We start from the raw sequence: 288,358 nt of genomic DNA, 5'->3' as shown, positions 1-288,358 counted from the left end.
ATGGCATCTATTCAGACTGCCAACTTTACTTGCCCAACACAAATGCTGAACATCTCAAAACTGGATGCCTGTCCACAGCAGGAATCATTAAAAACATAACTCAGAGTACCCAGATTAGGACTACTTAGCCAGTAGAAAGAGCCAGGCCTGAAAGACAGCTCCTGAAGAATGATTCAAAGCACTAAGAGAATGCCAACCTCCCCCTGGGGCCACGAAGGCCCTAAGGAATGAAGAAACAATCCTGAAAGTTTCCTTGGGACTATTACTGTGTAGCTGAATAGACAATTGTCTGAAGGAGAGGAGAAGGTGCACTCCCAGCAGGTGTTTCTCTGGAAGTTTTGCACTGTTTGTTGTCTGCAGGCACTCAGAAAGAGGAGCCCTCTCCTGCAGGTGCCACATCACTGATGTTTCTGCTTCCTGTGTGCCCTGGAGGAGCAGAGCCCAGCTCGGGGCGAGCCAGACCTGATGGCTTGCACCCCAAACACGGAGTCACTGGGGACCTGAGCCCATTGCTCTCTTTTCCCAGGGGGTGCTATTTGTTATCTCCTTAGAGGTCCTCTAGCAGAGCCTGTTTGTACACCATCCCACACACCACAGCAGTAGAGCAGACACATTTCCTTAAGCAATTAGGTAAGTGAAGTACACAGTATCAGTGCCCCTGCTGCAAACCAGGAGCTGATGCACTCCTGGCAGCACAATGAAACCTTGTTTTGATACATCCCATAACATATATGTGGCTGCAGCTATATATACACACCACAAAATACAAGTATATGCACTATATATTTATACAATATAAAAAATGTAGATTAAACATTATGTCATATATGTTACAAACTGCTGCATTCACTATAAATATTTATGTATTCTATATTAGTAATATATATAAGCCGAATTCTTAGTCATTGAAGCTGCTTTCAGACTTTCTGGGCTGCATTCTTTAAAGCACATGACACTTCAAGAAAACCTTAATCCCACCCCCCAGAATGGGATCAATAAATTTAATAATGGGCTTCAATAAAATATAGCATTGCAGTGAAAATTTCATCAAGAGTTGGAATGATGAAAAGCAGTTAGTTCAACTGAACTTCTACTTCCTCTGCTTGCATTTTTAAGCATGTATAAATGTAACAAAAATGCAGAACAACCATAAGTCTTGAAGCATCTGCAATCCCATCATTCTATTTTTGATTTAATTTGTTTCATTTTGCAACTTTCATTTGGTTTTCCCAGTATTGCTAATCTTATTCAGTGCAATGTTCTGGCACTGTAAATTTATAATTTGTAAAATGTACAAATAAATTTCATTCATAGTAACAAGTCTCGCTAAAGCTAAGCTGCTCTGCCAAATATTGACCTGTAAATATCAAAGTGAATTGCACTCCATTATTATAGGCAAATATAGAAAAAAATCACTGGAATCAGTGAATACTCCAAGCTTATATAATCATCAGCAAGTAGAGAATGTGGATGAACACCTAATATTATTAAGATTTAGCAGTATTTTGCTCATTTGATGAAGTCACAAACATTTTTCAGGTTGCTGTCAGCATGGCAAAAAGAGAAGACTATGGAATTTATAGACATTTTCTTCAAAAGTAAAGTATGCAAAATGTGACCTTATATTCTCTGTCCCATGTTAGTCCTCTTACAGTCACTCACTGCATCTCTTCTAGAAGTTGTCTTCATATTTCTATCTCCCCATGAAATATCACTTTCTTCCCTTGAAATGTTGGGGTTTTTTTTCAGAAAAAAAACTATCAGAACATCTGTTTCAGTACCAGAGTTGTTTTGTAGGATTTTATGGTTTTCAGCCATAGGTTATGTTCTCTCCTCGGCAGCTACTTGCTTGGCTCTGGCCTCATCAGCAAATGCAAAAATTCCCAAATGCCCAGATGTCATAAATGTCTGCTTGTCAAGTACAGATATCCCAGAGATCTGGCCATAATCATTTGTTGACTCAATGTTTTCTAGACACCATAAATAAAAATCACTATATCTGTATTCAAGAACCAGAAGTAAGGAAGAAAAATAAAGATGATACAAAATTTAGCTGTGTACCTGCTTAGTGGTACAAGTTGTTTTGCCCTCAAAATATAGCCCACCCACTGCAGAGAGAAGGCTATAACTTCTAAAATCATGTCATTCAAATTAGAGAGGCGGTAAATAGAGAAGATTATATTTGAAAATTAAGTCATAAATGTAAGATTTGCAACTGTTATTTATTCCTCCATCATCTATAAGGCAACACAGGTGTTCAAAGCCATATGCAGCAGCTGAGCTGAGGTTAGGTAAAGATCTGGTCATTGCAGAGTCAGTTGAAATGCGTGACTCGTACTCCAAGACATAAAATATTGTGAATTCTATTCTGGCTGTAGGTTCACTGATTTGCCTTTTCAGCCATGCCCAGCTGAGGCATGAATCACCCTGTTGCTGGGGATCACATCCTCATTGTTGCACACTTTGTGCCAAGGCATGTACACCTCAGTGTCTGTTTCCTGTGTCTGTGATCTCTGCTTGCTCAAAAATAACAGAGTCTTTCAATTATTCCACCTCACAGCTGTCTTTCCTCATCCAAGCTTTTAGTGGGTTCATCACAGAAAAACATTGCCCAGACTAATATTAATCTTCAGTGCCACAGAGGTCTAAAATTTGATTGTTGTGGAAATTCCTCTGGCTCTATGGTATTTAAATTCTCAGCTACAATCCCATGTTAATGTAGAAATGATTGTGTCTTGAATAGGTTTGTGCCTCCCCACAACAATGTTAGATTAGAGCTTAACACTTCAGTGTTGCTCAGCTTCTTGTCACATGCACTTTTTTTTTTGCAAAATTAAGTCCAGCTTTATCTAGTGAATACTAATGAGTTCAAGCTTCTCCTGTTTACATGTCAGGAGTTTTCTAAGGCTACCATCACAGGCTGGGAAGTCTACTGTGTATTCCGATCAAAAGAAAGAATAAAAGAAACAGAGTGGAAAATTAAATCCTTAAGTAAAAAGACAAAACTAAAAAATTCCCCCAGCCCTCCAAATAATCACTTGCTTATTCAGGCTTCGTGCATTGCCAGAAGACTACACACTGATATAACCAATTTTGGACTATTTAGACTTGAGCAAAACTCAGTGAATTTAGGAAGTCGGCATGAAAATCACTGGCATAATGACGAGCTCCAGCAATAAGAAAATTTAATTAAATCATTACACAGAAACATAAGCACTGGTGGAGTTTTCACAGCTTTAATGAGGCCAGTATGGAGTTCACGACCCCCTGTGAAAGTGTGTTTAATGATGATGGGCTGGGCCACTGTGTGCCATTATTTATTTAAAGTCCTAAAAGGGAGCTTGTCTTTCACTCTGGATGATTCTAATCAGCATCAAAAAATGTTAGCCTAAATAAAAGATATGTCTCTGCCTTTTTCAGCCTGCCCTTTACTAGCATCAGAGAAGAAAGGAAAAATATGAGTTTTGCAACATTCTCATATACTGAGAACCAGGCAACTGTTGGTGAATGAAGAGCAGAGTTCAGCTCTATCCATGGGTCATAGCAATATTTTAAGGGATGTGGGAAAAATTATTTTCTTACTTCAACAATTGCTAAATAAGTTGTCAAACTAGAAAGAGAACAGGTGAACTGGGGTTAGAGTCATGTCTATGAGAGCCATTCTATGAGAAAAGGAACAGAGTAGGAACTCCTGAGTATAGAAGTAAAGCATGACCAAATAAAGCCAACATTTAAATGATGAGGCGTTTAATGGTGGAGAGCAGAAAATCAGAAAGGCCATGCGTATTCTTCTAAATCAAACAGGATCAAGGCACATTTCAGGTTTAACCCTGCTAGGTTCCATTCTTTGTCCCATTAAATTGTTAGTGATCTCTGGTGCAGCTCAGGAGCATTTCAGCTAAGGCTAACCAAAAGTTTCCAGTTATGGTTCAAAAGTCAGCAGGGATAATCAGGTGGGACACAGCAGCTTGGCTTAGAGAGGAGGGTGGATGCAGTGCCTCACATCATGCAGCAACAATAGCCAGCAGCACTCACAGCATTATGTGATACATTAACTGATGTAGACATAGCTGGAAGCTCCATCTCTATTGCTGCAGTCCTAAGAGTTGTACCTGGCCTCATTTCTGCTCCTGAAGAAAGACAGCAAAAGGTGATGAATTTCTGCCCCCAAGACACTGTTTGAGAGTGCAAGATACTGCCATTTATTGCAGTGCTGATTTCTGAGTGCATGGTCAAAGTTTTTACAAGAAATTAAATCAACCAGAAAAAAATGTCAGCTGAATGTGTCACAAGACTATTTGCATGGTCATCTTTATTTCATTTGGTTTATTTCAAATCAGCTCTTGGGAACATTAAGTACTTTGGACTCCATATGGAGTCCTCAAGTCAAAATTTTATTAAGATAAAATTGAACTCCCTCTTTAGGGAGTACACAAAATGAAATCAAACACCAAGAAAGAAAGGGAATTACATATTTCTGTTCCCATGGGAAAAGTGAAATGCTATTTAAAAAATGCACAGTGGGTAAACACAGCTTCTCACGTTCTCTCTCAAATTGCATTTTAGAAATATTTTATTAGGGTCACCACCACTCTTACAGTTGTTGTGCAGAGCTGAGGAGAAAACACTCCTTGTTTTTCAAGAAGCTGTGCTCTGCAGCCTTCATAGGATCTTTTTTGATTTTTGAACTCTGAGTGTCTCCATCTACTGCTCTTCCACATGCAGACAAGACCCTTGGTTGAGTGTTTATTATATGTTATGCTGCCACATAAATACTGTTCTTTTGACATTTCCTAGCTAAATAAGCTTTTCTTTGGCTGTTTAAAATTCACCATGCAATACTCGGTTTGCAGAAACGTGTCAAATAAAGAGAAGGAAGAAAAAGAAAGGGAGAAAAATGCTTCAGGCAAAGTTTTCAATCACCTTTTTTTTACTGTAATTATCACCAGAAAGCATAGCAAAAAAATGGTTCAGAGCACAATGGTTTATCTAATGTGATAAAGTAATAAAGGTCTGATTCTGATTTTCATCAGTATTAATAAGTATAATGTTAATAAATTCATGTGTTCCATGGGGTTGGTAGTTGGAGACAGGGACAACACACACACACACACCAATGCTAAATGTGACAAACAGCCTATTGTATGAGAGCCTTCTTATATAGGGAATTCAAAACTCCCAAGTGTAGACAGCTCATTGATCTGATTCTCATACAGCCCAGCTCCAGCACAGTGATATGTCTGCAGCCCAGGAGGGAATGTGACAGGTGAAGGTCCCTGTCCAGGGACTCCAATGCAACAAGTAAAAAGAAAGTCAGGTCCTCAGTATTCAACATTTTTACATCCTGTGTAAACAACACCACAAAAGAGTAGGGACTGATACCTTGGGGATGTTCACTTTATTTCCTACCAGCCAGTTTTCAATGGTCCCACTTCCAAGGAAGCACTCAGCTGGGCTGTTTTCATCAGTATCTCTGTTCTCAAATGCCTTCATGCTCCAGGGGACAGTTTACAGTCAAGGCAGTTTGCTCAGGAGGACGCTGTATACTGTGCTGACCATGGCCTCTACTCCCTCTTTATAGAGCAGAGAGAAACATCTGTGGAATAAGCCTGATTTTCTGAGGCTCTAGAAGTTAGAGAAGTTATTGCTAAGAGAAGCAAGGCAAAAACAGAGGGAAAAAGTAGGATAGGTCCAGGAGGGGACATAGGAGAAAAACAAGACCGGGTTGCTGTGCTTTTTATAGATGTAGAGGGATTGCCATTTGAATCTTGATGTCTGCCAAAGTAAACAAAATATTTATTAAGGATATTGCTTGCTTGGGTGAAAAATTTGAGCTCTTCAAAACCAATGATATGTTTACCTGGAGCAAATGGAGATTTATTCTTTTTTAATAAACCCACACTGTAAACAAAAGTAAAACACAGACCTAGACAGAACATACTCAGAGCAATTCCTCTGCACTGCAACATTTGGAAATAACCCAGGTATTCCAACATTTGATATCTAACATAGCTCAACTTCCCATTTGCACTTCTAAATAAGCTGCAACCACTGCTATAGGTAATGTCTATAAAACAGGTTGTGTTGCACAATATTCTGATGGGGAAGATTTCTGCTTTGTTTTACTGCTCTCCAGCAGACTACCTTGCAAGTGTTTGCTGCAAGATATGATTGTGCCTGATTGAAACACAAAAAACCTACCAGCATGTTCTTCCTGGGAACTGTAATAATTTCATTGAATTGATATGGGTTTTTTAATCCACGAAAAGGAATCATGCCATTTTAATCTGAAATGCCTTTACTAGAAAAAATATAAGAAACAAAAAACACCTACAAAAACTTTTGTGACAGAAATTCTCCATATTTGTTTGCTTTGAAACAGTCGGACTTTATCAGTTCTGCCCCAGGAATATTTCAGTTGCAAAGAAACTCTTCAGAAACCAGAAGGCAGAACACAGAGAAAATCAAATGATAATTGCATAAATGTCTTCTTCCTCTTTACCCAGACTGGAAGCTGTTCCCACGGATATCTTGTAAAACTTTTCCCCCCAGCTAGTTAGATGCAGAATCATCTTGGATTTTTTGTCTGTTTGTGGCAGTCCTTGAATTTGATGCAGGAACACACATTGATGCACTTCTCAGAGATGGCTTAGTTTGAGGGTATTTAAACATTAGCTATATATTGCACAGGTTTCAAGCACTTGAGCAGCAGATTTAATATAAAAAGGCTTTGAAAAATAAAGATTTTTTTTTTTTTTACAGTTTTCCTTCTTTGATGTAATTGTTTTTTGTAGTTTCCTGTGCAGCTTATTTGTTATGTTTTGGAGCATGATCATGAAAGCTATCTTATTCATGGTCGAGGAAACAGCTGTGAACAGATGGAATATTTTATGCCCATTCTTGTTGCAGGGTCATACAATAATTTGTTTGAATGACCATCAGAGCTGAAAACTTTATCTCGTCAATGTGAGTTGAAAGACACTTTGACCTATAGTAGCCTATATCAGGACTGGAAATTTTAGAAAAGTACAAAAAGATAGTAGTGAGATTCGCAGTAAACCACTCCTTTCCAGATATCTTTGGGGCTTATTCCTTTCTGCTTTCTGCATTCCTGGTGTGCCCTACCAGATGCACCAACATCCCCCAGTAGAAATGTGCCCTTGCCACTACCACCCTACAGTTGTGCTGCCCCTCATGGCCCCACTCACACCTTGGACATTTTAAATAGAACTGGTATTATTTTTAAAGGTTTATAATTTAATATACTTTATATTATTATCTTCTAAGTTCTGTCATCAAAATTCCTGAAGTAGCAGAGGGAAGAAATATTAAGAGAAGAAATTCTGGCTGTGCATCAGCACAACCCAAAGAGATTTGTGCTCCTGTTTTTCTTTTTTAATGAAGGTTGATGAAATGTGGCCTGGTTGTACACATGTGAAAACTGCATCTCATTAGTTGATAACTCTTATAAATGTGTCAAATACTGTTACTTGTATTAATGTGCTAAGGAAAGACTTCTATAATCATTACAAGATAATGAAGACATTGTGATCTCAGTTAAATCTATTTTTGGAAGATATAATGAGCCAAAATTCATCTAAACAAAAAAATTTGAAAGCTATGTGTCTTGAGAGTTTGAAAAATGTAATGTCTTACAAGCAATGCCCAGACAATGTAACACAATGAATTTTGAGTAGTATTTAGATGCCAGGAAAAGACAGAGCATTCTATTTCAAAATGAAAAATATCAAATCACAGATTTCTAAAAATTCTAGAGCATTGAGAATAGTAACAAGATAAATGAGAAGAAAGGAGTGAAAGGGGAAGAAATTAATATCTTAAAACTTTATTATACAACGATTTGCATGTAGTTTTTCTGGTTCTACCAGCACTTTTGTTGGAAAAGTTTAAGGAATTCTGTGAAGATGTTACATAACCTACGCAGCATGTTTTCACCTAGAAAGTCTTGCTGCCATACAGAATTTAGAAAGAACATGCCTACAGGGAAGTCAGAACAGCACCCTAGAACTCTGCTTTTGAAACTCAACTTTGGGGCCTCCATTGTGACCACCAAAAATGTTCTAGCAGAAGGACTGCCTCACTTGAACAACCTCACACAAGATGTAAGCTCCCCTTGGCCACCTTCACATCCCACTATTTCCAGAAAGAATGGTCAGAGCCCCTTTGAGAGCAGTAAAAAGTCCTTTGGAAGCAGTAGGACTGCCCACCTCCAGGCTGGATTGATGGCCAGGAAGATGCAGCAGCCTTGTGCATTATGCTCAGCATAGTGAGTGTGATCATCACAGTGATCATCACTACCCCATTTTCACTGCAGCTGCACCCATCCTTTGTAATGGCACCAAAGGATGTCAGAGCGGCTATCTTTCTTCCAGCCAACAAAGTGATCAGAGATACCCTTAGGCCACAGAGCCCCTGAAACTCCTGGATACAAAGATAATGAAAGTATGTAGCACAGGCTGTATCCTCTTAACAACCCACAGGGCTGGAACTAGACTCATGCATCAAAAATTATTTATTTCTAAGCAAGCAGATCTGTGTGGTAGGACAAACTGTTCTGAGGATCATCTCATACTCTAACTCAGACCTTGGCACACGGCACCAACAGTTGCCATCTCCTACTGCTGCCCTATAAATATGCTGTCACACTGCTGCCTTTTCCTCCTCTCACGCTCACACTTGCGAGTAGACATGCTGCTCCTCTTTGCTTTCTCCTGACCAATTCTCAGGGCTGGCTCTCCCATACACCTTCTGAAATAGGGAGAGTAAATGACATCAGGTCAGAGTAACTGCAGCTGGAAGGAAAGGTGTTACCTTACCTGAGGATTAACACAGTACTACAAAGATTCTATGGAAACTGTCATAATTAGGTGATGACAGCATGGCCTCCATATTGTTCAAAGTAAGAACAGGCCCTAGCTGTTCTGAAAAAGGATAAAACGTATAAACATGGTTGCATTCATTCATGAAAATACCTTCTGAAAACTTAACACCATTAAATCAATAGTAATAAAATAAGCCTTGGTAATTCTGTACATGCTAAGCCAGCCAGAAGGATTCTGAGAGGATTTTCACTGTTTGTACTCTCATAAATTGTTATTTCCTAGGAATAGTATTCTAAATGTAGACAAAGGAACTCTTGAAGAAGGAGTTTTAAATGTGCCCATAAACCTGTAAAATAACAATGCAAGTGCAGAAGCTTTTTTTTCTTTTTTTAAAGTGTATCTCAGAATGCTGATGTGTAGACCGGAATTATGTTCTCAGGAATAAATCTCTGGAACTGCCTCTGGATCTATCTACTTATGTCATATTGCATCCATTACAGCAGCATTTGAACACCTTCCAACTACTTACAGTACAAATAATAATCTCTGTCTCCTTTTCTACAATAGGACAATAATCATATCCATGGTTGGTTTGTGTATCTGGTGTCTGCATAGTGTGTATGGCAGCTTGATGCTGTTTCTGGGTACAACCTACAATAAGTATAATAAGAAATAACAGAAGTGGGGTTTTTGGTAAGACTGTACATTCAAGCCTGGAAAATTGAATGGCCGAGTATTGCATTTGCCCTTCAAAGTAAGTATTATTTATCACACCAGCATGTCTCTCATTTTGTAGAGGTAGATTATCATCTCTACTGCTGAAGATTTCTTGTCACACTCGTTCAATCCCATGTGCATCTCCTTTCTTCTAAGATAAATCCTCCATGAAATACTGGTAGTGAGCTTTTGATTTTCACAGTCATTTAATAAAAAGTACTTCATTATTCATTCTATATGACTCTCTCTGGAAATAGCAAGCCCTCTTTTAACAGGGACATGCTTCAGCAGTAAATCATAGGATTCCAAACAGGCAAGATAAAACTTGTGAATAACTTTTTAATTAAGAGAATTAATGAACAATTCATAATTAATTATTTAGGAATTAATGCCACCTCAATTTATCATCAAATATTTGCAAAGACAATACATGCACTTGTATGCCTTTTACAGTCTTTACAGTCTTTAGGATCACTACTGAATGCTGGCCCAATCCAATATAGCATGACAAATGTAGTCAAGGCATTAGTTATTTGTTGACTGCTCTGCAGAAATTGTATGAAGGATGATGTCAGTAATCATTTAAATGCTCAGTTCTTTGTGGATAAAAGGACCAGGAAATTAAAACTTTGTGCCTATCTATTATTTCAGTGTGACTGGCTGTAAATTGTTATGCAATGATTTGTGTAATCTTTGTAAGTACAATTTGAAAATAGTTTGATATTATGAATTCCCTGTGTTTAAGTCATGAAGACTGCAATTTCATTTCACATAGAGAGCTTTCCTTTGCTCACCATTGGTTGTTTTATCTCTTCATTTTTATTTTGGACTGAAATTCTCAAGGATGGTGATTCAGGGCTAATAGCTGAGCAGGGATGCCACCTTTTGTCAGCATATGTCACATAACTTGTTATGGAGATATTGGGCAGCTATTCCCTGCTAACTTTGTTACTCGTAAAACCACACATGCAGCATCTTAGGAGCATTACCAAGGCCCTTCCCCTACCAGGGTCACTATGCACCATCACAAACATCACTTCTGGCCATGTGGTGGGACTGTGCATCAGGTCTTCTAAGCAACTTCTCACACACATCTCAGACCACAGCAAGGAAATCCTGAGCATGTCAGCTGCAATAAATTTCATTCACAGTCTCATGATGGAAGAATCCACTGAATCTTCAGAAGGGAGAACGTCAAGGAAGAGGTTACAAGCTCCCAGAGCAATTTATCCAGTCCACTCCAGACTTTCCCCATCTCCAGGCTAACCCCATACAAGAAGGAGGTATGAAAATCACAGAATGGTTGAACTCTTCTAGTCATTACGTATTTTTTCATCCTCTGTTCACACAGACATTTCATGATCCAAAATGTTTATTAACACACTGGTCAGCTGCTTTCCTAGATCTGAATATCAAGTGAGAAGTAACCAAGCAGGCAAGTATTGAGTGGGGATCTAGAGAACCTTGAAAGGCCAATAAAAGTTTTAATTGACACAGAAAATTTTGGTCTAAGTGTGGAGATAGAGATGAATCCAGGAGAGAAGACAGAAAGATAGTTACATGCCAGAACAGAGACCCTGAAGGAAAAGAGATATCATTGCTGCAGAAAGAGAATTCTGGGCATTCCAAGCCCAAGGACAGTTCCACAGGAGAAAAGTGGAGTATGTGTATTTATGGAGACATTCTGGTTCTGATTTCTTATGCAGGGTAACAAAACACTACCATTTTCTAGACCACTTGCATCTTCACACAGCCAGAACTTTGAGAAGGAGTGAGCAACAGTGTTTGAGGGATGACCAAGGGATCATCATTGTTCCTGGCTAGTTCAGGCTTCTAGACATTTAAGACCGGTTTCTGAGAAAGATGCCAAGGTTTCATAGACAGCATAGACCAAGGAAACAATTCCAGAATTATTCAAGCAGCAGAAAGCTTAAAAAGACAGAGAATCAACAGCAGCCATCCCAGAAGTGTGACATATATCCAGCTTCTTTAAAAGTTCACAATTTTCCATCCTTCAAGGATCCTCAGAATATCTCAGTGAAACCCAACCCAAATAATGAGACCCAGAAGCAGCAATTAATGAATTCTCAAAGGAAAATACATTTGCTTCTAGTGTTATAAAACCAGCTTCTGTACAAAGATATTTAATTTAGATATGCCAAAATATTTTGAAAGTTTCAAACACTATTCTATACTAGTATTTTCCATACCTGAGGTTCCTGTGCAACTTTTATTCAGATCTAAAAGAGAAAGATTAAGTGAAACCTTCAGGATTTGTGGGAACGTATGCCTCACAAATCAACAGGATCTACCTGTTACATGTAGGCCACTCCTTTGGGCTTGCATGCAGCTACAATCTCCTGGAAAAGCTCCTTTTTCTGATTTGGGAATTGTTGGTGGAGAAAATCTGAGGGCTAGATCCATTGGTCTGGAGTTTCTGTACTGCTATAAGTACAAAGGTTCCCGAGGAGTTGTTGTCTATGCATAACCCAACTCCAGAGCACTGGTTTAACCAACTCTATAACTAGATAGGCTGCTGAAGATCTGCTGTAGTGCAAATCCTGTATTTCCAAGCTGCCTTGGTGTTCCTATACACAGATAAATCATCAGTATCCCCATAAAAAATTGATCTAACCTGAGTAGACCTCAGTAGCAGAGACCTTTCTGTGCATTTACCATGTGATACATAAACAAGTACTTCTGACATTTCCAAGACTCATATTTCACCTCTCCTGCCCAGAAGCAGAAATCAGCTTCCCATAGATCACCAACAGTCAGATTCCATGGCTAAGAGTTGAGAATATACTGAAGGCAAGGCCAACATGACTAACTTCCCTCAGCACTCACATAGGTTTTTTTTCAGAAAAGTTGTTTCCCTTCTTATGTCCTCATTCCTAGGGAGACTGTTGCTGTGGTAGGTCCTCAGGTACTTCTGCACAAGGACAAACTACACTGAGGGAGCAATAGCCAATGTTTCCATGCAAACAACAACCCAACAGAACCTTCTCACCAAAATTACATAATGGAGGTAATTATACAAAGGAGCTGGGTTCAATTCATGACTAGAAAAATGAAGTAAAGCAAGTTGATGATGCTCAAAATACTTAACATTTTTTTGCATTAGTCATTCTGACTGCAACAAATATGTTATTTGTTCCACTAATTTTTTTTTGTTTCCCCTATGTTGGCCAAAATATTTTTGTCTGGAGCACTGTAGTATCCCTGGCTAAGCCAGTAGTATGGCTTGCCAAATAATGTCTGTGGACACTTACAAAAGCTGGAATGAAAAACAAAATGTTGCTACTGGCCTATAAACAGGAGTCAGATTTTCAAGGTCAGCAAGAGGTAAGTGATTTGTTTGCTCTCATGGGGGTAAGTATTAAGCCTCTGAGGCTTAGAAGGGAATTAAGCCCAGACATTTCATTTTCTAAGGAAGTAATGTACTGAGCAAGCTATTCAATAATCAGAGGGACCGCATTCATTTCATTGCCACCTAAAAAAAAAAGATATATGTGTTGTTTTTTGAGAGAACAGCTACAGATAATCTCTCCATGCAGCAGTTTCTTCACTTGTTCTCACCTACATTTAAATACACAGGAGAAGTACCTAAGCTTGTATCTATGTCTGCTCAGAGGTCATTGGAGGCAGCCAGAGAGCTTAGCTCCAAGGCTAGATATGATCTCTGTCTCCTGGAGATGCAGGACTCCAATGGCTATAAAGGAAGTATAGGCACTACAGCTGGAAGGTGAAAGTTGATAGAATAAACACAGGTAGCAGTAGACACGTTTTTCAGGTAACTCCCTGGGACACCCAACTGCCTTCCTGGTTTGAACAGAAAACCACAGACATGGGTTTCAGCTTTGAATCCCACCTTGTGAATTAAGGATTTAAAAAACACACACCTGTCTTCTACTACATCTGTCTTTTTTTCCCCTCTCCTCTCTGTTAGTCAGCTCCTCAGTCAGCTTCAATTTTCACAGATCTGATGTTGATCCCTAGAGAACTACCCTGGAAAACCTCAAGATCCCTGATACTAATGAGCTACATGTAGCCATTCTGTAGCCTTGGCTACAGGATACTTATGAGCAGTCAGAAGTCACTCTTACATGAAAGCCACGCCTCCCAAGGCTGTGCTGGCCCCACAGCCAATGGGTTATCTAAATCCTTGGCTGCTAAAAGAAGCTGCTGAGACTGACTTTGATGGGTTACAATCCAACTTTGCACATAACTCAAGAGCTATTGCCATCTCCTGTCATTGTGTCCAGAACATTCTGTAGCTTTTGGAGCAGTGTAATAGGCATCTTGTTCTCAGTCTGAGAGCAATGCAGGCTCAGGCAGCCTCTCCTTATTTGGAGCAGGTGAACATGAGTACACACCCAACCTATATTCTGCACTCCTTCCCAGTGAACTTCTAGTGTCAGTTCAAATCTTCTGTGACTAAAAGCCACTGATAGCCAAGAATATAGGTAACACCTTGTGAAAGAGCTCCTTTAGCTGAGAGATTGGTCAGCATGCTGTGGTCTGCCTCTGGATCTCAGTGCAGCTTTGTGTAGAATTACTAGCACTCACTGTACTGAGAACAGCTGTTTACAATTGTGAAAATTGAAAGGCTCATGGAAACACCATCGATGAGGCAGTCTGCAATAACAACTCATGGCGAGTGCAAGCTATGGCTCACCAACAAGCAGCTATCGTTAATAGCTGTCAACACAACAGATAGCTACAAGAAATAACAGAAGAAAGGAAGAGGAAAGAAGGAGGACAATGCTAATGAATCAAGCATTTAAAGACCTGATAAAGTACGTAACTGAGAGATTTTAATTGTATTCAAGGTGTTATTCAGCTCTTCAGTGACAAACCTCTGGTCAATCAAAGGCTTATTTTTGAGGTTATGCAGAAGTTAACACTTGCATAATAATGGACAAAATTGATCCCAAGGCACAGGACTTGTACAAACACACTTTGCACACATAAATGCCTATTCATTTTGGTGGAATCTGCTTATCCCTACCTCTCAGACAATTTACAATATATCAAAAACCAATAAAGACAATAAATAATATTTGTGCATATTATTTATGCACAAATAAAACCAATAAAAATCTGTAAATAATTTTAAGAAGCCAGTTGAATCCCTAATATACCATGTTTATCAAGCAGGGAGGAAAACAAACAAAACAAAACAAACAACAACAAAAAAAAAACCCAGATCAATGCTGTATTAAAATGCTGAATGTTATATAGTCATTATTGGTTATAAGTAATTTGAAAATTCTTACAACAATAACAGACAACTGAGTGGACTAAATATTAGTCTGGGGAATTAACCTGTATGAGTTTTGTGGACTACATTCTAGTAATTAGGAGAGGTAGTATTTCAGTCTGTGTGCCTCCTATATGCATTTGGGAACCTTTTCAGAGTTTGCAATGTCACAAAAACTGAAGGAGAAGGGAATAATGAAGACAGGTACAGTGCAGTTTGATTCAGCGCTCTTTCTTGGGGCTACATTCAGGGAGGAGAATTGCTGAAGGGGTGGAAGCTAGACAGAGCAACAGGATCTACCAGGAGATCCAGTGCCATACCCCACTACCATGGTCACAGCCATTTGGCTACACAGCTCTTACCTGATCCAAGGCAGAGTCTCTCTGGTGGCAAAGGACACAAAACCTGACCTGACATCTTCAGTCTTACCATGACTCTTTCACATGCTACCTGCTGACTTCCTGAATTTAAAGCACTTCTGGCATTATTAATGTTTTTCCCACTTAAAAATAATAATGACAAATGTGAAACACTTACATTTTTTTCATATCAAATAAACAGTACTATGCCATCTGTATTTCCTAATAAAAATTGCTCAATGCTCTTGTATAATAATGCCAAAATAACAATGACACATGAAATAAATCCAATTGCTAAAGACTAAAAGATTTAAATTCAAAGAAACATGGAAATGTAATATTATAACGTTTTATTGTGTGTACATACTGAATTGCCACACAAAATTCTTATCTAAATCATCATAAGCTGCTATGCTACATGTTCCAGTGTTAAGTGTCCAGGAACAGAAATTTAAGAGCTGAATATTCAGTTTTCTTCTGCTTTTCATACTCTGGAAATCTGCATGGTTCAAGATTCTTTTGTTAGCTTTCAAGAAATAAGGTAGACTTTGTGCCATCTGAAAGGCGAGAGGAGATAGTAAGCCAGAGGTACGAGGCAGGGCTATTTGGCAGAGCTTTCACTCCTCCAGAGCAACCAGTTCAGACTCCGTTGTGCCCTGTTTCAGACAGAATGCTCTGCTTTACCATTTACAATGCTGCCATCTATTGACGTCGGTGGGCTTATCTCACGATCCGTGGCAGTATTTTCCTTTAGCAACTTTTTCCACTTGTATTCGCACTTGCATTTTTCTCGATGGGATTTATCTGACTAAATACACCACAACCTATAATAACAGCACCATGTAAGAATTGCCCTAGGCTTCCTTGAAAATCACCGGAAGAAAAAAGCACTTCTAGGGTGTGATTCACATCTACCCAAAGTAGATAACCAACATATACCAGATGAACAGCAACCAAAATGCATTACTGTGCTTTGCCCGTGGCTATAATGATATCTGAAGAGTGACTAGCTCAGGCGTAGAGATCACTGTCAGACTGTAAGTGAGCACAGAAAGACAGCAAAAGGAATATTACCCCCTGTCCCAGTGGGGGAAGTTTTAGAGGTGCTCCTGATATTTAATTTATCAACATGTATCCATGTACGATGGGGCCACAGGAGTTACAGAAGAGAGATATGAGATACATCTAACTCGTGATAAAAATATTGGCATTTGGTCTAGAAGCCTACCTCAGCTTCTTATTTTCTTTGTCTGTAAAATTGTATTAAAAGATACTTTATCTCTCCCCAGCTCTGCCTCTGGTAGCCTGTCCCTCAGAAAGCCAGAGGAAAGAAAAGTCTCATATGTAGCTTCCTACACACAAAAACAGCCACACACCTTCCCCCTCTCTCACTGCCCCCCAGAGGGGTATCTTTTCCTGTAAATTTTATGAATTGTAGATTCACATTATTCAGGAGCTCGACCTAAGAAGGATTTATTTTAACCCAAACAAATGTTTTATATAATGATTGAAAATCTGCTAGAAACAATGTAAAATATGATTTTGTCTTAGAAAAGAACAAGTGGAGTCAATAATTCCAACACCGTGGACAATTTGCAGTTCTAAATGTGACTTATTTTGAATTACATTTAACTCACTTCAATAACAATCTTTGCAAAATAATGTCAACACACATATTTGCACAAGTTTTGCAGAATCACACACTTGGGTGTGACAGATATATGATTCTTGAACAGTGGAACAAGACAAATAGGTCACTGCCTACTTTCCAACTTCCAGTCATTGCCACTGTGTGCTGGAAACACCCTTCAGATCTGATGCTCAGAATACTTTCTCAGCTTATGCAAGTGTGCTGCAAATTTAAACTTTCTACATCTCTTTTTTTACAAACTTCCAGTCAGTAAACTCATAGCTTCTTAAAGAATAAATTGGCTAATTTCTTAAAGAAATTAATTGGCTAATAAATGAATCTGAGTAGCCGACAAATGTTCTGAGTAGTTGACAACTGCAAATGCTGTTTCTTAAGAAGAAATTTCCGTACTCTAATAGGTAGTCTCATCCAACATTTTGTTTTCTTGCCAGGAAACATTTCCCAGCAAAGAGCATCCTTATTTTTAGCCTATTAGAGCAACACTGAAAGCTGCAAGGAACACAGTCATGGAAGAAAGTAGTTCAAGAGGGATGTGCTGCATTATGGGACACCATTGACAAAACTGATCAATAAAATCAAGGCTCTCCTGTGATGCTTCTGGCCCTCAGCCTGGGACAGATCTCATGCTGGAATCAATAGGAGCTATGCTTTCACAACCAAATCATTATTTTTGAGAAAGAAATTGCAGGGGCATTCACTTCATTCTAGACTCAGTTTATATTTTTTATGTTTTATGGGTGTAGAAAAAATTTATTTACCAATCAAAATTAATGTGAGACCTTTTCTACTGCTGGGTTGTGGGAAGGACCATATAAAGGGGCTTCCTTTAAAAGCAAACCTTGCCAGGGTGCTCCTTCTCCTCTAAGATAGATTTTAAACTCATTAAATATCTACATGGTCTTCCAAGGAAAATACAGCTCATACAGCAGCAGATATCTTGTGAAGTGAAAGAGTCAAAAGAGATCCAGGGAAAGTGATGAGGTGAAACACAGAGGAAGAAATTGGTTTTCAGCAGACAAGAAGTACTGATTTCACTGTTTTTAAAATGTATATAATCAGAGGTTCATTTAAGGTGATATTTCCATAGATTCCATAACAAAACTTTTTCTGTGCTTCCAGACAATAACTGTGCAAGTGCAAATATGCATAAGTAAGGCAGCTAGATGGAAATAAGCAAGAAGCAGTGAACCAGGAAAATGTACATTTTATAAGTAAGACTACCCAAAAAAGCAGCATTTCAAACTGAAATATTACAAAACATTACAAAATGATTGCATTTTCAAAATCTACATAGCACCAACAGTAAGACAGTCCTTCAAGTCTTTGCCTGAGACTGGAAGTTTAACAAAACCAACACGTAAGCCATACCTTTGTGCAGGTTGCCCTGATGGTTTTCTCCCATACAAAGTGCAGCAGTTCAGCTATAAAGCATACCTTCGTTTTAATATATGTAACAAAATCACCTATCAACATAATTTACTCCAACTAAAGAACTCCACAGTCACCACTTTTTCTGAGAGTGGCCCATGTCAGTGTCCTCAGGAATGAACATAGAGGAGCTCTTAGTGCACCAGGACTTCTTAAGTCAGAAGGGTGTCTTGATGTCTAATAGATACACTATTATGATTTGCCTGATTCCTTTTTTTCTTTTTCCACACTTATGATTTGCCTGATTCCTTTTTTCACCTACTGGCTCTGCAAGATAACCTCGATGTGCTGCTGTCCACAGCCTTCTGTTGCCAGTATGCCATGTGTAAAAGCAGATATCAATGTGTGAGCATAAAGCAACCCAAATTTACCTCTAGGAATACAGAGATCAGAGCAAGAAAAGCTGGAAGAGTCCCTGAGTGCATTGGGTGCCCATCAGACAAAGCAGTGTGGTAATTGTATAAAACACTTATTTCTTGGAGACAGAGGCTCTCTATGAATTTTTTGGTCATATACAGGGAAATCACAAAACTTTTGTGATGCAGGGGCTGAACAGGCCTACAATTAAAATCCACTGCAGTATCTAGACTTCTCAGCTCTGCACAGATGCCTGACTTCCATAGGAAACTATACAGTGGCACAGCAGCTGGAGGAAAAGAATACACAGATGATGGAAAAACCACTAGCATTTTAGAAGTGGTGACTTGTGCTCTTAATATGCTGAAAATATATTTACATCCTACCATTTTTAAAGATCTTGTGAACTAATAAATGTGATGCCCATACCAGACAAGTTAGTAGCAATTTTCTTTAAAAATAACTTTAGTAGATATATGGGAAGTAAATGTAGAAATATGTTGTATGAATGAGACTCATGAAATTTCATTTCACAATGGGCTTTTCAATTAAAGCAGGTAGCAAAGGGAAGTTGTCTCAATATGATCTGAAATTTTAAGAGCAGTAAGAACAGAAGCTCTTCTTCTCACCAGAAGAGCTGAGAAACAGGAATAATAGGTGGATAGCTTGTATCAGAAATATCAACTAAAAGCATGGAAAGTAGAGAAGAAAAATAGCTTTAGTGGAGAGAAGCCCTAGGGGAGCCCTTCTGGCCAGGATCAGTAGCATGAGCCATACTTGTGTGTTACAGCCCATCCGTGAGCTGTCCGGAGAAAGGCACAGACAATGGGGTGGCATGGCCTGCTGAGGATACTGAGCTATTCAGTATGGTACAGCTGAGTGGCTTATTGACCATGAAGAAACACACCACAACATTATGGCACCAGGTAATAGCTGGCAAATTTAATACAGAGAGTGTAAAATGCTACACAGGGGAAAATGCAATCCCTGCTCTGCCAGCTGTGACAGGTCCCTGGGGCACTGCTCATGCACAGACCTGTGAAAATACTGGCTCAGTGCAGAACCTGAACAGAAAATTAAGATATTAACTACGGAAAATGTAATAACCAGAGGGTAAAGTATGTCTGTGCCACAGCACCACCACCGCAGCGCATGCATGTTTTGCGTAATGTGTCAACTTTGTGAGCTCTGTGTGTGCCCTGGGACTCTGTGCTTTGGGGATGGTGACCGGGGGTCAGGTGGGACAGCAGACCAGAGCTTGCCAGGGAAGGGTGGTGAAGCTGGGGAAGGGTGTGGAGCACAAGGCCTGTGGGGAGCGGCTGAGGGAGCCGGGGGTGCTCCGAAGAAAAGGGGGCTCAGGGGACACCTCGCACTTCCTACAACTCCCTCAAAAGAGGCTGTAGTGAGGTCTCCTTGGTCTCTTTTCCCGGATAGCAAGTGACAGGACGAGAAGAGATAATGTTAAGGTGTGCCGCGGGAGGTTTAGGTTGGACATTAGGACGAAGTTTTACACAGAAAGGGTGATTAGACATTGGAGTAAACTGCCCAGGGAGGTGGTTAAGGAAAGACTGCACGTGGCACTCAGTGCCACGGTTTAGTTGTCCGGTCACAGGCTGAAGTCGATGATGTCGCAGGTCTTTCCCAAACCACCTGCTCCTGTGACTCCGCGGGCCCGCAGCGCCGTCCCTGTGAGGGGCCGGCGGCTCCACGGGGCGGCTGCGGAGCGGGCCCGGCCGCGCCTCCCCAGGACGCCGCGAGGTGGCGCCGCGGGCCCGGGCAGCGCCGGCGGAAGCGGCGGCGGAGGCCGCGCTGGGCCCGCCGGAACGCGGCGAGGGAGCGCCGGAGGCGGCTGCGCCCGGCTCCCCGTGCCCGGCTCCGCGTGCCCGGCTCCCCGTGCCCGCCCGAGCCCCGCGCTGCCCGGGTGGGTGCGGCGACGGCGGTGCCCCCGCGCCGGCTGCGGCCTCCCGCCCGGGGAGGGCACGGGCTGAGGGAGATGGCAGCCGGGGCGGAACGGCGGCGGGAGCGGGAAAGCGAAGGGCTCAGGCGGGAGGAGTGGGAGCCCGGGCGCCTGGCGGGGCCGCGGGCGGTGGTTGTGGCGCCGGGCGGTGCTCGTGGTACGGTTCGGGCGCGGGGCTGTGCGTTTGTCCGCAGGCCATCGGCCCCGGCCTGAGGCGGCGTGAGCGGCGCTCTGCGCTGGGCCCGGGGGCAGCCGGGCACACGGCCCGGGCTCCGGCCAGCCCCGGGATGTCATTGTGACCCTGGGAGCAGAGGCCGGGGCTGCTCATCGCTGCTGCGAGCCTTGCCGTCACTCGCCGGAGGCTGGGCACGAGATCTGTGAGACCAGCAAATCACTTAACGCCTTCAAAAGCTGTACTGGAGAAGTTCCATCCTGTTCCTTGTTTATGACTAAACTGACCTGATATATATGAAACATAAGCAAACTGGGCTACTGATAATTGTACAGCTTTCAGCACGTTATTTCTTCCCTCTGATTTTTGGACGAAATAGCTTTTGGGTTTACGTGCTGAAGCTCAGAGAATAAAGAACCTCTTCTGGGGAGCCACAGTTGATTACACTGCCTCGGCTTCTGATAGGGCCAAAGGATCCGTAATGCATATGCTAAAGTTTGAGAATATTATTTTACATTATGCTAATTTGTTTCCCTTCCGTTCACAGGAGTTGCTGCTGTTGTTGTAAGGACACTGATGTGAACATCATAGTGATAGGTGGGTCTTCATGTGCTGGGCAAGTATTGTATTTACAGCCATTTGCAAAACAGAATGCAGGGTATAGTGTCGGTAATTTTAACCCCTTCTTTTGAAGAGAAATAACTTTTGCTGCCAGCTGTCCCAGCAATCACAGGCTTGTGTTTCTATGTGACTGTAACTAGGGCACTTCGGTATTAAAGTTAACGTCACAGCAGTGCTCAGCATTAATCTGAAGCACAGAATGTCAGCCCACTTTTCAGACATTTCCCTCTTCTGGTGGTAATTCTGCATCAGAGTAAGCATCAAAAGTATAAAATGAGATAGTGTTCATGGGAGGATGCATGTTATTGATGTTGTTATTTTTGTGTTTTTTTAGCTAGTGTGTACTAGGGTGAATTCAAAATTTACAGCACAAAATTATGTTTAATCTCTCAAACTGTGAAACTTACTGCCAGGGGATTTATTGGAAACACCTGTTATTCATGGGGGCTTTGGCTTTAAATGCCAAAACCAGTTTTGGAGATTAAAAAAAAAAAAAAAAAAAAAAAAAAGGTGCCTGATCTACCACTTGCTGAAATCAGGAGGAATGTACCTGGAAAAGTAATTCCTCTATGAATATGTTAGTGTCACATTTTACTGAGTATCTGCTACTAACCATTGCCAGAAACTGGATACTGAGTTAGGGCATCTCTGGCCTCACTGAAGACACTTTTCACAGCAGGGACAAAAGCAGCAGTGGACAGAGGGGCTGGTCTGTTCTAAGGGACATTTCCAATTCAAATGTAGTTGGCTTTTTCATGAAAGCTTTGTATAAATGTGTCTTGTTGAAACCTGCTGAATTTATTGAAGTTCCACCTTCTGTTAATAACATATGATGTTTTTACCATAATATGATGTAATAGGTTAGTTACTCTTATGTTGATGGATATTGTGAATAGTGGAACCCCCACTGATCTCGCACTCGGCTTAAAGTTGTCCCTGTTTCCTCCACGGTGTCACACTGTCCAACACACCACTAGTCCCAGAGTGGGATTTACTTACCAAGTTATAAACCCCAGTGCATTGAGGTATGTCAGACATTGTCTCCACTTCCGTTCACTCCAGGGGAATTAAATGCTGTCATTGTTTTGATGGGATTTATTTATTTTTCTCTAATGCTCACCTGCCTCAAGCTGGTAAGGGGGACAGACATGTTTTGATGAAAGGGAGTACATCCCTGGTTCATTATCAGTGGAGAAATATTTTAAAACTGGGAAAAGAAAGTAGAAAAAATGTCCATAATTAATGATCAGTATAAGCAAACAAGTCTCTTTCCCATTTTATATTGTACATTTGCTTGTGAGTTTCATATATTCAATTGGTTACATTTTTTATTCAATTTTTTATTCAATTGGTTACATACTCCATTTTTTAAAGTATAAATTACAGAACTATTACATTTATTTTTCTGCTGCTTGTCCTGTTCCATATTTGATGTAGTTTGTTTTGGAAGAGTAATTCAACTGAAAATAAAACAAACTCACTTTTTAATTTAGTTTTCTCTCTTGCAGCATTTTTATGCTCTGCTTTATATTTGTGGTCTAATGTTTCATAAATAATTTATGAAAATAATTAAAGTTTCTGTGTTTGGCAAAACAGGTTTTTCAGATTTCGTAAACTAACATAGTTGGATGGTTTTTTCAGGGTTTTTCCCCTTCCTTCCTTTCAGAAAGTGTACATACATGTTGTGTGTTAATAATAAAGTATCAGACTTTACCAATTACTGCTTCCTCCAAGTGGGCAGGAAAGAATCCAGTGACGCACATGCTTTAGTTGCCTAATGCCTGAATCTGCAGCCTTTGTTGGCATGAGTTGTTCATCAACTGCAGTGGGGCTGCTCCTGTATGTAGAGTTTCTTGCAGACACAGGGTTATGGTGTTACCTGGGGTTTATGGCTTTGAGCTTACTGTGGGCTTTGGACACATCCAAAAGGACAGTAATTTGCTTTTGTAGCTGCTGCATGATTTGCATTTTCGTTGACCATTCCATTCTCCTTTCACGCAGTATGGCTTCTCTTAAGTGACAAAAAGTTGCTCTTTAATGAGTGTTGTTAAATAGGAGGCAGAACACAACTGTACTGTATTGATATGCATTTTGAAAAACCCTGGCTTTATCCTGGTATGAATCTACAGCAGTCTTAAGGGCTGTCTTGGCTATATTCCACTCTTTCTGGGAATTTGACCATATCTTAAGAGTAGCAATAGGTAGTTTACTGTACTCTATTTCTGTTACATTTCACTGGCACCTAAAATAAAGTTCAGGCTGAGGCTGAAAATATCAGGAGAAATATGTGAAAGAAGCAGCTAACCTATTAGTGTAATAAAATAATTGTCAGGTAAAGGGAGATTAAGAATATTTCTCAGTATGATATACTGGTAAGCCACCTTGGATATGTTGGTAATTATAAATCCTGCATGGTGACTCTAGAGGTCTTGTTCTCCCTTTGTACCCCCACAACCATTTTTTCATTTTTTTTTACTTTTCCTGTCCAATTGCCCCTCTTCCTTATGCCTTTTCCTCACATTTAAAAATTGTGGTTGCAACTTGAACTGACCTGTGTTTTCTTCATGGGAGGCAGGATCAGGTGCTGGAGAGGATTAAAAAAAACAGAGGCAAAGAGAAAAAAGGGACTGTATGTGGTCAAAAGTGCACCCCAGGTTAAACCTCACTGCATGAGTGGAATTGAGATGGGTTTAAACATTTTATGGCAATTGCTTATTTAATACAAATTCCTGTGCAGACATAGCTAAAAAGTGAGAACAATTTGTTTCCTTTAAGTTTATAGTTTTTGTTTGGCATTAATTTGGAGAATAAAGGTTGGGGAAGTATGAAGAAAGAGAAGAGCAATGGGAGAAATGTTCAGTTCCAGCATTTCAGGCTGCATTTTGTAGAAGTCTCTCTTTTAACTTTCTTACTGTAGTGGGGAATTGTAAGGAATGGGATTTTTACTGCTGCTAATCAAAATCTATCAGTAAGAGACTTCAACTTGTCCCAACAGAAAAGGGATGCTTAACAGATGTAGGTCATGATACTCAGATATAACAAAAAATATATTCTGTGCCTGTGATCACCTTAATACATATATTTTTATGAATTAAAAAGCTACTCTTTTATTTTCTAGTTCACCTTGATCATCACCAGAACAAACTCCACAAGAGATGGTAAGAGATCTTCACAGGTTTCCATGGAACAGCTTAGTCACATTTTATATATAAAATGCATATAAACACTTTCATTGAACTGTGAGTGCAGACATGTAAAAATTAGATGTAAAAGTCAATAAATTGCTTTGAAAATAGAATTCAGATTATAACAATGAGTGATTTGTCTACTCCTGGGAAGACTCCAGAGAAATAACAGGAGAATAACAGAGGACTCTGATCATTTGCCTTAGATTTATAGCTTTTGTTTCCTTGAGGAAATCTCTTATTTCCATTTATTCCACAGCTGAAAAAGCACAGACACAGAATTAAGTGAGACCAAAAGTGTTCTTTTCCCTTTTCCGCCCAAATGTAAAACATTCTGTAATTTCTTTTTTAACAGATGTATTTTTAAAATTCAAATGTAAGAGTGGTTTTCAAGGGTCGCTTTCAACAAAAAAACCCTCACAAAAAGTAGTTGGACAAGCACCAGCATCAGAGTTCTGTCTGCATGAACTGGCTTTTTGTCTTCCTTTTCCCTAAATTAACAAGTGGAGCTAGTCAGCCAGACAAATCAACCAACTTGATTCCAGAGCTTTCAGTAAAGTCATCAAGTTCCTTTTTTGAAACATTTTGTAAGAACTGGAGATAATTTTTGAGCTTTGAAGGAATATCTTGTCTTTTTTTCAGATATATAGAATGTAGGAGATACCTGCTTTTGTCAAGCTTCATGGTCTTTCAAAACTGGATTTTAAAGTATTTTAATATTTAAAGAATAGTCAAAATGTTTTAAAACTAACTTGTTAATGTATCAGGTTTGATAATAGGACATTCTCATCTGTCTGCTGAAGGATGAGGAGCCATTGTGACATTCTTAAGCAAAGGGAAACAGTAAATAAAGCATTGTTCATCCTAGCTATTAGGTAGTGGGATGATTAAGGATGAAGAAATTCCATATGGAAGGCAGATGCTTTCCTCCTACCCACTCGTCTTGGGAATGATGCTTTTTGGGAACGCCAAATGCATGGTCTTGTAGCAGTGCAGTGTTAGACCTAGAGGAGAATAACAGTGAAGTTTTATCTCCATTAATTCTTTGCTTTCAGGAAAGATAAATTGTCTCTCTTTTAAATCACATAGTTGAGCTACACAGCCTTCGCAAATAGGCTGCAGTTTTTGATCAGGGATACCTTAAGGAATGCAAGTTTGTTGTGTTTTTCTTTGTGTACTCTATTAGCTGAAGATGTTTTGTTTCTGAGACCACTTAACAATGGCCTAAAAAAGATACAGCATTGATTTCTTATGGAATAATGGGCTCAATTTTCCAGAAAGAAAGGCAGCGTGAGAGTTGCAATTATTAGTCCAAGCTCACTGGTTCTATTGTTCTCTATTGTCTGAGAACCAGAAAGTGAAAACAAATGTAAGTAGACTAAATTACCCTCTCTGGATAGTGTTAAATGGAAAATATTTTTTAGGTTTGAATTTTCTGTTTTGCCTTTAGATTTCTTTTCCTTACAGAATCATTATTTTAAGGGGACAAAATGGTGCCAGGGCAGCTCAAGAAAACAGTCTTAAAGATTTTTGTCCTGTATGTCCTTAAAAGGAAAAAAAAAAAAAAAAAGAAAGAAAACACCTTAATAAAGAACTGTAAATGTTACCATCTCTGAAAACGTCAGCTAGTTTTGCCATAGTTTTGAATGTTTGCCAGGACATGACTTAATTTAAATTTTCCTATTTAAAGTAGAGGCATTCTGTTTTACTCCAGATAAAGTATTTTGTATGAAAATTAAGACATGAGGGAAAGGGAGAAAATATTTGCTATTTAATTTATTTGTTCTAGGCTCTGGTCTATTTTATGGCTTTGTTTTTTTAAGATCCTCTGTTATCCTGCTTTTTGAGAGTTGGATGAGGGTAGAGATGAAATGGCTTTTATTAAGGGAGTTTAAGGCTGCAGGGACTGTGGGGCTTTGTAGTTGCAGTGGAATCTAAACAGCACAAAACTTCTTTAAGGAGAACTAAGATTAGCTGGAAGACAGGAGAAGGTGTGTTACACTATGTTTCTTTCTATAGAACTGTTTTTCTCTGTACTTTATCAGTGGCACTTTATTGCCTCTTGTCATGTTTTAGTTGGTGATGGATACAAAAAGGAGATTTGCTGGCAGCTTGCATTTTGCTAAATACAGTCTTGTATTGTACAGATTGTGGCCATGGTGGATATATTAACTTGTCTGAATTGCTGTTTGACCTTTTCTGAGAAATTTTGGCAGGCAGACGGAGGAAATACATTACTGGAGGAAATACATTACTGAATAAAATGAATGCATTTGTTTAATGCAGAGGAATCTTAATCTCTTGTGTTTTCTGTCTGTGGATTTGGAAATCAGGTGTAGGTTGTAATATCTACACCTTGGAATTACTCAGTTCTTACAACTCATATGAGTGTCTAAGGAATTGTGGATTATATCCACCCAGTATATTTCCTAAAAAACCTGATTTCTACTGTAATAGCATGAGTACTTGGAAAAGTGTGCCTTCTGGACACTACAACTTCTGGACATGTACCTTCTGGATGCTACAACTTCTCTGTTTATAGTTCTTCAGTGGTGGTTGTGTTGATGCCAAAAGAGTCTCTTGTAGAAGTAATTAGGTGTGGTACAAGTGCACTGTGCTCATATATGTTGTTTTTCAAATCTCCGTGTTCCATCATAACTAAAGGATGACTAAAGATTAAAAGACAGTATTGTGCTTGCATTTAGTTTCTCCCCTCAATTGCTCTTCATTTCTCTCTCTCTTTATACCTTCTTTCTTGGGGAAGCATTAGTGCTGTGGTGTGTGGTTGATTCTTTTGTGTTCTTTCCCTCTCCCCGTGTGTTCTGGCCGCAGGAGGACACCGAGCCATGGTACTCTCAGAAGGTGTACGCCAGGTACTGGAGGCACTATGACTTAGCCATGCACTGGATGCGCAGGCACCAGAAAGCCTACAGGAAAGCCATGGAGTCCTTTTATCGCATGCCTTGGCATCCATGGCATCCTGCTGCAGCCTCTCCAAGCAGCCACTACTCAGATTGGGATGGGAGTGATCTCCCACATACCCAAAACTATTTTTCCAGCTATAGACCAGATGTCAGAGTTCCACATCACGGGGGAGCTCAGCAGTACACAGGTGCCTACCAGGAGAGGGAGGATGCTGATGAGGACTCCGAAATGGAAGAGGATGTTGAAAGGGACTCTGAAATGGGGGAAGACTCTGAGTCTGAAGGAGAAATAGAATATGACTTGAGTAACATGGAGATCACAGAGGAGCTTCGCCAGTTTTTTGCAGAGACAGAGAGGCACCGAGAAGAGCTGCGTAAGTCCATGCTTGTTCTGTGTTTTGTGGTATTTGGTGGCCATAACATTGAGTGCTGGATGGCTTCAACATTTACAGGTTTTGTAAGAATTCACAGAAATAGGTACTGCAAGTGAACAAGCCAGCTGACTGAAATAGGCAGAACTGATGGGTGTGGGGTGTGCTTAAGTACCACTCATTAGAAATAAGTTTCAGAAAATGTTTGAAAGTTTTTGGTGAGAGAGACAAAAAAAATTATGACTGCAAAGAGGAGAATAACACTTTTGTCTAGAAGACAGTATTAATCATCAGTGCTGAGGAAAAAAGCTCCAGAATTGTTAGGGTTAAATGTAGTTAATGTGCTGTATGTCTTAGAGGGGAACCCACAGGAAATGCTTGAATACATCACTGAGTCCTAGAGTAAGCCTCAATGTATTTTCTAACATGGAGCAACCATTTTGTTTGTTATTCTTTGGCTAACCTGACAGTAAAATTTCATTGCCCTTTTCTCCTCCCCCTGCATCCTCTTCATTCTGTACTCTGTCACAAGTTTCTCTTTGTTGAGCATCTTGATCTGGTCCCAAGTCCTTTGATAGAAAATGTAAGTCTTAAGATTTTTCTCAGGTCTTGATCCTCAGAGGTATTGGCCATCTTTGTTTCTGTGAAATTCTTAAAAGAGTAAAGGATTATTCTGTGCTTTATTGACACTTTACACCTATACAGATGTTGCAGAAAAATTTGTTACCTGTTTTAAGAAAGCAGAATAATAAAAATAACTTTTCTCACATGACTCCAGTAAATAATGCAGGTAATGAATGTTTAATAGAGCTTTTTCTGCTTCTCTGAAAGCGAAAACATTCTAAAAATGTATAATAAAGGCCATGATTGAAAGGGAAAGAAAAAGTATTTTAAGCTCTTGATCAGCAGCTATCAGAGGGTGAGCTGATAACTCAGCTTAACTTCAGACTTCTCATCAATGTGATGCACAGTTGATCCAGTTAGCAGAGGAAAGTGAGTTAAGGAGTTCTGTGGAAGTGCCTGATATGAATCCCTTTCTCATTATGCTTCTGCAGAATCAGCTTGGTGTTCTCTGTTGAAATGTTCCTTTAATGAACTACTTGGTGCTTTAAGACACTGGGCTACTTCTGGGAGTGCAGAACATTTTGGTTTGGATTTATTTTGACTAATATGATTAGTGGTATTTAAAGGTATGTGAGTGAATAAAGGTGGTATCCTGGAAGTTGGGAAATCAGGTCTTAAAGATGTTCTGTGTTGCAGATACCCTGTATGACCTTGGTGTAGCTATTTAGTCTCTTCCAGACCCCTCACTGGCTGTGCTTGCTAAAAATATGATGAGCAGGTGAATGGGGAAGAAGTTCATGACTCAGAATACAGATTTTACTTTTGTTCCTTCCACCACAGCAGTACTCAGAGCCTTTTGGGATGATTTAGTCTCTGCTCTGTGTTGTGTGGTAACCTAGTTCTGGATGAGTGTAACTCCATGTGCTTCAGTGGCGCTATTGTAGATCTTCATGCTAATTCAAGCAGGCTCAGAAACTGCGTGCCTCATTTTCTTTAGTACCTTTCCTGGTAAAGTGAGGATAGTGCTGAGTAAGCATCTGCAAGTCCTCAAAGCATGAAAAAGTAAGTAAGTACTTGACTTGTGAAAGTGAAATTTATAATAATTTATATAAATAAGTGAAATTTAAAAGTTACATAGAAATCTAGGGTGAATGTTGCTTTCTAAATGCTAATTTTGTGAGCAGTTAAAAACACAGTATGATCTTGCTTGGAAATATTTTTTTCTTGCATGGTGAAGGAAAAGGAAAATAGAAGAAATTTTTTATTCTGTTAAAGTTTCTCAAAAGTAAAAACATAAGCAGCAGGAGGAGGGAAAAATCATTGTTTCTCTAATGGTTTGGAAATGAGCTGGTATGAAAGGCAGTAGTACTCTGCTTTAAGAGGTAGTTTTATTAATTTTCCTGATTGCTGTTTATGAACAAAATTCAATTTAGAGGTTCATTAAGCTGTGATCCCTAATGATGCTATATCATGTTATATCTTTCATACTGTTTAACACTTGGCATTCTGTATTGATGCTTGAGAAGATTGAGATAATGCATCCTCAAAAGATACACTCAGTTACTTGAGTATTTTCTCTTTAATGACTTTTCCTTTTAATCCCAAACTGCACGTCCATATGAGCAGATTTATAGAGAAACTTGGGTAGCATAAACCTCAGTAATGCCTGAAATTTACACCTCCATTTCAGAGAAAGACATTTGTAAGAGTGAGGCAAGAGTTTTAAGTAGCATTTAAAGTGAATTAGATTGTTTGGGTGTGCCACAGTAGAATACCAATAGGGACCTTGACGATCAGTTAAAATAAAAGCCAGTCGTTAGGGGACATTAAGGTGAAGGCTGTGTCTCGTATATTCTTCCTCTGGCATCAGTTATGGGCCCCGGGTGGAATTCACAGCCTCTGACCCCTGCACCTTGATATTCACTTGGGAGAAGACACACAGCTTACTCTTCTAAAAGCAGAGTTGGCAAGAGGTAGATACACGCTTATGGGCAACTGAATGTGGTGGGAGTCGCAAGGGAACAGAGCATCAATGGGGCAAATAGGAATGGGAATTTGACATATTTCACAATCTTTGTGAAGTATGACCTCCACTGGTTTGGTGTTTTTCTACCTGTCCAAACTTAGGAAATACTACACAGCATTAATGCATCTATTTTGAACACGTGTGGTGAGTCTTGATTTTTCATGTGAGATATAGCTGGTTCCCACACCTAATCCACAGATGTCTCATAGCCATGTAGAAGGATAATCAAATGGATTAAAAGGAATCCTACCTGATGTCAGACTCTACAATTAAAAAGCCTGATCTAGAGTTTTCTGGACATAAATAATCGTAGACATCAGAGGATAAGATCTTGCAAACTTTAACTGTGAAAGACTTCAATGGGCCTGAGGTAAGTGGGAATGAGGTGGCTCTGTCTTGGAAGTCTTTTCCAACCTTAATGATTCTATGATTTTGTGGCCCTGTGAAAGGCATTTGAGCCTAGATGGTAACATATAAGCCTTAATGCTAATTGCAAAGAGAAAAGCACCACAGATAAGAAAGATGTGTCAGGCTAGCCAAAGACGAAAACTTTAGATTTATTCCATTTCTTTGTAGCTGCCACAAACTTTTGTTTTCTAAGTGGGCATTTGCAGTGATGGGCTGACTTGCAGCTTCAAAACTGGCAAACTTGCGGCATGATTTAACAGTTCTGCAGTGATACAGTTCATAACCAACCTCTTTTAAAACAATTTTTTTTTTGTCTTTGAAGTCACATCAGTTTCTTACTAGTTTTTGTATTTTTGTAATGTTTTGTAGTCAATTACATGTGCCTGGAATGCCCAGAAGTAATTACAAGTAAAGTTTGGTTGAGGCTGTATGAACTGAGACATACTAATACACTATGAACTTATCTGGTGTTTTAGATAAATGGCATTTGGTTAAAACCCTTACAGACAGTTTTAATTCCTCTTCATTTGTTTCTTCATATGCAATTGTAATTATATTGTGATTCTCTTTTTAGAAGGTTTTCTTGTCAGGCTAGTCTGTCATTCTGGGACTTCATTTAGCTGGTGATACAAGCATACTATGCATCTTGGGAATGTTTATAGTTGCATTTAAATTTTCCCTTTGGCAGTTGAAAAACAGGAAGTTGTTTTCCTGGGTTACCATACCTGTCAGACCTAAGTGTGGTAGCAGATTCTCCAGCAGATTTACATCCTAGATGTAAAGGATAGAATGCAGTAAGTTGCCTTTTTACATTTGCAAGAATTTAAAAGGGTAAAAATCAAGAAAGGAAGATTCACAACCCTAACAGTTCTGTAAATTGTCTAATTGCACATATTTATTACACTTTTAAATTTAGCCTTTGAAACATGTAGTTTGTCCTTATACAATTTTTCTTTGTTTCCTTTTGCATAGAAGAGAAAAACTGCTAAAATTGAGTGAGTAAAGCATTGCAAGTATGTTGAGAACTGTTCTGTAGTAGTTAACAGGACACAGACAGAATCCTTTATTTAAAAACAAAGAAAAGCAAGGGAAAGTACCATCATGTAAGTTCATTATCGAAGGATAATAGTCTATCATTTGTTAATGCTCTGACTATTTTTTCCATCAAAGCCTCTGTTTCTATTGCCCACACATAGCCTCCAGCTTTTCCCAAAAATAAGGTCTCGACTTAATTTTTTTTTATTCTAGATGGATAATATTTTTTATAGAAATGAACGGAAATGGTGAATGAAGATGTTTGTTTCAAAACTGCAATCTGTGGGCTTTTCCCCTCAGGTTTCTTTTTCTCTGAAAGATGATAGTTGCCACTGCCTCTTCTGTGAAGAGGAAGTAATGGAATTTTCCATGTTTTTTAACTTGCTTGAACAGTACCAGATCCAGGAAGCTTTTGATTTTGTTTAAGGCTTGCACGCCTCTTGGAAAACAGACTTTGATTCAGGGTTTTTACCACTGTGTTTTCCTTCTTTCCTTCATTTTTGGTAAATGCTTTTCCCTGGATTTTATCTGCCTTTTTCTTCATAAGACTCTTGCTCAAATTCTTGGAACTACAGGCTCCCCACCATTTCTTTTTCTTCTTCCTTACCCTAAACTGTCCAAGCAGTGTGGATGGTGAACTTAAAAATATCTGCTCAACTTCCCTTCCTTTAGCAGCCTTTGTTGACAAACTTTTTGACAAACCAAAAAGCCTTGTTTGGCATGAACTTTAGCTACAGTCTGTAGAAGCTGAGATGCTAAAGCTTCTGAGAAATGCCTGTGAAGTAAGAGTGCTCTCTGCAATATGTGTGGGTGCTTGAGAGATGCTTTTGAAGCATGTTATTTTGTGAACTGAAGAAGAAATGTGAAAGTTACTTGTTTTGTACCACATCTCTGAAGCTGGTGATTGAACCTTTTGTTGTGTAGCAGCAGAATCTTCTCAAGTGCACACACTGTGTCCAGCATAGAAGCTGTGCTATTTGGTACCGGAAGCCAATAATTGAGAAAATGTCTCCTTACTAGAGGAACAAGGAAAAGTGCCACAGCTTTCACTGCTTTAATATTGGAAACTAATCTCTGCTGCCAAAATTAGGGAGTCTGAAGAGCAAGACTTGGGCACAGTTTTAGATCTGTTTCATGGAAGACAAGGTTATCTTTATACAAAGCATATCAATTTCTAAAATTTGTAAAGAAAATGCCCTTGGGTCCTATGGTAAAGACAGAATTTGAGCTTAGGAGAATGTGTATCTTTGGTCTTTGAACCTATGGCTTGCTGCTGCCAGAAATAAGGGAAGAGAGACATTGGAAAGCTCAAGGTACTGCTGAGGAAACTAAGCTGTATGCTTTGGAGAGTTGCAGAGGAGTTAATACATATACCTAGAAATTATATATAAAGTCTTTCCTATGTGTATGTGCCACAGGCCGAGTCTGTTGACAGTGTTGGCAACCACTGAAGGTACACAAGAGCAAGGCCAGGTTTCTTGTTTTCTGCTAAGGGATGCCACAGGCTTCAGGTGGCACCTGGGGCTTCTGTGGACCAGGCTCCCATGGGTGCAGCCTGGACAGCTGGGGAGCTGGGACCTGGAATGCTAGTTTCCTATCTGCCAGTGGCTGTACTGGTAGTAGTTTTTTCTAAGCATGCTGTGTAGTACTGGTATTTGAGTTACAGCAGGTTAATAGCTGAGAGTGTGGGAAAAGAAGCTTGTGTGGTTCAGTGTGACTGTAGTGAAGATGTTGCTTTAAGAGGAATGCCAAGATGATGAACGCCTCTACTTCCTCTTAAATTTGATGGAAATGAAGAATGCTGTCTTAGTATTAGCATATGTATTAAACTTCAGAAACCTGTATTTGAAGTTGTCATCCTTCATTTGTCTGCCTGATGTATTCCTCTTACTGTAGTGGCACAGTACATACACTAGGGGGCTTGTTGAAAAGTTCAGTTTATTTATCTTTATAAGGGGTTTTGAGGACCTCAGCAGGAAGAAAGCAAAAGCCTCGAATGCTAGAATCATGAACAATGTGATCTAAGTGTTCTTTATAGACCTTTTGCTTAACAGTTAACTTAGATGTCATCTCTGTGACCGAAATGTAACTTATTGACAACATCTTTGCTAAATAAATACAGAATTTGATCTACTCTTTCTCCCAGGAAGCTATGATCCCTAAGTTATTCATGACTCAGTAAGAGTCATGAAGTCTGGTAATCTTGTATTGTTGCTGCGCTGGTAAATCAGTAATGAAGTAAAATTCCTTCTGACTGGACTTGTCCTGAGGATACAGGAATAGAAACAGGAGAGACAGGTCATTGTTCCTTTCAGCAGCTTTGTCCCTCAGCATCTGAAATCCATTTGGTACCTGTTTTTGGTAGTTACTGGTTGCAGAAGGATCCCTTGGAAACCAGTCAGTCACTTGCTCTGATGGATCAGCCACTGGAACTTTCTGTTTACAGAGAGAATACAATGTGGTAATTCAGTTTTAGATCACACAGAGTGTCAGTGCCTGTCTTGTCTCGTTGACGTTTCCAAGGATTGAAGGTATTGTTGTGACTTACTTGGGCTCTGCAAAGTTTGGGTGAAAAACTGACAGGTGGGCCCCAGGGCTGAGGCCATGTGTGCAACAAGGAATCCTTCTCCAGTCTTGTTTTAAGAGTAAAAATTCCTTTCAGAATGCTGTTACAGGAGATTGCTTCATATGGGAACAGTTTGGTGTCGGAAGATGCAGACAGCTACTTACACTCGGAACTGGTGCTGGTAATTTTTTGAAGGCAGGTTTGCCTGCTTGGTTATTCCATTAGCATCTGCAGCTGCTCTGAGAGGCTCCTCTAGTCTCCTCTTTCATTCTTTGTCCTTGCAGGGAAGGCTTTTAAAGCAGCTGCAGCTGCTGTGGAAAAGAGCAGGTGAGGCCATGCTGACAAACACAGCTCTAGGAAAAAGTGGCATAAAAGCATCTCTGTGATAATCACTCAGCTTGGGCAGTCTGTCTTCACAGTTTATGCACTTTTCCCTTTTCCCTAAAATTCCTTGATTACTGCTTCCATCTGGGTGCCATGTGCAGCATTCCTGGATCTCTAAATGATCTAAGGGAAGAGCTGTGTCTCAGTTCTCTGATGATAAATCTGAATTCATCTGCCTTTAGTGTGATACTTTTAACCTTGTAAGTGGACAGTGATAATTGTGGACTGTGAAGTGTTTTCTAACACAAGCTATTTTGGTATCTACTGGTGGAGTTTTTGTTGTAGAAAGAATGTTTAAAGTTTCAGGGTGTTCAGCGCTGATGTAATAGTGAAAAGCAAATGCCAGAGAGGAAGGTAGAAATGGACGTAACGATGATGTCTTCTTTCTACACTCAGGATGTACAAAATCTGCTCAGAAGCTGCAACAGAGCATGGCAGCAAAACAGTTCGAGTGTAACAGATTTTAGGTCCCTGTGTTATAAAGCAAATCCCTTACATAGACATATTTGCTTGGAGACAGGTAATTTACCCCAGATAATTTTAATGGGGTGTTGTTAATGCCAAGACTTCAGAGGCACCATTTGCTTTTCAGCATTTCTCACTGTGCCTCAATTTTATCAGAAGCATCCAGATGGAGTTCCTTTGTCATTAGGGAAATGTGGGTGCTGGCATGGCAGAAACTGACGGTTCAGACATTTCCATCTGCCTCAGTCTTTTCAAAACTCATTTCCTTGGATGCTAAAAATCAAGTGAGGGGGCAGGCAGAGTTTGTTAGGCCACCCATGGTCTGTACAGACTTCCATCACAGCCTTGGGTGTGCCATTTGTGACTAGATCCACAAAAGCTTTCAACATAGGTAGAATTCAGAAATAAATATTGCAAATTATAGTCTTTGTCTTCCACATATGCCTTCCAGGAAGAAAGAAGCTAGTCATTTATACCCAAAGGATGATGCATCTTAAACCCTTAAGGATACAAGGGAGCATTGTCCTTCTTGTCTTTTCTAGTGACAGGGTTGAGCACCTATGCCACCATGTGATGTCATCTGCTGTGAAGTTCATTCAAAAAAAATCTAGAATACCTCCTGCTCTAGGAGTTTGTGTCCACTTCCTGCTAATTTAGACCTTTAGTACAGGGGTGATAGCACTTCCCTGTTGCTCAGAGAAATAGAGAAGGTTGATACAGCAACATACTGAGAAACACTTGTGCTGTAACCCTATAAAGTACCTAGTACAGAGCAATACAGCTGTTCATCTATATTACAATTTTTACAATTTGTCTTCAAAGTACCCAAAGCTGTTGATGTGGCTGTTGAAATTTCCTACAATATTTTCAAGGATATATGTCTGAATTTGTCAGATCACTGCTCTAGTACACTGAAATCATGGAGGTAAAGTAAAAAAATGACAGCTAAATACTAAATTGATATTTTTACTGATATAAATAACATGGGTGTTACACCATTGAGTGTTACTGTTCACATTTAGCTGGATAAGAATCTCCTGAGTTTAATTTAGTTGCTGAAGTGATTGTTGCTCTAAAAGTCAGCTCTGTATTCACAGAAGTTGTAGAAACTTTGCCAAGGAATGTAGGTCTCCAAAGAGCATGCTGGGCCTCAATTTTTCTGTGGCTGTTCAAATGCTGAAACTAATGCTGCTCTTCTCACTTTGTATGAGCCTTGCAGAATACCATGATTTCTAGAAGGTCTGCAGTTCGTGATGTGGTTGCTGAACAGAGCATTGGCAGAATCACTCTAAAATTCATCAATTGTCATTTCCTTGGGATTTTTGGCCACTGGTAAATGTAGCAGTGTCCCGACTGTGAAGATTGCATCATGTGCATCGTGCTGATGGAGGAGGTGTTGAGGTGGTAGATTGCAGAGCAGCTGGCTGGCTTTGGAGAAGCATCTGCATTTTTCTGTTTCTCACTAGGTGATGCTGGTGACATGTAGACATTTCCATTCTCTCCTTTTGCATCCTTCCTTTGGCATTAGGTGCTGACCTCTGTCCTGAGCAGCTGTCAGATGGGCTTTTAGTCTGGTGGATCTCTTTGTGTAAAGTCTTCATCAGGTCACTGAAAAACTTCATGTAGGAATTATCCTGCTGAAGTGACAGAGAGGAGACAGGAAATTTCCAAGTGCTAAGAAGTACAACTTAACTTTCTGACAAGTGGGATGCCAGCTGTCTCTCTTAAAAAAGAGTGCTCAGATTTGTGCTCCAGCAGCAAATTCTGGAACTACTTTTGAAGTCAAACATTGCCATTTTATGGAAAGTTCAATGGATGCACATCTGCAGGTTTCTTCTGGCATATGTCCCCAATGTTTTTTGTTGTGTTTTTAATAGTGGGCATAGCAGTTACCCTCATGGGTTCAAGTATATTTCATTTAATTTACTAGAGTGCTGAAGTGAGCAATGAGAAATTCAGAGGGTCAGAGGTAATTGTGATGTTTCACCAGTTCCTTTAGTTTGACCCTTTTTCTAGATGTCTCTTTCCAAATGCTTGATCAGGCAGCACACATAGTTTACTAGCAGCAAGGAGGAAATGCATATTTACTTGCTGAAATTAATTTTCTATGGATTAGACCTTGTTACTTAATTCTGCATGTCTGTGGTAATACTGAATTTTGGACCTGCCAGTTAACTGAAAGGTCAATTCATAGCTTGACTATACTTCCTCCCAGAAAATCGGCAACATGGCTGCAGGTTGGTCTTCAAAATGTTTTTTAAGTGTTTTTGATAAAGAAGCTCTCTCATATCAAGCAATAAGCCAAACTTGAATTAGCACTGTAGTGTATCTGGAGTCAAGAAAGAAATTTCATTGTGAAGTTCAAATGTGTGAGTTTGATCTAGAAGACTGACACAGGCTACTTCCTCCTTTTTTTCCTGAAAGCACCGAACTCAGTATTATTTAGCTGTCTAGCGGCTCAGTGCATTGTGAAACATGTTCTTCCAAGAGCATGTGTTTAATTTCTATTCAGGGCATACATAAAAAAACTATTGTGAAATTCATGTTTCCAGTCTGTTCTGGTTTAGTTTTAAAGTAGCACTTTTAAATTTTAACATTTCCTTGTTCAATCTCCTCAGATTGTGCCATAAATGTATGTGAAGACACAGTTATATATAGATTTAAGTAATCCTTCTGTTTACTCTAGCAGTGTTGTCTTTGTCTGGTGTCAGCATTGTTGTCATCAGTGACAGATTGGAGTTGGTTTGGGGGATGGGAATGCAGAGTCAGCTGGTCTGTATTTAATCTTATTGAAGTAGGCTTGATCCTTACTGGAGGCAGCTGCCAGTGCCTGATCCTGTTCTAATTTCTTAGCAGTGGTCGTTCAGCAACTTGCTATCAGTTTGTGTCAGATGGCACCAGGGTGCAGACACCTTGGTGCCTCTGGTGTGCTGCAGACCCCTGACTGCGCAGGGCTCACCTCTGAGTTTGCTCCTCTTCATCAGCAAATCCCTGATGATGAATTACATTTAGAGCAATCAAATTCTAGAGCAGGCTTTCACTTGAGGTTCCATTGACTTGTTGATTGTTTCATATTCATGGGGTTTAATTGTTTCAGTGGATTTTCTGGTTGGACTAAAAATATTCCGTTTTAGGGGTTTCACTGTGGAAGGTAATGGAAGAAAATAAAGGTGATTTCATGTTTAGCTGGGCAGTCACCAGTGTAGCCTGGTGCTAATGTAAACATGGACATGAAGGCTTATATTTTTTCTGTTTAGGATCCTTGACAGTTTTTTTTGGAGAACACAGAACAATCCTTGGTTTTTACTAATATTTCTAAAACATAAATCAGCTTCTTTATTGTCCAGTTAGCTGTATAACTTTGTGCCAGTTGCTTATAACTTAGTGCGAGTTCCAAATAACAAAATAATGTGAGATAGTTAATTCTTTAAAGTGTTAGATAAATTTCACAGATTTACAGTGAGGCATGTTGTTAATAACTTGAGAGTGACACATACCATTAAGTACCAAACCTGAAAGTGGAACACCTTAGTTCTAATCTTACTTCCTTGGTTTCCATTCATTTTTATTTCAAAGGTAATTTTTCTCCATTTGCTGTCTTGGTAAGTAGTTTTGCCCTGTTTCTAAAGAGCTGTCCTCTTCAAACTGTATAGAAAAATTGGATTACAGTGAAATAAGGTATTGGAGTATGTCAGATGTGCAAAATGTGTTTGCTGTCTGTTTAGACAGCCTGTTGCAACTGTGTCTGAGGCAGTGCACTCTCTTACCTGAGATTATTTTGTGCTCTTAGCAATGGGTTTCAGTTGTGCTTCAGTGAACACATCTTGGTGCCAAAGCCAGGCTGAGAAATTCTTCCTAGACATTTACTCCTGGTCTGGTGTTTCCAGGGCACTGAACTGTACTAGAACTAAATATAATGTGCTGAAATTTTGGGTTTTTTGGGAGGGTTTTTTGTTTTTTGTAGGATTCTTTGTGTTGCCCCTTAGACAGTTGTAGCATGAGGGACCTGGGGGCTGGAGAATACGGCTAAGGGAGAAGACCAGAAATTGCATAAGCTGCTTTTGCAGCTCAGGAAGGAAAAATATCCATGAAACTATGGTTTTGGGTTGCCACAAGCTTGCCAAGGAATCACATCTGCTCTTACTTCAAAGCCTGTAAGGGAGCATTTTCTTTTTTCTTGAGAATATTGCATTTCTTGTAGATAAATGCGATGAAATAGTCCATTTCTTTTAACTCATTTTCTCCTCAACTAGCAGATGGAAACTTTGTCAGTGTAGATATTTGCAGTTTTTAATATCCTCGGGATTTTTGGTTGTTCTCTTTCATGATTGTCATGACTAGTAACTGAAAGCTTAACATTGCAGGCAATTACTCACAACGAAAGTAATTTTTATTCTAAATTAGTGTTTTCCAGTCAATATTTAATTTTTCTATCTAGATGAGACTGCTCGCATAGTAAGATAGGGCCTAGCTGTCATTGGAGATCAGACTTCTGCTAAAAATGGGAAGGGGAAAGTTATGTGGTGTCATGGGTAATCCCTTTGTTACATCTTTTGAAGCACAAAGTTTTAAATTTAAAAAGTTTTAAAAGAAGTGTATTTTCCCCAAGCCAGTTTACAGCTAGGACAAGGCTGTTAATTCTGCTCTAAAATCATTATTCTCTTTCAGTATGTTTCCACAATTTCAGTAAATTACTTAGTGTTCCATAGTAACCTTCCAGCAAGCAGGACCCACGCTGGTTTTAGCAACCAAGAATATTTTATCTTTACAGATGTGGGGGTAAGTCACAATTGTTTGTATCTTGTAGACTCCCACTGATGGAAACTTGTTCTGCAAAACTTTGCACTTGATAAAGAGCAGTACTTGAGATTACAGCCCTGTGGAAATCCAGAGCTCTGCAGAAATTAAACTCCTTGAATATCCTGTGTACAAATCCTGATTTAAATCCATGTTTTGGTGGAATTCCTTAAGGCAAAGATTTTGATTTTCCCCATGTTATGCCCAGTTCATGCAAATATGGGCACAATAAAATGGTCTGATTCTATCACATGAAAAAAACACCTCTTATGTAGGTTTATGGTGAAGGTATTTTAGCTTTTCCAGGAAGATCAAGAAGCTAGCATTTTGCATGGAGAAGCCTGTGTGGGCAGAACACTTAACACAGCAGATAGGCTCGTGGGAAGTGGCATTCAAAGAGAGAACTAAGAGTTTTTAATCAGTAGAAATGGGTAGTGGTTTTAAGTGTTAGTGTGGGCTGCTCAAGATCTGCTCAGGTAGCATTTAAGATGAAAAGCTCACTAAGTGAGCGCATGCAGCAGTACCAGAAAATAATTCATGTTTGAAATATGCAGACAAATATGTGAACACACAGTCTGAAATAATGGAAAATTAGAAACACATCAAGACTGGAGGAAGTGCAGTATTTCCTTGAAAAATAATATGCTGACTAAGCAAGCAACTGAAAGTCAGTAATTGCATTTGACATTTGGGAGGAGCAAGCCCTTGGTCTTTTACCATACCTACCATTGTGTGGGGCAGCACATGGCAGGCTGCTGAGTGTGGGCACCTACAGACCTGTGGGGAAGAATGTCTGTATAATAAATGTTGTCAGATGGAATATTATCACTGGCTGCAGTGAGCTGAGGGTTGGGTGTATAAATACCAAGAACTAAAAATGGTACAAAAAAAACCACACAATGCTGGGTATGAATCTTTCATTAAAAATCTGACACAGAAGTAGGGAGGGTAATTATATATCTCCTTTTAATGTTGCAAAGTTTCTCCATGGAGAGTTCTTTCTAAATAAGGGAATTTATTTGGGTTTTGGTTTTGAAGTTTTCTTTTCCTTGGTTTGTTTTGCTGTTTTTTGGGGTTTTTTTTAATAAGAAGAGGATAAGTTCTGGACAGGATTTTTTTTTTATTATTATTATTACTACTTAAGCTTCTCAAAGGATATTACAAAGAAAGAAATATAAAGTGGATCAAACTTAGAAAAAGTGTGAGACATTTTCCTTTTTATAAAATAGGAAAAACAAGGCATCTGAGTTTCTAAGAGCCTCGGGGGGGGGGAAATAGTTTATGTCTTAGGTCATAGTCGTGCTGAAAATAATTAAGAGGTCATTTGCGTGCATATGAAGGCCCAAATGCAGTGAATGGCTAATACTAATAATGGTTCCTGTCTCCTCTTTTGGCAGTTCCTGAGCATGGAAGTAGTTGTCTGTATTTGTTCACTTTCTTTTCAGCTAGTACACACTAGATTAAAAGTCATTCATAAAAAGTGGGCAAAGTGGTGAAGGGAGAAACAGTAATCTGAACTTTGTTTCATAAGGCCTAGAATTACTAACGACGGCCCAGGAATGTAGCATGTGTTAGGTAGATGTGCTGGTTTTGGCTAGGGTAGAGTTAGTTCCTTCACAGTGACTGATATGGGGCTGTGTTTTCAAACTACACTCCACACAGGGTTAGTAATGTAGAAATGTTTTGTAAGCAGGGCTTACAAAGAGCCAAGGCTTTTCTGCTTTTCCTGCTGCCATGCTCATGAGGACCTTGGTGATGCATGGAAGATTGGGAGGAGACACAGCCAGGAGATGTGACCCAGTTTAACAAAGGGATATTCCAGACCATCTGACACCATGCTCAGTATATAAAGGGTGGGGGAAGAAGAAGGAAGGTGTGGACATTTGGAGTCATGACGTTTGTCTTCCGAAGTCACTTTATGTGTGAAGGAGCCCTGCTCTCCTGGACATGGCTGAACACCTTCCTGCCTCGTAAAAAAGAACCCAGAAGAAAACCAGAGGGGAGCCTTCACTGGTGCTGCCTCAGCTCTCTGCCTGCAAGAACAAAGGCAAAGAGCAAGAGCCACGGGCAAGAGAGATCTCTGCCTGCACAACCCTGACTTCAAAACAGCCAGCACCTGCTGGCCCCAGGGTGCCATTTCCGGATCTGTCATCTTAAAGAGACACTTCCCATTCTGGGCATAGGTAGATGTGGAATACAGTAATCTTTTGGGTAACCCAGGACACGAGGTGCATGACAGATCAGGACTTCTTTTCTTCATGGTTAAAGAATTCTATTTACTGTGTTTGGAAAAAGATGCCCCAGCTAGTTTTGGCCAGGTAACAATGACTTCCCAGCAGAGCTGGACTTGGTAGAAATAAGTTAATTTTGAAAAGAGCTTCAAGAGAGAGAAAGAGCACCTTTGAAAAGAAATGGAACTGACCAACTGGAAAAACGTCAGCAATGCTTTTCCTTTGTGCGGGAACCAACCACCACTGCAGCTGCCTGCCTGCCTTGTGAACGTTTGCAAAATACTGTTCCTTGATTGGGGGAAACTTGCCAGTAGATGAAAATGAATGCAGTAAAAGAAAGCATGTTTATTTTAGTCTCTGTGAAGTAGAAGGAGGAACTGCTTAGAATTGTGTAAAAATTACTTGTTTTACTTTTATAACTTGGCAGCCCAATGACTTGAGAATTTGAAATGTGAAACTGATCTGAAAGTGAGCTGGGGACTTCATTGCTGCAGACTGAGAATTAGTATTTTGATAAACCATGTTATCTGCTCCGTGGATGAGTATGTATTACTTGCTTCAGAGAAATTCTGGTTGTCTCTGTAGGCTTGTGGTTATATATAGGCAGCTTATAATTTTGTTTGTATTTCCGTTATCAGATTCTAGTTGTCAGCTTTTTGATGAAGAGGTAGTTGCACATTTAGCTCAAGTTGTACTGCTTTGTATTGTTTTTAAACTAAACTCTGAGGTAATTGATAGAATCCAGACTTCTGGAAATGACAGCATTTCTGCTTCCCAGCCCATGCCCCACCAAAGAAAGTTTAATATCCATCTCAACAGAACAGCACTTTCTCAGTTATCTATTCCTTATGTCTATTTTTGGAAGTACTGTTTTTGGAAAAGCAGAAGTTTACATGCCCATTTAGTTTTATGGCTTCTTTCCTTGATAGTCTGTAAAAGCAAATAATGCTGCCTACTGTGAGGGTGGTGAAACACTGGAACAGGTTGCCCAGAGAAGCTGTGGGTGTCCCATTCCTGGCAGTGTTCAAAGCCAGGCTGGATGGGGCTCTGAGCAACTGAACTGGTGGACACTGTCCCTCCCTATGGATGGGGGATTGAATAGGATGATCTTTAAGGTCCCTTCTAGCCCAAGCCATTCTATGATTCTGTCTATGACTCGAGTTGGTTACAGTGGTATGTCTGCACAGTTACTGATTTGAAACTGCAGTGTATTCCATACAACTGCTGTGGTATTACCAGCAACAGCTGTCATTTTATGTGCTTAAATTCAGCCTTTTGTGCAAAAAACTGTGGGTCCCTATAACACATTTCTGACCTGAGCCTCTGCCTGGATTGTAGACCTGATTTATGTGTCTAAAACTCTGTAATATAATCACTCTGGGATTTTTTTTAACCAGTAGCTATGGAATAGCAGAAGTAAAGTTAGAAAGTTACAGGCATGATATCTGATTAGTGTAAAGTAAAACACTCCAGACATACATCAGGTAATTCTGTGAACAGAGTTTTAATTGGTATTATAATTTTGATTGTTACAATTAGGATCTACAGATTTATGAACTACTCTATGTTGAGAAATGGAGATTGATGCACACTAAACTGTAATCCACTCATCCATCATGAGGCTTCTGCTAGAGATCCATTTAATTTCCAAACAGAAGAATTCATTATCTATCTCCAGAGAATTTTTTTTTCTTGAGGATCAGTGTGTGCAGTGAGCTATCAGACAGCATTCTACAGCAAACAAGCGAGGAAGCAGCTGTCTCTAGCATACAGCTATGGAACTAAAGAATTAAAAATTTCCATGGGCAATACAGAAGTACAAGGAATTATCTAGTGTTCCAAGAGAGTTAACAAATAAGGGTACAATTCATTACTTTGCCAGTTTTACTGTGTAATCTGCAGTGGGAGACACTGGTTTGCCAGCATAGTTCTTGTTTGGTTTTATCTGTCTAAAACTATTCAGCGTAATTTGCATGAAGTTTGTGCTTAAACTGTGTTGTGTAGTTGTGGGCAGCCTGGTGTCCCAGGAAGTTGGTTTCAGTGGGGTGCAAGGTATAGCCTGGGTGCTATACCTTGCCCTTGAAGTGCTAAGCCCTCTCTATGCAATGTTAGTTTCTTTAATTCAGACCTTCTGGTTAAAATGGCCCAACACCACATAAATCTGACTCTTCCAAAAACACATATGGACTCTAATGTATATTTCCTTGTGAATTCTGGCAGTGCAGCCTAATGCAGGGGTGTGCCCTTAAAGCAGAATCACAGAAATGGCTTTCTGGAATAGATTGCTAATAACTCCTCAAGTCCTTCTGTGACCAACACAAATGGTATTTCAAATGACAGAACAATAGATTTCTGTGTCTGTCAGACAAACAGATCCCAAAATTGAAGTTTCTGATCATATAGTTTAAAATATCTGTTTTCTGTGAATGCCATTCAGGGGATAATTCCTTTAGGAAGGCTGACAGTCAGTTGGCTGCTCAGTACAGTACTTTCCAGTGTAAAAATAAACTGCAGATGTTTGACACACAAATGTCAGAATATTTAACTTTGGGTTAGGGGTTGCAGATGTCATGTGTGTTGTGGAAGCTAAATCTCTGCATTAGGCTGAAAGAGAGAAGTAGATGGCACCAAACACTGAGAAGCACATCTTGTGTGTGACCAATGCATCCTGACCTGTGGACACTGTCCTTTTTGGTGTTTAAAAAAGCCATACTGCTGTCAGCAGTGGTCATTTATGCCTGTTACATAGTTTTAGGATGGTCATTTGTTATTGAGGAGTTCAGCTGCTGGGTGATTTTCTCTCTCTTGTAGAAATTTCCCCATAAGAGGGGAGTTTTGTGTAGCACTTTGATACTTTAACTGCACACAGCATTGTTTCTTTCATCAGAGTAGTACCCAGGAAGCAGAGGTAAATTTGGGCGTGCACAACCAAGTTCCTGCTTCCAGTCAGGCTTACCACAGAGCATTTTTATTGACTGATTGGTCCAAATGTTTTGCCTCTTGAATTGTTTTCAATCCTCTTTAAAAGACCTGATGCATGCCTTTATATTGGTGCTGTTTTGTTTGTTTTCAAAGCAATAGAGTAAGGCTGCCAGCTTTGAACTTTGCTGCTCTTGAGAAATGGCTGAGTTTGGACAGTTTATCTAAATATGATGCTTACAGCTGTGTTTCATTGAATGCACTTAATGGCAGGCATGACAGACACATTTGTTCATTTTCACAGAGTAGTAACTGATTACATTTTCTCTTGGCTATCATTCAGCTAAAGTTGCATTGTCCTGTGCATTGTTTCCTTTCTGAGTTGCTAAGTCATTATTTTGGAAACAACTCTCCTTTTTATTTGGGATTTTTTGGTATGGGGAGTGGTTTGGGATTTTTTGGTTGGGTTGTTGCAGTTTTCTTGGGAGGGAGAGGGGCATTGTGTTTTGGGTTTCTGTTGTTTTGTTGTTTGAGTTTTTTTCAGGATTATGTGTGTTTTCAGGAGAAATGGAGCAATGCTGATTTTTGCTTAGTAGTACTGTTACAGAGGTTTCCTACAGTTTTAGGATTCAGTTCCAGGATCTTCATTTCTCCTCATTTATTCCAGCCTGGATTTATCATGATATTTAGTAGGAATTTCTTTATGCAAAATTAATGTCACTGCACCGTAGAACATATGGATTTTATTCCTTTTAGACCTGGCAAAAATATGAATAGGTAATATTTTAAAAAGTTAAAATAAAACATGATTGGTTGATAGCCCAGTAATTTACATTTTTTATGGTTTATTTGTCTAGGGAGGCAGCAGCAGCTGGAAGCTGAGGACCCATATGTGGAGGCTGATCAAGACCTGCACAGGAGGGTGGAGCGTTCTGTGGAGCCGCCCACAGAAAGACCTGGGGAGAGGCGCATGGCAGAAATGAAGAAACTATATGGTGCTGAAGCTGCCAAAATCCAGGCCATGGAGGCTGCCCTGCAGCTTACCTTTGATAGGAACTGTGACAAAAAGCAGCCCAAATTCTGGCCCATTATTCCCCTTAACCTGTGAGTACCTGGACTGTGCTCTGACGTGGCACAGTGCTACAGGGTCAGGTGCCTCAGGTTGGGCTGCTGAAAGAACAAACTGCAAGGATTGGTTTTGGGCCTTGAGGGACAGTCTGACAAGGACAGCATCTATTTCTTTGGCCTTTTTTTATTTTACTGTGTCTGTCAGTGATGTTTTCAGTCCATTCAACCCACATACAGTTGTCAAGTAGTAATAAGAGGGACAGTAATACTAAACCTGTCAAAAATTCACTCATTTGATACCCGCTTGCCTTGATCACATGCACAAGAAACATAACATCCATACCCAGTGAACTGGTAAAACTTAAAGCAATGCAGGGAAGAAAAAGACTTCACGAATTGTCTGCTCTTCCTGTTTAGGAATTTGACATATTTAACATAGTAGTATAGAAGTATTAGGATCTTGTTTCACAGAGCATAGCTTAAAGTGTTATGTCTGCTAATCTTGGATTTTTTTGAGAATCAGGAGCCCACTGGCCAAGATACAACTTATCAAATTACCATAGCCCAGACATTGGAATTCTTTTTCAAAGGTTTATAATAAAGCAGGAAGTTTTTCTTCCAGACTGATACTTGTCTGGCAGAAGTTTGACTCTAAAGCAACATTATATTGAAAAATGTTTTAATGAAGGGGTGGGAGGATCAGGCAGAAGCCTGATGTGGTCTTGTCTGTTAGAGATCCGTTTAGCAGAAGAGAAATATAAGAGGACACAGTGCTCTTGGAGCCAGTGCCTACAGTGATTTTTGCCATTCTAATAAAAAGCAGCAATGGGCTCAAAGCTTTAAAGAAGGCTTAGTAGAGCAATAGACTATATCTGACCAATGTATACGGAGCTGTGGAAGCCAGGTAGCCCTGTGGGGTATGTCTGTTTTAGGTGCAGGTTTCCAATGGCCAAGTGCATAGGACATGCACAAAATTTAAACATAAGCAAGTAGATGTGTTCTCATCCATCTGCACAGAGATGTGCCTCTGTGTGTGCTCATCCATCTGCACTAGCTGTTTTGGTTCTGTTGTCACTCAACTTTGGGCCAGTTTTGCTTGCCCCACACCAAGTGAGGCACACTGTGGTTTGTGTAAGAGAGGCTGAACTGGCCCCTTAAAACCTGTGGCTCCTTAGAAAATGGTACCCTAAATGTTTAAGAGGACTCTCTGTGAAGCTCTGCTGATAAATACTATTGTGTATTGAAGGGCAGTAGTTTGTAACATTGCAGCATTTCCATGCCAGGCCAAAGGAATCGTCTGCTGGTTTCATAGTGACATACTCAGCTGCCTTCCTGGCAAAAAAGGAGGGTTACAATTAAAATTTTAACTTCAGTTCATGCTGACTGAGTGTCCAGAGTTTCTCTGTAGCATGTGTAGTTTGTAATACACTCAGCAGCCACCTGCAACAAAACAAGTCTGCACTGCAATTTGGAGTATCTTTGCTTTCCATAGTAGTTACTGTTTTTTCAAAGCGGAATTTCCATGTCAGTTCCACCTCTTTCACAGATGAAGGTAAATTGAACACTGAAATTAAAAAAGCCCCCAGTTTCCAAGACTTACTTCTGGTGTGATTAATCTGAAAAACTTCAGTGAGACAGGAGAGAGAAAAGGATTATTAACAGTCATTTGTTGTCACTCTTGTTTTTGGTGGGTTTTGTCAAAAATTCAGTGTTCTGTTTGGGTTTCCTTCCTTTGATCAAATAAATTTTCTTCTTAACAGCTTGTAATTTACTTTTATTTTTTTATATAAACAAACTTCCATACTTAGAACACTTCAGTTCTTGGATGGTAAAGCATTCTTTTAGTTGCTGTATTGTTTAAGGAAGATTGAACTTAGAGCAGGAGTGGTTTTAACATATGGAGAAGCATGAGGAGTGTTGACAGGACTTTCACAGCAATGTCAGGCAATACCACACATGCATGGTGTGGTGCAAAATGAATGGGAGGGTTGCTGTATGCACTGCAGGGAAACCCTCCTGCAGATTAACATGCATACATTTCTCTGTTCCTATTTGAAGTGTTTCCAACGTGGTGGTGGTGTTTTCCTTGTGCAGTTCAGTTCAGAAAAAAAAGAAAGAATGGGTAGGGTAGGACTGGGCTGTTGTTACTTTTCAACACAAATTCCAGTTCTTGCTGTGGTTGATTCTTCATCCAACTGGTTCTGCTAGCAGAAGCAGAAATTCTGGTCTCAAAAAGTATTTGTGGAGACCTCATATAAGACAAATACTGAATTCCTTTCCTACTTCACATAAAATGTAAAATAAATCTATAAAAAGAAATATATAAGGGAAATTACCTTGCCTTTGGTTCTTTTAAGTATTATTAAGAGGGTTTAATATGCTATGAGGTTAGAAGGAGAGAGAACTCGATGAATTGTCCCTTAGGAACTATGTACTAACTCCTGAAATACCCTGCTGCAGACTTAAGAGTTGCTGCCAAATAATCTCATTTCAGGGGATGGGCCAGCAAAATGGCACATCTGGCCAACTACCCCTAGATGTCCCATTTTGCTGGAAATTCAGCAGAACTTGAAAATTATGTGTTGCGGTTCTTTTACTTTATCTTCCATGTAATTTTACATTTCTGATAAATATCTCACATAAAAAGCATCTGATCATGGAGGAAACTCAGCAGCAACTCAAAAATGGCACTTCAGTCATCTGTAAGATTCACCTTTCATGCACACATGTATTATGCTGCAGTCCTCAGTCATGGGACCATACACACTTTTTTTTGCCCAAAGATACATTGTTCCTTGACTAGAATGCCACTGTGGTACTGCAGACTTGATTCTTCCTTCTCCAGAAGGTTGCACATTTGCTCTCAGTTACGCCAACTGTTGGTTAAGTCCTGCCCAAAGGGAATTCTTCGCTTGCTGGTGGTACTGTTTCTCATGAGCTTTTCCCAGCTCCAGTAGAAAGAATTATATCCTGAAGTCAAAAGTTGTCATCCAGTCAGTCTTGATTTCAAAAACTGGTTTCCTCATTTGTTACATGCAAATCAGCCTTATTTTCAGGAGAAGAGTTTGTGATTGGTTGAAGATGCTTTGAAGATAGGAGAAAAATGTAATAGGTCTGTTCTACTAAAAGCATTCTTAAAAGAAATGAGAAAAATACCTTTTCAGAATTGGTGGGGTATAAATGTAACATAGAAATGAAGCAATGATGTTTCCTACTGAAAGAAAAATTGCTCACTTCTATGCATTGTTGACGTTGTCAAGGGCTCTTGTTCTTTTAGAATTATTTCCCCATACAGCAGCTGACAGCTCAGTGTGCCTGCGTGTACAGAGAAGAAATTCAACCCTTTTGTTGAGCATCATTTTATCAATCAACATTATGGGTAAGTATTCATCCTTTTTGACAGGGGTCTCATTAATGGCTGCCTGCAAACATATCTCACACTTCGAAAAAGCATTAATAAAAAGCAATCTAAATTTCTGTAACAGCCTTTATAGGATAAACATCACATATATAACAGATACAGATTTTGTCACTTGTGTCTTTCTCTTAGTAAAAGCTTCTCATTCATATTTCAGTGAAATATGCGGTAAATATTGGTATCTTCATCTCTTGTTGCACTAATAGCAGTCTAGCTCTTGGTGTAGAAATTGACAAAATCATGACACAGATTCAGCTGCTTGAATTTTAAGTGTGATTTTTGGCATGCTGGGCTGAACATTTTGGCTGAAAGATTTAGAGAGGAGCCAAGGTTATTGCCCAAAATGTGAAATACAGCCTGTCAAAAGGAAACATCCCAACTCTTTTCCTCTGGTTTCTTAAAAGTGTAAGCTCCTGGAAAATGTATTACTTCATAAATAATACATTCATGCTGTGACAAAAATATTTTTTCATGCTTGTGTGCTAATCAATCAGCTGTCCACCCTGTCTAACCTGTTGACTCCTGTGTTCCTTCATGGATAGTCCAAAGGACACTGATTCTTATGGGCTCTTTTCTAGGTGGAATAGCAGCCTGTAAAGGAGTCTCACCTGCTTCTGAAAGGTGGTTATAGCTAGAGGGTGTTCAAGCTTCACACCTCTTCCTATATTCTCACATGGCTGGAATTGCTGAGCTGGCACACAGTGACACCTGCAGAGGAGCTCAGGGTGGGTGGGTGACAGACCATGACGTTGCCATTTGGGCGTTGCCTCAGAGACCTGGCTATCACAGCAGAGAGATTGCTTGGACTCTGTCCATTCTTTGGAATTGGTCATACAGCATCAGCCTCAGCTATAAATATCGACAGGCCAGGAATGGCATGGTCTTGCTTGGCCAAAAGTGGAATAAGACTTGCTTTTCTTGAGCTTGCAGGGAGTAATGGAGATTCTCTGTGTGTGGATTTCATTACACAGTCACAGAAGAAATTTTTACCTCTTCAGTCATGAAGGCAAGTAAGCAAAATAAATGCAAATATGCATAGTTTTTGAAAAGAAAATACTTTTCAGCCTAATGATGCCAATACAACTGCTGGTTCCCTAAAACACATTGAGATCTTTTGCCTGCAAAGCCTTTTGAAAAAAACAGAATACACATAATTGCTATTCCTATGACTGTTGTTTTCAGCCATCCCAAACACATATATTTGTGGGGAGGAAGGAATGAGAAAAAAGGAAAGGATTGGTGGGGATTTCTTACAAATAGAGTTACAAGTGGTCCTCCTTAACTTTAAGAGTTTGTTTTAAGTAAAAGCAACAATTTCTTAACTAAATAAGAAGTGAGGCAAAAGTCTATGAGGAGCTATTAAAAATAAATTGCACCACTGTCTTTGGATGTCCATAATTTGGACCTTGATGATAGCCAGGAAGGGGTAAAAAATAGTGTTTTATTCATGTCCTCCAGACAGCTGCCAGCAGATGTTGGCACAGGAAGATAACTAGACTTCTTATCTGTTTATAGGGATGTTTAGAATCTTTCCACACGCTTCTGCTGAAGATGAAGATTGAAATCCCAGTCCTGAGGTTCAGCTTTCAGCTATCTCATGCATTTTCTAGTTGCAGCAACCCCTCCTGTTTGGTGACTCAGCTCCACCAAAGTTTACTGTTATTGAGGTCAAAAGGAGTCAAGCTGGAAGACACCTAGTGCTAAGCTATTTAATGTAATCCCATTTACTTGTTATTTGGCCCGAGATTCAGAAACTCTTTTGGTCTAGGCTTGTACAAATAGCCAGCATGAAGAAGTCTCTGCATTGTATTTCAGCAATTTTGATACTCGCATAGCTGTGTTACTCCCATCCTGTGCATTGGACAGGAAAATATCTCTGTCATCATGTCTGGTTTCTGCTACCCCCATCAACAACATAATCTCATACATTTCAGAAAGTAATTAGGAAATTCCATTTCCTGTCACCTCCACATCTACTTGTTAAGACTGCAAGGCCTGCTTCTCACTTGCAAAGTGTAATAAAACACCAGGAAATTTAAGTTGTCCTTCGTCAGAAAATTGCAAAAAATATAAATGTGGTTACAGATTATGTAAATTGGGCTTTTTTAGAATTATGATCCTACAACAGCTTCTATATGGACAGAAGGCAGGGACTTCACAGGAATAAATGCTTGAAGTATGTTTTTACTTAAGCAATAACTCATCAAAGGCCACACTTCTGGTTTGTAGCATATTCCATGAAGTGGCTGAGTAATAGCTGAAGGTTCCCCTTCCACTGTCCTTTCCTGAAAAGTGGTGAGGTTGAGATAAAACTTCAGCCAGTTATGCTGCAATGCACTTGAAACACAAGTTATGTCAGTTTCTCGAAACAGAATAATTCTTACATGACTGCAGAATATAAATCTGAAATGCATTTTAAACCAATAGCAGTCAAGTGAATAACAGACTGTGTAATGGGAAGGTAGTAGTATTCACTACTTTTTATCAATTTTTCTTTACATGTGTTGATGAATTTAGGATTTCCAGTAATGCCAGACCACACTGCACTAGAGACAAGAAAATATTTGTTGAACAAAACATGACATTTTCATTGATACTGCTCTGCAACAGAGTTGTGTCAGCAGTGCCACAGCCGGTTTGCTGTCCTGTTTTATGTAACTGCCCTAGTGTTGAGGGCACACAGGAAGTCCTTCCTAGGCACCTCCTCAGAGAAGCTGAGCATGCTCATGGCAGCTGGTTTTGTCATTATATCCTGGCCCTGTGGTCCTTGTCACCTTTTTCTGCTGGCTGCTGGGCTTGGATGTGCCAGCTGTACTATCTTGCTCTGAAAGGATGCTGAGTGTGGTATATGTGTGATGACATGATGGTCCCATGGCAACAGGCTGTGATATCATTAATGCCAGATGGTGAATTCTTTCAGGGACACATCAGAAAGAACAGCTGTGTTGTGCTATAGAAAATCCTTACTCCAGTACTGCTCTTCTCTATCACCACAGAAAATAGAGAAAATGGCAGACAAAATTTTCCCTCCTTTGCTTTTTATGTTGAGCAGATCCCTCTTCAGGTCACCTACAGCTCCAGTGTGAGAGCATAAACATGTATCTCCAGAGTGCAAAGTGTTTTATAGAGAACTTGTTAACAAGATTAGTTATTTGCCCTTCCTGAGTGTGTTTTACTATGCAGACCTGCTTCAGAAAGTTGTCCTATACTTTCTCTGTCAGCAGCAGTTAAATCTCGTTTAAAAGCAGAAAAAGCTGCCTTACTGTCTCTTCCCTTCAATAATTCTTTTAGTCTAGCTGTGTTACTTGCATTTTCAAGTCTAACAAAATGAATTCTATTTCTCTGTCATGGTTAGAGCTAAAGATTTTTTGTGGTAAATACATTGATAATAATTAGCAGCAGTAAAGATATTTGTTACTTTTGGAAACTGTCGTTCCAGGCACAGCCTGCAGTGTGATAGTAGTCCCCATCAGCATGACAGAATTGTTCACCTCAATCCAAGAAGATAGGATGTCCTAGTGGAATAAAACATACCAACTGCTAATATTGTTGGAAACTTTTAAATACCTTATTAAAAGTCAGTAATTAAATAATTTTGTTTTGCTAGTTCAACTTCCTTCATGACAGGCTTTTAAAGTCTGAATTTATGTAAAACCATTAAAATGCTAAAAACATTCAGCAGATCCTCCAGTACAATTAATTTTTTTTTCATTCTAGTAGGGTGCCCGAAATTATCATAATAATTCTAAAGAAAATGTGTCCAAAAATTGTGTTGTGTTTCTTGATTTTCCATTATTTTGGTCTCCTGGTTTCCAGGATTAAAATTTGAGGCTTTTTTTAATATATTTCGTAGCCAAGCAACCTTTAAAATGTTGAGTGGCTTAGCAGCTGCACTTTCAAGGCCTGAAATACCATCTGAATGTATACTGGATGTAGGAAAAACACCTACACTGCCTCTCCCACCACTGCCACCCCTATGGAGCTACCTGGAATTAAATGAATATGAACTGTGACGCGTTTTTCTGGTCATATCCGTGACACTTCATATCTCCAAGAATCCAACTGAGCAGTTTCCTGGGCTTCTCATTACCTCAGTTCTTTTCAGCACACCTCTATTCTTGCTCCCTCATGTTCTTTTTCACCAAGACTCCTGTCTGTGTCCCCACCCCAGCACACTCTGTTCTGCAGCCTGATGATGCTCTCTTATCTCCTACACTCCTGTCGCACAGGGAGGGCAAAAACTCTTACCTGGACACTCAGTTGCCAGCAGAGCACGTGAGAAGGACTAATGGAAATGACCAGATTTTCTGGTCAATTTGTCTGGCACCATAAATGCTGAAAGCAGAAAGTACCAAGACCCTTCCCACAGCATTGCCCCTGGCCTGTCAGTGGGTAAGGGAAGATTTTTCTCTCCTCTTTTCCTACCTAAAAGAAAGTTTCCTCACTGTTATGCAAATGGTGGGAATTGGGTCACTGCCAGTTTGTTTCTCTCCGCTGCAGCCAATCACCCAAAACCTTTCTAAAGTTGCAGTGCAATGAACCACCTCAATCCTGTTGAACACCAGGAAAAAGCTTTTGTAAGACTTTCCCCTAGTGGGAGAAACAATTGCTGGATACAGTGCCTGGCCTGCACAATCCATCTGTCAAATCTATGTGTCTCAACAGTACATCTCAGTCAACTGCACCTCCAAGGGCAAGGAGTAACTGTAACTTGGGAGTTCAGCCATTTGGAAGACCAACCAGGCAACTGTGATCTATTACCACCCAGCAGATGAGGATGTTGCTAAGGCAGTTTCTCTGTGTAAGAATGATTTTATCTCTTTTTTTCTCTCTTTTCAGCCCTCTTGGCCAGCTGGCATCCCATTTTTTACTTTTCCAGCAGGCATTGGTTCAGTTTGGCATGCTCCTTCAGAGTGGGAGCAGTAGCCTATTTAGAACTTCAAACACATAAAGACTGACTGGCTGGAACCCCAGAGAACAACCTAGCAAGAGGCTGATGAGGGCACTTAGCCAGACCATCTCTGAAACACTATTGTTAAAAACCTGATATGCATGTTAAGTAAACATCAAATATGCAAAACCCAGTACACGTAACATGCAGATAATAGCATAAGGCAATGGGCCCTATCTCCAAATAAATAATAGCACCCTCATAACCACAGGCAGTTTCAATATTTTCTGTTCACTTTCAATGTCCTCTGGATGGGTCATATCTATAACACAATAAAACTCCCACAGGCTCTAGCAGGAGCTGGATTTAGTATTAAACCCTGGCTAAAATGAGGGAAAGAAATTTCTCTTGCATACAAACAGGCAAAAGCTCTAGAATAAATGTGATCCAGGAAGTTATTATATAAAGGCATTGATAATTTCATTTGCATATAAAATAATAACAACAAGAACGGAAGCTAAATTATCTCATATATACAGAAACCGTGGGTGTTCAGGATTGGCTATTCATTATTTTCTTGTCATATAAAGCAATTCAGTCTGCAGCTGCATTTCTCTTACAAATCCAATTCAATCAAGAGAACCGAAACATCATTAGCAAACCCACTGATTTATCCACCAGTAAAGTGCTGATACAGGCCTCTGTTCCTGATGCTAATAAATTTTCTGCGTAACAGTGTTGGCTCTCTCAAGGGATCTCCCATTATTCTAATGACTACAGATTTCTAACTTAACCACTGGAATTTTTCAGCCTGCAAATCTCTAACAGTAGGGTTCAAAATCTGTGGGAGTCATAGGAAAGAAAGGACATGAGCCAAACTGCCCAGTTGCCTCAGAGATGTGTCTAGATGAAACTGCAGATAGAGCAGCACCTGGTGCCTTAGAAAATTGCTGTAGTAGGACCGTTTTTTCCCCCTTTCTGAAAGACATTGTCTCCTGTTTTGCTCATCACTTCCTCTCCCTTTTTCTCTCAATGAGCTTACCTGCAGAGCTTTGCCTCCCTCTTTGTACCTTTCCCTGGCTTCTGCTTGGTTTGTTCCCTTAATTGCCAGCCTGCCAGGCTCATTTACCTCTGCCTCAACTGCTGTTCTCCTACAGAACTGCAGGAAATGCTCTGATAACCCCTGGCTGGTGTTGTCTCCGGTTCCTCCTGCACATCTTCTGCCACCAGGGCTCTGGGCAGTCACCTCTGAGCTCATCACAGCATCACCTTGTTGATACTTCATATGCATGAGCCCTGACAGAGTCTTTCAAGGCCTGGGCATGCACTTCGGCTTCCTTTTCAAGGTGAACTTCAAACAGTGTCACTTCTAACAGCCCAATGGGTGTTAGAAGTAATGTTGTCTTTTGGGATTAATTTTACAAGCAGCAGTTTCTGTAGCTTCTTGAACGGCCTTGGGTAATTTTGTCTGCCAGGTTCTTGTGATGTTTGGTTTTCCTGTGGCCCTTTCATCTTTTAAACACAAAGAAGCTATTTCCTTGGAATATTGGATGACAATGAATGTTCTAGGCAGTTACAAAACACTCATGTTCAGCCCGAACTTTATTAAAAAAAAAAGAAGTACAAAAAGTAAGAATCCAGATTCACCTATGTCAGTATAATGTGTTTAATATAGTTTTAATAAAAAGTTTTATTACATTCCTCACTTGGAATATTATTTTTCTATTTGCTGAACACAATATCCAGGAGAACAAGAATCTAATAACAAGAGTCTTAAAAAAGTGTTCTTTATTTAGAAAATACAGACACTCCTATGTATCTTATATATGCTATAATAAATAAAGGATAAAAGTATTATCAATGTAAGATACTTGACACTTTTATTTACTTTTTTATGTTTCCTAATTGAAGAATGGATACTTATGAGTGACTAGTGTGTTCTGCTTTTATGTTTTAATCATGTACTTGTGCATTTGCAAAAAATTAGCTGTCTGCACTGAAAGTAGGAGGAAAATGCTCTTGTTTAGAGTAGGTGTTCATATTTTTTTAGGAAAAAATCACCAGGTTTATTAGTCTAGGGAATGAGAATTAGTCTTCCAAACTCAACATCTTGTTATTTTTCAAGTTCCTCAGTTTTGTTTATCAGGCTGGGCTTTCTGGGAGGGCTCTGCTCATCTGACCAGAGTGGCTTGGGCTTTTTTGAGCATCACATTTCTGGCAGGTCTAATGTGTTTGGCTTTCTGTGAAGTCAGAAGGAGGTGAAGCATTTCCACGATGTCAGCAGATCTGAAGCCACACCTTCCTCCCAAAACCGCATCTCACAGAGCTGATGGAGGATGTTGTGTCTTAGAGCCGCTTCTGGTACCTCCTAGTGAAAAGCCTGTAGGGCTGTGCCAGCTCCTGTAGCTCCCACAGCCCAGGACACCCATCCTCTCAGACTGTTAGCACTGTGGGCACAGCAAGGATGATACATTATTGCTGCTAATGGAGTCTTTCCCATCTTTCCTCCAACACATCGCATTTTTGCCACAAACCACAGCTCTGGGTATAGCTGCTTGCCAGAACTGGACTGTGCAAAGCAGGAAGAGCAGTACAAAAGCAATAAAACATACTGTGTGTAGGGAGGGAAAATCCCAACACAAAACCCAAACCAGCTTTTTGGAATGTGTGTTAGCAAAAAATTAAAGCTGAGTGGCCCTTTAGGACAGAATTTAACTCAGCTTTGTGATACAGTTTAAAGCACCATTCATGTTTACAGAGCAGCATTAAAACCTGTAATCAGTTACGAGCTTGTACCTATTGACAGTAGTAAAAAAAATGAGAACTAAAGTGAAATCAGCTGGCTGTTTCTCAGTCTCCACTGCCCAACTAAAGCAGGAAAAGTGTTAAAATGACTCCTGCAATTTTCCTCCTCAGTTTTTTGAGTTTGATTTTTCAGTTTGCAAAAAAAGCACCTGAGAATGTTCTTAAATGCTCTCTGTGCCTGTCATCAAATGAGTTTTCTACTTTGAAAAAAGAGAGAGAGCCTTGTCTCAAAATGTACTTTGCCAGAAATTCTGTCCTGATTAGGCTGCCTTGGAGCGCTTTCTTGGGAGGTTGCCATGCTGAAGTTGTTGGATGGCAGCCATGTGTTCAACACTCTCAAAATAAAGTCTTTTCCCTTAATTTGCAGTGCAACAGAAAACTGAGGTTAAACCTATTGATGCCACTGGAGGGTGGGACTAACATACATATGTATGCAATTATTTTCAGAATATTGCAATGAGTGCATATATGCTCACACAGAGGTTGCTCTGAAGTTGAATACTAATGTTCCTTGGGCATTAATTTTGCCCCCCTCTCGTTTCTTCATTCGCAAATTATTCCACATTCAGATCTCCCCAGTGGTACTAATGAAAATGTTGGATAATCCATACATTTGAGTCAGCTCCCCCTAAAGACCCTAGGCTGGCCTCTTCAGCCCACATGATCATACCTCACAATAGGAACTTAGCAAAGCGCTTCAGTTAAGTGTTTATATCCAAGACTTCTAGACTGAACTCATCATCTCGGATCAATCTCAAGTGAATTTTTGAGCCCAAATGTTTTATAATGAGGTATGTGGAAGAATGCCTTCACAGGATTATTGTATCATGATTCACATAGCAGGAGGTAAGACTCCTCTCTCTCTCCCTAGGAGTAAGGGTTGTCAGCATTTCTGCATTTCACAGATCCATTCAGAAGGATGAAATGAGATGGGCTGCACATGAAAGGAAAGGTTGTATCCACTTGTGGTTTTTCCTGTATAACACTCATCTGTTTTCAGATTGTTGGTGCAGTCATTCACTCGCAAGATTTCTGCTCTATATAATGCTTTACTGAAACCACTCATGCTCTCTCTCAGACCACATATTATTTCCTACATGGTTCCCTACCAAGTGTGGGTTATATACGCAGCATGCAGACAGAGAAAGGCACAGAAGCAATTGCATGTATCCAGAATAAAGACAGCTTATACTGTGATATTAGGTGGCCCCCAGACCTGGATCTCTCAGGGACACTCACAGAATATCCTTGCATGTAAGTGAAAAATTCTGTGCTTGGGGTAAGGTCCCTTATGTAGGCCTAAGTAAAAGCAGAGGTCCTAATCAATATATTGAGTCTTTGTTTCCAATGATACCTCCTAATTTTTTTGTGCCTCTAAAATAACAAAGCAACATTGTTAATTCCACAAGTGAGTTCCACAAGGGATATAAAATAGAGATGAGTCTATCTTTTAACACTGAAGATGTATTTAGTACTCTATAATTAACACCAAAATGGTAATCACTAATTTTCAGATTAAATTAACTGTACTGCATTGGGAAAAAATATTGTTGAATTTTGTTGAATATATAATTATATATTTTTCAAAGCAGCCACTGCTTGTATTTACATATTGAGAAACAGTTGTTGGAAATGTGACCTTCTTGGTAATAAAATGTAGTTTTCATTTTGAAGACTATTTATTTCTTATACTGTCACACCTGAATGTTAAATTCTGGGAGGTGTATCTACATGTTGGCTAAACTACACCAAATGACTTCTCATTTTTTATCCTTCCCTTTCTCTCTTTTCCCCTGGACTACACAGTGCAAATGATCTGAACCATATTGTTCAGCATTTTGCTGGATGAGCTTTGCAAACAACTCTCTGCAGTGAGCACTAAAAAGTGGTTTTGGTAGCAGCAGCTGGAGTCTGCAGTGGATCAGCTTCACATAACAGGTACAAAAGACAGAGGAGAGCATGAGTCATTCCCCTTGATCTACCTCGAGATGCTGAGAGGTGACCACACAGGTCACCTCTCCTTTGCACACAGATATAAAGTGCACAAAGTGTACAAAGGCATCCAACTGTCACCTTACTTCTCTTTAACATCCACGGCCTCTGTGAACAGAAGATCACATGGGAGAGAAAAACCACAGTATGCCTCAACTGTACATGCAATCACAGAAAGGCCTCAGAGAACACTCACTGCAACTAAAACTAGTTTTTATCACTTCTGATTTCCTTAAAGCTAAAATGCATTCATGCTAACATTCAAAAGGACGCTGGTTTATGGGTCCCTGATTTTATAAGGTTTTGGAAATTTGCAGGATTTTTGCAAAAGCAGAGTAGCACCCCATACACTCACTCTCATCCTCAGCAAAATGGCCATGACTGCTACCCACTGACGCTGCCTATGTAGTAACCAGAGGAGGGAATATCATGATTAACCATTAGCTTCAGTGTTAGCAGAGGGAGCCTTAGGATAGAGTCTCACATACAGCTGATGTGGGAGCTGAGAACCCACTGAAACACACACATATTAGCACATATTTTTATTAAACCACTGTTTTTAATGCACCAAAATGTTTAGTCAAAGCTGAAACATTAAGTGGAAACACACTGCCTTTGATTCTGTTTTTAATTGGGAAGGTTTCCTACCTAGGGCAATCTGTCTAGTTAGATAGCTTGAGGAAAGAGTGGGAGTGGAAAACAGAGACAAACAGGTAGCAGCAGCTATCACACCATTTCATCCACAAAAAAGGGATTTGTTTCAGAGCTAGGATGTTCTGCAGTGGAGAAGTGGAGAAACAGATGGAGTTGGGTAAACTAAAACAAAAAAATAATTATATGCAATGAACCTTCTCTTAATCTAGAAATCTGTTTCACCACTAATTGCTGGAAATGGTCAAATACAGTAAAATATGCTATTTCATACTGATGCCATGCCCTCGGTTACAACTAGTGAGATCCCCACATTCCATCTTGGCTCTTCTTGACTAACCTTGAGAGTGAAGTTAAATCTTCTTCTGAACATCAAATGGCCTCCTTAAAAATATCTCCAGGGAGGGACATACTGCTCCAGAATAAGTTAGGAGGTAATTCAAGCATATTGCTACAGGGAGTGAAGGTGTCTCGAAACACCTCATATCATTATGTTGGTATTAGGGTAACTGCATATAGAAAGATGTTTGCAGGTTGTCACCTAAACTATGGAAAAGGTTTTAAGCACCCAACATAGACAATGACATTATTAATGCAGAATTCTAACCTTTGTTTTCTCTTTTGTAGATCAAATATGCAACAGTTGTTTCACAATCCCTCGATAAGAGATTGTTTGATCAGTCTAACTTCCAACATCATTTACCTCCCTTCTTTACAGCTACCAGCTATATCACCCAAGGAACCATTCAAACAGGGAGACTTGCTGAAATGCTGCATGCTTCAGCCTTTGTCCTCTACATTGTGTGCCAGATACAAGAGCAAGAGCATGGACCAGAATCCAGTCATAAGCCTCTCCCAAATAGGGAAATACCTGTTTCTCCAGACATCTTGGTTTTGAAATTAAATCCATTAGTTTCTATTCCTAACAGAAATTTCAAGTATTCCTGTCTCCTTGACCTCAATTAAATATTACACTGTAGTTTTGCTTAAGGAACCAAAACTTCTGTCAACTTCTTTCTTATCAGAGCCTTGGCACCTCTGTGAGTGGAAATCCCCACTGACTGTGGAGCCATAACCAATATTTGGACAGCTGTTCTTTGCTTTACACTTTGGAGAGGAAAATGACCAACATTTCTGAGAATGGCAGAAAGTGAGTCCCTCCTCTCACTGCAAATGTGTTGATATGGACAACTTCTTCTGCACTCCCTTAGGAATATCTGCCTCATACTTCAGTGTAAGCGTGTAAACCCAGCCTGGACAGCACTGACCAACTTCCCTTGAAGAACTCATCCTATGGATTTCAGTGATGTAGAGTTACCCTTAAGTGCAAGTACAGTCGGAATTAAGGCATATTTTTCAGCTGATTCTATTATAAATCAAGCAGTATGCTGTACCAACTTCAAAGAATATAAATTTCAGCTAATTTTTATTTTAAAAATGGAAACTAATACCTTCACTAGCACATAGTGCTGCAGACTGTGGAATGCTCTTACCATTTGCCCATTGTTCCTGCCATACTTTTTGTGCTATTTAGTGCCACTCTAGTTAAGGGTCATGCGCTATTTCCATAATTAATCTAATTTTTCAAAGGTGCATAGCTCATCGACTTTAATTCTCAGTGGGGTCTGGAAGCAGCTTGCTAGTGATCAGCTTAGCTATGATTTCTTTTTTCTATCTTTATAAAATGGCTTACTCCATCAATCCACTTATTGCCTGTTAGAGGAGAGGTATTTACTCCCTGATCCCACGGTGCTTGCATGGTGTTCAGCCCACAAATCTTACTGGAAAAACATATATGTTCATTAATCAATGCAAAAGTCTCAGATAATTTTGGCCCAGTAGACTGTGATTTTTTTTTGTTAATAGAAAAGAAACCACACATTAACATTCCAACTTTAATAATTAGTTCACACACTATTTTGGGAGCAGGGGTCTGAATTTCCGAAATACAAACTAATTTCCCTAAAAATCAGTGTTCATACTTCTGTCACTCTTTTGCTTTTGAACATTATTAATATGTTCTTAAGCAATTGATCTCAATTTGAGTTGAAAAATATTGTTACATAATTGAATAGATTGACGTGTTAATGATTGTAGGAGGAAATGAAATATATCCTTACACTGCACATAAATAACAGAAAATTAGCGTATTATTATTGTGGTAAAGACAATGGAAAATGCATGCCAAGCACCCAGTTAATGTAAATCAGCACAATCTGATTGATATTAGTCACTGTAGATGCACTTACTCTGTCTAAAGCACTGGTGTTTGCAAATGAAGCAATCAAATTGCTCTAATGGTAAAAGTCCAATTCAGGAAAGCAACTAAAATAAAAAGCTGACTTTGCCACTCTCTTCCATACCTGTCTTCAGTGTCTGTGAAGGATGATTCCTGTGTGACACTGTTATTTTTACCTGCAACATCTCTAGGTATGGGGAAGGGGCTACTGGTAATCTCCTTAGGGAGAAGCCACCTGTATGCCCCCGAACTCCCTGCTCTGTTACTTCCAGGGTCCCGTCCACCGAGTTTTCCCAAAGCCAAGACGCCAATTCCTGGCAGTGCTTAAAGAATGACGGAGTCCCTGCGAGCACGGTGGCTCACGGCTGTGTGGCTGAACGCCGCTCGTGGCGGCTCCCGCAGTGCTGCGTGACGCTGGAGAGCGCCGAGAGCGCTTCCCAAGGGCCGAGGAGGCGGGAACCACATTGCTGAGCACGGCTCCAGGCACCAGTGAATGAAACGATGCTGCGCTTGAGCGCACAGCTCCCTTGCCGTGGGCACAGGGAAACGTGAAGGGGCAGGTGCCTCTGAAGGTCAAGGGTGCCGGCGGCTCAGGTTCCCGAGGTTTTGCGGGCGGGCGGGTCAGGCTCCCGGCCGCGGGTCAGGCTCCCGGCCGCGGGTCAGGGATCCCGGCCGCGGGTCAGGGATCCCGGCCGCGGGTCAGGGTCCGGCCGCGGGTCAGGGATCCCGGCCGCGGGTCAGGCTCCCGGCCGCGGGTCAGGCTCCCGGCCGCGGGTCAGGGATCCCGGCCGCGGGTCAGGGTCCGGCCGCGGGTCAGGGTCCGGCCGCGGGTCAGGCTCCCGGCCGCGGGTCAGGGATCCCGGCCGCGGGTCAGGGTCCCGGCCGCGGGTCAGGGTCCCGGCCGCGGGTCAGGGTCCGGCCGCGGGTCAGGCTCCCGGCCGCGGGTCAGGGATCCCGGCCGCGGGTCAGGGTCCCGGCCGCGGGTCAGGCTCCCGGCCGCGGGTCAGGGTCCGGCCGCGGGTCAGGCTCCCGGCCGCGGGTCAGGGATCCCGGCCGCGGGTCAGGGTCCGGCCGCGGGTCAGGCTCCCGGCCGCAGCGCCGAGGCCGGTCCGAGTCACGCCGGGCGGACCCGAGCGCGAACCCCGCGCGGCGCAGCGGCCGCGGGAGGGCGCTGTGCCCGCCGTGCCCGCTGCCCCGCGCGGCCGGGCCCGCCCCTCCGCCCCTCCGCCCCTCCGCCCCTCCGCCCCGCCCGCCCCTCGCTCCCGCCGCCGGCGAGCCCAGCCGAGCCCGCCAGTGCGAGAGCTGCGGCCGCTGCCCTCCGCCAGCCCGCTCACCCGGCACAGCCCGGCACGGCACAGCGAGCCCCTGCCCTGCGCCCCCCGCACAGCCCGGACCGCGCCAGCCAGCCATGGGTAAGCGAGCAGAGCCCGCGCCCCGGGGCAGCCGCGGCGAGGGTGGGCGCGGGGCAGCCCCGGCGGGCAGCGCAGCCGCCTGTGGAGCGCCCCGGCGGCGCGGGCAGGGGGAGCGGCCGCCCCTCCGCCCGCCTCGCTCGGCGCCGCTGCCGCAGAAACTCCGCGCAGGGAGCGGGAGCGGGCACGGGCGCGGGGTCCTGTCCGGCGGGACAGCGGGACCTCGCTCGCCAGCCGCAAAGCGCTCCCTTCCTCTGGAAACAAATCATTGGTGTGGATGATGGTGATAATAATGCAGAATCTGTAGCTTTGGAGCCGGCCCGGAGCTTCTCCATCCCGTGGTCCATCCCGCAGAAGCCGAGGAAGAGGCGCGCTCGGGGGGCAGGGCTGGCCGTGGGGCCGGAGCGTGCCCGGGGCGCTCCGCGGTCCCGGTGCCGCCGCCCGGCGCTGCGCTCCGGCTCGGTCTCGCCCGGCTGCCCGGGCTTACGGCGGAGCGGGGGGCGCGCAGCCCCTCTCCGCCACACCCGCGTCCCCAGAGGTGCGGTCAGCTTTTTGGGGTGTGAAGTTTGGTCGGGAGAGGGGGATTAGCCTCGGGACACAGGCAGGAGAGGGAGGTGCTGAGGAGAGAGGAGTGGGCAGTGCTGGGTGCTCCGTCTGCCGGCCGGGATGCATTTTGGTGTGAGCGTTCGGGAATCCTGCGGGCCGTCGGGATAACGTGCTGCGCTGTTCCCTCGGCAGCGGTGGAGGGAGTTGGGTGTGGGTGGAAAGTGGCGACTTCTGTTCCCAAACTTATGAGGAGGGTAGCGCTTGCGTGAGTGTATTAACAGGAGCAGAAATGGGGCCCTAGGGAGGGAAAGATCCGTAGTGCACATGGGTCCGTGGGCAGTCAGCACTCATCTTCAGTATTCCCATCCTTTCAGCATGGGACTTTTAGTATATGGGCTGCTTCCCGCGAAATCTCTTTCAACCAACAATACATCCAAGTTAATTAAGCAGTAATGATAGTTAGGAGGTTGGAAAAAAGAAAGGGAAATACAGCTGTATCTTTGGTCTGGTTTGCCACTGGCATACTATTGCTTAGAGGTTGCAACTGCTAAAGCAGAGCTATCAGTGCGTGCCTAAGTGTTAATATGCACACACTGATACTGGCACTGTCTCTGGTTTTAATTAAGAAGTAAAAAAATTAATTACTCAGCCAAAGCTAAAGGAAGCTGACAGAATTCCTATGGTTGCTACTTTGTTAAATTAATTCGCATCACCTAATTCCCTAATTTCTAAATGCTTATTAACTGCTTTGTTCCCTAGCTTAGTGAAGATCAGACTCCTCTAATATTAATGTCTTTTTACTAAGCTTTTTAGAAGTTTTCTACACCCCTTTCAGTGCATGGTAAAGTACTAATTCCTGTATCCTTAGCAGCTCTGATGATTGAAACAAACCAACCAGCTGTATTAGCAGCATTAAAAAGCTTATTTTTTGTGTCCATGTTCTGATATTTATTTTTTAGATTATTCTTTTCCTGTGTGAACTTTTGATATTAAATGAAACTGCAAAGTGGGCAGCCCCTCCTCTTTTCTGTATCTTACCATCTTCCTCTTAACTTACACTTTTACTGGCATGGGTTGATGTCCCGTAAAACTTGGAATAGGGAGTGAAGAGGGATAGAAACAAAGGAATGTTTTTACTGTCTTATTAAGGGAAGAGTATTGATTTCCATGTAAAATTTTTCTTAAATGTCTTTGCTGTAAGTGTATGAAATTGGTTTTTCTTCAGTGAATTAAGCTGCTAGCAGTTTGAAATCAAAACACTGTTTTAAATCTTCGTGAGTGGTTCACCTTAAGGAGAAGCCCATCTTTATTTCAGTCCTAAAATCCTAAAAAAGTCTTACACATTGTGGGTCTGCAACAGTGTGTGAAGTATATAATTTATGTCCATATAGAAGGTGTTGTCCTGAATGTAGCAGTTGGGGAAAGGGGAGTAAAGCCAAGGAAACTTTTCTTGAACATTTTGCTCATAATGATGATAATGACAACACAAAATTCCAAGGTCTGCCGAGTTCATTGCTTAGAAGCACTGTTGGATGACCAAGCTGTGCCTGAATTAATGGCAGTTTGGGTCAGTCAGGAGAGGGGACTTGGAGCAGAAATTTCATATGAAGTACTTCAAAAAGAAGTCACAAAAAGAAGCCTTTGTCAGCTGGTGATCCAGTCCCCCATGAATACAACGTTTTGTTTTTGTCATTGCATAACTGTTGCCTTGGCATTAGGTAGACTGAGGCTGATGTGATTGTCTCACCAGGCCTTGTGTGGAGCCCCAGTGTCCAACACATTCCTGATCTCATGGCAGGGATGTGTTGGACAGCCTCTCATTAAGGCAGTTTGAGCTGTCCTTGCTCATACAAAACTTTTGTGTAGGACTGGCTTACCCAGGCTGGGTTTTGTTTTCCTTTTCGGAGGCTGAGAGCCCTCTAAAGCCATTGCTGTTCTTTGGGCTTTTGGCTCCCTCAGCACTTCTGAAATTTGGGCACCCTATTCTCAGAGTTGGATAGGGTTTGCACTGGCTGGATGGAGGGTGCTCAGTACTGACCATTGCTTTGTGTATCTCCTGTGAGAAGCCCCACCCATGGGATCTCACACCTGTGGCACACACTCTCTAAGACATAGTCTTTCACTTAGAAGGTGGGGAGGGGGCTATTATTTTACAAAATGAACAAAAAAAGCAAAACGTTTTGGTTCCTAAAAGTTTGAAAAGCATGATGCAACATAATTTCTTGGGAACTGTGTGTTTTTGTAGTTTTATACTTTTTCTTCTTTGTACTCTCCAAACTGTTGCTTTTTACCTAAAAGAAAAAAAAAAAAAAAAGTGATTGGAGCTATGTGGGTACATATATTGTATTTGGGTTGGTTGGTTTTTTGAAAAGAGATATTGAGCAGAACACTGTCTGCAAACGGAGAATGATCTTAAACAATCTGTGTTTTCACTATATTTACAGGTTCTTCCTCATCCTCTTTTTAGGTGTATGGTTCTGTAATACAGGATTTCTTCCGTCCTGTGTATTAATTCTATATCTGATAGATCTTGAATTGTTACATTTCAGAAGAACATACTGGATAATAAATTGCATCCCTGGGAGGTCTGAATTGTCAGTGCCTGATTGCCTGTCTTTTTCAGAGTGTTTATAGAATTTTTAAAGCCAGTTGAAGTTACCAGGTGTCTTAGAATCATAGAATATTTTGGTTTGACCTTTAAAGATCAATTAATCCAATGCTCTGCTATGTGCAGAGACATCTTTTCACTTGCTCAAAGCCCTGCCTAGCCTGATCTTGAACACTTCCAGGGAAGGAGTATCCAGGGATTTGGCATCCACAACTTCTCTAAACAATATTCAGTAATATCTAAAGTCTTTATTCTAAAAAAATAAGTTCAGTGTCCATTTCAGGATAAGGTGAAAAAAACCTTGAAAGCAAACCCAGTGAAGACCACTTCCTGATATCACATTTTTTTCCTCATACAGCAGTATCACGTTATCTGAGTGGTGCACATTTTCAGTAGCGAGGTCTGAGGTACACAGTTGTTGAAGGCAGATGCAAAATAACTCCTCTTATTGTATTTCCACTGATAGTTTTTGGTTAGAAATGTGTTGCTGTCTTTTCAGAAGTGGGAGAACATTGTAGCTGCTGAAATTCCACTGAAGCAGAGCATTTGCTGAGGGAGCTGCTGTGTGTTGCTGCGTTACCTCACTCCTCACAATGGCTGCTCTTCCCACTGATGGATTTCTCTTCTGTCTGACCTCCCCCAGGGGCACCCCAGCTGTGTGTGCCCTTTGCCTTTCCTCAGACATGGCCACAGCTGGTCCCCGTGAGTGCCTGCCCTGCACCTGCCAGGCAGCACAGCACCTTGCTCCTGAGCACAGCTCCTCACACCGCTCCTGCTGGGCACCCGTGCAGAGCCATGGAGCTGCCTTCCTCCAGCCCACCTGTGAACAATTCAATCTCTTCGTGGCCTCACAGTGTTAATGTTTTGGAAGATGATGGAGCACATGGCATCTCTCTGATGTTCCAATCTGATGAGGTGTGTGGTGAGACATCTGGGAGGTCATTTTCCAGGGTTTGCTTATGCATGCTTGTGGCTGCATTGGTTTGATAGAAATCAAGATTCTTTCTGTTCATCTGGCTGGTTCGTTAAAATCCATTTGTGTACAAGTGCCTCTGGGTTTGCACTGGTGTGAGCAAATGTAAGGAAAGATAGTTTAGTTTCCATGTGGAACATCAGAGATGTTTGTATTAAAGTGATGGGTCCCAGCTGAGCCTTCAAGCTTCTCTCTGTAGAGCTGCAGAGTCCTCTGTGGGGAGGATTACTGGGTAAGTTCTCACAGTGGTCAAAGGGCAAAAGAGAGCCCATCACATCCATCTTGTAAGTTCTCTTCTTCCAGGTCATGTGCAATGTAGCCTGTGGCCCAAAGGAAGCAGACTTGGCTTGACAGGACCCAGAGAGGAATCCACGTGTCCTGATTCTATCCCAGCCTTTATTCTGCAGGCAGGTGTGAACTTGAGATAACCTTGGTGCAGGAGTAGCTGTGCCAATCAAAATCCTGTCACCCAGTAAAAATCCTGTCACCCCTTCCCTGTACCCTGTAAACACAGTGGGCATCAGTGTAGAAGTCACCATTCAGTGTAACAAATAGGTAGCATCTTGTGTGCCACTTAATTCTTAGCTGTTTGTTGCTTTCTATTGCTGCTCTGTCTTGGTGCTTTGGCAATCTTCCTCTCCATAATTATTTGTCTCTTGGGTTTTAGACTCAAAAGCTTGCATGGAGAGCTGTGGCTTGGGAAACATTTACAAGCAACACAAAGAACTATGAGAATTCAACATCTTTTGTTCTCCCTAGTTTTGGAGCTGTTTGACTAGCAGCAAATTTCAAAATGTGAATGGAGCTTATGTTTCATTAACAGAAGGCTGTGCCAGCCATAGAGCTATTGATAGGTACAAACCTCGGTGCCTTTCTCTGCATCACTTTTGGGCATATTTGTTTAACGCTTTGATAGTTGCGTGCATGTCACACTTAGAAATTTTAGCATAGATTTATACATACAGAAAAGGACTTTCAGATGTGTTTGTACTTTAATATTTGAGATTTTTTCTTTTAATTTCTTTTTCTCCTGAGGGAGGAGGTTGAAAAGGACTGTGCTTCAAAGCTAGCTGGGATTTGGGTCATGAGCAAGACCGGACTTCTTGAACTGATTTGAAGTATCCAATGTAAGATACAGCCTTCATAATTTTGTTTGGGGTTTTTAATGTCTGTTGAGTGCATAGAGCAATTGCTGTGTATTGCAGCCTAAAGCTCTTGTCTTTGAATACACTCCTTCAATGGCAGTGGAAATACAAGAATTGCCCTGGTGTAAACCATACATAAATCAGAGCTGGATTGCACTGAAGGCAAACAGGGCAAAAGTTTTGCAGGAGTAAGGAAGCAGCTGGCTTACCTTCCAGGTGCCGGTTTGTGGATAAACAGAGAGAAAGGACAACTTGTGTTAACAATGCAGCTGGTCAGGGGATCCAAACCCTGAATAAATGATGGCAGTTCAGCCAGAGGAGGTTTATGTTTTGAGTAGTGCACTGGTTTTCTCAATACTGGAAACATACACTTGGGCTTGTTGGTTGTTTTGTTTAGCTGGGACAGTGGAGCCTGTCCCTGGTGGCTAACTGGGGAGGGGTCTGACTCCCTCATGCTGACGGCTGACTGGGGCTCTCCAGTACCTGGCTTTACCCTTTAGTCTGTGTTTTTGCCAGCTTACATGCTAACAAATTCATTGAGGCTTCTCAGTCGTGATGCTGAGTGTGTATCACTTAGCTTCTGGCTGCAGGTGAGCACTGTTTGCCTGCAGTCACCTGCTGACACCCTTTGACACCCTCTGGGAGCCCACTTGGCCGTGTGGCTGCTCTTGTGTCTTAGTTCTTGCTTCCAGAGAGGTTTCACATGCTTTTTTATTATTTTTTAATTTTGTGGGTTTATATGTGTTTTCTGATTGGGCACAAATGTTTCATGGCATAAGATAGTGCTTTCATCAACTTAAGACTTTTTTTTTAAATTTCTTAAATTCAAGGTTCGGGAAATTTCTGTAAGGATTTTCTGCAGTGGAATCCTTGGCACACCCCATGCCAACAAACACTGTGCAAGTCTGAACTAGTGCAGAACACTAGCTCGATCTTCAATACTTTTTTGTAAACTCTTTACTAAAGCAGTTTTAATTTTCTTGTTCTCTGTGCTTTCTGTATCTTATATTTGTACTTTCCTTTTTCTTTGTTTCATTTTTTTGAAGGAACAACTTTTGGAAGGTTTTAAGGAATCGCTACTTGTGTCTAAACTTACGCTTTTGTTACCAAAACTGTGTTGACATAAATGTCATGCACTTTCCCAAACAAAATCGTAAAATGAGTTTTTGTATTTGTTAAGCACACAGCTGAAAATAAGTTTGCCACATGAAACTTCCCTTGTGGGAAATTAAATGCTTTTCTTGAGCTGTTTAGGCATGCATTAAAAAAAAAAAAAAAAGTCGTGAGGAAATAGAGATGTCTAGTGGGAGTATTTTGGAGTTCTTTTGGTGCAAGCACAGGGATCTGCTCCAGCACATCTGTCAAGAACCCACGACTTGCAAGGTGTAAAAACAGGAACACTTAATGCAACATCTGCTCATGTTCTGTGATGGGCACAAGTACAAAAGCCTGGAAATCTCTGAGATATTTGTCATGCCATGTCAAGAGAATGTAACAGAATCCAGTCCATATAATTGTCTGTTACTGCCTGCTCTCCAGCCAGTGAAGTTATTAGGTACTAAAGCTGAGAACTGTTACATTGAGCCAAAGTTTTGCATAAGCAAATGCGAGGAATGCAGTGCAGAGGGGGTTTTGCTATGTGTGACTGATGTAGCCTGTGTTAGTAATTATTTCCCTTATGCAATGTATATCTTCACTTCATAGACATTTACTCCATAGTGTGCTGAAATTGAAATGGTGATTTCTCATGCTTGGTAGTTGTCTGATGAAAATCCCCCAATTCAGATTATTTCTGGAGACTTAAAAAAATAAAGATGTGGAATAAAAAATACCCAGTTAAGTAGTTTCTGCTGGGTTTAGCCTCCAATTTTTTGTTTCTGCCTTTAAATTATTTTTAAACAGTTTGAAAATACCTGTTTTTCTCCTCAGACTTTATGAGAAGCATACAATAGATACTTAATCTTTAACCTTCTCCTGAAATTCTTTGACATTTTTCATGTTATCTGCCACTGATATGCTTGCAAAACCATGCTTGAGAAATTGTTGTAATCCACCACATACTAAATTCCTCTTATTCCTCAGTGGAAACCTCAGGAAAGCAAAAAAAAAAAAAAGAATAAGGAAGGAATAAAAAAACTCTTGAAAATGCTGATTTAAAGTAGCTGTGACAGACTGAAGGTACGTATTCAAGGAGTGGGTGGGACTGAAATAAAACACAAATGAGGTAGCAGTGCGAGTTAAGACTCAATTGGTTTAATCCTTAAACAGTCTGCAGATTTCATTAAAATTATTTTATTTTCTTGTAAAACTTTATTTGTGGCTTTTTTTTTGATGTTTCCTATGGCTGTCATCATAAAATCTGCTGAATGTTTTCCCATAACCATCCAGCTTGTCCAGAATGGTTTAGGCTCTTTCCATTCTCCTCACAGAGAGGAAGTGCTGGATATCATGGTCAAACCTTATCCTCTCTCTCTAGGCTGTTTTAGGTTTTGTGGGCAGGGGATGTGTGTGGGTAGATAGTTCCCTGCCCCCTTATTCCTGTTGGCATTTGAACCTCTCCTTAAGACTTTCTCCATGAAGTGACATCCAGAAGCTCTTGCTGGTTTTGCACATGTGCTATTCACACATGGCAGATGAGCACAGCTGTGACTGTGACTTGTGCTTCCGAGTAAGTGATGTACCTCTCTTAGAGACAGAAAACAGGAAAGACTTTAAAAGAAACAGCTTTAAAATAAACAGAAAGTCAAGAGACACTTTCTTAAAGCAAAATTAACTGCTTTACTGAAGGGAGGTTGGAGTCTTAGATTTCTATTTCCACAGTAACAAAAAGGCATGGTACATGTGGAATATAAAGTGTTGTTGCCAAGGCTAATGGAAATGTCCCAGCTGCTGTTAAAGCCTGACATATAACTGTGTTAATTACTGCCCACCGAGTCTTCCGTTCCTATAAGAACGTGCAAAAAAAAAAAGGTTCAGGAAAATGCCAGGGTAGTTACAGTCAGCACTAGTTACTTGTCCCCCTTACAAAAACACATTTAGTTGATAAAACTGCTTTGTTTCATGTTTGATTAGTTGATCTTAGATAGCATTGGTATTTTTTGGTGTAGAGATACCTGCAAAATTGATCAGTATGACGGCTGTAGGATAGCTGTCTACTTTCTGAAGATTACCTACTCTCTTAGAATTATATTCAAAGTGGTTAGAAAATTAGAAATGTTCCTTATTTACTACAGCGTTATTAGGGTTTAATTGAGGGATGAGAATGGAAACAATCCCTGAGTTTCTCTTGAAAAAAAAAAAACCCAAGGAAACCCTACCAGTTACTTGCAAGTGTAGCATCTTTGTTCATTAGTTGTTCCCCTGGCCTGCTAGGCCCTCTGTGCAGGACTACTGAGAAGAGGCTGACAAGGATGTCCTGGTTTTGGCCAGGACAGAGGTGTTTTATTTGCAGTAGCCTTGAGGGGGCAGAGCCTGGAGTCCTGTGTGTACATCTGGGTTGCTATTCTATACCACCCACATCACTGCCAGGGATGGAAGTAAGGGACTCCTGCTTCTGGGAGGAACGTGTCCGTGGCTTGTGGGGTGTGGAAATGTGGCATGTGGAGGGTGTCTGCCACTGTTTTTGTTGTGCCTGCTGGTGAGCAGGTTTTTGCCTGTAAATCACCCTCTCTTTATACCCTTTTTTTATTAGTGTTGTTACTGGTACTGTTAATTTTCTTATTTCATTGCTGTTTCTAGTAACTTGTTCGTATCTCAACCCATAATCTCTGCTTTTTGTTTCCCACCAGAGTGGGGGAGAAGGGGAGTGGCTTGTTTTCTTTTAAGTGGGAGTGCTATACTGGGAAGTGCCCTTCCTAAACCAGGACAGTGGACTTAATAAGACAACACAAAAGGGGAAGAGCAGTTCTCTGGCCAAAATGTGAGTTCCCAAAGCACTCCTTCCTCTTTCCCATCATATAAGGCAGGTTTATAATTTGGAAAATGCCATCATGCTTAAGTTCTTGTTTACTGTAATCCTTTTAATAATACTCAATCCTTAAAACTCTTGTTTTTTAGGGAAGAGACTGGTAAGATTAGTAGGAGGGAAGCATGCCTTTTTCCTTCCATATGTGTTCGTGAGCGTGACTGCTTTGCCCACTTCCCACATGGTCAGTAGTCTGTCTTCTTCTGCATGTGTGAAACATCCCTTATGTTGGCTCCTGTACCTTGTAAATAAAGTGTTTTCTATTGCCTTACTCAGAAAATATGTCAAGCTTTTTGTTACATATGCTTCATTGCTCCAACACTTGAGCTTTGCATTTGCATGTGGTTCTTAGATCTCTATGGAGAGAGATTTATTCTTCCTATCCAAGTCTAAACATGGGAGAAAAATCATGGAATTGTAGGATGGTTTGGATTGAAAGGTGCCTTAATGATTATCCAGTTCTAATTCCCCTGCCATGGGCAGGGACATCTTCCACTAAACCAGAGCTCCATTGAGCACTTCCAGGGATGGAGCGTCCACAACTTCCTTGGGAAAACTGGTTACAGTGTCTCACTGCCCACACAGTAAAGAATTTCATCCTAGTATCTAATCTAAATCTGCCCTCTTTTCAGTTTAAAGCATTACCTCTTGTCCTATCACTGCACTCCTTGGTAAAGGGCCCCTCCGTATCTTTTCTGTAGGCTCCTTTCAGGTACTAGAAGGTGCTACAACATCTCCCCAGACCTTCTCTTCTCCAAGCTGCCCCAGGCCTTCTCTTCTCCAAGCTGAACCACCCCATCTTTCAGTCTGTTTTCATAGGATGCTCCAGCCCTCCGATCATCTTTGTAACCCCATCTGGACCCGCTCCAAAAGGTTGATGCCCATTCTGCGTTGAGGCTGCTGCACCCCAGAGCTGGATGCAGTGCTCCAGCTGGGGTATTGCACTGGCAGAATAGAGGGGCAGAATCACCTCCCTCAACCTGCTGGCCACACTGCTTTTGATTCAGCCCAGAGTAGAGTTGGCTTTCTGGGCTGCAAGTGCACACTGCTGGTTCAAAGTCAGTTTTTCATCCACCAACAGCTCAGGTCACTCTTGGCAGAGCTGCTTTCAGTCCACTCATCACTGGGCCTGTATGCATGGTTGAGATTGCCCTGACTCAGGAGCAGGACCTTACATTTGGCCTTGTTAAACTTGCCTTTATTTGCCATTTTAACACTTATTTTCTTGTGTCAGGCTAAATCACTGACATCACAGTAGTATCCCAAAATTTAATTTATCCTGAGCTGTTGCCTCTGGTCCCAGAGACATTCAGTATAGACATTTTGGGCACTCAGGTGACTTACACATCATGAGTGGACTTGTAGCAGTGACCTGTGCTCTTCTGTGGCAGACACAGATGGAACTGTGACACTTAAAGCCATCAGGCTTGGCAGCTCTTGTGTTCCCTGCTTTGTCCTGAAGGGGACAGCTGGGAAGGGCACCCTGGTGACAGCCTGCATCTCAGGCCTTCCACAGCACTTGGGATGTACCGTACCAGTGCTTCCTGCTAGGGGATACTGGCAATTAATTTAAAATCCTTCCCCTAGGTCATCATGACTTTAAGGAGCTTTTGCACTTACTCAGAAACTGCCTTTCTTCCTTGAACGTGACCTGCCAAGGCAGCTGTGTTTCTCTTAAGCACTGAAGTTAATCATACAAAACATGAAGCTTGAGAGGAGATCAGGATTCCAGCACTTCTTAGTTGTGTACTCACTATCAGCATCCCTTCTGTGGGAGACTAGAATGATCAGGAGATTTTGTGGCTGCAGGACAGTGTAGACTGTGGCTTGGACATCTGATGCTTTCTGCAGTGGCTTTTGAGGATGGTCCTCATATGGCCTTTCTGGGCTTAATGTGAAAGAAGACAAGCTTTCTTTTTTCTCCGTGTGTCTTTTTGTTGTTTGTTCTTTTATTTGTTTGTTTTATTAATGAAGTACAAATGAAAATAAGCTCTTCAGATGTAACAGTAACATTGCATAAGAGGGTCCTCCTTGAGTTTGTGGAGGATGCTGACATATCCTTTGGTTATGTCAAGTCCTGTGGAGTAGATGGCTTTGAATCAGAGGGTAGTGACAATGCCTTTGTATATGCTATGGCACAAGTTGCAGAGTGTGAAAATCTGGTAGTGTTCTGCCTAACTGTGTAGCTTCTGTCCTCTCAGGGTTACGTTGTAACCTAAACTTAACCTCTGTTCACGTAATCTTAAATTGGTCATTAACTCAATCACACATGCAGACTTTCATTTCCAGTTTTGCTTGGGAGCACCAACTCTTCAGTCTATTTTCATGCAGCTGTGTGTGGGCTTACCTGCACTTGCATGGTAGGAGTTTGCTCAAGAAGTACCTTCCCAAATGTTAGCCCCAGCAGCTGTGTTCCCCTGCAGACACGTGGAAGAGGCAGGGCAGCACTGCCAGCAAGCATCACCACCGTCTTTTGTTTCCCTCACAGCTATGGTGACCCTGGATGTGAGACCAGGAATGTATGCACTGGAGATGATTTAAGGAAATGTGCAGCACTGCATACTAATTGGTTCGGGTCATGGTACTCACAGGATAAGTGCAGCAGCTTCCTGCTTCCCAAGTGGTTCCTCTGGTTCTGATGTGAACGTCTTTGGCTCATGCCAAGAAAAAAAAACCTGCATAGTAATTAAAATTAACCTGACCTGCTTTAGAGAAGCCTGGTTTGAATTAGGGCATGATTATTAACTCTAGAAGTATTTGGCTTTGCTAAATCTTTCCCTTTGCTTGCACATTGTTAGCTTCCTGCCATTCTATCAGCTCAGTAACTGGGGTAAGTATCTGTTTATATGAGACCCCTCATCTCTGTAGAGGAGACCAAGGCTTGGCTAACACTAAGCACAAGCCTTGGTGGGACTCTGTCAGGGCACCGAGCTTGGTGGCTGTCTCATGCTGTCCCATCTCCAGAAAGCACTAAGGGAGTAGAAAATAGGGAGTGACAATATAACTTTGTGTGCATAACTTACCAGAATGCTGTTCTTCTCATGGGTGTTTAAAATAGTTAACATAATTGGAGTTTACAGCATTAAATCCAAGTCCTCTGAGCTTTAAGGGCATTGCCGTTTATATCTCTGTGTGGGAAATTCAAGAAAAGCAAGAATGCAACAGAGTTTTAATCTCAAACCATGGAAGCTTCATCAGCTTGAAGGCTCAAAGTCCCTGGCTTGTGGTTTTCATTCCCATGAGCTAGATGATGTGCCTGTTTTTTCTTTATATGTAGATGACAAGGTTTTGATGTGTCTTCAAGCCCTCTGTTGGCTGGGTAATAGACGAACAGGAGTTTTCATTAAAAAATGCAGCAAAGCCTTTTTGAAAAATGACCATTTTGCATTGGGTTGTCTTTCCATCAGGTCACAACTACAGAGTGACAGTTTCAAGGTCTCACATATGATAGCTGTGCTGCTCATTTTCCAAAGCATTTTTCAGACAGGACCCATTGGGAGCTGCTGAAGTGTCTTCCCAAATTCTTCCCTGGTGTAGTGCCTGGATGCCCTGATGCTCCTTCCTTGTTCTTCTGTGCCATACAGTCATGTGGTAAGGTCCTCCATGACTGATCTCTGGTGATGGAGTGAATATTCTTCTTTTTTCACCGTTTCTTTGTTTTTATAGTGTTTAAAAAGTTGATGTTGGCAGAAAAACAAAAACCAGTAGGATTATTTTCTGATCCAAACAAACAGGATATTTGAATTAGAAAGGTCTTTCTCTCAAAAGCTGAAATATTTTTTGGGGGAAAAATGTTTAATATGCACATTGTGTTATGCTGCCTTTTTTTTTCCCTCTGAAAGAATTGTCTCTACAGATTGATCCTTAGTTTGAAGGCTTGTATTGGACATTCCTTCAGCTTGGGAACAATTGGAAAGGAAAGCAAATGTGTGAGTGGTACAGAGAGGCTGTGTTTTTGGCTGTGGCTTTCCCTGATTCTTCCTTTGAAGTACTAATTTATCTTTAGAAAACATGAGAAATTAGAGGTCACTAAACATAGTTTCCTGTGCTCCTACAAAATTATTAACCACTGATAATACCCCAACATTGCCAGTCCTTTCTCCCTTTTTGAAGAATCACATTTTTGCAAGATACTGTTAACCCCCTATAGCTGTAAGGTGTCTCAGGTTCCCCAGAGAGCATCTCTTTGATGTCTCCTTGCTTTCTGTGCAAGGATCAGTGTCCTTCAGAAAGCTGCAGATGCCTAGTTCTTTAACACTGCAAAATCTTTGCTCTTGATTCCTGATCCTATCAAGCCATTGTCTGTTGTAGTCCTTGAATGCTGAAAAAAAAAATCACAAGACTTGCTATTATTTTGGAGGCTTTTGTTTGCTGTTTGTTTTCTGAGCATTTAGTGGCTGGTACTTACTTCAAATTTTCCTTCTGCCATGGTGATGAATAGAATTTTTTTTTTCCATAATAGAAGGTGAAGGCTTTCATGTATGCTTTAGAACTGGGACTTGAGCTGGGCACCAGATCTTGATAAACTTGCTGATGGTATTGAAGAGGCAGTTCCAGTGTAGCTAGCATGTTTCTTCTTACAAAACTCTAGTACCTTTGCTGTTGCATTGGGGAAAAAAGGCTCAATGTGTTCCACTATACCTGCTCCTGCTTTTTATGCTCTTCTCTTTCGTACAGGGATTTACTGTTGCAGATCTATAGGAAAGCACAGAGTTCAGGCAAACACTGAGCCTCCACAGCCTGTGAAAGATCTATGTTCTAAGGAAGCATATCTAAAATGAAATTGTGGAAACAAAACAGCAATCTCTTCTTGTGGTAGGTGGTACCTGTTTGCTGTCTGGAGGAGAAGTACTGTGGTATACCACAGGGACGGTACATCTTTATTCTGAAAATACGTTAAATGAGTTTCTTCCCCCATCTCTTCCACCTAGTCAGACAAGATCTTGCTATTTATTTTCTTCATTTGAGTGATGTCATATGTCTCTCTGATACTTTAGTGCATTCCCTCTTTGGTCATTAAAGAGGCTCCATCAGTTGTTACATCTTTGTTACAAATGTGTAGTTTAATGTCAATAAATTTGAGAGTATGAGAATGGGGATTTTCATAATATTCCATTAAGGAAGTGTTTCAAGACTGATGTAAGGGTCATATTCTTTTGCTTTGCAAGCTCTGCATTTTTCAGGCAAACTTTGCCATAACAGAGCAGTTAGGAAGCAGTGGTTAGTGGGTCAGACAGGCCCAGGGGGCTAAATTGGGGTTTGCTCAGCCAAATGTTAGTGCTATTTAATCAACACTGAATTTTGTGTGCAACATTCTCTTCCTTCCCCAAAGCCATAACAAAAAAAAAAGGGTGTTCAATTGGGTCATGCACAACATCTGTCCTTTACTAAACCAGTTAGGGAGGTACCCCAGTGAGAGAGGAGGAGCTGCCTATAGCTACTGTTAAAGCATCTTTTCACCACTGTGGCTTTGGCAGTCTGGGACTAGCAGCTGTTGATGAAAATCTGTGTGCAGTACTCAAACCCCAGTTTAGAAGGAAAAGAAGAATTTCCTTTCAGATTTTGTGCTGCATTTTTACAATAATTGCAAAATTCCAATAAAACTGTGTCATGAATATTGGGAGTGACATTAATTTGCAGTGTTGTGAAAAAATTGCATAGATTTCTTTTTGCCCTATTCAGCTTCCTTAGGTGTTAGGCTGCTTCACACTAAGGAATTGTTTTGTCAAATATCTCTGCTGCCACCTGTTCAGTCTCCAGTAAATGTAATTAATGTGATGGTAGGAATGACAGAGGCTTTGGCCTCTCTTGTCTAGAGGGTTTATGTATTCTCCACCACAGACTATGTGTTAATTGGGTTAGCCTGATTTGGTTTGGTACAGACCTTTTTTGACAAAAGGCTCCATGGAGGCCAATTTAACTTTTAAAAGTTCATTGCAGTAAAAAAGCCTCAGTGAACATATAGTGCAGGCATCTTTGATTGGAAGTTTTTAAGTTCAACTGAATTTCTTCCAGTTAATGGGAATTTATTAAATTCATCACTCAAAGCAGGCTGAGTCTGTGCTATATTTTAAGCTAAGAATCACAATTTACTGGATACTTATTGGTGACTGCTGCAAAGGAACATAAGAGCAAAAACAGGTAATTTTCTTTATAAATTTCTGAAGTAATTCAGTCTTCCATGAAAAGAAATATGAGGATCTACTTTGAAGAGACTCACAAATATGACTGAAGTCCAGCTCTTGGCCCTACACAGGAGAGCCCCAAGAGTCACACCGTGTGCATGATTATAGTGTTGTCCAATCACTTCTTAACTCCCTCAGGCTGGGGCTGTGACCACTTCCCTGGAGAGCCTGTTCCAGTGCCCAACCACCCTCTGGGTGAAAAACCTTTTCCTAATATCATGTCTAAACTTTCCCTGACACAACTTCATGATGTTCCCTCGGGTCCTATCACCAGTCACGAGAGATCACAGCCTGCCCTGTGCTTTCCTTCATGATGAAGCTGTAGGCTGCTGTCACTTTACTTTTGCAAAGAACAGGAGACTTAACCTGCTTTTGCCTTGTTTTGAGTGAAGAGCTTAAAAATAAAAGCAGTGATTTTTTTTAAGGGGTGGTTTTCTACAAAATATTGTGGCAGTGGATGACTTTCCTCTGAAAGGCCCAAACAAGCAGTTTTAAAGGTAATAAAGATTGAAGTGGATATCTCCTCCCTGGAAAGCCTGGACTAGTTGTCTTCTCATAATGGTCAGTGTTGGCCTCTCCTTTCCCATTATATGGCAAGCTGCAGAGAGGTGCAGAGGGTGCAAGTGGAAGTATCAAATGCATATAAATAAATGTATAAAACCCAAAAAACCAAAAACTCAAATATGCTAGAACACAAAACCAAATGCACATTTATTTAAATGACTGACTCTCAGAGGAGAGCTGTGTTTCAGGGTACAATCTGTTAGTGTCACATCCTGATTAGTATGAAAATTTGTCCCAGCTCAGCAATGCACTGATAGACAGGTCTCCTCAGATGCATCAACAAGCAGCCTTGAGAGCTTGAGAGGCAATACTTGGTGTACTTGGCAGCAGAACATACAAGGAGTCTGCTTGCTCAGGGTCTCTGTGTGCATGCTTGTGTTAAAAGGCATGTCAGAAAAGTCCTGTGCACAGCAGGCAGAATTTAGCTGATTTGGGACTTTGCAGTAGTGATTTATTGCTATTGCAAATGCTTGCTTGCTTTAATGGACAGGAAAAGTAATATTTTGTGTTAGGCTTAGAAGCAGGAAAAAAATGGTTTGGAAGAGTGTATAAAGCATGATTTGGAATAATTTTTATTTGGCTGAAACATTGCATTAAAGACCAAATGAAAGACTTCCTTAGCTTCATTTTTTGGGTAAGTAATTACAGAAGTATGCATTGGTATGTGATAATCCAGGAAACAACTTCTGATTATAATGAAATCTATGAAACATGATTTATGCTATGAGCGCAATCTTGGAAATGTGATTGAAGATCACTAACATGGAAATGAATTACAGTGCAATTTGGATACAAATTATTAAGCTTATGCAGAGAAATTATTTGTGAAATGATTACTGGCCCCTAGCAGATGTTTCAGGCTAATAATGGGGCAATATACATACAAACTTTGACTTGGAATTCTTTTTTTTGTTTCAGAACCACACAACACTTTGTTTTCCCAACTCTGTTGTTACCACTGGTTTCTATCTAGCAACCAATTGTAACAAGAAAAAAACTTGATCTATGGTGAAAATTGTAGTATAATTTCAAGTGTTATGCTGTTTCATAGTTGCAAAATACATTAATAAAAACCAGGGCTTCTAACAGTCCTATATGTGTTGGGAAGTGCTGTATTGATTACGAATTACAAGGACTGCAGGAGAGCAGACTTTTCTGAGTTGCATTTTTCAGTCTTTTGTAAAAACATCCCTCAGATGTGAGTTAATTTTTCAGTAACAAATGCTAGTAATTCCACTGCAGCCTTTCTGGGTAATAATAATAATTCTTCTATAGATAACTCCCCTTGTATGTGCATTTAATAGTATCAATTAATGCTGTAATTGACATTACAGCATTATTTCAAAACTGCATTATATTGTGAATAAACTTTCATCTCTGAAATGCTGCAACTCCTTTAGATGCAGCCATACTTAAACCTACATGTAGCAGCTAGGTGGCAGAAACTGTGCCTTTTTAAAATAAAGTGGTACTATAAATGCAGCAGTGTTGCTTTGTAGTGACTGTTCAGTTTCTTTAAAAAAAATTGTGATACCTTTGTACTGCCAGAAATGTATCCTTTGAGAAGACAACAGTAAGCAACTTCCTTCAGTTTTATTAATGGTATCTTTTCTCTGAGTGTCTGAATGGTCAGAAATACATTCTTCTGTTGCATACCTGCCATCTATATGGTTATAAAAGAAAAATAGCTGAGAGATGTCATCATGTGCTTTTATAATTGTGGCATTCTCAGTGTCTGCTGCATCATTTACCTGTCATACCTTGCACACCTAAATACATACAACAAACATGTGAGTGTGCCCCTGTAGAACAGAAGCCTAGAGTGTTAACTATTTAAAGCAGGGACTGTTTAATGGGTTTGTGTATCAATGATGGCTCAATCTGATGGGTTTTTCCTCTGCATTGGCCCAGCAATGTGTGATGGTGCTGTCTAATCTTTGAGCTACCTGTGCTGTGGCAACAGCAAATAATATTTCAGCATGCACCATCTTATCAAAGTTACACAAGTTAGAGTCCAGTAGACTTACTGAAGAATGACTAAGTTATTTTGTGTGACAGGTTGGGAAATAAGTGCCTTGTTACAAAATATGGGGTATTTAAGAAAGTGCTTGTGGATGCAGAACTTCTGACCTCTCTAAATGGACACTTCATGTGCAACAGATCTCTTAACACTTGGCTTTCCAAAAACCTTGATTTCTTAACAGCCAGGTTGGTTAGAATTTGTAACACATGAGCTGCAAGGTGGCTCATTTGTCGTGATGTTTAACCTTCATTAAATGGGACACTAAATAGGAGTGTATAACATTACTGGATTCAGAAGACAACATGCAAGTTTTCCTCATAGCTGAAATTGTCAAGAGTTGGGTGTCCTAAAGGGCAGTGAGAGGGATTAGTATCTTACATGTATTGAACACTGAGGAACACAAAATCTTATGTGGCAGTTGAATAATTTGTAGGGTTATTGTGAAGCCCTTTCAGTCACTCTTGCTTTTTAATGTCAGTTTTACACATTAACATTATTGAGAGAGCATTATGGTTTTGACTACAGAAAGTGCTGTCTGATTAAAATGTTCTTGAGAATCTTCCCAAGAGCTTTTCTTTATAAGAACAAGCACATTAACTTAGCAAAATGCTAAGCTGTTCATTAAGGCAGTAAGCTCTAGCTGCCAGACTCAAGTTATTTACATGAATTTGAAATCATAGCTGTACCTGTTTCTTGGGTTTATGGCTTTGAGCAAGTGAGTTGAATTCTTTTAGGCCACTTCTCATTCGTTTACGTATTCAAGATGCTTTATGGGCAATTATTGTCTTCAAAATGCTTCAGTGGCTAAATGGAGAGTGATATTGGAGAAGTTTCTCTATGGAAACACGTGACTGAGAGTTGCAGATTTGATTCATGCTTGTTCTTAGCATTATTAGCTAGTGTATGTGTTTGCACTCTCCAAAAGAATGATGTCTGAAAAGACTCATAAATCACATCTGTTTGGTTTCTTCTGTTGCAACCATGAAGTGGAAGACTGGAAGGCAAAATGGGCTGTAGCTGAGAAAGAGGCACTTCTTGCCTTTAAGAAACCAATGGCAGATTTTTCATGCAGTTTAGTTTGTTTCCAGCGTTCTCATGGCACTGTCCTCTCTTTCTATGTGTGCTTGTCTAAATATGAATGACTTACAGTTTTTTAGCATTTTAGAGGAGACAGACAAACAAAATGATAAAACAACCCCCAAAAACTAAGCAAGAAAAAAACATAGAGAAGTCTACTGCCACTTCAGAATTTTGACTTGAAGCTCTCTTGGGGTTCTTCCACCTCTGGAGTTTCATAAATATGAAGCATGTCCCAGCTGCCAACCAGCCTTTTACTAGTTTCTGTGTTCATGTGGGAAGGCTGAGTTCCATGGTCATCCAGAGAACAGAGGGACCTCAGCCTCTGTTACGTGACTGAGAAGAGGTGGCAGACAGGGTTTAGGGTTTTGAAAAGAGTAGCTGCATTTCCTGGAGTTCGTATGCTTGGCTACTCTTGAATGGAGAAGCTCTTGTACTCCTTGCTGGTCTTGAGACATGCAGTCCCTTCCTCTTTGTTTACCGATCTTTAAAGATTGAACTTTTCCTTGTGTTCAGCAAGTAAAGTTAGTGTAGTCTGTCAGTGGCCATCCCAAGGAAGGGAGAGAGCCTGCAGCTGGAGCAGGGAAGAGGTACATCTGCTGTGGGGCCCTGGTCCCTGCTCCACTGGTGGCTGTGTGACCTGGGTTAAAGAGGAGAGGGAGCGGGTGGTGAGCAGGGGGATTACACTTAGAGATGGGAAAGGCTGCACATGGAAAAGTGGAAAGTCGTGGGAAAAGAAGCACTTCTTGCACATGAAGTTAATAAAGGAAAAAAAATTGTCTAAACGGGAAGTGGGTTAAAATTTGTGCTTGGAACCCTGTCAGTTAAATCTTGATTTATCTCTTCACACAACTTCTGTGTGTAGTTCAATATATTATTACTGCCATAGATGTCAGTATATGCATTTTATTTTGGATACGTAATGCTAGTAATGCAATGTGGCATAAATCATCTGGAATTTAAACTCATGTTGTGCCCATTTCACAATTTAGTACTTCTTTCTACTGTTAAATTGTGTTATGGTTTAACACCTGTTGGGACAAATTGGGCTACATGGCAAACTGTGAGAAGGAAAGTATGTGTGGCTATTAGTCATTACAATTTTAACTGTAGCTAATTTCTCTTTGTCTTTCTCCCTCCCTCATTTCATAAACTAATCTCAATTTTGGCTTTACAGCCACTGATTTACATGTATGAGGAGTTTCTCACCTAAGCAGCCTCTTCTCTAGCCTTATGGAAGAATTCCTCATGAATTTAATATGGAATTCACAGTCTGGTTTAAAATAATTTGGAAAGCTATATCAATGCTTTACATTTCTCAAGGATGCAGGTCATCATGGTATTTTCAAGCCAGATTCTGCTATCTCTTCTTCATCAACAGTTTTCACTGCAGAAAGGTCCAAATCCAAAGGTTGAATGTAGCAGGTCTAATAAAAGCAGCAGAATTTTACTCTTTTTGGCTTTTACCATGTCCACTGTGAACCTGAAGAATGCTTTTCCATCATGTTTGTGAGATAATCCCTTTTTTTCCTGCTTGATTTATTTCTAACAACTCTGAAGGCCAACGAATATGGTATTTTCTGGAATGAAGTGTGTGTTTGGAGGCTGGGGGGAGTGTCAAGCTGTTTTTTGTCCTTTTGTTTTGAACTCCTCTTCCACAGAAGACGCGGTGTCCTACAGACAGATAGAACAATGCTATATTCCGCTTTAGCGTCGAATCACAAGCAGGGTCTTTGGAATTAAAGTTGGCGAATTGCCTGGATATGTCCAGTTTTTAACAAGCATTGCTTTGTGCATTAGCACCCTACGCTTCCTCCCTCCCCCCAGTGCTGCCACTGAAGAGAGGAGGGGAAACAAAAAAAAAAAAAAAAACCACCCCAAACAGAATAAAAGCATCTGTTAGAGTGAAAATGGGGAAGAAAGAAGGGATGAAAAGGGCAGAAAAAAATGTATGCCAGAACAGCTGTCAAATTTGTCAAAAGTGCTAGAGAGCTGGACATTTTAAGTTAGTCATACTCCTGAGTATCTGATTACCTATGTGTAATTTAATTTTATTTTTTTTTTAACGTTAGGAACAGTGTAGATGCAGCACAACTTTTTGTACAGAATGCAGCTCAGTTTTCATCAGGATGTCTGAGTGCTCATTTACCAGGACTTTGTACCCAAGAATAAGCATGTGAAAATTTGACACTCACATGTTCTTTCAGGGAAGGGCACTGAAGCTGATAAAGGCTCTAGAGAGCGAGTCATATGAGGAGTGACTGAGGGGGCTGGGGTGTTCAGCCTGGGGAAAAGGAGGCTCAAGGGAGACCTTACTGCTCTCTACAACACCTGACAGGAGGCTGTAGCCAGGTGAGGGCTGGCCTCTTCTCCCAGGTAACCAGTGACAGGATGAGAGGGCATAGCCTCAGGCTGTGCCTGTGGAGGCTCAAGTTGGACATCAGGAGGAATTTCTGCATGGAAAGATTTGTTAGGTGTTGGAATGGATTTCCCAGGGAGTGGTGGAGTCACCATCCCTGGAGGTATTTCAGGAAAGACTGGACGTAGCACTCAGTGCCATTGTCAGGTTTGCAAGGTGAGGTGATGTTCATAGGCTGAACTCTGTGATCTCAGAGGTCTTTTTCAACCTAATTGATCCTGTGATTCTGGGATTCTTTTTTTGAGTATGCAGTCAAACGTGTGTCATGGTGAGGAGTATAGGTTTTTATTGAGCATAGCAGCGAAGTCAGGGTTTGGCAGACTTTGAGATACATTTCAAAACAGCATTTTATTAAATGTTATTGTTTGTGCTGCTTTTCTTCTTAATTTTCTGAAGGATAAATAAATGGAAGTGTCAAGCTCAAAGGATTATTCTTCTTAAAAGAGATCTGTGAAAGTATTTATCTGATGGCCTTGAAAGACAGTTACCCATAAAGAAAACTACTATCCTACTGTTGGTAAGCTTATTGACAGAATGGTAGGTGAAGAGCCCCTTCTGGTACCCTGTTCTACTTTGGTCAAGCAGTGTAATTGACTGCAAATCACCATTAAGGTACTATTTTTACCCACCTGAAAAGATGTTTGTCTGGTATATTTAATGCAGTGTGTCATTTCAGCCTACCTGCAGAGAAAATTTCAGATTTAAATGAGGATATGTTCCTAAAATCAACTGCCTTGCAGTAGCTGCATCCAGTACTGCACCCCAAAGAGGAAGGAATCGTGAACAATTGTGCAAATAAGCCAACCCTTTAATGAGAGAGGAGGATAATGAGGAGGTGGTGCTCTGTGCTCCCCAGCTGGGCTAAACTCATGGGAGCTGGAGTCACCAGACAAAGCTGAAAACTGAGAGCTGTGAAGCTGAACAGAATTCTTGTAATTCTTTTGAACTGCAGGCAAAATTATTTGACAGTGAAAACTGTACCAGAGGAATGTATAAGCTCAAATATTTTTGGTGTAGAGAGTAAAGGGAAATCTATAGTCAAGTTAATGACCATAACAGATGGTGTGTGTTTTCTGCATTTCCATTTTATTTTTGACCCAGGAATGAGGCTCTGGAGAAAATCTAATTTATCCTTGTGCACTGTGCTTTGGTTCAAATCTCAAAGCAGTCCTGGAGTCCATGACCTGGTTTCCTTTTGGATGAAAATGGCCTGAAATTTGCCCTCCAGGAGGGCACTTGGGAAGTTCCCACCATTGAGGGTTGCTCGGTTCATGGGATCAGGTTAGAGTTGGTTTGAAGTCACCTCCTCTCTTCTGAAAGTGCATGGGTACTGAGACCTCATCAGTGACTGTTCTCCCTGCAAGTCTGCTGCTATTGCTTTGCGAGTTTACTTTTCTGTTGAATCTCCAGTTTCTACTTAAAACATGTTGACTAAGCTATAGATAGCTTTTATGGTAACTTTGCACGTGGTTTTGTCATGCATACAATATGCAGATCTATTTTCAGAAGATGCATAGTCTTAAGTTTTTTAATTTATTAAAAGATGGAGGATAAATAATAAATCAATTTAAAGTCGTACTTGGTTTGAATGAAGAGCCCATAATTTTAATGCACTCCCAACACCTTCAGTTATTTATCAGTTTAAAACAACTGTATACCAAATCTGCCAGCATATGTGGAGCTAGTAAGCAGAAATAGTTGCATCTGATCACTCTTGACCATGTGCATGCTGTATTTTAAACCTGCACATGATCTGCCACATGCTGCCAGCGATTCACAGTTGTTTTGGCACAAAAAAAGTGCACCTTTGTGAGAAGGTGCACTTCTGAGGGAAGCTGGAGAGTGGGGAGCCCATCTGAGGAGCTGGGAGGTCTGGGGAGCCCATACCTGTCCACCCGTCCCTCTCTCTGCAGTGAGGGTGGGCTGTAGGTGCCGGGGCAGCCATGGGCTCACCTGGCTGCCTTCAGCAGAATCCTGAGGAATCCTGCAGGGTTGTGAGGTCAGAGCACTTGTACTTGGGCTGTCTGCTGCAGCCTGGCAGTGTGCTGCTTTGGCAGGGGTGTGCAGGGCCAGCTCTGGGAAAGCACTTCTGACCCGTGAGTTAAGATGGTGGCTACGATTGGGGTTTTTTATTTCCCAAATCTGAATTACTTTCTCTAAGCAACTGGGCTAGCAAATAAATAAAATGAGGAGGAAAATGAGAGTTTAAAAACAAAAAGTCATTTCAGAAGTCTCTAATTCTGGGTGCTTAGCTAGTGACTGCTGCTAATCTGATTTGTTTTTCTCTGAAACCTAACCAAAAGCATAAGCTACTTGTGTATATGCTGCACACAATAATCATGTAGCTGATAAATCTGCGTAAACCTCAGCATAGGTTTTCAAAGCTTCATAGGTAGTTTTGCTTATGAGGAAAGCTTAAGTGTTTTATTTAGTTTTTGATTTGCTTTTATGGCACATCCCTTTCCACCCACCATAGCTCCCCAGCTGTTTTTGAATAGCTGATCAGGGTTCAGAATAGTATCCGTGCCAAGGAAATGGTGCATGTGAAAAAATCAGGAGGTAAAAGTTATGTCATAAGGGAGTCAAGTTATTGTGACTCATTTCACTCTGGCCTTTAGATCTGATGCTTTTTTTGCCTTTAATTAGTTTCTGTAGTTCACCCTTCAAACTATGTTTTAGTTTGGCAGAGCAGACTTGATGAACAAGTAAAATAATCAAGTGATTCTCAAATGGTGGTGTTGAATAGGCTGTGGCACAGCTTCTGAGATTCTAGAGAGTTTATTCAGGTAGAAAGGCCACCAAGTTGATCAAAGGGGTGGAGTACCTCTGCTGTGAAGAAAGGCTGACAGAATTGGTACCTGGTACCAAGTAGGCTTTGGGGTGACCTACTTGTGACCTTCTAGTACCTGAAGTGAGCCTACAAGAAAGATGGAGAGAGACTTTTTAAAAGAGCATGTTGTGACAGGACAAGGGGGAATGACTTCAAACTGAGAGTAGGTTTAGGTTAGATATTAGAAAGAAGTTTTTACCATGTGGGTGGTGAGGCACTGGAACAGATTGCCCAGAGAAGTTTTGGATGTCCCATCTCTGGAAGTGTGAAGGCCAGACTGGAGCTCTGAGCAGCCTTGTCTCGTGGAAGGTGTCCCTGACCACAGTAGTGGGGTTGGAACTAATTTATCTTAAAGGTCTCTTCCAACCCAAACCATTCTATGATTCTATGATAGTTTTAGTTAAAATGGAGACATACCATGGCTTGTTGCATGCCAGCAGTGGAAACCACCATCTCTTGCTGGGCCTGGTGGGAGCTGTGGCTCGTCTGCATGGGGCAGGGCTGTGCACACACACCAGCAGGTGCAGCCAGAGGTGGCTGTGTCTTCAGAACTGTGGCTCATTAGGGTTGGTTCTGTGCAGTGAAAGCACTGTTCATAAGGTCCCAGTGTCCCTGCTGAACAATTTACTGGAGGGTGGAGGGTCATGTCAAATTAGCTCTGGTTGGGGTGCTTTGTGTGCTCCTGGAGCACATGTCTGGGTTTAGTTGCACTGAAAGGAATTCAGTTTGTGTGCTCCGAGGCTACACCACAATGTGGGACAAGAGGAGTGGCAAGGGGATGACTGGGAGATGTGTCAGAAGTGCACTTACCTCTTCATCTAAATAGTAATTGTTAGGGTTTTTTGCTCCCCAGCTGTTCAGTCTCCGTGTTGTTGTAAGAGGTCAGTGCTGATTTTGCCTGTTGAATTTAGCATTAGTGTTCCCTGGCTATTGAAAGGATCACTGCAGTTGTCCCTTTTTGGTTTTAGCTGAAGCATATCACTTAGTTATAATTCACATGATATTGCCTGTCACTACTAAACTGCAGCGTTGCTCCTGTCAAAACTTGACTCCAGCTGTTCACCAGAGTGGTGTGAATGGTGTTTGAGTGTGCACATCTGGTTATTTTGGAACAGGTTTAGTACATTCTTTTCTGTGCTAGAGTTCAATTTGCAGCTGTAAAGCAGACAGGCGCAGCACTAAATTACTTAGTTTCAGATAAATGCTTTCTTTGTGACTACTTTGTGAAAAAGATTTATGTATCCTGATATGTTTCTTCCCCTTCTTCTGCCACTTGCCCAAAGTCTGACATCCTGCAACTTGTGTGTTAGTCTTTGCATCTGCAAAGTTCAAAAAAATTGAACTTTGGCTCATGAGTACCAGCAATTTCTCTGTCCTGCACTTGAGGAATATTTTGTGATCTGTTTCAATACTCTTAAAATAAAGCTAGGAAAAGGGACTTTCAGTGTCTGGGAGAGCCAGAAATTGATTTAGGAAAAGCAAAATTCGATTTTTTTTTTTTTCCTCATAGAGTTTCACTTGGATGTGTTTCAATTAGTAAGGCCATTTTTCAGAGGGGAGTGTGTGTAAAGATAATTACTGATGTGATGTAGATCTCAGTGATGCTCAGATTCAGCAGAGTTCTATTTTAAAGATTTAAAATAATAAAATGAAAGTATTTATTTTCCCTTGTAGGCTTAGATAATGGTATTTCTTTCTAAGTAATACATGAAGGAGGAGAATTGGAGGGTATGTTTTGGCCACAATTGCATCTTTATCTCTGCTCAGCTTTTCACCTTGTCACTGGTAGTGTCTTTGCCTCTTGCATTTTCTCTTTTTTATTGGACACAAGAAGAAAAACTGTAGTGAGAGGGTTAAGTGCTGGAAGTCACTCAGGTTATGGAAACTTTGATCTTGGATATTTTCAAAACTCAGCTGGTCAAGGCCTGGCAACCTAGTCTAACTTCAGAACTGTCCCTTTTGTAAGCAAGAGATTGGATTTATTCATGTCCCAAGGCCCCTTCTAAATGACTCTGGCTTAATTTGCACAGTTCATAACACACCTTTGTGGGTTGTTACTTCTCCCAGTTCTCCTGCATCCCCTCGAGGGAAATATGGACTGTGGGAGAGAAATGCCTGGCATGAAAAAGACTTTGTAGGTTTATTATCAAGTACTTGAGAAGGTCTTTTCAGACAGCTGGCCTTTCAGACTGCTGCCAAACTCCACAGGGAAACTTAATTCTGTGATTTGTCACCACACTCTACATGAAAAAGATGCAAGTCAGATTTTAAATAGATACTAAATAGATGTTAAATATCAGTGGGCATATGTTCCTATAACTCCTAATAGCTTTATGTGACCTTGTAGTCATATATAACTTGTCATATATAACTTTTGCAGTGTTCTGCTGTGAGGTGGAGACTGCAATGAGGTCAAGTTTCAGCTCCCATTTAATACAGATTTGGTGTCTCATCCCCACTTATCATACAGACTTAGAACCTGTTACTAATTTTGGTGATGGCCAACACCTTCAAATACTTCATTAATGTAAGATTTAGTCCAAGTGCTTGTTGTTGAAGCATTATGTAATGAGTCAGGCCATTTTATGAGTATTCATTCACATGATCACTGCATAATGCTGAAACTAGGCAACCATAGACGGATGATGGAAATGGCATCAGTCAACACAAGATGATTTTCCATTTTAATCTTGAAATAACAAACATTTATTTTAAAGGGTTGATGAAAATGTAATAATTTCTCTGTGCATTAGCTAGTCAAAGTAATTGTGTTACCTGTGACCACCTCTGCTCAAGGATCAGGTCACTATTTTAGGAAGCCAGAATAAGTATATAAGTATAGTCAATATTAGATATTGAAAAACTATTTGTTTGAAAAACGATTGTGTTTAAGCTAAGGTTTTTTTACATTCTCTGCCACTTGGAATAATCAGTGGCTATTATGTTTCAATTAAACAGAAAAAGAAAACAAAAATAAACAGGATGCATACTACAGTGATGATTGGTAGGTGGGAGCTTGTTCTCCCTGCTCAATCACATAAAGGACCTACATCAAAATTGTCAGTGCCAGCAGTCTCTCATTAGGCACATTAGTTCCCTAACAGAGTGAGAAACCAGAGAGCCACAGTGTACCTCAATCCTCTGTGTCACCATAGAATTGCCCAACTCTTCATCTCCCTCCATGTATGAATTGTGTGGTGTGACTGATTCCATAGACACACAAAATATTTGAAATTATTATTCCTTGTTACGGGATTAAAAGATGTGTGTATTTCTGAAGTGTTTTCATAGACAGTCATTGAAGTGTTTTCTGACACTTGAAGGATACTACTGAGTGTTTTGAACCATCTAGACTGTGTTTTCACTTCTTTTTAAGGTGTGTCTAAAATAGATCTGTTAGGTTTTACACAACTCTAATTGAAATTTGCCACTGTTATGTGGTTAAGGTTGTTGTATTATAGGTTCAGAACTGGACTTTTCCTGAATGGAAAAATAGTTTTTAAGAAACTGATGACCAAACAGAGAAAATATGTATGTTGAATAGTTACATTTATGGAGTGCAGCCAATACCAATGTGTGGAAAGAATTGCATAAGTCTTAGGAGATACTGGAAAGATCTGGTCACTATTGAACTATAAAAGATTTTCAGAAATTCCTGGTCCTTTTTTATATTTTTTTATTGCTTTGTGTGACAACTTTAAGGACAGAGATGCCAAAAAATCCATGGACAAAAGCTGTTATGCATTATCCAGAGCATTACGGTATCATTCCTTTTACTTCACAGTTAGACAAAGAAAAGTAACATCTACAAAATTTCATTTTAAAGAATTATCATATATGAGCATAAAACAGGAAAAAAAGAGCTTAGTAGTACTATTCTTGAGTCAATAAAAACCCTAGCATGATCGACCTTATTTTACTGAACTGATGAGAAATAATTTTTGTGCTTTCAAAATACAGTTCTTTACAGCTGAACAACAAAATGCCAAAGGAATTACACTTTTCTGTCACGTACCATCCAGTAAAATGTATCTGGGTAGCTCAAATTGGTGGAGAAAACCTTTATTCCCACCGACTCTTTGGATCAAAAAGGAAATTGCAATGTTGCTGTTCCTAAAACCCCGTAAAATGTCTTTGAATGGGTCTTTGCTTCACGGTGTTAGTTCAAGTCATGAGATGGGGCAGGGGTGAATTGTTGAGGCTAAGAGCTTCTCCATCTCTCTTCAGACCTTTGAAAATGCCTTAAATTGCCATTCACCTTTGTGAATGCATTTCCTTTAAGTGCTAATCTCCTGTCAGCTCTCTAATAGATACATGGCTGTTGGTAAAAGCACTTGTGAAACAAAACAAGGTGAATTAAATCTGGTAATCATGTCACCATGAGAGAACACACTGGTATCTATCATCCCCTTCATTCTCCCCCAGCTCCTTGCAGTCTCCGTGCAATTCCAGCACACATTTGTGTTGCTCCTTCTGGAAAACCTCCAGGGTCTGACACTGGGGGCAGCTCTAGGTGACCTGTTCCAGTCCTTACACCTGAGCTGGGCATTTGTCTTTGTTTTTTCTTTTATTCCTTTTCCCTCAGTCACCACCTCCTCACACTTTCCTAATAACCAGTCTAAATTTCTTTTCATCATCACTTTAAGCCAACTGTACTGACTGTTCTGGGTGAATAGGGAGGATGTTACGCTCTGATCCTCTTTGCAGAAACCTTTCAAACATCAAAACCTTTTGTCATGCTTCTTTATTTTCTTTATAGACTTTCAATCTAGTGACAGAGGGAAGTCTATCAGCATCTAAAAAGTGAAGATATCTGTGAGCTCACAGGTGTGTTCAGTAACCAATATGTAGCATAAGCAGTTGGGGAAAAGCATGTGTACGCTTTCTTCCTGTTGACCACTCTTACGTTGATTTACGTGGCCTTTTCTATGATGGTCAATTACTGACCCATAATGCTCAATAACACATAACTTGAGAGAAAAAAATGACTCAGGAACAGCTGGGAGCAGTAATTTCTTACAGTTGCTTGTTTATTCTTGCCTGTCTAGTCCAAGCACTGCCTGTAGGTGAATTGAGAAGGTGGGCTTCCTTTGCAGTAGCTGGGGTTTGTGGCTGTGCACCCAGCCCAGACCTGAGCAGCTCTTCCTGCCTGGGTTAGTCTCCACAACACCTGCAATGAAATGCTTCCGCTGGAACCAGAGTGGGGATTTTAATCTGGCCTTGCTGGAAGCTGATCTTGTCATTTTTAAGGAGTGCAGACAGCAAAGAGAGGTAAGCATCCCCTTCCAAGATCCAAAACAGTTCCAGAAAGCCTGGCTTGAGTATTTATGGTTTTATGGTTTCTTTAGGAAGTATATTAATGAGATGGACAGTGCAGACTGCCTACAGAAGTTCTAGATGTTGTTGCCTGAAAATCTTGCTGCTCAGGAAATAAAAATGGCTTTTTAATGAAAGCTTCTTTCCAATCAGAGTGGAGTTTATGTTGATGTGTATAAACTCTGAAATAAGTCTTGTCTTGAGCTTCATTTGTTAGTCCAGTGACAATTATAACTCTTAATTTGAAAGAAATTTTGTTTGGGGGTACAGATGTGGCCTCTTGCATGTTTTCTGCATACTTTCATCAGCCAGTAGTGTTCTAAGGAGGCAGAGGGTATAAGGATGGGGCCTTTGAGGAGTTTGATGTGATGATTTAACTGTGGAGAAAACAGAGGAAAAACAGCTGGCCTCTGTGAGTTTCACCTATCAGAAATGGGATTTGACATCAGTAGATGAGGTTTTATTGTGAACTGCAAGAGAATGTAGAGATGACAGCTTAACCCCAGGCTCTTAGTGAAGATTCTGTGGGATTTCTGTTTGCTGAATGCCACAGCACTTTTCATGACGACCAGGAAATACTGTCATATTATTTACTGGTTTTTCACTCATGCTCTTCTGAGTATAATAATGAACTTCAGGCTGAAGAGAGAAGTTAAAACAAAACTGAATAATACATTAAGAGATTCTGAAGGCTGCCAATAATGAAGCTTGCTTTGATCCCTTGTTCAAACACTGGTCAAGACAACTGAAACCCTGATCTTCTCTCCAGTCCCTTTTCCCTTTGGTGTGGGTGAACCCACACACCTGCCTCTGTGGCTGAAAGCCTGCTCAGTTGGGTTTGTGGTGGCCTCTACTGGTGCTCCTCTGCAAGGGAAAAAAGTCACAAGCCCAGCTCTTCTAGTTTGCTCCTTTGAAAATATGATAGTTCAGAAAATCTCTCCTTGCTCAGTGAAGGAGAGGGAAGATGAGACAAGCTCTTCTAGTGCATCTGCTGTTGGACCCCTTTGAATCAAGACCTGCCAACAAGAGTGCAGCTCTCAAAGCTGAGTGTTCTTCTGCTGACCATTACAGGTTTGTTGCCTCCAAGAGCAGATGTGGCCTGGGAGAAACTTGATTTGAACCTCAAAGTAGCTTCTGCCAGCTTTGGTGCTGGCTCTTGCAAGCCAGCTGGGGTCAGGCAGCTGGGGGAGTCGGGGTGCTCTGCCCTGTGTGCTCCTCAGTGAGCCTTACTTGCCTTGGATCACGAGTATCTGCACTCAGCCTAACCTGCTCCTGCCCCTCCAGAATAATTCAATCCCACAGGTCATTAAAGCTACTTAGAAGTCTTCCAGCTGTCATGGATGAAATAAAATTAATAAAATCCAAAGAGGCCTTGAGCATGTGTCAGTTAGCGGATGCTTTGAATTGATGTGAGTACAGGGCTCTTCCCTGCTCCTGCTAGGCCAGAGAAAGCATGTCAGTGGGTTTGCATGCCAAGGGAAGCATGGCGGGAGAACTTGGAGCTGGGGCAAGAAAACATCACTGAGAGGAGTTGTCTAGGTTGTGTCTCCATCCTTCTCAGCTGAAGAGCAAGGCATTGCTGTGAGCAGCAAAAGGCCTTTTTGCTTCAGGTTTAAATGACTCTTCACATGCTTGTGAACATCACACTAGGACCTGTTTGTAACCTTTCGCCAGTAAATTGTCAGGAGGGAGAAGGGATCTATGGGTGGTTTGTCCATCAGGTATGTTTAGTTTTTTCTAGGAACTAGAAAAATTTCCAAGCTCTGGGATGTTCTGGTCCCTCCTAGTGAATTGTAGTCCAGGGAAGGTGTAGGCTCTTTTCTTTGTTTGGTTGTTTGTTCCCCTTGGACACCCAAAAGTTGACTCTTGAGCTGTTGGAGCAGAGTGTCAGGGCTTCTGTCTGTGAACTGAGCTGCTATGCTTATCTAGCTCATGAGGATGGCAGTCTGGTGCAGAAAGTGAGGCTGTTGCAAAATCGTGACCCAAAAGCACATGGTTTGGTTTTGAATGTTGTGCTTTGAGTTTATCAATTTTGCCTCTTGATCAATAGTTGAAGGTTCCATATTTAGGCTTTTTATCAGAAATAAAATCCAGGCTAGAAAATTTGGGTTTGTATTTTGTTTTAAGCAACTTATAGCTCATGTTTAACGGCTGAAAAGCTGAAGCCCTGTTAAAAGCACTGAATATCATGAAACTTGAAATAAAATCATGAGATGGCAGTGTTGCTTCTAGCAGCTGATCTCTTTGGCAGTGCTTCATTTTCTAGGTCTCCATGCAAATGCTTTTTGCTTGCTAAAAGCCTTGTATTGACAAATTACAGCCAAGGCTAAATGCATGATTATTTCCACTATCTAACCTGTTTATCACTTTTGTGTTGCTTCTGGATTTGTCGGTTGAATTTATCACAGGCACAAATTAGTGCACTTGTTTTCCTGGCAACACATAGATTTTGAATATGGTTAAATGTATTTGAATTAATCTGACATCTGGAGATGTGGGTAGTGAGAACAGGTTTCCATGTTAGCAGCTAACTTTAGCCTTGTAGCTGAGGAGACTCTCTGTAACCGAGTGGGGTGGCAGGAGGGAGCTCTGCCATGCTGCAGCGCTGGCTGTCAAGAGCACCCGAAGGGACTGGCTCCTTGACTGATGTGCTTCAATTTAATCCAACCCATTTCGACCACGAGGGCACTGTTGGCCTAAGAGCAACCAGGGAGCTGTCCCCTACAAGTTCAAGTGATCCTTAAACTCCTTCTGGCTGCTTCTGTCCTTAGCTTTTAGCCTGAGTCTATTTAGGCATGCTTTGAAGGAGGGCATTGCCAGTGGGTATGAGAATACCCTTGATGTAGCAGGCAGTGCTTTATCAGTTTGTGTTTAAGTGTTTGAGATTTAAATGTGTAAAACCCTGCCTCCTTGGGCTTACCAGGTATGTCAAGACTCAGCTAATATTTGCTACCAGAAGAGGTTTCTGTGAAGTCAGTGTCACATGCTGCTTGCTCACCATGGTCTGCTGGCACTGTAATAACACTGCAGTGCTTCCATATTGAGCTTGGAAAAGGTTTCAGCTTACTTATGCAGCCCTTTAAACAGGATCCAGTCCTTAGCAAGATCTTTCTCTGTGCATCAAAGAGTAACCATGCCCCTAAGACACTTGGGAGTTTATTTCCCTGAGTCTTTCTTCTTGCCCCAAAGCTTTCCTGCAGTTTGTATCCTCAAAGGGTGACGTTTTTTTCCTTTCAGCTGGAATAATGGCTGCTCTTGCTGCACTTGAATAACATTGATGTTCTTTGAGCAGGGGGATGCAGAAGCATTTCCTGACTAGACAGCAAACCAAACTGGCACAGGGATAAGCTTTTAAACAGCTTGCATGCTGTGTGGGCATTCTCCATGGAATTTGAGGATGGGAATTTCAATGTATGGAATCTTTGCATGGAAATCAACATTAATATGTCCTATAGAGGAATAATTGGCTCGTGGTGGCAGCTGCTTCAGAGCTACAGCAAATTCAGGTGGCTGAGCTTGGCTGTGTGAAACCCTGGTGGCAGCTTCTTGGTCCTTTGCAATGCCATGAGACTGTGGAAGCAGTGAAAGGTGGCCTAACAGTGTGAGCTCAGGAGGAACAAATACAAAAATGGAGGGTTGAAATAGAGCAATGAAATGTAAAAATATTCCTTCCTGGAAAGGGCCTTCATGCCATTTAGAAAGGAAAAGAGATGTGCCTGCATTCTTCTGCCAAGATCCCCAGTGCACATTGGCTTGGCTTCAGTAATTTTTAATAGAATTCAACCTCAAGCGCTTCCAAATGAGCAAACAGGAGTTGAATTAACTTAAAGGACTCTTTCCCTTTGAAAGACAGAGATAACAAAAGAAGAATCCATTATAGATATGAATGAATTGCAGATACTTGCCTGTGTCTTGTTTTGGGGCTTTTTTGTGTCACTGAAACTTGTGTGCAGCTGTTCAAGGTCTGTAAAAGCTGTCATGGTGAGGGTTAATTGTGGAAGGCTGTAATTCACAGGTAGGAAAGGATTCAGGATTTCAGGGAAAATTTCAGTGAAATATGTTCCAAGTACCCACTAACAACTTTAATACAGCAATTCCAAACCCTCAGGGAGTATTAGGGAAAGACATGCAAAAAATGGCCAGATTCACTTTCTAACATCTGCTTTTGACACTGAGTCAGAATACCAGGTTATTGCTCTGACACAGCTGGGCATCATTACTTATGTTTTTAAGCAAAATTAAATTCCTCTTCCTGTGTTCCCACAAACATCATGCTATAGATATTTTTTCTGTATATACATATGGCCATGTTTATTTCCTAAGGGATGGCTGGACTCTCATAGTGCTTATTTTCCCATGCTGTTATTTCAAGATTAGTTGATAGCTGCAAAAGACAATTGCCCGAAGTGGAAGATACCAGTCTAGCTTATTTCAAAGCTTGTTTCAGGCCCAATGCTAATTAGTTAAAGGGGAGGTTTCTTGCTTTGTACTATGGGGTTGAGAAACCTGAAGGGGACAGCAGAATATTTTGTTACTCTACATAAAATAAAATAATTTTGTCCTTAAAGTTGCTCCACCTCATTTTTTCAGTTAGGTGTTTGCATTAGGCTGTGTGGATACAATCTGTACTGTAAACTGGATATAATGTCCATGAAAACTTTGAGTTGTCTTACACGGAATACCTTCAATGACGGATTTGTTAAAACTTTGTCACCTTGTTCTCAGAAATGTCAAGTGAGGAGTTTCATCTTCATTTTCTTAAGTGGATTGGCCCTGGCATAGCTGCAATGCTACTCAGTCTTCAAGGTGCCTTCAAGGTTGCAGTGTCATAATGGTTTTAGCAATATTGCTCTCAAAATGCACCTGTTAGCAATTTTCAGCATTAATGATAAACAAAATGAAGTGAATTAATGTAGAAAAACTTTACAGGTAGGTAGTTTAATCTATCACGTTAGATGACTAGCTGATATGTAACTTTTTGTGGGATTCTGAGTTTTTTAGCAACTGTCCTGTTTCAGAAACTGTTGCAGCTGGTTTACAGTCAATGTGTTTGGTTCAGTTAATTTTAGAACCGAAATTCTAGTTCAATGTTTTAAAGAGCCAAGACATAGCAATTTTAAAATGGAATCTTCTGATAATTTCAGGTATTTATGAGCAAACTGGGGGAGGGAGGGTGTAAATTCTGTGCTAAGGACAAATGACTGGGAGCCTGACTTGCATTCACCTCAAGGGTTTGTGTCGTGTTGAACTTAAGTGTCAGTCCCCTCAAAACTGAGGATGGATAGCACTTGTTTCACTGGTGAAAAGGAGCTTTGAATGAATGTTGTTTTTGATGTGCATTTTCCACAAGCAGATCAGTACAATGTCTGTCATACTGTTTTAGGTAAGTGTTGACAGTGTCACAGAGCGTAGATTGAACAAGGGTCATGCCTGACTTTGAAAATTGTTAAAATTGCTGCTGTTCTCATGCAGATGTTGGCTGTTGCAAGGGTGCTTTGGGATTACAGCGTTATGACTCAGAGGTGCCATCCTCTCTCCTCCTCCAGTGCTGTTTATCCATCTGTGCTGGCAGTTTTCTCCCTGACTGTACAGGGAGAAAGGGAAAGAGACAAGTCTAGATTTCATGATTGGCTGTATAATTCTCATACTTCAAAGGCTATTGCTTGTTCTTGTCACCTTCTGCACTATTTATGTTGTATGTAAATCATCTGATCCACATTGTGCTCCTAATAATTCTCAAGCTGTTTGCCCGAGTTGCTCATCACTGTCTTTGCTGCTATGGAAACAAATTGTTTCCAGTTTCATAGGAAGAACATTTACTTTTTCTATTATTTGGTTATGATGCATCAAAAAATGAGAGTCCAGGCATTCTCTATAACCAGGTGCTTTTGGAAGAGTTTTTGGATGATGGGAGATGCTGCCTAACATTTGGTGTTTGTTCTGTTTGGAAAATCAAATGAAAGAGGCGGGGGATGGGTATTCAATCATATTTGCTGCATTCTGTTAAGGGAAGCACTGCCCAAAAGTCTTGCAGCAACACGTCATTTTAGAAAATGAATGACTGCCATTGACTTTTGCTTGTCCTTTGTACCTTTATGACAGTATGATTAGTGTGTTCCCATTGACTTTTTCTATGCCAGCATTGGGCAACCACTACTTATTTCACAGAATCACAGAATATTCTGAGTTGGAAGAGACCCCCAAGGATCATTGAGTCCAGCTCTTAAGTGAATAGCCCAACAAGTAGCAAATCCACATCCCTGGCATTATTAGCACCATTTTCTCACCAGCATCATTGTTCTTTGCATCATTGTGAACAGGAAGTTATGAATGGAAAAAATAATCCCTTTCCTAATTGTGGTATCCTGTGCATGCGCTAGTGGGATTTATGGTGGCACAATGCCAACTTTTGCCTGCTCTTAGCTAAGTTGCTGCTGTATTGTAACTACTAACTAAAGCACTAAAGTCTATTAAATTGTTTATCCTTTTTTATGTATGTGAACAATGCAAAAGGGTCTGGAGGAAAAGCTATATTAGGGATGGCTAAGGTCACTTGGTCTGATCAGCCTAGAGAAGTGGAGATTCAGGGAAGTCTACATCTTCCTCACAAGGAGAAGCAGAGGGCACCAAGCTCTTGTCTCTGGTGACCAGTGACAGGAACCAAGGGAATGACAAGAAGCTGTGTCAGGGGAGGTTTAGGTTTGATATTAGAAAAATGATTTTCATTTAGAGAGTGGCTGAGCACTGGGATGGCTCCCCCAGGAAGTGGTCACAGCATCAAGCCTGACAGAGCACACAAATCACTTGGACAATGCTCTCAGGCATCAAATCACCATCTCATGGTGTGATTCTTGGGGCTCTCTTGCGCAGGGTAAGAGCTGGACTGCGATGATCCATATGGGTCCCTTCAAACTCAGAATATTCTGTGAAACAAGGTATTCTTATATGAGCTGGATTGCTACTCAGACAATTCTGTTGACTTTCATTGTGCATTTTTTTTGCACAGTCTTTCTGGTTCTTCATAATGTGTATGCAGAAAGAGCTCCCTGTCTGGAAAAGTGATATTTAGCTAAATATCCCTTTCCCTATCAGGCCATGATCTCAAAACTTCTAAAGTCTCATATTTTTAATAAAATGTGCCCTAGTTTCACTGTTGCTTTGTCTTTTTGGTCAAGGGATATTCCCTCCCATCTGTTTGGTTTGGGTTTTTTTGTGTTCAGCTCCACTTATCTGTGTGGCAGAGGATTCAGTCTACAATGACAGCAGTCTGCTTTCTTCGCCTGGCGCAGCAGGAGCCTTCACCCTAATTGAGCATTGTAGGTGCTAATGCAGTAATATCATTGCTGATCATGACAGCTGACAGCATATGGCTGCTTCTCAGCAGAACAAGAATGCCCTCACAGAGCAGATCTGCAGGGTGGGCAGATCAGTTGCATTTTTGCATTTCACCAGCTGGAGCAAACTTGCATCAAAATGGCTGTGGATTGCCCGTCTTGGTACCTTCAGTTGATTTTCATCCTTCTCTTTATTGAATAGCTGTGTTCTGGGTTCTACCTGTCAGCAAAACTGTAGTAGTATTTGATTTCAGATTTGGTGGAACCCATTGCTAACAAACTGAGGAAAAGGCAGAGGGAACAGAGGATCATTTTGACTTACTGGGTTCACAAATCAGGTCCTTGAGTGACAACTGAAATAGGCAGAGGAGAATGAACTGCATCACTCCCACTCTGTCTTCCCCTTTCAATAGTTTCAGCCTTTGAGGGTACTTTGTTTTAAGCATATCTAAATTATATGATCTATTTTTCATCCTTAAATTTGGTAGGAAATGCTTCAGAAAAAAGCTGCCCTTTTTTTTTATATTTTTTTGACATTGACAGTTTTAATATAAAAAAAGAGATTTCTAATGAAAACAGAAAAATTGCAAGCAAATCGTTAAATTACATACTAGCTAATTATTCTGCCTGTCTGATACCATCCTGAAGGTAAACCTTGATACTGGACATAGAAATGAAGATTAACTCTTTGCAGTCTTTGTGATTTACAGCCAATGAACTTGACAATGGAACAGGAGAAGAGAAAGCTATCAGAAGTACCCTTTTGCCTACCAGTGTAAGCAAGGGAAATCTTCCTTGCCCTGCCAGGAAGATCTGGCTGTGTGGCATGTGCTGCCATCCTGTTTTGAGGCGGATCAGGTGCAGGGCTCAACATACGCTCCAGAGCGCGAAGGGTTGGAGGCGAGCGGGTGAAACACTGACTGACTTGTGTTGGCAGATGGGAATTGAGGAATTCATTAGTCATGCTGTAGTCTCTTGTTTTGCACTTTGTCATGATGAAATGAGAAATAAGAGTTGCCTTTCGATGGCTGCAGAGGGCTTTTAAATACTGCAGGTTGAAGGCTGCTGTGCTTGAACAATGTTTTCTTCTACTGCGTTTGATCACTGAGACAGTTGTCTTGCAGATCAAAGGAGACATACATGATGGGATTAGCATTGCCAGCTCCTGTTGATTGCAGAAAGTGCTGGATCTTATTTGGGAGTAAGGAGAGAATGGTCCAAAGAGGCTCTAGAGACTCTATTCTAAGTGCTTTTTCTGTAAGTAAGACCACCTCTTTCAGCTGCTGCATAATCATGCGCTACTGCAGTTCTCATCTGACTTAGGGTCTGTTCCAGTAAAAAACAATCAACTGGAAGACAAGCAATTTATTTTTTTCCAAAGCATTTTATTAAATGGTACCTATTTGATACCCAAATGTGTATTCTACATCTGTCTTCACTTGCTCTCTCCCCAGGAGGCTGTAATGTGCTTACTTGAGAGACACTTTGCCTTGCCATTCTTCAGTGATTCACTTTTTTGTGTGGAAATTGGGTCTAGACCTGTGCTGTCTGTCAAAGAAGTATAGGATATGAGATATGTTGTCCTGGTCACATCATTTTAATTTTAGATCACAGGAGGGAGGAGGAAGACAAGCAAGTCTTTCCAGCCACCTACATCTTCAGGGTTGAAGTCACAAGTGTCTAAAAGGGTGTTAGTAGAAATGATTAGCTATGAAATCATCCATGTAGGTTAATAGACGGGTAAATATACAATGAAGTGAAAAATGCCATAGAATTAATAGCTGAAGAGACACGAACATCTCTAACCTCACTAATGTTTGTGGCAAAATGAAGTACTCTGGAATAAATTAGAATAACAATGAGAGGAGTAAGCTTATGAAAAATTTGAAGTATATTCTATCAGAATTGGGCAGCATTTCTCAACCAGTCACATCTCAGAGGTACACTTCTGCCTGAAAAAACACAGTCAAGCCTTGTGAAACAATCCATCCAAGAGGAAACCCAATTAATGTGCCATTTTGCAGTGCTTGTTTGGTACAGAAAAATGCAAAATTCCTCCACAAAGAGAGATCAGTTTAAAGGGGCTAAATGCTGGCAGCCCTTGGGTGAGAGACTTCAAAGCTCAGTTTCACCCCTTCTCTTACTGAAGTGTAAGTAAATAGAAGGGTTTTAAATAAGTGTTCCTCAGTGTAGTAAATGCAGTTTCACAGAAGTCTTTCACCAAAATCTTCCTCTTAAGACATTAAATGTTATGCTTTCCCCGTGCTCTAGTCTGTCCTTGTTGCTCTGCAACCACTGGAAATTTTTATGTTAGCTGTTAGCAACTGCTCTGGGTTGCTAATACCCTTTTAGATCTTACAGAAAGGGACATAACCTGCCCAGTTTCAGACAATTCAGGTAAGTATGCTTTTTGGAGAGCATTCCAGCTTTTGGCATTTTTCTTGAATTAAGGGAACTGGTAATTTTTTTCCATTTCCTTGTTAGCTGCAAGTATCCAGTACAAGAAGCTGATGGCTAAGCTTTCCAGGAATGGTGCCTTTGGGGTGCTTAAATACAAACCAAGAGGCCACATTTGTTTATCTCTTAAGGGGCTGCTTCTGCACAAATATGACCAGGGTCCTTTCAATGCCGAGGAGAATTAACCTGACAAAAACCGAAGCCCCCATCTCTGAATATGTGCTGTGCAGGAGCAGCTTTTTTACACGTGTGTGGGGGGGAAGAATTGAAGCATTCGGTATATCCAAAATGTTCTAACCATACTGTCAGTGTTGCTTAGCAGCAGAGGGTTTAAAATAGCGGTATTACTCAACAGTGTGAGCCACATTTGCACATGGTAATGTTCTGTGTCCTGTATTGACTTGCTGCATTATAAAAGTGCTAAGTTAATGTAAGGAAAGTGAAGATAGCTCACCTCCTCCTCTTCTAACTTGAGGAACAAATGGCTGAACAGTGACATGTCTTCCTTATGATTTTAACAAGCAGATGTCCAGCACAGGGATGCCAAGGTGTTTCAGTCCCCAGGTGTGTGCATGCAGCTCTCATTTGTGTGCAAAGGCCTCTCACAGCCCTGCTTGCCTCTGAGCAGGTGCAGCTCTCCAGCCAGGACCCTGTGCTGCTGCCAGCCCTGTGCAGTTAGTGCAGCATCAGCTGGCTTGGGGGGCCTGGCAAGGGGCAGCAGGGACAAGAGCAGGTGTGAGTAACACTCAGTGGTCTCCTAGCAGCCTAACTCCTCAGTCCCTGCTAGTGCACATTCCCACCACTCCATAATTTCTGCTTCCTGGGTGGTTTGGTCTCCTGAAGTGATGCTGAGAGTAGCTGAGGTGGAGGTATCAGTCACCCACTGTCTGTGGGAGTCCCAGCCTCTGTTGGAGCAAGTCAAAGGACTTGCAAGACTACAGCTGTACTCGCTGTCATCTCCAGAAGAGTGGAATAATGTAGTGATGAAGGCAATAGATCATGGTGACAAAAGTAAATAGTCTGACTCAGGTATCAAGGAATTCAAGAAATTTGTCCTCTACAGGATTAAACTAAGGGTGAACGGTGGTTAAGTTTATGGTACCTACTGAAGAATATTATAGATTAATATAATAGTTTTATGTAATATTATAGGGTACTGTAATAATATTATATAAAGATAAACAGCTCAGTGTATTACATGTCTTCCCTGTTCTAAGGAGTTTCAACTATTGCTTTAGAGACATAAAAATACTCCCTTAGCCTTGCTAATGATTTTCTTAACAAACACGACTATCTTTGTGTCAAAATAGGGCTGTATTTTAAAGCCCTGAAATGAATTAAAATAGCAGCTGGATCTGTCTTTTGTGTTTTGTATGCTGGACCATGAAAATAAAATGTTCACCAGATGCAGCTATTTAAATGCTGACCTTAAAGTAAGGCAAATATGTTTCTTAAGCAGATCTCTCTTTTTTTTTTCAGTATTTAAAACCGTGGCCTATTTCTTCAGTGAAAACTCATAAACAACCCATCTTAAATGGCACAGTTAGATCATAATTTAAATTTACAGCTATTTTATTTATGCTTTGCCTGAAGTGTGGACCATGTTATGACAGGCATTCCCTCACACACATTATATGAACAGTGGAGGAGTATGGCCATTAAGTGTTAATCAAAGACTGGGAGTTGTACATGTAAAATACTTCATTCAACCACTTGCAGTTTATGGGGCAATGTTTAAAAAATAAGTGTGGTAGCGCTTGTGACAAATAGCTCAGTATAAATTATGATGATTCATGTTAATTTAAACTGCTGGTTTAAAGTTTCTGAGGAAGAGAGCTGAGCTCAGTCAACTGTTTTGGGTTGGGGATAGCAATGGATTTAATACTTCCATAACTTACCTGCCATTGCTTTACCACTGTAGAGACTAAAGACACAAGAGACAAGGACACTGAAAAAATGCATTTTTTCCAATTGCTTGGAAAGATGGTGATTTTCAGTTGTTAAAAGAAAACAAAACAGACATCCCATCTTAATCAGAAAAAGATGTGCCACAGGCTGATGCATTTTTTTTCCCTGGAATGATTATGAAAGATGTGAAGGTCATATGAAACACCTCGAATTTCCCTGCACACATGCTTTGTACTTCAGAAAGCAGCGAGTCTCTGGAGATGTCAGTTGCTAAGAAAAATATCCTTGTGTTTCCAATCAGGCAAGCAGGGCTTGTAAAACCATCCCTGAAACCTCCTGTAGCTTTGTTTCAAAGTTCCTCCCAGTGGGGGTGCATTCACAGGAGCCCAACTTGCAAATTCTTCAGGTGCACAGGAGATGGTGCAAATAATTTCTGCACTACTGGCTTTGCACACTGGAGCCATATGTTACCCAGCTGATGTCATATGCAGACTGAAGACGTCGCTGTCCTTTGCTGCTTGGTTTGTCTCTGAGCTGGCAAAACCATTTAGAGAGTGTGATACAAGGGTAGTGCTTAAGGATGCACTGCAAAGAGGAGAGAGCTTTTTCAACTGGTAACCCTGTCAGTGAATTGCTCTGAACAGATTCTTGGCTGGAGGAAAGGAAAACTGGGGGATTGGAAAGTACTCAGTACAGCTCAGTGGTGCATAGGTATTACCACTTCTGGTTAGTCCCTGAACAAATGATTTTTCTATATATTGTACATGTACACACAGGTGTGCTATGATCAGCTTTGAAATATTTATCCTGTATTTCAGAAGTGACTTGTTCTTGTGATTTCTAATAACAGTGCTCATCTATGACTTGTTTTCTGGATGGTTTCCAATGAACAAAAAATGTATTTAGTTGGAGGAAAGCAGCTGAATAAAAATTATCTGTCCATACACACAATATTGTGCTTTATATGACTGGCTGCACTTACTGACACACAGAGATGAGCAGGATTTATTTTGTTTGTTGTAGATCAAAATCTTGCTAGAGTTTGAAATTTTTCACAGGTTTGCAAAATGAGCTTTTAGTAGCATTACAGGAATCACTTGGGCTTCAGCGGGGCTTCGGTTTGGACCTTTGACAGCATTATTTCTGTGTTTGTGCTCAATACAAGTGTTGTCTCAAGGCTTGTGTGTTGCCTTAGATTGCCAGTTTGTTTTCTCAGAGACTTGACTCCCAGAAGAAGGGATGGGATTCCAGTTCTTTCTACCACCTTCTTTAACTAGGTTGGTTTCCTTGTTCCTTTTTTGTGTCTGTGCATGCTTAGGATCATGAATGTAAACCTCAAGCTTGTTGCTCTGAAAAGGAGGAAGAAAGCTCCATGTTCAAACTGCTGCTGGCACAAGCCCAGCTTTGCCATGAGTGTCTCGCATTAGGCTCTGAGGCCAGGCCAAGCTGAGAGATACATTTCCGGGTTCTCTTTGGCTTTAGAAACTAGTTTTACATCTGGATACAATGCTTCCATGAAATGCTTATTCCCTTTGGGCAGAGGCAGATGTGGACCCTGCACACAGCCACGTCCCCGCACCAGGATGTTTGTTATGCTCTGCTCCGCTGCTCATCTGAGCTCCTGGCGCCCGCGGGGGCTGTGGTGGCAGAGCTGGGGGAGCAGCACCCTCCTGCTTACAGATGGGGTGATGGGTGCTTCAGGGCAGCCAGGTGAGCCTCTTCTTAGTGGACCCAGGAAGGAACCTTTGTCTGCATCTTCTACCCCTAGGCATACCCAGGTGGATTTTTCTGGGGTTGCAGTGAGTGTGGTGGTGTTTCTATTTGTGATTAAGTGTTGCAGAAACTGCTGCATGAACTACACTGCTGAAGTGTATGCACATGTTTGACCTAAGTGTCCAAGTCCTATTCTTGTGCTTTTGCACCTTGCCAATTCAGGATCTAAATAATGAAAAACAGAGCTCAGCTGCATCGGTAAAACTTCACTTCCCTGAAGATTGTTGCTTTCCCATGTTTCCCAGTTGCACTCTCTTTTCCAGCTGTGCAGGTAGTCATCAGCTGTGGGGAGCTCTTACACGTCATCTCCTGTTCTGGATGAGTTAGCCTTTTGCTGTTCCTCACTTTCCTTCTTCCTTTGAAAAGAGTTTTTCTTCTTAAATTTTTTCCCACAGCCAAATGAACAATGTGGTTGCATGTTTTTGTTTAAACCTAGGTCTTCTTCTTCCCAGCACGGATTGGCTTTGCTCTGTTTTTCTACCCTGGAGCAGCAGTTGCGAGTAGCTGAAAAGGAAGTGAGCTCTAAGTGTTGCAAGTGTTTGGTTAGTGTGTGCTGTTGACATGTAATTAAGGGGAAGGCTAGAACGTGGCAAGCTGTGACTTTGTGTTCTGTCTCTGGCTGCCTGGTAGATGCTTGTTTGAAGCATCTGTCTTGGTCTTTGTGTTGAGGGAGAGTTTAGGAGCTGCTCTGGTGCAGCTTCATCTCTTCCAGGGTAAGTGTGCTCGTGACAGTACCTGTGTGCAAACTGGTATGGTTTGGTAGGAGAAGCTCAACCTGAGGCAGAGCTAGGATCAGCACTTAACTGCTGGCTGGGGTGTGCTGTTCAGTCCCTGTTTCTAAAGCCTGTGTTTTACTTTTGATGGGTAGAAGTGTCTAGAAATCAATCCAGGAGCACTTGCAGAACTCAAGCCAGTGCAAAGTCCATTAAGTATTGGGTGGATATTTTTGGGGTCTGTCTGCATATTTCCTGGTGGTCTTCCCTCTGCAATTTAGATGTCTTGGAGCTGTCAACACTTAGTGGTGTGTATGAGCTGCAGGAGTGGGGGCTGCGATGCAGTCCTAGATATCTCCTTGCTGCTTCCTGCCTCCTCCAGCTTAGCTCTGTTGCTGTGGCAACTCAGGGCACCTACAGGCATGGAGTTGTTGTTGCCTATCCTTGCCATCATGCTTCACAATCCGCATATTTCTCTGCCTCCCAGTTTATCACATGTTTTAGGACTTCGGGTTTCTTTTGACCAAGGCTAGAAACTGCTAAATTTTTAGGAAGGCGTTCGTCTAAGACAAGATGTCATGGATTACTTTTGGTCATGCTGTATTTTGTGTTGTGATTGTGTTTGATTAAAATTCCTCAGGCTTCTTTTCTGAGTGAAGCAAAGCACGTGGTCATGCAGCTCCCAGTCACACGGTAACAAAGGACTCCATTGCAACATTTCATTAGAAGTCCGTGTATATCACAGTTGCGTCCATTTCCAATAAGAAACCCACAAACAACCCAAGGGAAAGTCAAATGTGCTGTCCAGCTATCTGCAGCTGTCTGGAAAATGTTTTTGCAATTCCCATCCTCTGTTTTTTTTAAATATTTTCTTGTGCTCTTTTCAATTATAAGACTTTTTTTGTTTTATCAATTATTTAAAAAAATGAGAATGATACAGAATCTATTTTGTTGTCACTTCCTTTAATGTAATGCTTTATCTTCCACTAATTAAGGTCTTTATCATAAGCAATTACTGTCATCTTATACAAACAATTGCCAAAAGGTTATCTTCCTCTAATAAGAGCACAGGAAATTGTGCTAGGGATTACAGGCTCTGTGGAGGTTTGCCAATAAATCTTCTACATGAAATATTTGTAGTCGTAATTGCATACTGTACTTCATGCTAGTGCAGAACCACATTCTTCCCTCGAGTTCATCATGCCTAAGTCTTAAAGCTTTTATGATGCTTATGTGTTTAACGTGCACTTGCTTCTGCAGCCAGAAAGTAGATTTAAATTACAGAGGAAAGAAAATGGCAAATGTTTTGCTTATCTCCTTTACTGTGCTACGAACAGTAGTAACACAGATGCAGATATAAGCCAGTGGAGGGGAGACTGTCATGCCTGAAGGGCTGTGGCAATCCCTGTTGCTGGATATGACTGAAGAGAAAGTGCAGGCAAGAATGAGAGGCATCAAGTCAGACTCATCAAAGCAGATTTGGTTTCATAGGGACTGCAGTGAAATTGTGGTGTTTCACCCTTCATTTCAGATGAAACTAATTCATGCAGCTGTCCTTGCATCTCTTTCCTTCTGACTTGGCTTGTGGTTAATAACAACACAAGCTAGAGAGGATCTAATTTGTGCATGTCCTCCTGTTCTTCTACTGCACCTCTGAGAATAATGTGTGTGTGCTGGAGAAAAATGTATGGAAACTGCACAGGTCACCATGAATACTTCAGCCATCTCCACTCCCACTTGACTCATTCTTTGGTTGATTAGATTGTTCTAGTCAGGAGTCTTGCAAAACTAAGCGTTGAGTGTTAGAATGCAAACAAAACTCTTTTTGTCTCTTGACAAAAAGAGTCAAAGATCTTTTGACTAATGGAATGCCTTCTTGATGATTAAGATAAAATGAGGTCTCTGGAATAGGAGCATTAGTTTGGTGTTGACCCCAAAAGTATGGTTCAGAGACATCTTTCACTAGCAAACTACTATCTCATCTTTGCCAGTTGTACATCTATCTACAGGAAGGGTTATTCTTAACATTTAATTGTGTGATGTGCAGTTGTGGAGTGCACGTCTCATGGCAGATCCATTCTGCAGCTGATCTGTCCAGCCCTCTGATCCTGTAGTTCACCCTAGCTTTTTCTCAGCTTTCCTTCATGTATTATGTTTTCCTGGTGCAGACAGGATGTCTTTTGGCTCTTAACATGGATTAGAATCTTAGGAGGCAAGCTGCATTCAGGAGTGTTGCCCATCCCATGATCCATCCCATGTTCTTTAGTACATCAAGAGCTTTCTTCTCATTAATTTAAAACATCGTCTGACTTATTTAAAACATAGCATTTGAAATTGTTTTAAGTAATCCAGTTCTAATGCTTCTCAAAATGCAAAATTAAAATGAAAGCTAAACTTCAGGTTTATAGTATATTTAATATAAAAATAACATATTCAGCCTCAGTGCAGACTTCTGAGTCTGGTTCTTCAGTGCCTCAGCAGGCCCCAAATCTGCTATGCAACTTGCAAAATGAAGCTACGAGTTACTCTGAAGCCAAAACTGGCCATTATAAAACCTCTGTAAGCTGGCTGCTAGTCTCAGAGTTCATTATGAGGCAGGTCATTCTTCCTTACAGCAATGAATGTAGCTTTTGAGTACATTTTGAAAGTTTCATTTAATCACAATGCGGATGAATTGTTTCAGTTGTGATCGCCTGATGGGAAACTAACTTTCTTCTTCCTGGGAGAAAAAACACTGTGTTGATTATTGCAGCAGCTTTTAGAACTACAGGATATTTTTTTTTTTTTAAGACTTGAAGATTTTGGTACTAACAAAGGAAATTTTTCCTTTCATTTTTTTTAATATGTAGTAGTCAGGGTTTTGTTTTTTTTTAATTGGTGAATATACAGAATAAGATCTTCAACAGGCTTTTTCTGTACATCTTCTTAAAGTTTTTTTCTCCCAAAATGTTTTCCAGTCCTCCATAAAAAAACAATTGATTGCAAAATGCTTCAAAGAGTGTATTGGTTTCAGATTTGGCTGAAATGGTTTAAATAGGGGAAAGAAAACAAGTTTGTTGTTGGGTTTTTTGTGTGTTTATTTGTGGTTTTTTTGTTGTTGTTGTTGTTTTGTTTTTTTGTTTGTTTGTTTTTTTGTGGATAATCTTTCATGCTCTAATTGGAAGCGTTTGAAGAAGACACCAGGTTCCTCTTGGAGGTATATAATATCAGGATGAAAAAACTTGTCCTCAAGCTAGAACACAAGAATTGCCAGTGAGATCCAAGGAAATATTTTCTTTTTCCTGTGAGAGTGGTTAAGCACTGGAAGGCATTGTCCTGGGAGGCTGAGAACATCCTTAGAGCTACTCAATGCAGAACTGGACAAAGCCATGAGCAGTCTGCTGTAACTGACCCTGCTTTGGCCTGGGCAGTGAACTGGAAACTACCAGGAATCCCTACAACCTAAATTATTCTGTGGTATTAAATTTTTTTGTATGTGCAATATCTATGGTGTTGGATGAATTTGCTGTTCTATTGTACAGTTGTATTTTCTGCATGATTGCTGAGAAGTGCAGAGAAATGGAGAGGGGGAGTCTTGGTAGAAGTGAGAAGTCTCCACAGCAGATAGCTGGTGAGCAGCTTGAGTCAGGAGTCGAGTTCAGGATATTATCCCGCAGCCATGGATCCATGGGGTGGGTGTGCCAGTACTCCTCGGCCACTTTGTGAGCACTGTCACCTTGTAACTGCCTCTGAGCAAGTATGCAGCTTCAATTTTCATTATGCACATAAAAATGTGTTGATGAATGGAAATGGTAACTTTAAAGTGCTGTATAGCTTTACTTTCCCTAATACAGACCCTTTGCCAGGACCAATGTAGGAGAATGCTGTCTCAATACCACTAGGCCCTGTATGCTGGGAAAAACAAATACCTTTTAAGATGTCTTCTCCCAGCAAAACTCCAGGACTTTTTCCAAGTAAGTATGTGCTTCAAAACAAGTTTAAATGTTACAGTTTCATGTGACTTACACTAAACATTCAAAGTATCAAGGATATTCAGTTTTCATAATCTGTAATCTTTTTTATTACTCTGTGGTTGTTGGAAATGATCAAGATGATCAAAAAGGGGAAATTCTTTGGCACATAACTATGTTTAAATATTTCAGCAGAAAGACCATTATGGTTTCCAGAAAATGTTGTATTCTCTGTTCTATGTTTCCTTCCTTGCTGTTCAGGATTGATTAATTAATTCAGGTTATCTTCATTTTTAACATGGATTCATCAGTGCTGTCCTGTTGCAAGTCCATAGCAATTTTGATTTATAAACATCATAGAAATTCTATATCAATCAGGTATGTGATCCAAGGTGGAAAGAGATAGGTAAGACAATTTAATTTCTGGTCGCATTCTTCGTATTGTGTCCTTAATGCTTATTTTCTAAGGTGGTTGGTTATAAGGAGGAATGCAAACCTCAGGGAGCACTACATAGTGTTCATGAAAGACAAACTGTTTCATTTTCAGATAGATCTGAAGAATATTTTTTTTTCTGAAAACTCAGACAAATAGTATTGAGATGTACCTTCTATGCTGTATAAAGTTGCAGAAGCTATTTAAAACTGACACACTGCAGACCTGAGACGAAAGTCTTTGTGGCTGTTAGCTGTAACTCAAAAGTAATTCCTTTGATTTTTTTGTCTTTCCAACCACCTTAGAAGTGGTAAAGTAATTCCTTTAATATTAGTTGTTTGTGAAGTACCCAAGCTGCATAGTCCAACCAGTCTAATTAAGGGTGATTGTTATATTCTTATTAACCAATAAGGGAAAAAAATACATAAGAAAATTTTGGTCACACTATTTAAACAGTAAAGAAATGCTATTGTGAATAAATTACACATGATGTAAAATGTCTTCACAAAAATACAATGGGCTTCAAGTAGATGTTGAAGCAGAGGAAGCAGTCCATGGACAGAAGAGAAAGAGAATCTGGTTTTTAATTAATTTAACAAGCTGTAGATGATGGAGATAAGAGTATTGTTATAGTTGAAAAAGGGATTGAATCTAGAACCCAAGGGCAGGTCACAGTCCATGACAGGAATAAATTGCTGTTTGAGACCCACAGTGTGATGTATAATGGAACACAACCTCTTGGTGTAGAGCACTCGAGGAAGGGATGCAGCTGATCCCCAGTTACAGGAGTGATGAAGATCCAGTACTGTGTGAAAGGGTTTGATGCACATGAGTTGCAAGGAGAACAGTAATTGTAGAAAAGCTGTGAGGGAGTGAGGTTTTGCAGTCATCCAAGAGCAGGTGAGTTTCTGTGTGGGGGAATATTTCTACCAGCGGACAGAGTCTGGATTATAAAGTAGTGGCATAACAAGTTCCAATGACTGGAAGCTGGAACACAAAATGCATGCTACTAATAAGTAATACTCTTTATTATGCTGATGATTCATCTATGAAAGAACTAAGCCATAAATTTAGTAGGTCCCTCATATCTGGCCAGTTCTTTCAAGATAACAGATTAGGTGTCTTTCTCCAGAAGAAATGTCATAGCCTTGTAGGAAAGGTAGAAGACAGTGAGATGATGGAGGACTCACCAGAAAAATTCTTGTGGGCTATAATAATCTGGAAGCTTTGTGATCTGGAATAAGTCTATCAGGAGCTGGAGTGAGGCCATCAGGTTTTTTTCAGATAGGCTGCTGAACAGCTGTCAGACACTAGCTGCCAGATAACATAAAGAATGTGTCCTGCGTTGCCAGAATGTCTAAGTGATTTTGGCAGTGGAAGGAATTGTGGGCTTGCTTCATAGTCTTTTCACCACAGGAAGGGATGATGCACATTATAATCTCTTCTAGCAGAGCATTTGTTTGGGCACCAGAGGAAACAAAAGAAAATACAGGAGAAAAATCCAGATCAGTGCCCTGTGGAGAGAGTAAGACCAGGTCTTGGAGGCTTTTACATGCAGTTAAGTTTCACTTTTCAGATAACTTTTAGAAGCAGATCACTAAATCATTTAGTACTTTCTGCTGACAGTTCTGACTTGTTTGAAGCTGTTATACATCCCTGTTTTAGAGTAGCTTCTACTGGACTCACCAAGGTTAGAGATGGGAGATTTGTCTGCTTTTATGTTCCTTTTGTCCAGCAAGCCTTTCTTCTCTTTGCTTAGACTGTGCCAGTTTGGGGCTACTGCCCTTTCACAAGTGTCAGATGTGACTCTTGTGCTTTACACTGAAATGGATCCTAACTTCCTGCTGATTTAGCTGTCCACTTTTCTCAAACCCAGCCTCCTGGAGGTTTTACTCCCCTCATGATGCACATGGTTTGAGCTGCAAAATGTAGGCCATGGAAATGTTGAGAGGAAAACTGAAACCTCTTGTACTCCAAACCTTTTCTTCGTGACTGCAGTATCATTTAAGCATGTGTCGTGTGGGTTTTGTAAGGAGTACCAGACTCAGTCTAGCTTGATGGGTTTTTATGTGCACATACGACCTCCAGTTAAATTCCAGTAAGAAAGCCATCTTCTGATGCAAGTCAGTCTTGTCCCCTGCCTCTCTTGTTATAGCACTCTATCACTACCAGGTGTTGGGCTGCTGCAGTGGTTTGTCTTCTGCCTATTAGGACAGGCTGAGGTCTCCAGATGCCAAATCTTCCTCTAGAGTCTTCCATGACAATATCAACTATATTCAGTAATTCTTTGTTACCAGCTTGCTGTTGTCACTCTTCTCCACTTTCTTATGAGAAGGGAATAGAGATGGCAAAGACGTTAAGCAAACCTGGAGTTCCTCAGTTTATAGAAACACTGATGCAGGCTATGGACTTGAAATGGATAACAATAAGGAACCCTAGATTGTACAGACACCCTTGAGCTCTGTCTTGCTCCTGCCTGAAAGTGCCTCATGTTGAGAGAGGCATGAGGAAGATACCAGTGCTTGTCACCAGAGATAACTGTCAGCCATTCCCAACTTCACAAGCTGAGAGTGAAGATTTACATTAAAATAGTGACTGCTAAGTTAATTCTAATCAATTGGTAATCTGGAACTGAGGAAGGATGAATATACTACATAAGCACAGCATTGTTCATATAGCATAGGTGTTTAAAATATAACTTTCCTGCTAGTACTGAGAATCTGCTGGAAGTCAGTCTTAAAACATAATCAATTGCCATGAAACACAGCAAAGAAGTTATGATTAATTTTATATCATAATAATCACATTTATATATAATTTTTGATTGTTCAGTTCTGTGAGAGACTTAGATTTCTAGGAAAAAAATTCAGGAAAGCCACCAAGGTTCACATGAAAGTGGGGATCAATGGACTTTTAAGTACATTTATTTGCTCAGCCAAAAATGAGCATGTGCAAACATTATAGGGTCCAAGGGAAAACCAGTGAACCAGCTAGAGTCCAAAGGAAAGATCTTACTGATTGTTTTCACAGGAAAGCACCTCTAGCCATTGCCATATTTTGAAGGGCCACTATTGTAGGGTACTTTGTTCTGTAACTGGTGTATAATCAAGAACTACTAAGAGAAATCTAAAAATTCTTTTATAGTAATTCATTAGTAGTTCAGTACCATCAAAGACAAATCATTCAATCAGATGCTATCCCTCAAATCTTTTTTCTGTTGTTTTTGTTAAATCCTCACTTCTTTCTATGGAGTACCTGCTTTGCTTTCCTGAAGATTCCTCTCATTTCACACAGAAGGTCCTCTGTGCCTGTAGGTCAGGTCTCTCTCCTCAAAAACTGGCAGTTGGCACCTCATATGTTATTAGGAAGTTGTTAGAAACTTCTTTAATTTGTTATGCTTTTCTGCGAACAGTGCTGCATTGCAAACTCCTGCATAATGCTGTGCATGATGAAGGAAGAGAGCACAGCTCAAAGTTCTCCTTTGGGCAATCATGTACTCTGGTTACTTCTTAGTAGCAGCCCCCCATCTGGGGCTGCATGCGTGCCTGATGTTTTGTGCTGCCTTGTGAGAAAATGAAGCTATGTGGCAAGATCTGAACAGAAATTTACCACCTTTTACCAAAAATGTATTTTTTCATACCAACTTTTCTGAATCTTCAGTCTTAATTAATCCTTTTTCTTGATTATTCACTTAAAAATGAGTGAAGTTCAACAATCCACAAAGCCTACTTATGGACAAAGAGCCATGAGGTGTATCTCCATATAATGATTGCTTCTATGTACTTTTCCAGGAGTTTTGTGACTAGTTCTGTAGGCCTGGCAGCAGGACTGAATTACTGGCATTGTAATGCCTTGCTGAGCTGTGATGGTGCTTTTGGAGAATGTCTTGGGTATCACATACTGGAGGGAGTGAGGGGAGTGCCCATTTTCTATTTGTAATGAGAACTAGGGAGAGCGAGAAGAAATCTCCTGGCAAGTTCAGGTGTGTTTACACTGCTGTACCTGCACTTGTAATAAACAGATATTTCCCTAGTCACAGGCAAAATTGTTGCTTTCCCTCATCAGATGAGTCAATTCAGAAAAAGACAAAGTTTCTATACCACAAGGGCATTCCTGCCAGAGGACAGATTTTTGTATCAGATACATCGAACAGGCTGAAATTATATCTAATTAATGACTGTGTAAGCTGGCCTTGTGCTAGAAGGCCATATGTTCATTTGTGTAGACATGATGAAGACAGGCAAACAGCATCTGCAGAGATTACAGATTTGCCCCAGAGCTGCTTACTCACTGCGAGGCACTTGATGAGGAAGGCACTGCTGATGCCAACTGCCTGAAGTAGCACTGATACTCACGGATTGTACGTGATAATATGTGAATTATCATGGCATGTTGCTGCCTGCAGTCTTTTGTCACTATGGGATGGGGTCCTCAGCATGCTGATTGGCTGAAGGTACCTCATCTCTGCAAGGGTTGTGATAGAAATATTCAGATACTCAGGGAAATGGGCACTGATGTGGCAGGTGGTGTACAACTGTTTGTTTTTAAAGAGAAGAGAAGCAGGCATGAGTGGGAATGGCTCACCGATGTGGACTTACAGCTGAGAGCTTTTCTCCAGCCCATTGAAGCAAAGTGTCTTTCATTATCAGGTTCACTAGTCCTGAAGATGTGTGCCATAGCTGGCAGGAATGTGTGTGCATGTACTTCTGTTAAGTATATTTCTAGCCAATGAGGAAAGGGAAAGTGTGTTTTAAAGGTGTCCAAATAGTAGTTCAGTATAAAACCCATCCTGGAAATCTCTCTTAGCCTTTGAGAAGGCACTGAGAGTGATTTTTAGTTGTTTTTCTTTTCTGGTGGAGGACATTGATATCAGTAATGTTTCAAGAAGTGAATAGGAGACTTTGGGAAGGGCCAGAGGAAAGAAAAAATTCTGCTGTGATCCATTTTGCTAAGATGAATGATGACCATTTACCTTTCACCAGAGTTGTGTTGCCTCAGTGGGAACATGATGGCTTGGATTGCATAGGCAGAGTCTGGAAAAATTCTGCTGAGCCAGAGGAGAAGGACATTTCTTTGTCCTTGAGGATTTTTGTATTTGTCCTGTGGGATGAAGTATAAGTCAAACAGGCTAATTTTGAAAAACTAAGAAGTCGCATCATTTTTCCCCTGGTGTTTTTGCCATTTCAGAAGCTCTGTCTTTTCTTTTCCTTTCTTCTGACTCTTACTCTGCCAGAGACCATCATTCTGGGTAGATGGCTTCCAGTGCTCTTCTGCCTGTGAAGAATAAACATTAGGCAGAGTCAGAGAAGGGATATTGTTCAGCTTTGTGGCCACATATATCCTCACTATCTCCCTACAGGAGCCCTTAAATCCTCCAAAAGTGAGGATTTGCATTAGAAGATGGGAAGATTTGTAGTTACTTGGCAGTGATCTGGAACCACTTTTACACTTGTCTGTACACCATCAGTGGGCAAGTGGGCTTTTCTGATCAATTGCAGAAGAAATTGGAGAGATTTTATTTGTCTCAGTATCTCTGTGGGTTTAGTTCTTAATTATCCTTTTGTGCCATTCTGCTGAAGCATGTTTGTTAATCACTCCAGAGTACTTTAGCTTCTTTCAATATATTGAATTCCACTTGCATGCTTTTAAAAGTGTTTGCACTGCATATGCCTTTCTTAGGAGTATGGGAAATATCCACAGTCTGAAACAAAAGTGCAGTGTTCCAAACTCAACATCCATGTTGTTATCCCGTAAATTAGTACACACTGTGCTGTTACGTAAGTTTGCCTTAAGTCAGAATAATAAAAGCTGAGTGTACTAAAAGGCTGATAAGCCTGCCATGAAGAATTACATTGTTCAAAATTTTCTGTCTTAAAATACCACCTGTTGCATTACTGACATGCTGGTAGTATAGTGTATCTTGAGAACTAGTAGAAAAAAAGAAAGGCAATTTTTCAGGCCGTTCAGGTCTGATCTTTGGCAGCCTTGAAATTAGTATTGTCTTGGAGCCACTCTTATACAAAAGGACTTCAAGAAATCACAGCTGTTCTGTATTTTTGGATATTAAAAATGGACAAAGTCACTTTTCAGTAATACTGACATAGCCTCGAGGACCGAATGCAAAAAACAAGTGCCCCTTCTGTTGGCAGGTGGGAAGTTCAATCCCTTAAAAAGCAAAATAAAAAATAATAAAATAGATGGTTGTGCAGAATCTGAGAGTAGCCTGCAATGAGGGTGAAGGGACAAGTACCCACAGCTGCCAGAGAAAATCACTGCTGGCAGTGTGTGCATATAAAGTGACAGCGCGATTCCAGCAGCTCTTAAATGAGTGGCGAGGGGGAGAGGGGAAGTTCACCCCTGCTACCACAGTTCTGCACAATGATCGCCTTTCTGGGTGCCGAGGTCACAGCTGCTGTCTGGAGATTACGTACAGAAGCACTCTTCTTCTCTGGAGAATGAGGTTTCCTGGAGGATTAAGCCCAGGCTGAAAGCAGGAGGAGTTATTCAGGAGGGAGACAAAGACCTTGAGCTCAGGGCTGTGACAGGCGACAGGGGTGGAAGACTGTGAGCAAGAAGAGGACTGCTGGGAGTTGCTGCTTGGATGGGATCCTGAAGTGGTCCAGTTGTGGGGTGAAACCCATTGAGGGTCTGGCATGACCTTGCCTGTTGCAGGACTTGAAGTGTTGCTTTCCACTCATGCAGGAGGTGGATGGAGTCTGAAGGGCTCTGCCAACTCCTGCATCTGGACTAAAGTAATTTCTTGCTTTTAATCTCAGGCCCCTCTTAGTATTCAGGAATAGTGATCAATGCAGTAATCTGAACCCCCATGTAAAGGTACATATGCACTCTCCATCTGCTCAGAAAGTGATGATGCTTTTTGCATTTTCTTCTGTCACTGACGTGTTTCACCATGCCTTCTAAACCAAATGCTTTGGTGCTTCCTTCTTCCCTCTTCCTTCTTAGCTTTCTTTTTTCTTTTTTATCTCTTTTCTTTCTCTCTTATTCTACTATTCCACCTCTTGGGTACACACATTCCCAGGCAAGTATCCAGAATATCCTTTACCCACGTATCATGTGCCAGCACCTCTGTTTTGTGTAGGAAGGTCTTCTATATTTGAAGCCAGGGCCATCTGTCTCAATGCTAAAAAAAAAAAAAACCAACAAAAAACCAAAACAACAAAAACACAAAAAAACTCCCCACAACCAGGTTTCTTGCAGTTTTATGCAAGGGCAATGGCCACAGTTCTTCTGCATAACTGTAAAATGAAAAATGCAACTGATTCTGTAGTAATAATGTCTGAAACTTCTATTTATCAGTTCTAAAGTTAAGTCTTATTTCACCTACTGGATCAAATTTCCCACTGATCCCATATGCTGGCAACTTCTTTTTAGTGGCTTCAGAATCTTAGTGCTTTTTATAATCTGAAACAAATGAGTGCTGCACATAATGTAGGAAAGGAGAGGTGGAGGCAGAGGAGGCTGACAATGCATACATTCAAACGAAGTGAAAGTGCAAGTAGGAAAAATCTGACTGTGTTGGTAGAGCTTGTCAGAGGACATTAGAGGCATATCATGTATAAGGAAATTATAGCTATTTTAAAAGCAAAAGAATGAAGCTTCTTAAAAGGAGCAGAATTCCAGAAGGATGCTAATGAATAAGTATTGGGTGCCAGTGTTTAAATGTAATGCCATAGTTGCTAGTTGTCCCTGCTGTATGGATATTTCCTAAGTGCAGTGTGAGTCTTAACCAAATCACATTTTAAACTGTATTTCCATTTGCCTCTCACTCTATAAAATCCTCTCTAAAAATAAGCATTGTCAAATAAATTGGTAAGAATTAAAATGCTGCTGTTGTAGCTGAAAATAGTTCACGCTTTTGATGTTGCACAAACAAAAATAAACCGAAAATCATACAAAAACTGTTGAGAGGAGAAACTCAGTGTGAGGTAGAAATGTAACCTGTGCTACTCACTTCTGGCCCTGGTTGATATATTGTTAAGAGCAAAATGTTGGAGAGTGCTCCCTTGCAAGGAGGAATTGTAGCAACTTAGATTTTTTTTTTTTGAACCACCAGTCTTGTGAAGAGTACTGCTGACTGCCCACATCTGGTGAATTGGATAAGAATCTGATTAGCATGCAGAGTTTAGAAAACTTTTATAAAGTTTCAAAAATAATGTGAAAGAAATAGCGAAGCTAAAAATTCAGAGAAGAATTACTGAAATGTTCCTCTAAGCATAACTTGAAAGTAGTTTTCCTGCTCTTTAAAGATGTAGCTCACATGAATGGTAACCTATTTTATTTGTTAACATCTTCTGTTCAAATAATTTGTTAAGTTTAAAGATATCTGTAGTATCTAAGAGTAGCTAAGAGTCCATCTGGAAATCTAGGCCTATACTGAAGAAGATCAATAAAGTGATTTTACTGTTTGTGAAAGCAATTTTTATGGCTTAGTGTATGCCTCAAAAAGGATAATATACCTCCTATGTTTGTGAAGTACCAGAGCAAACACAAAAGCATCGTCTATTCAGTTTATGTACTTACTTTTTCAACACTGTGTTGTAATGGCATGTTTCCAAGCAAAAACATACTTTCCTTTTTAATCTCATTCACTTACATGTACATCAACTATTTGGTATAGCAAAGTGGTTAAATTCAATCTGAAATGTGGTCCAGAGGAGAAATGGAGGCAGAAACACCTTCTGTAATTCTTGCTGTAGAGGAATAGAAATTCTTTCCCCATGTCTCTAAATTTAGGGCTTACACCAGCATTGAGAAGCAGTATTTTTTAAAATAAAATGTTGATTTGTGAAATAGAAATTACAAATATTTTAAGATGCAAATTGCTGCTTTTTTGTCTTGCTTCTCCATTGCAGTTCTGAGTATCTGCTCAGCCTTAGGGGTGCAGTCTCTTTTTCTGTGGGACTGCACAGGGCTTATTTACAGAGCATATCCATAACTTGCAGGGCTGGGAAGTAAAGTGCATTGGTAGTATATCTTTTGTATATCTATCACACCACAGTGTATTGGTAGTATATCTTTTGTGTCCTTAAGGAAAAATGTTAAACAATGTTTATGAGAAAGGATCAACATAACACTACCAGTTGATTCAAACTGTGGAAAAATTACATTTCACTTCTGTAGGGTATCCCACATACTTAGTTGCTATGTCTTAGCTTAGTTAGGATTATTTTACATATATATATATATATATATATACATACACACACACACATATTTATATATTTATACACACTTTTTTTTTTCCTCTTTGATCTATTTAGTAGAGAGATAGAATTCTGTCAACATCTGTAGTAATGTTACATTGCAGATAGAGCATAGGCAGAAGGAAAGGAGGATGTATTTTTTGGGGAGAAAAGGGTTTATAAGTATTCAAGCACTTGAGTGTTTCTGGGGTTCTTGGTTTCAGCAGTAGAACTCTGTGAGGAAGCCTCTCTGTAGCAGAACACAGGCTATTTCTCCCTGGTTTGGGATCAGCTTGTGCAGCATGTCTGGGACCATGCAGGATCCCTGTGGAAATTGCAATGCTGTGAAATCATGGGTTCTGTCCAGCCAGTGCACTCCAACTAGTATGCAGTAGGATGTATAGGATGATGTGGGGAAGCATTTACTTCTCCTCTCACTCTGCTTTATGCCTGCTTACATCAGTCTCCTGATCTTGGTTGTGATGCAGCTGGTGATCCAGCTCTTCAGTATTTGGCATTCTCAGCTTTCCAACCTTGAGCTGAAAAGTATTTTCTGTTTTATGATCCTGTTCCTCTCTCCAAGGGCAAACTTGAAAGCCATAGTACTTTTTTCTTTAACATTTGTGTGTCTGAACAAGTTCTGAGACTCTTGCATTTGGAGCAGAAAATTCAGACTAGCAAATTTCTACCATTTCCTGAAAGAACTGAAAATCACCTCTTCCTTGATACTTGCGGCAAGATTCCCCAAGTCAGGGCAGTGTTTAGAAAGTAGCAAAAATAGCAATGATCCTTGAAATTGGTTTTGTTAGACTGAGTTAAAAGGACAGGAAAGGAAATGTGTGGGGCTTGTCCTGCTTCATAGCACATCAATCTCTTGTGTGAGTGCCAGTAGTTTTGGGGTTTGGTTTTTTTTATGAGATTAATATAGAAGGCCAGAAACTATTTCTGCCTACAGAAGCAGGCATAGTATATCCTGCATTCTGTGTCTTCCTCCTGTCACTGAATGCTGAAGCGTGAAGCATATTCTGAGATGTTTCTATGCTGTGCACTTGCACAACAGAAAACAGCAGTAGGTGGGATATTGGAAAAGTTAATAGCACTTACTCGATGTGGAGGTGAGAAGATAGTTTTGTTTCAGCAAGATAGTGACTCATGATGCCAAAATGGATGTGATAAGGCTGGTTATTTTAGCTTAGGTATCACACATACCTGTTGGGGTCTGAGATAAAGCAAGCAAACCCTCAGTAAGCACACTGTCAGAGTTCAATACCCTGTAGTGATCCAAGTTGTAAAAGCCTGCCTCATCACATGAGAGCACAGAGTGCTCTTTCTGGGGCGCTTTGAAAGGAAGAGTGGTGCCTTTGTTGGCAGGGTGCTGCCCTGTGCCAGAACACCACAGCGGATGGCAGCATGTGCTCTGTATTCATCCTTGGTCTGAATCCAGTGATTCTGAAGAACAAATGAAATTTGAGAATATTTCCTGGATTGGGGAGTGCTGTGATCAGGTCCATAGGGTGTCAGCAATATGAAAGGCACTGCTTTACCCTGGTCTGAGTTCGTTCACTTCCGTTCTTCTTCACACCCCAAGATGCTGAAGAGAAGTTCTGCAGGTGAGACATAGTATTTCTAAATACGTGAAGGGCTTTTTTTTCTCATCTTTTGCTTTCCTTGGTTTAAATTCAAAGTTATGACACTGTTTTACCTGAAGTTTCTTTTGATAGACCTTCACTCCTGAAAATCCTAAAATCTCATTGCTGAGTTTACTGGGGATATCTCTTACCACCTGTGGTGGGTTGACCCTGGCTGGACATTAGGTGCCCACCAAAACCACTGCCCTCCTCAGCGGGGTAATGCAGAGAAAATGTAGCACAAGTCTCATGGGTTGAGATAACAAAAAGCTTATGTGAATGGAGCTGAGATCTGTTTTATTTCATTTTCTGTCAAGCTGTTGTGGCATTTGATTCCAAAGGACTCATCTCAGAAGGAGTGCTTACAAAGTGAAATTCTCACTCCAGCGTGAATGAGCACCCAGCGCTCCCTACAAAAACCAGTCTCCATTTTGGTCTTTAATTCCTCTTTTCTCCTGCCTAGACTATTTTGTTACTCTCACACATCTTTTTATGACCTAATGAAGGCCTCTGAAGGATTTCTTAAGTCCCTTCTTCTTTTGCTTTGACTTTAGACCTTCCTATGGTAACATGGCAGCCTTGTCTACTGTTTTGGTACCAAGCTGTGAAATGCCTCAGAGCATGGGAAAATGCATGTCCAGCCTTCAAAGGCTGTGGTGGTAGAGAAATCCTGCAAATAATGTGTAGTCCTCTCCAGCCAGATTCCTTAGTGCCCCTGAACAAACACATTAAAAGTGAACCTGTGGCTACTGGAGACTATGAAAAAGCTTTACTGGGAGTCAAGGTGGCAGAGCTGGTGCATCAGAGAAAAGGGTTATCACTAGGGTCAGACCCTTGGGCCGTAGATGCTCAGTGTTGCAGAGGACCTTGTGAGAAGGGAGGGTCCCTGCCGGAGGGAGGAGGATGTCTGCGGTCAGACCTGTCGCTGCTGCGCAGTTGCCATATGGACACCGTGCTGTGCTAGTGCCGGCAGCTCTGGCATTGCAGTGGGGACCAGTGAGTGAAATGCCTCTCCTGCCAGGTCATGCAGATCTGCACGGGCTGCACTCTGCGGGAGGCAGCACGGTGCTGCGTGGGCTGCTTGGCACGGGGCAGGGGATGGTTGAGAGCAAAGCGCTTGTGCACAGCAGACGCTGTTGGGAATCTTGAGCTTTGCTGCAAAAGAAATCAAGGAAGAGGGATGGTTCCTCATCCTCAGGAAAGTTTCCTGAAACAGAGCAGAAGAGTCTGAACAAAGCAGACATTTCTCCTACAAGACTCCTTCTGCAGGCTGCAACCCAGGCTTTTTTCTGAGGAGCTTTTATATCCACCTCACTTGCAAGCTGCCTGCCTAGGATCTCATTGGCATTCTGCTTTTCTGCTGCAATCTCATGTTGTTAAGGAGTGTGATTTTTCTTCTTAGCTGTGCCACATATAGAAGATTACATAAATACTGTGGAAATTTTGGGAGAGGGAGAACGAAGAAGAAGAAGAAGAAGAAGAAAAACCAAACCCAAACCACCAAACCCTTCCTCTAAGAAGCATTTTGACTTTGTAATCTTATGTCTTCCTCACAGAGGAAATTCTGTTTAATGTAGAAGGAAGGCAGACATGCCTCTTTGCTGAGAAAACCACAAACTGGCTTCCTAATGGTCCAACTGTGTTAATGAGCAATTACAGACAAACAGACTGAGCTGAGGTAGATTTATTCTTCTGGCAGCTATTGCCCAAAGATGGTTTGATGCAGGAGCGCTTTTTCCTCATCTTCGGTGTTGAACTAATTTCCATCTCCTTCCTCTTGCCTTCTTTTCCTGGGTAAATAGAAATTCACTTTCTAGGTTGAAGCCATTTCATAAAGGTCATACTTCTAAGTATCTCTCCCGTTAAACTAAAGGGTAATTCCAGGATGGACAGAAGGCTTTTTTTTTGCTCCTTCCTACAGCACAGTGCTTTAGTTTCTCATTTTCAAAACGGGTATTTTCAACAAAGTGCTCCGGATACAGAGGTAAAATTAAGCTTTGAATACAGGACCCTTTCTACTGGATTGCCATGAATGTGTTCGAATTCTGAAATCCTCGATGACAGGGTTTGTGAAGTGTTGGGGGCAGCCAGGCCAGCCTGGGCTGCAGTTCAGTGGAAGCAGTGCACGGACACCATGCTGCTCTTTGCAGTGTCAAAAGATTGTCTTTTAAATAAAGTCTGAAACCAATCAAATAATAAGACTTTATCAGTCGAAAGACTGAAAATTTGTTAAATACGCTTGCAACTCGGGAAGGAGAGGAGGAATAAAACTTCAAACAGTGCTGCTAAAAACAGCCTGGGCTGCTTTTGTTTGGACTTGCAAAACGCAGCAGCTTAATGCCTCCATTGTATGCAGGGGAAATATGCTAATTCAGAGCACATTTCCCATCAGAAGCCCTTTCAGGCCTGTCATCGCTGAGATATGAAGGGTGATAAAAGCGGGGCCGGGGGCCGTGCTGTGGGAGCGCGGCTCCTCACCCGTGGGGCCCGGCCGGGTTCCCGTGGGTGCCGCAGAGCCGGCCCGGCGGGCGGTGGTGCTGAGCTCGAAATGGGGGATGCTGCAGCTGGCAAGACTTTTTGCTTTCCAGTTATGCAGCAGAAGGGAGTCTGTGAAATGCTACTTAGTCTGTTACCATATCTATATGATTATATTTGAGGTTGAAATAAATGCATTCATCAGTGCTTGGTATGTATTAAAAATCTCTAAACACTAGTCTTTAAATACTGAAAAAGCCTAGAGTTCGGAGTTTTTCCCCCTTATCTCTTAAAGTTCTGAAAAGGTCTTTAAATTATGGGGTTTATCCCAGGACCCTGTTGGGAGAACTAGAGAGATGCTCCATTCACTCAGGAATGTATTTTCTCTCTTCCTTTAAACTCGTGTGTTGTTTTATTGTAGAGAATTCGGGCTTTAGTGAAATTGACGATCTGATAATGTTGCTATGATATTTGCTTGGAAACAGTTTGAAATGGCAGTGAAAAATTAGTTATAGTTTGGTTGGCTCTATAAACCTGCAGTGTACTAATGGCAAATTAAACTAAGAAAATGGGCTTTTGATTGTGTTTGCAATCTGGTGATGTTCTGTCTGCAATAGAAGTATGTACTACACGTGAACACACAATTAGTTTCTGACGACCATGGCTGGAAGTAAGTGCTGATAAATACTTTTAAAGCTGTGGCTGGTCTTTAGTTTCTTGCCTGTACGAATAAACTTGTGAACAAGTGATTTGGGCTGGGTGATTTTGGCTGAGCATGAGATACTGTGGTCTTTTTCTGCAACCTGTGGACACGTCTGTGAGCTGCAATGTTCCATGTTGAGCAACATGCCTTTGGTCACATCCACCTACACTTGGCATAGTAGTTTTTTTCTACATAGAGTTCTTCTTACAGACCAAAGCAAAAACATTAGCCAGAGCCTTGGGTGTTGTTTCTGCCATGTGCTTTTTTCTTGTTTTAATTTTACGGGTTTTTTTCAATATATACATCCCTTCTCCCTTTCCGTGGTTCCTTAGCTTCTTTCTTTTCCTCTCCAAATGGTGCAGAAAGGTGGAGCAGGTAATTGTACTTCAGGAATCTGTAGTAGTGAGGTATAGGGAAGATGTGTCTGTAGTACTACGGAAATCAAAAATGCCTGGGGCATTTTCAATAACTAATGTGAGGGTCTCCAAAGGAAGCACATAATGAGAATGCTGTGTTTACACCTGGGAAGCTCCAAGTGCAAGAGAAATTGTTACAAACGTGCTGAAAACCAGAGAGTAGAAGTAAAATGGGATGAAAATGATACAAGGAACAGATGAAGAAAAGTAGATGCTAAATGAATTTCACTCTGAGTCATGACAAAGTACAGAAATTATGCCTTTCAGCTGTTTAAAACAAGAGAATGTCACGTTTGAAAAGAAACAGAGATGGAGATGTAACTAGGCATCACTCAAAAGAGTCTGGGTTGTTTTCAGGCAGCAGGACTGGAGGCCATTTCAGAGGCTGGGACCCTGCTCCTTCTGGAGAAGCTGCTCCTTCTGCACTGACTGCAGCGGGGCCCTGGCCATTGTGCAAGCCCTCCTTTGTGCCAAGCCTCACAACCTGCCGGGTCACAGAATGGCTCTTCTCGCCAAACATTGAAAGGCTCCAAGGTTCAGACACTTAGAAAATCAGGCAAGACAAAGTCTTGGAAATATATACTCTAGGGAATAATCCTGCCTTGGCAAGGGATTTTACTTGACAGCCTACCTGGGAATCCAGGCTGAAAGCTGCTACTTTGTCCTTAACTCACCGTATATATAGCACTTTTGTCTCGGAGCTCACTTTGTATGCAGGATCACCCACTGCTGAGGTTCAGCAAAAATTGAGGCATGACATGATCCAGACAGAGCTCCAACCACACTCGTTGTTAGCAGGTTAAGTCATTCCTTGTTTACAAAGGTAGAGGGGTGGGGTTTTTTCCTTAATTTTGCTGAACTCCTTGAGTGCACACTTAGCTTTTTGTGGGCACAAGTGAAAGACCTGTAGAACACTTGAGCGGCCCTTGTTTGTTGTTCACAGCGGCGCTCTCAAAGGCTTTGCAAAGCGCAAAAGGACCACTACTTTCGACATGACTGAGATCTCAATCACTGCAGCTGGGAAGAGGGGACTGGAAAACTAGACTGGAGAAGTTGCTTGGCACATACTTAGTCGATGAGTTAATTGGACACTCTCAACGTGGGACTTGTTAGTGTCCTGCTGCTTTCCTAATGAGGATATCTGCTGTTGCAAAGAATACAGTGATTAATTGGGGACCGTTTTATTAGTGTCTTAACTGAGGATTTCATGACTAGTGTCTTATATATGAACAGAGACTACATTTGCAATTCAACAGGCAGTCCAGCACTGCATGACAGAACTGGTCCAGGATCTTTCCAAAGGATAGTTTAATTACACTGGAATGAGAATTTTCTGTCCTGGGGAAACAGCTACAGTTGTCGTGACTTACAAGGTGCTGTAACCTCAAACAGTGAATTTCAATACCTCATACCAATCATTATTGTGATGCTTTTTTTTTATCATCTCAACATTCTGACTTTTGAGTTTGGTGGACTTTCCAAGAAGTTGATGCGCAACTGCCCAACACTGCATGAGTGGGTCTAGGAGCAATGTATGGCAGAGTCTGGGGCTGGTGGTGCTGGTTTTCCAACCTGGGATACTGAGATAAACAGGTAACAGTGCTCCCAAGGTGTGGCTTAGCTGTGCTGCAAACTCCAGTCTGATCTTGGGTAACTTGGTTGCTGGCCCTTGAGCTGCAGGAGTCTGTAGCAGTCTGTACGCTGGGATGGCTGTGCATTCACTATCAAACTGAATACCTATTGCATGACTCTGTAAATTAGTATGCATTCCTCATTGCGGTTCCAATGATGCTCATGTGGTTTACTGTTCAATAAAAATACATATATAATTGTATGCATTTTCTTCATATAAATATGAATATGCACACGTACATATTTTCTGCATGTGTACATACATACACATATCTACATCTGTGGTTTTTGCATGGAATCCTTTGTGACATTCTAGGAGGATTCTTCATCCTTGTCCCTCCCCTTGTACCCCCAGTACAGTGTGAGGTACCCTTCTATAATGAGTGCCCCTGGTTTCTTTTTGGGGAGCTGTAGGCTTTTGCACTTCTTTTTATTTCCCTGCTTTTTTCCCTGCTTTGTGAGAAGACTGGACTGAAGCCAAGACTGAAGAACAAAACGAGCGCTGAATAGATGAGAGATTGTAGGTGGGATGCTGAAGTCTATGCGAAGAGTGGGAGGGCAATTTTGAAAGTCAGAACTGGATGTAAAGTTAACAGAGAATTGTCTGATTAAATCTGACTTTGTGAAGCAAAAGAGGCTAAGTTTGTGTCAAGACTGAACTCAGTGACATTTATTTATAGACAGAGGAAAAAAAAATATCAACAGGTAGCCTCCCAATACCAGTCCTGTGTCAAGCTCTTATGTTTTGAGATGGAACAGCTGTATTAATAGGAGTATATTCTAATGATACCTTTGCTGCCTTCTAAATTGCTGGCAGAAATAGCTCTTCTACAAGTACAAGAGACACTTCTACTTGAGTGCTGGCAAGTGTGACATAAATATCTAGGATGCTATTTCAGTATGTCCAAGTATTCAGAAGCTCCAGCTAGTTTTCTGAGATGGCAGTAAGCTTTGACAACAGTATTGGAGAAGAGGATTCACAACAAAAGCTAAGTATGTTGGATTGTCTTCAAAGTGCAGAATTAAGGCAACAAAGACAAAAGACTTGAGCATATTTTTTTCCTGCTGCACTACAAGGCAGAGGCAGGATAGATGAGAATCTCCCTTCAGTTGTGATGGACAGAGGGAGCAAAAAAAAAGGTGGTTATGTGTGCCAGAGTCAAAAACGTAGCCCTTAAAATTCTGGAGGAGCATTTGAAGTACTGTTGAAGGCTTCATGTACTAGTCATATATGTGAGGATCTTGCCACTGATGAAGAGAAAAATGTATGGAGATTGGGTAACTCAAAGCTTTGTTTTGCTGCTTCATTGTAAAGTTAAAGCATTTGAAACCTGCCATGCAGTACACTTGTAGAAAACTATGCCATAAAATTGTGGAGCTGGAGTAGAAGCTGAGGACAGCCACTGTAGACTTGAACACTTGCCTAATGAAAGTTCCTTCCAGGGGAGTTGCTAGGAGGTCTTTGCTTTAATTTTCTGTATTTCCATGCTCTTTCTACTGTAGTCTAAATGGGCTCTAGTTTGTCACCATATTTCTTTCTGGCTTGCCAAAAGCATGGTGCTACTCCAGGTAGCCTCACAGGAGAGGGATGCAAGAGGTGATGTTGATTCCAGCTTAGTTTCAAATGTATCCTATTTTGTTTTCGTTTTTATTGCCTTTTCTTGGAAGTCTTTGGAATGGTTGAGAGTCCTGCATTTTATCTGTCAAGAGTTTTGAATTATTTTCCCCAGATTTTTTCTTTTTTAAAGACAAGTTTATAATAGCCAGAAAAATGTTACTAGGGCCCTTAGATTAGATTAGATAAATAAAATCCTTTGCTTTTAAAAATTATTTATTTCCTTCTGTGCTGTTGACTGCCTTTCATAAGCGGAAATGGAGTTCCCACCTGCTTAATAAGACATCAACTTTTTATTTCATTTTGACTTTCATTATAGTTCTTCAGGTTGTTTCCTTTGGTAGACTTCATATCTCTGCAGCCATCTTTAAGACTAGAACTTGATGAGACCTAGCTATGGGAAAACCCATACAGAACCATCTGCTCACTTTCTAAGGGATTTGGTTTTTTCTTTTGTGTAACCAGTCAAAGGTTAGCTATTGGTATATGTTCTGGGTCTGGGCTGTTTATTACCTTTGATTCTCAGCCGTGGCTGTAACTGTAGTGCTCCAGCTGGAGACAGGCAGGCTGGACAGAGAGGTGTATGTACCCCAACAACTGAGTGACGTCTCCTTTGCCTGCTGCGTCTCACCAGGCGTTTAGCTTGGCTGCAGTCATTGACATCTTCACGAGGCTTTTAAGGGAGTCACAGCACTGGCATCTTCACACTGTTAAGGTTTGCTTACCCTCCTGGACTTAGCTCCATTGGTTAACTTAGTGATTTTCTTTGGCTGCAAAGATAACCACTATCCATGCTTAAGCTTTTATTTTTTCTCTTTCTTACAGAAATTTGAGACTGAGACCCCTAAGTGCAGTGCAGACTCATGTCTGTGTTTTATACTGTGGCATAAGTGCAAGGATTTTCCACTGTTATTTGTTAATTTGGATTCCATTTTCCTAGTAACCTAGTATATCTGAAAGAATGAACCCCAATTTATATTTTTTTGTGAAGTACTTGCAAGATATATGACTGCTGCACAACTGAAAACTTGTCATGCTTTGATTTTATCCACATGGAAAGTTTGCCTGCTTTTGCATAAGTATTTGGATTGGATTTTATAAGCAAGTCTTTGGTGACTGGTTTAAAGTTGAACACGATTGTAATGTAATTTGCTTACATTGCACCAAGTGGCTTCACGTGTATCTGTTCTTTCTCTTAAATATTAAAAAAAGTAAAGTATTCTACAAGTTGTCTTTAAAATTAGTTGTTTGGACTATGTGTCAATCTTGTTTGAGGGACAGTCTCTGTATTTTAACTTCTGAGTCTTGGATCTCATAGATAATCTCAAATTGCTCTTCAGCTATGTGAGAACAGTCTTTATTACAGCTCTGTGAAGCCTTTGTAGAAATGGCAAGTGTGTATTCATCTCCTGAAAGCTTGTGAAGAATTTGCTGTAGCTTATGGTAGAGGTTCTCAGCCTGCAGGAATGTAAACTAGATTCAGTGATATTAAAGATAGATGTTCAAAAGGAACTGGCACATGAACAGAATAGGGATTCTAATGTATTTTTTAACTTCTGCAATTGTGCTATTTTAATTGACTGAGCAAAATTATTAAATGTGTGGTTTGGGGTTTTTTTATATCTAGATAAAATAGATTTAAGCTTTTTTTTTTTTTAATTGTTTTGCAGTAAATGTGACTTGGTCTGCAGTGCCTTCACATACTTTCCTCCACTGCTATTCATCCTGAGGTTTGGCAGTAGGCTCAGAGCTATGCTTTAGCAGCAGAAACCCTTGCTGCTCAGCCCCTCTCCTCATTTTCACTTTTATCTTGCTCTGCAAAAACAAAATTCTGGGCTGAACTTCTCAAATGTAAGTAGCTGCCTGCCCTGGTTGCTGGTTATCTAAATCAGCTTGGTGTGTACCAGCAGGTTTTTACTGAATATCAGTCTTAAAAGATTTTTTTTTTTAATTTTCCCTTTGTGGCTTAATCTTGTGCTGTGTTGTCATAGGCATAAACTTTATGTCTCCCAGTCTCATCACAAGGATGTATCTGTTTAAGGGAGGGAACATTGAATGAGACAATTTGCTAGCTGAGATTAATACTTGAAGCACAAGATCAGCACCCATATTAGCACTGGAGGAAATAGTACAGTTTGTTTTATTTGCTGTATTTATCAATGATGGTGTAAAAGTTTGAAAATCAAGAAATTACTTAGGATGAAAAGTGCTTAAAACCTATCATACATTGCAGCAATCCAGAAAATAGTAACAAGGTAGGGGAGAGAATTTTACACTCATATATCACTTGAAGCTTTTAGAGGATGATTTAGTTGGTAGAATTAATGCTTTTTAATAGTTGGGCTTGATGATTTTTGAAGTGTTCTGTTCAAGTTCTTGTGAAGTTGATTCTGGTATTGTGCACTGATTTGTCATTGCCTGTTTGGGGAAGGGGTTATTCTGGGGAAACAGTTGAGGAAATAGTCTCCCAGCCTGTTAGTTTTGGGTTTCTGAAGCATCAGAAACTCTGAAGTCCTGAGCCTGCCTAAAATTCTGTTCACCAGTAGCTAAGCGTGCAGCTGTTTGAAAGGAGTAGGTCTCACTGGTAAAGAGGGGAGGGCTACAGTCATGGGTTTCCTCCAGGGACAGTCTGTAACCAGAGGTTATGCCTAATGTATTTTCTGTTTAAATAAAGGAAATTCCAGATTATGTTTGTATTTTCTGTGTATTTATACTGATAAGTGCATTGATACCACACCACTTGAATTAGGTTATGAACAGACCTTTTGTAACTTAGGATAGTCTGTGAAGGGAGGTTTCAGCCTTTTAAAGTTTTAGACCTTCCAGTCTAAAAGCAAAGATCACTAAGAGAGATCTAGACTGTGACAGAAGTACCAACTGCACAATGAGGCATTCCAAGAAGAGAATTTTATGTCAGAAGCAATCAAGTGCTTTGACCAATTACTAAAATTTGTGTTTCAGCAAGGAGGGTATATTTGGTATGGATTTTCAGTCTTACTAATGTTAAACAGGGAAGAAGCCCCACTCTTTGTAGAACCTTGTCTTTGTATAATCATTATACCAACAACTTTTAGTACTGGTTAAAATAATATAGCAAACACATCACCCATGCTTTCACCTTTCAGCTGTTTCAGGGAGTGTGTTTGCAGTGCACGGTCTTGCTGGGGAGGGATTTCAATCTGTGTGTGGATTGCTGTCTTAGCACTGGAAAGGAAGATTGGGGAAATATGCCTTGCCACCTGGGTTGAAGTCTCTGCTGTGCCTACTGATTTGATTTCCTTGAGAAACCCAACCCCTTGCCCCACATTGGCCCCTCAGGATACTTCATGCCATCTACAAATTGGCATCATCCTGCTTACATCGAGGTCTGCTGAAGTGGGAGCTTCAACTGCAGACTTTTCCTGGGCTCCAAAGAAACATTTTAAGTAAATGCTTGACATCAAGTTTTGATGTTTTGATATGAAAACTTAGGATATGACCAAGACCTCCTGGCAGCTGTGCTGAAGCCTGAAGTCTGAGCAGTAATGCCCAAAGCTAAGTAACAGCTGTGTTGGCTGTGGTGAGAGAAGGGGTTTGTGCACTAATTTCTTGAAAGAGATGTAAACTTTCTCTAATGGTTGGGTCTGAGGGCTTTTGTGCTTTTCACTTGACATCTAGAAATACAAATGCGCAGCAAAATTGTGGGTTGTAGTAAATTCAATCAGAAGAGACTGAATTGCAGCTACAAATCTTTGGACTGCTTGCCTCTTCCCACTCTCCTGTTTGAATCTGTTATAGGGAATATGCAGGGTGTAGGTTTTAACATCCCCAGCATTTTCTGCATCTGCTGGGCATCTTTGCAGGCTGCAGAACTGGCTGCAGAGGCTGGACCACAAAAGCCATCACTCCATGCTTGCTCCACCATCCTACATGCACAAGGAGGTGCCTTTGGGCAGTTGTGCCTTGTGCAGCGTGTTGCACTGTAAGGCATTGAGACAAGCAAAGTGACAGGCAAGGTTAATTAGCCTCAGTACAGCATTAAATGTGTCAGCTGTGCTGGGTTTTGGGAGGGGAACAATACCCCTGTGCTCTGTGGCTCCCCAGCACAAGAGTGGGCTGGGGACACCTAAAGTCCTGGTGTATGCAACACTGGCATGTCTTGAGTTTGTTGCTCCCAAGTGCAGCTTATTTGATCATGCTGCAGTCTGTGTGGATTTAAAGGAGTGATCAAACGTGCTGAACAGCAACTCTGTACTCACTCCCAAGCATGGCTTTTGGTCTCTAGTGGCAGACCTCCTTTTAAAGTCCAAGTTGTGTTTTCTTAAACATTTTATCCTTTAGAATGTTGCACGTGCATTTTAGATTACTTGAATGGGCTTCCTGTCTCTTTGCTTGGATATTTTTTCTTTTTTTTTTTTTCCCATTGTGCTCGCAAGTCAAAGAAAGAATTAAAATTTTCCATGTACATACATATATATGCCCGCTTTTGCTTTTATGCTTCTCTCACACAGTCTTTTACCGTGGGTGAGCGGAACTCTCAGCAAAGAAAGCAAACAGAGAGAACAGACCCATCACCCCCCACCCCTTGAAAGAGCAGAGGGCATGTGGAATAAATCAAAATGCAAAGCATAATAACGAGGTCCCATGGGAAAGGAGCCTTGTGATTGTGTGCCGGCGTGCACTCCCCTTAGAGACGGCGGCCGGGGGCTCCTTTCTTTCTCACTCGCATGTCCCCTCCCGATGTCACCGATCCATTCACTGCCCGGAGAATTGATTAACATTTGTTGGGAGACGGGGAAAGAGGGGAAGAGCGGAGGGCAGGAGGAAGGGGCGCGATGCTGGTCCCCACGGTGTGGCAAGCGGAGGCACAGGGTGGCTATTTTATAGCTGGGGACCCTGGTGACGTATAGCTGAGCGAGCTGGCACCGCTCCTCCTGGACCAGTCAGCGGAGCGAAATTGAAGCTGACAAGACTTCTCTGGCATTTTGGAAAGGACTGTAATCTACTGTAGGGGAGAACAGAGCCGCTCAATCACCGCCGCTGTAAATAGGAGACGGAAGGGAGTGAGAAAGGAGGCGAAGAGAAAAAGTGCTTGCTGGGGGGGGAGGGGGGGCGGCATTTTTGGTGGATGGTATGAAGCCAGCCATGGAAACTGCAGCGGAGGAAAATGCAGAACAAAGCCAAGAGAAAAAAGGTACCCAGGGGTCTAACAATAGCCTGTTTAAATCTTTTCATTCAGGGGGCTTAAAGAGGTTTAGGCCAGTTTTGTCACTTTTTCAAATAGCTCTTAAACAATCGTTACTGCGTCTTCGGGCTTTCAGACGTCCTTTCCTGCATGGCTTGACAACAAATTAATAGAGCATCAACCTTTCTGTCTGTGTCTGTATTTGCTCTGAATCTGTCCTAACCCTACCCGAAATGATGCTTGCAAAAGAAGTCCCGTTATTGCCGCGTCTCTGACAGATTTCGGTTAATTTGGTTTACAGAGGTAGCGTGTGCCTGTGTGTTTGCATGTTGTTTTCGGAGCCGTAATCTGGTGTTTTCATCGAGACTAGCCATGTAGCAAGGCTTTGCGATGCAGTGTGGGAGACCTCGGTTATAACAACATATAATAGATCATAATGTCACACAACCTTCGTGTAGTGAGCTCGATGCCAAACGCTACTCTTATTTTTCAAATTCCTTTTCTATGGTGTCATCTGGCAAATTTTACTTTTGTAGCTATCTGCCTGCACTATGATGAGGGGGAACAATGCAGTGAGTTTTGCAACATTAGATTTCACGATGTGTTAATCACTGAGAATTGCTGCTTAATGGAGAGAACAATTCCATGGTAATGGTTCTGTTGTAGGGAGATGGAAGCAATGAAAGAGAGGTGCTCCATCCATCCCAGCTTTGCAGGTTGATTCTGTTTGGTCTGGAGTGCTGAACTTCAGAGCATAAATTCAACTCGCAAGGGATATTTTCTTTCTGTGTTGTATAATTTGTGTCAAATAACCGTTCCTCTTCAGTGTAGCAGACTACAGATCACAGCAGTTTGTTGGGGTTTTTTTTTAGTGAATGGTACAGCAGCAATTATTTACATTTCTACTGTCTTTTTACTTGAGTCATAGTACATTTTTTTAACCTGTTATGTATCGTTTATAAGCAATTGAGTATCTCATCTGAGTATCTCATAGGCTTAAGCAGCTGATAAACAACTAATGCATTTCCCCAAGCAGAATTCTTTCATCGATTGTTAAGCAGTTCAGACATAAACATGATAAATCCCGGTAGTGTCCAGTAACAGATTTTGTTTTCCTACTTTGAATCTGACTTCTGCTACAGACTTCATATGAAACAAGCTTCAGTTTCAAGTAAATGAAATTTGTCAAGTGATTAGACATAGTACTACATAATCCCTTAGGGATTTCACAAAAGGAGGTCCACTGATGAGAGATTAAACTCTGAAAGCCATTAGTGTGTGTGGACAATAACCCACCTCACTGCAGATTTTGAGTAATTAATGTACAAAATGTCTTTAAAAGATTGACTATAAAACCACCTTGGATTGATAGGTCATTCTCCAAAAATTACGGCAATTCTTTCTTCTGATTGACGAGCTTCTTTTAAGCCAATGGAATTCATGTTACAATGAGCACTAAAGAAAGTTATCCGTATGCATTAGCAGCTGCGCAAAACAAAATGTGTTGCTGAGTGTGTTTATGATGAGTTTATGGCTTCACTTTTGTTTTGGCAAGGATGAAAGAACAGCATGTAGAACAGTAAGTCTGCTTCCAAGTCAAGGAGGTTGATCTGTTGCTTTCATCAAATGCAAGCAGGGAGCCTCCTATCCCAATGTTACCACAATTTCTTATTTTTTTCTATGATAATTTTATACTTTGGATCTGTTACATAAGTATATGTATGTAACACTTGTAGGTTTTGTTCTTGCCCATTCTCCAATTCCTGAAAGTAACACATGGTCTCTCACATTATACTCTGTATTTCTCTTCACTTAAATTTTCAATATGCTTCACAGCAAATTAAAATGCAGAAAGCTGAAATAGTCCTACTCCTAATTTCTATAGCAAAACAAATAGACCATACCCCCCTGCAAAGTTACCGTTGTGAAGTGGTCATGGAGGAGACATATTTGGTTTTGAGGGGCAGATTTTCCAAAGTGCTAAATCTGTCGAGTCCAGTTGGGTTTTCAGATGGGCTCAGCAGGCATCATGTACCTCTCAAATGTGAGAATTTTTCAACAGGGCTCTTTCAGCAGCTCCTGTGGAGGAAAATGGGTTTTCTCTGTGCAAAGAAAATTGTAGGAAAATGCTGCTGCTTTATTTTGGGGTACAGAACAGAAGAAGACTCCTTCATTTACTCTCGGGACCACATCTCTTACTTGTTATGCCTCACATGCTTACCAGCCTTGCAATGTTTTCTTCTTCCTCTAGGATCCTGCCTGGACTTGGTAATGGCCATCCTTTATGAGATGCTCTAGATTGAGTGATTTCAAGGCAACTGCCACAGCTTGAGGCAATTGAAGTCCTATCACAGGGTCTTTTAACTCCTCCTTCTAGAAATTAATTACAAAGCCTAAGGAGATAAACCATCTGAAGGGGTTTGGGAGATGCTGCTGTTGCTAAGACTGAGCAAGGGAAGATCATGAGCATTCTGCTTTGGGTACTCAAGTTCACACTCAGAATGGTTTTTACTGCCAAGTTCTGGGAAGGTATCTGCATTTAACTAATAGAAAATCATGTTTTTAAGCTAAGAGGTATTTTCCCTTAGCCAGAATTTTAAGGTGCATATTTCTGGGGTATGCTTTCAATGCAAGAACCTTCTTGATGATGTGCTGCATTTTTGTGGAATAAATACTTGGAGGAAGTTGGGCTAGGACTACATGCTGTGTGTGTACAGGTCTCCTAGTACTTGGGAGAACCCTGGTGAGCCATGCTGCTGGAGCACGTGGCATGAACAGCGAGGTCTATTTTAAGTTTGAGCACTGGTGCCACACAGGTATTGGTCTGTGTTTCCCATCTCTGCACAGCCAGCTATTTTGGACTGCAGTGTAGCTGAGACAATTTGCACAAGCTAATGTGCTTTAGGAATAATTACAGATTTATAAATGAAAATTACTGAAAATTATTTAGACTTTTAAATTTCCTAATCTGTATAGAATTCCCGTGCTATCTTTTAATAATTTTCATGAATCTCCTGCCTGATTCAGGCAGTGATACTACCCGGCTGATGGATTCAAGTGTTTATCTGACATTTGTTTCTCTGCACCCAGATGAGTGGCTGCTGTCCCAGTTTTTTTAATTGGAATTGGAACAACCCTCATGTTGATGGAGATAAGAAATAAGTCAGCTTTATGCTGTGTATCAGCAGCCCTTATCAGAGGAAAACACCATGAAAGCTGAAGCAGAATGTTTAACAGATACTTTGCAGGACTGCAGGACAGATTGGATGCATTTTAAAGATGAAGGTTTACAAATTATTACAAATGACAGGGTTTATCTTGCAGGCATTAAATTAAATCAAAACGTGAGGACTGGGCAGGCAGATTTACTGAGGTGGAATAAATAAGAAAAACGAAATGCCATTTTGCATCTGCAGTGAAGGATATAGATCCTGATACATATTAACAGAGACAAGAAGTTTCCCTTTTCATTTAACTGTGAGAAATATTACCAAGTTGCAAAATTTAAAAAAAAAACAAAACTCAATTAAAAAAAGAAAATAAACCCCAACTGTGGATGACCATGGTGAATTCAACAATTACACACAGGATGGAATAAAGACATGATACTAGGGTTTGCATTCCTTATATGAATACATATGATGTTCAAATTGCCTATGCTCTGCTGAGAAATAATGAAGACCACTTTGAGCAGCTGTAGCAAAGGTCCCTTTTAAATGGCTCTTCCCTTCTTATGTTCTCTTGATAAAAGAAGACCTTGTGCTCAGTAGTAGCTGTGAGCTTTATTATTTTTATGGTATATGAAGCCATGTTTCAGCTTTTAGGCTCTAAATAGACAAGTACATACTAGTCAAAAATAGAAAGAAAATACTTTGCTTGTCTTATACTGTTGCACACAGTTGTACAATTGTGTTTAAATGAAGGCGTAAAATGCAACGTGAGAAGGGAGAAAAGATTTCACAAAGAAAAATGTGCTAGTGTGATTGTTGTGCAGTTTATTTCACTTTTAGTAAAGTTATTTTTACACAGTGAGCTGATGACATTTTGATGCATCACAGATGTATTTTTCATTACAACAAACTGAAAAAAAAGTATTTTTAGAATATGTATTATGATCATCAGCCAACATTTCAAAAGTACCCACCTAATGCTATGTTGTCGCAGTGGTATGAGAGCTGTCAAGCCATTCAAAGATTTTTAGTATGCTGCATATTTCCCCCCATTTTAAGCAGTTGATTGGTGTTTCAGATCCACTGACAGCAATAACTGCTCTAAGTCCCTGAAGAATACGACTGTAGGAAGAGAGGTCCAGCCCTGGGAGAATCTGGGACACACGATATTCTGGGGATAATAATTTGGCAGGCTTAGTGATTTAGGTTTTAATGAATAGGATTTGGTTTCTAAATAGGAGGGGGTTGAAAAATACTCAGAGAATACATTCATACTGGTCTGGACAACCTCGTGAAAGCAGAAAACCTAGACATATGTGCCATGGGATATAGTAACGGGGGTGGGGGAAACCCAGATGGCACTGTATGCACACAATGGCTTTTGCAGCAGGAGCAAAGGGGACAAAGATAGGGGGAAGGTCTCCTTCAGATACTCTGACCCTTCCCATTTTCTGTCCAGCCTTGCTCCTTGTCCAGTATTCATCACCAAACCATCAATGACTAAACAACACCCTCTCTTTGCCCCCATGGACTGCTTCATCAGCTGAGACAGATTAATATCAAAACTGTGTTTCCTCTAAAACCATATGATAAAGGCAGCAAGCATGAAGATGTTGAGCAGTGTGAGTTTGATTACAGGTGTGCAAGATGATTCATTCCAATGAATATTGAACACCACAGTTGCCTGTGTGGTGTGACATGAAAGCATTGTCAGTTCTGTAGCTGCTGTGTCTGTGCAGGATTGAGGACAGCCTGCTTCTGACAGGAGGCCTCGAGCTTGGCTGTGGGTGGAGGGTATTGTAACCTAGACCAGGGGATGCAATTAGTGCAGTTGGTTATTCAAAAAGCAAAAGATAAAGACACCCTTAAGTCTGTTTCCTTTCCCAGCTGTTCAGGGTACAGAGTTAAATTCCAATGGATATGGACTGTGTGCAGCAGTAGTTTCACCACTGAAACCTGGGGAGCTTTTAACCTGGTGTTGGTTTTACATGAGTGGGCCTGGGTGGGTCCCAGCAAAGTCACCCGGAGATGCTCTTCAGCTTCAGAGGCCGTGCCAAGGGCTACCAAACAGCCATTGCTGAGTGGCTCTTTGCAGAGCAGTGGAAAAACTGAGATTCCTTCTGCAGTTTGAACTGCTTGCTAATGAAAGGAGCCTTGTTACTGCAAAACCAGAATTTGCTAATTAAAGAACCCAGCTCCATAGAATATTTTCCCTTACAGAAATGATGCTACAAAGTTTATATGATGTCTCTGTGTTTCAAGGGTTTGATGTTTGTACTGCAGCAGACAGGTGACTTCACCAGCATCCCCCCAGGCTAAGGGAGAAAAGGAGCTGCCTGCTCTGCTGCTCTGAACAAGTGCTTTTTGTGGCCACTGCAGGAGAAATCTCAAGTTGTGGGTTCAAGCTAATAGGATAAAATGTTCTTGATGTTGAAGGTTTGGCTTAGATGCTGCTGTAGTACAAATGAATAATTCTTTTCTTTTAAAAAGTCTTTACAGCTGGTTGTTTTTAATTTTAATTTTTATAAACTGAATCTGTTACCAGTGTCCAGTAAGTAGCCTCAAAAAGGCAGGGGGCAGACACTGGGGAGGCAGAGAAGGGAAGGTATGCTGTATTGGCGAAGAATTTTGGCTTTCATTTTGTATCCAATTCAATTTATGGCTTTCCTTGTGATCTCCCAAGCAGGATTGTTCCTCTCGGAGCAGAAGGAGATGATATCATCCTGAGAGTGTGCAGTCATTTTGGAACAGTCATTTCAACACATTTTGAATTTTGTTATGCTCATAAGATGTGGAACTTGTCTTTCCTAAGAGAAAGCATGAGCCATTCAATACAGAATAATGTCTTCTGTGGAAGATTTACTGATACCTGCTTGCTGGTTTGTGTGTGAGATGCAGAGAGGGGGAAAATTACCAAGCCACAAATTGTCCTTTAGAGAGCCATTGATGCTAAATTTATGTACAAAACCCAAAAGACTCTTAGTATTGGAGTTTGTTTGCTGATAAAGAAGACTAACAAGTTCTTGGTTTAAATCTCTAGATGCAGCATTTGGATTCAAGGCCAAGATTTTTTTCTCTTCTTGACGTATGCAAATGTGGCTGTGCCAAACTCCTCATTGCACAAGCAGCAAAACCATATGAGAGGGGCTGGGTCCAGGACCTTCTGAGCCCCTTTTAGGCTAGAAATATATGGCATTTCTACTTCTCCTGCCCCCTGAGATTAATCTAGTCTCCAGTTGATGGGGTTTTCATCTTCACAACCTTCACTTTCTCCACATGCCCAAACACTGCTGAATTGGACTTACTTCAGCCAGAAATGATGGTTGCTTTCTCATTTAGCCACTGCAGAGGGGGACTTGGTGCATTTTGAATAAAGGTCTGTCAGTCTCACCCTGACAGCTTTGACAAGGTCATAGTGGTACCACTGGGGACATGTAGGATCAAAAGTGGTTTGATGCTGTTTCCCACCTCTTCAGGGCCACAGAAACCCTGAGCCAGTGAGTGTGCCATGAGTGTGTGAGTGGGTGAGGTGAGTTACTGCATGTGGGGTATTGTTGCTGGGCTTCCTCTGAAAAGATAAGGAGAAGCAGAACTGCTCTTCTTGGACACGAACTTGGAACAAATAGTTTTAACATACTTGGTCTGCATTTTTGGATGTGAGCAGAGCCTAGGTAAAATAAAGTCCACAAACTTTTATTTTTTTAATGTAAGAAAGTATCAGAGCAAACCTTTTTGTTTGCCCTACCTTGACATGAAGCAATAACCTTTTTCTTTGACAGCATTAGAGTCTTTTTAAAAAACAGGTAATGTGATTTCCCATGACTTTACCTTCCTTTTCTGCTGGAGCAGAGCTTTTTTGTCATGGACAAAGAGAGGGAGACATGAGAGTGGGTGGGGGTAAGGAATAGAGAGCCCTTCCTTATGTGTCTTAACTCAAATCCTAGGTAGAGTTTCTGCTATTCAACCTTTCTTAACACCTGTGTGAGCATTTCCTTCTTGATCATCCCTCCTAATCTCTTCCCTTAGTCTGTAAGGTTATGTTGTTTCAGTTCTGAAACTACAGTGTGTTTTTTTCGGCTCATGTTTTTAAAATGACTGAAAGTACTGAACTAAAACTTGCTGGTGACACTGACTTTTTACCACCTAAAATTGGCAGTGATCACCAGACCAGAAATGGAAATTGGCAGGTACCACTGGATGTACAGGAGTTCAAGGCCACACCGGTACCATCATGTGCCAGCATTGAGAGGCAATATTAGTCCTTTGGGGATTCAAGGTAAATAAAGGGCTGGGTGAAAGGGAAATGAAGAGTTCAGAAATGGTAGTAGCATAAACTTAATGCTTTGTAGTAGTCCTAGCAATTTAAGATAATTGATCATCTGTTTTTCTTGTTTTATTTAAGGAGTCTACTTCTTTTGTATGAGTACTTGACATAAATTTGAATTTCCTTGTTAATGCTTGAAAGACAACAATGCGTGGTGTGAGGGACAGCTTCCTTTTAACTGTGTTCCCAAATGCTTCAAAATTGTTTACGGATGAGATGAAATTGTTTGGGGTTTATGTGGATGAATCTATCAAACTTAATCAGCCACAAATGCAGAAGTGACACTAAAGCAGTGACAGCACATCTGACTCACTGGTATCCTACAATACACTTCCTAGACAATATTCTGTGGTTTGGTTTGCATTTTTCCCTTGCTAGAAGAGTGAGAATCTAGAGGAGGATTTCAAGTGAGGCTGTAAAAATGGTTTGGTCTCTAAAAATGGTTTGGACTCTACATGCCTGTCCTTTCGATGTCTGGCTTGAGACCTCAAGAAGATCCTATTTACTTTTCATGAAGCTTTATTTTGAGGGTGTGTGGAGGAATTGAGTTTTGAAACATCTTGGAAAGGCACCTGAAATTAAGCCTATGACTGATCACATTAGAAAATTCCAGTCTGACTGATGAATAGCACACCAAGGGACGTGTATGCTCAGAGACAGCCTTTGCAGCTAGCTCTATCCAGAATTCTCTTCTCTTTATGGAGTTGAGTGACTGAAGCCTGCTTGACAGCTTGTTTGCTGGAGAGGCCTGCCTCCGCATCAGAGACTTTAATAGCAACACAGGGAAGTATTCACCAAAGCTTGCTGCCTCATCATTCCCCTTTCCATTATATTTTCCTACTCTTGTGCTTTAGGATTCAGATGTTTACGTATTTCAAATGGCTTTTTCTCCCCAAAAAATACTTAGGTCACAGATTAGGATCTCTGTCTTCAGTATCAATATTAATTTGACCATATTTTATGACAAGTTACCTGGTTTGAGGCTGCTAGAAGACATTTCCAAACTTCACGTTTATTACACATGGGATATTTTGCACACAAAAGAAATGCTTTAGGGAGTAGATTATGAATGCTGCCTCCCTGGGCTGTGAAGGACATGGAAGGAGCAGACTAGACTCTGGTTATCAGGGTCTTGGGCCCCTTCAGCTGTCCCCAGTGATGAGACATGTCCATATGTGCTGGCAAAGATGAGCCAGGACACAGAGATGCACAGCCTTCTGTTACAGCAGCTGGGAGTCTGGCACCTAAAATGGTGCTAGAAACCCTTGTTTAGGCAACTGAACCCTTTTCAGTCTCCCTTGAGAATTTTTCTGAACTAGCATGTAGGTAAATATGCCTGTCATGAGGGAGTTGAGGATGAAAGGGTTCTTGTTGATGGCATTAACACCCCCCACCAAAGCCCAGAAATGCCAGCTCAAGGGAAGATATTTTAAATGGCTGCACTTAAAAAAATTAAAAGTCTTTGAGGCAAAAATGAAACCTCTTTGAACAGGTCTTGAGTAAAACCAACCTGCTAATGATGGATTAGCCACTGTGAAAATGCTGGTCTTTTCTCTTGTCCCTTTGCTTTCAGGGAAGATGTCACTTCAGTCCCTACACAAATCCCTGCTATAAGATGCCTTCCTTCACCACTGGCCTGCAGCTCCCCACTGCTGGGTGGCACTGGGTGCTGTGCTGAGATAACCTCTCTGCTCCTTTGGCAAACCACAGGATTTCTTGGGTGCCTTTGTCTCCTCTGTCAGTGTCCCAGTGGGTGTCACTATGAGGGCACCTCTGTGGCAGTCCTCATGGCATCCACCTCTTCTCCCAGGGTCTCCATGTACAACATGATCTCACTTCCCTAATTTAAGCTTCAATCCAGCTCTTGAGCAACTAGGGAAGAGTCAAGTGTGGGAGATTCACTGCAGTGCTGGAGCCAAGACATCCCCAGAACACCTGCAAGCTTAATGAGCCTTTCAAAATGCTAAAACAATTTTTTTTTTTTCCCCAGAAAGCAAAGTATCATCTTTTTCTCTAGAAAGAGAAACTTTGCAATAGTTGTTTAACATGAGCTTAGCTGTAGGCATTATTCCAGGTTGGGTGGGTGTTGTTTGCTTTATGGGAATATTTTTTGGTGGTTTTTTTTGTTGTTGTTGTTTTTTGTTTTTTTCAGCTGCTTTGTGAGCACATAAGGGCATGTGAAGGTGGAGTATCTCACTGAAACAGCCTTACTGCTCCTTTGCTGAAACAAGCTCAAGTTTTGGAAATGATGTGGTAGGGATTCAGCTGGGAAATAATTGCATGAAATCTGTTGCAGGGCAAAGGACTTCTACAGTTGCAGTTCAGTTTTCTCATTATTCCTCTTGATCCATAGTTGGGTAAATGTCTAGGAAGATCTTTGCATCTTCAGTTATCTCTTAAATTGAGAATTTACCTTCTGAATCTGAGATCTGTCAGGCTGCAGTACATACACACACACATACACAAACACACAGGGTTTGGCCCTGTTTTCAGCTGTAAGGAGAGAGAGGTTGTGTGTCTTGTTTGCTTCTTTATGGCTTAGGGAGGAGCCAGCAGGGGAAGCGATCAATAGTGGTGCCTGAAATCCAGTGTGGCTAAAGTCTTGCTCTCCTACTGAGTGCTGAAGGCTGATGGAGGGTGAGGTGAGTTACAGCTGGCAAAAAGGTGGAGCTAAGAGTTTCATCTCCATTCTTCCAGGTAAGATATTCACCTTTGATTAACTTAAAAGTCAGCTTTCAAAATCATATCAGCCAAGATACAGGTGGGTCTGGAGGATGGTTGGATCAAGGAAACTCAAATGTCCTTACAGATTTTCACAGAGCTATGGAAGTCGCCCATGAAACCGAAATGCTTGGATGCCTTTGTAGTACCACACTGATCTTGTCTAGACCTTCAGGCATTTGGATATCTTTGGCAGTTAGCCCATTGTTTCATCTCTTTTACCTGTCTTACCTTGAGTTTGTCCAAAATTATTGCCTGGGCTGGAACCTATTGAAGCAGCAGTTCCAGCATGTTGAATTTCCCAAGCGTTTCTTCAAGGAGGAAAAAATATGAGAAGTGAGGGGAGGGAGGCCAGGGCAAGGGCAGGAAGGAAGGAGGGTCTTCAAGCCTGTTGAGCAGTGAGTTGTTGATGTTTCAGCTGAGAGTTACAGCCCCAGTTTGGACCAGAAGCTGCCCTTGCTGGTGCAATGTGTTTGAACTTTGAGCTCTGTATGCCAATGAGCATTTCCACATGCTCAGGCTGCACTGAATCCCAAGGGTTATTTTGGATAGCAAATACCAGAGCAACTCTCTAGGAGAAATAACACCAAAGCTTTTATCAATAATGCCTGATCTGTCCCTTATGTCAGAAGTCTCTTTTTTAAATCACCAGCTTAACTTTTTCCTGCAGAAGTAGCTTATAGCTAAGAAATAGCCCTCGCTAATTCCCACTGAAACCTGTTTGAAGTAAGGCCTTTTCCAGAGTATAAATTAGGTATTTTTCTTCTGCTATGGATTCCACTGTTTCGTAGGCCAAAAGTGAAACAGAGAATACATGAAGGAAAATGAAGTTCTGCCTGACCTTTGTCCAAAAGCAATAAAGCTGGACAAGAGCAATTCTCTCATCCCACCATCTCATGGGACAGCAGTGTTCTTCCTGTGCAGGTCTGACTCCTTTCTCTCATACAGCAAACACCTGGGATGGGCACTTGCAATAAGTATGGATATAGTGATTCCTATTCCACAGATTTTACTGTCTGAAAAAGATGACTTCAGAACACCTGTAAGCTTAATGAGCCTTGCAGAGGTTGGAACAATATATGTGAGGAGTGTGTGTATTTCACTAAATTTGAAGAAGGTAAACTAGAGAAGGCATGTAAAAAATGCATTCAGATCACCTATTTTTGCATGAAACAGGTTTGGTTCCTGCAACAGGAGTGCAATTTTTTGCTGTAAGAGCTGTGGATTTGGGAAGAAGAGACTTGGAGAAAAAAAAAGAGAGTTATGATTGCTGCTATCTGTTCTTAGAGTCTTCTCTGCATCATTTAACACCATCCAGAAGAAACAAATCTTGCTTGGTGAAACAGCCTTTTCTCCAATTTGAACATAATTTTTCCTTAGTGAGAGGAAAAAAAGTAGCATTTGCTATGGATGAATATTGATATCCTCTGAAAGGCTGTTTGGTTTGTTTGAGCTTTTTTGTTAGTTTGTTTGTGGGTTTTTTTGTTACTCATGGTAGAAGAGAAAAAAGTGCTTGATTTTAAACCTGTGCTTACTGTATTTTTGCAGACAAATTCAGGAGCCACTATTACTCACATAGTACTACAGTGATACTCAGTGCTTTGTGGATTTGAAGAAGGGTCTGCTAATGGTTCCTCCAGGCTGTGAGATGCTTGTTCTGCATTCTCTGTGTTGGTTTCCAGCACAGGAGGTTGTGAGGACTTTTAGTTCTCTTCTGCAAAAAACTATGGAAGCATCTAACTGATAACAGAGAATAAATACCTTCTCAGAAGTGGGGAAGTAGCTGTATGACAGTGCTGAAACCAAGTATCTTGTATCTGTATCAAGAATAACTGGAGAAGTTACAATTAGAGCTGAATACCTTCAGAAAGGAGCTTCTTATTCTTCAGGTAGCTCGTAAATACTAGAGGATGGGGTGAGGTTTACTGAATAGATCAGGCTACCCTAAATCTCACAGGTTTTTAATTGAAATAAATATCTTGTGCTGGCCACTTGGAAGGATAACAGAGGTGGTGTTGCTGCATTTCAGGTCTGATCCTTTGTGGCAGCCCTAATGGCAGTGTTCTCCAAAGGTCATGTCCCCTCCATCACAGGGACTCTGCTGGAAGAGGGGAATGCAAATACACTGGGGAGATTATCAATCTGGCTAGACTAAAATGCATTTACATTAAGTTTACTGGCTCTTATGAGTTAATTTTCAGTATAAGTTAATTTCACAACTTTTTATTTGTGTAGGACTAAAAGGCAAAATTAGGAAATACTGAAAGGAAGTTTCTGTGGAAGAGCCTTAAGCAGTCTGTGGGAGAAGGAAGGATTTTCTCTATTTGAGTTCATCACTTATTTAATGTTAATCCAGTGGTGAGTGAACATTTATTCTAAGTAGTAACAGTAGGTTTTGTTTTGTGACATGTTTTGTAAATCAGCAAAATTTAAGATGAACAAGAATGAGTAAGGATAGAGCTTGAACAAAGACTTCCATGTGATTTAATGTAAACCCTTTTTATTTTAGCCCCTTACTAAAGTGTAGAAAGAAATTCGTCATAGGCTTTAAACTTACGCTCGTAAGGTTAAATATTTTATCTTATTGTGTTGTTGCCACTGACCCTTGGCTGCAGATGTGGGTGATAGATGTGAGGAGTTACCTTACTGCCAGGTACTTCTTCTCATGCAGAGAAGAAAGAGGTAAATTCCAGTTTTGCTTTTGAGGTATTAGCCTATTCCCACATCCCTCACAGCTTCTCCTGTGGCTGCCAATCATGCAGCAGGTAAGAAAATGTACATCCTAGCATGCATAAACCATTCAGAATGGAAATTTTCAAACATACAGTGGGTGGCAGACAGTAAAATTGGCAGTTCCTTTCATTGACATAAAGTTCATTTTCTGACAGAAATCCATGGTGGTTTAGGCCTCCATGGGTATTATTCATGCTTGGTATTGGGTAGTCTTCAGCACTGGGGAAAGCAGGAGGTAAATGTTAAGTGCTGAGTTGTCCTCTTACATTTAATTGTGAATTGGGAGTGATGCAACCAACACTGTGGATGTGTAGCAATGAGCCTGATTTAGCTTCAATGGCTGCATTTAAGATGTTATCTAGTGCTTTCATTTTAGGTGTTATCTAGTGCTTTTTTTCCCTTGGATTTTTTGCAACTTCCTTTTGTTGAAACAGTTCCTCCCCACGTGCTCCCTGAGCTGTGGTGCTGAAGCCAGCAGAGATTGTGGTTCCTTGCTGGAACATGGTGTGCAATTTCTGCTGTGTATTAACTGGGCTGGAGTCTGACAGGCCAGCATTTCCTAAAATATTTTACACAATTACAGGAAGTCAGTGACAAGAAGAAAATGATGCCCATTGCTTTATCTTTCCTGGGAGGGGAAGAAACCAAACTTCTAAGGAAAAGAAAGTGGAAACTAACTCAAAGACAGACAGCGGGTTTAGCTGGAGGTTTAGCTCCCTGAAATGGAAAACTTTTCAAAGCTCCTTTCAGGTTTTCTTGATTCTGTGATTTTTTTGTTCCATAGTGACCTTGACTATGGGCCAGTGGTTAGAACCTGAGATGCATTGAGGCACTAGTTCAGCCTAGGAGGTGTTTGGAACATTAGACAATAGCCTGATTTTCTGTCCAAGAGGTGTGAATATTCCTTCTTTACAGCATGTTTTCCATGCTTTGCTTTGAGGGATGGCTTTGCGAACATCAGCCTGTCTCAGCTTTTCAAGTCTGGGCTTCAAGAATTGATGTATGGTCTTCCTAGAGCAAGCCCTAGGAACACTTAAGGTGTGTTCTGATCCTATTGCATTGTTTTTTGTAATTTCCAAAACACAGATCTGACCTTAGTAGGATGAGGTAGTTGAGAACTGTCTCTTTTTCTTTTTTCTTTTTATTTTATTTAAGACCTTAGAACTTAGCAGGTGAGAACTGCCTCTTTTTTCTCTTTATTTTAAGACAATTTTCCATTAATTCTCTATTACCTTGCCATTCTGACTTTAAATCTTAAAGCTGTACTTAAATTACCAAAGGAGGTTTAGCCACACAATCACCATTTGGCATTGGAAATTGAATGGCTAAGCCCCTGCATAAATGCAGTAGGCTGTACACTGCTGAGCAGATTGTATAATTGTTCATCATACATTAAGCAACCAATTGCCAATTTATGTACATATGTAGGTTCATCCTTTACCAATTTCCTGTGACTGATAGCTGCCAGGAGATTAAAAGAATAGCCAGTTCCTGTTTCTTTCTCTTCTCTTTATTTTTGTCCTTTAGCAAGAATATTTGTGTGTGTGTGTGTGTTTAATAGCATTCATTCCCTAGAGAATAATCTCAGTCTTTGTTTTAGCTGGCCTCCTTCTGAGAGTGTGTTAAATCTGTAGCCAAGATCACAGGCAGCTCTGGGCAAATCATTGGGCTGTTATTAACCTGCCTCCATGGCAACTGCTGCTCACCAGCCTGAGGACAAAAAATGTTTTTATTCTGCTGAGTTGCACAAAAGGTTCTAGCGATGCCTTGCACAAAATGGCCATTGAAAGGGAAGATGCAGTGATGTGTGTTTGTGCTGTACAGTTTCATATTTAAATGGTTTTACACTGTTTCGTTGGAAGTGGATATACAGCTGAACGGTTCAGTGTTTTGGCCATATGGAAAATAAAAACTAGCAGAAAATTGGAGCTGAACTTATTTTAATTCTACTTATTTTTGTCAGCTTGAGTTCACAGGCCTTCAGCCTGCAGTTGTCATCACAGTGTTAGCGAGTTATTTTGTGACCATGAGCTAGGCAAACATCTTCCTGGGGTTTCAGTTGTACTGTGTGAAGATAGTTGCTGACTTAGAATTGCAGAGAGAAAACATAAAGGTTTCCTGGAAAGCTTTCTAATTGTTTTCAGAAGTCCTCTGTTTTGCTTCAGTGCTTCTTTGGGAAGCTTGGTAAGCATATCTCAGTTCTTGATGAGCTTCAAATCGTAGCTGGTTTTGAAAGTACTGTTTTAGGCTTGTGTTAAAATTTTAAAATCAGCTGTTTTGCTCAGGCTAGGCATGGCTTTAATCTGCTCATAGTGTTCACAGTGGGATATGGGGGGGGGGGGGGGGGGGAGATCTGGCAGTCCCAGCACTGAGATGAGGTTGCATCCTGCAGTTAGTTACCCTCTGGCAGGAGGCTGTGCAGCTCTGGTGTCAATTTGGGTGCAGAATGACTATGTATGGATGGATGCTGTCTCTTGGAAACATGCTGGTTTGGAATGCTTCATGTGCTTGCAAGCCGGCTGTGTGCTGTTTCCAGGTGTACCAAAGTCTCTCTGATTCCTGCTTTAGTCTTGGGGTCAAGGTGAGTAGCTCCTGCAGTTCCACATTTGGGCAGTTTCCTCTGCTCGAAATAATGTGGTTGCTTTAGACACCTCTGAGGGTGTCCCTTGGCTTTGTTCTGCACTGAGAAAATGGAGGCCACCCAAATTCTGTGATGCCTTTTTACTTGGACTGCAGAGGAAGACAAAGAGTATGGCCACTGTGACAATCTGTGCAGCTGCCAGTTGCTGAGAGGTGAGAGGGGGTCTGCCACTGTTGCTTTGTGTTCAAGGGTCTGTGGATTAGTGGCAGATACTGTCATGTGTTTGGGCAAGGGATCCAACAAACTCCTCAGGGCAAATGTCCTGCCAGTGGCCTGGAAAGCTGGCTTGGCAGTATGGGGTATTAAACATCAGTCCTGGGTCTACACCAGCTTTTAGCTTTGTCAGGCTGCTCCCATTTTCTGAAACCAACAGCTTTTCATTTGGATCTTCTCAATCTCTTGGCCTTGCTTCCAGCTGTTTTTATTTCCTGTCTTTGATAGGATCCTTCTGCAAAGCAATCTGTGGGATCAGCACAATTTAATGATCAGCCTCTCCACACTAAGCAGTGATCAGGCATTGGGTCTCCTGCTTTAGGAGTGTGGCTCAAAAGGTGGTTTGTTTTGTGCTGGGCTGTGACCACAAGTGTGTTGTCTGCTGGTTCAGAACATGGTTACTTCTGGGTAATCTTTCATGGCTAATCCTGCACCAGGTGTATTCATTTCTTGGATTAACTCTGGGAGGTTTGAACCTGACCTGGGAGCGGATGCTACAGAGGAGAGCCAGGCACAAGTGGCTGCTCTTGCATGTGAGCTGATCTCAGGCAGATTCCCCAAAGCAGAGCATTGTTCTGCAAGGTTTGTTGTCTGAACTCAGCTCTGGACCTCTGTGATAAAATGAAACCCAGAGATGATTTCCTCTGATAGCATGCATTTGGATTTTGTTTGGCCCATCACTGCCGAGCTGCAGTGTTTGTTCATTTGGCAGTATTTTTGTCATGAAGATAGTTCCTACTGAGTGGACTCCAGCTGTGGACTAGACTATAAAACCTTCCCAGGCTTGTTTCTATACAATCAAATCTTGTCTTGCAGTTAGTGAAGTAAGTAATTTTGATGGTGTTAGCTGCTTAAGCCTGACTATGGCATTTGCTAGTGACTCTCTAAAAGAAGAGTTTCTTACTTATGAAATGGGTAATCTTTCAATTATTGGATGCATATTATTCCTCAGTGCATCACAGAAGTGCCTGCTCTGCAACTCATTCATTAGTGGGAAAGGAAGGGAGATAAAAATAAACTTGCTTCATGTGGTGGCTAGAGATTTGCTGATCTTTGTGAGGAATTTTTCGGGTGGGAAGATGTGATGTCCTCATTTGCCAGCTGTCTCCTTGCCTTCAAAAGCTTTGTCCATGTAGCTCCTTGCCATAGCAGCGGTGGCTGTCCTGCGACGCTGGCCGCTCCATTAAGCGTTGGCTTAATGGCTTGTGTTCTGCACAGTTGTATGAAATGCACATTAATGGAGACAGCTTAATGCCATCGCCCTGGAGAAATGAATTGGTATGGATTGCCATTACCATTATAGCGCAGTTAAAAGCTGTGTTTGTTTCCGATTTACATTTCCCAGCTTTGTAAGCAGATGGGTTTTCAGGCCACGCAGTTGGAACGAACCTGGCAATTCAGCTGCAACCTCCTTATTACAGTGCTCATACAAATGGCAGCTCTGGGGGGGTGTTTTGTTAACTCAGACCAGTTAATGCGTTTCAGTTGATCGTGATACTGCAAACTGTATTCAGGGATCACTGTAAATCCAGTGTATCCTGTAAGAAGCTGTCTGTGTAATATAGCTTCATACAGCAACCCTTGACAAAAACTGTTACTCTTTGGACCCCATTCAATTTTTCTGTTGTAAAAGTATTTGTACCCCTATAACCTTATGTGGATTTATATAAAAATATAACTTAGGAGTACTGGGAGTGTGGGGTAGTTAAGTTTTGTGGACTTAAACGTATTCATCTTCCAGTGCAAGTGCAAAGTATCTCCTACTTTTTCAAAAGGTTTCATTGTCTTGAGTAGTTGCTTCTCTGGCTCCCAGAGTGTTGCCATCATAGGTGCTCCTGCCATTAGTAAAGCTGAAACATGCTGAGCTCTGGATGAGCAGCTGAATTGCAACGGATCACTTTAGACAGTGATTTTTTTGCTTTTTCCATTTCATAGGCTGTCTCATCGATCTCCTCTTGATCCTGTAAAGACAGGAGCACTCAGCCCACTTTCTGGGCTTTGAATCCATACCAACAGATCTGTAGGTCACTGCTTTAGAGAGTGATGCTGTCTTGTACCGCCTATAGATTTTTTTGCTTAGCATGTCAATGCCTGGGCCTTTTATTCCCTCTGGCTTTTACCAAGTGGAGGACAAATATTCTTTTCCTCATAATCTGCTTTTTGCTCATGACATTTCTTTTGCTTTCTCTCTTCTGCTTAGGTTGCTTTGAATGTTGCATTAAGTGCCTAGGAGGAGTGCCATATGCTTCACTCGTGGCAACCATTCTCTGCTTCTCGGGGGTAGCGTTGTTTTGTGGCTGTGGCCACGTGGCACTCACGGGAACCGTGTCTATCCTCGAGCAGCACTTCTCCACGACTGCCAGTGACCATGCTTTGCTGAGTGAAGTGTAAGTATGCCTCCCGTTCCCATAATTCATCATAACACCCTCATGCTAAATGAGTAGAGATGGACTCAATCCTCAGTCCCCATCCCTGAGTATTAGGTTGCTTGTTTTAGTAACAGCGCTCGGTCATTTACTGGTGTTCACGTACAAAAAGCCAAAGTGTGTATCCTGGTATGCCTGCTTATACTGGGACCAGCACTCTTTAATATCTTCATCAGGGTCACAGACAGTGGAATTGAGCACACCTCCAGCTGCTTTGCAGATGACACCCAAGCTGAGTGGTGCAGTTTGCTTACCTGAAAGGAAGGATGCCACCCAGAAAGCCTTGAGGAGTGGGACTGTGTGAACCTCACAGTGTTCACCAGCAGCAAGTGCAAGGTGCTGCACATGGGTCAGGGCAATGTACCAATACATGGTGACAGATGAAGGGATTGAGAGCAGCCCTGCCAAGAAGGACTTGGGGGTGCTGTTGGATGAAGAACTGAACATGAGCTGGAAATGTGTATTCCCAGCCCAGGAAGCCAGTTATATCCTGGGCTGCATCCAAAGCAGCGTGACCAGCAGGGTGAGGGAGGTGTTTCTGCCCTCCTACTCTGGTGAGACCCTTCCTGGAGTGCTGCATCCAGCTCTGGGTGTGCTCACACAGGAAGGCCATGAACCTGTTGGAGTGACTCCAAAGGAGGCCACCAAAATGATCAGAGGGCTGGAGCACCTCTTCTGTGAATACAGGCTGAGAGTTGGAGCTGTTTAGCCTGGAGAAGGGAAAGCTCTGGGGAGACTTTAGAGCAGCCTTCCAACACCTAAAGGGACCTACAAGAGAGCTGAAGAGTGACTTGTAGCAGGGCCTGTTGTAACAGAACAAGGGGTAACAATTTTATTTTAAGAGAAGATTTAGTTTTTGTTGATGACATACAGTTGGAAGGTATGACAAGAGTAACAAAGAAGCTTGGTTCTGACCATCCCTCTTCAGAAGCATCTGGACTGGTATTTGAGAAAAAAAGAGAAAAAAATGGAAAGATCTGCAAATGTAGCCTTTGGATATAACTAACCACAGGCAAAATATTTGGGTCTTTTATGTTCCCAGTGCTTCTCTGTGAGGTCAGAGGAAGGCCTGGAGTGGTGCCTCGGGTCCCATGTCCAGCAGCCAGCCTGGCCATGTGTGCCTGTGATGAGGGGCCCCTGTGGTGGGCACGGTGGGCATGGCACATACAGGAGTGCAAGGGCAGCAAGCCAGACAGGTGATACTTGAAGACTCTGGTGTCAGGGCCCTGTGCAGCACACTTAATTCTTACTTTCTTTTTAATATCTGTTGTCACTGACTCCCTGTATATGCTTGCAGGCATAGACCTGCCAGTTTGCTGCATGCCCTCTGAGCACTGGTGCCAGTCCCACAGCACCATTTCAGGGCTTCCCCTGTCCACAGGACCCTCTGTACCCTCACCTGCTCTGGGGCTGCTCCCCCCTTCCAGCACTGCCCACACTCAGTCCCTGGCTGTGGCTGGTAGTGTGTCCCCAGCTCCAGGGCATGAGCCACCAGGGCCCTGCAGTTAGACACAAAATTCAGTGAGAAAATGTAAGCAGCTGTTCTTCAGCAACTGGGTAACAAAACACTCTGTGCTTGCATCAGTCTCCGTTTGAGCAAAATAGAAGAAATTGCAAAAGCAGCAGTCAGAGGCAGCAAGTTTTATGTTTTGGAGAGTTGTTGACAATGTTTCTTGTCATGTCAGCACCAGCAGCTGGGGAAATGCATAATTCCTACCAAAGCAGCTCAAGGCTTGCTGCTGTGGAGCCAAGGGGGTGAGAAGGGAGAAGGCGTGTTAGAAAGGGGCAAACTTGAGGCTACAGCAACATGAAAAAGGAAAATATCTTAGTAACACACCCTTTGGAATACAGTTTTTTAACCAGTTTTCCTATTACTAATTTCTGGTACCATGCATTTGGTCTCTCCTGGGCTATTAATGATGGTGAAGTTATTTTTTCTATACTCTCTCAAATCCTGAGTTTTTTGGTGGTTTTGTTTTTTTTTTTTTTTGGTTTCTTTTTTGTTGTTGTTGTTCTTTACAGCATAGATGCAACAGATTTATCCAGTTACTTTTAATCAGTTTGGAAAACAAAGATAACACTTCCCACATAAAATTTTAAATGAGCAATATCCTATTTTGATACAAGGGTAACATTTAACTATATAAATGGTAGTCGTCAATTTTCTTTAAACTAAAACATTCAGATGCTCTTTGGAGATCTATGCCAGCAGCTGCTTGGTGGAGAGTGGCAAGAATCAGAAAAAAAAATATCTTGAGCAAAGCATATTTATCCTCAGAAAACTGGTAGTGTGGATGTATGAAATTAACCTCTTGGTTCTGTGAATAACTTCATTGAAAATAACCATCCCAACAATCAAATTCCTTTTAAGAAGTTCCAGGGAAATTGTGCTAGTAACAAAATATGACTTTTGAAGACCAGAAGTGTTGTATGGAAGATCTGGAATTCTGGTCCTCCAAAACAATTAGCTTTGGATACAGAATCTGATTGATAATGTTTAGAAATTATTCTTTTCATCTATCTATTCTAGCTAAAGGAAAAATACTGTTAGAGTGTCATTGCAGATGGTAGATTTTTAAGAAATCAAGAACTTTCTCAAATAACATCTGAGGGAAGTGCTTATACCATGTGCCCTGAGATGATCTTCCTCTGAGTGGTTCCAGAGTACCTAAAACGGAAGCATTTCCTAAATAGCTCTTCCATTAAAAAAAACCCCAAACATTTTGAAGCACTCAACACTGCTGTGACTTAAAGCACTGAAACTACCAGCTCACTTGGAACTACACTTCCAGGCTCTAGAGCTAACCTTAGGAGAAGTCACAGCATGTTTGCTGAGTTTTGTATCAGACTAATATTGCTGAATTCAGAAATTTTTGCAAACTTAAGTTAATTGGATTTAATCAGTGGAAATTGTGAATTTCAAGGACTGCTTCCTTTCCCTAAGCCACAGGAATGACCACAGAGCCTGGTAGTTTAGTCAGGGGTGCAGCTCCAGGCTGTGCCACTTCAAAGCCCTGCATTGTCCCTGTCAGCCATTCCCAAGTTAGGCGTCAGGAGCAGGAAGAGGAAAAAGGAAAACCTCCATAGTGGAGGTGTGAAATTGCAGCTTTAACATGGTGACTAACACAAGTCAGTGTAAGGACTGCAGCACCAACAGGGGATGCTCAGGTGGGTGCAGGACTAATGCACATCAGGATTGCTTACCTGGGAAGGGGCACAGTTGTAACACTGTTTTCCTGCAGTCTGCTTGCTTAAAATGCTAGGGAGAGTTGAACTTTGTTTCTAGGAGTTGTCTCTCATTTATTATAATTTGAGAGGATTGACTTTGTTTTTATAGGACTGAAATCTAATTATATAATTTCTTTCTTTTCCATTTTAGAATACAGCTAATGCAGTATGTAATTTATGGCATTGCATCATTTTTCTTCTTGTATGGCATAATCCTTTTGGCAGAAGGGTTTTATACAACAAGTGCTGTGAAGGAGCTGCATGGAGAGTTCAAAACAACAGCCTGTGGCCGCTGCATCAGTGGAATGGTGAGTGGGATCAGAAATGGGAACATCCCTCTTTGCTGGCTAAAAGTTGTCTGGCTCGGTTTGTTCCTGGGTTTTGAATAACCGAATGTTGCTGCCTTCTTTTTTTAACTCCTTATGTGTGATCAGGGTCAATCCATGTCTTGGTTCTTCTCTGAACTTCCAAGGGTGTTTGGTTAAATCAAGATGCTGCAGATGGGCTGGGTGGGGGCTGCCATGGCTTCCTCTGTCATAAAGCTGAACCCACTGGTCTAAACTAAATTGAGGAGACTGCTAATTTTAAAACACTTAATGTGAACTAAAATGAAATTCGTGATTTTAAACATGGAACACTTGAGTGATGCTTAAAGGCAGACTGTAAAATGGCTGTGGTTTGCAGAGCTATTTAAATATCAAATTGTAATGGCTCTGACTTCCATAGTCAATTGTGCTTGAGTGTCTGGATCCTTCAACAAACAGTAATGAATGAATGAAGCTTCACAACATTTTTGCACTTGAATCAAGTATTGATTTGCAGATGGCAAAAGGCAGACAGACAGAATAGTGCGGCTTTTTCGCAAAGCCCTAAAGTTACCAGCCATATTCTCTTCAGCATACTTCTGTATTAGAACAAAATTGTAAGCAAAGTTTAACTAAAAATAAAACTTCAGATTCTCACCCACATTGTCCCCAAGGGCACACTCTGCAAGAACAGCCATAACTATGTTTCTGAGAGAAGATTTCAAAGCTATTACTGAAAATCTGAATTCAAAGCTCGTAGTTATGGAGGAAGCTAAGCAGTATGACAGATCGCCCACGGGAAAGTGTGGGTGAAAAGAGAAGAGGCTTTTGATGTGATTGTTGCATTTTAATATACAGTCTATATCCTGAACTTAAAAAATATGTACTTTCAGCTGGTTAAATACAAAAGAGATGCATGTTTATTTTCATGAGAGTTAGCAATTTTCCACTGTACTGTTGGGTACTTACTGAATTTTTCAAGAGCTAATAAAAATAAGGCATTTAATAATTTTCCAGTTAAGACCTATTTGCTCAGTTTTTTTCTATCAAGCATAAATTTGCTCCTTCACCAAGGAGCAAGTTTAGATCTAAAGCAGTATTTTCAAAAGATCCAAAACAAAGTAGAAACATACACATCCATGCATCTCATCAGTACAGACAATTGTTTGTGCAGTTGAGTAGTTGCAGGCACATGATTGTCAACTGCTTATACAAATACCAGTGTGACACATGGAAATAGGGCAGAAAAATGTTTTTCATGTTTGTCCACACAATGAAGGAGAGAATTTACCAGCTGAGGAATGGCTTGGAGCTCTGGTAAGCTGCATTCATGTTTGGTGGTGACAGGAGAAGTGCCTGCATGCTGCTGTGTAAAACCTTAGGGCTAGAACAAGGTTTGTGAGGAGATAAAATGTTTAACAAACTAGTGACTGCAGCTGGGTACAGGCAACAGGCTTCTGGACATACAGTGACCTTTTGCCACTTAGATCAAGAGCTCCTGTACTACTTCTTTCATTACATTACTGAGCAAAGTCCTGAAAGGCAGTCCCATCTTACAAGAAGTTGTTACAGAAAACAGACTTCCATCTTCCCTAAATTATTTGTGTTGGCTCTGGTAATGCAGAACAGCCATTTCCCACAGGTATCACATTAACTGTGAGAGTGAATGTATTTTTTTCTGACTATTTTAGGATTTAAAGGCTTCGTGCACTTCCTCTCATGCACACTTCCACATACACATATGCAAACTCGTGTTTTATTGGTAGTGTAGCTACAGAAATCCTTTAACCTGGACCACTTGGTCCTTCCCAAAATCCAAAGAGAGGATTTTCAATACGCACACAAAACACACAGGTCTGGTGTATGGCTCTATCTAATATAAAATAGGGTATTCCAGTGGAGTTGTCTATAAATTAAAGTCTATCTGGGGTTTTATGGGCCATAGTTTTGCAAGAACTTCCACCTCCCCACACACCACCTCCCTTGACTGAAACCTAGCCAGTTGTTCAGCTGTTGCTCAAATACTTGCAGGGTTGTTCTGGAAAAAACCTGTGGGGATGCAAACTTCCACAACTGCAGCATTAGCTCAGGCCCTTTGTTCTGGGTCAGGCTGAGAATCCTCCTCCCGAAGAGCCTTTCCCATCCTTGCTGCTGTCCTCTGGCACACAAATTTTAAGATAGTAGGGCACCAGTGCTTTACTGAAAGTGAAACCTTTCCAGTCCTACAGAGAGAACAGCCACAGTTAACGGTGAAAAGAGAGCCCAGGAGATGTAACAGCATTCCCCCACTTTCCAAGGGGAGCCCAAATCCTGGTCTCACCAGGAGGAGGGAGCTAGGAGCTGATGCCAGAGTTACTGTTTCACCATAACACTTTGAAGAGGAGAGAAAAAGGAAGGGGCTTAGTGGGAGGAGGAAGCTGGAAATTTTCAAAGCAATCAGTGCCACGTCTTTTAATTTAACCAAAGAAAATGCATGTGATATAGTGATTTTTTTAAAGAGCAAACCCAAACCAGCAAATTTTAGTGGATAAATCCATGATTTTCTAAGGTGAAGTAATTAATTTTCTGCTTGGCAGTGTGTATTAGACCAATTGAATCCTTCTGATCTGCTGTTAACAGTCATGGTATGTTTGCAAAAATAGGTATTTTCAAGTGTTGAATTCCAAATTTATTTCAATACATCAGGGAGGGTGGGGGAGCTCTGTGAGCATTGATTCACTGCATAGTTGTATAGAAATTCTAGTATGTTATAGTTAATTAAAAAAAAAAAAAACCTTAAGTTGATTTTTGTTGGAATTTGTTTTACCTTACATCCCTGCTTAGCTGAGAATCTTGAGAAATCAACGGGCTGCTCTTTCATGAGGGCAATCTGTTTACTCAAGCAGGTTGATGAAAAAGGAAATGTCTGAATTACTTTCTCTGTAGCACTTAACTACCAAAGTATTTGTAAGCAATGAGAATACTGATTTTTTTGTGCTTGAAAATCAGATGCTCTCTTACTTGAATTCTGAAAGTATGCTTAAGGTTATTTTGAAGCACTTTTAAGAAAATTTAAGTAGTGTTTTCAAGGAATAAACACAAAGTGTTTGTGTTTTCTCTGCCCAGTTTGTTTTCCTCACCTATGTGCTTGGAGTGGCCTGGCTCGGGGTCTTCGGCTTCTCTGCTGTGCCTGTCTTTATGTTCTATAACATCTGGTCAACTTGTGAAGTCATCAAATCTTTTCAGACCAATGTGACAGTTCCAGGGGACCAGATCTGCGTGGACATCAGGCAATATGGTACTTGTTTTAATCCTGATTAAATGCTTTATCCATCCTCCTCGGTCTGTCTGTCTGTCGGTAGTTTTGTCTCAGCCTTATCAGATGACTCAAATGCAAAAGCATCTTCTATCTCTGAGTGTGCTATTACTTTTCTAATTAATTCACATTACACTGATCTCTTTCCAGATGCAATCAATTTAACTGAACTGACAAGTCACTTATCTGAAATGATTTTGTAGTGGTTTCCAATACTGTAATATTAGGTTTGAAAATAGATCCTCCTCAAAATAAACTGTTTGGAAACAGTGCTGAGAAGTAGATAACCAGATTGTGGGTTTTGAACCCATACGCATGTATTCTGCTCTTTCAGAAAGCTGTTTTACATTTAAAGATGAAGTAAATGTCTGAATGTCGCTCTGACAATTACTTTCAGTTAAAAAACCAAAAACCTGCAATTAAAAGTCTGCCATAACTAATAATGAATTAATACTGCTTTCTGATGACACACAGAAATCTGAGGGAGCTGGGACAATAACTTAAAATAATGTCAGGCTTTTCATTTCTTAAGGTGAGTTTTTCCTGAAGTTAATATTTTCAGCTTCCCTTGTGCAGAAGATCTTTTGTCACCATTACTTTTGGCTTCATTCTAGCTAGCATTTTCTAGGAATATTTCTTTCTTTGGACTAAGTCATTCAAAGCTGAGAAAATGGATTCAAAGTTGAAAAAGTAAGAAAGCATGGCTTTGCTCTCCTGTCCAGGTAAGTGCAGTACAAGAAAAGATACACTAATTTTAAAAGCAAGTCTTCAAATCAGTTAAACATATACATTCTATTTTAGCAGCTCACAGCAAGAGCCTGGGAAGACATTTTCTTCTACAAAAAAGCTTAGGAATGAAGGGAGATGTGCTCCTCCACCTTCCTGCTTCTCCTGGTTGTTTTGCAGCTGTATTAGTGCTGTATAGGGCTCTATTGTTCCCCTGCTCAGTAAAACCATTTGGGTTTCAGTGCGTGATGGAAGAGAGCAGCTCCCTAACAGACAACACATGTCACTGAACTTTCCTCACATTTTTGGGTGGAAGCAGTAGCTAAAAGGCTGGAATTGTACATTGCAGTTGCAGAGAAGAAGCTGACTTGGAAGAAAATTCTATGAAATCTTTTTGAAAGCCATGCCATCCTGAGATCATTTCAATGACCTGCTGCATATAGAGTTGCTAATTCCAACCAGTTGGCTTGCAATGCAAAGTTGTATGGGAAAACAAATTTGGTTTCTCTTAATTCAAATAGATTTTGATTAAGCTTTACATTTGTTACTGGCCTAAAAGCTTATGTTATTTTAAATTTGCTAGATTCTGTTGACTTTTCAGACTTGCAATCATGTAAGAAAAGTCATTGGGAGTATATGAGATGCAGTACACTGAACTTTGTTGTAGCAGTGTTCACTTGATGCATTTTACCTATTGGAACTAAACCAGAAAAAAATCCTGTAATTCTTCCCTCTAGCTCTGTATTCACACCCTTTCACAGTAGTTTCTTGTTCAAGTAGAACCTCATCTAGTAAGTGCTACCCTGAAAGGTGCCAAGTACCTCTGAGATGCAGATTCTCTCTTCTGTGCTGAATGGGGGAGTAGGCAGAGTGTGCAACTGGACCCAAAGTGCAAAAACCCAGCCAACTGTTTGGCTGCCAGATGGGAAAAACACATCTGAGAACATGCCTTAGCAGCAGCCCTCAGGGTGAGGAGAAAGCATAACCTGAGGGAGTTGTTTGAATTCCTGCTGCCAGCTCCAAAGCTGGACTGGTCAATGCACAGACACCCAGAATGAGAACACAACTGGCAAGTGGGTGAAAAAGATGAGAGGAATAGAAAGCATGTGTTGATTGCTAAAATTAGTGGTTTCTTTTCTGTGGTATTTCAGGTATTATCCCTTGGAATGCTGTACCTGGCAAAGCCTGTGGCCCAATTTTAGAGAACATCTGCAACACGAATGAGGTACAGAAATGTAATCTTTGTGCAGCTTTTGCCTACAAGTCACTTGGGCACCATGTAATAAATACTAGATGAAAGTTTTTGGAGAGAACTCATTCTAGTAGTATAAAGAAATTGCTTTAACTGTAACAATGAAGTAATTGTTGCGTCATCCAAAAAGAAAAAAGAAAATTATTTTCACATTTTTATTTTCTAAAGCTTTGCTACCATGCTACAAAAATGGTTTTATTGTCCTTATTCTCTAAAACACTTGAAATTAATTTAATACTATTCCTAATTAATTACTTCAATGTTTTTAACGTGGTTTTTTTTCTCTAGTTCTACATGTCTTATCACCTGTTCATTGTGGCTTGTGCTGGAGCTGGTGCCACTGTCATAGCATTGGTGGGTAGTATTTTTTGTTGTTTTATAATTAAAAATGTTAATTTTAGGCATAAGATGCTTTAGATTAAATTTTTTATATATTAAAGGTAGTGATACTAGACATGAAGGGGGGTGAGCTGTAATCACCATTATTTGCTGCTATGGTTTGGTCACCAAAAGTCAGCAGGTCCCCAACTTTTGCTTTAGGAAGTCATCTTAACCCACCTCCCCCATATTTAGGAAAAAATTATTTGCATGTTCTTTCAAATTCCTACTTCTATCCACTATTTCTGCTTTTATTTCCACTATTTATTTTCATTTTTGTAGTTTATTTGATCAGCTGCTTATAACCTCTTGGTTTCCTTTGCCTGGAGCCAGGCAGATTGACTGGTCCAACCCTGCAGTGCCCGTTCCAGGTAGCGGCGGGGAAGAGGGACGTTAACAAGATTACTTGTTCCTATGTCTAACACTTCCTTTAGTGGCCAGCTTCTAACCTTGTGCCAGCCAAGCCCTGCTGTAATGCTCACAACTGGCTGAAAAATGGCCTTAAGCCTTGTACTGGGTTATCCTCCCCAGAGAAATGGCAGGTTATTTATTTGCATCTTCACCCTGGAAGGAGCTCAGAGTAACATCTGTTGTAAAAGTATCGAGAGTTGCCCAAGTGGGCTTGAGCCGTCACCTTGTTGTATCTTACTCTCCTGTATTTTGTTCTCTTCCACCAGCTGATCTACATGATGGCTACTACATATAACTATGCTGTTTTGAAGTTTAAGAGTCGGGAAGATTGCTGCACTAAATTCTAAATTGTATAAGCCCAGTAAAAAGCTGCATTGCGTAGCTTTGCAAATACCACTGACACCCTAGACTAAAAGTCTAGCTTTTTGAATTTTGTTACAGTAATTGTAAATAGCTTCAGTAAGCATCGTTTAGCTTATCACATTAATGAAATTACTTCTTGTATATGAACTATGATGTGGATGAGATCTGGCTATTTTTTCATGTTGAGAGGATTCAGTTACTGTAGGGGTGTTTATAAAACATCCTTCTGAAAAGGGGATGTTTTCACTTTAGGTCTCCACTTGATTTCTAACAGTCATCTCAAACAAATACTGGAACAGTTCAGGGTCAGATGCATTAATTTATTCTTCACCATGAACACCAAATACAAATGCCCCTAAGCATGATGCAAAATATATATGGTGTGAAAGAAAAGGAATAATAAAGTTGGTGTGAAAGAAAATAATAATAAAATAGTGCCAGGCTATGTTGGCAGAGGTCAGAATCCCAGGTATTATGAATTAATTTGCTTGTATTTCCAAGTGATTCCATGGATGATTAAATCAATTATTTTATCTTACTCTTAAGTGCATGCCAAATGATATTCTTTCTCTAAGAAAATAAATCCTTATCTTAGCTCTGCGTAAAACAATCACATTCTTTCTTTTGGACCCTGAACTAGTAAGAAACAGCATATAAATAGCTTCTGCTCTTGTACGGCTGCACTTTAGTAACTGATTTCTCAGTAGCCAGATCTCAAAAATGTAAGTATGACTGCACAGGAAGCAAAACCATGCATAGATCACAGGGACCTTTTCACAGTGTTGTGGGGTAAAAAGAAGGAGAAGCGAATCAATGTTTTCAGATGTAGATGTTTTTGCATGAAGTATGGGCAAAAGAAGTTGGCAAGAGATGTATGCACAAACTAAAAACACAAACACATAATAATTTTAAAAAGAGAACCATTTGCTATATACAACTCTTCACCTGAGGTTGGACAATGGAAGTTTAAAATGTAGCTATAAAATTACAGGATTAAGACTTCTTAACCCAGACATTGCATGCTTTTGCTTAGTTTTGGACTCATGTGTTGATGTTTAAGTTTTTGATGTGTTAATGTAGCCTTGTTCACGTGAATAAAACGGTTCACAGTTTCAGGTTTTCTTCCAGGGGGAGGGTGGAATTCTCATCTGCTTGTTGGGGGAAAAGACCTGCCGGGCTCTGGGCTTGGATATGCATAAACACCACGACCTTAGAGAGCAGTTCTTCTGAGCACCTCGTAGTTTACAGATTCCGTATATTGCCACGTACAAAACTGTTTTCCTGCTTCCCCCCATTCTGCATTTTAATTGACCTGTACAACTCTGTAGCTCATTTTAATATTGTTGTACTAACTTTCTCTAAATTGTGAATAACCAACTGAATTATTAGCATGCCAAATTCTAGAGATCTTTGAAAAATAGCCTCTGTGCTTGTTTTAATAACAGAATGCTTATTAACGTAGAATAACTATTTTTTTTGGTCGTTATTTTAAAGAGCGTCTATTAATCTGACTAGCAGCTTGCTTTGCCTCTTGACATGCTCACTGGCCATCATGCTCACCCTTCTCTTCCAGATCCACTTCCTCATGATACTGTCTTCTAACTGGGCCTACTTAAAGGATGCAAGCAAAATGCAGGCCTACCAAGATATCAAAGCAAAAGAAGAGCAGGAGCTTCAGGATATCCAGTCTCGGTCAAAAGAGCAACTCAATTCTTACACATAAATGTTTGCCACAATAATTCAGCAGAAGAGTTCTGTAGCTCTGACAAATCAGCAAATAGCTGCTCTGCAGTACAGATGTGTGTCTAGCAAACAAAATTAGAGAGAAGTGTAAAAGCTTCACATTCCAGCTCCTGGAAAACTTTTTTAGGGAAATCATCCCATTGGTAATCTTCCATCCTTTCTAAAAGAGAATGGAGGGTTTATTCCAGGCATTTTAAAAGGCAACACTTTACAAAAAGTGACCAAATTATTCATCTTTGAGACTTGGTATTTAATATTTGACTTGCTCTTGAGCATGATGCCCTGCACAAAACGTGGCAGGTGCCCCAGCTGAGCAGGCAGTAGATCTGTGCAGACCTCAGGCATGTGCATGGTGTGTGATTGAGCAGCTCCCAAAGGAACCCGTGCCCAGCTGGGATTTCTGAGAGGAGCTCGTGTGTGTGTGTGTGATGGCACAGCTGCAGCACCTCCCAGGTTGCAGGGGGGCAGTTTGGGAACACCCCACACCAGAGCAGCTCCACTCCTGTGCCACACACTGCCACAATGAAGCTGTTCCATCCCTGTGCTCACCTGAGGGTTGAGCAGATCTCCCAAGTTCTAATCTTTTTATTAACTATTTAATGGAATGTAGATCCCTGGATCTGGATAATGATCCCCTTCTTTGAAAATAAATGTCAGCTTTGCCTTAATATTTATTTTCTATAAATGTTGTAGCATTTATACAGTGGCAGGAGACCATTATCCTACATTTTAAGTAAGTAAAAGTGTTACCTTATTAAAATGACACTGATCTGACAATTCCAAATGAGCGGATGAGAAAGTTTGCAGAGTTTTACACAAACAATAAAATTTGCAGCCATAAAAATAATACAGGATGTCCACCTTTCTCAATCTTGGTGCTTAGCAAGTTTATAGTCAGTGCTTATGTGTTTTCCTTTTTACAAATTAATTAGCACACTAAGAAAACGTGGTGTTCAGAAAAAAACCAACAAACAAACTGGTGCCATTTTAAAGTCATTTCCCATAGAAGTCTGCCTTCTAATTAATGTTTTTTTTCAGAAGCATTCAGTGATATCTTGAGTATTAGTGATGGTATATTTGGTGTTTGTTCTATATGATATATATATATATATATATATAAATGTTGGGGGGGGGAAAGTAAAAATACATCATTCATTTGAAAAGATTAAATATTCAAGTCATACCCCTGCTAAGCTGATATGTGGTTTGGTAGTTATGACTGTTTGCTGAATATACATCAAAGGAAGCACAGATTCCTTCAAATCAGTATTAAGAGAAAATTTTGGGGGGTATTAAATTCAAATATAATTTCTTTTGTTAACTATTGAAGTCTAATTTGACAGTTTCAAAAAAGGGGCAAAGTTGATTGATGTAGAGCAAATATGACAAAATAGCCTAGTGTATGTTCTTACCTGTTGCATGAAGGAGACATTTCTACAGCAATGCAGGTGATGTTCTAGCCCAGTGTTTGCATAAGGGTAATAATGGAGGCAGTGTCTTAAAGCCTAATTCTTTTCTAATTCAGTGTAGCTATTACTGGGAGTTTTTGAAGTTTTGTTTAAGTAGTCTAATATTTTTATGTAAAGAGCATTAAATTTTGCTATGTATAAATTTTTGTAACCTAACAGTGAATCAATATTTTCTATCAGTGCCAAGGGCTTCCTGTAGTTACATCCAAGTGTTAAAATAAATATTTGTAGATAATAGACAACACTTGTGTATGCTTATTTGAACCCAGACCTACAGCTACTCCATGGCAGTGCATCTCTAGGCTTTATGTCTCTATCTGAGGTGAAACATGTTCTGTTCCAGAGTTCCCTGCCCTCCTGCATGGGGCAGGGCTGCTCTGCAGGTGCAGCTGCAGCAGCAGTTGTGTGCAGCATGCAGTAGTGGTAGTTGTTCCTGGCCAGCATAATGCAACAAGCACTTCCTTCCCAACATCCAACTGGAGCAGTCACTCAGAAATTCTGTAAAGGCCAGAGTGGCTGCAACAGCAAATTAAGCAGCATGCAAAATCAGAGTAACCACCACATCACATTTTAGCTCCATTTCAAAAAGCAAAGTTTCTATCTGTCACAGTTTTGGTACATAGTGTTTAAACGTCCAGCAAATTTAAGACAGAACTTTGGTTTTTTGCCCCTAAATTCTGTCAAACTTGGCTTCATGTTCTTGTAGTTAGGTCAAGATGAGCAGCCTCAAATGCAGTGCAAGTTGTAATATATGCTGCCACCCAAAAATTACTTCATTGATAAAAACTACTGTATTTTATACTGTAAATAAAGTTTAATGATCTTGCCTATAATCTACCTACAAAATACAAAGCTTAAATAAAGTTGAGTTAAATAGCATTTTTATTTTAATCTCTCCATTTTGGGCTGGTTAATAGCAACGTGATAAATGAGAGGGGCTGCTTTTGAAAGTGGCTCCTGCCCCTGCTGTGCAGCAGAAGGGACACCTTATTTTGGGTCTGTCACACTCAGTGCACTGACGCTGTGTGAGCCAAGTGCCTCCACAGGACACCTTTAAAAGCAGGTGATGATGAGGGAATTTTTTGTTCCTTTCATCCACACTTTGAACCATTTGGAGAAGGGGTTGGGGGGTGGGGGTTGGCAAAGTTGACAAAGTTTAGAGGAATTAAGTGCCAACACAAATCTACCAAAAACTACTAATCAGTTTCTGTTCCCTGCTTTGTTCTTTCTCTCACCCCACCCAAGGGCTTCCTTCTGAATTAGTAACACATCAGGACTCCCTGTCTGAAATGAATGACTGAAGTGATGAAACAAATCAAAATCTGCTTTATTAATTTATAATTACACAGCCTGCAGTGTTGGTGCCTAACATTTATTAAAGGCACAAAAATACTTTAAAAATATCTCTCATAATAAAAACAATATTTATAATAATAACAATTTAAAAATCAGTAGCTATTATTCACCAGAAGCTTTCATCCATGTCTTCATGAGAAATGTCTGCAACACTATATTGATTATAGGAGGGAGGAAAACAAAGTGGTATGAGTCCAATGTAGTTTATCTTAAATCTTAATACTCATTTTAAAACAGAAGTTAAGCGACTGCCTTTGCTGCAATTCTCTTCCTGTTTCAGTGAACTGGCAATAAATCTAACCCTAAAGGAGGAGGATTTGGACCTTCATTAACTGAAAGCCATCACCTATAACTCAGAAAGCAGAACTATCTTCTAAAGTGCTCACCAAGTTAAAACAATAGAACTGGTGCCAATTTAGGAGCAGCAGGGTAGGGTCTGTTTAACACCACAGATAACAGTGAATCATTACTATGGTTCTAGTGAGCCTTTATGGGATTTTTTTCCTAACTGCTCCGCATTTTTTGCTTATTTTAAATTCTACATCTTGGAATAAACTGAAAGATTTGGAGGAGGATTGTTTAGTTTTTCTCTTGTAAGCAACTTAAATAGACATCTGTATTTATCAATGCCTAGAGAGAGCCAGAGGAAATGCCTAGGTTGTTGTAACTCAGTGCAGGCAGACAAAATCTCTGAATAAAGTATCTTAAAAGTACACAATGCTATTGAAAAATCAAAGCTAGGAACAGACTATGGGTGAGGTGCAGCACAGACAAACATTCACCCAGGGTGTCATCACCCAAGAACAATCCCTCAAACTCCAGCTCTCTGAAGTAAGTTGGATGCTGCTCAGTTGCAGATAAAAAGTTGTGAGTTCCACAACTACTGATACAGATCATAAAGTGCAGCTTTTAGATGTGAGGTACATACAGTGCTTAACTTGCATGTACAATAATTGCTTTTGATTAATAATTTATTTTGGTTTCTAAGGAGGCAGATGTCTCTTAACATTCATACTAAATCTATTACAACTATATATTAGAGTAATTACTATTATTATTTGTTAATATGGAGTACTAGAAGTGATTAATACATGAGCCTTACCTGTCATCATTTTCAGTAGATAAAAGTCCTTCTGAAGGTGATTCTTCTCTTATTTCTTCTTTTTTTGAATCCTGGTAACCAAGAGGAAAATACACTTTCTCTCTTTCTCTAACCAGTTCTAATATCAAAGTGACCTAATAATAGTATCTGGATTTTTAAGGCTCATAACTGAAAATAAAAGTCTTCAGAAGGACCAACCCTATATCTACAAATGCTACACTGGATCTAGGATGGTAACACTTCAGAAATTTAGCTTGGGATCATGTCTGAACAAAAGCATCCTACATTCCTTCACTGAAGTAATGTCCACCCATACCTCTTCTTTAAAAGTCCAGTTTTCCATTTTGCCAGAATAAATTCTGTTCTGTTAGAGGAACACAACCTGACATGTGTAGGTTCAAAATATTTAACCGCAGTTTATGCTAAAAATTGAGGACTTTTAAATACTGTCCTAGTACTTTAAAAAACAAACTAACAAACCCCCCTCCCAGAGGATACAAGCAATCCTTACAGAACAAAGTTTTCTCTGTTTTTTTCTTTTGGATCATCACACTTCTCCAACATAAATCCAAACACTCTGCTCTGCAGGTTGTTACATAAAGTTTATAAATGAAGAGAAAATTAAATGTGAATATTGTTTTCATTCTAAGCATGCCTAGTAAGACACAAATTTGATCGACAATATTTCTGGGACTGTGTTTTGAGAATAATCACCTTGTTTGCCAGTTCCTGCTCTCTCCTCTGCTGAATTATTCTCATATATTTTTCTAATGGGTTGGAAGGAGGATCCTTTACATTATTTTCAGCAGCAGCGTTACTATGCTCAGATTTTACTCCCTCTTTATCTTCTATTTCTTCATCTGTTTTCAAGTCTTGGATATACTTTAAGACACAAAAATAAAAATAAAAATAAATACGGATTCAAAAAATACATTTATACCTTACTACCTGCAATACATGCAGAATTTCACGTTAAACTCAGTAAAACACACCAGTCTAAACAGCATTAAACAGGACCTAAAAATCCAGAACACTAAACACTAAGCTCAAAGGGATTTAAACAAACTCAAGGTCTCCTTATACCCTCTGCTTCCCTGAATACCCTGGAAACCCTGACAGATGAACATGAACATACTCTGGTGGTGTCCCCACCTGCAGTGGCCACACCACAGAGACAGCAAATGTTCAACTTGTTCCAACAGCATGGTGACAGTGGCCATGAAATTGTAGCTTCCAGTTACATGAGGCAGGGAAGGCAAGGCATCTGTTTCCAGTGAAAAAGTCACTTGGCATAAGGAGACACCCTAGTGAGACTCTGGTTAATCACACAAGTACATAAAATAACTTGGCCTCTGCTACTTTCACTTCACAGAATAAAAATCTACTTTTAACCAAGTTACACATAAAACAATCCTAAAACGCAAGCCACTACAAAGCTGCATTGGTGTCTGAGATTAAATTACCTCCTCTTCATTAAGCTTTTCCACTTCTTTTTGCTCACTTTCCAAAGCTTCTTGTTCTTTCTCTTTCCTTTCTTCTCCTGTTTTCCTTTCTTCTTCTAAGTTTTTCTCAACTTCTCTGTTCTGTTCTTCAATCTGCCTTTGATCCAGCACTGCTGTGAAAAATTATTTCAACATCTGTAATTAGATTTATGTAGTTCAGTAATCGCTACAAGAGCATACAAATCAGTACCAGGTTCCTGTAAAACGTTAACAGCAAATGAAAACCAACTGGATATATTGTTTGTACATACACCAAACTTACTCTTGGGTATGGGATAATGGGTTTTCCCACCTCTCAACGTTTTTTTGTCTGATAAATGACTCACCAGGAGTTAAGGAGTAGAGCCAAAGTATAGGCCAGAGATTTGACAGATCTATGCACTTCTCATTCCTTTCATGGACATGCTTATAAAACAAACCTTTATTATCCCAAAGTCCATGTTACTGTATTATTTCCCCCTCTGCAATGTGGTTGGATACAATTCTTTATATTTATAAAGCAAAGTATTTAAAACCCCTTGGAAAATTATTGCAGGACACACTGGTGATATGACCAATGTATTTAAAAAGCTGTGTACAAAGAACAGCATTAGACAGCAATGAGATGGGCAAACTAAGGAGTGGGAATCATGAGAAGCTAGAAAGCCCTTCTCTAAATAAAAAGAATCATAATGTTTCCATCTAGAACAATTAGAATAGCAACATATGCTGACTATGAGATATTATTCTCATCTAGCCAAAGAATTAAAACTGTATTGTTTTAATGCTTTTCATTGTTAATGTTATGTTAATGTTTAATTAAGGTTTTAATAATACAGTACAACAACAGAGTCAAGAATAAATTTTTAAAAATCCAGACAAGCAGTACATAAAATACTTCAAATATTTAATGTCTCATTCCTATAAAGAGCAGAAATTATATTTAATAATTATCCTAAAGAAAAAATAATCATCTCACAAGAGGCTGGATGGAGGGGTAGGATATGTTACAAGAATGTTTAAATTAAAAGCAAATTCAACTAAAACCAGGATTAAAAAAGTCATCCTCATACAGAAAAGCAAAGGAAAACACTCCTTTTTCTTTATTACAGAAATGGCACTTTCTGGAAAATTTTTCAACTACACCAGCCTTCATACCTATAGACTCTTAAATATTTGGCTTTCTGTGTTACACATTTGACATTTAGAAAGGGTACTTTGTTTTGTGTCTGAGCTGAGAACTCACTTAAGTCCTGCAGTGAAGTGGCTGTTGCTGGCACAGGGGCTGTGACACAGTTTTCATCGACAATGTCCCCAGATGGATGCAAGACATCACTTTCACACTCCTCTGGTATGTCCCCCTGATCTGGACAAGAAATTTGAACAATGGCTTCATTATTTTGTAATTGCAAAAGTGGAGCACAGCAATGGACAGAGACTGTGGGAATGGCTAAATTAGAACACAAAAATACCAGTACTAATTGAGTATTTTCCCTTCAACTTGATCATCTCTCTGAGAATTAAGAATTATCATAAGCTGTACTTGCTTCCTTAATTACAGAATTGTTAGTTTTGAAATTAGCTATTGGAACACATGTATTTATAAAGCCAAAACTGTAGAAATAAACAACAGAAACCCAAGATGTTTTCATTTCTTTACATAATCAAGATACAAGTAACAGAAAAATTGTACATCCAAGTTCAGCTCATCATTTTTATGCGTATAAAAATAATCTTTAACTATTTGGTCACACACTTTCACTGGGGTCCTTGCCTACTTCAGTGCACAGGATGGATTGCTGCTAACTCAGGTATTCTACATTATACTATCTTTTCCCTGTGTAAGGTTGGCTCTGAATTCACAAAAACACAATTACTGTGCTTCTTTGATTGCTGTGATATTGAACTGCTTTTAAATTACTTAATAGCAGTCTGCATATTTGCAAGTATCTCATTTGATGAGAGACAGAAAAAAAGAGATAAAACAATATGTGGCCATTACCTCTAGATAGCCAACCTGAAATACACAGGACTATTTTCTCAAGCCTTTTGTGTTACATAGCACAGATACTCCATGTATCTCTAGGTTTTGGGTAAAGCTTTAGAAAACATCAATTTTCATCCTTCATATACTAGCAATGTCTCAAGCTTTTTTCTTTTTTACATAATAATAAAACTGAAATATTTTACATGAAAAAGAGGTCAACCAAACTGATTAGCCTCTCTCTGAATAGTTTGAATTTCTTTAAATTAAAACTTTTAAAGGAACTGTAGATGACAGAAAAATTTCTGTCAAGCTGTCATTCCAAGTTAGGAGAATTATTTCAGTTTCCTACCAAAGCAAGAGGAATTCCTACCAGCTTCACCTAGGAAAATAAATTCTATATATGGGGTGTTTCGTAAGACAAAAATAATGGGCTGTGACACTCAAAAGAAAATCTATTCTGTTTTGTTGCTCTGTCTTAATTATAAAACTGTCAACAACAACATTATTTCCATATGAGGCACCAATAAGCATCATGTGTATTTAAATAAAAAAATTCCTTTCATAAATTTGTCACAGTTAAATATTACTTCTAACTTCAAAATGACTGCTAACAACATAAACAAAAAAAGAAACCCAAACCACCACCATTAACAATAAACAAACATCTGAAATTAACTACTTTGCAAAGGAGAAAAAAGGTAATTCTGTAGACTTTCACTCCCTTTTTAAGAGAGGACAGCAAGAGATGCATTACTCCCTTAAGATGAGAACATCACCCAAAAGTACTTGCTGCCAAGATAATCTGCTGATCTTTTCTTTCTGGAACTCACTCACAGTAGGACTAAAAGACTTCCATATTTTCTGGCATCTCCTTTAAGTAATTGTATTTTTTACTGTTATCAACTTCATCCTTCACTTTTTCTGTATCTTTTTCTGTATTTACTTCTTAGATTTTACTTTCTTACCCACCTCTCCCTGCAATTTCTCCTGAGCCACCTCCTCCCCTTTTCAGCCAATCTGATTTCCCCCTACATACTGAGATTTTCTTTTGCTGCAGGCTCATCCAGCTGAAGTACTGTTGATTGAGAAATGGTCAGCATATGTGAACTCTTCCAATTACTGACCACCACACACCTCCAAATGATTCATCAGTACCTTACTTGGCCACAGCATCTACTCAGCCCTAATTGCCAAGACAATGTCAGTCTGCTGTCACATGTAATAAAATAGAAGTGAAATATGTAATGTATTCCCAAAGGTCTCCCATACAAAATAAAATAAATAAATATAAGTCAAATTTAAATGTAAAATGAGTAGAAACCATTAGTGGCTATAGGCTTGGTTCACATTCAAATAATTCATTTAAAGCTTATAAAAGAAATAAATGAGATAAATAGAACCAGCTGAGTAATGAGTAAAGCTTCACAGAGGAAGACACAGATGAGGCATTATCTTCTGCTAGTTATCACAAAACACTATCAGCACATCTGCTATTTAAACAAACATCTTTTTTGATTGCTTGCTTTTAGAATACTGAAAGCCATATTCTCACAGGGTCAGGAGAGTGAGCAATGGCTCTACTCCATCTTCCACATGACCTAACCACAACCAAAAGAATAAACCAATCTGGGACCCAAGAAAACACTCACACCAGATAGAATCACTGATTCCAAGGAAAATACCCAAACTCTCCCAGACAACAGCCACAATCTCTTCATCACCTATGAGTTTAGTTACACCACACAATGCCACACGTCCACTGAGCCTCAGGACTTGACAGACCTTGTGAAATCTGGAAATAGGAAAAGTTAGTTGGCTGTTCACATCTTCCTCATTGACAGCTTCATTTACTTTAAACTCACAGTTTCATGGGAGATAAGGCTGCTAAGGTTCAACATTAGGATGTCACTCAAAACTAAATAAGGCCAGTAACTGTACTTCTATTTCTCACTCAATACACAAATGGCCATTAAGGGACATCAAGTTTGATTACCCTCTTCCTTCTACACTACCTTAGTTACACCAGAATTTTGTGAAAACTGACCCTGCAGCATACAGAGAGAAGGAAACATTTTATAGCCTGCAATCAACAGAGAGAAGAAATGCAAATAAATGAAATACTGACCTCAGAGGGAAAAAAAGTTAGGATAAAATTTAGGTTTCAGTAACTGAACCACATTCTCCAAAACTACTCAGAGATGCTGACTGATGACAGCATAACTGCAAGAGTTCTTTATTCCCACATTTACATGCAACCTAAAGCAACTTCTAATTCATACTACTATTTAAGCCTCAGTTACTGAAGGAAAAATTAAGAGTGCATGCAATAGCTGCAGAAACCAATTTTTAGACTTATAATCTGGTTCTGATTTATGCAGCAAATACAATAAAGCCTCAATTTAGTTCACATACTGATACACTTTTCTGTTAAAAAAAAAATTCTACACCATTTAAAAACACTCCAAAGCAACTGTCAGACCTACAGCATTAATCAGAGCAAGGCTATGCAAGATTTTTGAACAAATATATGTTACAAATATTAGAACCAACTCAATTTAATGTCTGCTTATTACTATATACACTTACCTAAAGATGCAAGAATGAAGAAAATTAATACCTCATAATCAAAGACATTTGTTTTCTCTAATTCCAAAATCAGTCAGAAATTTTTCTCTCTAACTACAGTCTTAAAATCATGAAGGCAGTTGTCCCATAACTGTTAAGCCCTAAGGTGTTAAACAAACTGTCTGAAATGTACTAAAACTTACCTTCAAGAGTATTAATGTGTTCTTCAAGATCCTCATACCTCAGATTCTCTGGTTTGTGGATATCACTGAAATCTTGTTTATCTGTTTGTTGACTCTGAAGTCTGAAAAAAATAAGGAAGAATATAAATAAGTTAATAAATATAAATGGTGAACTTGTAAGCAAATAGCCATATGAAAATCACTCACATGCTAATCAAGAGACTAAACCAAACCTAAAATCCATGAAACTTTCTGACTCAAATTTAAGGTATTTAAATCCAGTTCTCTTTTACCAAAAGTCTACTCCATTCCCCTTCAGCCTTTCCTCAAGGTCTACACCAGTTTTATTACATGAAAACAAAATAAAAGGAGGAATTAAAAACATAAAAAACAAGAAATACAATTAATTATAACTGTCAACTGAAATTAAGCAATTTGCCTTTTTAAGCTTTGTGTTACAGTTTAATTCCCATTTTGATGTCATCTTAACAGATGTGTTTGAAATGTATTAGGATTATATGTCTGGCACAACAAGAGATGCAGGGGTGAAAATCTGGGTTCTATCAAAATGGGGTTAGTGCCCTCATTCTAAATCCCCATTTATCTCATCAGAAAGATGTGAAAGAACAATGTTTCCCACGTGACCCAGCTACTAAACTCTGACCAGAACCAGAACAGCAAAAGGAATGCAGGTCACTAATGAAATTCAGCATCAGCAATTCATAAAGGAGCTTATTTCACACCAGCTGGTGCTCTTCATCACAGCCTGTTTGTGCCTACAGTTTCTAAGGAATAGAGGTCTTCCATGGGGCAAAAGTGGAGAACAAACAATACAAACAATACAAAACATACCCTCAACAATGAGATTTGTTCATAAGCAAAAAGTGAATCTGGGCACAGACAAATAAATCTGCATTACCAGAAGGATAGTTCAGTGATGTCAGTGGGGAAAAATACCCTGTAAATTAAATAGGACAGTGTAAATGAAATTTCAAGTTTTGGAAATCCATTTCATGCTTTAAGTCTTTCCTTCACAGAAATGGTTAAGTGCTAAATAATTCTTAAGTGTGCAAAGGTCAAGGACACACATGTTGCTTCCTTCAATACTGTGTCCTTCAACACTGCTAGAGAGAGAACCCACTGCCTCAGTAAAACCCTCAACTGGTTTCTTTTGGCCTAAACAAACAAACAAGAAGTTAGGTAATAATCTGCCTCATCACTCTAGTCATGGATGTTACAGCATCATATTCGCTTTTCTTGCCTTTTCAAAGAAGTTCCCATTGCCACTTAAAATCTACAGGTCATAAACTAATCCCACAATACACATCAGCAATGTAGCATTTGCCTAATAATACGAGTAAATAACTGGAAAAGCCCACACATGCATTTCTCAAATATTTCATGTAACAAAAAACAGTCCAAAGCACATGAAATTAGAAAATACGCAACAAAAGAATGTGTTTCCTTTGTGAAAGTCTTGGGAAAGCAGCAAGTTCAAGACAATTTTGGGACCTCATATCCTTCCTTTGTCATAAGAGACCCAAGAAAGCAACAACAAACTAGAGCTGCCTTCCCAGACCCAGGTCTGTCCTCTGCAACATAACTTTTTCATACTGTTCACTCTTCAAGCAGGATGGAGTCTACAAAATCCTTCAAAGAAGTCCAGTCCCTCAAAGGATTAGAGCATTTTCCCCTATCACCTTAACATGCAGGTTAACATTCAACCTCCACTTTTTAAGGTCTGTCAGAGAAGTACAAGAATTCTGAGACATACCACAGAAAATGGGAATGGGTAAGGAGAGGAGACACAGCCTCAAGGGAATACTTAAAGGAAACTGACCTCACAGTCCCTAAATATCCCAACAGCTCATTTTGAAGACAAAAACATAAAGGCTCTACCAAAATTCTAACCAGATAAGAGACCCTCTCTGCATTAAATGTATGTTGAGGCCTTGATAACAACAAAATAAGAAAGGCCTACAAATGCCTGCTAGAGCTGCCTCAGCACAAGCTGCCTTTCTTCAGCCATCAAATCAGGAATGATGGCTAGCAAGTTAAGGACAATTCATCTGTGTCTTCTGAGGAAAAAAATATTAAAAGTTAAATCCTAGAGCTGCTTCTGAAGACACATTCAGGATTCTTAGTTTTGGAGAGTGGAGGCAACACTGGACATTAAGAACAGAAGAACTCCAGACATGGAAATAGGAGATACAGAGATGAAAGAGAAGCCATTTTAATGCAGCCTAATTTTGTCACATTATTAATTTACCTTAAAAAGATCTTTAAAAAAAACAACAAGAAAAGAGATGTGCTACCCATCCCATTCCCACATGCAAAGGAGACTGGAAAATCTTACTTTGAACAGGCACATGAACAAGTTCTTCAGAGAGAGAAAGGAAGTAATAAATGTAGCATTACAGCTTGTTAATGAATGAAGTGAGAATGTACGATTGCCTTGATTTAAATTCTCAAACAGGAAGCAGAAATTCAAATGCTTCAATTAGCAAAAGCTCATCAGTCAGGTCACAGATGTGAAAAATAGAGACAAAATAAAGAGACATGGCTTTGCTCAGAGCAAACCAAAGTTTTTTTATAACTAGGTTCCACTTGGGGCATGATATTTAAAATGGAAATTCTTATTCATCTTTAGAAAAGTTTTCACTTATAAAATCAATGGCTTGCTTGACTGGTAAAAGCAGCTATCACTGTGAGCAATTAGATAAATATTTCTTTAAAAAGCAGGTTAAAAATGTTTCACTGTAAACAATGTTACCTGGTTTTCTGGCCATGACTGGATGGTGAGGAAGGAACAGACTCAGAAGATGAAAGCAAACATGGCTTTGAAATAGGAGAAAGAACCTGGTCAACACTCTGCTGTGAAGAGGTAAGGGATGAGCTCTTGATGTCTGCAGAATAAAAATCCAACAATTTGTGTTAGCTATTTGTCCTACTATTTGTCAGACAAGGCTGGTTGTACAACACATGCATTATTGGTTATATGTGCATGGACTTAGGAAGGAAAACAGCCAAATGCATAATTTAAAGGAAAATCAAAAACTGCATAATCCTTCCACTTGCGCATTATGCAGTAAAACAGCAGTTGGATCTGCCAACTCTAAGTAGTTTAGAGGAGGACATACTTCTTCCTTTTGTTCTCCAGAGACAGGTGCTGACAACTGAGCTGCACTTAGCCTCACTCAAAGGAAAAAAACCAAATCTCAGACTCACATGCATGATATCTTCTACCTCTTTAAATTTACCCTGAGTTGTTCAGTTGCTGGTATTTCCAACAGCACCAAAAAGCTCCACAGAAGCTTCCAGAATGACTTACGAGTTTTCTAGCAAAACTACACCTGATGCTTCCGCCATCTCTAGCAGAGAAGAATAATATATTTACACCAGTATAAAAGCACTCCTCAGAAGACTCATGAGAGGGAAGTGACATCTCAGTGGAGAAGCAATCTAAGTGGGAGCTGACAAATCCCACTAACAGCACAGTTAGCATTGAAGCTAACCTTATATCCTATCACTCAGCTGCAGCAATTTTCCTACACTCCACACCACTCCATTTCTGTAACTCCTGAGTCAGGTAATGCACTCCTTTATTATTAAATTCTTACCCCTCTCAAGAACCAGTCAGTTTTGTGCATTAAGCAAAGAACAGATCCAACTGAAAAAAAAGAGAACTGCCATCCTGTAACTAGCTTCTGAAAAGTACAAAGACAGCAAGGATTATTCAAGTTATGCACACAACTATAGTTTTAACATTTCCTAATTTTTCAACAAAACCCTAGTATTACGAAAGATTTTTGTCCATGTGCAGTGCTAAACAAACAGTCTGTGGGTATTTTACATAGAAGCTGACAGAGAGAACTTACAACATGAAAGATTGCTTTGGAAGTTCAAGTTTCAAAAATGTTTTTAGTAACAGTATGATGCTCTATATGCAGAACCACAGGGATAGCCACAATCAATCAGTGTCTATAACCTGTTTCTAACAGTGCCCATTACCAATCGAAACTAAACTAAAACTGAAAATGGAGAATACTTGTATCTTCTGGCAAAACCCATCCCAACTTTCCTCAAATCAATACTTTTTTGGATTGTCCTGACAGAGAAGTTGTATTCCTGCATCTATACTTATTATCACGGAAGCAATGAATTACACAACTTACTCAGGGTATGAAAAAAGCGTTTAATTTTATTTCCTTTCAATGTCATGGGATTCTGGGGTCTGTGAAACAGTAATCAGTTGATCCCGTTTCACCTTCTTCACATGGCTCATTGTTTTCCAGATTTCCCACAGCCATCTTTCTTCCAAACTAAGCTATCCTTGTATTTAACCTTCCCTCATGGAGCAGCTGATCATTATCTTTTTTTTTTGTTACTGTCTCTTTTTTTTAATCCTATTAAATCCACTTCGAGCCAGGGTGAAAAAAATTGCGTCACTCAAGAAGCAGATGTACTGCAGATTTGAAACAAGAAATTATTTTTTTACATTTTGTTTCTATTTTGCTTGCTTTTCTGAGTAGTGTCCTTAAAAAAAAAAAAGACTAAGCAATTATTAGAAACTGTGATATTAAAGCAAATTATGTTTTTTCAAACTAGGTCCCTCCTCCTTACAATTGCTGAGGAGTATTTTATAAAGATGTCATAGCAAAAAGAACAAACAAAAGGAAATCTGACCCTTTCAGACTGAAAAGCTTGATTTAAGACAAGCCAAAGACATCTTCTGCCACACACTTTAACTACAACAGTTAAATGACAGGCTAGAAATATAGGAGAGTTAAGAAATTACAAATAATGTTCAAAGTAGTTATACTTAATAACAAGTTTTGAATTAAATTCTGTATATCATAAAGTTACAGCTGTAGGGATTTATATTGTGTAGTCTTCTCTTGAAGCTCCCTATAGCATGTTTAACTTCCCTCAACATACTTCTCCAGTACTTGTTTCCAGGAAGAAGCAATACTCCAAGCAGCTGGTATATTCTGTCTCCTGCAAAACCACATCTCCTGATTTCTCATGCACCTTAGCAAATACGAATCAAGTACTACACTGCTACATCTTTGTTCACAGAGCTCAAGAGGAAGAGTAAGTAAAACCCATGACCACACCTCATTAACAACTGTGACTTACCATCTGGAATTTTCTTGTTACCGAGGTCTTTCTTCGGTTTGGAAATGGGAGTAGAAGAAAGGCGCCTGGAAGATGCTCCTCTGTGTGGTGGCGTGAAGGAAGTTTTAATGATATCAACCTGCTCAGTTCTTTTGATGCGTTCCTCACCTCTTGGACTGCTCAGAGGGGAATGTGGGCAGCTGGGATTATCCTCTAGCAGTTCCTGCTGGGTAGTCAAAGGGTGTCTACTAAGAGGACACTGCAGAATTACAGGAGGCTGCATCTTCCTTGGTGTTCTGCTTGCAGCTGCATTCAGCATGACTCTGTGTTGGTAACTCCTGTAGGCTTCTTCCAAGTACTCGGCCTCCTTTTCCAGCTCCTTCACCCTGGCCCGGGCCTGCGCGATGCACTCCAGGTCAGAGTCCGGGGAAGCGCTGCGCGGCCGCAGCTGCCAGCCGGGCCCTGGCACGGCGCTGGCCGGCCCCACCTCGGGCAGGAGCGGCTTCCTCGGGAGCGCGCCCTCCACGTAAACGTCGGGGGGCACCAGCCTGTCCCCAAGGAAGTCGAGGACGGAGCGGTCGACGAGCGACGGCTTTGGGTTCCGATACACCTCATTCTCCAGAGCTAAACGGTAGCAAGAGGAAGTGAGTGACACTAAAGAGAGAGAGGGAAACCCACAGCAAAGCAAAAATAGTAAAACATGGCATTTAAATTCCAATTTGATCAAAATCATTCTACCACGGAATTGGCTTACATTGTGAGAATTTAATAATTTAATTGAAATTGATTTAAATGCATTTTTAATGCAGCTTCAAAGCTACAAATTAGCACTTCTATTTTTAAAATATATAATTCTTTCATGTAAAACCACTGTTAATTTAAAAAACAATATTTTAGAGTACATACTTATGTTTAAGTAAATAAATAAACATGAAAACATTACCACTTTGGACGTGTTATATCTAATAATGCTGGTAAACTCTAAGAAACACAGGGCATGCCACAAGTCTTAACAGTTTCCCTTTATTTAAATAAAAAAATAATTTTGAAGGAAAACAACACAGCACATAGAAAATGTTTTGATTTGTTTTTCATTAAAACTACTCTAAAATTGTCAGTTAAATTGAATGGTTTGGGGCAGTCTGCTTCCATGGACTTGTATGCTTCAACAAGCCCAAAAGACCAATATGATGCTGTATCTTTCAGCAAATTTACAACCTTGTTTTTATTCTACACAAATATTCTTCAATGACTCCATTAACTCTGATGTAAAACAAAAGTTTCTACAGTATTTTCAGTCATTTAATTAAAATATATATTTGCTAGTTTCATATAACAAATTTCCAATTCCAAATGGTACCAATACGTGTACCATAAATATATGTGCAAGCCTAGTGAATAGTATAAAATGTAAAATATTGCATATACTGAACTATGAGACAACACATTGTATGTGTACACATGTAATGTATAACCATTGCAGAACTGAATTCTATATTTTTACATTAAATACACATACTAACCCTTTTATTAATAATACTTGATATTAACAAACTGACAGACAGACATCTTTAAAAGAACATTTCTTCAGCAGACTGAATTTCTTTATGTAAGTGCCCCTGTTTCTAATGCCCATATGAGATAAGTTAAGCATAAGTTAGGCAAAAGTTATTAGACTTGACTAAATCTGTTTAAGAGTTAGACTTAAATTCTGAGGTACAAAATAAAATTTCAAATTGATTATTTTTATTATGAACATTCAAGAATCAAAACACAATAAAACACAAGTTGCCTGCTGGAAAATGTTGTTTATGTTACCAGCAAATATTAATATCCTTATGTTGAGGAAAAACAGACAATAAATATATGCAAATGCTCAGGGAGGAGTATTTTCCTTCCTCCTATAGGTTTGTTTTCTGAGAGAAGGTTGTAAGGAGTCTCCTTTTTAAACTGGGTTTTAAACAGATTTTGATTTTAAAGTTTAAAATCTACTCCCTGGTGATGTGTTAGTTCTACACAACTGCAGTTTTTTTAAGCTTCTGGAACTTCTTACACTTGTCCTTCATAAAGAACTGCTCTCGTGTAAGATACAAACCTGCCTGTGTTTGCTTCACTTGCAGTTTCAGTTCTTCAACCTGCACATTTAACTTCCTGACAGTAGCTTCAGAGTCTAACAGTTGGGCCTTTAACTGGGCACAACGCTCAATCTATAGGAAATCAAGAGAAAAACAAAAACCAGCATAAATTCAAACAAGAAGAATAATCTCAACTGGCTGAATACTTGGTTTTGAAATGTTGTTCAGTTCCAGTCAGACTATATATACCTAGTATCCTACTGAAAGTCAGCACTGACAGTTTGATGACTTAGTAAGACTTGGTAATGTTGGACTGGTTTTGGTAGTTTTTTGATGTGGTGATGTTTTGTTTTCTTTGGAGTTGTACACATAAAAATAAGTACAGTACAAACAATCCTTGTAACTGCATGCCAAATGGCATACATGGACAGATGGGAAATTGTGAAAGAGATGACAGGAAGAAGAAAAAATTCAAATAATTTCAAAATAATAATTTACCTCACTTTGTAGCTGTTTTTCCAACATTTGCTTATGACTTTCAAATTCATCCCGCATCAACTTCTTAGAATGCTCCACTCTCCTCAGCTCCACTTGGCAGGCCAGGTACTCCGCTGAGGGCTGGGACAGCTCTGCCCCAAAAGGGAAACACCAGACACTCAGATGAAGAATAACAAGTGTGCACTTTTCTACACAATAGTCTGTGAACATGTAAAGCTGATTTGATTTTAGGAACATAACAAGGCTTTCTCTAAATAAGTACTTGGAGATCTTTTTCTTCTTCCTTTTACAAAGGACCAAAATCTTTGTTGGTGTAGTCCTTTAAGACCTAGACCCAGACTATCCTACACTAGAAGAAAAATACATATCCTTATCTTTCATAACTGCAACACATCTCTATGTTCCTGTAATCTGAAATGCACATTAGAAATACTTTGTATTTATTACTGTAGTCAGGCAAGCGCTTCAATAATAATGCCAAGTTCTTTTAACATTATTAACCATACTAAAGCAATGGTTAGAAATATTGCACTGCTTTTTTCAGAGGGTGAAAGGGATATCCTTCCAAATTACAGCTACCATTTAATTCAGGATTTCTCCCATATAGACATATAAAAGAAAATAAACTTATGCCAAGGACTGCTCAATTATATGCAAACATTAGCTTGCGCTTCATGCAAACTACTAGCAAACATAATATAAAGAAAGCATTTTAATGAAAATTTACTTCTAAACAAATACTTGTAGAGAAACATAAACAATAAAATAATTAAATCATTCACACTGACTGTCTCGAAGATGCTGGTTCTCACTCCGAGTCTCATCCAACTGTTGCCTAAGAAGTTTATTCTGCACTTGGAGCTCCAATTTCTCCTCCTTTAGCAAAGGATAGTCTGATACCTCTTTCAGCTTTTCTGTCAACAACTGATTCTGTTTATTTACCAACAGAACCTGGGCCTTCACTGACTCCAAGTCCAGCTGCAGACAAAGAACAGTTTAGAAGCTTATGAACTGCTGTACTACTCAACAATTATTTTTATTTCACATTTTCTTTTTTATTTATAATATACCTGAACTGCACCAATTAGAATACAGGCTTCTTTAAATTCATATTTACAATTACCTCAAGCTCTTTGGTGCGAGATACAGCTTGCTTGAGTTCCTCCTTTTTTGAATTAACAGCAATGGCTTCTTCTTGCAAAAACATAGCTTTCTCTGCAGGGAGGATTACAAATGCTGAATTAAAATCAGTAGAGTATTACAGTAAAAAAACTGTATCAGCAGAAAACAGTTTTAAGCTGCTAAGCCCAAAATTCAATTTAAGACATAAACATGACAATGTCATACACACACCTTAAAAATTAACTAAATCATGCTGTATATACAAATGTATACATATGCATATACACATATAGAATTAAGTAAATCAAATTCCTATGCCTGTGATGTATCATTTCTTAAACATCCCTAACTTTAAAGTCTAACCATGTTATCTGTTCTGCTCTCTTCCATGAGCTCCAATTAAACATTTTGTGCACAATAAATGTAGAAACTGGGAACTGTGCCAGGTTACAGTACCAGAGTTCAGTTAAAGCCTGAATGAACCAGTAGGACTTCCAAAGGAAATGGGACACTGAAAAACCAGGAATGCTTTGCAGCCTCTGTGCAAAGCAACAGTTTATGATTCCCACTGCATTCTGAACAGGAACAAGTTGCTGAACTGTCACTGCTGCTGAATGTTACCTGTCCTGATGGCTCTTCTGTCCCTTATAGCACTGAAGACCAGGACTATTCAGGAACAGTAGTGGTTTGGCATATGACAGCATAAGCTCTAGACATAAACAGGTACTTTATCAATCTCAGACAGATGTTTACCTTTATTTTTTTTCTCATCTTCAGTAACTTTATTGGTTCTGGCTATGTATTCTTCTTTTAATTCGAGCTGATATCTAGAAACAAAAAGGATTATGTACTCCCAAAGGATGTGTGTGCATACATGCACAGACATTTGTGCTAATTCCATTCTTTGCCAAACTAAACTATAATCCCACAATCATTTATTAACAAAGTTAACTATCATAGAGCCATCAAAATGATTGGAAAGGGCTCTGTGAATCATCTCATTCAACCACCTCCTCAAAAAGCCAGACTATTGCCACCTGTACAGCAGGGCAGATGTGGCTCTTCCTAGCCAAGTCTTGAAAACCTCAAGGGACATATATTCATCATCTCCCTGGATGACCTGTACCAATGCTGCACTACTCTCACAGTAGATTTGCTCCTTATGTCCGAGCTAAATCTCCCAAGCCACAACTTCCAGCCCCTTCCATATGAACTCAAAGGTCACATTTGAGAGTCCAACTCAAATGGACTATCCTGGCAGACTTGACCAAGCCCTTTCCAGTTTCTTCATGACTTCTTTGAACTGGGGAGCCCAAACCTGAGCATGGCATTCCCAGCATAGCTTTCCCCAGTACCTTCCAAGGGACAGTAAGTTCCCTCAGTCTGCTGGCCATGCTGCTTCTAATCTTACCCATCATACTGTTTTGCCTTATTTGTCAGAGCATGCTGCTGGCTTATAATCAACCTGGCATTCACTGTAACTCATCCACCTCCTCTTCAGAAAGGCAGCCTCTCAGTCAACTCCTTTTTCTCATTTATACAACCTGATAGGGGTTTTCTGCCCCAAACTGAGCTTTGCCATTTTCCTTGTTAAAATTCCTAAGATTTGCACTGGCACAATTCCCAACCTTGTCAAAATCTGCCTGAACTGAAACTCTGTCATTCACTGTGGAAATTATTCCTCTTAATTAAGCCTCATGTTCAAAGCTGAGGATGCCCTGTGCCCATATCCAGATGAATGTGTTGGACAATAACAGCCCCAGAACTGGTCACAGAGATTCTCTGCACACCACCAGTCACCAGCCAGACACTGAGCACTGTCCAGCACATATTCACAGCCCAGTAGTTATCCAACAGTGCCATTCCACTGAACTGGAATTTACAGGAGCTAAGAAAGCTCAGCATTCTACATGACTGGGACGTAATTATACATGGTTTCAGATATAGCCAAATTCCATGCTCCTATACTTCTGCAAATGGTCCAGACCACTCAGATCCTTCTCCCAAAAATGGCATTTAATGTTTATTGCAAAAATAAAATGACTGATTTGCTAGCAAGCATCACTACTTTTGCATAAGAAACAGTAGTTCTTTAATACTTTTCATTAATGATTTGGGACAAAAGGACATGAATTTTGTCTTCCTGAGCACCTGCAACATGCCTTAAAATATTTTGTATGTTGATAAAATAAGCAAAGCAGCAGTTTATCCTTAAAATACTTTGCTTCTCCTCCTGTACTGAAAGGATGTTGCAACCATTATTTGTAGCTAGCTGTGAGTCAATTAATTGCATTTCACTGTTCTCTAACAAAATCATCAAATGCTGAGGGATTATTTTTACCAGAACCTACTATCAACATTTTTGCTCTTTAATTTAAAGACCTAAAACCACAGATAATACTGCTCACTGGCTTGCAATAAAAAGTAATGATTTATCAGTCACTTGCTTCAGCTGCCTAACTGAGACAGGTTCATGACATGCCAAGAGCTCTTGTCTGCACTGAAGTATCGAGGAGCCCTTCGAGTGACCAAGGTACTACAAGGAAGTACAATAGCAAAGTTAGGATATACCCACAGCAACACTCCAAAAGAAATCACAGAGGACTGCCAATTCCTTAAAACCAGTTTCAAACAGAAGGTAACCAATAAGAGGGAGATCCATATCACAGAATCTCTCTTCAAAACTGGGAAGGGGTGAAAGTAAGAGCCAGTTCATCTGTATAATGGACTAGTATGTCTCTCACTCCTTTTCCAAGGGAACATCTCTTTAATGCTGATTTCCCCTTCATGCCTATTCTGCATTCATAAAATGCTCAGTTCTTTTAACTGTGGTCAAAGGAAGTAATTAATACTGCTTCAGATCCTCTTGTCTAAATATACAAGCTAATGTCAGATGTCTTTTCCAGATACTGACACAGAATTTAAACTACAACAATAATATAACCTATAATCAAAATAAAATTATTTTCTACAATAATAGAATTATTTTATATAGTACCAGCAAATAGCTAGCAGTAATGCAAAAGTTTCAACCTCACTAAAACAAAAAATGTAAACGCACATTTTCAAGTCTTTGCTTTGCTACGCTTTTCAAAATAAATCCTATAGAATTTATTATTCTGTTTTCATAGGAAATATTATGTGTCCAAAAAGAGAAAAAAAATTACTTTAAGAGTTCTGTCTTCAGCTTTTGGTCATATGTCTCCTCTATGTTCTTCACAGCAACCTCACGACGTCGAAGTGCATCTTCTATAGCTTTATTTTTCTCCTCCTGAACTTTCTGGGTGCTGAAACATCCAGAAATACAAGACAATGACCAGTTATAAAGTCAAAGTTTCAGACTGGGATTCTGTTTCTTTTTCACAGTAACATTTATAGACATCAAAGGGCAAGGTGCTTGTTTTGAATACTGTTGCAATTTGAAATCATAATCAGACTCTGTCATTGTAGTTCATTAAGAACATGGTGATGTGACACAAACTAAATTGCTCTATTTAAAATTCAGTACCAATCAATTATGCAGCTATCCCAGGTTAACCCTGGCTCTGTTTCCCACACTAAACACACTTCAGAAGAAAGAGCTGAATAGCTAGAATAGCTGAGCATGCTATTCTATCAGCACCCTCTACTGGGTTGATAAAAATCCTGAAGTTTTTGTTAGCAGGATACTCATTTCACTACAAAAAACAGATGGCAATGTAACAACATTAAGTAGTATTGAAAGTTTAGCCAAAGATGGATTACTTACTTTTTTTATTTAACTAAAGAAAATGGATCTTATTAAGGACAAATAATAATAAAAAAAAAATTCAACCCCAAAATATAGGGCTAGTAGGCAAAATATTAATGCGCATATCTCATCTGTGTTAGGGTTACATACTGTGCTGTCTGGAGGTTGGGTTTTTTTAATTTAAGCACTTTTAATTTAAGCACTTAAATTTAATTTAAACATGCTTAAATTAAAAATAATAAACATCTGTTTCCTTGCCTGCAAAGCAATGTTGAACTGTTTTGGTTGGATGAGGTGGAATACAAAAAAAACAGAATCATCTTTTTGTATGGGGTATCCCTGCTAATAGAGACAGTATACAATACTGTTCAAAATGTAAAATTCTGGGATATATTATCTATTTCAACATCACAGAAGCAGAAACATCTTAAGGCAAGTTTTGCAGAAGCATCATTTAGCATTGTACATATCCTTCAGCAACTTACATTTCAAATGCCTCCATCCTTTGCTTCAGTTCTGCCTCTCTGGTCCTTACGGCTTCAATATCTTTCAACAGACTTTGTCTCTGAGCATACACTTCCTTTGCTTCTATCTGAATCACAAAACATTATCCTTAGTTTTACTTCACTGTAAAATTCCATTTACTGTTTAACACACTCAAACTTTGAAGGATCTTCTCCCATAAATACTATTTATGTAGTCATTATATGAAATAACATCTGGAATCAATTTTGAGTATGTTTTTTTAATTCCCTTTCTACTTTCAGTCAGAGTAAAAATGTTTTAGATGGAGTCACTTCCGCCTACCCATAAACATCCTTCCTTTGAAAAATTGCACTGATTAAAACTGAAGTCGAAGGAAATTTTTTTTTTTAAATTGCAGAATAAACATGCTCAAACACTTGACTTTTTTAAAATAAACAAGTTTTGTATGTTCTTCACAAAAATGTAGTTGAAAAAACAAATACCAAAACCCACTGATAAAACATGACTTAAAACTAAAACTGAGTAAAGCAACAGCCTTTCAGATTTTGCAGTTTAATTTACAGAACTCATAAAAAAGTGTAACCGGGACTGTCCAAGTGCTGAACATATTAACACCAAAATCCACATATCTTCCGCTTAATAAAAATGGCTTTTTTTTGCCCTTAAGCACAAAAGGCATTATTTCTCTCTCAAAAAAAAACCCAAAAAAAACCCTCAAAAAACAAAAAAACAAACTCTAAGAAGAAAATTATGGTTTTGCCATATGGACCCCTGTATTAACTTTGAAAGCCACATGCATTTGACAGTGCTGACAGATTTAGCTGCTGTTCCTGGTACACAAAATAGACCAGTTTCTCAAGCTACATTTCCTAGACATAAAGCCATCATAGCGAAGGGTTAAGTGACCAGACATCTTTCATGTAAATATACCTGAACTCTGTTTAAAGAATCCCCAGGTAAATGAAACAAAGTTCTCAGTGAGTGCAGAAGCTGACAACAGAAATCAAATATTTATACACAATACTTGATTGTTGATCTAGTCATTGGTAGGGTGAATTACTGAATTGGTAGGGTAAATTACTGAATTTATTTCATGCCCACAGAAGAAGACTGATAGCATAACATAGATGTTTTCTTGTCAGCTTCAAAGTACATAACCATGAAATAAATTCATGGCATGGTGATAAAATGTTTAATATTATAGTTATATAGAGACCTACACAACTGCTTTGTTAACCAATACCACATGTTCTCAGGGAAAAAAACCAAACCAAACAAACCATAATGCCACCACACCAAAGCAAAAATACAGTTAGCATTTGTGAATGCCTATTATTTGGATATGAAGGTCTACTGCAGATAGCAGGGAGGTGGCAAGGTAACCAGGCAAGGGAAGAGCAAACAAACTACTCTTTCAGAAGCTGAGAAGTAACAGCTTGAGATCGGGATAAGCAGCTGAGAACTGCACAGGAATTATTGTGTACTGTAGTAACAGTTATTACCCGGGCAAAAAAAAGCCTAGAGGAGTAACTCATCAACACAAAAGTGTTCAAAAAAATGAAATGAGATGCTAGCTTACAGGAAAGATGGTGGTTATTCATAACATTCAATATATAAAAACAAACAGAAACAGCATATCTGTACCATATGAGCTATTTATTCAATTTAGGTTAGAGTCTTCTGAGCAGCTAAAAGAACTTAAGAATGTAACTAAAAGCTATGTTCAACTTTCTGTGAAAAAAACCCCAGTGATCTGAATTCAGCAAAATTATTAAAACAGATTTAAAAGTATTTATTACATTTCCATCCCAGCTTGCAGAACTGTTCCTTTTCTAGTCATGTCTACTTAGATGTTTAACTATATTCATTCTTGCAGCTGCTAAGTGCATTCCCCTATTTATAAGAAGAAATGTGAATTCTAAGTCTTCCCTAACCAGCCAAGATCTGAAGGTAAATCTCCCAAAGATAAAAGAACAGTCTAACCAACTCACTGAATCATTTTGCAATAGATTAAGAAAAAAATATTTGGAACTTTACCTCTTGTTGCCTTTGAAGCCTCTCAATAGCATTCTTCTCACGAGAGATCAAGGCTTCCGACTTTGCTTGATGTGTCTTCTCTAACTCATGGCGCAGCTCAGAGATTTCTTTTTGGGTCTGTGCTTTCTCCTCCATTTTAATCTTTGCTATTTCAACTTCTTTAAAATGTTCAAGCTTTTACATAAAGGAGGAACAGAGATAAATAGGGCCATCTTCAAATCAAAAAAGACAATTCCTCCTAAGACAATTCAAAATTTCACTTTGAAATCCATGCTAGGAAATGATAAATTGATAACAAATAATTACTGTGATAGAAGTATCTTACCAACACATACTATCTGCACATCTCACAAAGTTTTCATGTGTTTATCTGGTAGCCCAAAGCAGATCTTACACAAAACTGTCAGCTTTAGACAAGAGCAGAACAGAAGCCTATGAAGAAAAATGCACTGCAGGAGTCATACTCTCCTTGGAGTTAAGGAATGGCCACAGTCTTTTACTCCTCTTCCAACAGTCTTTATTTTTGTCCCTTTCCCAAACAACCAGTTTTGACTAGTGATTCAAGAAATGTCAGAAACAGACCCACCCTGAATTGCTTAGAAACCACAGTAATTCACCTGAACACAGAAGAAATGCCAGAAATGTAAAAAAATGCAAAACACGTAACTTCATCTGAAGAGGTTTACAAAGAAGTCCCAATTCACTAACTTCTAAGCACAAAAAAAAAAAGGAAATGCACATAAACAGGAAAGTACAAATCTTGCAACAGCACAGAAGAATCATTTCGGAACATGACTCCATAAAGTGTGTGAAGGACAATATATATGAAAACAAATGGGATTGTGAAGAATTGCAATAAAAATTTGGAAGAAAATTGAAAGCAAGCACACAAGATAAAAAATGTGAGGAAAAACTGAACAAAAGAATCAAAAGAGAATGACAGAAAAATTGTGAGAAAAGATTGAAGAGTGGAAAAGGCACAGTAGGAATGTCTGATCAAGCAACTCAGGTCTGTGGGCACAAATTTTGTGGAAAAGAAATAGTGAGACAATACGGCATCACTTGTATATATACAAATTTCATTAGAAATGTCTTACAATAATTTACATAATGTTGCTAAGATATTAATGTAAAGCTAAGTGAATTTAGACAAGCTTCCCATCTCCTGTTTTACAACTGGTTTGCTTAAACTGGTAAAAACTTAATAACACACAAATTGACATGCTTTACACATTAAAAAAGAGCCAGTTGGGGAATAAAGACAGAATGAAGGTAAAAGAGAGGTTTAACTCTCCATCTTTCTACTTGTCTGGCTAAGTACAAGATGACTACACTGAGTGCCTTTAAAAGTGTGTGGAAGAATTCTGATTATTAGATTATTATTTTTATATCCCAAGGAATGGTTGATCTTGACAGAAATTAATGAAAAATATATTGAAATGAAATACAGCTGACTTACTTTTTTCTACCTAAATAAACTGATGATCTTGACCAAAATTTATGGAAAAGAAAAAATATGTATTTAAAAAAAAAATGCAGAAAATTCCCTCTGCTCCATTTTTTAGACAGAAGGATTATCAAAGGATTATGTGACAAAATTTTAATCTTATTTCCAAAATGAAGGAAAATTCTCTAGAAGAGCTGTCTTCAATTACAGGAAGAAAAAAGGTTAGAAATTATTCATAATACTGTCTTATGACTTTAGTGTTTCTGGGCAATGTTTTGAAATAGAATGCAAATTCTCATCAGTATTAAAAATTAATTATCTGTCAAGCTACATAACAATAATTCACACCTCTCAGTTGCTATGCACCATACTGAAATTCAAGCATCAAAATCTTAACTGGGAAGGAAAATTAAAATTGTGGTATAAACATTTCTCCATAAAACAAAATAATCAAATAGCAGATAAAATGTACGAAATTAAGACAACCAGAGTAAGCAAATGTTACAAATCAACATCACAATAAAAAGCTTAACATTCTGTGCACATTAACAAAAATGGGGGATGACAAATATACATGCTATATCATCAAATTAACAACAGATAGTGGATTAATTTAGACTTCTCTGCTTGTTGTAACTACTAGATTTTTTTCATTTTGCCTTAAGTATGAAAAGTTTACAATGTGTAAAGTCAAAATTAATGTCTCCCTCAAATTCATAAACCAGTTATACCTTTTGATGCATTTCTTCGTGAAGCTGCTTCTCTATTTCTTTTCTATATTCATTAAGTTTTACTTCTAAAGATTCATATTTCTGATGCAGAGGATAGGAGTCCGCAAACTGTTCATCAATCAGCTGAAGCTTCTCAGCTATAAAAAAGCAACACATCCATCATAATTTAAAAACATTCACTGCAGTTACCTTACCAAAGACTGCAGGAACCTCACTCTGCAGGAGATTCCTCAGCTTATTCAAGCAGCACTATCCTAGAAAGATGTGTGTGGCACAAAAGTAGAGGCAGCACAGAAATGCCATTTACAGGCATATGCATATATATATATATATAAACACAACATAAACATAGGAGGTGGCACTTGGCTGTTTAGGCACTATTTGTAGTATTACATAGTCATTCCTCCTCTTTACCACAGGTGGACAAGAATGTCCTTTTGTATGCAACTTGTAGCTTTTTTTTATTAATCTATTAATTGTACAACCTTTAGATTTTTTTTATTAATACATTAAAAATAGCATGCATATTATACATTCAAGAAGTCCCAGTCTATGCCTAACTTGCTCACAGAAAGAGGGAACGCATTTACAATTCTGTTCTCCAGAACACATTCCAACACATAACATTTAAATTCCATTTGTCATAGGTCTTAGCTAAATGCCTAAGGAAACACACAAGTGATTTAAAAATAAATCCTATCCTGATTGTGTCTTATTATAAGAAAATTTAGAAATTCCATGTTCTAGTGACAGACATGACCTTTACTCATTGCAACTTTAGGTTGCATTTGAGTAAGTAACAAAATAACACCATTCATGCAATATATATAAAGCCATACCATATACCAGTATGAAAATATCTGGGAAGACTTGCTTGCACAGGCTGCACTTACCAAGAGACTCTCTATAAGGAGGCACTGAGGTGGTCTGAGTTTCTGTGTTGTGAGTTTCCCTGTTTAGATGATGTTCGGTAAGTCCAATTAAAATTTGCATAAGGAAACCTAGCAAGCCCCAATAGATTAATTAGTTCTGATTTCATACCTCAATGGAATTTTAGCCTGTAATTGACAAAGCAACTTTCAATGTACAAGAAAAGAATAAGTATTTCACTAAAAATCAATACTAGTGAACAATTATGGTTTTATTATAAGCATAATCCAGTCCATCTCAGTCAGCAAAACCTGTCCTTTTGCAACTTTTCCTCTCATCCATGTCTCTTGACTCCCAAGGTCAGTTGAGAGCATAGATTATTAATACTTAATTATGAGGCCTTTAAGCAACAGGGGGTTTTGAAGATCAGGCTCCTTTATGTTATACAGTATAGCTAGGTTTTGTTTTGCAGATATAAGAATTAGTTCTTATATAATACAATGGAAAATCAATTAAATCTGTAACTAGTTTTTGAACTATATTTTGAAAGCTAATTCAGTGTTATAAAGACAACCCAAAACTTGAGTTTTCCAAAGTTAGTATGAAAAGCCTCCAAAAAGCATTATATGTAATACCTGATTACAGATTTTTCTCATATTTCTAATGTACAAGTCATTTATTTTATAAGTAAATGTCAACAGTTAATCCACAAATATGAGCTGGATAATCCTGAATATAACATTAATCATCCTGATGTACTGCAAGTTTCAAAATCCAAATATATCCAAATTACTCCATACCCACACACATTTAAGAAATCTGCTTTTTTGTTGCTCACATCTTAATAAAAATGAAGCTAACATAAAAATCCCTGTCTGCATTGCATGCAAAAATTTTGTACCTTTATTTGCCTTCTGAGTTCCTGAAGTCTGTAAGAAAGAAAAGAAGTTTTAGCCAGTCTATTTTCATCACCACTGTAATTCAAGCTTATTTTCAAAATCAAAATAACTTTACCAATGATTTGTAAAGACTGGATTCTGGATTTATCCTCATTAATTGAAGAAGATCTTGCACAGTCCACAGCTGTGGGGAGAAAGATCCATTAGAAAACCTTAACAAATTCAAAATCATTTCAAATATGCAAATGGAAGTATTTCACAGTTATAAATGTTTTCCATTTGCGAAAGATCTATTTATTCCCTGTAAAATAAGTTTCAGAGGCCTGCTGTTCTACATTTATTTATCTTCACTACTTCAGACATACAGCAGCCAGCATGCAGCTTCATCATTAGCTGAAGCTGTGAAGAGTTTTGTTCTTTGCCTACCATCAATATGTGCTTGCTACTTTCCTTCTCAGTTTTCTTGATTTACCATCCAAATCAGATGAGCTCACTAATCCAAATGATTATTAACTACTGACCAGGTCAAAAAATTAATTTTAAGTTAAAAACAACTTCACCCTATCACACTTACAGAGAAGCAAAGGGAAGGCAAGGACCACCCTTTTCAGCCACACTTTGTAGTTAGAGAACAGCTTGAACTGACCAGGAACCACATTTTCAGGGAATTTAATGGCCAAACAAACTTTTATCAGGTTCAGTTCCCAAGTGCTCTGCCACACAGACAGACTGTGGCTGCACCTCTCCAGAACAGCATCACTAGCTTATTGCCAGTTTCAGGTATTCATGAAAATGACCCTGAATGACAGAATGTTTTGTGGAGATGATCAGAAGCTGTACTTATGTTTGTATTTCCTATCACAAAAAATGATCTTTTCAATTGTTAGAATATGACAACCTCCGGAGACCAAAGCTCCTAGACATCGTGGAATAGGCAAAATATTGAACTTACCTTCTTCTTTTCTAATCCACTTTCTGGAAAGAACACAGAAAGTGAATACTCATAGCCACATCTCTCTAGATGATCTGCCACCAAACTGTTAGAAGCAGTGATCAAAAGTGAACTGTCTTCACTTGGAACCATCTGTGGCTGAAGCTCTCCACTCAAAATTGGGTGCATTAGCTCATGGATTAGCTGGTTTCGGAGCTGTGTCTGACACAAATAAAGAAAACCTCATTGTATTATCAGTTTACATGTGATTCAATGAGAGTTTTAAGTTTTCAAAATCCACAGGGAGCCTCATTTTACTTGTACAACCTACAAACAGAACAGGACAGACTAATTCTGGCAAAATCTGGAAGGGCACTATGAACATCCTGCCCTTCTTCAAAACCCTCTAATGGTAGATACAATGACCTCTGACTTTCCCTCAAAATGTATCAAATGTACCAAGGACTAAAAAGAAGTTCCCAGTCAAGAGCTCACATAAACACCACTCTTGTACCATCATTTTCACATCACTGCTTTCCTGTTTACCCTCCCTTTGGCTTAAATAAAGCCCTCCTGATGTAGGTCTCAGGTGTTCTTGGAACCCTCACTGGTCCTCTTTTGAGTCGCATATCAAAAAGCTGCTCATGCCATCACAAAAGTAAGCGGCAAAATAAACAAAAAAATTAATGTCATAAATATCAATTATTTTGTAGGGAAGCAAAAGAGTACTAACCAAAGAGACCTACAGGCACCAATAATAATTAAATGACATTTTAAAATTATTTATTTGCATTCTGTGAGTTACAATGGGGGGGGAAAGTAACCTAAAATCAGACCTCCCTTCTATAAAAGGAAGACAGAATTCTTTTCATTATACAGTTATTCAAATTGTTAATATGAATTGTTTATAGGAAAAATCATGGCACAAGCAGTGTTTTAAGCTTTCAACAGCAGGTATGCAACAGTGACACAACTGAATAAAAAGATGGTGTGCTACCAAAAATGTGACAAAATAATTGCCAAAGCTTAACAAAGCCAGATCATCAGACTAGCCTGATATTTTAGCATGGTTTTCAAGAGAAATTAGGCTGACAACAAAATTACAGAACTACAGAATATTTTGAGTTGGAAAGGATCATTGAGTTCAACTCTCAAACACAACAGAAAAAGCCCATTTTCCCAATTAATTTCTGAACTTGTCCAGTTTTAACCAACTTTAACACGTCATGTTGCCTCAAAAACAACCAAGAACAGTGACCTCTTATACATCTTGTGGCAAAGTAAAGGTGGAAAGCACAGGGCTGAATTCCTATCCCTAGTACAAAAAAGGAAGGCAGAAATAACTGTCTAGACAAGTTAAACAAAGCAGAAAAATGGACTTAAACAGGAAGTAATCTGCTAGAATATTAGTGAAGTCAAATGAGAAATGGTTCTAGCATTGCAAGCTTGGTATGGAAATCAGTAATCCAAAAACAAATTGTCCAAAACAGGAAATTCTAACCTATAGAATTATCAATTATATTTTTGAAATATTGATCTTTTTTCCTATACATTCTCCTGAATGAGAAGACTGGGACAAAATAGCTCAAATAGTTTTAAAACAGGGTTGTAGTATTTTAGAAGTATTATTTATATAACATAAACATGTTATGTTATATGAACATATTATAGGTAATAAACGCACCCTGTAACCTGAGAGATACTTTCCTATTTTATATTCTAATTTGTGGTTCTCTCCCCTGCTTGACGTCTTTTTTCAAGCATGGGTATTTTCAAAGACCTAAAGCAGGCTTGTAACCTTCCTGAAAAAGACCGAGGCCAAGGCATAATGAATAGCCATTCTGTTTAGACAGAACCTCGTAAATGGGGGGAAAAATCCCCAAACACAACACAACACGACCCCCCCCCCCCCCCCCCCGCTAAGACAACAGCTAAGTTGTGGCAAAAATAATAACTTCGTGGAGAGAGTGAGACGCTTGCACTCGGCATGGCTTTTCGGGCTCTCTATGTTAAAGCAGCACAGAGGGTCATAGGCAGCACCTGCTGAGAACAAAGCACACCTTAAGTGTGTCCAGTACGCCTCGGCTCTTAAAGGTCTGATACAGCCTTTTCCGCAGCTCCTCCTGGGACAGTGTTTCCCTCTCAACCGATGCCATCCTGACCTACAACACCGGAACAAAGCGGGGCGTTACTGACTCGCAGCTCGACCCGCAGCCAGCGGGACGCCGAGAGCTCTCGCCGCCTCGGGCTTCCCGGGGCAGCCTCCCGGTACCCACGGGAGAGCGCCGGGCCCGGAGCGGGGCCGGGAGCGGGGCCGGGCCGGGAGCGGGGCCGGGAGCGGGGCCGGGAGCGGGGCCGGGCCCGGAGCGGGGCCGGGCCGGGAGCGCGCAGGGCCCGGAGCGGGGCCGGGAGCGGGGCGGGCAGGGAGCGGGCAGGGCCCGGAGCGGGGCCGGGAGCGGGGCGGGCAGGGAGCGGGCAGGGCCGCCGCGGCCGCGGAGCCTCACGGCGGCGCCGGATGGGGCGGGCGCAGCGCGGCGCTTCCGGCGGCCGCGGGCGGGCGGCGGACGGGCCGGGGCGCGGCGCGGCGCAGGGTAGGCGGCGGGACCGGCGGGACCCTGCGGGACCCTGCGGGACCCTGCGGGACCCTTCTCCCTCCCCGCCTCCCTCTCCCCCTGCCCCGCGGAGCCCCTTCTCCCGGGAGGCCGGGGGCGGTGGGACGGGTCGGCCTTTCTGGGCAGCTCTGGAGTGGCCGGGGATGGAGCCGTGGGGCAGTCCCACGGCCGCCGTGTGCCAAGGAGGAGGCGCCCGCCGCCTGCCGCCCTTCCCCTTCTGCTGCCTGTGAGCAGGGCCCGGGAGAGACGGGCGAGGAGGTTCCTCCTCTGCTGCGCCCTGTGGCCCGGGATCGCCGGGTGACTGGGGCTCCCGGGGGATAAATCATCGCTGAGCGGGGCAGGAGTTGGTTTTAGGTGCTTAGGTTCACTTCCAGGTCCGCTTTCCAAGGATACTCTCCGGCTTTCCCAGGATCTGTCAAGGCTGGGAGGGAACACAGGCATCTGGGCCAGCCTGTTCAAGCAGGGAGCACAGGACACAGGATTGTGTTCAGACGGTTCTGGAATAACTCCAGCCTCTCTGGGCAGGCTGTTCCAGTGCTCAGTCACATGCACAGCAAATAAGTTCTTCCTCGTGTCCAGGTGGGACATCCCGGGCATCAGTTTCTGCCCGTTGTTTCTCATCCTGGTGGGTGGCTGCACCAAGAAGAGCTCAAAACCATCCTTTTGATGTGCATATCTAAATGTTTATCTCTCTCCAGCCTCTGGTAAATATGAATGGGCAAATCAGCATGTTGGCTGATTTTTAGGAACTCTTCTACATGGATTAAGAGTGTCTTTATAGACTCATCAGGATTTTTCTGTTTTCTTGTAGGGAGCATTGTTTTGAAGAATGTCTGGAAGTTTCTACTTCGTGATAGTTGGTCATCATGATAATCCCATATTTGAAATGGAATTTCTGCCTCCTGGAAAAGTAGAGTCAAAGGTGTGTTTTTTTGCCCCCTGTGACACTCCTGTGATTCTTTTATAATTTTACAGTGTATTAGAAGCATGACCAGCATTGTTGTTAAAAGAAGTATCTACTGTTTTCTGGGGTTTATGGAACAGAAGTTTTATCATAGGGAGTAGAACTCTGGATTTCCCAAATCTCTTAAAAAATCTTTGCCAGATTATACTAGTTCTTCAGAAAACATACCTTTCTTATATATTCCCTGCTGTATTTTATAGAATATATATCTTAGTTTTGCTTTCATAATTTCTCTTAGTGTACAGAGGTTTTATCATAGCTGTTCATTGTATGATTCCACTTTTAAGACAATTATATACAGTAATAAGGTAAAGTAAGAAGCATAAAATTGAAAGCTCTATTCAGTCCTTTATGCTATAAAATACCTAATTTTTAAATCACCTTCATTAGTCATACTTGCTTTTAAGTAAGGAAAGCTACAAATTTATATTGATAAATAAAGACTTTGAAAATGTGATAAATGCAATACTACTCAATAATTATTGTTTCTAGTGGGAAAAGAACGAATCATCTGTAAGTGGCATTACATGAAAGGAAAAAATAGGCTTCAGAATAAAAGGGCATGTATCTGCGAGTGTATCCAAAAATGGAAGTATATGCTGTCGCTGATTGGAACTGCATGGCATCATCTGTATTTTGAACTAATGGCCCATAAATGATCATAAATTAGGCTACTCAGGCTAGACTTTGTTTGAGGATCTGTAAGAGTTTATTGCAGGGAAAACCTGAGAGGTGAGAGTGGCAGTAACAGCAACCCATTACTATGAGAAACAGTACAAAACTGCTTTTTCTTCCAGTCTAATGAAAGCTTCCAGTGTGGTTTTGTCCTGTATCTCTTCTTGGCAGATGTTCTCTGGTTGCCTACAAAGTACACAGGCCAAACACTGTGATCTTGTGTTTGTTATAGGAGGAAATGCAGTTTACATCTACAGGCATATATTTAATACTAGTTGCAGAATGCTTTTCTGCACTAGGTTTTAGGAGAAAGAAGACCCCAAAAAAATCTGTTTCTAGGTAAACAACATGAGAATAGCAGAATCTTTAGGTGATTTTATCAGCATACCTGCCGTCTGTACTTCTGCTTTCCGCATCTGTTCCCCAGCTTTTACACCTTGTAACCTACGGGTCAATTTCTGCCAAATTTGACTGGAATGTTACAGTCCAGAAAATGCTACATTTTATGTATGCTATGTAAATATCACAAAAACAGATGGCTGGAAAGAACAGAAAAACACATATGAGGGCCTCTATTGTGGAATAAGTTAGCAGTGGGAATCTGCCCATCAGTAAACAAAAGAATTTATGCTTGAATTCATTCCTGAGGTGTAATACAGGCTTTACTGATTTAGTTGCTCTCAGGGTTGGTTTTGTGATGATCTTTTTATTATGATCTCTTTTCTCCCTTGAAACCAAATATCATGCAAACAAATGCTGGTTTCATTTAATTACAGGATGGCACATGTGACAGAAAAGCGGGGTATATGTAACATTATGTAACTGAAGCAAATGATTGTTTATATTTTATTCCTTTCACTGAATTACTAATCTGCTGTCCTCTGGAAATGCGTTAGGATGATCATCGCCATCTCAACCAGTTCATTGCCCATGCTGCTCTTGACCTCGTGGATGAGAACATGTGGCTTTCTAACAACATGTATTTGAAGACTGTGGACAAGTTTAATGAATGGTTTGTTTCTGCTTTTGTCACAGCTGGACATATCCTTTCTAATTCTCTTTCCTTATATAAGAAAAGCCTTTTCCCAGAAAGAGGTAAGTTAGATAAAGTGAGTTTGGAACAGATTTCTCTGGCTATTTGCTATTATTGTTAGAGTCATCACCTTCAGGAGAAACTATATTGGGAGGCACAGCAGTTGGGAACAGTTGGAAAGATGGATTTTTACCTTTGTAGGAGCCAAAATAGCATAATGAGATGTGGTACATGAAGTAAAGAGCTATGGGAGGCTCTGAGAAAGCTTTTATGATTCTCTGTTCCCACCCGTTTGACCTTGTTGGAGAGAAGTTGCAGTGAACATGCCTGGTGTCAGTCACTCCAATGGTGAAAGTGCAGTGAGGCTTGATACTATGTACAGGTAATCCTAGAACTGTTTGTTGAGAAACATTTGTTACACATAGCAAGTAACATTGAATGACGTTTTAACTTTAGGGGTACATGGTTGAAGTGCAGGGGGCATAATCCACATTCAGAATTACATTGTTTTAAAAAAGAAACCTTTGATACAGAGGTGATTATTTTCAAACAGGGGGATGTTAAAATATAAATGTAATGCTTTCCAAATTTCATTGCCTCAATTACTTTTTTAAATGCTTCCTCCTATGAGTCACTGCTGTTTCGTGTACAGCTAAACATTTTAGTTATATGTTGAATTAGGTGTAAATGCTTATCTCAGGATAATGTCTCTTCTTTGTAAAAAATTTATTCTCCTTAATTACTGTACATATGAGATTTATAATGCTTCATGATGTAAGGCAAGAAGATGGAATTAAGAACTTCTTTACTGATGTGTATGAGTTGTATATAAAGGTAAGAAATCATTTTTAATGGTCTTTCTGCACTAGTTTTAAGCATGTTCTGCTGTTTGTGCTCAGGCACAGCTGTAGTAGCATTTTTTCTCTTGGGTGCCTGTATAAGCACCTGTGCCGTCCACATCAGCCAGAGCTGGTAATGTGTGACACAAAGGCTGTATTTTCCATTAAACAGAATAGACTTTTTGAAATTGTTATAAACTGTGCTCTTTTAGACTTCTTCACTTTAGTCCAGTGAGTTTTTTGTAGACTAGATTAGAATGGTTTGGGTAGGAAAGGACCTTAAAAACCATCTAGTTACAATTTCCCTGCCATAGGCAGGGACACCTTCCACTAGACCAGATTGGTCAAAGCCCCACCCAATCTGGCCTTGAACAACTCTAGAGGTGAGGCATCAACAGCTTCTCTGGGCAACAGAAAACTTGTGACCAACTTCTTGTGATGCATTTTGTGGTAGAGTGGTACCATTAATGATGATAATGAAAGGACTGTTCTACAGAGCCAGGTAGCTTCGCTCTTGGAACACATAGGCCTTGTTCTCAAATCCTGGTGGTATTTCCACTAAACAGGGCCATGGCAAACAATCACCATTCTCAGCCTCCGACCGGCACTCAAATGATTCTAATTTCCACCAGTGTGATGGGTTTGTTCTGGGGAGCTGGTGCTATGGGATGGCTCTGCACATGTATGGAGAGAATGCAACGGCCTGGAAAGCAAGGACTGTTCAGGGGGTCTGTGCTCTTAGTGGCACTAAATAGGCTGAAAGCTAGTAGTAGATGTCATTCGAAGTGACATTTGCCAGGGCTGGGCCTTGTGCTTATTGATACATATTTGTTCTTTCCCCAGTTTGCAATGAATCCATTTTATGAACTCAATACTCCTATTCGATCCACTGCCTTTGAAAGGAAAGTCCAGTTCCTTGGGAAGAAACACCTTTTAAGCTGAATAAATAAATCTCCTGAGTGAGTGCTTTTTCCCTGCTTTCCTGATTGTTTGAACTGTATGTCATCTGGTTAGTCCCCTACATGTTTTATATTCATCTTCTGAAGACTGACTAATTGGATGCTGAAGCAGCTTTTTCTTTTGCTGATATAGATAAGAACAGCCAAGCTTCTCTGGTTAAAAAGGTATATCTCAAGAAGCTTCCTTTTATATTATATGTAAATGAAGTTTTAAACTATCAGAAGCTGCAAAGGTACAAATGAAGAAACTGGGACATTATGTATTAATGCATGTGCAAAGTGTAAGCCTCTGACATAGGTTGGGAGGAAATTGGATCTAAATGCAAAAGATGTTACCAATCATCTGCTTTAGTATGAACAAAAGGGAATTCTTGACTGTTTGGCCTAAGTGCTTAATTTTATGACAAACTTTCCTAGTTGTATTCCTTCAGTAGAGAACTCACTCTGCAGACTAACCAGACTAATATTACACTCTCTGGTAGTAAATCAAGCCTCTATTTATTCATATGTAATTGTATGTATATAAATTACTCAATAAAAAATTGATAGATCAGAAAAGCTGTCTTCATACTTCAAGAAAATCTGAGGAAAACCCCTAAGGTTTATAAGTGTGTAATTTCAAATTTTCTATGCATTTAGTGCAATACACATTTAGCTGCAGTGTTGCATCAATGAATGAAGTAGACCAGAACAGCCAGATTTGCCTTGACATTAATTCAAATTCACACATGAAAAAAAGCCCAAACTAAATTTACATGTTTAAACCCATGGGTTTTTTCCCAATATTTCTGCAACTGCTGAAACTTTCTTTTTGTAAATAAATTTAGAGGAGGATCTTTGAACCATGAAAGTGTATTTGTTGAGGTTTCAGAAAGGCATTATTTGGCCTGGCTCCTAGTCCATTGTAAAAGCTTATAGGAGCCATTTTGCAAAACTTAACATCATTCCAAACCAGTAATTTTTAAACAGATCATTTGGCATATATGTACCTAATGCTTTGTCTGGGTTTAAAATCTTAAGTATTCTGTGTCTTTATGCAGCAAATCTGTATAAGCTCTGTTGTACTTTTTTTTTTTCACTGTCTGAAAAGTAATTTCCAAAGGAAGTGGCATGCTGTTCTAAGAAGTATTTTGCATAGTCTGTATAATTAAGGGGACCACGTGTGTATGTGCTGTAAGTCAGTCATTATTTCTGCACTTACTGCTAAGTTGTCACTGTAAAATATTCCATGAGAAAAAAGGACATGATAAAGAGGTTGCAATATTTACCTTAAATAAAACATGAAATGTTGTAGTATGGATGCCTGTTGAATATACTTGCAAGTGATTTAGAAGAAAACCAGATAACCACAGTAACAGTACCTGGTGGGGAGGCCTGTATTTGCAATATTTTTGCATACAAACTGCACAGTACAACACTTTAGTAATGTCATGTAATTTTATATAAATCAACTTTTTTTTTTTTTCTGTATACACAGAAAAAACAAACACACTTGAGGTAAAGCATTATTGATCATGTGATAAGGAGCCACTGAGCTGCAGTTTTCTACCTTCTCCCCTGTAGCATGACAGCTAGAAAAATCCTAATGGTTAAGATTCACCGAGGAAATACTTCAATTAAATAATCATATACTTAGCAGGAAGTAAAGGCTTGGCAAATAGGAAGGATTAGTGTTAACAGTTTCTACCACTTTTAGAAGCTACATTTTTTATAACTCCATTTGCTACTGCAGTAGGATTTTAAATAAAATGAAAGCATTTTCTTTCTTGACTGATTTCTGAAGGCAATTAGTCAAGTGGTGCCTGTTCTTACACCTCCCCTACACCTTTCCCTTTTTCCTCTGCATTTAGGAATTGTAGATGGGAAATGCAGACTCAGGTCCACCTAGGCTTTATGAAAACAGACCGTTACTGGCCACAGAAATGGAAGAATTATGTCCTGACTCATCACCTTTGTCCTAATTTGTGGTTCAGGAGCATTGTCTTGTGACAGAACTCTGAAGGCCTTGGCAAGGTAGCTCCAAGTTCTCTGTACATGGACAAGCACTTGGTTATACTTTAGTTTGTAACTCTTCATGGTCAGCTGAAAGACCATCAGCTGAAGTGAAGGGTGAAAATCATCTTGTGGTCATCTAAAGTCACAAATCTGCTTTAGGCCTGAAGGCTGCAGTTCCAGTATGCTTCAGTGAACAGTTTCTCAGTGAAGAGACACCTCCTTTGCAAGGATTATGTTCCTACCATCTAGAGACTTAAGAATTCAAAATAAAGTCTGTTGCAGTACAAGAAAACAGAGATAATCTGCATTATGCAATAAAGGCAATAAAAAGTTAATGAGTTAAGGGGACTAGAATTACCCTAAGTCATTCAAAAATCAAGCATAAGGAGATGAGAACATTAGCACCAAGCTAACATGAATCGACCTTAATAAATCTGGGCTGGAAATGCAACTCGGACTCCACTTTCTACCAGGTTCTATTACTGTTTAGGTAACCTGTCAGGTGAGTTAAAGTAAGATCCATTTGAGGTATGGAGCAGCTGTTAAAGCAGCTTATGTAAGCAGATACAGTTTGTTGTGACATGAGCTGTCAGCTGTCCTAGGTAGCTTCTTCCACCCCTTCCCATTTTGCTCTCTAACAAGCACAGCTTTCACCAGTCCCACCAACCTGCCACAACAGTAAGTTTTTTTTCTCATTTAAAGGACACTGGAACTTTGCATATATGTTACACAGTATGCACTACAATCTACTGCTAACAGGACTCTGAAATATTTGGCTCTTGAAACAAATCAGTGAATTGAAACATAGGCCACAAATGCCTACCTTACATCCCTATGGAATGATACCTAGCTTTTACAAAGTATGGATGTTAATGTTTGTTATTAAGCGTTATTTTATACCTGTCACCTATAACTGCTTGTCAAAAGATATTTGGTTCTGTAGGCACTCCGTAGTTTCTCTCCGAGACCAATTCCTGACCTAAACCTAATTCCTATACTGTCTTATTTACTACAGCATGTTTATCTTTACTGGCCACTTTTGTGATTTGTGTACAGTTATGGTACAGCAGCTCCCAGGGCATGAGTAATACACTTCTATGGCATTATGTTTTAATTTTATTAAACCTACTTGTTATGTTAAATGGAAAGGGGACAGATAGGAAAACACAGATGCCTACACAGAAGAAAGACCACAGTGATTCTCATCCTTCATTTTTCCTTTTTAACAATCTTACTTGAATGGTATCCATAGTACTCTAGTCACAGTATCTTCAGCTCCTGTTTTGTTTCAACCTTAATCTCTGCTAAAATGAATGTTAAAGGAAGCTTTAAGTAGCAAGGTAGTAGTTTTACAAAAATTTCATGTCACTAGCTTAGTAGCCCCTAACACAAGCAATCTTCATTTATAAAGCTTTTTGCTCTCTCATCCTAAGATTAGGAGGAATTTAGCTAAGATTTTCTTCACAGATATTTTTATTCATTGACTAGAAATTAAACATAAGTAGCAGTTCAACCTATGTTTAACTGCTCAGGGACTAAGTTTAAAACACAGTTCTGTTGGTGAAGATGCAGGGCTGCAAGAATGAATCAGACTTAGGAATGCAGAGAAGATAAAAAGATGGTAGTTTTAAGCAGGAGTAGCAGATCTGCAGACTAAAGTTGTCCTGGACAAGTTCAAGCAAGTATAAAATACATTCAGAAAAGTGTACTAAGAGGAACAAGAAGGGTTTGGTTTTGCAAGCTTTACTTCCAAATAATTACAGCTGGTAGGTACAGATTGGTTAGATACTTTTAAGATAAAGTGCTTGCTGGTAATGTACTCTCAAGAAAGGCTTTTCCATTGAAACAAAAAAGTTTCTCTACAGAAAGCAGTTGTTTAATGAATAACATGGCCTGTCCTGCAGTATCAGACTTCCTCTCTCAGACCACACATACATGTGTGCCTGTTAGCAGTCAATTACAGATGGAAGCAATTGCTAGTGCACTGCAATTTTGCTACTGCAAGGACAGTGGTTACTTTTGAGAGCCAATATTGAAGAATTTCTCATACAAGTATTCTACCACTTAAACTGCACCTGAAAGCCTCAAAAACACCTGCAGTTTTGTCTGCCTGACTGCAAAAAAACTGTCCAACAAATACAGAATTTGCTCTGGTTCATAATTATGAAATTAATTCCGTAATATAAAAGACATTATCTCTTAAAGGTACAAGTCCATATCCTAAAATAGCAATTTTAATAATTATCAAATTCAGCTCAAACACTATTTTTATATACCTGTATTAGGGCTGAAAGCTGTCAAATCTACTGTAAGTCAAGAGCTTCCTGAGTTCTCTACGTATTGCCAATCCTTAATATCACAGTGGAGATATTACTGGTAAACACAATCATAGCTCAGGTTAACAGGAACAAGAAGTTTGGAGCTTCTAAGGCTGTACACAAGGAGTTTTCCTAAAAAACTGTCACAATGAGGATCCTTTCAAGTGCTATTAAAGCTGACTGAAAAAAGCATTTATTTTTCAAAAAATGGTTATACTTCAGTTACTCAGATTTCTCACCTTATTGATCAGAAACATGCTAGCATGGACTTAAGGTGAGGATACACATTAATTTTGAAAATTATCAGTATTTTGCATTAAACCACTGGAAAAATTAGTGCAGCATTAGAATAGTATTTGGGAAAAAATGGACATTAAATACGTAGGAAATTTGCTTCCTACTTACAAACCTACACAATTTACAGCAACATTAGGCAATTGTAGAAGACCTGGACATAATTTATATTAACTTATAATAACCACATTAGAGATGAAGTACCACTCACAGCAAAAGGAATGTAGTGAGACTGAAGTTTAATATCTAGCATTGTTAAGAAACTGACATCTAAGGAAACAAAAGTGGAATGCCAATTTCATAAAAATATACACATATAAAAGTATCTTTGTGCCTGAATTCCAGAACAGCTTCTCCAAAGTAGTGCTTCTAGAACTTTCAAGTTTTAATTATATTCAAAGTATTTATCATTTGAATAAAGTTGGCAAATTACATCCTTATATTATTTTCTTCCTTGATGTCTTCCTGAACAGAAAGCATCACTAATTCAATAACGGGTCACTCATGAATGGAGATTTTTCTTTTTCTCCCCCATAAAAGCAGCAGAATATTACGATTTTAATATTAGAGTGAAACCCATTGTTATTCTATCTACTACACCTTCTCCATTCTTTTACAGAACAAGCTAGTCAACAGTAATTTGGCAAAAATAAATTTAAGTCAACAACAAGATGAGCTGGGCTTCGGTTTCCGATGAAGGTTTACTGTATCTGTTTGAATAAAGTGATCTGATCTATCTTCAGAGGCTAGAACTCTTCTAACAGCTTCTTCAAAGGCTGCTGCAACATTAGTGGCATCTTTTGCACTGGTTTCAAAATAGGGATGGTTGCCATTATTCCTGCACCAGTCTTGGGCTTCTTCTGTAGATACTTGCCTTTCATCGATATCAACTTTGTTACCCAGTATCACAAATGGAAAACTTTCAGGCTCCTTGACATCTGCATAATAAATGAATTCTTTCTTCCAGTTGCTTAAGTTTTGGAAGCTTTGAGAGTCATCCACGCTGAAGGTTAGCAGGCAACAGTCAGAACCTCTATAGAAAGGAGTCCGCAAGCTCCTAAACCGTTCCTGACCTGCTGTGTCCCATATCTGCATTGTAACAAAATGTCCATCGACTTCCAACTCTTTATTTAAGAATTCCACACCTATTGTATGAAACAACTGTGCATCGAACTTGTTGGTGACATATCTGTTCATGAGGGAACTCTTCCCAACTCCACCATCACCTAGCAGTATTACTTTAAGGAGTGATGATTTTGCTGCCATTGTTACGGGAACAGATCCTCCTGTTTTCCTAGACCTGTAAAGATTAAGGAAATCATTAAAAAGGAAATAGTTGTGAGCACCAAATTCTGCACACATAAATATCTAGAATGTATTTTAAATTCCACCAACATCTAATTTCATGTACAAAAACAGGACTCCACTAAACAGGCGAACTGTAGATAGACTCCAGTAAGAGTACCCACTCAAGAATATTAAATTTAAGAGGTGTCTCTTCCACAGACTGCAGTCTGCATCTAAGCAGTATGCTGCATAAATTATTAGTCTGTCACTTACAACTATTTGAACCCCCCAAATCGTTCAAACCACCCCCTCTTTGTACTGAAGGGCTAGGCTACCACATCACATTCAACAAGTGCTATAATTCATTTATGTTCACTGGAAAAGGTTCATGGAAAAAGCAGAGCGAGAGAATTTATAGAGCATGTGCCTTGAACTAGTCACTTCAGTGCTGTATTTTATTACCAAAGTTATTTTTAAACCTTTCAAAGGACTAGGAACACAGTTATCTATGGAACAAATGCAAATGCTGTAATTTTATTTAGATGATCATTCAATAGTTTATGGTTTACTCCTTGCAAAACAGCATTGATGAACAGAATACTATTAAAACTACCACAAAAGAAAATTTGCTGTTGCTACTTCAATGATGCTCAAAATGTCATATATTAAGCCCAAGCCTACAATGACAGTTCAGTTAGGAGGTGTCAACTTCCCATAGTAAAAGTGTCAAAGATTCTGGAAGTGCTAGTGAATAGTCTGGCTGCCAGCATGGCAAATTAGTGACGCCAAAGAAGGCTTTTTAACTGTCAGACTTAAAAATAAATTAAAAAAAAAAAAAATCCTTTAGCATTAAAGTAGTTTGTTCATTACTGCTTTGTACCCAACCTTTGCCTGAACAAATGTAGTGTCATCTAATACTGTAAAATGGTGTTTTAAATTGCTTGGGAGTAAAGTTTCGTGTTATCAAGCCCAAACTGAAGTTTCTGTATAAGGAGAACTGTATTCCTAAACCTGCCTGATAGTGTGGGCTTCAGCCCTAACAGGCTTCTCTGAAAATAGCATCTATTTAAAATGGAAATGGGTCATAAGTTGCCTAGTCCCTCTCTTTCTTTGAAGGAAGGAATGTGGTCTTGCTAGTTGTAATTAGCATTACTGGCATATACATCACCCACATTGTGGCTGTAGAATTAGTACCTGATACAAGCTGGTGTGAGAGTCATATGACTCTGTGCTGCCTTACAGTCAAGGTCTACAATAGTAGCAAGAAATGTAAAGAATTTTTTTTATCAGTACTTTCCATCTTTGAATATTTACTTGCTAGACACAATCTACAGTAAGACAAAAGTAGTTTGAAGCCTCAACACAAAAAAAAAGTCAAAATACAAAAGATTGACTGCTTCCATTAAATTTTTTTTAGAGCAATTAATTTAATTCACTCAGACTGCATAATTTACAGCAATATTTATAAAACCTTAATTCCATACAGGTTCGTATGATAATAAACTTCTTAGAAGCTACAATAAGATATTTCATTTACCCTTCAGAGAGCTACAGGACAATGGCTTTGGCTCAGGTTATGAACACATATATTTTAGTGCATGTGAAAAGCCTCATTAGAGTCACTGGACTACTTGCGTAAGAGTTGCCATTTATGCATAACTCTGAAAATGGTCCAGTGTATTTATTTATGTCTCCAGTTTCTACATCAATAGACAGGAGCTGCTTCTTAATAAATAATGCTTTTGTGGGAACACAGGGTACTCAATGTTCTCCTGTTCTTCCCTACCAGTGCAGGGAACAAGTTATAATTTATTTTTCCAGTCTTGCAGAAATTGGAAGTTCCATGAAAGACACAATGTGGATAAATAACTGGCTTAAGTAGTTCTGACTGGTACTATGCACTTGTTTCTTTAGCATTTGCATTTTTATCAACGGAAGTTATTATCATGAAATTGTCCACATTTACCACATTTTAAACAAAATACATGTAATGTTAATAGTATCTACTACTTTGTGCATCTAGTACCTGCAAAGTTAATTTGCACAATTTCAACTATGTGGGCCATTCCAGTGATGTCTAAGATACTGATGACCATAAAATTAGTTTTACTGGGCAGACAATTACAGACCAACCACAAACTATTAGAAGTGGACCAAACTGGTCCTTTCACACAAGAGCTACAGAAAGAGTCTTCTGTAATGTTGCAGGCAATGTTGCTTTTCAGGACATTCAGTTTCCACAGCTGCCATGCTAGGCTAGAATTAAGTTTCCATAAAGTTTTCAATCCAAAATAATGGAATATATGTTCAGTCATTTAAATAGATGCTGACAAGCCGTATCTGAAGCACCAAAGAAGGATGTCTGAAAATATTAGTAAGTACTTTTGTTTGAAAGCAGCTAAAACTTTATACATTTACAGTTTTATTACTATATAAGGGACTCATCTGCAGCCACACTGATAATGTGATTTAGAGTAATGTGCTGAATCAGAGTTGCATTTTGCAGAACAGCAGACTGCTGCATTTATTTTCTGATTGTGCATCTTTAAATAAGATTTTTAAAGAACTAAATTTTTGTAATTGTTTTTACTAAAGTTATGAAGCTTAACACTCCAAGAAATAATACAATGATAAAATACTTAAGACACTACCAGAATTAATGCAATTTCTCCTATTACACAATTTATCTGTATGTGTTTTGACAGTGTTTTTGGAAGGGATGATTAACATACAATATGATGTTTCTGAAGATATACTAACTTAATTTTTCAGTCTAAATCATGATTCATCATCTGAAAACAAACAAAAAAAAAGCTTAATTCCTAATGTGCATCTGACTGTTTTACCCAGCATCAGGAATTACAGGACAGTATAGAATCACATGTAACTGTTTGCTCCAGTTATTTCTTAGTGAGCTACACAATTAGTTAATGTAAAAGCAGTCTCAATCTAGTAGACAAAGAGCCTATAACAAGAATAATTTTCCTCATTTTCTTCAAGCATTTCAATATTCAAAGAAAGTCAAAGCAAATAAATAAGAAGTAGCCCACTCTGGTTCATTTTGATAACCATTTCTGAATTGCTTCCCCTAACTTTAAAGGATTACAGTGCTTGAATCACTGACTTCAATATTCCTGTTAAAAGCAGGGAACATTTTCTACTAAATTTAATTTAATATTTAGTTTAATATGGTGTGATCATAGACCATAACCCAAAAAAGTAAATTAGTTATTGCCTTTTAAACAGTAAAATGAATTTCAAGTCAAACATTTCCACTATCAGTCCAAATATCTGCTGTCACAATGAAAGACAAATAGTTAAGCAACCTCAGAAAAATCAATTCGTATTACAAAATCCAATCCTGCAAAGCTTAATGAAATACCACTGCCTTGTGGAGTCTATCCATCTAAATTGTCTTACTTCCATATATCAGCTTAATACCTGTCTTTATTTTGAGTGTAAATACCTCTCTTGCTTATGTACTGAGGAAGCATTCAAAGAAAAGCAAGATTCTTGGTCTAGAAAACCATTGCAGTGACATGCCAACTCGAGTCTAGGAATTTGTCCTTTTTTTCTGTTTAAAATAATTTCACAGATTAAGGAGGACCCGCTCACACCAGTGTACCAAAGGCTGAAGACAAATGCTAACTCAAGTTCTATGGATAAACAGTGCTAAACACAGTAACTGCACTGCGTCTATAATGGCAGCAAGCTGCAAACCCCATGTAAACTATTAAGCAAATCAAGGCAATTGGACCTATTGACAGTTTGATTTTTCCCATGCTGATACCATCCACTGCAGCACACCATTAAAAACCCAAACAAAAAAGCACACATAGCAACTGAAATCTCACCTCCACTCCCTGTTTTTAATAGGGCACTAAAACCTGGACCTATTGTATCACCACTGAACTGCCTTAGCAATTTTGAAGAAACAGATGTAAGGGACGCTTCTAATTTCCAAACAATTGCTTCTCCACTTGTATTTACTTTCTAACTTGGAAACAGGCGAGAAAATTTGTTTCAGTTATCACTGTCATTCAGTGGTCACTGGTGAACCACCTGCTACACAAAACCAAGACTAAAGCTAAAGGCTTTCTTGAGGCTATGTAGCACACTGTTCTTTAAGTGAAGCTGTTAAATGTAAAACATACTCAAGTTTGTTTCCATCATGTAAGTAATCATGTTTACTTACAACCTAATAGGTCATCAGCCAAAAAGGGGTCATCTTTGATTTAAGAAAAAACACTAAAGTAATGGACAAGCAGAATTAGCAATTCCACAAGCATAACACTGACCATGTTTCACAACTTCCTGGCCTCAAATTTACACATATAAGCACATCCATTTCAGCTTATTCACAATTTTATTCACTAAGTTCCCATATTTTGTTAAGCCACTGGTATCAAATTAGAAGTTTTAAAAGGCACACCACTGCAAGTATTTTGACTGAAAAGACCACTTGCCTTTCAGCAATGTAAACTCCCTCCCTCATTAGTAGTTGGGGTTTTTTTCACACAAACAAAGCATTTGACAATAACTGCCAGGCTAGCATAGTAAACCTAGTTTGTTAGTTACATCAAAGAATGGCATTAATTGCTTCTCTCGGAAAGGTCTGAAAAGAAGTCCCAAGAACTACAAGAGTTGCAGCAGAAAGGGCAGAATACAAAACTACATAGTTTTCAACACTTACTGTTTGTGGAGGATTTACATTTCTCAGACCTCAATCACTACAGTGATTAAACTTGTTGCCTATAGCAGATCTGCAAGTTTCCAAAAATCTGAAAAGAAAGGACAGAAGCATATTTTTTCACTTTTCTCCCCTTAGTCAATCCTTGTTCTTGTATTTGAAAGTGGTTTATACCCTGGTCAATTAAGTGGTACAAGAATGCTTTTTTAGTGCCTAAGAGTCCACAAACATGCTTAAACTCGCAAGACTTCTTTCTCAGTTCAAAGGAGAACAACCAGATATGAAGCCAAGATGCTACAGGCTTTGTACTCTTGAACGTGTTCCAAAGCAGAGACATTAGTCAGCCTCCAAACTGACCCTCCCCTCCATGGGGCACTGACGTAAGCTGTGGACCAGGAACACCCCTTTACTGACAGGCACTTGTCAGCTGCCTCAAAGCCCTTCAGTCATACAGCTCGACCTACCAAAGTCCTGATCTCCTCCCTAGTCTTCCTTCCTGTATCTGTGATTTCACCATTGCACTATGAAGATAACCCGTTCAGCAAATTATTAAACACCTATCCAAAAGAAAACACAGACTATTTGAAATTGCCTCTAGTTTAAAGCAACCTTGATTTAACACCAGAATATAACTAGAATTTACTTGTAATTTCTTATATTAACCCAACCCAAAATGAACTGTCATTCAGCTGTTGCTACTCATTTAGATACCAAAAAAGTTTTATTTGGGGGTTTATTTTTAAGGTTGTTTTTGACTCCTTTGAAGCTCAGGATTCTAGTTCAAACAGTTGCCTGGCATGACTCAGGACTATGAAAAAAACAGTGGCCAAGGGAAGGAACCCTGAAGTTCACATACCCCTTGGATCATTAAATCATTTCAGTACCTACTGCCAGAATCCCTTTGTTTATTATAACTTCTAGCTAGACACAAAGTCAATTAGCAAAATTTGTCAGGAGAAATGCCTACATTTGTAACTTTCCCAGTTTAATCTTGCATAAGCCTAACCTTCACCTCCAACCTCATTCCCCAAGTAGAACGAACAAACTCATTTATTCCGATTTAATCAGAGTTGACATTTCTCAGCAGTTCACAGTTAAACATCTTCCAGCTCAAATATTCTATTACTTTCAGCCAACTCCAAAACACCCTTCGGTGCTGCTGTTCCTGGTCCAATGCTGCTAACAATGCCTGAGCTATTTGACATTCTCCTTACAACCTACTTCTTTATTACTGCTTCCACTCTTTCAATAACTTATCCAGCAATTATTTCTGCCCAAATGTGCTCATCCTTCTTCCTTGCATTAGTTTCCCTTTTCCTTAAGGGAATCTTAGTAATAGCAGCCTCTCTTGGTTCAAGGCTACCTTGTACATTCATACTCTTCCCAGTGTAACTCTTGTGATGAGAGCCCATCCCCTAAGGCATTAAGTGGGTTACACTGTACCAGGCCAACACACTTGTCTGCTCTGCTCAGAATGAAAACAAAAACAAAGCACAGAGGAGAAAGAACACTATTAAAAAAAAAAACAACAAAACAAACAAACCTTAAGGACGTCTTACAAGCCTTTTTGCTGGTAAGTTTTTATTCATTGTCAAACATTTACGTAAAATTCCAAACCTAAGGAGCTGGAAGATCCGTTTCCCATAATTTATTACCAAATAGACACAAAATAAAACAAAACATGAAACTGAAATCTAAATATCATATTTGACCCTCTGCAATTCTTTTTTTACACATATTTTCAATTTAAGGAAACTGATGGTGTTTGAGCACTCAAAAGTATAACAAGGACTGCTAGAGCAGGTTGTTTTTTTGGTTCTTTTTAATACATATTGTCTCTTTTTAACTTTATAGAAAAGGCTTTACTAAAATTAAGACAGCAAAGACAGCTCTATATAACCTGAATGAAGACAGAGAAAAGTAACAGTTCATTATAAATTTGATGTTGGTATGAAACACAGAGCTGTACCATACTTTGGTTAAGTTTCTCTGAAAATAAAAGCACTAAGAAAAAAATGTTTTGGATTTATTTTGGGTATGTGTGCTCTCCCTCCAGTCTACCATTACAGCTTGTTACCTTCAAAGCTACTAAAAGTCTTGGAAAAACACTCCGAAAAAAACAAGAAAAAAAAAAACCAAAAAAAACCCAGTCACACACAGCCACCCTTGCTCTAAAAAAAGCTAGCACTGACAACTTCAGTGTTGCACAACACGTTAAAAGTAAAGACAAATAAAACCCACATGCTTATTTAGTGTAGCTGTAAATTACTATGGACAAGAAGGAAAACACCACGTAGGATGGGAGGCTGCATGACAGCTATCTCCAGACAAGCATTTCAATTCCTGAACAAAACTTTGCCAAGTTCCCTACTTAACTGTCCCACCCAAGTTAATAAAACTTAGATGCTCTCCATGTATCTAGTTATACGTAACCTTGCTATAAAGGCACTAATGGCAGGTTTTAAAAGCTATTTTTCTTGCACTGTCGTGTTACCCACTGTTTTGAAGAAGTTATATGCAAGACGGCCTTACGCCGAGAGCAGCCCATGAAGCACCCAGGCGTCAGGGATTCCCAGTCCCGGCCCATCGCTGCCCCTGCCCACACCTGAGCCCGCAGAGCCACCTGCCGCCACGGGGAACTGCCCCGGCCCTGCAGAGGGGCTGAGCCGAGTGTCTGCTGCCAAAAAGAAGAACTGAAACCCAGGGCGCGCTGGGCAGGCGGGCCCGCTCCAGCACAGAACCCACTGGGCTGCAGAAGAGCTCCGAGATCACCGAGCCCAGCCCGTGGCCGAACACCGTGAACCAGCCCACGGCACCGAGCGCCACGTCCAGTCTTTCCTTGAACACCTCCAGGGCAGGCGAGTGCGCTCCAGCCTGGGCAGCCCGTTCCACGCACACAGCAACGAGAAAAAGGAGATGAAAGGAGCTTTAACACTTCCTCTGCTCCCCGTCCGAAACGTGCTGAGGACACAGGTACGAAGCCCAGTTTCCCCCTGACACACCAGTGATGTCTCTCAGACGTGAGGAAGCGCTCCGGGGTCGGCGACCGCCACACGCCAGCTGGAGCCGCTTCCCAAAGGAGCCCCCGCCTGCCCCGGAGTCACGGGATCGCGGATCACGCCACATTCCCCTTCCCCCGCGGGCCCGGCCGGGGCTGCGCTCCCGCTTCCGGAGGCTGCGCCCGGGAACACCGGGAGCGCGCCAGGGATCGCGGACAGCGGCGGGGAGCGAGCGGGGACCGCGCCAACAAGGGAAAGGAAAATAACGCAACCTGGCTCGGCTCCAGACCGCGGGAAGGGAACTGCCGCCGCTCCCGGGCGCGCTGGCGAGGCCGATCCCAGCCCGCAGGATGGGGCTGTGGCCGCTCCTGCCGCCGCTGCCGGTCCCGGGCTGCGCCACCGCCGCCGGGCGCCGCGGAAGGAACGAACATGGCGGACAGGCCGGGGGCGGGGCCGGCACCACGTGAGCCTGGCCCCGCCCACCGGGCAGAGACCACGCCCCGACGGGAACGGGGGGAGCCGCTGGGCCCGGGGCGGCGGGGAGGGGCGGGAATGGGAACAGCAGCGGGAACAGCAGCGGGAACGGGGGGACAGCAGCGGGAACACACCGGGAACAGCAGCGGGAACGGGGGGACAGCAACGGGAACAGCAACGGGAACAGCAGCGGGAACGGGGGGACAGCAACGGGAACAGCAGCGGGAACAGCAGCGGGAACGGGGGGACAGCAGCGGGAACAGCAGCGGGAACAGCAGCGGGAACGGGGGGACAGCAGCGGGAACAGCAGCGGGAACAGCAGCGGGAACGGGGGGACAGCAACGGGAACAGCAACGGGAACAGCAGCGGGAATGGGGGAACAGCAACGGGAACAGCAGCGGGAACAGCAGCGGGAACAGCAGCGGGAACGGGGGGACAGCAACGGGAACAGCAACGGGAACAGCAGCGGGAATGGGGGAACAGCAACGGGAACAGCAGCGGGAACAGCAGCGGGAACGGGGGAACAGCAACGGGAACAGCAGCGGGAACAGCAGCGGGAACGGGGGGACAGCAACGGGAACAGCAGCGGGAACAGCAGCGGGAACGGGGGGACAGCAACGGGAACAGCAGCGGGAACGGGGGGACAGCAACGGGAACAGCAGCGGGAACGGGGGGACAGCAACGGGAACACACCGGGAACACACCGGGAAAGACTGTGCCCACAGCCTAACCAGGGCCGGAAAGGCCCATCGAGGGCCGTCTCACATCGATCACTGCCGTGCGCCGTCTGAGAGCGTTCCGCCGGAAAAAATAACACTTCTCCCTGCTCTAGAATGCCCTGCATTATTAAGCCCGAAAATGCCTTTATAAAGTATCTGCCGGTCAGAGTTATTTATTAAAGGCAGTAGTCTCACCGTGCTCCACTAAGGGCCCCAGGTATGCCAACTCACAATTGTAAAGCAGCTTCACTTTACAAGTAGAAACATTTAATGTGTCAATGAAGGAATTCATCAAAATACAAAGCACGCTGTTTTCAAAAAGTAGCTAGGCACTTATTTTCCTGCACTAATTCAGAATAACACCAACTTGACTGTTAAAACAAGATCAGAGGGGGAAAGTTAAAGGAGACAGTGATAAGAATCTTCTCTGTGCTCTTACAAACTCCTCACGAGGGCAAAATTAAAAAAACCCAGAAACCTAAAGAGGTTCCCACACCATCAGGAGGAATAAGTGATGATAGGCATAAGTACACCCATTTGCTCAAGCAGTCATCACATGCTTCTGATCATAAGGCAGATGCAACCAGACTGGAATTGCCACTTGCAGAGTTGCCTTGTTTTGGATCAGACATCAACGCGGCCCAAAGAATGGAAAACAAGATCTCAGTATCATCAAAAGAAGATGTCTTCTACTGACAGGAACAGGATTAAAGTCAGGCCATGCTAGAGGCAAATCTGATGATACCAGATCCATTTTTATCTAACAAAGCTGGATTTCAAAAAAATTTAAGTGCTTTTTTCCTGGAATCTGCTTTCATCCAATTCTAGAATAAAATACAAGCAAGTGCTGGAGGAGTAGGAAAGTGGACTTTAAATTATTATAATTTTAAGGTATAGAAGTTCTAATCAGTTGTAAATCATTATTTTATGATTTATAAAGAAAAAGCTGCACTTAGAAGTGGAAGAAATAATTACTCTGTTTTGCAGTTAATACCTTTTGGGGAGAAGCTACCATGTTTTTGTTTTGAAACAACACTGGATTTTGTTTTGAAACACATTGGATACATGTGAGGAAATTTAGAATTGCAGGAGAGTTTGGCTTGGAAGTGACCTTTAAACATCATCCAATCAAATCACCTGCAACAACCAGCGACATCTTCAACTACATCAGATTGCTCAAAGCCCTGTCACCATCAATCTGGGGAACCTGTTACAAAAAAACTGTTGTAAAAAAACAAATCCCTAGCCCAAATATAGTCAGTCTGTCCAGTCTGGATCTATGCTCCTTTCTCATCCTACTGGAACAGGCCCTGCTAAGAAGCCTGTCCCCATCTTTCATATAAGCCCCTTTTTAGGTCGTGGAAGGCTTCAATGAGGTCTTCACAGTCTTCTCCAGGTTGAACCACTATAGCTGTCTCATCCTTTCCCCACAGAAGAGATGCTCCAGCTCTCTAATCATCTTGTGGCCTCCTCTGGACCTACTCCAACAGGTCCACGTCCTTCGTGTGCTGGAGACCCCAGAGCTGGATGCAGAACTGCAGGTGGAATCTCATGAGCACAAACTACAAGAGCAGAACAACCTCCCTCAACCTGCTGCCCACACTGCTTTTGATTCTTTCTGGGCTGCAAGTTCACATTGCCAGCTCATGTCCAGCCTTTCATCCACCAGCACCCCCAAGTCCTCCTCAGGGCTGTTCTCAATCCATTCAACTCCCAGCCTGTATCGACATCAGGGGTTGCCCTGACCCTGGTACAGCATTTTGTACTTGCCCTCATTGATCTTGATGAGGAGCCATTGGAACTCAATTCTTCAGCTTGTCCAGATACCTCATTTTTTTCAAGTTCTATTTAGAAACAAAATTCCTGAACCTCTCAGGTAAGATGTATTTTTATTTCCTTTACATGGGAACACATAAAAAAATAGAAAAGAACCATGGTGTAACCATGACTACTATGCTCATGATTTTATAGGAACACTGGAGCATCGTAGCATTACTCTCATGGTTAATACACATTGCATGAGTGCTTGAGGGTCAGGAACTGAAGGCCCTTTTCCTTGTGTCCACTCAGTTACATACCATGTATGTAACAAATACAACAGTTGCTACAGAACAACACAAATTGTAGAACAAATAATGCCTCTGACAGGGCTGGTCACATGAAGCACATCTGGCAGTCCTGAGGTCAGACAGAAGAACATGCCCAGTTAGGACAGTTTGAAACAAGTGCACCAAAACCACTCCTGTTTAAATTCTGCAGACAGGCAGGGTCCCTATGGAGGCTGCTGTGGGGCTGCCCCTGTCTGAGGCCACTGTTTGACCATCCCAGTGTGGGGGAGCAGGGCTGGGGCAGTGCTGGTGGGGGCAGCTGCTTCAGGATCCCACTGCCAGCAAGTGCCCCATTTTGGTTCACTGTACAAGCCTGGTGGACCTGTTCCTGCGTCCCACCTTGTGCACCAATTTCCATCTGACAGCACATTCCCAGACTTGCCTGGTTCTCACTGGAGTTTTGGCAGATCATTGTCACCGGACCTGCCTCGTTCTTGTTTGGGTGCTGCTGGACAGCGACCCTTAAAACTGAAGCCACTGTCCCTGCATGCCTGCATGCCTTGTCACCCACCATCCTCCCCTGGCTCACGTTCCCCTGTGCAGCAACCCACCCTTGCTGCTCCCTTGCATGCACCTTCATCTGAAAGCTGACTTTGCACTTTAAAGGATTTTGTTCACAGAGGTGTATTCATGTTGTTATGCTATGTCAGAGAGAACAGCACAAAAAACATCCAATGGCAAATAAAGGGCAACTTTTTTTTTTTTTTTTTTTTTTTTTTGTGAATAGGAGGAAGTTCTGTATTAGCAAAGCTCTCTTATAATAAGAGCTTGTGAATAATACTTTTTACCATCTGTAGCTGGCAAGGAGACTATGTCCCATCCTGGCAAGAGATGACATGGCTTCAGTAAAACATGACTTTGTCACCTCTTGGCTGAATTACAACAGTTCAAAATAAGGGGATATGAAGTCATTTATGGCTCTCTTAATACCAGAATGCAGCTAGCCAGCTCCCAAGCAATCCAAGAAATTATCAAAGTGCTCTTGTTTCTTTCCTTATCTTCCAGGCAGTCAGTGAATTGGATCATTACACCCTGAAGATTCCCTGAAGGACTGTAATTCAACATATTTGCTCCTTAACCACAGCCTGTTTCCAGCTAACTTTCCTTCTTGGCACAAAAAAAAGAGCTGTTTTTTGTTTAAAGAGCTGCAGTTCTTTGCTTTAGTAGCAAATGTAGATAGCACAGCAGACGGAAAGGAATACACTTTTAAATGAAAAATAACAGCACAAATTTCCTTTTGGTTTTGAAGAGTTATAAACAACAAATGGCAGCTGAGTACCTCCCTAAAAAGTGCACAGTAAGAGGCATATGACAGAGATAGAAAAGGCACTCAACAGAACAGATGGAAGTGGATCTAGCAGGGGATCTCCAGGAACCAGAATGAGTTTTGTTACTGGTGTTAAGAGAGCAGCATTGGCTACAATTAATAGAGCACTTCTGATAGATAGTGTCTTTTTTTTTTCTTTTTACTTTGAAAATTGTGTGAAATTAATTTTTATTTCAGCTTTCATCTTCTTAAGATATGTATCACAAGTTCTGCAGCTACAGGCTGCTTGACCTTTGAGAGCAATTTATGTTTAAGACCTTATTGCTGCTGTTAAATCATAGGACTCAAGGAGTTGTATTTACAGAATTTCTGGAAAAACCCATGGAGATAAATAAAGACTTTAGCCTTGTTCAGCATATATTTGTCCTATGTTTGTGGAGATCACCTCTACCAACACACTGCTTGTAGGAGTAGCAGCACAGACATGCTAAACATCATGATCTCTGCTTAAAAAGTTCACAGATCTTTTTCTCACCCAGAATGAGCTAGGAAAAAAAAAATTACTTCAACAATATAAAATAATCTCATTTTTCAAAGCTTTTGTTTCTGGACTCTACTTCTTGTGCTACACCCACCTGCTGTTGGTACACACTTCGTAGTTGCAAGTTGGCTTTTTAAACACATTTTGAGACAAAGCATATAATATAGCATATAATCTTAGCCAGCCAAATATTTTAAGCCTACACAGTTAAACATTTAGTGATGGGCAGTTAAAAAAAAAGATGTTACATATTATGTCACAAATGTGTTCAGTGTTACAGATACAAATTTTACCCTTGAAATATATTCTGTCAGAAACACTCTTCAAGCCTTGTAATATTTATTTCCCTTTGCCAAGATAAAACTTGGATGAACTGTACATTACTGGAATGGCTTCAAAACCAACTGCAAGCAGAAATTATTTATAAGTTGTTCAGAGCTAAAATAAAGTCTTCTGCTACATGGTGTTCTGTAACAGCACAATGCTGGCATAAAGTTCTCCTCAACAGGACCATGACCTTCAAAATGACTGCACACAATCCTGTGCTCACTGTGATCCACTAACAGGGAAGTGTTTGTCTTCCTGTCGTTTCACTGAAAGGTAATGATAGTACTTTACACAAAAGACTGCCACTTAATAGGACTACTCATAAGCATCAATTCCAGCACACAACAAAGGGCTGGGAAGGAAGGCCAGATAGTAACTCCTTGGTTACACAGCTGAACACTGGGGGTCTAGCCAAAAGCTTTAATATGTATTTTACATCAGTGCAATTCCCCTAAAACATGCATTTTTACATGTTAAAAATCTAAGTAATACTGCTGAAAGGTAATTGTTAACCTTTCACAGAACAGAATGTTTTTTCTTCTGTTTTTTCAGTAGAATAGTTTAAGTGTCTCTTTGCAACATCAGGTGACACATATATTTCCCTATATACAGATAAAGACCTGTCTTTCAGTCCTGGCTGGTATTTAGTTCACCAATACCTATTTTCTCAGCTCATGCCCCCAACTCCTTCCTCTGAGAGGTCATGCAGCTCAGCCCAGAGGAGCTGACCAGCCTCAGCTGTGCCACAGTCAGATGGGTGCAGAACTGTCCTCAATTCCTCCAGCAAATACTCAGCAGGTTTCACTGCTCTGCTGATATATTTTAACCTTGAAGAGCTAAATGCCTGTTGTGCATTTGTAAAAGATACAGGTCACTTATTTTAGTGAGATTTTTTTTTTTTTAATAAATACTTCTAGTGAACAATGAGTGAGAATCCTGTTGACTCTAGAACAAAAATATGTATAAAAACTTCTGCTATTGTATTTCCTTCTATTCATTGTTTGTGTGTAATGTGCACTATATAGAAGCATTCATTTTCTCAGTTCAGGACAGATGTCCCAGTTCCAGAGAAGATATCCACCACTCAAGAAAGTTATTAACTCCTATTAATTTTATTTATTAAATAAGCATACATCCAATAATATATTTACATCATTTTCTGAAACAACCCGTTGTCTGATCCTGCATTAATTTATTTGAAGTAGCAGGACACACCAGCTTAAATTGCAAATCTGGCCAGCATACTGATAGACTGACACAAGTCCTGTTTCCCTTCTAATAGCTAGAAACATAAAGCAGAATCTCATTCTTGCTTTCTTTTGCTAGCTGCTTTCTACCCCCTTTAATGCTCTATTCTTAGTTTCTTTTTTCCCTGTTAGAAGTCACCTCTCAAACCAACTTAATAATCTAATACTTGCTGGCAAAAAGTGATTTAATTAAGGAGTGAATCTATGCTGAACATTCTGCAGTGCACATAAGTACATGAACTGCAGTTTTGGAAACAGTTTGTTTTATGTAAATGAAACTTATATTCCGTGAAAGAACTCTTCCTGAAGTTAAAAAAAAATTTCCAAGTGTCCAGTCCTTTCAGGAAAAAACTCAGCACTTGGAATAATTTTAATGGATTTACTAGCAAACATTCCACTTAGATGGTGTAACCATTTTTTCCTTTTACTCTTTATATTTTTACGTATTTACATTACTTAAAACCATGTAAGATTAATTCAAGCCGTCTTTAAAATACATTAGCAGTTTTTAAAAACTGATTTTGCAGTTTTTAGTGGCAGCACCCACATAATATCAGCACAGAATTTAAAATTACAGAGTTTCAACAGAGGTAAGTTCTCATACATATTTCCAAGTCCCTTATTATATAAGGATAGCTTTACAAACAAATCCATCTGCTGTGATACCACTGTTCTCCACATTCATTACAAATAACGTACGTCAACATTTGTTCATCTGGATTTGCGTTTCGCACCCAAGCTGGAAGAAAGAGAGTTCCTCTGGCAATCATGGTGACAGTGCAATCAAATTTTTCACAGCGTCTGCACTTTATTTTGTTTGTCTGTGTGCCATTAATAACCTGTGGAAGCTGATGTTCCTGAACAGATGATTTTGTGTACAGGGCCCTGAGCTGTTTCAGTTCATCGCTGGCCATTTCCATCACTGTCATCTCAGCAAAAGCCTTTGGGCTCAAAGTTCCTGAAAAAAGATTATGCTTTAAGTGGCAGCTTTTAGGGTTCTTAAGGTTAGAGATTTTACTTCTGATGCAATTTTTATACTTTTTATCATTTTTAGCATGAAGAGCAAAAATATGTTCTTCAATTTCTTTAGCTAACTCTAGCCATTTAACAGCTTTTTCTTCATCTTTGGCAGAATCAATCAAAGCTTTGTAAAGAAGATCCACGGATTTACACCTCAGAGCTCTCATTAGATCCTGCTGCAGACTTGCTTCGCCAACAACAGATTTAGAATCTTCATCAACAGTGTGTTGTTCCTCAAAAGAAGAAAGCCGATTCATACCGCCTTTTGCATTGTTACATACCACATTTTGAACAGTTTGTGATGGGCTCAAACTGTTGGAACTAGTACCGTCTAATGCCTCCTGCTGACATGGTCCTTCAGACAGCAACTGCTCTCTAGGAACTACACTGAGATGCTCAATTTCTTCTTTCACATACATAGAAACTGACTTTTTAACTGGCATTGACTGAGCACAGTTATTCTTGTAAAGTGTTTTCCACCTTGACAATAACTGCTTTGCTTTCTTTTTCAACTCTCCTGAAGGGCAGTTTTTGAGTACTCTATATACAGCCTTGGTAACTTCTGTCCCCTGAAGATATTCTACAGTCATATCAACATCTTCAAGTTCCTTAAGATGATCCTCAATATCTTGCAAATTGTTCTCAGACAGCAGTTTTTCAATACAATGGGTTCTGTGTACAATATTTTCCAGATCATACATTTTTAAACCTAGAAACAAAAGAAAAGATCATAATCTTTCCTGCAGTTATGACATTAATTCATCTTCTGTACATTCACACAAGGTCTTCTTTTCCTTTTATGCTCTTTTATTTGTATATGTCACTGGGTTTCCCACCATTTTCTTGAAATGGTATACAGAAGCCCAAAACACCATTCTGGTTCCTACATGACCCTCAGCTTTTCACTTGCTATACAAGAGATCATGCTACATCTCTTTCAGAAGTTCTCCTTACAGCTATCAGAGGAGCCAGAGTCAGGACTTTTACCTGAGGTCCCACTGCTGCCCTTCCCCTTGCTAGCTCTGGCATCATATTACAGATGGATTATCAAGACGGGGCAGCTCAAAAACAATGACACCTGCAGTGTTTCAAAACACTGACATCTACAAATTTTGAAAATTCTCAAAGGTTAAAGACAGATTCCTCTATATTTTCTTGCAGCTGTAGCATTATCAAAGCATGCTCTCATATTTTCTCATGCATAAAGGAAGATCAAAGGGGGTCTTCAGAATACAGAATCTCATGGTTTCAATAGTATTTCCTTTTGATTCCTTTTCATTAAGCCCTTTGATCAAAAAATATTCAGTGCATTGTTATTGCAAATTCGCATGCAAAAAAAAAATATATTCTTAACATTATTCTTGCTGAAAAGGAGAATTAAATGTAGAATGCAGAAATGAATGGTGTATTGTGTTGTGTTCTTAATTTCTGCAGTTAGCCTTCTAAGTTTATGCACAAAATCAGTGTTTTGTCTGAAATTGCATCCATCCTGATTCTACTCCACAAAAACTCCTCTGCCTGACAGAGACAAGGCTGGCTACACACACCCATATGGGAAGAAGTCATAAGGTGGTTTCTTGCAGCATCATTGTTTCCATGATGAAAACTCCTGGGAACAGGGGTAGAGAAGGGACAAGACAGCTGGGTAATTTGCACCCTGTTGTTTCTATGACCACCACCAGCTAACTTGTCTTTTACATGACAGAAACAAATTCAAATTTTAGGTAGGACCTCAGAGCTCCACAAAAGAAAAGGATAGAGAGGATAAGACTTCACTTTTTTCTATAGAAACAGAACCAACCCATCCTCTACAGTAAATGTTCACAGCATTCCCTTAAGCTGTATTTAAACACTCTTGTCTTACATCTTGAAGTCCTGCAAAACCTCAATAATGGCGATTTCAGAAACCAATTTATTACTCAAGAAATTTCAAACTCAGGATGAAGTTTTCACATACTTAAGTTGAGCCCTCTGCATCCTCATACTAAAAAGAATGTGAGTGCATCCTCTGAGAACTCCTCTGTTCTTCCACGGGAACACAGAAGCTGTGAACAGAAAGAAAAGCTCTGTCATGTAGGAGAGCCATCACAAAGCAAGAACAGTTCCCTGTCTCCAGAATACCAAGAAGTGGACCTTAGAAAATTATTATCTGCCAATTTGCTGCTTTCCATGCAGTCCAGGGCAGAGTTGGTGACAGCTGTATGTTAAGCCAGTATGATTGCCCTATGCCTTAGAATCAGTTATGCTTCTTCCAGCATACTCCACATTTACTTCAGATCTTGGGTCTGATATTCACTGGTAATTGCGAGAAGCATAAGAAACAACATTAAAAAACCACTGAATAAAGGTAATAATCAGTGATATCAGAGAGGTTTCTGCAGGGAAAATGGTCTTGAAATGGTCCTAGCTTTGTTGTGTATACCTAGTTTGCAATAAATTTTAAAATCTTTCAAGGTGAAAAGCAACTTATACTTCTGAAATATTACACTAACTACTGAAATATTACACTAGCTACTCAAGTATAAATTTAATCTCGGTTTCGAAATTAAAAGGAAGTGTGATGAAAATAATAAAAAGTTGTTTGTATGTTTGTTGCCCTACAAATCAAGTAGGGACCAGATTTATCACCAAGGTTGACACAGACCCCACAGTTTTACACAAGCAGAAATTAAACAGAGCTTCCTAAACTTATAAGGAACATACAAAGTAATTCAACATTTTATTTTACTATCATGGTTTCTTTCAAAGGATGAAGCAAAGCTCATTAATACTGGGGACCCTGCCTTGCATTTCATATTAAGTCTGAATGCCAAGCACCTTTTCTGCTTTCCTAATCAAGGCACAACATGATTATGTCAGACAACTGTAGAAAACATGATTTTCTTATTCTTGTAGGGAGAAACTTGAAATTACTGATGCCATGGTAATACTGCAGTGTACTTTCTAGCCAAAGTTCACTGGGAACCCAAGTATAGCAAGCCTAAGTTCTTCCCTGCTCAGACTCCTGTTCTCTGAATTCTGTTTCTGTTATAAATCAGATAGAGCAATAAGTTCGGAGAAGCCCCAAAACCTTTTGAAGAGAATGCAAGTGTGTCACAGAAATCAAGCTGCAATTCCAAATGGAAAATTATTCTACCACTTGAGGGAGCTGTGGCATAGAAAACCCATGGAATGTTTTTAAAAGTTGCCGAGACACTCCAGCCTGTGAAGAAAAAATATAAAATAATTACACTATGAACTTTAGGAGACTTCAAATTTTTAAGGTACATATTCGTCTCATTTTGGCAAACAAACCCTGCAGAGTCCATAGATGCTGGGATATAGACAGGAGGGAAAGAGTATAACCCTTATCCAGTCTGTGCACTGCACTTTGATTTTTTTTAAATTTGGAATTTGACTGCTTTTCTACCTGATTTAATGCAATTTGACAAATGCTGCTGAGCAAATATTTATAAAATTAACTGAATCGAACTCAGTCAGCATTGTTCAGCTATGTTCCTAATTCCAAGAGACAAGAAATCAGAGAAAGACTAGGTTTTTTCTTAAGTTACAAAATGAATAATGCATCTTTGTTAAGGTGGAGCTGTAAGAAAAAGAATAAACAAATGATAGTGTCACAATTTTGTGCAGTAGAAAACAAATATCCTCAACCCTCCCACAACTGCACTGGGCATTTCAGTTTAGCAATGACAGAATCACAGAATGTTTTGGACTGGAAGGGACCTTAAAGAACACCTAGTTCTAGCCCCTCTGCAATGGGCAGGGATACCATTTACCAGACTTTGCTCAGAGACCCATCTAACCTGGCCTTGAATACTCCCAAGGATGGGGCAGCCACAACTTCTCTGGGAAACCTGTTCTAGTGCCTCACCACACTCTGCGTAAATAATTTCTTCCTAACATCTAATCTAAACCTTCCCTCTTTCAATTGACATTTGGTCTGGAATGATCTGCTCATGCAAGAAGTCTCTCTCCCTCCTTTTTATAAGCACCCTAAGGTACTGGAAGACTACAGTAAGGCCTCTCTAAAGCCTCCTCTTCTCCAGGCTGACCAAATCCAGCTCTCTCAGCCTGTCTTCATGGGAGAGGTGCTTCAGCTCTCTGAGCATCTTTGTGCTCCTCCTTTGCACCTGCTCTAACAAATCCATGTTTTTATGGTGCTGAGGACCCCACAGTAGGATGCAGGACTCCTGGTAGGGTCTCATGAGGGCAAAGTAGAGGGGGAGAATCCCCTTCCCTGGACCTGCTGGTTGGGCTGCTTTGGATGCAGCCCAGGGTGCCTTGGGCCTCCTGGGCTGCAAGCGAACACTGTGGGCTCATGTCCAGCTTTTCATCCACAGGAACCCCCAGGTCCTTCTCTGCAGGGCTGCCCTCAGTGACTTCTCCTCCCTCGTCTTCTGTGCTCATGTCTGGGATCAACCTGACTCAGGTGCAGCACCTTGCACTTGGATTTGTTGAACCTCAGGAGGTGCTCGTGGGCCCACTCCTCAAGTTTGTCCAGGGCCCCCTGGATGGCATCCTGTCCTGCTGTGGTGTCATCTGCAAACTTGCTGAGGGTGCACTGATCCTGCTGCCCATGTCACTGATGAAGATATTAAAGGGTGCCAGTCCCATGAGCGTCACCACTCACCACCAGCTTCTACCTGGACACAGAGCCACTGACCTGGCTGCATCCATCCAGCAAACTCCTTATCCACTGAATATGAATGAGTCCATCCATCAAACCATGTCTCTTCAATCTGGAGATAAGAATGTCATGTGGGACTATAATAATGGCCTTACAGAAGCCTACAGAAGACTGACATTGGTCAGTCTTCCATTGTCAACCCTGCTGTTACTCCATCACAGAACACCACCAGATTGGTCAGGCATGACTTGCCATTAGTAAAGCCATGCTGGCTACCTTGAATTACCCTCCTGTCTCTTAAGTGCCATAGCACATCTAGGAGGTTCTTCGGAGGCATAGAGGCGAGCCTTACCAGTCTGTAGTTCCCTGGATCTTTCTTTATCTCCTTTTTAAAAATGGAAGTGATGTTTCCCTTTTTCCAGTCAGCAGGGACTTCACCTAACCACCATGACTTTCCAAATATGCATGAGAACATCTGTTTGAATTCCAAGAGTACACTGAAGGTTACAAGGCTTGTATTTACAATGAGACTCTGTAATGCTGTGCTGATGAGGCACTTTCTTGCCAAATCATTACAAGCTCTCACTCTGACTGCACGGTATAATACATCATTTGTGTATACAATAAATGATGACAATCAATAAAATCCTTGTAAGCCAGTCTGCTTCCAAAAAAACCGAAACAAAACAAAACAAAAAAACCAAACAAACAAACAAACAAAAAAAACCCCAAAAACATCAGGCTACCTCAGGTTTAAAATATGGCAATCCTGTAATAATGCCAAGTTGAATCAGAATATTTTTAAACAGTAAAATGACTAAGGAAGAGAAAACTAACCAACAAACAAACAAAAAAACCCCCAAAAAAACAAAACAAAACCCCAGCCTGAGACACTTGCTGTTAAGTGAAAATTCAGTACCCAGGAAAAACACTGCCCTCCCCAAAAGCATTTGGGATAAATGCTTTGTCTTTGCTTTACACTTTGTACAAAGCCATAGTCCATTTTGTCTTAACCCTGAAAAACCAAGACAAACTCAGAATGCATCCAAGCAAGAGTATATGAATGTCTTCGAAGGGTGAATACCTGTCCTTTTCTCCCTCATCCCAATCTCCATTGTAGGTGAACTTTTCTCCAAGAAATTCTATGTAATTGGAAAAAAAATCCAGACCACAGCCCAGACAAGGATCAGAAGTCGAGTACTCCTAAGAGTGTGTCCTTGTTTCACTTGGGGTAGTGTTAATTTCCTTCACAGTGGCTGGTATGGGCTGTGTTCTGGATTTGTGCTGAACACAGGCTGATAATATGGAGATGTTTTAGTTAGTGCTGAGCAGGGCTTACACAGAGCCCTTGCCTTTCCTACTGCCGGCAAGGAAGTTGGGGGTGCATGGGAGACTGGGAGGAGAGACACAGCCAGGACAGGTGACCCCAACTGACCAAAGGATGTTTCAGACTATCTGACATTGTGCTCAGTGTATAAAGTGGGGGGAAGAAGAAGGAAGTGGAGGGGGGGACATTGGGAGTGATGGAGTTTGTCTTCCCAAGTCTCTGTGACATGGTAGGCTCCCCTGGAGATGTCTGAACACCTGGCTGCCCATGGGAAGGGGAAGTAGTGAATGAATTCCTGGTTTTGCTTTGCTTATGTCTGCAGCTTTTCCTATTAACCTGTGTTTATCTCAACCCATGAGTTTTCTTGTTTTAATCCTTCCACTTCTCTCCCCATTAACCTGTGTTTATCTCAACCCATGAGTTTTCTGGTTTTTATACTTCCACTTCTCTCCCCAGTCCCACTCCTGGGGCTGTGAGTGAGAGGCTCCATGGGGCTTGGGGTTAAACAAGACACAGAGGAATCAATGTTTTGCAAATGTTGTGTTAAAAAATGTTAATGCTATAGCAGAGATAGTGCATAGCATAGTCCTGGAAACACAGCTTACTTTGGGCAACCTAAATCCCATATTAACAATAAAAATTACCAAATGCTATTTTAAGTTCAAGAGCCTAAGCAGAAATCAGAATTCTCACAGCCAGTCTCCAACCCCAAAAACATTTGTTCATCCTATTGACAGTGGGAGAGCAGATATCAATGATGTCATCAAGAAACCATTTACTGGAGCTTTTATTTCATCTTGGCAAAAATCAGAGCTCTTCCTGCCTCTCCACATGGCTGCCTCTCACACCTAAAAATTTCAGAACTAGGCAGAAGTTCATCTTCAAAGAATAGCCACATGAATAAAGCTAGATGAATACAATGAGAACTGAGGCAATACAACAGTATAATTTCCAGTTGTCCATGACCACTGATACCTCACTGACCAAGAGTCACCTCTCACTCACAGATCCAGAAGCACTGGAGTACACAGTACTAATATAGAGAAGTAGCTTTGTTCTGCATGCTTTACATCAGTGACTGCCTGAACTACAGCACTCAAATAATCTGGAGCTACACTGCTTTGACCTGTGCTTCTCCCAGTTAAATATTCTCCCATAGCTTTCCTCCCAAATTAGCAAGTTTGAAGAGGTGAGATGGCAGAGTGTATCACATTCATATGAAGATGCATAGAGTATCCTCTTTTACAAGGCCAATTTTTATCCATATTTGGAGTTGCTTCTTCTAGATCCCTCCATTTTTAATTAAAATTGCATTCTTATATTCTTAAAAAAAAAAAACAAAACAGCAAAAACAATCAATAGAACACATAATGAAATTTTCAAGCCTCAGGGATCAATCTCAATGCAGAGCTGTCAGCAAATTTTTCTAACAAGATCCATCATGCTTGGATTTAATGAGATAGGAAAAGCTGTTTTCCTTACCAGACTGCTTAGCCACTGGCTTAGTTTGACACCAGTATGTAAGCCAGAGCTCATGAAAAGGTTCAGTATATTACAGCTACACCAGATAAATTAAACCCTGACTTGTTCCATGGCAAAAAAATAAAAAAATAAAAAAATTAAAAAAAAAAAAAGAGAAAATACTTTACAAATTAAACAGCTACAGCTGTTTCAAGTTCTAGGATGCTCCACTGATATTAGAGAGGCTGTACATCCCAGCAGAGACATTACCTTGCTAATGGCTCCTTTAAATAACTTCATTTACAGTCAAACTGATTCACACTGGAAGATACTTTAGCTTTTCCTATATCTTGTCTTGCTTAACCATGTGAATTTTTCTACTGAATGAAGTAGTTAACTACTTGAAATACTGAAAATGTTACAAGTAATGCATTATTCCACTGATAGGAAATCTTTTATTTTTACTGATATTGTTGACCTTGTCAAGAAATGGAGTTAAAAAAATGACGAAATTTACTTTTAATAAGTTAAAGGTTACAAGCACCAACTGGAGATACTAGCTAATGTCTTCCACAACTGGACAGATATACAGACTCACAATACATTCTAGTACATTATGATTCAGGGGGGAAATAATAAAATGTATATATAGTTCTGAGAGATTTATCATCAACAGTTTTATTAGCAATTATGTATAAATAAAGTAGGTATCTACTTGCTTTAAAATTTGTACCATTTCATATAAACTTGTGAGGTTTCTCTAAGGCACAACCAGATTATTTTTCAATATTAACTGACTTTATTCTAAAATCCACTTCCTAGTTTGGGCCCAAGGTCACAGAAATGTTCCATGAAGCTCTCTGGTTTTTCAAATTTTCATGACAAAGACATGTCAAAGCTAGCAGAGGAATCCCTTTTCTCTCAGCCACTTTCCACTACTTGTCAGTATGAAGTACTAGCTGGGGCTTCAGGCAGGTCAGAAGCCAGGCTTTTGACACACAGTGCACATTTTTTAAACATGAACTCCCATTTTGGCCTCAAGTGACAATACATAGGAAAAGAAGTGTGTTGAATGGAACTTCAGCAGATGACTCAAACATGACTTAATGCTTATCATGAGATTTGGGCTTTTGGTGCAGCTGCACACAGCTTAAACCATACAGTAACTTTTGTGATTATATATTAACAGTCTCCTGCTAGCTAAAGAGTACAGTTTATTATCTGCATAAAAATCCAAGCTTGTTAGAAATACATCTAGCATTTTCCCAACACGTCTCTATCATGAAGAGCAAAACTTAAGCTGAGCCAAGCAGAAAATGGTATTATCAATCTTTTAACATCACCTGCCTCAGTACTGAACTGAAACTTCACTGTATGAAAGTTTTTGGACTTTGTCAAATTACCACTTCATTTCCTAACATTCTTTTTTCTCAACAATAACAGATTTTATAACAAAAAAGAATTGTTGTTACATCTGACAGACAACATGAGCACTATTTTCCCACAGCAAGAGGATATTGTAAACATTCTCCCTCACTCAAGAAACATTCCTGGCAATAGAAACATGTTCTAAGTGGGTTTGTGTAATCATTTATTAAATAACTACTTTTATGCAATATAGTTCAGTCTCCTAACTGTTCATCTGGATGGATGCAAATGTTCATATTCATATTTCCAATCACTTCAGACAGCAAACCAGTCAAAATAATTCAAGAAGGCTGTGATATCTCCAAGTAGAAACCATTTTTTTCAACATCCTTTAACTGTATTGCCTTATACAGGTAACAGTTTCAGTTAATTTTATGTCTTATTGGTGTTTCAACACCACTGGGATTGCATCCCTCTGCTCCCTCTACTCAATCTCTGTGCACAAGAAGCATTCATAACATTGTCCCCCAAAGACTGGGAAATTGTAATTCAAAATTCCTGGTACATTGAGATTGGTTTATACACTATGATGCTCTTAGAAGTAAAAAAATGGGAACTGTCTTCCCATCTTTCCACCTCAGACAGAATGATAGGGAATTTGCACCTTTTTTAAAAAGGAAAGGTTACAGTATTATGCAAAACATGTCTCCAGCAGCCAGTACTTGAAAAAAAACCAGACTTTTACATGTTCTATTATAACTACAAAATTATGTATAAAACAATTGTCTACTACAAAACGACAAAAGACTGAAAATTCTTTCCCTGTTTACCTACAAAGATGTTACCATCCATGCTCATTCTTGGTTTTACAGCTTTCCTCCACTATTTTGTAATTTTATCTTAATTTTTTTTTCATTTATCCAAGAAGAATTAGAACTTTTTAAACCTACAGAAAAGAAGAACATGTTGTGAGCTGCAGGTATAACACTGGCTTTTAAGTGAAAGATCTCATCAAATTTTCTTACGTCTCCATCTGTTTTTCAGTCTGCACAAATATTGTTTATATCCTCTTGCAGATGTACCTATTTGAAACCTGGACAACCTCAATCTAAACAAAGCTTTCCTGGAGTGGATCACATTTCCTGCTTTCACTGAGCTCTGCATTGGCATAGAAGTCCAACAAAACAGACTGTCTTGAAAACAGAAGCCTAAATCAGTAAGTAAAAATGTACTTAAGACATATCCATCTAAAGTACATTTGTTAACTTAATACTTCAGAATGAAAATATGAATCATTTTGGAGAGAAATAAGCAATGCTTTCTTTTGAACACATTTCCTTGACAAAATAGCTTTAAAGATTATTCTTAATCATACACAGCTACCAAGGAATTAAATTCTAGCCCACTACAAGTAAAGGTAAATGCTAAGTTTCCGATGTCTTTTTATGAAAAACTGTACTGACAAATTAATATAAAAATGGAACACGTAAGTAATAAAGACATGCTTTATGAACTTCTGCAAGCTTGTCATCATTTGTCAGATAAACACTGTATTTTCATTGCTTTAACATTCTTTTTTTTAGTTAAGTCTTGGCTCTACACAATTTCTATTTGTCATTCCATTGCCAGGGCCATATTTAGATTAAGTATCACTGTTGTTGTTTTACAGGTTTTCCACTGAAAAATTATAAAACTTTTTTCCTTTAAAAATAAATCCTTTGTGTGCAGGAGAGTGCATATGCTCCTGAAAAGGCCATCCATTCTGAATGGATAAAGAGTATGATTTAAACAAATGGTACTTGTAAAATATTATTAGTGTCTGCTGACATTTCTTATGCTAAAATATGAACACTTAAAAGTGAAAGTACAAAATTTCTTAATACTTTAGAGCCTTGATCAAAGACCCATGATGCACTGGTTTAAGCAAAGGTTGAAATACACTTTAAATGAAATGGATTTTTATCTATTTAACTATTAAAACAATACTACATTTAAAAGCATGGACTCTAGCTCCTTTCTATATTTATACCAACATATATCTTATTTCAAGACATCAATGCTGCATGGAGACCAATATAAAAAATACATAAAGAATTCCCATAATAGCACCATTACAGATATCCATCCTGTAGCTTCCGAGGTCAGCCTCTTCTGTGAGTGGAATTACAGAAGTTACGGCAGCTGGGAGCAGCAGCCCAGTCGTGTGCATTTGGAAGCAGCTCACATTCGCTTGGCGTCGAAGCCAGCCACAGGTGACAGCTTGTCTGGCTGAGATCTGGGGTCAGGCTCATGCCACCAGCGGCTGAGAATCGCTACTGGAGTGTTCATCTCGGTCACCAGGCCATGAAGCTTGGGGGAGATCAGCCTGCAAATCTGCCTGTGCTCGATTCCCACGACACCGGCGTGCCCACACACTCTGTGACCCAGAATGCCAGGGACATGCTAACTCTGTGGGGTTTTCTCCAGATTCTTAATTAAAATTTCACAAGATCGTAGAATTAATTAGGCTGGAAAAGATCTGAGATCATGGAGTCCAACCTGTGATTGAACATCACCTGTCAACCAGACCATGACACTGAGTGCCACGTCCTCAAACGCCTGCAGGAGCGGTGACTCCACCACCTCCCTGGGCAGCCCATTCCAGCACCTAATCGCCGTGGTGAACAAATTCTTTCTAATTATTTCCAACTTAAACCTCCTCTGGCTCCTCATATCCGTTCCTACTACACATCCCCGGACCCGTCTAGCTTAATTCTGACCCACTGCTGTCCTGCTCAGGGGCGAAATACTGTCCCGCACAGCCGGGCCAGGAGGAAAAGCAAGCTCAGCCCTACCTACCAAAGCCCCGCTTCTCTGGGCGCTGCTCCCCGTTCCCCTCGGTCCCCAGGGCCAGCCGGGGCTGGCACGGCGCTGAAGGGCAAACCAGGGCTGCGGAGCAGCCGGCGGCTTGTGCCTCTGAGACTTTCCCCCGACCTCACCGCCAGCGCCAAGGCAAGGGCGGCGGCTCCCCGGACGCTAGTGAGGCGGAGAAGCCGCACTCCCGCTGCCCCCGGCGAAGCACGCCGCGCCGCTCCCGCACGCCGCGCCCCGGCGCCCTCACCTCCGCCGCGCGGCCCGCCATGGCGCCGCCCGCCCGCTCCCCGCTCCGCCGCCATCTCCCCGCGGCTGCGCGCCGCTCCCGCCGCCGCCGGGGCGCGGGCGGACACCGGGCGTGGGGCGGCTCCGCGTGTCTCAGGAAACAGAAACCACGTCTCGTTGTACCAGGAATGGCGTGGCCAGCAGGATTAGGGAAGCGATTCTTTCCCTGTGCTCGGCACCGCTAAGGCCGCCTCGAGTACTGTGCCCACTTGTGGGCGCCTCTCTGCAGGGAGGACACTGAGGTGCTGGAGCGTGTCCAGAGAAGGGCTGGGAGCAGATGTCCTAGGAGAAGCGGCCGAGGGAGCGGAGGTTGTTTAGCCGAGAGAAAAGGAGGCTTAGGGGTGACCTTATCACTGCCTACAACCACCTGACATAAGGCTGTAGCCAGCTGTGGGTCGGCCTCTTCTCCCACGCAGCTAGTGGCAGGATGAGAGGACATAGCGTCAGGCTGTGCCAGGAGAGGTTTAGATTGGACATTAGGAAGAATTCCTTCACAGAAGGAATGATTAGATGCTGTAATGGACTGCCCAAGCAGGTGGCAGAGTCACTGTCCCTGGAGGTGTTTAAGGACGTCTGGACGTGGTGCTCAGTGCCGTGGTCTGGCTGACAGGGCGGTGTTGTGTCAGGGGCTGGACTCGCTGATCTCGGAGCAAGCTGATCAGCACTGATCTCTTTTCCAAGCTAACTGATCCCGTGAATCTGCCGTGGGATGACCGTGGCAGGTGTATTCCCTGTGGGCTCCTGTGCTGTGCCCGTGGCTGCCGCAGGGTGAGAACGCTCCCGAGCGGGCGGCAGCCCTGGAAATAACTCGCTGTCCCAAGCAGCCTCAGGTGTGCGGGCACAGTTTCTTTCCACTGAGGCTGCCGGCTGTTTTGGGCTTGGATCTGGTACTTGGATCTGGCTGTGGGGCGAAAGGGACACCATGATGCTGCCCTGTGGCAGGGCATGACCTTCTTGTGGTATTGGTCTGCGAGCCCCACCATGCTTCTCTCAGCCCTAAAATGAATGAAAAATAAATGACATTCATGTGATTTGAAACTTTCAGTCATTATATGGTCCTTCTCCGGCAAACATGGCTAGGGAAGGCAGTGTGACACACAAGATAAAGGCTAACGGAGAACAACAACAAAAAAGTTGTAAAACTTCCTGTTTTCAATATAGTACTGTGTTGCTTTTGGTATAATCAGCTAAATGGAGCTATTGGTATACACAGAGTTAAAAAAAAATATAAAGTCTCGTAAGGTTACAGCTTTTTGATATGATGAAGTCTGCTGGACATGTCTGATTATGCAGTAAACGTCTAAAAGTAAATGCAGTTTAGTCAAAGGTATTTGTCATTGCCTTTGTTATAATGCTTTCCTCTTTCCCATGTACTTCCTATTTCATGTATTTCACATAGGTGTTCAAAATTATTTTTTAAGAGATTGCTACTTCCAGAATTTTGGCTCTACAGTAAATCTATAAATGATGCTGGGGTTTATACTCCAATACAGTAAAATGTTTGTATGATTTTTTAATACATGTTTTTGGTTTTATTCACTAATGAGGTCTGTGTTGCCCTCTGCTGTCAGTAATCTGATTTTACCTACCTGAAGGCACCAAATATGTTTTGGCAAGAATATCATGTAATGCAGACCTCTTTTTCCTTATTTTGACATAATGAACATCACCATTACTAACCACACAGAGAAAAAAAGCCTTGCATTGTTGTAGAGGATGTAAAAAAAAATAGATAAATTATTGTAGTGAACCAGTTTATCAGTGCTCATCACTGAGTGATCTCAAACCTTCCCTTGAAAGAGCTGAAATGGTTGCATTATACACTGATTGCTAATGCTGTTCAATTCGTCACTCACAGTGTGTTTGTGCCAGACTCATGAATTCACCAGCGATTGAATATGTGATGCAATGAGTAGCTGAATGCCACAGTTGAAATCAGGCTTCCTTTTTGCCTCGTCTTTGTGTCTCACACGGGAAAAAAAAAAAAAAAAAAAAAAAAAAAGAGTGGAACAAAACCTATGCCAAAGAGTTTTATGAAACCAGTGATCAAGAGTTTGAAGTATGACTGTCCAGAAATGACACAGTAACATACTAGCAGAACAGGATCAGAACCTTCCAGGTTCAAATGTGGCATGTCATGCAGGGGCCTGTGTTACATATTTTGAATTATTTCTGTAGCCTACATATGTCAGGAATTCAGCAGCAGCTCTCTTTGCAACATCCAGGAGTTTGCAGTTTCATTTCAGTTTGGGGCTCCAAGGCTTTAAATGCCAGTTTTCTTTAGTCTTTCTGTACCTGTGTGATTATGAGAACAGTACATACCGAATTCCTTATGTCCTCAGCTGAAAGTGCCTACCACAAAGTCACAGAGCTCCCTTGGCAGGAAAGCAAAAAGAGAACATGGCTTTTTCCTTGTGATTAGCCCTCCTTTGAGATGGGATCAAAATTGAGGGTGCCTCTCCTGGAGACTGGTTCCTCACTCAGAGGACAGTTTGGGCATCTCCATTAAATTGTCTTTGATCCAATGAATAAAATTATTCATCATTATTCCAGTTTCCCATTTATAGAACAGATACAATAATACCTTTGAAGTAAAGCAAATTAAAAAAATATTAAAATTATACACTCAGTAAATTCATACATATATGTATACATGTGTAATGATATATGTGTATGTCTTTGTCTCTGTATGGTTTTCCAGGATAATATCAGTGTACCAGTGATAACTTCCTTGAAACTTCAGTATTGGCTGTGATAAGCATCTGCATTTCTAGAAACATAGGCTTCTATTCAAAAGATGGAGATATTCTGGCAGCTGGTAAAATATTGAGTATCCAGAGAACTATTTGGAAAAATATTGGTCCATCATAAGGTTTCTGTAGAGAATAGTATATGCTTCAAATACGCCTCTGTAATTTGTTTGATTTTTTTAAAATTGTTACTTTTAAAGAAAAACCAACAAAACCAAGTACATGGATATAATTTATTCATAATTTTTAATATATTTTTACTTTATTTTTAAAATTGTGTCCTATCTTAATGGCATAATAGGATTTATGACATTAATTTTGTACTCCACCACTGTAATTCTTCCTGAAAAGCTTTCTTCAGTTTAATTTTTTTTTTGTTTAAAGGTTATCTTGTCCATAAGTCTGGATTTGTATTGATTTTAGAGTTCCCAGGAAAAAGACAAAATGTGGAAATGTGATTCTCTTTTTAAAAAGGCTCCCTGCCTTCTACTAGCAAGAGAGGAAAAAAAAACCCAAAAAACATAATATGAACCATGAAGCAAAGCATTATAATTAAATGAAATTAAATCGAGGCCAAAGTTGCCGTGCTCCCGCCCCACAAAGGAATAAACCAATACATAATACAGGGATAATAAAACATACAAATAACGCAACTCCACACAAAGTGTTTTGAACAGTCATCTCCCTCTATCCTTAATGATATGCAGAAGGGAATCCTATATAAATGTCATATTCCTAGACTCTGAAAATCCACGAATTGGGCCGTATTTTATGACAGATTTCATTTTGTGAGAACACTTTCAATCGCAGCATTTGAAATTTGTTGATACATGCAAAGAGTGACTTCTTGGGTGGCTGTTCTTTTCAAGAGTCACTTTCACATTTTCAGGCTCTGATCCAGTTCTGAGAAGGAGGTGGATGAGGCCCTGGATTTCCTTAGGCTGGTGTTGAACTGATGCTGCTTCTGTGTGACAAGATAAAGCCTCCAGCACTGAGCAGTGGATGAGCTTGGCAGTAATGCTGCTCAGCTCTCCTGATATGGCAGCCCATGCTATTTATTTCCACGTCTTGAGATTCCTGTGCATTTTCTGTAACACTGGAGTGTGCTGAATTTAGGATTATGAGGATGATGCACATAAAGTTAACCAGGTAGTGTTGATGAGAGATATATCCCATGTGTTTCCTGTCTCTTCCTCCTGGCATGAGTTCCAGTACATGGGAGGGAATATACCACCTGGAAGACCTGAAATTGAATTGCCAGGAAGATTATGAAGAAATTCTGCCAGAGTCAGCGGAGTGTTATGAAGCCATCTGAGTAATTTGCTTAGTTAAGCACTGAAGAACACTTCATTTGAGGGAAATTGAGATAAGCAGCTCTCTCTGTGTCCCCTTTTCTGCTATGCACAGGCAGTGAACCAGTCTGGTGTTAATGAGTCAAATATGAATTTGTTGTGGCAGGCCTGGGGTTGTTTATATACACACAGTGCTCTTGAAATAGTTACTTCTGAAGGAACCAGCAAGTAGATCAACTACAAAGTGATCCTGTGTTCCACCACTACACATCTTGGTGGACTGCAATGCCAGTACAGGAAATATGAGAAAAATATATTGGATCTTTTTCAGTGCAAGTGAGTTTCCAAAAGAAAATGCAGCCATTCTCAGATCATTTTTTCTTAGAGGTATTAGCTAATTTAGAGCCACTGACTATATCCATGTAAAGAGAATTGATTATTTTTTCTTATTCCATTACTTGTGGTGACCTGCAGTTAATTTTCATATTCCTTTTGCTTGCACAGTCACTCAGTATCACAAGATTCTTTGCAGCCACCTTTCAATTTAACTCTCTTGAACCATAAAGGCAAACATTATTATCTTGCTATTTACACCTTCACATGCATTTTCAATAGTGCATATACTTAAGCCAGCCTACAAAGGGTACTATTTTAAAATCCTGGAAATTTCAAAGAAGACAAAGAAATTTAGGACTCCCATATATTTACATCCTGGGCAGGAAGATGATGCTAATGATTAACTCACTGTAAGTGAACATGTGGCTTTCTTGAGTATAGTATCTGTTCTAGCACTTTTAAAATTGGCAGTTAACATTACTTTATTTAGAATAAAATTAATGCTTGTGGAGATGATAGTTTTTTTGCGGGTGATTTTTAAACATTTTTTCTGACTACCTTGTGGCATGTATTTCTAAAAGTTTTTCTCATTATTTTGTACCATTTTATCATGTTTGTGACTTCTGTTTTTTATGGTATTGTATAATTGTAAATTGAGTCATTTTTCAAGTGAGAAGACAAATCCTTGTGCACTACACAAAAATACCATGAATTAAGATATCAAATATAGCAAGAAAATATAATACTTCAGTGAGCCAAAGCACAGAGATTACTAACTGTAATAACCTGCAGTGAATCAAACCCTTGGGATATAACATTAAACTGCTATCAGCCTGAAATCAAAGCCAGACTCTGGTTGATTGCTTTATCTGCCTAAATCAGATTTACTGAGTGTTCCCCAGAGGTGTCCAGTTCAGCAAGCAGATTTTGGGCATCAAATGTAAGCACTGTACAGCAGCAGAAAGCAGTGGAGCAGGGCGGTCAGCTCTGGACAAAGATTTCAAGTGCCTGAATGAGCTGCTAACTTTGCTACTGTCTTTCTGAAGATCAAGATCAAACAGCAGAAAAATAAATATGTCACTTCTTCTACACAACAAAAAAGTGGCACTTCTGCACATGAACTGCCTCCAGGGAGTGATTCTTGGAGCATTTTGACTCCCAAGCTCTTGATGGGAATCATTAGAGGGAGAGCTGCAGCTTGGGCTCTGACAGAACATACTTGAGGAGCTATTTAGTGCTCCTGCAAACCATCCTACGCCTTGGAGAAGCACTGTCTTTTCATGGAAGTAAAGGAAAGCATATGAAAGAAAATAATTAAATGCTGTTTTAAGGATGTCTAGGAACATGCTCTTTCCTTTAACCCAGATCTTATTTCCTTTAGAATTAAATACATTAATTTTTGAATCATATGTTGTATTATTTCACATACTGTTAACTTTGAAATATTTCCCTTTCATTTTAGATTAATTAATAAAACACTTTAAATGTGTTATTGAAGTTAGCTTTTTGCTAAGGACATAAAAGGATCACTTTTAAAATGATTTCTCAAATCTGTTGAAAGAAAAGTTCCTGCTCAGGAGTATCTGAAATAGAAATTGGTATAAGGCATTACAGAAATATTGAGAAATTGAGAGGTTTTCAGAGTATCAGGCTTTTAAAAAAAAATCACTGAATCACAGAAGGTTAAATATTCCCCAGCTTAGTATTTCCCAAATCAAAAATTAATAATCAGTTCTCTCAACAATTGTATAATGTACCCTTCCTGAAAAACTGGGGAGGGTCCAAGAGATTGTATGTCTAATTTTGTTGAAATCAAACTTTAAACTCAGGTATTTAAGAGGTTAGTAACTGTTAAAATTAGAAATTCTTTTATATTAAAAATCTTTTGCTGTGATGAACTTTAATGTAACAGTTGCACATATGACCAAGTAAATTACTCACACTTCATTGGTATTTACCTTTTCATTAGTATATTGTCATGAGTTACAATACCTCCAGTATATGCAGTTGTATGAATCTGTCATTAACAATATACCAGTTATGAAGTAAATATGAGCAGCAGTCATTGAAAACCTCTCTTCATTATCTTGATCTTTTTGATCCTGAAAAAATTGCATTTGGGAATAATTTTTTAATATATAAAATAACATCTAATAGCTGGAAAATGTTTTAAGTTCCTTTCAACTGCAGGTTAAAAGATAACCATCTTTTGGGAACATGCCTCAGCATTTCCATGTATTCATCGTGGTCAAAATGAAATGCCTCGGTTAGTTCTTTTGGCAGCTGAAGAAAAATTATTCAAACCTTTTGTTACAACATTCAAGATTAAGTGATCACATCTGTTAAGTAGCTTTTGAAGGATGCAATGTAGATTTGGGCAATTAGCTAGAAGCTCTTTTTTTTCATTAACTTTCAGGCAGGGTAGTCTCTAAAGTGTGTTATCAGACTTAAGAGTTACAAATGATATTACCAAAGTTCAAGCCACTTGGTTACAGCATGACTTTAACTTGCTCAAATACTGCCAGTGCAGTTTCCTTGCTGTCTAAAATAATCAAGCCGATAATGGATTTCACAGTAATGGAAAACTGTCAGGAACATTTTGAGGCATTAATGACTGTAGGCATAATACGTCCTTTTACTCTTTTCATCTGAAGGAGAAACATGTAGGTTTTACCCTTAGCAGTTCCATCTTCAGAATGAATGTTGCAAACAGTACTAGTTAATTTGCTAATGCACTGATGTGCTTTTTATGACTGGCTGTACAGAATTGATTTATTTTGTTGCTTCTGCAGAAGCTATCTTTAAATTTATTCACAACAAAAAAAGGTTTCAGTTTTTCTATTCAGATCTTATTATGCTAGAATTATGCTATGATGCAAGTTATCTTGTGTATGATAAATCATTGCAAACAAAATGGGAAACTACTTCTACTCTACTACAAAAAACCTTATGGCAGCTATTGCAGTAAGTTATTACTGATCTGTGCAAATAATTTTCTTACTTGTTCCATGAAATACAAAATGTTTTTTACTTGACTTTTGGATGGAATTCTTCCACTAAAGTATTGGTCCCAGTGATGATTCTTGGTGGGCTATGATTCATCCAACAATAAATAAATATTAGCTCCATATTAATTTTGTTTTTTCTCTGTTGTTTGTGTATTGAGAAAATATCTTTTAGATATCATGCTTTCCACAGGCAGTATTTATCTTTCTATGCCCAGTAACTGCCCATGCAAGAAATGCCCAGACACACTTTTTTAGGTGGGCTCAGTTTGGTCCACATATATACATCATTTGCTCTTCAAACACTCTAGAACTCAAGACTGTAATGATTCTTGAGCTTCTTAGTATTCATAGGTGCTGTATAAGTTATTGCTGTTTGAAGCTAGACATGGAATTTTACTCCAGTAAAACTGAACTTAAATTTTTTTTATCTTCAGTAAGAATAGTTCAACTTCAGTCAGACAAAGGAGTGAATCCAGAAAATACTTGTTTCACTTTTCTGCCTCACTGTGACCAGGTTATTCAGGCCTCCTGATAAAATCACAGCCAGCATAATTTTGATACTGAAGGAAATTTGCCCTCATTTTGAAGGTACCAGAGTCTTTGCCCTTAAAATAAAGAAGGTTTGCTTTATCCAAGTCCTTTTTCTGCAATTTCCACAGCAACTCCAAAGACACCAGGAAACAGGTTCCCATGTCAAATCTGAAGTCCATTTACACTTCCCAGAGCATCTGTTTTGTAACACAAACCAGTTCTAACAAAAAAGAGGCTTTTCCTTGTTTCATAGCCATTGTAAACTTTCCAAATATTTCAGTTTTGCCTACCCTCTCCTCAGTTGCGTGCACAGTGCAAAAATACTGTGTTTCAACAAGACATCTCTCAAGCATTCCTGACTTGCTTCATGGGTGCAATTCAAGGTGTTTGAACTGGTGTAGTGTTTTTGTTAAAAAGCTTACATTCTTATAGGCTGAATTCTTCAAAATTCTTCAGTGTTAGAGTACAAAATTCTATTTCAATCATTTTGGATGTACCCTTCTTCATACAAAAGCTAAAATAAGAGGGTTACTAATAATAAACAGTGAGCAGCCAGCCTGGAAGGGGATACACAGAACTAACCAAGAGGAAATTATTTGCACATGAATTTAACTGAATGTTGGCTGAACCAGGGCTTTTCCATAGGCTTCTCTGTTCTCTCAGAATCCAGACCATTAGGTACATTCCACAGAGATCACAAGACAAAAATAATGTTCTTATCTTTCCCAGCATTGCCATTTGACTTCCTTTCAGAAAAGATGTAACCTGGATTTTGGTCCCCGAAATGTTTATGTGTACACTGACGTGCACTTGTGAGCATGGGCAAGCATGGCCGTGGGTAGCAGCTCCTACTCTGTGGGGGAAAGTACTGCTCACCTTCCTGCTCCTGGGGATGGCAGATAATCCCCACCCTTTTTGCTGATGTTTGAAGGGTCAATTGTGTAAGAGGAGCCTTATTTTGTGGCCACTAGGTCATACTGTCTCCTGGACAATGAAAATCATTCTTTCTCACCTCTAATGGGGTAAAGTAGGCCTGCAATCCAGCAGGAGCCTTTTGTTCGGTACATAATGTGAAGCTTCTTAAACATTAATAATGGGTCATTCTTTTTGCTCTTATATTTCCGTGCCAGTTAGTAGCATAATGGTGAACATTAAATGCTTATAAAACTATAAAGGGATCATTTCTTAACATTGATTTGTATGATTTAAAGACACTGATGACAATCAAGATATTTTACATACTTTATTAGTAATGAAAATACTCCTCAAAGACATCAATCAACTTGCTTAGCTCCATCAAAAAGGAAATGAAAGTGTTCACTTTCTTCCTACTTGTTCAATAGATTGAATATTTACCTCATAGCTAAGGTAAATTTTTTGTCAATATAATTAATTTATTAAAGTTTGGGGATCGACATGCTTCAAAGATCATAGACCCAGAGGGGTAACAAAATTTGGGAGGAAGGGTGTGCTACGGCAGGACGTCCAAGATAAGAAGAAATTAACAAAGCCAGCTCAGCACAGCTCAGCAATAATACAATAGTAAACACTGAAGGCCATCAGGCTGCCCAAGATAAGAAGCCAACTCAGCACAACTCAGCAATAGTGGAGTATTAAACACTAAATATATACTGGATAAGTGGAATATATCAAGATTAGCAACAAATAAATAGTGGTCATAATTTTTGCTTGGTGTGCTGACTTTATGGGCTTGCCTACCACCCATCTTTGCACAAGTATTTAAATAAACAAACACCTTGGCTCTGTGTGTGATTGCCTTACTGCACACAGGGTGATGCATACTGATTTTTGGAACAACATACCCCACTAAGAAGTTAGTTATGTTACTACCAGAAGTAGTAACATGCTCTTAAAGACTGCTTTATGTTCTTTTAGAACAGAAGAAATGAAACAGAAGACTAATGAATAGTCTCAAGATTTTTAAGAAATAAAAGCATGTAGAATTGTAAAAAACCTTGACAAATAATACTTCAGAAACCCTGACCTTGAATTATAAAATACAGTAGTATTACACTCAATGCATGTATTAAAATTAGAAGAACTCATTAAAAAGTGTAATCTGCATCTTGCTCATCAGTTTTTCTGTTTGCATTGTTGAATTAAATTCAAGGCACAATTTTATAGGTTTGTTTTGGTTTTGTTTTTTAATTAAAAAAGAATACAAAAAATACACTACTAATAAAATGTGAAAAATAGGATTAAATCTGGTATAGTTAAATGTCCATTATCAGGTGTCTTCTGGGCATGGACCAGAAATTAGCATAACATTGTCCACTCCAATTTCTCCAGTTTTACCCTTCCCACGTTCTGATTCAAATGTGATCTGTCATAAGAAAAGATATGTATTAAGGGTGAAAATGTAGTTTATTCAACCATTTAGCAACTTCAAATTAGTTATAATGCTATAAATGAAGAATATTTTTTTACAACACAGGACTTAATGACTTGAATATTTGCCACTTTTAAAGCCTTTCTGCATTATTTTAACTAGGTTTAAAATTCACTGCACAGATTTACAATACCAGATGGATTACTTTAATAAGATTATTTTACTTGCATTGTAAAAAAATGCAAATTGAGTGAAATACTCTTATAAGAATGTAGTTTTATCACAGCATGTGATGCTCATGGATTTCATTTATTCAAGACATTAGAACTGCTCATTTTTGATCTATTTGAATCCTCAGATTTTGTTTGCCTCTTCTATATATATTTACACACTCTCATATGTATTGAATATAGTATGTATACTATGTATAAAGAGGAGGATTATTTTTATGACTAGGATGTCTGGGTTTTTTATTTTATAGTCTGATTCTCATTTATTTAAAGGCTTTTCTACATCATTCCAGCTGTGCAAAGGACCTTGAAAAGGGCTTGCATTTCCTTTACATTCACTGTATTCAATTATACTGTAGAAACCTTTACACAGCACTGAAAATGTTCCATCACACAAATAGAAAGCAGGCCCCAGAATTTCGAGGAGAAACTGTCTGAAGTCCTGATTGAGGCAGTTTTCAGGCATACATCAGTGCACAGGGTACCCTGTTGGTACATCCTGCTCCTAAGGTGATGCCCCCACCTTGATTATAGATGATGTCTCCTTTTGCTTTGAATGGTCTGATGTAGTGTGGTTTGAGAGCAACCTCTTCCATTAAATGAGTGAAAAATTTTAATTTTTCTAGGCATGTATGTAAGCTTCTGTTGCATGAGATATTAAGGGCAGATTTTGATTACTTGTGTTAATTTATGATGTGATGCAGTATTTTTACAAAATGACAGAATTACTGGCATCAGTATTCTAATCAATTGGAGTGATTCAGTTCTGAAATTACAATCAGGTGATAAGCTTTACGCCCCCTAAAATGTGGGCTCCTGTTTCCTATTTCAGATAAGCTTTTTGATTGCTGACGCCTATAAACAGTTGGTGGAACACTTGAGAATTAGGAAATAAAACCAGCATGTTAGTTATCGTTGTTGGCTAATAAACTGTGTTATACTCACACTGTTGGTTGTTTCAGCCCCCTGAAATATCTCTATTTTTCCAGTTCTCCACTTTTCATCTTTTCCTTTGTTCTCTTCCCAGACAGGAGTAGATTTTTTGTTTGCCAGGAACACTCGAAGCTTTCCCACTTTCTCACCAGCAAGCCGATAACTGAAAATCAAGCAGTAGCTGCTCTTTGGTTTGAGGTCAGTGAGGAGAAGTTTTAAACGCCCCATATCATTCTTGTGTCCCACAAAAGCTGGAACTGCCATGTAGAAGCCATCACCTTGTAAAAAGAAAATATATATTTTTAAAATCATCTTTAATGCACTTGTGTTATTTATTAGCAATATGAACACGTTTGCTAAGAAAATAAGGGGAAGCTTAAGCTAGTTTACTTAAATAATTTAAAATCACATTGGAGAAAAGCAGCAGGAAGTGTACTTAGGAAGGAATAAACTTGTACTGTTGTAAATCAGATCAGTTTATAGAGGAGATGAGTTCATATTTCATTCGCAATTACAGTCATTCCTCCTTGTATTATCTTGTGAAGGCAAAACCATCTGTTTTTCAAATGCAAGTCTGAAACATGCTGCTGTGCCTCTGTGGTCAGATTATTTCAGTACTTGAGCTAGCATAATATTCTCTCCACTGTTCTCTGCATTGATGACAAATTCACAAAGGAACTGACAGCTTATTTCCCAAGTTCTGGAAGACCAATGGAGTGACAGACATACACAAAGTCATAAAGGAACAAGACATCTGGGGCCATAAATGAAGTCATAATCAGCAGATGTAAGTTCAGGAAAACAGGATAAGGCCAGGGTAAGGTTTTCCTGGAAGTCATAGCACAGAGAAGGGATTTAGGGAATTACATGGAGCAGGAGAGGAAGGATTAGTGAAGAAAGACTAGCATGGAAAGACTGAGATAAGAAGATGCATATGTGGGATCTGGTGTAACCAGCCTGCAGGATCTGTAGGATCCACTGGTCATTACTGCAGCAACTTCTGCAACATTTCTGTGTCACAGGGAGAGAAAGATCCTTTCAAAGAAACTCATCCAGGCACACCTTTTTATGTGCCCCCACTCAGCAGTCCTACATTGTTCTCATGGAACTCTTTTTCAGGTTGCAGCAGGCTCCCACTGGTACCTTTTCATGTATGGGTTGTTGAAGCCTTACCCTTGGCTTATTCTGAGTTTGTCTTGCACAGTTTGGGATTTCTGAGCAGTTATCCCAGTGATATTTAAGCCATGTGGCATCTACATTGCCACATCCACCTAAATGACAGATGTGTGATTAAATGTCCTACCAATCTTGGAGGGACACAACATGTAGTTGATAAGATTTCCATAGCCTTGTAGTTTAAAATTCTAAACAATTATGTTTGAATAATTTTCCTTACATTTTGATTTATTTGTGTTGAAATATGTTGCTGATTACTATTTTCTATTGGACATTTCTAAGAAACAATATCCACTTCTAGCATCCTCTGCCTCCTTTCTTCTTTTATAAAGATAACCCACTGATAGAAAAGAAAATCCTGGATTATGTTTCCCCACCTCCCCCCCTTTTTTTTGGAGGGAGTAAGCCATCAAATCAAAGCCTATCTAGATGGCATTATCTAAATACCTCTATCTCGATCAGCAGGATTCCAGTCAAAGTCATCATCAGCATCTTGTTTCCAGTCACAAACCCCTCGACTGAAGCTGCAATCAACTGAAAAAAAAATTGGCAGAGATAATAGGAGCACTATATCCTAAGTACTGTTAAAACATTCTGCTCTTTATTAATACAGTTATTAATGTACAGATCATTCTGAAATTATAATCTGAATTCAGATAGTGTTGACCTAGATGAAACTGCAAAAAATCAAAATATTAGAATTTATGTAGTAATTCTTTCTTTAGCTCAGTGTCTTTTTACTCACACCTGCACATGAGTTTATATGCTGTGACTTCTGTATATTGATGGCCTGCAAATCCCAAAGTAGAAGTGGAGCTGTTAGTGTTGAACTCTAGCATCAGGAATTGAGATCTGCCAGCTTTTGAGTCCTCCATTCTCCATTTTTTACACTGCTGTAGTTGCAATCAGCTCAAGTTCCAATTCAATATCCATTGAGAGAAACTGGCCTCCCAGGAGAAGAATCCCTTACATCAGCACCTGATAGCCCAACTGTATGGAGCTGGGACTATCCCAGATCAGTTGACCTTCAGAGCACCCTGAAAAGGATGTCAGCCAGAGCACACCACAGCCTTCATGACTGTGCAGATGAAAAGCATTATACCCACAAAGAGACACTGTGCAATGCAAGCATGACGGATCAGATTAAGAGTAATACATCAGCCATCTGAAATTCCTCAGAAAGAAGCATCCTTCATGTTATTTTAATGTATTTTACCATGAGACAGAGACACGCAGTACATGACATTTAGACGACCTTATTTTCTAAATCCATTGTTTCTAAGACTACTGCTTTCTAAATTGGAAAAAATGTCAACCAGCACATCTATTTTATTTGTTTAAGATTATTGTGTGCTATGCTATGTTTTCATTTTAGAGACAAAAGAACCTACTTTATTTTTTAATGGCTATGAAATTATTCAAGTGAAATTCAATTGCAAGTCAAATTCTACTGTGGGGAAACTTTCTGTGCATGGGTTATAAACAGTTATAAAAAGCATGCTTGGAAAAGGAAACGTTGGAACTGGTAGCAGAGTTTGGCCAGATACTGTCTCTAATGTGTTCACAAAATCTTTGGTTTATGTTAAAGGCTTTTAAACTAGTTCTGACTTAGCTAACACAGGTTGTCACAAAAAGATACAATACACAGGAAAATAAATACTGTATGATAAAAATAAGCCACCTTCTTGCTCTTGTCTCGACACTGGAATTTTCCTCTGTGCCAGATGAGGGCCAAAGGCAGCTGCTTCTTTTACCTTGGGAACTAGCAAAAACAACTTGTCAAGTACAGAGTAATCACAGAAACAGAAAATGGAACTTTATTCCTTTATACCAGTTGACATATTTTATTTAAATAAGTCAATATATGTATTTTCCACTCCACCACCAAACCCATATTCCTAACTGCGGTTAGATATTCTGAATTATAAAAATTTGCTTAAATTGTTCTCCACAGCACTGAGCCTTCTAACCTATAAGCACTGGAGCTACAGCTCCATTGAATTACAGATTCAAGAGGTCATAAAATGTTGATCTTTCTTCAGTGGGCTGATCTGCTGTCTTGCTATAATGATCACATGGAACTGAACTCTACCAGACAGCAGAGACAGTGACTCGGCAGCAGCTTGCCAGCAGCAGCCTCAAAAAATGGATAATGTCAAAAAATGGACTTTGTAAGAGCCATAAACTTTAGGGCATCAAAGGCCCAAACACCTGTATTTAGGGCAGTGGTAGCTGGTGCTTCTGTAACAGAAGCCCCAGAAAGTTATTTTTCTGAAGTTACACTCTCTGCTAGGGTGCACATCTCCTGCATACCTGATCAGTTCTTCCACAAGTTCTGCTGTTGGCTGGGAAGAAAGGTTCCAGCTTCTTCTTCACCCTCCCTGCTACAGCTGGTAAGCACACACTGATGTTTTGGTAACCACCCTGAGCAAATTATTTTGTAAAAATTGGTTGATGTGTCTTGTGTCAAACTGGAAGAGTCAATAAAGCAGTACCAATGAATGTTAGGGGCATTGTCTAAACTATTGGCCTGAGAGAGGTGGTTACTCAAGAAGTATTATTTCTCAGCCTCAGAGAGCAAGGGAAATCCTCTGCAGTCTGGTGAGATAGAAGATTACATATTCTTGTTTATGCTAAGTAATCTCTAAATTAATAGAAATCTTTTAAAATTCTATTATTAAGTTTGTTTTGTATTATTTTAAGTGATTAATAGATAAGTGCACTCACTAAAAAAATAATCATAAGTCTCAACTTCTTTATGCATACCCTGTGTAAGTAACTAATCACACATGAGATAAGGGAAAGATTAGCTTTCACTGGTGTTCTATCTTTTGCAAACACATAAGCAGATGATACCTGTGATATATTCATGACCATCTATGAAAACAGGAGGAGTTTAAAAGTGCCATTTTAGAGGAGTGAGGGAGAAGCCTTTGGATTATTTTTAGAGAATGTATTGGTGGAAAGCCTGAAACTGAAGTTCACTTTTCTGCCCCACCCCATGGGCAGCTGTGTTAAGAAAAGCTATGGAAATTACTTTTCCCTACTCAGCATTGCATCACATATGCAAATGCCAAATATTTTAAAAGTCATTATTTTCACATGGATGCACATTTGCTCAGAGGGGAGTTTTTTTTTCCCATGAGTTTGACTGAGCTAGGACTTTCCATTTAAATACTCCAACATGCTCACACATACTCAGTTTTAAGTGCTCACGCGCACTCAGAAGCGACTGCAATCCAGAGCCTCCTAGCACCATAAAGGCTATGCCATCCTCTTAACCCTTCTTCTCCTTCAAAACTCTCAAACATTGCTCTGTGTAAACCAGTGAAAACACACACTAACAAAGAGGCCCAGAGGCACTTCCAGAAGTGCTGAATTGGAGAAAGTTCATGCAATCTTATGAACTTTCTGATGAATTGCCAGAAGCATGTTGTCTCTTGTTGTCATAGCTTCCCCTTAACCCAGTCCATTGCTTAGATCACCTGGATAATATTCATACTTGAGGCAAGGATTAATATACATCTTTCTCCAAATTAATTTTTGTTTACATATACACAATTAGGAATGGGCACATCCAGATTAGGTGTTAAGTTTACTCTCATGCCATAAAATTGGCCTTGTACTTGGTGAAAGAGGCTCAGACTGTGAAAACCTTTGCCAAAATGAAGACAGCTATTAAAATATGATCAGTTTGGGAAAGAGTGGAGTGATTTAACAGAAGACAACAGCTGCCAGAATGATTTATTTGTTAAGTTATTGAATTACACTTGAATTCACTTGAGAGAGATACGTGCAGGTGTGGCCATGTGCTATCAAGCGAAGAACTGTTATGGACAGAAAAAGTGTCCAGTTTTGTTTCCAAATCTATTTTTGTTTTCAGTCAGGCATTCCAATCAGGTCTTTCACTCACTGAAAGATATCAGCTGCATATTATGAGAAACTGCAAGCTCCAGCTTACAGAAAGGTTTCAAGGAAAACTTACCACTTGAAAAGTGCCTATATTTTAATCAGATCATTCTCATGCACAGCCAGGATCCAAAGTTTACTCCCTCGTAAGTAATAGGCAGGAGTCATAATTAATCTTTTTAGCTCTTCTGCTATCAAGTGGTCTTGTAGAAAGGCAGGTCTCCCCTCATGGTACCTAAGAACCAGCTCTCACCAAAAAAAGCACACAATATGTCCCACTCTAGGCACAGCAGGGTCCATCCTTCTTTCTGTACTGTGGACGCCTTCCCATCATCTTATGTGCAGCAACAGCTGATATGTAATCTCTACATACAAACCCCTTCATATCATGGTGCCACATGTTCTTAACAACTGATGTCATCAAACCCATTAAAAAAAACAAAACCCAAGAAAACAGAGTGGGCACTGTAAAAAAATATCAAGCAGAATATAAGATGTAGTAAATTTAAGATGAGCTTCCTATATATATGCTGTACCACTAGGTTGGACTCACAGGAATATCCCATTTCTCTGCTGCCATGTCCTGTTCTGAAATAATTACATTTGCCAGAAATCTGACGTGTATCTATGAACTGAACTGTGGTCTGAGCATTAATAGCTCACAGAGTGGTGTAATTACTAGAAAAGAGTGATTAGCTGAGGAAATCCTCTTGTTCAGCATCAAGAGCTGTGAAACCATAAGGGAAGTGGTCCACTTTTAGTATTGCCAAATACTAATCCCTCTTTATCATTCTTGATGCTACTGAAGGAAGTGCCTCTGTGTAATAACATGGCTACAGGATACTACAGGAGTTCTAAGCACAATGTGAATTTCATAAATCCGTGAAGTACAGAATATAGAATTTAGTTGCAGTTGATAATATAATCCTGAATTACCAATGCCAAAAAGCAATAAAACATTAGAAATTGTCAGAATTAAGGTCATGTTTAATTATTTCAGTAGAGCTTGAGTGTAGCATCTCTGCAATCCTTGCTTATATAACCAAGTACTTTGGCCCATCTATGTCTTCTGCCATATACAGAAAGGATACTTCTCATGTAATAAAGAGCTTCCAATGCTATGGTTTACTCTCATTTTTATTAAACTATTTAATAATGATGAATAAATAAATAATGATGAATAGTCATATCAATAAATAATTAGCCTATCAATAAATAAATACTCCTATTTATTAAACTGCACCTTTCACAACAGGACAGGTCCTTCCTTCATATTGGACAAGGTAAGAATACCATGCAAAATAGTAATTTGAAGTAATTTCAGACTGTATCATAAGATACAAAAATATAAGCAAAAACTTTAAGTTTTCATTGATGACCTTAGTTTTGACATTTCTTATATGTTGTGGGCTTCACTTTGCTGTCTTTAACTATTGTGTGGGGCTTTTTAAAAAAATTAGTAAATAGCAATTCTCATGAAGGTCCAGTATTTTGGTAGTTGGGCCTATTTTAATAATTTCCTACAATATTTTTCGGTGGCTCCCTATGTATTTATTACGTAGTAAAACTACTATGATAAAATAATACATCAATTTAAAGAGACTTTTCTATTTTTTCCTAATTAACTGCTCTTCCCAGAAGACAAACAATACCAATATTAATAATACAAATGGCAGATGCTATGTGAATATTTGAGGGGATTATATGAAGGAATTTAATGTTGTAGTAAAGGAATCTGCTGAATAGACATCAGCAAAGAAAGGAAAAAATGTACAAATTTATGAGCTGTAAATTTGAGATAATGATATTCTCTGAAAGATCACTCAATATCATTAAAATTAAAAGTGTTTTTAAAGCCAAATGTTCAAGCAATTAAGTGCCTGGATCATGACTGAGTTTTTATGATAACAAGGATCAAGTACAGCACATGGAAATTTAAAAGGAGAAAAACACAGTTAAGCAATGTATGCTGAAATGAAAATGGCACAATGCTTTAACTCCTTGAATCACACTTGGTGTCAAACAAAAAAGCCACAAATAATACTGAGTTCACAAACTTAATGAAATTACATCTTGGGCATGCTGCAATCTCTGCATGAAGCAGAGCACCAGCTTACTGCCAGAATCCCCTAGCAAAATAAAATTTCTCTAACAAATTCAGCATATTAATCTCTTAGATCAATAAGGGAAAATTCTAGCCAGATGTGACTGGAACAAAGGCAGTATAGGCAAAAATACAGGTGAACCACAATGATTTAATATTTTCAAGCAGTAATATTCATTGTTACTGCTGTCAGTTGTAGAGGTAATTTTTATAGAAACAAGTAGACTCTGCCTCTCTGCCTAGACTGGGTATATAGTGTTCAAATGTCCTGGTTTGGTTGGGAAGCTCCTTGGAAAAGAACCTCAGCAATCATCACAACAACAATATATTATTTGGATTTTCCTATGGACAAAGGATTTTCCCTGTGTACTCTCACTCAAATTGAAATCTGGAAAATTAGTGCATTCCAACAAGTATAGCACAGAGTACTCAACTGGAAGGTTGCATAATCCTCCCCTTGCAATGGCATCAGGTCACGTAGACTGGTACAGGAAACCGAGTTCTCCTTTGATCACCAGGCAGAGGGAGCAGAGCCCTTTGTCCTTCTGACCAAAACCCAGGCTGACCCTACCCTAGGGACAGTATTCCTGGCAATCCTTTCTGACCTGTCCAAGCAGGCCAAAAAAGACACCTGTTGAAATGTCTGAGATCCATCCATCCATCCATCCATCCATCCATCCATCCATCCATCCATCCATCCATCCATCCATCCATCATCCTCATTTGTCTTGTAATGGGAAGGGCAAAACTTGCCTTTTATTGCAAAGCATCTTCCTAAGAAGTCATCCCAAATCCATAATGTTGCATGAGGCTTTTCTCTCCCTTTCCATCTGCTTTTGTTGAACTTTATATTGTTCCTGTCAGTCTACCTCCACAGCCTGGCCAGATCCCTTTAATAGCAGTGCTGCCCTTCAATTAATGGGTCATTCTCCCCATTTTGGTATTGTCAGCAAACTTGAAACATGCCATTAGTACTCCCTGTTAATATTTACAGGAAGGGAGGAGATTGGTGAGCAAAGTCCTGATTTTGTTCTGTCTATCAACTCCCTAGCATAATTTGAGGAAGAAATATAGGTCTATATTCTTAACTTAAACAGGCAAATTACTGAAAACAAAAAAAGAAGGCAATTTTAGGAGCATGCCTTTGGCAAAGAAGCTTGTATTCTCCACTGTATTAAGTGAATAATTACATTTTTTCTTGGCTGTCTTACAGAATTACAATTACAGACCATTTTTTTCCAGAGGACTTTAAAATGATCCTTCCTTTAAAAAATATATATTTATCTCTCTTTCCAGGTTAAATAGCAATAAACTGAATTTTAATTTTTTTTTTCATTTTTATTATTATAATTTTAATTGCTGTGGGATAGTTTTTATTAGTTTTCTATACTTTGAAAAGATAAAATGTAATGAATGAACTATTGTCAGCATATGTTCTTCATCATAATTATTTTTGCTACTACCTTGAAGAATATTTGACTGAGACAACTGTACTAAAAACTAGTTATAATGATAGAATTGCTTGGGTTGGAATGGACCTTAAAGTCCATCTAGTTCCAATATGCTGTACAATTTCTTGCTGTGTTTCTCAAAGTCTTCAAACATATTTTCAAAAGCATTAACTAGAACCTAACCAACCTATGATTCTATGATTCATTTTCTACAAGTAAATTCTAATAAAGTGTCTGTAATGTTTTGTTGTGATTTTCTAGTGTTTACACATATTTACATTGAAGCCAGATATTTTAAAAAACAAAAAACTTACAAAAGACATCCCCTCTAAGGCTTCGCTCATCAATTTGGTTTTCAAAATCTTCCTTCTCCTCTTCATCTGACTTTTGTCCCACCTCTTCTGCAGCAGCTGCAGTTTCTTTCTCTTCCTCACTGTAGCTCCCACCAAGATCAATACCAACTTCATAGTCCAGCAACTGCAAGTGCATCTTAGAAGGTGGGGTCACAGCTGCTTCTTGGATTGCATTCTTGATTTTTTTATGATTTTTCACACTGCTTTTTTGTGCAAGAAGTTTCTTAATTGTGTCTTTAGCTGTTCCAGGGCTTCTTGCAATTTCCTTCACTGACTTTTCAGGGATAGCTAGAACCAAGAAAAAAATAGAAAATACTAATCTGAGGAAACATTCAGCAGTGACAATGCCTTTAAATGGGACCATGGTGTCCTTTACAAGGTCCAGAGACCCATAGAATTAAACTCTTTACTACGAGACATAAGTTCAGTTCTGCACAGAACCAAACACACATGGACATGTCTGTTCTACAGACAGCTCTGAGTTACAGTGAAAAGACCAAAGCAACCCTCAGTAATGATCTCTTTGGACTCCTGTGTAACAGGAGTAACACAGGCCACAGAGACCCTTACTTAAATTATTTTTACACTGGAGCTAAGGCAAAAAACCCAAAAATCCTTCTTCAATTTTTGGACTAAAATTGTCCATGGAGCTGGGATTCCCTCCACAACAACTGCAGCCTAATAATAATGAGCATTTCTCTTGGCTATCTTTTGTGAACTTCTCTGGTCTAATTTTCCTATCATGTCAGGCTGAAAGCTACTGAAAGAGAGGATATTTTAAGAAGACATACATCAAGCTCCTCCATCGTATTTCTTTTAGCTCTTATTTAATTGTAAGGGGTAAAAAACTAAATTCAGAGAAGCATCTAAGAATGATAAATTGTTACCGTCTTGAAATCCCAAGATGGACTAGAACATAAATGTAACATTTCCTGAGAATTTACTGTTTTATGATTCCTCTTGGACATGAAATGCTGTATCTTATAGTTTTGGATAAAGTGGTGTAATTTTAATTTTTCTGGAATTATCCTTTTGGATACTACTATCAAATGTTGTGCACAACCATGTCATAAACTACTGACAGTTTGAGTCTTTTATGTGAACCACTGAGGAAACAATGAAAACTGAGCAGTTTCAGTGTGCTATAAAAAAGCTCTTTCATAAAGAGAAACTATTTTCATCAGTAGATCAGAATAGCCTCATATACTGCTTCCCATCTTTGATTCTCAATCATTATTGATGCTGCAGTGCCTATAGTCTTTTAGGGTAAAAAATTATGATGGAAGACAGCTATTTTTATTTCCCTCTGCTTCTGTTGTCTAATGATTATACTATCAGGGCAAGAATATGTTCATATTTTGCTCCTCACTTTGTATTTATGAAAATTTTATAGTAGTACTTTGAGACAGATGGACTGGACTTGGAATCTTGGGTAGTACTGTTTTCTCTGTGCCCTTTTCATGGAGACACAGCAGAAGAAAAAACACCAGTAAATAAAAAAGAACTGCAATCTAGTAGGAAAATAGGGAAATTCCCTGGATTTATATTCACTTCTGGAAAATACAGTTCTATCACTGTGAATTTGTCACATTTTATTTATGGCAAGTGCAGCTACATGCTATTCAGTATGTCAGGAACAGAATCAGACTCTTGGGTTCACTGTAGCATTTAGGTGTTTTTGAGATTGCTGTTGAAGTAAACAGATGCCAATGAATTGAAAATCAGACTTGAGGATTTGTTCTTCCTTCTTTTTGATAAAACTTATAAGCTTGCTTGTCAAATACTTGCAAATAAGCTATTTACTAATACTGTACTGAATATCCTCTAGAGGATGATGTCATGAAGGATGTAATGTTCCTGAGATCTAAACTCAGAATTCAGCAATAAAAATTAACAGGAAAGCTTAATTCCAAACAAATTTCCTCCTTGACTATCAGTAACAAGAAACTTCATGCTTTTAACAGAGAGGCTTTTAACATGGGGATTTTCAAGGCCACAGGACTGACTGCTCATCAAACTTGAATATCTGCTTTAGTTTCTGCTTTGAAGTTTTCCTCATGAAATGGAAAATTCTTACAGTTCAACATAATAACCTATGTGGTGTCAGAAAACCAATCTCTTGTATGTACAAAATTTAGCAGAGTGGAAAACCTACTGACAGGAGTGACAAAAATAGGGGGATGAAAAGGTATAAATTCCCATGTGCTTGCAGACTCCAATTTGCTGCTGCACTATGAAAATCTCCACGTTTGTGGAGACAGAGACCCTAGACACTAAGCATATTTCAGGACACAGCACTAGTTTTCTTCCAATTTTCTTGCATTCATCTTTAGAGTAGCCAGAGGTGTAGATTTAAGGCTTTTTGTATCTAGCCATGAATTTCAGGAGGACTAATGCAATGTAAGGATACATCACCTCAAACTCAGTCTGTTCTTTTGAATCCATGGCCTGTGGACTTGCCTGAAGGAGCAGCTCAACTTCTCTGGCACTCTGGGGTGCTACACCTGAGGCAGTGATTTTTCAGGACCCTTTGCCTCAAAATATGTAGATAAATGCAGACATGTTGGTCACATTTGTGCACTTATCTATCCATGTGACTGCAGAGAATTTTGGAAAGTGCAAAGAAATGTAGAGCATTCCACTTCAGCTCAAGTTCTTCCTTACGTACCTTTGATCAGGAAGCATGCAGATTAATGCCTCCTGCTCATGCAGTTTCTGTTTATTGCCCTAATATGAAAATATCTCAGTTTTCAAAGTTTTCAAAGGTATTTTCTTTCTTTGAATAAGAGAGAATTAAGGCAAGAAATAGAGAAACAAAGACAAACAGTGGCTAAGGGCTAAACTTATTTGTCATCAGTTGCTGTACAAAATTATAAACACACAATGAAATGGATTGGTGTAGGATATCTAATGACCAACTTGTCAAAGTTGAGTTGAAAAAAATACATAAAGAGTATATGCCAACCCATTGACTCTGTGCTGCATTGTGTAAAGGGAAGTACCCAGGGGATGTTACAGGAGGGGGACAGACAAGGGTCTGTTCTCCTTCCACACACCCTGTGACTGCAGCTGGTGCTCACCTTACCATCCAGGGGATGCAGTAGGAGACAGCTTGCTCTGCACTCCAGCAGGCACCCCACTGCTTCCACCCCCACACCTCACAGAGCATTTAAAATCCTGGTGAGAGACAAGCCTAGGAGGTTGGCTTACAAATCCTTTCGTAGCTCCCTTTATAACTTCTTTATGTAAGAGTTGAAGAAGTGTTGAGGGAGAGAGACAACAATCTACCACGTGTTGGTGGAGTCTGTAGATGTGAGTAAAGATTAGATCAGCATAACATGCTTCCAGAAATCATTCTAAAAATTATCAACCTCTTTTAGATATTCTTAAGAGAGTCAGAAAGCTTTCAGATAGATAGGCTAAAAGAGAGATTCTGGGCTATTATTTTCTTGTAAGCACCATGGAACATCATCTACCAAAATGTGATGTTACCCCAATTGATTTCTAAAATTTTTTCTGTCTTATTTAGGGAAAGATACTTTGAGAAATCAGGGCAAGTTTGTTATTCTGGACTGTGCCTAATACATGACTACACCAGCCAGCAAGGCATCTAGTAGGAAATGTGTGGTGACAAAAGCCCAAGTGTTACTCACTGAAGAGTGACAGCAGTATTTGACTCCATAGTGAATTAAATTTTAAGAATATGACCAGCAATATAACCACAATTGTTTCTAAGGCTTTGAAACTTTATTATGTCGAACCAACCTTTCTCAGGATTGGCAAGTTTATAAGAAAGCAAAATTATATATAGGATCTAACTGTTACCCTATCAGCAAAAAATGAATGAATAATACAAGAGGAAGAGAGAGAGCCAACATGAATTTTTATTGACACTTAGATACCCAGCAAAGCATAATGAAGAAGAGTAACCTCTGCCTCTAGCTGGGCAATAACAAGAGTGTCATTGTTGAGCTCCTTAGAGTGATCCTAAAGTGATCACTCCTTAACGACTGTGATCATTTTTCCTGTTATTTTGTAGGACCAAATAAATGAATAAAAAATAGGTTCTTTTTTTTTCCCAGGAATCTTAATTGCTTATGGAACCTTGTGAGACTCTATTCTTAAATAAAAGCTGAGATACACATAAAAGCACGTGGCAAGGGAAATGTGGGTTTTCAATGCACAATAGGAAATCAGGAAACACATGAACCTGAGAACAGCAACAGATTGCAGCAAGATAGAGGCCAGATGTGGAAATGACTAGGATGCTTTTAGGGATTGTTTAAATTGAACCATCTCTATGGATTCTCAAACATGTGTGCTACAGACAGTTCAGAAATGGTCTCCAATGTTTCATACATATAAGAGTATTAAATGGCCAAAGGGAGCCTTAATAATCACAGGTCATATCCATACCAGCAGCAGTGTTTGCAGCCTGGTGTTTCAGCAGCTTTCTCCAGGTCCGTGTATTGACATAGAAATTGAATGAAAGAATTTCTACCACCTTCTTTGCAAAGGTGCATTATATATTACGTCACTTATTAGGTTATTTGATGGCATGAGATGTAGCCACAGGAATTTAATTATAAGCATTGTGCTTGATTGCTTTCCTTTCATAATCCAAAAATTAAGTTATATACTAAAATAGTTTTCATTTTTTTAAGAAAGCAAATACTACTTCCATAATAGCCAAGTGTTTTTTTGCACTAGAGACAATTGCTATTAAGAACTAATGCTTCCCTGTGAAAACAGAATTCCACCTCTGTGGGAATAATTATGTGGAGTACTGGAGACTTATTCAAGAAGGCTTTTGTTCAGCTGCAGCAGAAGCCCTGCTGGGAACTGAAATGGGCCTTAGGAATTGTAGCCATTGTCACCAAAAGAAGTGTGAAGCCACAGCCTTAAGCTCCTAAATGCCCAAGAGGGTGTCCTCATCCCATTAAACCCAACAGCAGATTTTCTTTTGGCTGCAGTAAAGGCAAAGCTTTTCCACAATTGCCATATGACATGAAGAACACTTAGTGTTTCACTGTTGGCTGGTACATCCAATTGTTTGTGTCACTGTTTGAAAAAAACATTTTTCCCAGTAGCAAGACATGTCCTGCCCCCATGAGTTACTCTGGTCTGATGTTCTTGAGGATTACAGTAAAAGGCAGCTATTGAAGCATTCAGAGCTAAAAGAATTTCCTCTACTTTCCTTTAAAAGAGAAGCTATATGTGGGAGAATTACCACCAGAGAAACCAGTGTCTATTCAGCATCTCTACATTTCAGGGTTCACCTACCACTGATTGAATTTTAATCTTCCTCTATTGTTATTTACAACTTTCTAGCTGGACCCTCAATTTTTGACCTGCCCGTGGCTCTGATTGCTCTCATTACTGTATGTTATTCTTCTATCCTCTCTTATAATAAATCTCTTTTCCAATTAGTGTGTTCTGTTAAGTTTATAAATTGCATGGATCCTTCCTCTGCTAAACAACAAATGGATTTTGGTAATTGGAAATATGACAGGAGGAAGTAAGGCAGAGGGCAAACTATGTAAGAGAAACACCTATGAGAAGAAAGGAATCATCTGACTTCAGAACTGATTTTTTTTAACAGGGTTAGACATCAAAAATTTTCTCTCCACAAGTGAAAATATTTCTGTTATTTATATGTAAGTAATCATTCTTTTTGAATTGTTTTGCTTGATGAAAGAATGTTTTATACATTGAGTTAGTCAAAAAGAAAATATCCCTGGAATTTTTTACATTCTCATTAAAAAGGCAAATAAATAAAAACAAAACAAAACAAAAAACAAAACAAAACAAACAAAAACCACAAACAAACAAACAAAAACAAAAAACCAAAATAACAACAAAAAACCCCCAGACTATTTTTCTCAGAGATGTATTTGTTTAACATTTCACCTATGGTACATTTTGTATCACATACCAAGATGTGTCATGTCAGTTTGCTTTGATATCCAGTCAAATGCATCCCTCCATTTCAGTGAGCTGCAGTGGCATATCACAAGAGATGTGGTCTAGCAAGGAACCTGGCTCAACATTGAATTTGAGTAGAAGAATGTTCTAAACAAGTTCTGCTGTGGTAATCTATGTCCATATCAAACCGTTCAGTAACAGCTAGGTTTTTGTGTGTTTATTTTTGCTTGTTAAAAGTCAACATTTTTTTACTGAAAGTTGACACTTAACAAAATGGTGCTCTCCTGTGCAGGGCCAGGAGCTGGATTAGTGGATCCCATGCAATTCAAAATATTCTGTGAAAATATTAATTTATCAGTATGTATTGTAAGTTTCAATTGCTACCTTAGTGGGAGTAGGAACATGAACAATAGAGGACTCAGAGAATATCTGTAACCATGAATTATAATCATGAGATATATCTGATCAAGCATTACTTGAAAATATTTATGTATTATGTAAACTTCATCTCCTACAGGCAAAAACTTTTAAAATGTTTGAGCAGAAGTCAAGTGTCTTATTAAGGAAAATATCTTTAATGATGTTGCAGGAGAAACATCTGCCAGGATTAATAAAGGTATAAATTAAAAGGTTCATTTTAAATATATAGAAAGGACAGCTTTTCTTTCTTTCTTCTTGAAGGGTCATATCCAGTTAAAGTGAGAAATGATATCTTTATAGGACACCTTCCATATTCAATAAACAAAGTAAAAACAATTTAACAGAGAAGTCACAGCTTATCTCCCTTTTCTCATTTTTGCTAAGTTAGCCTTCTGGGAGGAACTGTATATCCCTCCAAAGAGCTAACCTTGGGAATTCATTGAGAAATCATAGTAGAATTTTTAAAAAATATTTTCTCTGTTTCTTCAAGACAAATTCATTTCTCTGTTCTACTCTGCTCTCTGTCCTATAGACTTGAAGACTTACAGGCAAAATTAATTTGAACGAGGCATACTTGTATTGACTAAGCTATGAGTCATGCAGTTAATATATTATTTTGTGGAGAGGCCTTGCTTTGTTGGTATTGCAGCACTGTTCAGCATGACTTTTCTCAGAACATGCCTTGTAATGATCAATCATTGGAGAAAAACAACACAGCACTATTCCTGACATCCAGTAGTACTCACCAGCACAATCAAACCCACTTCCTTGGTAGCCCTGTTTGCATTTGCACTGGAAGGATCCTTGTGTGTTGAGGCACTCTGCATGGAGGTTGCACCTGTGTCTATTTGTCACGCATTCATTTACATCTGGGGAAAGATATAAATGCTGCAGTGAAAACTGTTAAAAGCCAAGGCTCCTGACAGCCTGTTTGTGCCATCCATCTCTTTCCAGAACTAATGTCAGACCAAGACAGTGCTGTGACCATCAGAGGCAGAAGGATTCACACTAGGAGAGAATGCTTGGTGTCAGCTCCAAACGCACAGATGCTGTCATATGCATCCATGGAAAACATCCATCCCAGTAAAGACAAGGTGAATGCAGTGATTTTCTGACTGAGAACAGGATTCAAACTATAGGTTGCACATGCTCTTCTATTAACAAAATGCACAAAACACCGAGAGAATGGGTGACAACAATTAAAAAAGAGCTCACCAAAACATTCTCATTCTTTCATTCGCTGTAGAAAGAATGCAATGGAAAGTAACCCTGAGCATGCCAAGATGTCAAGATCTTTAAGATATCTCTCACATTCCAGCATATATATGATGCTGCATGAAAAAAAAATATAATAAGGAAAATTCAACAGAAAATACTACATTCAACTCACAGGAAAATGTACAGGCACCAAGAGTATTTGATTTTGTTCCATTACAAAGATGTTTCTGATTTTTCCCACATGAGGGAGTCATGTTGGTACACAAATCTTTGCAGCACTCACATTTTATCCAGATTGCATCATTTATAGCAGCTGACAGGTCCTCTCATAATGTAAGTCAGCAAACAAACAAGTAGCAGGAAGACTGACTCCAAAGTCTGGTGTGTCTGAAAGTGAGAGCTAAGTTTGCAAATAAAATCCTCACTACTGAGACTGGTACAATTTTTCTCTCGTGCACACATATTGTATGAGAAAAGAAAATATTTTTTCCTTTTGAAGTCTTTCAGGGTTTGCAGACATGAAATGTAAGCTTAAGTCTCCAAACCTGCCTTATGGTCTTCCTCCCATTCCTCACTTCCAATAGCAATTAAATATAAACAAATCCCATTAATTGTCTTTTTTATGCATGTTCAGTAGTTCAAATACTTTTGGATCGTTGTGTAGTCAACAGCTTGAACAATACTCCTGCAGCACCTGCTGCAGTAAGTTATATTTTGCTGTTCTTCCAGCATTCAGCTAATGGATTGAAACAGGAGTTAAGTGTGTTTTGACATTTGTTTTAACACCTGAGCATGTCAGGATAACTTTTTGCCTGTATTTATTTTTGTCAGGGAGAAACTTGGTCATGCAACAGAAACCTGAAAAATAATTGAAACCTACTATTTTCATTCTTTTTTTTCCCCTCAAGTTCTGTTCAAATTATCCAAATAACTGTTTTTACAGTCATGAAGGCACTTACTTCACATTCATCAATAATGACATGAAAAAAGGAAAAAAATATAGTGGGACTGATTATTCATCACAGTTTGAAACCAAGACAACAAAAAAATGGTACTTTAAACCTTTACCAAAATTAGCATTTTTTAGTCAACTTAGAACAAGCTCTTGCACATCTTGACTCATCACAATGAGGCAATTTAAATTGCAAGTGCCAGTGATTTGTTTTTTCATAAGGCTACAGGGAAAAAAAAAACAACAACAGAGAAGAATTTGAAGTCCATCAAGAATATTCTTAGTGTGACACCTTTTACCCATTTCTGAGGCAGCATCCCCAGGACAGGACAACGTGATGGGGACAAGCACAGGGAAGATGCACTCTGGGGGAATAAGAAGAATGAAGAAGGAACATCCATGGGCTAGCTCTTACCCACACAGTTGTAGCGGCCACTGGTGTATTTTAGTTCATATCCCAGCTGGCACTTGCAGTAGAAGCTTCCAAACGTGTTGACGCATCGGCGGTTGTACGGGCAGACAGCTTTGCCAGTGGAGCATTCATCGATGTCTACAGCAGGAGAAGGGATGCTGGTCAGATCCATGAGAAGGTAAAATAGGAAAAAACTCACTGGGATTTGCATAAGAATTATTTGTTCTTGGCTATCACAAAAAAACCTTAATAAATAAATCTTATAATTTCACATTTGGTGATGGCTTTCACATGTGTTTGTATGAGTGAAGCAGTAAAATGTGATCTAACTTTATGGAAGAACACAGTACCAATGCTTTCTTCATCACAGGAAACTCACAGGGAATGTTGAGGCTTCTGGAGAAAAATTGAGAAGTTTGTACTGTGGGTCATCACAACAAAAGAAAGCCCCATCCAAACAAAATGCCCAAATCCTATAATACATTATGTCAGCAGGGCAGCTTCCTGCAGGCAAAGCACAGTAATTAATGGCCTCATACCAATAGGGAGAAACTGAATCTGTTGATGACTCTGTCTGTTGATGTCAAAATATTGAGTTATGTACTGGGGAATAAGAGTTATCCAAATAATTATATGGCCAGTAGTTCAAGAAAAAATAAGTTTTAAAAAAAGTATAAAAACTTTTTATCACACTGTGAGTAACAAGAAGCATTATTTAAGTGAGCGAGGAGGGTTAACTACTTCCTAACCTTTCCCCAGAATCATATGGCTTCTTATGGGGATCCTGCAGAAAAGAAGCTGAGAGTGAGCTCTCTAACCATACCAATGCATGTCCTTCCATTTGGTCCCAGCTGAAGGCCACCTGATGGACAGAGACACTGCACCTGTCCCTTGACTTCTTCACATCCATATTGACAATTCACCATGGCACATGTCCTAGAACCTGAAAATAGCATTTAGAATAACAAGAAGAGCAAAATTCTAGGTTGAAATCACACAATTTTAAGTTAGATATGGATAAAAACAGCAACTATTCAGAATATCAAAAATCCATTCATTAAAATAAAGCTGCTTATGAATTAACATATAAAAATTCAGGAGTCCATGAGATATTTTCTACAAGCAAAGCTCTGTCACCTAAAAATTAGAAGCTTCCCCAGGTCTGATAAGGCAGGTTGGCTAAAAAAGCAGAAGGCTTTCCATTTCATGCTGGCTTGAAGACAAAGAAGATAGATAGAAATACCTATTTTCATATGCCTTAGATCATACAGCAAATGTTTGTAAGAGCAGTTTTCATCAACTGTCGATAGCATATTAACACAGATAAAAAAAAAATTGGTTAGGAGCACAGAAAAGTAAAGCAAGAAATAATGACATGAAATTCATTGCAGGAAAAAGTAATTATATTGGTGCTTTGCTTGAATACATTCAGTTGTCCTTATTCAACAGATGAACTGGCAGGACTATACATTGAGATCATACTAGCTGTTCTTCATCTGAAGCAAAGAATTTTACTTCTTTCAGGTCAAAAACACCTCTGAAGACTGAAATATAAGTATGGCCTAGTTTACTTTATCCAGGAACTACCAAATAGGAAGCCTCTTTCAGCTGTGATGGTACCAGAGAGCAGGGGCAAAGACCCCATCCTGAATAAGCTAAATCAGTTCATCACAAGAAGAAAATCTGCTGGGATTAGATGTGATTAGATGATCCTGTTCCATCAGCTCTGTTACTTACTTGCACATGTGCCATCTGGCATGAGCATGTACCCATTGAGACAATAGCACTTGTAGCTGCCATGTGTGTTCATACATCTGTGCTCACAAGGACGTGGCTTCAGTCCACATTCATTCAGATCTGCAGAAGTCATCGGAACTGAGTGAGTGTTGGGCTTTTATACATATATTCATGCATATATATATATATAGGTGGATAATATTGCCTAATGTGTGGAGTTCCCCAGAGTGAAATTGTCTGGATGGAAAATAAGCCAGCCCCTTGCAAGATGAGAGTTTAGCAGACCATCTGGCTGAAAGGCTGCTAGTAAATCCAACATACACAGACCTCTACACTGGAAAAATTAATGCAAACTCTGGCCACATCTGGCAGCTTGTTAGGAAGAAGTGGAGGGCTGGAGGGAATCATAGCTAATCTTTTTCTGGGAGTTTTTTTAATGGACTTTTTCTGGTTCTAGCCCTCCAGTTGACCTCTGTATTAGAAAGGCAAAAAACATGAGGCTAAAAACAGGAAAGCAGTTTGAGATAAAGTGAAACAAAGATTTTTACTTTATTTTTTCTGAGCTACGCACTAGCGCCAAGGTTATCAGTAGCAGAAATGAAATACAATTTATGATAATAATTATGTGACTTTAAAAAGATCTCAAAATTCTGCAGATCCTGAGAATGAAACATCCTAAATCCTTCTCAAAATCCAGGATTTCAAGGCTTTTTGGAAACAAAATAAATTTCAAATTCCTAAAATCTATCCTTCACAGGGTGAAAATAATTTTAGAACGTTCATTTGTGTGGTACAGGTTGAGCAGTGCTGACAATGATATTTGGCCTATGACAAAGGGACAACATCTGTGTTTTTTACTTCCATGACCTGACACTTCTACCTCTTGTAGTGATTAGTAAATAGATGGAACTCATTTATAGATTGCACCAGCATATGCAGCCCATTCAGTATGTGTTTAACAGCACATATGACTGAAAATAAGATTTCAGTAGAGATGCAACTCTCCAGGCAAGCTCTGAGCTTGTACAACTCCACTTCCAAAGGGAGAAGCATCTGTTCTTGTGTCACACCCTGCAGACCACAGGAACAAAAACTCCAGAACATTCAAAGCATAAATTTTGTGGAGGTGCACAAGTGTTTGTTACAGCTAAGTCGAGGGAAGAGAGAGGGTTGTATTCTATTATATTCACAGGGTCTGTTTGAAAAAGGACAGCCTGTCTGCTTGCAAATCACACTGGATTTTTGTGCTACTGTGACTCCACTAAAGACTCCAATAAAGACTCTCTTAACAAAGAAACTACAGAGCAAACTGGAGAACAAAAGGTATTCAATTTAGACCATACATTTTCAAAAGTGCTTATCTGTACCTATCTCTCACAATGCACAAATAGCATACACAGCTCTAAAAAAGAACCTATGGAGATAAGGCTAATTTAGCTCAGACTTGGTGGCAGACTAATACAGTCCCCTTATCTCTGTTATTTTAGTTAGCTTATGTTGAGCTTGCTCAGCAGGACCTTTTGCTGTAAGGACAGACCAAGGCTGCATCTGCCAGTAAATTAAAAGTGGGTATTAGCACTCCTGGCTGATGGAACATGACCACCTCTACAGCTATACTGTTAAAACAAACAGCTCTTGGACACTTCTGGTCTGTACCAGCCACCACCCCACTGAAAAAATCCTGCTCCTGCTTCAGAGGGTAGAAAAGCCCAGGAGCTAAAAGGGAGTTTGCATGTGTAGATCTGTGCAGTGCTTCCTGCAAGCCTCAGTCTTGGAATTTGCTGAAGTGCACAGAACTGACCAGGTTGCCTATGGAGAGCATGTCAAATGCACATAGAGTTACTGTATGGAAAGCACCTAAAAGCTGAGGGTTGCCTTTTAGCAACATTTAAGCTGCCAAAGAATTTTCGAGATTAAACTTCTGTGTTTAGAGGCCAAAGCTGTAAGTGGTGCTTATATATCTGTTACATATGACCACAGCTGCTGTTTCCCTTTTCTCTCTAGTGGTACCGAGGAGTTAATTTCTTTGCCTGTGAGAAACAGCAAGAGATGGATTTTCCCAAAATACTTAATAGCACATCTTTAGGGCATATTGTTTGAAAGATACTGTGTAATAAATGGGCTGTTTAGACTATAAAATATGTGTATTTATTGTGCCAATGCAATATTTTCAAGCAAAGTCTGCAGGAGCTTAGGAAGGTAGCAAGGACAGACCTAGTCATTTGTATGGCCTTTATGTCATGTTTCCATCATAGCACCTACAGTTCACTCATTTGCCTCTCCATGCACATTGACCTGCTCCTTTCATCTGATCCAAGACAGGGATGTCATATTTTGGAATGGAAAAAAAAAAAAAAAGCTGAGTTCTTACCAATGTGTTCACTGAAATATTTCCATGTTGAATTCTAAACTTATGGGGGGGAAATGGTGCATTTAAAGTTTCTGAAAATGTAATTCTAAGGACTCCCAGTGATGGTTCTCAGAAATACCAACAGCATATACAAACAGCCCAGGCAGATTGATAAATTACACATCTCCTAGTCTTTCTGACTACGAGATTAATTTAAAAATAAATATGGGCTGCTAGTTAAGAAAATAACATGGGTTCTGGAATTGGCTTCCATCTCTTCTGATACCTTCCTATATAATCTCTCCATGCCTTAATCCTCTGACTATAAACATGACTTTGCCCTTGTCATCAGCCCATAGGAGATAAAAAATATAGGTTCAAACTTTTGTCTGCTGAAGGAGGCTTAGAGCTTGCCTGGGATGCTGGAGATGCAAAAGTTTTAAATTCTTAAGTTCTTCTACATAAACAAGAAAACATCCTGGTTTACTGCTTTGGAAGATGCCAAAAACCATAGTACAAGATAAGAAAACAGAAAACCAACAGTCTTCTTTCTGGAGCATATGCACAAACCTTGATTACAGGTTTTCCCTGTAAATCCAGGGAAACATTTGCATTTGTTTGGTCCCATGCACTCGCCATACTTGCAACCATGTCCACAGGTAGCTGGTGGAGTCAGGCACAGAAAGGAGAGAGAAAAAGAAACAGTTAGAAATATTCTATTTGAGAACTTTTGCCCTGCTTAGTTGCCTAAAAGATTTTGCACAAGTTCAGCATCCTCCACACCTCTCCCTCTAGTCTAAGCACAATAACTACTGATTAACACTTTATTTGGGCTTGAGAATAGTGGCACTAACATTAATTACAAGAATTTGGTTTTTTTTCCAGGTTTGTGAAGACAAAAGGTCTCTCTCTCTCTGTTTTTTTTGTTTTTTTTTTTTTTCCCTTGCAGTGCTTACAAGCCATATTTAGTTTTGTACTCCTGCCTTTTTCCTTTTTTTAGGAAGCCTATGTGAGAAGCAGCTGGCCAGCAGCTTGAATTGCTATGCTTGGCATCTGGAGCAGGAAAGAGGCAGCAGCACTCTCCTAGAGACACAGGAGATACATAATCCTATAGCAGTGTACAGTCTTGGACTCCTCAGTTACAGCTGAGGAACGTGTCTATCCCATGGAGGAACATCCAGAGCACATCTGTCATCAGGCAACTGTCCTTAGCACACATCCCAGCGCGCATATTTGCATCATGTTTGCAGTCATTTGAGAGGGCTACATTTAACCTGGGTGCATTGAAAAGCAACTCTAAGTCCTCTGGATCACCAATCAGAAATTAAATTTTGACTTTTATAAGCCTTAAGGCTCCTGAAATTACTCAAATTGTCAGCACAGAGGTTATTCAGGAAGAGCAAACCAAACATGCATTTGTATCAGGACAACCTCTTAGGAAACAGTGAAAGAGTGTGCACCAGGATGTGAAACTCAATTCTTTGTGTAGTTCAGCTGATCTGCAAACTGTAGGAAAGTTTAGCTACTATATAATAAAATTAATATTAAAATTAATTTTTATGAATTCAAGTTCAGAAGGTACTAACTCTGCAGATTGAGGCATTTTTCTACACTTCTTCCAGCCCTGAATGCAATGTGGCACACTGCAAGACTAGCTTGTTCCCCTGGGATCCAAAGCATACCTGCTTGGGATGTTCTCCCATGGGATGGACACATTTCTCTCCTATAACTGAGGGGATGCAAGACTGCAAAAGACCAACTTGCAGTGTTAGCAATGAAGCAGAGAAAAACACCACAACTGGATTTACATTATAGGTGGCTTAAAGTGATTTGCCCAAGAACAGTCTTCAAATTTTATGAAAACCTATTGCTTTAAAACAAGACAAACTACTCCACTGGCTGATCAAAAGTTACATTTGCCAGTTATCTCTCCAGGTATTAATTTGCATCAAAACGGACGTGTGATTAAGCAATGAAAGAAATACTACAATAATCCCTTTTTCTTTTTTTTTTCTTTTTTTTTTTTTATGGCATATCATATATACAGAGCAGAGGCATTTTAGCATCTTTCCCTTTTAGTATATGGATTTTCAGCAATGAATAATCTTAAGCCTCTATACAAATTCACTAGATATAAAAGGCCAAAATCTCTGTGACAGCAAGTGCAACATCTGAAAAAGATCTAAAACATATATTTTATGATTTTGTTGTATTTTGCCCAAGTACAATTAGAGAGTAAGATTCCACAGTGTATTCTCCTTGGGATATGTAGACCTTTCACAAATTAGCTGTGTCCTAAGAGTCATTGCTTCTTCACTAAGCAAATGATCCACACCCCAGAATGCTGGCTGGATACCCAAGCTCAAATCAGGGGCACTTACTGCTTGACTTTTATATATATTTTTAGAAAGTTAAAACCTTCTGATTCTCAGAGGCTGTGTAATCTGAAGATAAAGGATACCAAGTGATACTAAATCATTTTAGGGGTCCTTATATAGCATTAGAAAACACTGCATTTATGGCACGTACTCAACAGCTGTAACAGTGTAGCCACTGACCAGGGCTGTGCAGGAGATTAGAACAGATGGTGCCTTCTGGATCTAAGAATTTCTGAATGCGCAAGTTATGGTTTGGTGTTATTTACCCAAAGCTCTCAAGCTTTGGGTATAGTCTCTCAAGCATGTTTTATTTGCTTTATCACAGAGTTAGGAGATTTCACTCCTCAGGAGTTTCCCTTCTGTAACCTCTGGCAGATGTGTAAGAAACCTCCTTATTAGTACCAAGTATGCAGCAGCAGAGAGGAAACAAGCAGAAAGTTAATGTTACCTTCACAGTGGCCCTTGTTCTTTCTCCAGCCAGGACAGCAATCCAACCTGGAGCCGTAGTGACACACCCCAGGCTGGCTCACAGCCCCCAGCTGCCCACGAGCTCTCGAGCTGCGTAAGGAAGGACAAACACTAGCTCCAGCAGGAAAATGCTCTAGTCCATTCCTCTGCATACCCCCTTGTACAATTCTCTTATGTTTTATCCACTGTCAGCCATTTCCTTTTCACTAAACCTAGAGCAGTGCTCCTAGACAGGAATGCAGACTTCCATTTGAGCAGAGAAACTGGGAAGATGGGAATGTTTCACCTGCAATAAATTAACTGTGCAAGGTAAACACTTTCTAATGAGAAACACGGAAAGGAAGAAAAAACAGCCAGTTCTCTTGCTAGAATGGGTCATCTTAACATCAATGAAGTCAACAGGGCTGTGTCAGTTTGTGTCACATGAACAACTAGATATGGTGCCATAACTGACAGCACTGTTGCCTCAGATGATGAAAGACTGATTCTACAGAAAAGTATGTTGAGGACATCAGACAGCCCCATAAAAGCTCACAACTTGCAGGCTCATAGCTACTGCATACATGCAAAGTGATTGCATAAGTGCAGACAGTCCCAAGCATTCTGGTTGAATGAGACTCCCTGATCATACAAAATTAATATTAATTTCACCTGTCAATAAGCCCAGGGGGTTCAAAGTCATTGTGCAGATCAACAGCTGCAGGAGTTGGAAGACCTGCCATATTAGTTGCCAAAATTATAAATCTGATGGAAATCCACAACTGTGTAAATCTTCTAGACCACCCCTGTGTTTCTATGTGTGCTGTGACTTTAATTCTCTTCTCCCTCTGCTTGCTGTTATTTAAATTGTGTACCACATGCCTGTCCCTTTTATGAAATTCTTTCCTTTATCCAAAATGCTCTGTCCCCATTGCTTTATTCAAGTAATAATTTAAAATGCATTTTCTTCAGAGAGTCCAAAGGGTTGGTTTTGACCCAGAAAAATTCCTGTGTGGTGAGAGCTTTGTAGTAAGTGATTTGGGCTCCTGAGGAGGGACAATACACTGCAACAGAAATCTCATGGTAGGGAAAAAAAAAAAGGTGGAAAAAGCCATTGGGCATGAACTTTTTCATTTTTAATCTGATGCACAAAAAAGTTAATACTTTATCACATTACAGGAGTGCTTTTCATGTATCCTCCTGTGCTTATCTGTAACAGTCACACTCACATCAAAATAGTTCCTGCAAATATCACTGAGGCAAACTAGAACAAATATATGCATACACTTCAAAGACACAAGATGTTACTCCAGAGTTTTCTTTAGTAGCTGAACCATTGGAAATAGAAGGAGTTCACAGGAAATGCATAAGCTCATGTATCTGAGATACTCTATACAAAGAGATGGTCTTCATGTCACCTGGCAAGTAGATAAGCTTCAGTACTGGAACAAATTATTCTGAAGCCACCCAACCTTTGCCATCAATGCAGTGATGCAGTTAACAGGAGTACACATTCTTGTGCATGAACATCCTCAGACAGGTGGAAGAGTTGAACAGCTCTAACTCCCCTGTGCCTGTGACAAATCAGCACCCTGCCTCTGCACCCTAGAGACAATAAAATAGCCTTTTTCCATTTTGTTATCCACATGCTGCTGCCTCACATCACTTGCAAGTATACAAGTTAAAGAAAATATGTTCTGCTTGCAGACTAGAAAGTGGCCTTGAATTCACCTGGATAGTAAATGTACATTCTGCCTGCATCCCAGAACATCCCTTTGAATGTATCTGGATAGTGCTATGACTCCCCTGGAAGGTTAAAATGCCTAAAGTCTGGAGGAAGAAGGATCTCATTCCTTTCCAAAAGGTGCTCGTTTTTACAGGAAAAATGGATTCAGTAGTATTTTATCTAATAATTTATTTTTTAAAAATAGTCATTATAAAGTATACAAGATCTCTCAAGATTTCAGAACAAACTTTCCTTAAAACTGGGGAATGTTCCATAGAGCTGCAAATTAAATTAACATAGCTGAACTCTATACATATTTCCCTGGACAAGGTCGAAAGACTTGTTCTGACTTTCACAAGAAGCATCAAGATAAAACTTACCTTTGCCAGAGAAAAAGATCAACTAGATCCCAAAATCTGTGAGGAAAACCAGTTTTGCCAGGCTAGTTCCTCTCAGCCATGAAGAATCAATACCCATCAGCTTAACCATTTCTATCAGGAGTTCAGCATTTTTTAAAAATTGTGGGAGGAGATTTTTTTCAGGCAGGCAGACCCTTTCTGGGAGAATGTTGCATGAACCTTCCTGGATACTGGGGAAAAAGTAATGCAGACTGGAGGCACAGGGTACTTCTGACCCCTCCTTTTTTTCATACTCCTGAAGGATTTCAGAGGAACAACCTAAAGTACCTGAGTGAGATGGCTGGACTTATCACAGGCTGCTGAGTGTGCAAAAAACTCCTGCCCTTGAAGAATCTGCAGCAAAAAATGTGACCAAAAAAGAAAGGCAAGAGGAAGCACAGTGTGCAGGTCAGATCACAGTGCAGGTCAGTGGAAGAGTGCTGTCTGAAGAGCTCTGAGAAGCAGCACTGGTGCTAAAGGTAACAAGTGGCTACTTAGCAGTCTAGAGTGCCCAGGGAGGAGAGAAGTCATTAACTTTATGTGGCTGTGGTATTGCTGATAGGACTTTGTGACATTTAACAAAGAACAGTAAGGATGAACAGTGAGCACAACAACCCAGGACCACCTGAGCTGAGGTGACTGAAATAAAGAGCTGGCTGCATTAGCTGTCACAAGATTGCTGTGACCAATTAGCACCATTTTAAACTAAGTGGGACTGAGTTTCATTGCTGCTGTAACCTGTATTGCTATTATGGTTTAGGAATGGTATTCCTCAAATCAGTCCCCCCCACCAACACTCTCCACAGCCACACAACACCCTCTTTTGCTCCCCAATTTCCCCTCACCCTTCCCCTTGCAGAAGGATGGAGTTGAGAATTGGAGGCACAATAGGCAAAGATTGCAGGCTGAGGCAAGAACAATTTACTGGATGATGGAAGGTAGAAGAGAAGAAACATTTCACACAAAAATACCCCAATAATAGACTAGACAGGGTCCCTCCACCACGTTTTCTTGACTGGAAAGAACCCCTTCTTCCTGGAGCACAGTCCTTTTCCCTTGCCCTCGTCAATGGTGTGAGGTGGTATAGAATAACAAATGTGCTTTCCCTAAGACATAAGAGCAGGTCAGGAGTTAATGAACTTCCAGTTCCTGAGGAGCTGACCACTCAACAGCCTCACATGTGCTGGAACAGCACACTGCCACTTGTTGATGAAATGTTTCCAGTCACAGATGTAATATTAAAGAAATAAGCCACAAAACATCTTGAAAGCTTCACATGCAGTTGCTGCGAATTCTCCCTTTACGAGCTATTCCCTTGCTGCAGCACTTCTGCTTCTGGAGAATTGGGAGAGGGAACACTGGAATGTCTTGGTCTGGAGTAAGTGGTTTGATTCTCTCTCAAAATCTCGTTCTGTTTCCAAAGCATACCTGCCTCCATAAACCCAACATCTGTGGTGACTGGCTGCTGGTGAAGGCAGTTTATGCTGGCAGACCAAGAGCCGTGGGTGCTCACACCTTCCCACAGATGGTGCAGCTGCTCTCCCGCCACTAAAGCCGCCGCTTTTCCCAGAGCGCGCGTCCCGGCTCCGGTGCAGTAGCTCGGGGAGCGGCTCACATGCCCGCTGGAGCGCACGAACCGGGCGGGCGCCGTTCAGCACCGCGGCCCCGGCCCGGCCGCCGGCGGGGCGAGCCCCGCGGACACGGGCGCGGGAGGGATCCGCGCACACCCGCGCCCGGCCGGAGCGCCCGGCACCCGCGGGGCCGCCGGGGAGCGGCGGTACCCAGCCCGGGCAGCCGGAGCCGCCGTGCCCGTCCCTCCCGCCCGACCCGCCCGCGGCCCCGCTCACCTGCCCGCGGCCAGCCCGGCGGCGAGCAGCGCGGCCAGCAGGGCGCTCCCGGGCGCCGGCACCATCGCCGACCCCGGCGCTGTCTGGCTGCCCCCCGGGCTGCCCCCCGGGCTGTCCCTCGGGTTGTCCCCCGGGCTGTCCCCCGGGCTGTCCCTCGGGCTGTCCCCCGGGCTGTCCCCCGGGCTGTTCCTCTGGCCGTCCCTCGGCGGCGCGGCGGCAGCGCCGGAGCGCGGGCGGGCGGCGGGTCGGGGCTGTATAACCGGGCGGGGCGGGGCGGACCCGCCTGGAGCCGGGGCGGGCAGAGACCGCAGCGGAGAGGGGCGGGTGGTCCCGGCCGGAGCAGGGCAGAGTGCCCTGGAGCCGGCCACGGAGCCACGGGATGCTCCCCTGCGGAAAGCCGTGCCACTCCGGCGGGCGGTACGAGCCCCGGTACGAGCCCCGGTACGAGCCCCAGCCCAGCCTGAGACTCACCAGTGCCACACCGGCGTGTCCGGTGCTGTGCCTGCGCAGGAACCCGCTGGCCCCCGTGGCAGCGCTGCCATGGGTTTCCATCACCGGAAAATGCATTTGCATCGAAAGCTTCCCAGGCTTTGCCTTGCAGGACCATCCCTGAACAAACTCTTTCCAAGATGCTAAGAACTTGGATATTAGGAAAAATCTTCTTTAGAAAAAACTTCTGCCAAGTTGTTAACATGTATTGCTGATTTCTTCGGACTTCTGAAAGTACAGATGTTCCGCCAAAGTACATTTAAGTCACCTTGTAGAGAGGAGCAGTGTGAAGTCAGAAGTACCAAAAGATGGCAAAATTAGTCCCAGGATTCAAATTACATCTGATTAAAATTAAATATATTTAAAAGAAACAAACTTACACACTACTGTTTATGTGTTGCACAGAATGGTAAAGACTATTTTTGTCCTGGATGATAGACACAAAAGCCATTGTCGGTTTGCAGCTGTGCTGCTGTCTTTCTGAAATGCAGCAGTATCTCAGTACCTTGAGGCTCTCCAACTTCTTTTGTTAGACTTGTCTTCCTGCATGGAAGGACTAGTCTTTTGATTTTAGTTAAATCAGCACCATGTAGAAAGCATATTATTTACTTAAAACTGAATTCAAAGACTCATGGTTTTATTCTGCATATTTATTCCAACAAATAGATATGAGTTCATCAGTTGAGTCTGAGCTTGCCACTAAAATGTTGATTGGTGTTCAAGACAAGTTTATTTGGTCAGTAGAGAAATAATTTCTGAACTGCGATGCATGTAGCCTGTTATAAGCCATAATTATTTCTTTTTTTTTTTTTTTTTTCACACAGTGACTTGTGGATAGGTCTGTCTGCTCTGGTGGTCCCTAAGTAGTATTTCACATTGACTGCTGGAATGGGACTGTCCCGGTCCCTGTGATATATTAGGGAAATGTTTATTGAGGCTGTAGTCATGGCTGTCTCTCAGATGAAAGCTAATGGGCAGTTCTGGCCTATCCTCCCAACCTTGCTCTGAGCTTTCACAGGAGCCCTTTCATACCAAGGTGATATAAGAGGGATCTGTGGCTTCTAGGGTCATATATAACATGTCTTACAGGAATGTCCCTCAGCTTTTAGAAAAACCTTTTTGTACTTCATACAATCCTGATCCCAAAGCACACCTCATGGCTGCTCTTGTTCATATATTTTCTTGATAATCTAGAATGCAAAATGTAAAATTAGTGGGATTACAATTATAAATCCTATTTCTAGATTGAACATATTTCTTGTTATTGTTTCATTAAATGCTGTCCCTAGCTTTTGGGTCTTAGCTGTTTTGTATTCCATTTTGTCATCTCTGGAACAAATGAGGCCCCATGATAAGACTGCTTTGTCCACTGAAGATGTCATTTCCCATTTTGGGTGAATAAAAGCTCTGAATTTGTGGAGGTGGGGGAGTCTTGCTCATCCCCCCCTCATTTCCTCCTTTGCCTGATGTACCAGATTGAATCAACAAGAGAATCACCAGCAAGCAAAGATGAAGAAGCAATTTGCCCTCTCCATTTATCTCTTGTCAGGGAATACCTGGAATGCTGAGCTTAGGTTTTTCCTATTTGTCTCACTTTTTCTCTGAAAGTTACTGTGGAACAGCTCCATAGACTTGTGGAACCTGGAACTTCCATGCAGAGGAGGAGATTCAGTCTCTAGAGCTTGCTGAAAGTACACAAAGTACAGGCCCTGGCAAACTCTGGCTGCACCATGATTTCATATGTTTTTTTCCTCTGAGGCTGTAGCTCCAATACACAAAGGGATGGAAGGGTGGAATGGAAGATGGAATGGAAGAAGTCTACAAGGCTATGGAAGAGAACTAGGTTTGTCCTTCTTTTCCACACTTTGTGTCCCTTCCCATGGAAAGAAAGGGGTTACATTTTCAAATTACGCCTTGAACTCTGAAACGTTCTGCAAGTCCCCTGTGAGGAACCCAACACCAAATATCCAATACATAATTCCCCCTATATGGGCCCTTTTTTCCCACCTGGCCTATCATGATTGATGTCTATACAATCCACGTGTGCATCAGGGATTGCCATTTCCAGCAGCTTTATGAATTAATGTAATAGGAGACCACTGTGTGGTTTTTGGGGATGAATTTTATAAGTATAGCTTCCTGGCTTTTGATGTGATATTCTTTAATTTCAGGTCTCCTGCCAAAAAGATTTAGACATTTTTTTTTCCCCTCATATAATTTCTCTACATACTAACACACAAATCTTTCATTACTTGACTACATTAGCCTATAACAAAAATAATTCAGTCACTGCTGACCCTCTTATATATAATACTTTCCATATAGTAGCCCAATAACATGGTGCCTCTTAGTAGTTTTTGGTGATTTTATAGTTTGTTCAGCCATATTTTGTTTAAAAAAAAAGTGAAGTTCATGTAATCTATACCTTTATTTTGTCATATCAATAAATGTTAAATGTTAAGTGACTATCCTGTAATTCAGTGCTTTGAAGCTTTAATCTTTGACAGTTTGTCCTTTTTATTTGAATTGTCAAAATATAACAGTTGGCAGGTGGCAAAAGAATCAAAAAAATTAGGGATTAAACCAGGTAGAGTGTGGACCTATCATAAACTTATTATGGGTCCACAGTTGCTACTTTTCAACTTTTGCTAATTTGCTGCTGCCTTTCAAGGTTACTGTATGGAAAATGGCAGTAGAATTCTGTTTGGATCCAGGTTCTATCCTCGTTTGTTCCCCTTGAGCATCTCAGTGCTGGCATGCTCAGTAACAAAGCAGAAACCACAGCCTAGTGGGGAAGCATACACTTGGTGTGACTTTATGGAATCAGTAGGAGGGTCTCCTTGGCTTCACATCACAAAGGTATTTGATCCTGAATTCCCAGATTATATGTCTGCTATCATGAGTTCAGGTTCTTTCTGTGTATTGATATTTGGAGTAGCTGTTGATGTAAGATTCTAACTTTTCTTATGCTGTAAATGTGAATTATTCAATCTCTATTTAGGAACCACAATGGACTGATGAAGTTGAAATAGAAATACTTCAGCTAAAATATTTACATTAAGCATAGATAGAGTAAAAAATAACTCAGAGCATTAAGGACTGAAATATTGCTATAATGGCAATAATTTCTATATCACTTTTTTTTAGTGAAGTTGCATATATACTGCCAAATAGTTTCAGATCAAGTTATTTCATAGATTTTTCATGGAGTAGAATAAATAGGGAAATAAAAGCAAACCATTTATTTTTTCTTGAATAATTTTATCAGCTTTAACAGACTATTTTGAAAGAGTAAGAAATCATTAATAGGATTTCTGAATTAGAATTCTTGAATAGAATAATGATTATAAAATCAATTGATCTTATTTTTTTTTATTTTGGTTTGCTTAGTATTGCTTCAGAATATCTTGAGTAAAAAAAATCAGTTCAAAGTTGAAATTCTTGAAATTATTAACTATGATCTGAAGCTTTAGAAAAACTATCAAATACCCAGAGATTTATGAGACCTAGTAATATTGCTTCATTTAGACTATGCATGTGAAGAAAAGTTGACAGACTAGATTGTTAAAAGCAGAGCACCAGGATTAACAAACCTTTGCTACTAGGAAAATTTAATTGTAACCTCAACCTACTTTTTAGCTGACATTATAAAATACTCTCAGAAGTGGTCTGTTTACATTCCTTTGGTATTTGATAACATATTTCAGATTTCTGCCATGGTTAAACTCAGCCCTGTGGTTCGTGGGGCAATGCCTGCTGTCCTTTGTGTAGCAGCGAGTAGGAATCCATTGGCAGGATCAGCCTGGATCCCAGATATCCTTAAGAAGGGTTCAGTGTATATCTAACCAAGTTATGGTTTCTATGAGGGAATCCTTATTTCTGCTCAAAAGTAATTGCAAGCATAAAAGCTCAGTGTTTAGGAAATGCTTTGTATTGTACTATGTTAAATAATTAAAAATCATACACTCAGGATGATGGGTGGCCTAACACAGCATGAACAAGAGCCTGTAAAAATTATACCATCAGGCTGGAGATCACTTTTCTAAACATATAAGTAAGAGGTTTCACATGCTGGGTTTATACTCCACAGCCTGGAATTCCAAGAGGAGTGATGAATTTATTTGGCAGAAGCAACTGAGCTGAAGGATATATGTGCCTGTTTAATGACTGCTTCAGGAGAACATGAAGAACTCAGCAAAATCTGATGAAGCTTATTTTAGCAGCTAAGACAAAGGTCATTAAATGAAAGGAAGACAATATGGAACTTATGAAAAATCTGAAGGCACCATAGATTAATATATGGTGAATATATGAATATATATGAATATATTCATATATATATATATTCATATATAGTAATATATTCATATATATGAATATATGGAAATGTCTACTCAAGGTTTTCTTTGTTGTCATTTGGTTTTCTGGCATGGATATTCATTACTGGTTCTGTTGTGTCAGGTCTGCTTTTGAAGAGCATCTTAAAGTTTCAGCTAAAATCCATTTCATATGGTCCATGAACCTAAGAATGTTGAACAGTCAGCCACAAGATTTACTTCCAAAGTGCAATTCTGATTTGAACTAGAATGCAGATGTAGAAACACCACCTGTGTCTGCATTGTGGACACTACCAGGATTACAACAAATAAATACTGGCTCTTTGGAGAAAAGTCTTTCCAAAGGGACTCAAACAAAGTTTTTATCTGACTGTCTGCACTTATTTTTATTTTTATATGCTCTTTTCCCTAGACCTTAATCTTCAGTACTTAAAAATGGGCTGTATAATTTTTTTGAAAATATTCCCCTCATATCTCTGCTCCTAAAAGAACCACCTTGCCTCATACATGTGTAGAAAGTATTTTTCACATCTAGATAACTTTTAGATAAACATTTTCATTTGTTTTCACATTTTGTCACAAAATAGTACCTTTTACCATACAAGAAATTATTTTGTTCTTTGGTTGCTTCTCTTGTTGGCCAAAATAATCTAGATATGGCTTTTATTGTAGTGATTATCTGCTCTTTCCACTACACAGCAGCCATACAGGAATCATTGAGGAGTCTGGAGTTCAGTCAAATATGATACTGAAATGGCAGATGAAAGTTTTGGAGGACATGTTCTTACTCTTCAGCTGAACTGCCTGAATTTCATCAACTTCCCTGAATTCATTTGGTCAGTGTCCTTTACCTCTTTGTCTCATAACATTTATGAATACTCTTGCCCTCATGCAAATCTTAAGAGAATCCATAGAGGATTCGACAAAAAAAATAGAAGTAATGCAGAATATAGTTTATTTTTCAGTACTGACTGTTCACATAAACATTTGGTGGATACAGTTTCATATTTACAAGTGCACACATTTAAAATTTTTTTTGTCTTAGTGCTTTTAGAACTCTTAGCATTGGTTTTGGTCCCAATCTGAGATCCAGGTAGATTTTTGAGCTGTGTTTCTTGCATAATCAGAACTGTCCTCTTGAAACTCATTGGCTATTTTTTTTTTCAAGGGCTAGAAATCTTTGCAGGCTTTTGGAGTTGAGCACTGTTATTTTCCTTGGGTGATGCAGACATCTTTCACTACTCAGCACTTTTGTTCTCTGTTCCAGGTAGCACTTAAATCTCATTTCTGCATTTGAGAGGAGGCTCCCAAGGAGCCTCATTGCAGTTTTCCAATACTCAAAGGGGGTTCCTAAAAAAAGAGGGAGAGCAATAGATCAATGCTCTACATAGATAGATAGTGAAAGGACAAGGGGGAACAGGTTAAAAGTAAGAGAGGTGAGATTTAACTTGGATATTAAGAGAAAGTTCTTTGCTGTGAGGGTGGTGAGGCACTGGAAAATGTTGCCCAGAGAAGTTATGGATGTCCCATTCCTGGAACTGTTCAAGGCCAGGTTGGATGGAGCTCTGAGCAACCTGGTCTAGTGGGAAGTGTTCCTACCTAGGGCAGAACTGGCCTTGAACTATATGATCTTTAAAGTGCCTTCCAACCCAAGCCATTCTATGATTCAGTGATTTGCCTTTCTAAGTAAGCATCTGTCTCTTTGTTTTGAACCACTCTTTCTTGGAACATTTTCCTTCAGCTTGTATTCCTCTCCTTTAAATTTTGCATGACCATATATAAGCTTATATGTGAATGTATTATTACAGGTATTTTAAAAAATAAACATCTGTTTAACATCTATCTGCTGCTAATATGCAGTGTAAAGTTAAATGTATGCCTTAAGTCCCTCTTGGAAAATAATTTGGCTGCTTTTCTTCTCCCTTCCCAGCTGTGTACATATTGTAAGCCATAGTGCTTATGTCCAACAGCCTTTTCCCTTCCCTTCCCTTCCCTTCCCTTCCCTTCCCTTCCCTTCCCTTCCCTTCCCTTCCCTTCCCTTCCCTTCCCTTCCCTTCCCTTCCCTTCCCTTCCCTTCCCTTCCCTTCCCTTCCCTTCCCTTCCCTTCCCTTCCCTTCCCTTCCCTTCCCTTCCCTTCCCTTCCCTTCCCTTCCCTTCCCTTCCCTTCCCTTCCCTTCCCTTCCCTTCTATGGCTATGCAGAAACATCTGCTTTCTGTTATCCTCTGTGTCCAACAGAAAACAATAACAGTTGCTCATTAAGAAGTTTTAATGTTTAACTTTTGCATGGCAACATTCAGAGAAAGAAGACCTCCCAGTTTTTTTCTTGAAGAGCTTTGTTATTTTCTCACCATAAACTCTCCAGAAGGTTTTTGGCAGCTTTGTCACGATACTCAGTTTCTTGCCTGGAAGCCTGACCTCCTGAAATATCCCATTCTTACACTCTCCAGTCTTCAATCACATGGGCTGGTGTGCTTACAGTAATTGGAAAATGATTGCTCTTAAAATAATAGCTGTTGTTTCAAAATATATAAAATACTTCAGAACTTCCTTGTTGACACCCTTAACAAACGTTTGTTCCCATGAATGCACAGTATGGTTCTCAACTAGTCCAGACCAGGACTAGCTCAAAAGCAATTTGGTTTCAGTCTGATTGGTAGGTGTTCTATCATTTAATCTACAGTTACCTGTGGGCTCAGTTCAGGAAAATGGAAATGCTCTGCTTTTCCCCATTGCCCCAGAAATGTGGAATATGTGTTATAAGAAAAAATTCTGAATGGAAAAAGAAGTGAATAGTACTATATTGATGAATATTAATTTCTAGATTATTTTATTATCTGGTTAAAAGTCTTTTGAACTCTTTTAACACCTCATAAGACAGGTCATCCTTATGGAAGTGGCTGTATGGTGTTAGTATAGATGTTATACAGAGAAATTTGTTGGTAAATGATATAGTAAAAGAGATCAGGTCTAAAGGGAAAGGTCAAAGTTACTTGCAAAAGCTCCGAGTAAGCTGATTTTACTCACACTCATTCTTACTTGCACTTACCACAAGCACCAGATGTGCCTGAGTGGTCTGACACCATGTGGGACACAAAGGACCAGAGAAACTGGCTACTGAGTCCTTGTCACAGCTCTGGGGCTCTTCATTGGGGTTGGCAGTGATTAATTACTTTTTAAAGAAATATTTCATGTCCATTTAGGAATAGTGTTTATCCTCCTGTTGTGATAAGAGGAGGGAATGGTGTGTATGATGTTCTGCAGCCTTGTTGCCATCCACTCCTATGTTCAAAATGTCTTACATTAATGAGTAATTTCTGCTGAGTTCTTATCACAGTGTGTGTTGTCTGGGTTTGACACATTCCTCAGTGTGATTGACTGGGAACTGCCTTGTTCATTACATTATTTTTTTAACCCTCTTTATGCTGTTTTCTTCTAGTGCTGTCTCTTTTTCTTGCACACATTTCCATTCATAATTAATTCTTAGCAACCCCAAAACCTTGGTTACAAGCCTTTCCATCCTGGCTACAGTTATAGGAAAATCCTAAAATTACAGCTGTGCAGGACTTAGGCAATGGGAATGGTGCTTTCCCCCTAGCAAGAAAAGACACAAGCTGTGTGTGGTTCATGATAAGAACATAATTTGGCAAACAACACAACTCAGGAAGATGCATAACTCTAAAGCTTATAGGAAAGCAGAATGTAACAAACCCACACACCTTCTCCTATGTATAGCTGCATAAAATTTGTTAAGGAGAGGCCCGGTCTCTGTCCCATTCAAATAGTGCCAGGCTATGTGTCATAATGCCAACACTGTGAAAACTTTTTCTCTTCAGCTTGAGAATTATCCTTTTTTTGAAGAGAAAAGTAATGAAATCATTACCCCTGGAGTATAATGATATTTTAGAACATATTTATCACTGGCCCATGTCAGAATTCTTATTCTGGAAAAAGAAATTTATTTTTTCAACTGAGTACATGTTTTGTATGTATCTTCATTTATATCACCGTCAAAATCTTCATCGTCAATAAACTCTGAGATCTTGATGCCACTGTGTTTGAGGAAGTAAGGACCCCACAACATAGATTTAAAGAAAATAGATATTGTAGGATAACAGTGCAAGACAACACTGATTGATGGTAGGATTGAGCAGACAGCTGCATACCTGCTGGTTTTGTTTAGAAATGTATCCTGCTGGTATCTGCTGTGCTTGAACATGTAAGAGTGTTCAGTTTTCCTTTTTCAACTGTGGACCAAATTCCCTGCTATTCTAAATGGGAATGTTTCCATTTTGAAATATAAAGTGCTTCTCCATTGTACAGCATTTAATATTAACTTTCTGTATTCAGCGCAGATGGATTTATATTATGCTGCCTGGCGTTTTTTTCTTTTTCTTTTTTTTTTTTTTTTTCCATTACTGGTTTGGCTAAGCAGACAGGTGGAGGTGGATAAGTATATGTGCAGGTTGAATGGATGCCAGGTGTAGAAACCATCTGCATGATGTAATCTGCAGAGCTCCACAGTGCTGGTAACAAAACCAGACTCATATCAGCAGTTGCTGATATCATGGTGTGCTTTTACTGGGCACCATGTGTTTTGTGTATCATCATTCTGACCATGTGTAGTAACTTCAGATGTTTGATAAGAATGAGTGATGGCTAATCCTGCCTTGCTAAACAAAGTCCAGTTTAGGCTGGGTGGAATGACAGACTCTGTCACTGCTCTGTAATTGTGTTTGTGCAGTGTAAATGACCACCATGAGAAAATGGACACTGGGTTACTCCTTAGCAAACAGCTGCCTATGAACATTGTAGATCCACGTGCAGTGTAGTGTAGGGTCAGTCTCATTGTAACAAGTGTTTTTCTAAATGCCACTTCCTGCAGGCAGATGGTGAGAAACCTTTGCAGAGGAGGTACAGGGATTCCAAAAGCTTTCAAGATGAAATCGAGGACTGGAAAATTTTATTTAGCCTTCAGCTTCCACCCTACTTCTTACAATCTCCATTCTGCTTTTGCACTACGGTTCTGTGAGTCTGTGAAGTATATTTATACATTTCCAAGTAGTTTTGCACTTTATGACTGGTTCCCAGCATTTCTGGATCTTAACCACTACTTGATTTAAATAATCACCATTTTCTGGGAAAAAATCCCAAATGTAGGAGTTTGTCCATTAATTATATCTTGATAGAAGTGCTCTGATATGAGATTAAACAGGTGGACTGCTCCTTTCCAGAAAGTTGAATCAATCATCTACCTTGATCAATTACTTGGATTTGAATACCTTTATCATTAATTTCAATCAGCACAATGAAAAAAGTGTCCTCTCACTAGAAATAGCAGAAATTGATATGTCATGATTTGAAATTGCATTTGTGGCTAACGAATCCTTGTGTGACTTCATAATTCTGAGTCTGTCAGAAAGTTATCTTCCCCATTACAGTAAAATAGACATGTTTATTAAGCTTAGATATAAATCACATAATATGCAGTTTGTTAAAAAAGAGAGTCTGGCCTGTGGGAGACATCCATTGCATTAGTGGGGTAATGCTGAGCCCTGGTGACAGTGGAAGCTGTGTAGACACTGTGGGCTGTGCAAGCTGCAGAATGCTATGAAAAGGAGGATTAAAAGTAAAAAGGTGAGTTGTGTCCCAGAACTTCTGACTGCCCAGTGCATCTTCCTGAGAAAAAGGAAGGAGCAAGTAAGAGCTTTAGAGTGTTAAAAACCTTTTGTTTCAGTGTTTGAAGAGGGTTGTCTTTCTCGTTGACCTTTATGTAGGATATGTACATAGGATATGTACTTTCCTGTTCTTGAAATTAATGCTGTTTATGGTATAAGTCTGATCAGTTAATAATATACAGAGAGGCAACTGTTGTTTGCACCTCTTGGAAGTGGAATCCAATGGGCAGTGTCTTCTCTCCACAGCAATCTGTTTAAGAGAGCAAAGTTACATCTCCTGCCTTGAACAATAGTGGTCTCTGGAGAAAATCTCTTATTCAGAAACAATTGCATGGCTTTGGGTCACAGAGTGTTCATTGCTTTCTGGAGGCAGATTATAATACTGAATAAATGCCAGTATCTTTCTGTGTTTTAATGTGCATAATTGTGCTGGTTGTCCCCATTTAATTGAACCTTTATTTCACACATGTGCTGCTAATTGCTAAAACATCCCCATGTGGGGAAAAATGGCAGGAAATACAAAGTAGAGAAATCCCAGCCATCTTGCAGCAAAATCTGTGCTCTTTTGTCGTGCACACAATGCATTCTTTTTTCTCTTTCATAACTCCATGTGTTTTGTTTGCTTAGAATGGAGCTCTTGATTTAGAAGTGAGTAGGTCACTTCCTGTGTGTTGGGGCATTTCTCAGAAACTTCAGCCTTTAAGCCCCTGTCTGTGGCAGGAACCAAGTGGCTGAGCATGGATTTCATGACTCAGGATCATACAGGAATGTTATGATGGATGTTTTTAACAAGTAATTTACTGAAGAAGTGTCTCATCAGGAGAAATAATTTTTCATCTTTTCTCACATATTTTTATTTGTTGTTATTTTCCCTTTGAGGATTAAATTGACCTGTACTTCTGGCTGAGAATGATTTCTGCAGGGACTGAGAATATGAAATTCTCCTTGTCTCTTCTAACAAGCTTCATGTTCAACAAAACACAAAATTAAATTGCTGATGACCTGTAGTACATGCTCAGTTTGGAAGTTTGATATTTAGGGAGTGTGCCATCAACTGTCAGCAGTCATCAACTGTTCTGAGTACAAACACGGCGTGGGCAACCAGATGGGAACAAGTTGTTAGAGGTATGAAGGCAACCTGAAGTTATCATTTACTGTGGCATTACAGCATTTGAAGGGTTTTTCAGACAGACCAGCAGGAGAAATCTCCCCATGACCATTCCTCAAGTTTGCTACTTGTGCTAGTCTGGAATGTGACAGGTGGCAGCACCATAGTGCCAAGATGAAATAATTGATAACAAAAACATCCACAAGCTGGGAATGATGATACCTAGTTTATGCATAGGCTGGATTCCTCTCTTGGGTTGGTACTGCCTGATAATGATGTTTAGATACTTGGGGCAGGGATGGCAGCATAAACCAGCAGATACAACCTGTACTACCTTCTAATTGTTTCTGGAAAAGGTATTGATTTTGGCTTACAGGTTGTGGTCACAGACACATCAAAGATAAACAAGAAGTGATCCATTGCCTTCAGTAGGCAACTTAACCCAATATTTATGGTCATGATGACACCAAACAGTCTCTCTGCTGTTTGGTGTCAACAACAATTTAACAGTCTCACAATGATAAATTCCATTCCTTGCTGAAAGATGAAGAAATTGCCTTGCATTGCATATCTTAGTGTTAATGTTTTTTCCCCCACCTTCTCTGATTTAACATAACCTAACTTGGTGATTTTTTGTTATGATTCTGAAAACTTGCATTCTTTTCCTGCTGGAACAGTGGCTTTACTAGTAGTGACTTGAGAAGAAATGGAAATAAGTTTTGGTAACTTGGGAAAAATCTCCTCTGGACAATAAAACATTTGTTTATATTTTTGAATTTATTTCCCTCAAAAGATGGCACAGCACACAGAACAGTGAGTGAGTAAATGCCTTAAACAAAACTGGCATAAATCCCAGTGCATGTAAATAACTTGTAATAAAGAAATTGCATTATGTTTGGCACTCCACAACTCAGAAGGGCTCTCCTCTGCTACGTATTTCAGAATCCCCAGACAGGGTCACCCTGAAGATTATCTCCTTCTCCATTGCTGTGAAAGCTCTGAGTTATTATTTTTTTTGTCTCATTCTTTCATAAGAAACACAGCAATAAAACTCACTAATCTGTCCTCCCACAACACCCTGCTGATAAGATGTGTAAATCATAAATGATTCCTTCCAATTACAGTAGATTTGTTTCAGAGAAAGAAGGAAAAATTAAAATGGGAACCTAGGGAACAACTGAATATTGCTTTTGCATATCTTCAGAGAAAATTTTTATTACTAGTATTAATAATAATCCCCAAAGTTTATTCTGGAAGAAACCTACCTCTTCTCATGCCATCCTTTCTCAGACCTTGGATATAAGTTGTGTGTTTCTATTAATGGGATAGATAGATAGATAGATAGATAGACAGACAGACAGACTGACAGGAGGGATGCCACTGGTTGCTGCCTGCCAGTGGGGCAGTGCACTGCTCATCACAACTCCTTGAGACACCACCC

At 40.0% G+C, this 288,358-nt stretch overlaps 7 protein-coding genes across 25 annotated transcripts; 3 read left to right on the top strand and 4 right to left on the bottom strand.

Annotated features, from left to right (window-relative positions):
• The first annotated feature begins 20,434 nt into the window (after nt 1–20,434).
• Nucleotides 20,435–48,070, top strand: GEMIN8 (gem nuclear organelle associated protein 8). Of its 3 annotated transcripts, XM_077781613.1 has the most exons (6): nt 20,435–20,539; nt 21,295–21,344; nt 24,487–24,526; nt 27,386–27,426; nt 27,613–27,851; nt 46,101–48,070. In XM_077781613.1, the coding sequence occupies exons 3-6, from the start codon at nt 24,524–24,526 to the stop codon at nt 46,349–46,351; spliced, it is 534 nt and encodes a 177-aa protein (XP_077637739.1). In that variant the 5' UTR covers nt 20,435–20,539; nt 21,295–21,344; nt 24,487–24,523; the 3' UTR covers nt 46,352–48,070. The 3 variants fall into 3 exon arrangements, with proteins under 3 accessions (XP_077637739.1, XP_021391245.2, XP_077637738.1); XM_021535570.2 differs by having other exon boundaries at nt 27,386–27,851; XM_077781612.1 differs by lacking the exon at nt 20,435–20,539 and having other exon boundaries at nt 21,052–21,344; nt 27,386–27,851.
• A 15,541-nt stretch (nt 48,071–63,611) lies between these two features.
• On the top strand, nt 63,612–167,047 carry GPM6B (glycoprotein M6B). Of its 6 annotated transcripts, none has more exons than XM_021535559.3 (8): nt 133,985–134,779; nt 142,097–142,216; nt 152,773–152,959; nt 156,378–156,534; nt 159,637–159,808; nt 161,704–161,777; nt 162,093–162,158; nt 164,530–167,047. In XM_021535559.3, exons 1-8 carry the CDS (start codon nt 134,719–134,721, stop codon nt 164,677–164,679), a joined length of 987 nt encoding a protein of 328 aa, XP_021391234.1. In that variant the 5' UTR covers nt 133,985–134,718; the 3' UTR covers nt 164,680–167,047. The 6 variants fall into 6 exon arrangements, with proteins under 6 accessions (XP_077637733.1, XP_077637732.1, XP_021391234.1 ...); XM_021535560.3 differs by lacking the exon at nt 164,530–167,047 and adding an exon at nt 162,860–164,426; XM_077781607.1 differs by lacking the exons at nt 133,985–134,779; nt 142,097–142,216 and adding an exon at nt 63,612–63,719.
• A 424-nt stretch (nt 167,048–167,471) lies between these two features.
• Nucleotides 167,472–197,106, bottom strand: OFD1 (OFD1 centriole and centriolar satellite protein). Of its 2 annotated transcripts, XM_077781603.1 has the most exons (23): nt 197,062–197,106; nt 196,846–196,947; nt 194,807–195,007; nt 193,970–194,038; nt 193,857–193,884; nt 192,979–193,086; nt 192,086–192,222; nt 189,908–190,081; nt 187,870–187,976; nt 186,822–186,941; nt 184,408–184,481; nt 183,656–183,747; nt 183,321–183,510; nt 182,533–182,663; nt 182,055–182,166; nt 179,981–180,583; nt 177,615–177,747; nt 174,863–174,963; nt 171,354–171,473; nt 170,090–170,241; nt 169,341–169,508; nt 168,627–168,697; nt 167,472–167,676 (listed from the first exon to the last, which is right to left on the bottom strand). In XM_077781603.1, exons 2-23 carry the CDS (start codon nt 196,939–196,941, stop codon nt 167,631–167,633), a joined length of 3,033 nt encoding a protein of 1,010 aa, XP_077637729.1. In that variant the 5' UTR covers nt 196,942–196,947; nt 197,062–197,106; the 3' UTR covers nt 167,472–167,630. The 2 variants fall into 2 exon arrangements, with proteins under 2 accessions (XP_077637729.1, XP_077637730.1); XM_077781604.1 differs by lacking the exon at nt 197,062–197,106 and having other exon boundaries at nt 170,090–170,238; nt 196,846–196,941.
• TRAPPC2 (trafficking protein particle complex subunit 2) lies at nt 196,967–203,163 on the top strand. 3 transcript variants are annotated; one of them, XM_077781611.1, is made up of 5 exons: nt 196,967–197,053; nt 198,209–198,319; nt 199,933–200,081; nt 200,822–200,903; nt 201,752–203,163. In XM_077781611.1, exons 2-5 carry the CDS (start codon nt 198,227–198,229, stop codon nt 201,848–201,850), a joined length of 423 nt encoding a protein of 140 aa, XP_077637737.1. In that variant the 5' UTR covers nt 196,967–197,053; nt 198,209–198,226; the 3' UTR covers nt 201,851–203,163. The 3 variants fall into 3 exon arrangements, with proteins under 3 accessions (XP_077637737.1, XP_077637735.1, XP_077637736.1); XM_077781609.1 differs by lacking the exon at nt 196,967–197,053 and adding an exon at nt 197,313–197,376; XM_077781610.1 differs by lacking the exon at nt 196,967–197,053 and adding an exon at nt 197,691–198,101.
• A 2,426-nt stretch (nt 203,164–205,589) lies between these two features.
• On the bottom strand, nt 205,590–235,102 carry RAB9A (RAB9A, member RAS oncogene family). Of its 7 annotated transcripts, none has more exons than XM_021535561.3 (3): nt 215,723–215,835; nt 212,455–212,542; nt 205,590–207,774 (listed from the first exon to the last, which is right to left on the bottom strand). In XM_021535561.3, the coding sequence occupies exon 3, from the start codon at nt 207,738–207,740 to the stop codon at nt 207,135–207,137; it is 606 nt and encodes a 201-aa protein (XP_021391236.1). In that variant the 5' UTR covers nt 207,741–207,774; nt 212,455–212,542; nt 215,723–215,835; the 3' UTR covers nt 205,590–207,134. The 7 variants fall into 7 exon arrangements, with proteins under 7 accessions (XP_021391236.1, XP_021391237.1, XP_021391239.1 ...); XM_021535562.2 differs by lacking the exon at nt 215,723–215,835 and adding an exon at nt 215,454–215,568; XM_021535564.2 differs by lacking the exon at nt 215,723–215,835 and adding an exon at nt 214,950–215,025.
• On the bottom strand, nt 221,980–235,116 carry TCEANC (transcription elongation factor A N-terminal and central domain containing). 3 transcript variants are annotated; one of them, XM_021535556.2, is made up of 3 exons: nt 235,037–235,116; nt 225,111–225,198; nt 221,980–223,862 (listed from the first exon to the last, which is right to left on the bottom strand). In XM_021535556.2, the coding sequence occupies exon 3, from the start codon at nt 223,852–223,854 to the stop codon at nt 222,772–222,774; it is 1,083 nt and encodes a 360-aa protein (XP_021391231.2). In that variant the 5' UTR covers nt 223,855–223,862; nt 225,111–225,198; nt 235,037–235,116; the 3' UTR covers nt 221,980–222,771. The 3 variants fall into 3 exon arrangements, with proteins under 3 accessions (XP_021391231.2, XP_021391230.2, XP_031359651.2); XM_021535555.2 differs by lacking the exon at nt 225,111–225,198 and having other exon boundaries at nt 235,037–235,114; XM_031503791.2 differs by lacking the exons at nt 225,111–225,198; nt 235,037–235,116 and adding an exon at nt 234,775–235,006.
• A 10,032-nt stretch (nt 235,117–245,148) lies between these two features.
• EGFL6 (EGF like domain multiple 6) lies at nt 245,149–275,399 on the bottom strand. The gene is made up of 11 exons (XM_021535574.2): nt 275,308–275,399; nt 271,338–271,447; nt 269,082–269,174; nt 266,162–266,281; nt 265,248–265,367; nt 264,428–264,562; nt 262,589–262,711; nt 255,459–255,785; nt 248,128–248,214; nt 246,517–246,782; nt 245,149–245,335 (listed from the first exon to the last, which is right to left on the bottom strand). Exons 1-11 carry the CDS (start codon nt 275,370–275,372, stop codon nt 245,240–245,242), a joined length of 1,542 nt encoding a protein of 513 aa, XP_021391249.2. The 5' UTR covers nt 275,373–275,399; the 3' UTR covers nt 245,149–245,239.
• Nucleotides 275,400–288,358: the final 12,959 nt, after the last annotated feature.

Source organism: Lonchura striata, chromosome 2 (assembly GCF_046129695.1).
Source record: "Lonchura striata isolate bLonStr1 chromosome 2, bLonStr1.mat, whole genome shotgun sequence".
NCBI classification, from domain to species: domain Eukaryota; kingdom Metazoa; phylum Chordata; class Aves; order Passeriformes; family Estrildidae; genus Lonchura; species Lonchura striata.
This window is presented reverse-complemented; position numbering and strand designations above follow the sequence as displayed.

What these genes read in the sequence shown, in the direction of transcription:
- GEMIN8 (XM_021535570.2), top strand. An exon ending in GAGGCACCGAGAAGAGCTGC is followed by an intron (nt 27,852 to 46,100) that starts GTAAGTCCATGC and finishes TTATTTGTCTAG; the next exon opens with GGAGGCAGCAGCAGCTGGAA.
- GPM6B (XM_021535559.3), top strand. Translation starts at nt 134,719, where the DNA reads ATGAAGCCAGCCATGGAAACTGCAGCGGAGGAAAATGCAGAACAAAGC. An exon ending in CATGCTTTGCTGAGTGAAGT is followed by an intron (nt 152,960 to 156,377) that starts GTAAGTATGCCT and finishes TTTCCATTTTAG; the next exon opens with AATACAGCTAATGCAGTATG. An exon ending in CGTGGACATCAGGCAATATG is followed by an intron (nt 159,809 to 161,703) that starts GTACTTGTTTTA and finishes GTGGTATTTCAG; the next exon opens with GTATTATCCCTTGGAATGCT.
- OFD1 (XM_077781603.1), bottom strand. Translation starts at nt 196,941, where the DNA reads ATGGCATCGGTTGAGAGGGAAACACTGTCCCAGGAGGAGCTGCGGAAA. An exon ending in TCCTTATAGAGAGTCTCTTG is followed by an intron (nt 192,223 to 192,978) that starts GTAAGTGCAGCC and finishes GCTTTTTTATAG; the next exon opens with CTGAGAAGCTTCAGCTGATT. An exon ending in ACGAAGAAATGCATCAAAAG is followed by an intron (nt 190,082 to 192,085) that starts GTATAACTGGTT and finishes TTTATGTAAAAG; the next exon opens with CTTGAACATTTTAAAGAAGT.
- TRAPPC2 (XM_077781611.1), top strand. Translation starts at nt 198,227, where the DNA reads ATGTCTGGAAGTTTCTACTTCGTGATAGTTGGTCATCATGATAATCCC. An exon ending in TTTGTCACAGCTGGACATAT is followed by an intron (nt 200,082 to 200,821) that starts CCTTTCTAATTC and finishes TACTGTACATAT; the next exon opens with GAGATTTATAATGCTTCATG. An exon ending in TGTATGAGTTGTATATAAAG is followed by an intron (nt 200,904 to 201,751) that starts GTAAGAAATCAT and finishes TTCTTTCCCCAG; the next exon opens with TTTGCAATGAATCCATTTTA.
- RAB9A (XM_077781608.1), bottom strand. Translation starts at nt 207,740, where the DNA reads ATGGCAGCAAAATCATCACTCCTTAAAGTAATACTGCTAGGTGATGGT.
- TCEANC (XM_021535555.2), bottom strand. Translation starts at nt 235,091, where the DNA reads ATGGCGGCGGAGCGGGGAGCGGGCGGGCGGCGCCATGGCGGGCCGCGC. An exon ending in TGGCGGGCCGCGCGGCGGAG is followed by an intron (nt 223,863 to 235,036) that starts GTGAGGGCGCCG and finishes TTTTGTTTCTAG; the next exon opens with GTTTAAAAATGTATGATCTG.
- EGFL6 (XM_021535574.2), bottom strand. Translation starts at nt 275,372, where the DNA reads ATGGTGCCGGCGCCCGGGAGCGCCCTGCTGGCCGCGCTGCTCGCCGCC. An exon ending in TGGCCGCTACAACTGTGTGG is followed by an intron (nt 262,712 to 264,427) that starts GTAAGAGCTAGC and finishes ATCTTTCCCCAG; the next exon opens with ATGTAAATGAATGCGTGACA. An exon ending in TCCTGCTGATCGAGATAGAG is followed by an intron (nt 246,783 to 248,127) that starts GTATTTAGATAA and finishes TCTTTTTACAAG; the next exon opens with GTGATGGCTTCTACATGGCA.